Source organism: Uloborus diversus, chromosome 3, assembly GCF_026930045.1.
Source record: "Uloborus diversus isolate 005 chromosome 3, Udiv.v.3.1, whole genome shotgun sequence".
In the NCBI taxonomy this organism is placed as follows: Eukaryota; Metazoa; Arthropoda; class Arachnida; order Araneae; family Uloboridae; genus Uloborus; species Uloborus diversus.
In genome coordinates, this window is record NC_072733.1 from 210,822,297 (window position 1) to 211,089,108 (window position 266,812).

The 266,812-nt window shown below is 32.6% G+C and overlaps 2 protein-coding genes across 2 annotated transcripts; both read left to right on the forward strand.

Moving 5' to 3' along the window:
• The first annotated feature begins 17,471 nt into the window (after window positions 1–17,471).
• On the forward strand, window positions 17,472–26,172 carry LOC129218560 (adult-specific rigid cuticular protein 11.9-like). The gene is made up of 2 exons (XM_054852865.1): window positions 17,472–17,614; window positions 25,537–26,172. Exons 1-2 carry the CDS (start codon window positions 17,606–17,608, stop codon window positions 25,951–25,953), a joined length of 426 nt encoding a protein of 141 aa, XP_054708840.1. The 5' UTR covers window positions 17,472–17,605; the 3' UTR covers window positions 25,954–26,172.
• Window positions 26,173–50,651: 24,479 nt separating this feature from the next.
• On the forward strand, window positions 50,652–171,589 carry LOC129219159 (synaptic vesicular amine transporter-like). Its single transcript, XM_054853479.1, has 15 exons — window positions 50,652–50,757; window positions 57,267–57,525; window positions 66,894–66,952; window positions 72,208–72,291; window positions 73,251–73,343; window positions 84,653–84,742; window positions 84,828–84,868; window positions 85,683–85,746; window positions 90,093–90,188; window positions 95,616–95,694; window positions 100,327–100,378; window positions 128,172–128,235; window positions 156,404–156,523; window positions 161,606–161,739; window positions 171,425–171,589. Exons 1-15 carry the CDS (start codon window positions 50,652–50,654, stop codon window positions 171,515–171,517), a joined length of 1,434 nt encoding a protein of 477 aa, XP_054709454.1. The 3' UTR covers window positions 171,518–171,589.
• The last annotated feature ends 95,223 nt before the right edge of the window (window positions 171,590–266,812 follow it).

The window sequence follows — 266,812 nt, forward strand, 5'->3', positions numbered from 1 at the left end:
ATTTCCTTAGGAATTCCACTTTAATCCCCAGTTTTTATGCAGCTATTTTTTGTTTTCATCTTACATTATATAGGGTCTGGTGGGGTAAAGTGGTCATAAAATCGTAGGTTTTCAACTTAGGTGGACAAAAAATGCTATATTTTTTTTAAAACTTCAACTTTTTTAGTTGTCATTTTACATTGCATTATTAAAGAACACGGCACATTGAATTTTAGGAAAAAAATATTGATTTAAGTAGTTTTATAACACTTTCTTTTCTTCATGTATTTATGACCACTTTACCCCATGGGGTGGGGGGAAAGTGGTCATAGCATGGGGTAAAGTGGTCATAGTTAAAAATAGCTGCAAAACCGTTATAAATAACTCTAGTATTTGTATAGTTATGTTGTTTTTATAGTTACAAGAATATGCACAAGTATATGCGTGCATACACGAGTATATACGTGTTTTGTGAACATGAGTAAACACGTTCCTATATATGAGTAGATACATGTATACATCAGATACAAGCATGCACGTGCCTACTCAAGCATATACGTGTATACACGAGTATATAAGAATTTTTATGGGATAATCTACAAGAGTGTATACGTGTCTTCACGAGTATATACGTGTGACGTGTATACATGCGTCACGTGCATATACGAGTATATACACGTGTAAACGAACATCATATGAGTGTATGCACTTGTATCTCGAGTATATGCGTGCATACCTGAGTATATACGTGTATAGTAGACGTATATACGCATATATAAGTGTACATACATACATGAACACGTATACACGAGTTAACTCGTGGATACATGCAGTGCGTGTCTGTACATGACTACTCACGTATATACTCGTAATATATGGAAGCACGATTATATACGTATATATACGTGTAAACACGATTATAAAACGCATATACGTACATTTACTTGAATACACCAGTACATGTATGCATACACGAGTATGAACGCTTATATACGTTCATGCCTACAGAGTGAATCCAAACTCTTGAGGGAAAATCTAAGGGGTGTGAAAGGGCAGGATAAGAAGCAAAGAATTAAGAGAAACTTATGGTTGCTGACGCGCTACATGCACACAAAGCCAAGTTGCATAAAGAGTATTTTACCCAACATTTTAGTTTAAGAAATATTTAGAGGAGTTGTTAAAAGGTATTGCCTGTAGTAGCTCTAATATGTGCATCGCAACAAAGGCACAGCGACTGATGAAAGATTTTTCATAAGTCTCGTTATTGCAACAGAATGTGTTTTGTGATTGCGACGCGTGTATTACAGTTGCATTCCGCAAATTTCATAAATCCCTTTAAAACTTTCTTGAGACCTTAAATGTTGTGTAAAAATTGTCTTTGTGAAATAAATTTGTGACCTTTTTTTGCATCCATCAGTTTCTGGCTTTGCGTGCATGTAGCACGTCAACGTTGTGTTAGTGACCATATTTTCCCTATGATTCTTACTTCTTATCCTCTACTCTAACACCTATTAAAAATTTGCCCTAGAGTTTAAAGTCACCCTGTATACATGTATATCATAAGCTTGTATGTAAGTGTCTACTCGAGTACTAATGCGTATGTACGTGTCTACCTGAGTATATAACTATTCGTATATGTACGAGTTTAAGCCAGTACAAACGTGTATAGCTGAATGTATATCTGTATATAAATAAAAAATACTCGCAGACACTCATATACATAGTTATTGGTGTATTTATGTGAATACATATATATACGTGTCTACACGAGTATATGCGTATGTTTACGCATATACTTGTAAATTTAACCTCGTTTGCTGTAAAAACAATACATGTTAATTGAAATTAATATTTAATTTATATCTGACTTATACTTAAATATTAAGTGGCTTTAGGAGAACAATATTCGTTAAGCCTAATATTATGACCACTTTACCCCATCTTACTTAAATTGCTCTAAAAAATCATCAAAAAGAGATTGAGCTAACTGCTAGCCAGTAAGAGTTCTTGAGACATGTAGGAAGCTTCCTGTGCAGTTCATCTGTTCATAATTCTAACAAACAAAATTTCCCGAAGAAGTTAAAAAAGGTGTTTAGATTTTTAAATTTTTCATATTCACCTAAAATATTTTTTTAACCACATAACATTTTCCGGTTGTAAAATTTTGTATTCAAAATGTAGTTTCTAACCCCCCTACTCTAAAATAAAATTTTCATATTCATTCGAACATTTTGTTTCCAAGCTATAGCCATTTCTTTGATGTATGACCACTTTACCCCATTGACCACTTTCCCCCACCTGACCCTACTGTTTTGAAACACAAATTTGAAGATAAGTAAAATATCAGCTGTACTTAAATCAGGAACTTGATATTAGATTCAACACTAATCATTGAAATAGCTCATTGTTTGTACAATTAGCATGATTACTTCCTTGATATTAAATAGGCCTCTGTTTTCAAACTTTCTATTTCGAAAGTCTTTTTCTGTGAACAAAGTATATATATATTTTTAAAGTTTATTAGTAAAATAATTGGAATTTAGTTGGGTCATTGTTTGAGGCTACTTCTTGTAAATAACAGTTTCATGTAAAAGTGAAAAAAAAAAACAAAAGGTTTTGATATTTTAAAATATTTTTGTTCAAAATTAACATATTTTGGAGAATGAGTCTTATATGTCTGCAAGGTTTGATGGTGTTTAAGTGGAAGGTAACTCTGTAATTGCCTGTAATCTTTAATTATCATTTTCGAAATAAATGCACCAGTTGTGTGTTCAATTTAACTGTATTCCGCAGGGATTGATTAGACATTTTACTCAAAAATCTTTTAGTTTTCGTATATACTAAAATAATAATAATAATAATAATAAATAAAATAAAAACTCCAATACTACTAGAAAACCTATAGTACATTACATTTCCATAAGTGTTTCTTGTAACCAATACCACTTTTTCCTAAGTTAAGTTGTAATGTAGGACTCTTTTAGTAGCTGTATCAGTACTAAAAGAGTTGCAAATTTCCTAGAGATGTTATAGTAGTACAGTAATTTCCCGATTATCCGCCGAATAGGATTGCACAGTAACCGCAGATTACTGAATTTCACGGATTATCTGCAAATTGGGTTTAAAAAACAATACTGATGCATGCAAAAGCTTTAAAAAAGTCAATAAAACTGTTATATGTTAAACTATCGCTAAGAACGGTAAAAGTGTTTGTAAAAATATACCTTAAATTCTAGTGCAGCGCTTATTGCAAAATGTATTGCATACACGTATTTTGGGGTTTCGAAAAATCGTTTTTTTTTTTTTTTTTTTTGCCCTAAAAAGTTTGGGGCAAAGTGACTTCGCGTCATGAATCTTAAATCATTTCGCATTGAAAAAATAATTCCCTGTTGCCCTGAAACACGTGTATGCAGTAATTTTTTCCTATTTGTGCTGTACAACGACATTTTAATCATTAATTGTTCAAGAAACTTGAAGCAAAAGTGTTACTTCTAAATGTACATCTTTCCTTCAAACTGCAGAAACGTTTTTATTTTTAGCTAGTCTCTATTGCTACTAAGCAAAATGGGATTGCTTTACATCAGTTTTAAAAATTCAGGAATTCAGTTAGGTGTTTGTGAGTGCATTTAAAAAAGAAAATCATTCTGCGAAAAACGTTTTCCAAATGACCCAATTCATCAAACGGCCTTCGTTAACTCCATGGCCGAACAAATTTTGCCTTGAGTCATTAAGCACCTGCGGACGAATGATCTTAGAACTTCCTCACCGACTTTTTTCGATGCTATAATTGCAATCGAATCATGTTTGATTTAATAAAGGTCTTTTATATGATTGATACATAAAAATCAATAAAACAAGACGAAGCAGAAGTAATTAAACTGGCAATTGGTGGGAAATTACATACTATTGTGGTGTATGTTTGAATAAATTTTTTGAGTAGGTCAATTGATTTACATTTGAGGTATTGTTACGGTTTTGATCTTGGTATCGATGTAATCGTATTTGAACAGTGGCGATATTGCAGTAAACGCAACCCTTGAATGAGTGAAATTTTAGCTGTTTTTTACATTCTTTCAGGTTGATTCAGTTAAAAGTAGGAGTGAAGTTCATGCTTCAATTTCAAATACTTTGTTATGCTTCAAGTTTTTTCCCCCAAGACTATTGAGCGACTAGTACATTGTGGCCATAGTGAGCTTCTCTTAAATTTCTTTCATACGAATGCTCTTAACTGTCTAAATTTATCAAAAGCTGCCACAATTGAAAGTAAATGGCATTAAAAACTAATCAGCATTAGTTTCATGAGTCATCGCAATTTTACTAGCAGATTTCGATTTTAACCATTTGCTTCATTGACTTTTTGTCACATTAACTACATGATAAAGTAACATAAATTGTTAAGCAGTTGAGTAACTACCTGTTGGCAGAGAATGTTTTGAAATTATGCAAGAAAAACTGTTGAAAGATGTGTAGATGTGATAATTAATGTTTGCCAACGAACAAAAAAAACTGTTGCGATTTAATAACCTAAAAAAGCGAATAGTTAACATATAAAACCCCGCTTAATGGAATTGGCAATTCGTTATGAAAATTAATCAAATAAGAGGCATTAGATCATTATTCAGGATCAAAACGGCAAGTTTTAACGGTTTGGTGCACTAAAAATTTATTAGATTCAGCGGGTTATTCTTTTAAACCGATATTCCAATAAGCACGCTCGACAGTACTATTGGTTTTAACTGGGAACCTGCTTTAAGTTTATATTGCATGTCAACAAAACGAAGTGAAAAATCAAATAATAAAGTATTGAACATAATTAGAGCATGATAACTTCTGTTACCTCAACCTAAGTTTCCGATTTGAAACCTTTTCAAATAGAACATAAAGGGAAACAGTGCTTGCTTACATAGGGTAGACTAGGGACGGTTGAATAGGGAAGTTGCAACCTATTAAGTGTTCATATTTTGACTATTGGATATTGTTAATTGGCCCTCAAAACTAAAAAATTCACCATCGCCGAATTTTAAAACACCGTGATTGATTTTTAATAATTTTTTAAAAATCCATGCGCAAAAAGTGCGCTCTTCTGAAACGTCACGAGCTTATGTCACATGGCACTAATGGGCAGCCTTCCGCCGAAGATCCCTTGTTTTCGCTACGGACATTTTGAGTGCGCTGATATTTTTATTTTTTAGAAATTCAATAATCCTTTTGAACACACTATGGAGGCCGGATTCGTTAAAGCACAATCTAATAATCTTCCTCAAGTAACATCAATGATGGTATTCGAATATTTCCGAGAGGATGAGAGGTTTAATGTTCCAGAAACGCGAGGAGTTAAATGCGAGGAGGCAGGCCTTACGTTTCGTCTTCGAAGCCAACTGCACGTCCTTCGGCTTCTCCCGCGACGGAAGAGCGCATGACGTCACTTCCTGTGCCAATTGACGTCACAATCGCTTGAACTTTAAAAATTAATTAAAAAAAAAAAACTACTTATCGTATCGAAAAAAATTTTTCACCTATGATGTTCATATATGTTACTCCATCATATAAAAATAAAATTGAAAAGTCGAAAACTTCCCTATTGTTTTTTGCAAAATCGCTTTTTTTTGTGGCAGTATTTTGACCTCAAAATATATGATAGAACACCTCAAATTACCTTTAATTAATTACCTAGCTACAAATGTATGAGGTTATATATTGACATTATCTGCATTACAAAAATATCTGTAGGCAATTGGAAACAAATATAGAAACTTTCAACTGTGGCATTAAAGAGCTTCATTTTTAAGCTTGATTTTGTGTTGAAAATAATTAAAAAGCATATTTTTAGCTAGTGTCAATATGTATGTGTCACGAATAGGCCTTTATTCTCTAAAGTTACTGCTCGGAAATGAGGAATCGATAAAATTAGTTATTTCCCTTATAAGACGAAGCTAAGCGAAATTTTAAAATATAGCTTATTTAAAAGGTTGAATCACTTTCGTAAATAACATCTTTTACAATGAAGGAGTCATACTTGGGACCTTTTCCTAACTTCTGACATTGTGACGAATTTTGTTTTGTGGTCTGGTACTTCTGTTAATATTGCAACAGTAAGAAGAAATGTGTTATAGGATAAATGAATAGTTATCTTTTGAGGTAATGTGAGTTGAGCTGTAGTGCTTCAGCTTAATGGGTAAGTTTAATTTCTTTGAAAATTTCCACAAATTATGCTATTTTTAAGTATGGAAATAAATTTGGTAACCTACGTTAACTGAGCAGAATTAGTCTGATGTTTTTTTTTTCTCAATTTATCTCGGCTACGTACTTGTTCCTTATTTGTGGACATTCATTTCCAGTCAGTTTTCACATTCAGAGAGATGTGTGGTGTTTCGGCCTGATAAAGATCGAGATCCAGGGAAAAATCGTACTGCGTAACAGTTTTGGGTTATTGTAAATATTCATATGATACGACTAAATATGCAATTTTTTTTTGTTAAAAAATGTTTTTTTTTTTGTCTCAAAATAAATGTGTGTCCTTATTTTTTTCCAAGTGGTAAACTAGTAAAACCTTAAAAATTTATGCATTTTAATTATTTTCAAAGCAATTTTAAGCAAAGTTTGTTTGAAAATGCTTCGTTTCGCGCATTTTTATCATAAAAATATTTGCATATTTTTCCAACCAAGTGGCGCCTTGAATTGGCCACTTTTTACTTGTCCTTATGATTCTTTCCATGGGTGTATCACTAACCACCAAATTTATAGCTTTTGAGCTGGATGGTAATGACATTTTAACGTATTTTACGTAACAAGCCATCAATATGGCAACCTTTGTTAAAATCTTTCATGTTTGGAACAAAGGCTCACTTAATATAAAAAGAGGAAAAATGCACAATCACGTTAAAAGTAACTCATTATGAGTAAAGACGGTAATCACGACCGACGATTTTTTTTAAATACAGTGAAGCACCGTTTATACGTTTCTCTTTTATACGTTTTTATCAATTATACGTTTTTAAAATTGGTCCCTACAAAGTCTAATACACATTAACCTATACCTATTATACGTTTTTTCGTTTGTACGCTTTTTTCATATAGTTCCTTCAGAAACGTATAAACGGGTGCTTCACTGTATTTACTTCTAATAGTACATCTAATCAGGAAGCACAGAAATTTCAACTTACAAATTTCTTATTTTATGTACAAGCTTACGACGGATGTTACTGAAGCTATCTGAACGTTATTTTAGCTGCCAGTAGCACCTAGTGATCTTCAAAGCCCGTACAAACTGTTGGATGGTAATGATGCAAAATGCTGGTTACAAGTTTTAATTATGCAAGAAATCAAGTAATCAAGTTTAATTGTATGCAAGTTTTAATTTGCATGTAACCAAACAAAAGAGAAACTTAATTTCAAATAAAGATACTTGAAGAATAGTAAAAATTTAAACTGTTTTTAGGTAGGGAGGTTGGAATAAAGCGGGTAGGTTTTCGAAGAACGCTCGAAAATTGTAGTTTTCGGATTTTAATCGCAACAATTTCGGTTTTATTTCCTAGCAAGATTCTTGAACTTCAAAATAAAAAGTGATTTTTGTATTATTTCAAACCCAGTACAGTCTGAGTAAAAACTTTAAGTCCAGTGCACTTTTTTGAGAAATTGGACACACCTTAATCTTAGGATCAAAAAGTCATATGAGTGATAATTATTAACCTTAAATACAAGTAAAAAAACAAAAAAAACAAAATAATTGTAAGTGTTTCATAATCAGAAAATATTACAGATCAATATTTGAACTTGAGTAAAATCTTTAAGGCCAACATAGAGAAAAGCATATGAGGACAAAATTTCAAATATTTATAAGCTTGTGGGGGAGCCATTCCTTCAAATTACTTCAACTATTCTTGTTTTCATGAATGAAACTAGTTTTTGACAAAATTTGGGATGTATTTTTTACAATTTATCATCCATGGTAGATTTCAGCTGTATTGATGAAGTAAAATGTCTCTCCTTTGCATAAACTCTTCTTGTTAAGTCACCCAATAAGTTCTCTATTGGGTTAAGATCTGGAGACTTAGTTGGTCATTTCAAAGTTTCAACATTGTTTACTTGGAGCCTATTTTTTGCACTGTTACTCGGATGGATAGATGCATTGTTTTGCTGATATTTTCAATTTTCTCCAGCAATAAATTCAGCATTTGGTAAAAGATGACTTGGGAGGACTTTTGATATGCTTGTGAGTTCATTTTACCTGAAACAAACGCAACTGAGCACACACCATTGTAAGCAAAGCACTCTCAAGTTCTGACAGAGCCTCCATCTGATTGGCGCTTGTAGAATATTTCTTTTTCTTTTCTTAAATCATGCCAATAGTACTTCTGTCCGTTTGGTCCATTCAAATTCCACTTCTTTTCGTTAGAAAAAATTATTTGTATTCATTGGTTATCCCAGGTTATGATTTCTTAGCTAAAGTTGAAACGCTCTATATTGTGCATTTTCAATAAATGAGGTTAAAGCAATTTTACAGCATTAATAAAATTTCCACGTCTTCTAATTGTGTTATATATCGTTTTTGACAAACATTTAAACCTATCGTCTGAATAAGTTTCCTAGTTGAGTACTTTTCAGGTAATGTAATAATTTCCAAACTCTTCTTCCATGACGCAAGGACAAAGCTTTAAGTTTTCCCGGATTTTGTTTTTACCCTAATTGTGTTTAAATCAAACAAAAATGTTGACTTCAGTCTTCGATCGTCCTATTTTTTCGCAATAGTACGCCTACTTATCCTTGTTGAAGAAAAAGCTTCAATCTACCCTCTTGCTTGAACAGTTTACTTTTTACCTTACGGTATCGTCACAAGTAGAAGAAAAACTTTGAAGAAATTAATCACAAAACTGCAAGTTGAAGGGTTTCCACAATCTTGTTAACTGAGGTGACATTTATTGCAGTATATGTAATTGCAGTTTTTTAAAAATTCTAGTGGCCTTAAAGTTTTTACTCAAGCTAAAATGCTAACTTTGAATAAATCACTGCTTTTCTGTTTATTGTATGCTTTACAAATCCTGTCTGTTTCGTTATTTCTTACCAATGAACATTAATAATTAATAATACAATAATATTACAATCCCTTTAATTTCATTTTCCTTTTTTCAAAGAACATTTTACTGGCCTTAAAGTTTTTACTCAGGCTGTATTTATTTATTATCAAACTTAACAAACACGTGAAAAACCCGCTTTGCCCTACCATTGAGCCCAAAGCGGGTAAGCTTAACTAATTGTGGTTTAGTACATTTTCTATTCAAATGTGAAGTTATAAATGATTAAAATAGTTGACTAGCTACCTGCCATTATTTAAAAAAAATAATAAAACAGTTGTACTTATCCAATTTAAAGTCAGTACATTTCTTTATAAAACATAAAGAAATAACTGAGTTAATTAATAGACTAATTAATTGTGCCATCCTAAAAAATAACTTTTTAAAGTTATACTTATCCTATTGAAAGAGAAAATCTAAGTCAGTACACGCGTCAAGAAATTTTAAGTAAATATATGATTAAATCCTATACCCGCTTTGCCCAACCCACTTTGAACAAAGGCAAGTTTTTTATTTCAATAATTATAACCTTAAATTAATAATTAAAAAAAAAACGGAATGACCATCGTAGTTTATAGGTGGATAGTGTCAGAATAAGTTAATATTATTGAAAATAAAAAAAATAAGCTGGTCTTCGACTAATCACAAGTTACAAAACTTCATTTTTCAAAAAAAAAAAAAAAAGTATCATTTTTTTTAAATTTTAAGTTTGGTTGCGCTATGCCGCTTCACTGCTGCTTCGCTGGGACTAACTCGGGGGTGTTCGGGTAAACACGACATACGTATTCGTTGCCACTAACACACCATGAGGGGGGGAGGCATACGAAGGTCTACCGGCTTTGAGTCACTTTCCCCTACGTTTTAGTTTTTTTTTGCTGTCTTGCAGAAATTCTGACTAGGAACAATACATGGTACATAATAACATTTTATTACTAATACAAAGCTTCCACATAAATAAGTGTTACTTAACCTTGTTAAATGCTGTTATCTTGTTCGTAAAAAGATTTTAAATAAATAATAATAACAAAAGAAATGAAAAACGCTTTTCTAAGGTTGCTATGAGCCTGGTATATGAAATTGTACATTTCTAGGGAATTGCCCATACATAAATAGTGGCACATTGCTAAGAGTAAATAAACAAAATAAATAAATGAATTATTAAAATATTAAAACTGTCCTAAAATTTCCCAATTTTTTAATCTTATAGAAAACATGTGGTTAATTTTCGAAGAAAACCTTTTTTTCCATAACTGTTCGACAGGAAACATTGAATATTTAATCTGTATAATAAAGACATTGAATAGCAATGAATTAATCTCAAAAAAATGTACAAGCACCAATTGGACTTGAAAGTAATCTAAGGTGCAAAAGGACGGCTTGAGTATTAAATTTTATTAATAAATTCCAAACAAAATTTAAATGGCCCAGTTTTTGGTAATTTTTGTATTATTCAGATACATTTTAACATTGCTAGATGTTTTGAACACAATACCACACGTAACCTGATCAATTAAAATATTATACAAAAAGAAGTGATCTTTTTATGGTTTCAAACACCGTATCCAATGATGTCGGCTATTTTTCTACGTTTCGATTGAAATATTTATTCCTCATCCTTAGCACAAATTTTAAGGCTTGCCCCAAATCCGCTGGTCGTAATCTCGAACATCTCCCAACCTTTCAGCATGAAGCTTTAGGATTGCTACATAGCGCAAAAGAGATGGAATGTTCATTTCTAGGGTCTATGTTGGAGATTGAGTTGGGTAGTCTAGGCGAAAGTAAGAGGTCATAATTATTAGATCACATGCATAAAAAAAAAAAAAAAAAAAAAAAAAAAAAAAAAAAAACCCTGCAGGTTTTGAAAGTTGTTTTTATTTGTAATGTAAATTTAGTCAACTGGAAGTTGGTAAATTCTCTCTATGAGAAATAGCGGTCACCCACCACCTTCTTCTCCTTCTAAATAATAGTACATAAACTTGTTCCATTGCGTCAAACATTATGAGGTAAACAAAAGCAATTGTTACTCCATTTTCTCCAGTGAAATGACAGTTCTACGTGATGAATCTAAAAAAACCGAACATCTTCGTTTTTGAACTAAAATGAATTTCAAATAATTCGACCCCGTTTAATGATATTAAAATCTATTACGACTAAATAAATTGCAAAGCTACGCGTTTATTTATTTATTTATTTATTTCAAAAATAGCGAAAATCACATGCAATTTAGAAACTGGGTTTGTTAGAAACGGATAAAGATTTCAGTGATCTACTGGATAAAAGTAAGACTGACCTTGTGTGAAGCTAATAAAAATAACAAAACTTGTAAGTGAAGGGCAGATTCTAACAATTTTCTTGAAGGTTAATGATGAGTTTAATGCACAAAAACTGCTCTAGGATCTTCTAAACTTATAATTTTGATCTCTTGTTTGTCTTTTTCTTCAGAAAAAATATTTCGTCAGTAATTGTTTTTTTCTCTTTTCTTTTATTGAGTGAAGATTTTGTTTCATTATGTAACAAAAGACCACATCCATTCACGGAATGTACATAATTACTTGTAATGATCATTTTTATTAAAGTGTAAGTACCCAAACATGTGTTATTCGAAAGAATAGTGCATGCTTTTCCATTGAAGATGAAAAGTTTCATTTCCAGAAAAGTATTTTGTCCTGGGGCTTTACCTATAACATGACTAAGGAGTTTAGAATTTTGTTTTAGTCAGAATAATGATCAAACTGTAAATATTTATTCCGCTTATCTAAAAGCTTCTGACGAAATTCACATACTTTACTCTGTTTTTATTTTTTAAAAAAAAGATCTGCAGCATTTTTGTAGTTCTACAGCGTAAGAAATAACACCTGCTCAGTAAAAAAGGAAGTTTAAAAAATCAGATTCCTAAGTAATAGACAACTAAGTATAGTTTATATAGGATGATCTACTCAGTCATTTTTTTTTTTTTTCAAAAATCTTCGTAAAACCATTACATACTTAAACTGAAATAATTTTTCTAACGAATTTTCGGTGTCAAGATTCTGACTAATATCTCAATCACACATTCACGTGTATAAAAAGAACTTTAGTCATTGCAAGTTCACATTCGTTTCAACAATGTGGGAAACAAAAATCAAATTTAATGCAGTTATTGAATTTCTGCTAAAACGCTACATTTATGGAAAATTTAATGGTAAATAAAGTAGGGGAATGTGAAATAGTTAAGATGACTTAACTCTTTCAGAATGAAGAAATTGGAAATTTGTTTTGAAAATTGCAGTACATGAAGAAAAAACAATGTATTTTATAATTAAACTTGAATTGAAATATAGATTTTTTATTTTTAGCAGTAAATTTGTGCCTTCAAAAAAAAAAAAAAAATTGAAAAAAAATAGAACCGACTTCAAAATTGCTCTAAAAAGTGAAAAATAATTTTTTTCTTTAAACACCATTGATAATACTTTTAAACATAATTTTTGAAGTTGACGCAAAAACGATCGATAAAATCATTTACAGCCATAACGCAACTACAAGTATAAATTTAACCACGGCCAGTTTCTGCACTACAACATGCATTACGCATTGATGACAGCATATTTGAGTAACGATATAAATGTTTCGTTCCTAAGTTTTGGATGATTTTTTGATAAAAATATGAACGAAGCAAGGTTACAATGGATTTTACTATTTGTTTTTGCACCAACTTCAAAAATTATGTTTAAAAGTATTATCAATGGTGTTTAAAGAAAAAAATTATTTTTCACTTTTTAGAGCAATTTTGAAGTCGGTTCTATTTTTTTTTCAAAATTTTTTTATTTCATTCTTTTTAGTGTAAATGTAGATATTTCAGTAAAAGTAAGAAGTTACCTAGTAAGAAGTGCGGCTCTTTATCTCTGTAGTGCTTTAGAAAAGCCTTTATTGAAAATTATCATTACAATTACTTTAATGTTACAGTTTATGGCACCAAACTTTTATAACAATGAGTTTCATATTGTCGCGTAGATGAAGATAGCGAAGACAATGCGAAAGCCAAATGAAGCTCGTTGGTCTCAACTCGAGATCTTTATTTTGAACCACGAATGAACGTTACATCTCCTTATATACAACTTGAAAAAGTGCTGGAACTTTCCAGACTTGAAAAGATACAGAAATTAATAGAACATTCAAGAAAATTCGGGAAACAGTAGAAACGAAATTTTAGTAAAATTCACTTTGTCCTAGTCGGGATTTGAACCCGGGTTGCTCGTGTGGGAGACGAGAATTCTACCACTGTGCCACCGTTATCCACGGATGAAAAGTGCGAACTTCGCTACAACATCATTTAATAGGGAAATTTACTGTTTTTTGCCCATAACTTTTTTTCTAAAGAACAAATATAGTCAAACAAAGTAATGGTACCTAAGTTGAGCCATCCTCTATCCATTAAAAAAAGAATTATCAAAATCGGTTCACTAGGTGAGACGCTATGAGTGGACAAACAAACAACAACAAAAAAAAAACATACATACGGTATGAACTGATAACCGCCTCCTTTTTGAAGTCGGTTAAAAAAAAGGAATTTTTTTTTTCACTTTTTTTCTATGGGGCAAAATGAAAAATGAAATGAAAATTGTATTATGAAATATTTCCTACTTGATTGTAAAAAAAAATATTTTTTATCAAATAGATGAGTAAATAAAAGGATGAATGAATAAATAAAAAGATAATGAAACATTAAGCTGATAAAAAATTTTACTATTTACTTAATATATGAGAATAAAATGAATGAATAAAATAATGAATAAATAAGAAAATAAGGGAATGAATGAATTTAAATGAATTAGAAAAAATAAATATGTACGTGATTTAGTAAATAATTGTATTAATAAATGAAATTAACTGTTTCACTTTGCCCCCAAATGCTAATTGTGTAAAACATTTAAAATGCAAAAAAGTTTAATATTAACCAAATAAATACTCCATCAAATATTAGTAGGGCTCAATTAATATTTAAAATGTTAGTAACAAGAACTTTATCATTTGATAATAACAAAAAATATTTTTGATTTATAAGAAAATATTAGTTTTAGTATAAATTTTTGAAATTTTCTTGTGTTATATGCTTTGATCTTCAGAGACTCGTTTTCCTTGACTGGAATAGACAACATGTGTTACTATATAGTTAAAATATTACAAGTTAGGTGGCGTTAAAAACAGAGTGAATATTTCACTATTTTACTTTGCCCCACTACTTCATTTTGCCCCATATTCCTCTACAAACAGATTGCAAGTTAGGTACGTTTTGTTGTTTCCTTTCGATAAAGGAGAAAAAAAAATCAATTCCTTCATTTGTCAAAGAAGGGATTAATCCCATTTGTATCAAACTCAATCATTTTTCAATTTCTTTATTGCATTTCAATATGTTTCTTTTATCAGTTTGTATTTCTGTAGCACCAAAATATTAGAATTATACTAGGAAAGTTACTTTTTTTTTCGTTCGACTACAACATTAAAAGAAAAAAAAAAAAACTGATAGTGTAGCTTTTAAAAAGTTTTATACACTCGGCTAGCCCTAACGGTAAAATTTTCGACTAAAAATGTGAGAAAAATGCTACAAAAAAAAAAGAAGTTCAGTTGGAAGAATAACGTGGATAGCAAGCATAAATAAAATACGAGATAATATGAAAAAAAAAACTTTCATATTTTAATCTGAGTATAAAATTAAGATTAAGCATTATTTTAGTTTTTGTTTTCTTTAATGTTTGTTCTCTCTCTCTCTTTGTTGGTATGAGTGTTTTGCATGCCGGAAAAGAAAAGTACTCGCTACACTGTTTTCTACAACACACAAAGTCTTTCAGTATAGAAAAAAGACGTAGTGCGTACAGCAAATATTTGGTTCAATTTTTTGAGTTGGATATTTTTCGTTATAATTGCCTTTCCCAACATAGAAGAGATTGGGTTTTATACCACAAAGTTAAATAGTAATGAAAACATTTCACAATACATGAGAAAATATTCATAGAAAGCATTCTCTAACGTATATGCTAATTCCCTGTTATAAAATGAAAAAAAAAAAGCTCAAGAATTTTTATTATTTTAAAGTTACAAAAATCAAACATGATTGCCTTACCTTCAGCTCAATAGTTTCTAATTTTTTTTGGCAGACCTTATCTAGTGGTGTTATGGTTATATACCTTCTCATAATACATAAAAACATAAATTCTGGACGTTAAAATCACACTGCGTGACAAAAACAAAAAATGTCAAAATGCTTTTGACACCATTTTTGCTGATTCTTATGTAAAATGACCACCTGAACCCAAATATGACCTCCATTCCCTCATTTCTATCATACCTCACTTTTTGGAGAAAGAGCGCCCCCTCTCTCATTTTTTTCTTCAGTTTTTGACAGTTTCATAGCTATTATTTTTATTTAGAGGGGAAAGGAGACTCATTAACCATTAACTTTCGCCTGAAGGACTAAAGAGCTGAAAAATTCAAAAATAAACATCTGTAGCAAATTGAAACGTTCGTGGATGTATTTTACGCCCTAAAATATTTTAAAAAATCTTCAAAAACCTTATGAGCTACTCAGTAAATAACTATTTCTATCATTTAGTATACCTTATGCATCACGCAAACGTCAGTATTTAAACAAATGGGCAATTACTTCATGAGTTTGATTAAAACCCAAAACTAATATGATTATTAAGTAAGTGAGATAATTTTACTTCCGTTTTGTAGTAATAAAAAAAAATGGGGGAATGTAAAAGAAAAAAAAGGAGCTGGCAAAAAACGTTTTCGGTAATTGAAGAATAAAAATGAAATGAAAAGTAAAAAAAAAGTAAACACGTAAAAATCTATTCCGCAAAAACTGTATATGAATGTATATAGTACTGAAAATGAATATAAAATATCTACAATTTTTTGGGTTATAAATAAATTGGTGTAATTTAGAAAAAGTCGAAGTTAGAATTTTCCTGATCTAAATTTTTTCTTTCAAACTTATTGGGGAAAGTGGCTTGGTGAAAAAAAGGCAAATGTTTTTCTCACTCAGAGTAACAGACTATAAGAAAAGGGAAAAGAACTTACATTAGGTAAGTTTAAAGCGATTTCTTTTTACTTGCTAGGCAGTTTTCCTCTTACTTGCTGCTCAAACGGTTGTCAAAGGCATAGAATTTTTACATGCAGATATAAAAAATAACGTATTTTTTATTAACACTTAACCGTCACAGAGCCAAATTTAACTGCTTGGCCGGTAAAATTATGGATATTTAAAAAAATTGTATTTTTCTGGAAAAATTGATTCACGTCTCACAAAAGTTTTTTCTTTTTTTTCTGAGCAATATTTTTAGGGTATGTGACACAGTCCACTTAACAAATCCACGTATTTAAAAAACATTTTTTTTTATAAATTCATTAATTATGATACGAAAAAAAAACATATGCTTAAATTGATCATATTTGGAAATTTTAGTAAAATAAAGTTTTCAGTAACGTTTCATGGTGTTTTATGCTTCAAATAAAGTTCCTTATTAACACTCAACCGTCACAGAGCGAAATTCAACTGCTCGGCCGGAAAATTATGAATAATTTTTAAAAAAATGTATCTTTCTGGAAAAATTAAAAGTTTTTAGTAACTTTTCTTAATGCTATAAGATTCAAATGAAGTTCCTCGGTGAAGAGGTGAAATATACGTCAACGTAGTAACTTTTTTCCCCTCTAATGGACTTTTTTCCCTTTATTCACTGTTTCTATAATTTTATACTATTCTTGTTTCCATAAATGTAAATCACACATTAAGTTTTCGCCGGCCGTTTACCAGCCCCAGTAGAGAAAGAACATAACTATTACATCAACTATTACATCGCTATCTATCTCCTTCCTTATGAAATTACTGGAAGACTCATCATTGCAATGAGTCGCTCCTTTCTTCCGACAAGCAACAACACCCAACGCTATCGTTTTATCATCATACCTTAATGGCCTGTCAACCTTGATCTATTTCGTCCAACCTTGAACATTTGCTTAAAAATTTGAAGATTTTCAGTGATGCTCGTCTGATTTAACTCATCCGCAGAAAAAAACCTCAAGTTTTCTCCTCGTTGTTACACACACCCTTCATTGTATATTCCAGTAGCATCGACACCCTTCAATCTGCACTTCGCATCAACCCGCAAGGAATCATTACTTTTTGAATTCCATACGGATGGCCCATGTAACCACACCCAATTCATGCAACGGCACTTTTTCTTTCTTTGTCGTTGTTGTCTTCACCAATCCAACTTCCTGGTACTATTTTCAACATTTATTCATTTTTTCAGGCTTTGCCATAAGGCCATCATTAAAAAGTATCATCTACTGATTCCTCCCCCCCCCTTCAAGAAGAGTTGTCCTTAAATGTAATTAGGAATGCAAAAGTACATTTTCTTTTTCTCTTGCTATTTTTACTTGTTTTGTTTTGAAAAAAAAAAAAAAAAAACTAAGGTGGCTGCAGTATAAAAAGGTAGGCATGACGACTGTGGTATCATCTTCTTCCAGTTTGCTTCAAGTGCTAGTCTTTCCAACTCAATTCGAAATCTCTCATCATGAAATTCGTGAGTATGAAAAATGTTTTAAACCTTATAAATTGATTCGACATTGTAAAGTTCCATGATATATATTAACGGGTTGTTGTTCAATTTAATCTCGTGAATGCCGTTATCATACAAATATACGATCACAAAATATAGATTTATTTTCATTATTAAAAATGCAGTCGTTTATGAGTGTGCCTGTTTTGTATTTATGAAATCTACAAAATGTTCTAAATGTAAATAATGATTAGATAAATATTTTTTCATTTAAAAGGAATGCGAAAAAACGAAAGGATCTCGAGACTAACTAGTAGAATACGTTTCGTTTCAATTTCACTCAAAATAAATCCTAGAATTCTCTTTTTTATTTTTAATAATTGGACTTAGTTATTCAGGGGTGATTGTGAGTTCATCAAAAAATACCTGAAAGTTTCAAAGCGAGAACGGGGGGTGGGGGGGGGGAATCTTTGGTCCCTATTACTTAAGTGCACCTTTGCCATAGTATTAAATAGTTCTGAGTCAAAATATTGTGTGTACATTTGATTAAATTTTTAATGGATTACAAAGTTACGAGTTGGTGTTATACAAATTATCTTGACATTTGTCCATCTTAAGGGATAGGTGTCCATCTTAAGACACTTGCAGGTATATTTGACGAGTATTATATAATTTTTAAAAAATGTGGAGGTAAGGAGATAAAAGCATAACAAAAAAAAAATAATTCCATTATTTTCGAACATAAAAATACCGGAAATACGTCCGAAAATACCGGAAATTCGGTAAAATACCGGAACACAATCACCCCCGGTTATTCTTTGTTTTCAGTATTGTATTTTATAGTTTAAGATTTAGTGTCTGGCTTATTCGTGTTTGCGACATTAGAGTTTATGAAACCATCGACACATTTTAGCTAACAATAATTGGAAAGATAATAGGATAATAATCGAAATAGGATTGTATGGTGCAGTGTGTTGTCTTGATATCAAACAGTTTGCGTATATTCAGAATATTTCTCAGTAAGACGAAATTGTCTACGTATGAATTAAAACGTTGAATTCTTAGAAATCCATTGGGTATACTATAAAAGAAGTAGGGGAATGTGGGGCAAAGTGAAATGATGAAATATTTAGTCTGCTTTTAGCGCCACCTATCCGGTAATATTTTGGCAATATACACTATATGACAAAAAATATTGGGACACTTTCAAAAATACACTTTTTTACGGATTTCTCGAGAAATAAAAGATCGATTGCTCAGTAATTTTTTTCACATGAAAGGTGTACTTCAGCTGCCTTTTTAATTAAAAAATTAAGTCTACTATTCATTTAGGGGATGAGAAACAAGTTGAGGAAACAAAAAAAGGTTTTTGATCATTTTTCATTATAAATAGCTAGGAATAAGCTATAAATTTCAGGAATTAGTTAAAAACCTATCTTATATTCATTTTTATATTTTCGTGGAAGTATTGTGAGGGAACGTTCGCAAATAATCCGTTCTTATCATGAATCAATCTGCGACGGTAACAGGAAAATGTTGCCAGATTGCGAACGAATGGTAAGTGCCCCTTACCATTCGTCGCCTACCCAAGAGTCATAGAAATTCGGCTCATTAGATCGTTGATAACTTTTTAAATTATGAAGACATTGAGGTGGAATATTTTTATGAGTTGTAGGATATATCTGAGCTTTAGAATATGAAATTTATGAATTGCTATTATTCGCGCATGCGCAGTAAAAAATTAATTGCTTTAAGCGTTTATATTTCATTAAATTTTCAACATTTTAACTTCAAATGTTTTTTTATGTTTCTCTAATAGGCTGTCAAATATTCTGAAAGTTTAGTAACGTTTGACGGAAAACTCTGCGTGATATGAGCCGAAAACCATTATAAAAAATTTGCATTTTTGAAAGAAATGCTTATATCTCCATGAGCATAAAAGATACTTTAACGAAAATATAAAAAACAAATTCTTGATAATTTCTAATTTATTTCTGAAATTAATAGCTTATTCCCAGCTGTTTACAATGAAAAATAATCAAAAACCTTTTTTTGTTTCCTCAATTTGTTGCTGGTCCCATAAATAAATAGTAGACTTAATTTTTATTGAAAAATGACAGCTGAAATATACTTTTTATGTGAAAAAATTACAGAGCAAATAGTCTTTTATTTTTCGAGAAATCCGTAAAAATGTGAATTTTTGCGTGTCCCAAAAAAGTCACATGGTGTAGTAGCTCATGTAGTCTACTTTAGTCAGGAAACAAATATCGCCGATTATTAAAGCATATGATAATGTAAATATTTAAAATATTTATTGAGACCTTCTAATTTTCGGTGCACTATAGATATAGTTAATATTAAACTTATTTCTATTTTAAAAGTTTGGTCAATTAGTCAAGAACATGAGGGGCAAAGTGAAACAGCTGATTTCGTTTACTCATTAAATGAACTTACTGTAATATCAATTTTTACTAAATCACTTACGTATTTACTAAATAATTAATTCATTAACATTCCTTTATTTAGTAATTCGCTTATTTATTCATTAATTCACTTATTTTCTAATTGATTTGCTCTTTTACTCGCTCATTTATTTTTCTTCATATATGAATTAATTTCTTTTCATTTATTCATAGAACATTTTATTTACTGATTCATTTGATAAAAAATACTTTTTATTACAAAAAAAAACTATTTCATCAAAAAGAAAAAAAAAATTCACTTTACCTCATGAAACTAAAAGTTAAAATGTTGCACTTTTTTTGAAAGCGCAAATTTACTGCCAAAAATAAAAAATAATGTTTCAATGGAACTTTTATTATTATACAAGATGTTCTTTCTTTTTGTACTGTAATTTTCAGAACAAATTTCTAACTTATTCATTATAAAAAAGCTTAGCCATTTTAGCTATTTCATTTTCCCCCACATTCCTCTACTTGTGTTATCCAACGTTAACAATGTTTAGATTAATCATTCGATCTTTCGCTGTTGAATTCGTCTTGAAAAAGACAACTGCTGTTTCAATTCGAAGACAACTGCATACAGTCTTCAGTCAGTCAAAATTCTTCATTTTCTGCGTCACTTATCTAAGGCAGCGTACATCTAAACTCAAAATAAATATGTGTCTCTATGCGTGCTATTCATGCGGAAATGTTGCGTCACGTGAAATTTAAAATAATAAATAAATAGCAAATGAAATAGTTTATTAGAATAAAAAGCATAGTAACTAGTAGTTATTTATTATGAAAACAAATGAATTAAGTTAAAAAAAAAAAAATAAAGTTTCTGATTGGATAATGTTGCTGTTTAATTGGACGTTTAGAAAATCTGAAACAATAAGTTTATTTCGTAAGAAAATAGACATTTTTGTATGGATGCACGAAAAATATTTTTTTTTTTTACTATGCTTCCTTTTCAGATTTCTTTTCCTTCAATTCTTTTGATTCCTTTCTTCTGATTTACATCATTTATAATTACTTCGAGCATTTAGAGATTCAAATTTTTGTCCAATAATTTTGATTAAATTTGTTTTTCAGTCATTCTTCTGATCTATTTTTGTTTAAAAAAAATAACTGTTAATCTTACATTTTTTTTTTGTATTTTTAAGTTCACATTGGTTCAGATCTATAGAGCATCAGGTTATTTCCTGAAAGGATAAATCAAAAGGAATTTAGGAAAAGTTACCTCAATAAACCGTTTGCCGGATTACGTAGGCTTAGAGTATTATTTTAAAGATACTTGGAATTTGAAAATACTTTCAGTCTGATAAGCTTCTCTCCTTCTCAGACTCCAGTCACTATAACGGACTTATCTGGAGAGTTGTTTTGAATTATGTATCGATCCATGTCAAACTGTTGACTGTGAACTACGTCATTTCGTTTTTTCTGTGCGGCAAGTACATAAAAACAATCACGATTTTGTTTTTTGAAGAAATTTATTTTAAACAGATATACATTTCTCAGTATTGGAAGCAGAAATAGCCACAGTTATGCGTCACGAAAGCAAAAGGAAATGAGATTATTTCCCACTGCTTTTGATACTACAGTAAAACCTGTAAAGTTAACCACCTGTCTAAGTTGACCGCTTTTTTCAGGCACGGAATTAGCCCTTATCTTATAAATCAACCTTTGTAAGTTGACCACCTGTCTAAGTTGACCGCTTTTTTCAGGCACGGAATTAGCCCTTATCTTATAAATCAACTTTTGTAAGTTGACCACCTGTTTAAGTTGACCACTAAAGTAGTGCACCGCAGGTGGTCAACTTATACAGGTTTCACTGTATCCCGTTAAACAGCTCTTCCGAGCTTGATTCAATATTTTTCGAGTCCCAAAATACTCTGTGCTGCGTTATGAGTGCGTTGTTAGGGTCGGGACTGCGTTTGACTATAGAGAGCCAAACCTTCTTTTCCTAAAATCTTTTATTTTTTTTCATTTTTGAATAAATTAATTTGTGAATTAAATACTCCACAAACGATTTTTTACTACAGATGTTTTTACTTAAGTTTATATTTTCAGAGGACACCTGTCGTCTTCTGTCAAAATTATTTATTTTAACTAAATGTTTATCGTTTGCTGTCAAAAATATCCCACATGTTGAACAAATTATTCTAGTAATTTCATTTTAGTAGATTAGTGCGTAGTACGCGTGGATTCAATCACACTCGACGAGCATCAAGAAAGTATCTCAATATATTGTTACGAGTTCGGTGCAACTTTTAACTTTCTTTAAATGACGAAACAGTTCTTGATAAAACACAGAGATTTATTTACAACTATGTACAAGATATATCGTTAACAACTGCTAAATTAACCATAGCAATCAGGCAAATATCAACTAACACCGTAAACTCAACGGTAAAACACGTATTTACATCAAAATACGCAAAATCACAGCGCAAAGGCTAATACACTTTTCCAGCGCAACGACTGGAAACGAGACTCCACAGTTAGTAAGCAAACTAACTCCTCTCATTCACAAGACGCCCGGCGGTTTATACCTAGCAAAGAAAGATCTAGAAAATCCTACAATGTTTTACCAATTTCTCATATTATCTTTATTCCATTCACAATTCTTATCATTCAGAAATGGGGGGACCGTATACTTCATTCGAATGTAAGGAGGTTGCATATTCATTACGAGAAACTATTTACAGGTGAGGTTACTAAGACAACTTTAGATGAAAGATAATGGAATAAATGCCAAATTTAGCTAGATTACAACAAATTAATCATAAAAATAATTATTATTTACAGAATTTGTAACGCTATGTTTAGATTCCCTCAAACTCTGTATTCCGTGGATTTTTTTTTAAATTTGTGTATTACATATTTTAACTTCAAAGAAATTGAAGTTTTGCTTTATGCGTTTGAACTGAACCTGCTTAAAGCGAGGTAGTTCGTTACAGTGTTGTTGTGTAAGAATCTGTGTGACTAAAATGATGTAGAGTGGTGGTCAAAATTATAAGGACAAAAGGAAAACGATCTCATCTTCGCTGCATTTGGTCGGAAAATTATGAAAATTTTATGACTAATAACCAATAGTAAATGAAACTTTTTTTAAAATAATTTTTATTAGAAATACAAAGAAATTTCTTATTCGTAAAAGGAAGTATGAGTTTGGACATCCGTGTAATATGGATAAAATAATAAGGACAATTAAATTTGTGTGTTGTAAAAAGCAAAATTTTTATGTTTTTTTTAACTTCAAAGAAATTAAGTTTTGCTTTATGCGTTTGAACTGAACCTGCTTAAAGCGAGGTAGTTCGTTACAGTGTTGTTGTGTAAGAATCTATGTGACTAAAATGATGTAGAGTGGTGGTCAAAATTATAAGGACAAAAGGAAAACCATCTCATCTTCGCTGCATTTGGTCGGAAAATTATGAAAATTTTATGACTAATAACCAATAGTAAATGAAGCTTTTTTTTAAATAATTTTTATTAGAAATACAAAGAAATTTCTTATTCGTAAAAGGAAGTATGAGTTTGGACATCCGTGTGATATGGATAAAATAATAAGGACAATTAAATTTGTGTGTTGTAAAAAGCCAAAGTTTTATGTTTTTTACTCTACAAACTGCGTTACATAACGATATTAATGCTTAGTAAGCGATTATTCCTTTAGCACAAAGCTCTTAATATATGAGACGTTCAGAGCTAAATTAGATCAAGTCCATCTCATGTGCTTGATCCACTTTAGCTCTAAAAGCCTCATACATAGTACAAACTGTAGCAGTGGATTACGTCTAAGATTATGCTCAATGTTTCTTCTACAATTTCAAACACAAAGCTACTTATAAGTTTCATTCTAATTTTGTGTGCTCTTATTAAAATTATTAACTATTTTAATTTATGTAATTAATAGTCTGCAAATTATATTTCTAAAAGCAATGCAATGAATTTGTATTTCAAAATAGGTATTGGTCATTTTTGTAACATTCTTTGAATTATGTTGGGCACTAATTACTTTTATAGTGTTTGAATTAACTGCAAAAAAATGTTAATGGATATACTTGTAACGAGTCAGCTGTGAAAACTCAAGCACTTAACTATTAATTTAACTAAACTAATATTTTATTGGCTTAGAACAGGGATTAACTCAAACTTTTTCGACCCTTTGAAGATTTAGAGCTTTCTCACAGCACCTCTATTATTAAGGTCCATCTCTATTATTTAAGGTAAGTGCACAAAATAAGGCCACCCTAAGGGTTATAACCTAGTATGTCGCTCATTTATGATTGAATTGACTTCAGTTTTTGCGTATTCACCAAATGACTCATTAAGACTAAGAAAAATATTAAACCAAGTGAAAATTAAAGTGTGAATTATGTTTTTCAGCAGTTTTAACAAAGAAATACGATTTAGCCTTATTAGGAACATGGGGTTTTATAAGGAAAACTCTGGGAAAGAATTTCTTCACATAGAGTTGAAAACAAAAAAGGAAATAAAAAAAAACGTCAAAAATATTACCAAACTAAAAAGAATGTAAACAACTGTTTCATAACAATATAACAACCTATACATTAAACCAGATTTTTGAAGCCGGTCCAAAGACAGAAGATACAATCATACTTAACCACCATAATTCAACTAAAAATGTAAATTTAAATGGATCCAGGCTCTTCAATAGTATTCGCATACATTGCATTGATAACAACATATTTGTGTATCGATTTATGTTTCGTTCGAATTTTGACTAGTTTTCATGAACAATATTAATAAAAATGGTTACACACCATTTTCCCTATCATGTTTGCGTCGACTTCAAAAATTATGTTTAAAATTAGTATAGATACTATTCAAATAATGACATGTTTTTGTTCTACTTTTTAGAGAAATTTCCAGCTGCAGTTTTGAAGTCGGTTCTTTTTTTTAATTTAAATTTTTTTCATAATTTAGCTTCTCTACTAAATCTATTAAAACTGGAAAAAGCGCAGACGATATAATATAGAAAAAAGAAAGAAAAACATGAAAACTGAACCTATTACTCTTCTTCACAAAAATATCATCTGCTATGAATTACAAGTTCAATTATTTCGTTTCAATTCTGTCACCAGAAACCGCAGACGATACTTCAAAAATGAAGATAAGCCTCGTTTAGAACATGGAATCGTCTTAAAATGTAGAGTTTGGGTGTGTTAAACTATCCATTGAACTTTGGTTAAAGTCTACAATGTGCAGCTATTTAAGCGTTTTACATGCAACAAAAATTGAACCGATGATGTAACCATAAATTTATATTTTTCTTTAAAATTGGAATCAAAACAAAAGGTGTCTTATGTTCACCCAGGCATCCATGACAACTTGTGCACAAAATTTCATGATGATCGGTTGAGAAGTTAAGGCGTGAAAAGGTAACAAACAAACAAACCAAGTCGATTTCGCATTTATAATGTTAGTAAGGATTCTAAACGAACTGTCAGATAATGAGATAAATTTATTCCTTTCCAGTTGGTTCTTTCCCTGCTGTTTGGCGTCGCCATGTGTGCTGAAATTGGCATGAACCAAGCCGGAGACTCTTACAACTTCCACTACGCTGCTGGCGATGCTGGGGGTCATCGTCGTGCAGAGAGCGGCCATGGTAAAACGGTGACCGGTAGCTACAGCTATGTAGACCCCAACGGCCACTTGAGAACCGTCAGCTACACTGCTGGCCCTGATGGCTTCAAGCCGTCTGGGGACATCGGCGTCGACAAGAAGACGGCCGCTGATGCTGCTGCTATTGCTGCTCTCGCTCCTAAAGCACCAATCCCAGCTGCTCCTCCTGCTGCTCCTGTGCATCACTACTACGCTCCCTATTATCATGGTGCCGGGGCTTGGATGCATCATGATTTGCCAAACTATGCTCATTGGGGAGCCTTCTGGTAATGAACTATCAACTGAAACCAGTTCGTACCCGCTCACTCGCACCCGACTGAAACACGCACATTACATCGTGGAAGGTTTCGGACGATCTTTGCTTGGGACAAAAAAGGAAATCGGTGCTAAATATTGCAATCTCAGCTTTTGTAGTTGAAAGTTCATGAGCAATCTTATGAGCTGCTGTACATTTTGCTGCGCAAAAATGAATAAAAACTGTGTAACTGACTCCTGAATCATTCATAGTATTTTGCTGATCGTATCACACATACCATTTTTGTTATATCTAACTAAGTAACTATATAGTGTGCACAAGCGAAAAAACTCTTATTTTTATAAAACGATCCAAATTTACTCTACTAATATTCTTGTGTTGCTGAAAGTTATAGAAAAAAAGTTGCAGAATAAATTATCTTCTTTATGCCTACACTAAAACAATTTGAGCAAACTACATGTGATGCAACTTTTTCGAGTTGCCCCTAATTTTAGTTTGTTAGAAGTCCGAGATTGTGCTGCTTTCACCATAATTTGGTACAAAAATTTAAAAACATAACAATTTCCATGGGACAAACAATTGTTTAAGCATTTGGAGTGCGATACTTTGACGGTGACCAGTACCCTGTTTAATTGATGTTGTTTTGGCTATCTAAACTGTCATCTCAGTTCCTGCATTGTTGAAATACTTTTTGCAGCAGCAACTTGATGCCAATTAAAGTTCACAATGGAAAATTGCAATCTACCTTAAACCACTGGTGTTATGTTCATATAATCTATATTAATATTATAAAGATAGAGCGGATTTTTGTGTGTTGAGGTCATCTCCGGAACCACTACTGCTATTTGAAAAATTCTTTCGCTGTATGAAAGGTGCATTCTTACTGAGTCACATAAGCTATAAATTATGCATATACGTACTTATACTAATTTTTTAAACCAATAGTCATCGTCACCACCCGTTTATGTTTCGTACTGTTTTATTGTTAGAAACGTAAAAAACAAACACCGATTGTTCGGCATCTGCAGTGACAGAAGAGTCAATGGGTATCTTTTGAGCTGAATGCGGAGAGATGGAAACATGTGAAAAACAAAAAAATCATGATGGCGGCATAAAAACGTCAAAACGTTTACATGGCTGCGAGGAAACGGTATATAGCATTCTATTAGCCTTAGACATTGCGAACCATTAGGAGTCGCAGAATGTGTATTACGGTGGCCCTTATTTTGCAACTCTGTAAAAAGTTAGTTCCCAATCCCCTATTTTGTTCCAATCGACAAAAAAATGATGTGTGCAAAATATTAGCTCAATCGGAAAATCTTAAAGGGTGCCTCAAATAGCATGAAATCATAGATTTTTCACCGAAAAGACATTTTTTCATCTTTTTTCAAGTTTAAAGACATTTCTAGCAGATCTGGATTTTTGATGGCCTTATTTCCTGTCACAAGTGTTATTTTATTCAAATTGCTTTTTCCTGTGTGTCTAGCTTTCCCGCTTTTCATCTGTTCCTTTTCAGGCGACGAAGCTTTTTCGTCAAGACTCGTGACGTTTTTGCAATCATTTCTACAACAATCATCCAAAAGCTTTTCCCTTAGTGTTAGCCAAGTTATTTCTGTAACAACACATACATTTACGAGTGAATTTAAAATTAATTAAACGTATAATTTAGTTTGAATTTTATTAACTTTGTTAGCATGCAGTGTTTTCTATAACATGGCATTTACTTTTGTTGAGTGAATGTGAGAAAACACTTATGAAATGATTATGAAAGGTAATGTATTATTAATATTACACAATAAATTCATTTATTTTAACATATGATTAGATAAACTTAATTTGTGTGTATTGTGTATCGTTGTGAAACGTGTATCGTTTATTTAGTTTTCACCGGTTAAACTAGAAATGGCAGGTACGAAGGTATCATTGTTTAAAATAAAATAAATAAATAAATAAAATAAGTATAACATTATCTTTTAACATTAATTTTCACTTTGAACAGTAACTATTTTTACAAAATGTGCCTCGTTTACTTATTTTCTAACCAAGTACAGGATTGTCTTTTGTCACTTATTTTCACTTAAGAGCGGTTTGTGCTGCTGGTAACTTTTGCCTGACTATTGTGACGATCCAACTAGGCTTATAACACAGCACCAACGTCTACCGGTAGCTGTTCACGCAAGTTAAGAAGATATTTTTAAATCAATCTTCCTGATTACATTTCCAATCAAATTGATGGAGTGAAAATACCATCAAATAGGCAAATTTTAAGCGTTTTTTTTTCTTTTTTACAATAACAAAAAAGCAAGAGGTGCAGTATTATTGCTTCAAGAATTTCTGTTTTCTGGCAGAAACTCACGAATTCCTTCTAGAAGAACGGACACTGAATTGATACATTAGACTAACTCTGTGATGCATGAATCAATTATACAGATTTCTTTTTTCAAGAATTTCAGGTTAAAAAAAAGGAGAAAAGTTCTTTTTGAGAGGAGAGACCTGAAGTTATGGATCATTTCTCTGACATTACGCATGCAGATGCTTCGAAAGAGATCAAAAATGAAAATGATAGGAAATTTTGAATTCTTCAGTGCAAAAAAGGACGCCCGGACACAAAAAATTAGCACAAAATGAGGAGGGGGAAAAAAAGAAGAACAAAATTAGGAGTTGTTCTAAAGTAAAGAACTGATGAAGAAATGGAACAACAATCTGTCTCATTAACAGCTTATGATTTAGCTTCTAGCTTCAAACAATACAAGCAAAGATGGTTTTGACGACAGTGACAGAGACAGAGAACCGGGACAAAATTAGACAAAAGATATATATCTGGTGACGATGGAATTACTTGATGATATATTTTCAACCATCCACATGACCATGAACAACACCTTTCTTTTCAGAAACAACAGCGTGATGATGATCTTCGAGATTTATTATAATTAACTATAAATTCTTACCGGGATTCTAAAGAATGGGATATCATTTCGTAAGCCAGGAACTATAAAACCATGCTAGGTGGATGTCAAAGGCTCTTTATGTACTCAAGATTTAACTACTTAAGGGTCAGTTTCAGTTATCTAAAACGGAGAGGAACTCTTTAAGAACATTATGTATTTTTCTTGTGCTCGAGTCTACGTTCGAGCCTGTTTTCTGTCCCCGGAAGCTGTTAAATCTCCCTATCCGGATTTTCTATTCATGCGTCAACTGATCAATTATCAGGATATTATTCCAGAAATAAGTAAAGTTACTCTCAAAAATTTTCCAACCATAGCTTAAATTTGGCTCACGAAACAACGGCTCTTTCCTTGTTTAAATGATATTATTCCAACCACGGTTAAAGGAATTAGGACTTAAATTTATGCTAGAAACTGATAAGCATTTTATAATACCCGTTACAAAATATTTCTTTACCGGTTTTCTATCAGTTCCGATTTCCTTAACAAAGGCTTCAACTTGAAGGATGAATTTGGATATTGTAAAAGAAATGAAAAACTTGACAAACTAATTTTTGTGAGTGATGCTGCAGAAAGAGGTGTAAAATTAATTCAGGCACACAATAATATCCTCACATAAGATGAAAGAAAGGAAAAAAAATGTTTCACACATCATTGCTGAAGACAGTAAAAACTGCCCTATGGATACTAAATCCTCACGCATGAAAAAATAATGTTCAACATTGGTTTATTCTACTATGTTTCGATTCTATAGAAATTATTAGTCCTAGTAAAATGGATTTAGCCTCTAGAAATTGTTGCGATGTTAAAGAAAAACGCAATTTTTAAATTTTTTTACTAGATTTCTAGGACTGACTGAACTTTAAAGCATTTGAGACATCCCTAGAAATTGTTCGATTGAAGGGAATTTTGCACAGGCTGTTCTTTTGTCCATTGGAACAAAATAAGAGGCTGGGAGCAGTGAAAATTTAACTTTAGAAAAAAAGCCTGTAGCTAAGAGCTACCCTAATGTGTATGCATTAAAATTTATTTAAACGAATTATAAGTGATTTTCGCTCCGACTATTCGCTTCGGATTTTGAATTCAAGTAGTGCAGATTGACGATATTAATCAGTGTTTCTAAAAGTTGTAATTCTGCATGCATTTCGGGTTACCCTGCCATTTGAGTTTTTTTTATGTCGAACAAAAAATCTCAACATTCATTCGGGGGTGAGCAAAATGGAAATTAAGGCCGGTTTTTGAGTGAAAATTTTTTCGCGAATACAATACTTCCTTTTTTCTTAAAGGAAGTAAAAAGCCCGCTTACTAGAAATTATCTAAGACATTGGGCTTTTATAAAGGTTTTTTGCAACGACACAGTTTTTACTTCCTTTTTCAAAAAATGAAGTATTGTATTCGCGAAAAAATTTTCACTCAAAAATCGACCTTAATTTCCATTTTTCTCACCCCCGAATAAATGTTGAGTTTTTTTTCCGACCCGACCACTCGTGGATATATGCCTAGGAGCCTACAGATACCCGAAATATCCATTTTGACGATCCCCGAGTTAATTACAACGAATTTTCTCGTGACGTCCGTATGTACGTACGTATGTGCGTATGTATCTCGCATAACTCAAAAACGGTATGTCCTAGAAAGTTGCAATTTGATACGTAGACTCCTAGTGGGACCTAGTTGTGCACCTTCAATTTTGGTTGCATTCCGATGTTCCTAAGGGGGTCTTTTGCCCTTTTTGAGAGGGAAATCATTGTTAATTTCGATGTAAACTCAAGTGGTGTTATAATTTGCTGGACACTTGGCGATATATCGCCAGTCTTTAGGTCGCCAAGTTTTGTCGCCAACTTGGCGACAAATTTGGCGATTTTTTTAAATTTTAAATTTGATTTTAATTTGGCCAGTGTTGGTGATATTTAGAGAGTAAACAATTGAATCACATTAAAATTGCCAATGATGGGGAAATGACATTAAATTGGAGTAAAAGGAAGTCATGTGATGCACACATCAGCTCGTTTCTTAAGAAATGTTGTACCAATGCAGCTTCTTTTTAGGTAACTGTATTTAAGAAAGTGCTGTATCGTCACTAGAAACCATTATAGAAGCCCAGTTTCCCGGTGATTTTCTCGTAAACGGGCAGATTTTTTAGTCTGTTTATTAATAAAAATATGCAGGAGAAAATCGTCGGTGATTACGCGTTAAACGAAGTATGTTACCGTGCTTTTCGAATCTGGGTTGTGATGTTCTACAGTTGTAATGTCTCGAATATTTCTATTTAGGATTTTAATTCATCTATTTTAATAATATTTAAAAATATTAATTTATGTAGTGAGAAAACGATAGTGCGCGATTCGATTAGTATATGAAAATTTCATGCGTTATCTTTCTGTGCTTATTTTCTCCAGTATTTTATATCAATGCATGCTTGAGTTTATTAAAGGTAAAATTATTCCCTTTTGGTAGCATTTTACTCATTTTAATGTACATTTGAATAGAGTTTTCTTTTTGGAGAAATATTTGTCAATTTTTTTGAGCAATCACGATTGCTTATTGCTTTCACTTGACTGTTTTTGGCGCTCCCATGATTTTATTTTCCCACCAGCACCCTCCGCAGCATCACCGTCGACCGGCTCTTCACGATGCTGCACCTCTAGCGAAAACCGTCTCCAGGTTTCGTCAAAATCCTAGACTTACACACATACATTCACGCACCTACATTCATATACATATATACACCTACACACACATACACACATACACAAACACATACACACCCAAACACACACACACCTACACACTCACATACACACAACTACCCACACACTCATGCCTGCCCAGACACAAACACACATGCCTACACACATACACATACCCCCTGCACACAAACACAAATACCCCTACACACAAATACACATACCCCTTACACACAAACACACATACCCTTATACACAAACACACATACCCCTTACACACAAACACACATACCCCTTACACACAAACACACATACCCCTATACACAAACACACATACCCCAATACACAAACACACATACCCCCTACACACAAACACACATACCCCCTACACACAAACACACATACCCGCCACACACCAACATACACGCCTACATATACACACACACTTTTGATTGCGAAAAACATAATTTGAATTCAAGATGACAAAATTCAAATTATTATTTTTTTTCCCTCAGTTTAACTAGTTTTCGTTCTTTGAGCTAGAGATTTACGTCACTCGATTTATATGTTAATGGAGTTTAAGCAATACAAGTTGACAATCTCGTACCACTCAACAGATTTTTTTTTGCGTTCAAAACGCTTGTTATGGTAATGTCGATCCATAAGTTTATCACAATTCAAAATGAATTATTTTCTAAAATTCCATACATGCATACATTCTATAAGTAGAATAAGAAAATTTTGAAAAAAAAATAGAACCGACTTCAAAATTGCTCTAAAAAGTGAAAAATAATTTTATTCTTTTAACACCATCGATAATAATTTTTAACACAATTTTTGAAGTTGGCGCAAAAACGATCGATAGAATCATTCACAGCCATAACTCAACTACAAGTATAAATTTAACCACGTCCAGTTTCTTCACCACCACATGCATTACGCATTGATGACAGCATATTTGAGTAACGATATAAATGTTTCGTTCCTAAGTTTGGATGATTTTTTGATAAAAATATGAACGAAGCATGGTTACAATGGATTTTACTTTTTGTTTTTGCGCCAACTTCAAAAATTATGTTTAAAAGTATTATCGATGGTGTTAAAAGAATAAAATTATTTTTCACTTTTTAGAGCAATTTTGAAGTCGGTTCTTTTTTTTTTTTCAAAATTTTTTTATTTCATTCTTTTTAGTGTAAATGCAGATATTTCAGTAAAAGTAAGAAGTTACCTAGTAAGAAGTGCGACTCTATATCTCAGTATTTCTTTAGAAAAGCCTTTATTCAAAATTATCATTACAATTACTATTAATGTTACAGTTATATGGCACCAAACTTTTATAACAATGAATTTCATATTGTCGCGTAGATGAAGATAGCGAAGACAATGTGAAAGCCAAATGAAGCAAATACTCGTTAGTCTCAACTCGAGATCTTTATTCAGAACCACGAATGAACGTTACATCTCCTTATATACAACTTGAAAAAGTGCTGGAACTTTCCAGACTTGAAAAGATACAGAAATTAATAGAACATTCGAGAAAATACGGGAAACAGTAGAAACGAAATTTTAGTAAAATTCACTTTGTCCTATTCGGGATTTGAACCCGAGTCGCTCGTGTGGGAGACGAGAATTCTAACACTGGGCCACCGTTATCCACGGATGAAAAGTGCGCGCTTCGCTACAATATCATTTTAATCATTTAATAGGGAAATTTACTGTTTTTTTGCCCATAACTTTTTTTCTAAAGAACAAATATGGTCAAACAAAGTAATGGGACCTAAGTTGAGCCATCCTCTATCCATTAAAAAAAGAATCATCAAAATCGGTTCACTAGGTGAGACGCTATGAGTGGACAAACAAAAAAAAAAAAACATACATACGGTATAAACTGATAACCGCCTCCTTTTTGAAGTCGGTTAAAAATGATAAACCATTCATCAAATCAAAGATCACTTTTTATTTTGCCTAAATTTCTAAACTAGCTTTGTAAAAAAATACTTGTCTGTGAGCGAATTATCAATGCATTTGTAGAGAAGGTTCATTAGTTTGAATCTGATTAAAATCGCGCTTTAAACAAATTATGTTTTAAAGAAAAACATTGATTTCAAAAATAAAACTTCTCAAAACAGTTAATGCTTGTTCTAAATTTAAAGATTGATGCTGGAGTACGCTCGAGCTCAAAATGTATCCCCCCCCCCGCATTTGTAATCCCCCCAGGGTTCAATGTTTATAGAGATGCACGTGACATTGTGCGTGGATGGGTTTTAGCCTTAATAGATTTTATCACTTATAAAACAATTAGTTAAAAATTATACGCTACGCTCTTATGTTTCACAACTAAAATGGATATCTGAGTAAAACTTAAGTGGAAGCTTTTACATATTTCCAATAATGGAAAGTAACTACTCAACGCATGATTTTAAATGTTTATGATCGTACATGCATGGTTATGAAAACTATATAAACAGTTTTCGTTTCAAAAGTAAAAATTAAGTTTAACTTAAGTTTTTAAAAAATAGTTCTGACACAAACGGTAAATTAGCTTGTTACCGTGGTTTTTTAACAAATTCTATAGCGGCATATAACAGGTTGGAAACGCTATAGTGAAGCACCGTTCATACGTTTCTCTTTTATACGTTTTTATCAATTATACGTTTTTAAAATTGGTCCCTACAAAGTCTAATACACATTAACCTATACCTATTATACGTTTTTTCATACGCTTTTCTTCATACAGTTCCTTCAAAAACGTATAACCGGTGCTTCACTGTATTTACTTCTAATAGTACATCTAATCAGGAAGCACAGAAATTTCAACCTACAAATTTCTTATTTTATGTACAAACTTACGACGGATGTTACTGAAGCTATCTGAACGTTATTTGAGCTGCCAGTAGCACTTAGTGATCTTCAAAGCCCGTACAAACTGTTGGATGGTAATGATGCAAAATGCTGGTCACAAGTTTTAATTATTCAAGAAACACAGTAATCAAGTTTAATTGCATGCAAGTTTTAATTTGTATGTAACCAAACAAAAGAGAAACTTAATTTCAAACAAAGATACTTGAAGAATAGTAAGAATTTAAAGTGTTTTTAGGTAGGGAGGTTGGAATAAAGCGGGTAGGTTTTCGAAGAACGCTCGAAAATTGTAGTTTTCGGATTTTAATCGCAACAATTTCGGTTTTATTTCCTAGCAAGATTCTTGAACTTCAAAATAAAAAGTGATTTTTGTATTATTTCAAACCCAGTACAGTCTGAGTAAAAACTTTAAGTCCAGTGCCCTTTTTTGAGAAATTGGACACACCTTAATCTTAGGATCAAAAAGTCATATGAGTGATAATTATTAACCTTAAATACAAGTAAAAAAAGTTTAGCAAGTTTTTTAAAATTGATCCCCGCAGAGTCTAATACACATTAACCTATACCTATTATACGTTTTTTTTCATTTGTACGCTTTTTTCATACAGTCCCTTCAAAAACGTATAAAAGGTGTTTCACTGTATTTTGTTATTCGTTAAAATTAATATAATTATTTACTTTGAAAAATATTTTTACATCCATCTAATTTATCTCACCTCAATTTCTTTCTTCCAAAAAGCGAAGCAATTTTGTTTTAGATTAGCATATAACGGCAAGGAAAATGATCAGTACTGTTTTCTTAATGAGTGTCCAGAACTTCGAGGGTAGACTTAGGAGTTAAGCCAGTGACTGCATTCTGAAGATAAGAAAGCGACCTTTAAAGAGTTTGTCTTGACGACGGGCTTAACACCATAACAGAGAGTGGATTGTTACAGAGCAACTCTTCATGTTTGAAACTGAAGCAAAGACGCATAGTTTTCGCGTCGATCGGCAAAATTACAGTATTTCAAAAATAACATCTGGGACGCAAAGCATTTTATGAAAAACAGTAGTTTTAATTACTGCAGTTTACATAAGATCATTTACTGCTGAAAAATGCATTCTTTGATATAAAACATATATTACGAATATAAATTCATTTTGCGCGTAACTCATTGTGTTTTCACTAATGAATTGAAGAAAATGTTCGTCATAAGTATTTGCGCTGAGAAATTTTCGCTGCGCAAGCAAATTCAACTTACAGTGTACATTTTCTAGAAGAGAAAATTTAACAAATACAATCAAACTTAAATGCAGAAATTATAAAACGAACATTTTGCTGCCGGCAAAGGACGTAATTCGTTTAGTAATTTGTCATTTACCCAATATATTCACTTTAGATCAAGCTTTATTAGTTTTTCAAACACAACTATTGGGATTTTGTAGGCGTCTTTTTCAGCTGGAAGCAACATTTTTATATCAGGCTAACTGTGATTACTTACTGTCCACCTCTGTCAAGTTGAGCTCCTCTGTCCGACCGATTAAACGATTCCATTCGTTAAAATAGGGGGTAAGGAATGTCTTAAAAGAACTTGCGGATTTAGTTTGCAGCGTTGTTGCCCCATTTGGTGAACAATATAATAGGGAAGTTTTTGATTTTTCAATTTTATTTTTATATGATAGAGTAACATGTATGAACATCATAGGTGAAAAAAATTTTGCGATACGATAAGTAGTTTTTTTTAAATTAATTTTTAAAGTTCAAGCGCTTGCGACGTCAAATGGCATAGGAAGTGACGTCATGCGCCCTTCCGCAGCGGGAGAAGCCGAAGGACATGCAGTCGACTTCGAAGACGAAACGTAAGGCTTACCTCCTCGCATTTAACTCCTCGCGTTTCTGGAACATTAAACCTCTCATCCTGTCGGAAATATTCGAATACCATCATTGATGTTACTTGAGGAAGATTATTAGATTGTGCTTCAACGATTCCGGCCTCCATAGTGTTCTCAAAAGGATTATTGAATTTCTAAAAAATAAAAATATCAGTGCGCTCAAAATGTCCGTAGCGAAAACAAGGGATCTTCGGCGGAAGGCTGCCCATTAGTGCCCTGTGACGTAAGCTCGTGACGTTTCAGAAGAGCGCACTTTTGCGCGTGAATTTTTAAAAATTCATTAAAAATCAATCACGGTGTTTTAAAATTCGGCGATGGTGAATTTTTTGGTTTTGAGGATCAATTAACAATATCCAATAGTCAAAATATGAACATTTAATAGGTTGCAACTTCCCTATTCAGGTAAGAAGTAGTAAGCCGTACCGGATTTTCTCGCCAATAAAAGAATTGCAATGGTAGCCCAACTCTACGCCTAACAATTCCTCTTATTGATTGTTCTCCTTTGAAAGAAATTGACTTGCTCAAGGCCATAGCCCAACTTCTCAGGAAACGGCACTATTACCGACTGCTGCACTATTAACGAAAACTGCACTATTCCGACTATTAAAATAATAATAATACAGTCGAACCTCCATGTATCGAACTTCTACATATCAAAATTTTCTATATATCAAAATCCCAGCAAATTTCTATAGTCATTTCATAGAAAAATTGTTTCTATATATCAAAAAAAAAAAAAAAACTCTATATATCGAAATTTTTTCGAGACATTCGTAGATTTTTTTTCCACTTTTTTTTTCCATGAAAAATGAAAGTTAGGGCAGAAAATTATGTTCACTAAGGAAGCTCATAAGGAATCTGGGGTTGAGGGGTGTGTAGATAGGTCGTTGTTTCGTTCTGGAGTTCCATAATTCCCTCAAGTTTATATTTCAAATCTCAGTTGCAACCAGTAACACTAAAATTAGTTTCAAGTTATCCCTTTTATCTGTTCATTTTCATTCCTAGTCTTTTTAGCTTCAGTACAAATCGTTCAAGTTAAGTAGATGGATTTTTTACTTTTCCCTCGATTACATTGTCAAAACGAAAATCCCCTAATGTTGCGGTTCAAGTTGAATTGCCAAAGAATGAAGATGTATGAAAGCACAAAAATGTAATTTCGGTTATTTTTTTTATTGAGCAATCACGATTGCTTATTGCTTTCATTTGACTGTTTTTGACGTTCCTTTGATTTTTCCCACCGCCACTCTCCGCAGCATCACGGTCGACCGGGTCCTCACGATGCTGCACCTCTAGCGAAAACCGTCTCCAGGTTTCGTCAATATCCTACACTTACACGCATACATACACGCACCTACACACATATATACACCTACACACACATACATACACCTACACACATACATACACCTACACACATACATACACCTACATACATATATACACCTACACACATACACAAACACACACACACAAACACATACACACACTCACATACACACACACACACTCACATACACACACAAACACACACACACTCACATACACACAATTACCCACAGTCATGCCTGCACACAGACACAAACACATATGCCTACACACACATACACATACCCCCCACACACAAACACACACGCTTACATATACACACACACTCGTGATTGCGAAAAACATAATTTGAATTCAAGATGACAAAATTCAAATTATTTTTTTTTATTAACTTTCATTCAATCTGATGCTCGTATAAATTAGAAATTGGGTTTCATACACGAAAATTAGCTTTAATTTTAATGTTTTAGGAGATTTTTAGGATAAAATAAGATTGTTTCTATATATCGAAATTTCTATATATATCGATTTTTTTTCCGGCAATTTGCTACTTCGATATATGGAGGTCCGACTGTAAATATCAAATAAACAAACATTATTTTCAACAAACATAGATATAAGAAATGATTAGCTTCAAAGCGAAAGTGACTTACTTGCCCCGTATTTGAAGTTCAAATAAATCAATAATAGTGGTTTTGAAATGGCTTTTTATTCCAAACTTTGGAAGGTATTTCTTACCTAAAATGCTCATTTGTATAAAACCATCAGAGCTCAGACTGGTTTTGAAGTACCATTAACCCTTTAATATTGGATGTGATAGAACTGTTTTAAATCCTGGACTTAATAATGGTATGATTTTTTGATGGAAAATAAATAGGAGAGTCTTTTCAATGCAAGTTTGTTCAAAGGCCAGGTCTGTCCTTTAGAGGGGGGGGGGGTCTGGGGGAATATCAACTGCCCTCTGACTTAAAGTGGTATGTAAATGGGCGTGGTTTTTGCTGTTTTTTGGGTATAATTTACATTGAGTACATAATCTTTGTCCCCCCCCCCCCTAATCCAGAACAAATTCAAATAGATGGGGCTGTCGAAGGGATACGAAAAGTCTTGAACCAAAAATGGAAGACAACATGGTTCAAGACGTGATTTGAAAGCAAAAACAGAAAGTAGAGGTAGAGACAGGAAGTTTAAAAATCTACAAATAATCACTGACGCAAAATAGTATATTGGCGTAATCTCATTGGCTGAAAATGGTGTAAATAAATCCTCTTATTGAAAAGTGCTTTTTAGTGACTATCTGAAGACGTCAAGAGTCTGTATAGTGTCAAATCTTGGGGGGAGGAAGCCCGGGTCCTTGCTCCGGGACGGCTATTTCTGGGAGGCGGCAAAGTCACCGTATTTTCGTTTAAACTCGGTATAAAAATTTGAAGGAAAATGAGTAAGGGGTGGCAATTTTAAGATTTGCTCCAGTTCAGAAAAAACGAAGATCCGGCAATGCATCTGTAACTCAATCAAGTTATAAAGTAGACTCATCATTGATTTTCCACGGATTCCTTGCCACACGAAACAGTGGAAAGAAAAGCGAGCTCGCAAGAAAAGGATATGTAAGAGCAAAAAAGGACTCACGTAAGATCATACCAAAATTTAATACAAAAAAAAAAATATATATATATATTAATTTGAATTTTTGGCATCTTGAATTCAAATTATGTTTTTCGCAATCACGAGCGTGTGTATGCGCGTGTAAGTTTGTGAAGGCGCATGTGTGTGTGTGTGTGTTTGTGTAGGCGCATGTGTATGGGTGCGTGTGTGTGTGAGTGTATGTATGCATGTGTGTGAGTGAGTGTTGTGTACGCGCGTGTGCATGTAGGCGTTCGTGTGTGTGTGCAGGTGTTCGTGTGTGTGTATGTAGGCATGGGTGTTTGTGTCTGTGTGCAGGCATGAGTGTGTGTATGTGTGTGTAGAAGTGTGTGCGTGTGTAGGTGTGTGTGTGTGCGTGTGTAGGTGTGTGTGTGCGTGTGTAGGTGTGTGTGTGCGTGTGTAGGTGTGTGTGTGCAGGTGTGTGTATGTATGCGTGTGTGTGTAGGATATGGACGCAACCTGGACACTGTTTTCGCAAGAGGAGCAGCATCGTGAGGCGGCCGGTCGACGGTGATGCTGCAGAGGGTGCTGGCGGGAAAATAAAATCAGCGTAACATCAAAAACATTCAAATGAGAACAATAAGCAATCGTGATTGCTCAAAAAAAAAAAAGATAAGTCATTAAGTAGAAACAAACATCATGCTGCTGTAATGCATGCATTCGTTACCATTAAAGGTTCTTAAAGTGGCAAAATGGACATTTCACGGTCTTTTAAACTGTATTTGATTTACTCTTATTTTTTAAATCATAAAAATATTTTTCAGCGATATTTTGTAATTAATACACTGCTGGAAAAGCAAAATACAACACTAAGATGGAATAAAGTTTTACACACGCGATAGTAATATTGATTTTAAAAAGTGATTGCAAAATGATTAATTAGTACATGAAAAATATCAAATGAATGGAGGTTTAAGTACCCTGTAAAGCCACCTCTAGGGAAAATGTACGAGGCGATACAGTCGAGCGTTGACAAAAAAAAAAAAAAGTCTCGTCCGCTGTCCTCAGGCCCGACGAGAGGTCATGTCAGCCTAGTCGGAAACTAGGAGCCCGGCGACACTGTCGTAAAATTAAAGAAAGAAAGAAGGAAAGGAAGAAAGAAAAAGTGGGAAAAAACTCCGAATAAGAGAAAACGTAAAGATTAGGTAAAATTTACTCCTTTGGTGTTTACTGTTGTGACACTTAAAAATAGAGTTAATTGTTTTCTAGTAAGCAGTTTTGATTTTTTTTCTTTTTCCTCCCCTTTTTTTTCTTTTTTCCCTTTTCCTTTTTCCCTTTTTTTCTTCTTTTCCCCTTTTTCTTCTTTCTCCCTTTTTTCATCTTTCCCCCTTTTTTCTTCTTTTCCCCCTTTTCTTTTCTTTTTTTTTGGGGGGGGGGGGGGTGGAGGGACCCAGCGAGGCTCTCTGCGGCCTTGGATGTTCTACGTCATTTCGAACCACAGTTTTTGTAAACGCGCCACTCATTCGATCAAACTTATAGACTGTTTAATTACTGTCTCAAGTGATGCCAGATATGCTCAATTTGTGATAAGTCAGGGCATCGGGCTGTCCGGAGAAAATAATAATGTGTAAGAGGATCCAAACAGAAAATAAATTTCTCTTGTCTCACTTGTTCTCCCTGTTTCGCTGTACCTACTCCTCTCCTACTAAATAACTTTGCTGAATTTCCCTGAATCAGTAAGCGAAAGGCAAAATCTGAGCAAAAACTTGTATACTAAGTGGCGAATAAACAACTGAATGAGGTATGGGGTAATAGGATATAAAGCACATGTGCGCATGAGGCATGATGAAACAAGGAGAGCAGTAATGGTCAGCTGGCAGATGCCAGTCAAGTGTCAGATAGCCAAAAAAAAAAAAAAAAAAAAATCAATTTGAATTTTTGCTATCTTGAATCCAAATTATGTTTTTCGCAATCACGAGCGTGTGTGTGTATGAATGCGCGTGTGTGTTTGTGTAGGCCCATGTTTGTGTGTTTGTGTAGGCACATGTGTGTGTGTTTGTGTAGGCACATGTGTGTGGGTGAGTGTGTGTGTGTATGCAAGCATGTGTGTGCGTGTTGTGTATGCAGTGCTGTGTGTGTACGCGTGTGTATGTGTAGGCGTTCGTGTGTGTGTGTGCATGTATGCATGTGTGTGCGTGTTGTGTATGCAGTGCTGTGTGTGTACGCGTGTGTGTGTGTAGGCGTTCGTGTGTGTGTGTGTGTGTGTGTATGTAGGCATATGTGTTTGTGTCTGTGTGGAGGCATGAGTGTGTGTATGTGTGTGTGTAGGAGTGCGTGTTTGTGTCTGTGCGCAGGCATGAGTGTGGGTATGTGTGTGTAGGCGTGTGTGTGTAGGATATGGACGCAACTTGGAGACGGTTTTCGCAAGAGGAGCTGCATCGTGAGGCCGGTCGACGCGACGGTGGTGCTGGCGGAGGGTGCTGATGGGAAAATAAAATGATAGGAATTCAAAACAGTCAAATTAGAACAATAAGCAATCGTGATTGCTCAAAAAAAAAAAAAAAAGATTCCTCGATTAATAGTCGGGACTCAACTCTAGGTACACCTGTTCTGGCATTTTCAGCTGACTCATGGCCTTTCAACATAAACTTAAGAACTGACTTACTCCCTTTTAACAGAAACCATGATGTTTGCCCGTTATGGATACAGTTGGAAACAGTCTTTTCACGCAAACCATTGTGTCTATCTTTAAACAATGCACAACTACATATGAAGCAGTGAGAAGCAAAGGGATGTAAGTGGAAATTTTCAAGTTTTGAGTAAATCACGTTTACATTTTAGGTATGCTTTCATTGATTTTTTTTTTCTAAATCATTCTGTACAGCAGCATCTACCAGGGCTACTAGCACTATCTCTTGCCCTAAGACAGAGGAGGGGTACCCCTACTATTTGTACTGGTTATCTCCAAATTTTTCATTTTGCCACTTACATCCCTTCGCTTCTCACTGCCTCATATATCAAACTCATTTGATGAAAATTCGATCTATGCCCTTTCAACAAAAAGTGATTCATGTGTTTCAAACATAAAATTAGATTTATATGTAATATTCTTACAAGTAACCCTACCCAAAGGTGAATCATCAATTAGAATAAAACTTTGGACATCGATAGAACACTTAAAAATGTTGAACCCGTGTTTTTTTAGGCAACAGTATAGTATTCTTTTATGATAAATTTTAATTACGAAAATTAAAACCATAATTGAAAATTCGAACAAACTAAAAAACTTAAAAATGACGCGTTTCGGGATTTTTCTGAAAATACTATTTATAGGGGTAAACCATCCCTCGCAATCTTACCCCATTGTGTTCCTAGTTGCCTATGAGTAATTCCATGTCAGAAAAATCATCTTCTTAACCTCTCTATTTCCGATTTCAATAAAATTTAGCATGAAGGACACATATGACACAATAAGTAATCTTGCAAATTTTTATATCTCCAATTTTGAAAATTGTTCGTAATATAAACCAGTAAAAAAAACTCAAAATAGGCGAAAAAATGAAAGTGTTCCTACAAATGACTGTAACTTCTCTCCTAAATGCTATAGAATGAACATGATAAAAATATTGTAAAGCTAAAAAAAAAAAAAGCTTACCATTGATATACAACATTACTTTATCTCGATAGGTTTATAATTTGAGGTCATTCACCGTGACTGGGTAATACTGCAAAGAATGGCTTACTTCTATTAATAGTATTTTCAGAAAAATCCTGAAACACGTCAACTTTAGTTTGTAAAGTCTTTTCAAATTTTCAATCATTATTTAAATTTTTGTAATTAAAATTTAAAATAAAAGAAAACATTGTACTCTATAATTCCTAATTATCCAATGTTTAGGGCGTTAGTTGCCGGTAAAAAAAACCCACGGGATCAAAATTCAATGTGCTTGGTTTTTTCAATGTGCAAAGTTTTATTCCAATCGGTTATCCACACTTAGGTAGTGTAACTTGTTAGTTACTTTTACGGCCGTATAAGCAACTATCTATCTACGAACATTAAATATCTTTGTTACCAATCAAACAAATCACAAAAAGAAAGGCGGGGAAAGAAGCTTGAAACATAACAATTCTCTCGAAGCTCTGTTTTTATTAAGATATTATTTATGATGAAGATTTAAATATTGACTTACTTGGGGAAAAAACTACTCACAGTCCCAATAATAATTTCAATACTCTTTCTTATTCCAAAATCCTCTTTTAATTAGTTCTGTCAATACTATAACCACAAAGATTCCAGAATTCATTATCCACGCAAGCCAATTGAAGGAAAGCCGATAAAATAAATAAATTAATTAATTAATTAAAAAAACCGCGGGATCAATATTTTCAAGTGTTTTTTCAATGTGCAAAGTTTTATTATAATCGGTTATCCACACTTGGGTAATGTAACTTGTTAGTTACTTTTATGGCCATATAAGCAACTATCTATCTACGAACTTTAAATCTCTTTGTTACCAATCAAACGAATCACAAAAAGAAAGGCGGGTAAAGAAGCTTGAAACAAGTATAACAATTCTCTCCGAGCTCTGTTTTTATTAAGATATTATTTATGATGAAGATTTTAAATATTGACTCACGTGGGAAAAAAAAAACTACTCACAGTCCCAATAATAATTTCAATTCTCTTTCTTGTTCCAAAATCCTCTTTTAATTAGTTCTGTCAATACTATAACCACAAAGATTCCAGAATTCATTATCCAAGCAAGCCAATTGAAGGAAAGCCGATAAAATAAATAAATAAATTAATTAATTAAAAAAACCACGGGATCAATATTTTCAAGTGTTTTTTCAATGTGCAAAGTTTTATTATAATCGGTTATCCACACTTGGGTAATGTAACTTGTTAGTTACTTTTATGGCCATATAAGCAACTATCTATCTACGAACTTTAAATCTCTTTGTTACCAATCAAACGAATCACAAAAATAAAGGCGGGTAAAGAAGCTTGAAACAAGTATAACAATTCTCTCCGAGCTCTGTTTTTATTAAGATATTATTTATGATGAAGATTTTAAATATTGACTCACGTGGGGAAAAAAAAAACTACTCACAGTCCCAATAATAATTTCAATTCTCTTTCTTGTTCCAAAATCCTCTTTTAATTAGTTCTGTCAATAATATAACCACAAAGATTCCAGAATTCATTATCCACGCAAGCCAATTGAAGGAAAGCTACAGCTAAGCGGATTAGAGCAGACCTCTGAAGATTCTCTGGTCATTCCGCAAGAAAGCGTCCAAGGAAAGCGTCGTTTCGGCAATTTACTTAAATCTTCACTTCTCAAAACCCCATAGCGAGTAAGATTTTGATATTTTTTTTTCCTTTGCTCAGTACCTTGACTTTACTTTGTTGAATAGTTTTTTCAAATAATAACTCCTGCATGTTATTCACAAAAATGCTTTTAAAAAAGCACGAGAAGAAATGCAAGCATTTTTTAAACCAAAAATAAATAAATTTAACAAATTTTACAAAAATGCTTTTAAAGAAATCATGAGAAGAAATGCAAGTATTTTTTTAAACCAAAGTTAAATAAATTAAACTAATTTTACAAAGATGCTTTTAAAAAAAGCATGAGAAGAAATGCAAATATTTTTTAAACCCAAGTTAAATAAATTAAACTAATTTTAAAAAATGCTTTAAAAAACGCACGAGAAGAAATGCAAGTATTTTTTAAACCAAGGTTAAATAAATTAAACTAATTGTACAAAAATGCTTTTAAAAAAAGCATGAGAAGAAATGCAAGTATTTTTTAAACCAAAGTAAAATAAATAAAACTAATTTTACAAAAATGCTTAAAAAAGCATGAGAAGAAATGCAAGTATTTTTTAAACCAAAGTAAAATAAATTAAACTAATTTTACAAAAATGCCTTTAAAAAAAGCATGAGAAGAAATGCAAGAATTTTTTAAACCAAAGTTAAATAAATTAAACTAATTGTACAAAAATGCTTTTAAAAAAAGCATGAGAAGAAATGCAAGTATTTTTTAAACCAAAGTTAAATAAATTAAACTAATTTTATAAAAACGCTTTTAAAAAAGCATGAGAAGAAATGCAAGTATTTTTAAACCTAAGTTAAATAAATTAAACTAATTTTACAAAAACTGCCTTTCATTTTGTTTTGTTCGAGGTTATTTTCGCTTACATTTATATATACAGCCATATATATTGCTCAACTTATATGCTCAAATGAGACATTTTTACGCATATATTTTCTCTCTATTACTGAAATTTTGAACTTTGGCTTCTAATTGGAATATAAATGAGAAATAGGAACCATTTTGTATCCTTATATGAAGTATCAACTCTCTTAAAAAAAAATAGATTGGAAAATATAACGATTTGTACGTGTTGCAGGTGTGACTGTATCGAAACAAATCACACCTGCGTACAAATCATTATTTTCCAAGAAAGTTTTCAAAGAATGTTGACACTTCATATTAGGATATGCATAATGATTTATTTTCTCAAATATATCCCAATTAGAATCCAAACTTACAAATTCCTAGAATAAAGGGCGAATATATGCACAAAAACGTGTTATTTGTGCGCATGAATTAAGCAATATATATAACACTTATTCTTGAATAACGTCATTACGTAAATACTCATTTACGACTTTTCGTAAATAATTAATCGTGTAGGTAACCCCTAAAGAACATGATTAATCGGTTTGGTGTTCCCTGAAACCGTGTCTTTTGAGACTTCAGAACACGGGGATTCTGCTTATTTTAACCCTTCTGCCTAGTAATTCTGAACACTTTTTCTTTTGATCATAAGTATAATTTATCAATCCTATTTGGAAATAATTTAAGCCAAATATATATCATGTATTTTTTTTTTTTAATAATTACTCGAAAATCTAGCATTAAAAACCATTTGATTTTAAGGAAGGTGCTTGTGTTTTTCGAAACTTCTCTGATTTTCAAGTACCGTGTTTTTCGGTGGTTACCCGTATTTTATTTCAACTGCTAATTTAATTTTCGTGTAACTGTAGAAGTTGTTTTTATTTTTTTAATTATTACACTACAAAGCTTTTTGTGAATGTTTATTGTGAAAATTTTGCAGCTCTGTTTCTAGCAACACGAATGTTGTATTTTCGATAACAAGTGAGTAACGCTATCATAATACAGGGAAATCCCGTTACAACGAATACCAATACAATGAAATATCCGTTTCAACGAAATAAATTTGTAGTCCAGATTTTATTTTCAGTGCATTACTTTAATTTCTTTTGAACGAAATTCCCATTATAACGAACACAATTTGCGGCCCCTTGAAGTTCATTGTAACGGGATTTCACTGAGTAACAATCAGAGACGAATAGACTCTGCTTTACAATTGCTAAGGAACAATTACGTTTTTTGAAATAGTTAAGAAAAGACAATGATTAAAGAAACAGAACTAAGTATATAGTTAGTAGGGAGGATGTGCTTTTATTACAAGTACATAATAGTACATATATTACTGCATCGATGAAGTAAAAGCTTAAAAATAAAATTAAAAAAAAACCTACTTTGATGATTTTCAAAAATTTACAAAAAATTGATCCTAGGTGAGAATGATGGAGATATGAATACCTTAGTATGATGTGTGATTACCACGGACACTAATGACCGTTTTTTGCATCTGTTTTCCATACTCTCCACTAAACTGTATAGGATCGCTTGGTGGATATTTTCCTACTCCTCTTTCAAGGCGGATTTGGATTCTTGTACTGTTCTGGGAGAGACGGTTTTTTTGCGAAACAGTCTCTCATGAGCATCAAAGCATGTTAAATTGGATTTAAGTCGGAAGAGTACGCAGACCAGTGCATACGGAGATTGTTTTCGCGTTGCAGTGTGTCTGATACTTCAATGCTCCTGTGTGGCCGTGCATTGTCGACCATAAAAAGAAAGTTTGGATCTACAGCCCCCCTAAAAAGACGAACATGATTCAATATAACTTCTCTGCACTACCTTTGCGACGGAACGTTTCCTTGTTCAAAAATGTGAAGCGGTGTTCTGCCATTGTGCATGATGCCAGCCGACACCATCACGCCTCGGCCGTACCGATCACGTTCACAAACAAATTTTCGTGCTTAAAGTGTTCCACGCTTTCTCCTCAGTAGTTGGTGACCACAGAATTACTTGTAGCACTGAAACGAGATTCGTCGGAGAATATCACTCCAGATTAACTTTGACGATCCCAACCAGCATGGTCCTTTCACCACCGTAATCTCTCTCTTCAATCTCGTGGTTGAAGTGGGATGCAACGTACGGGCTTTCGCGCACACAAACCAACATTATTTAATCGCCGTGAGATGGTTCTTGAAGAAACATGCGTGCCGGTAGCGGTTGTAAGATCTGCAGCTACCTGTCCAGGAGGGAAATTTCTGTTCATTTTCGCCAAGAAGTTACATGGTGACTCTCTGAAGTTGTGGCGGTCCTACCACGACCCCTGGAATGCTTTCGCAAAGCATTTCCACCTTCAGTGGCCTTCTTTAATCGCGAGATGACACTTTTTGATACACCAATTGCAACAGTTACAGTGGTGACACTTGGACTGCTTTCAGTCGTCCAACCGCTCGTCCACGATCGTAAATACTCAAATGATGTCTTGCTAACATTTTACTTTTAAATATTTCAAGAACCAAACAGAAATTCAGCGAAAAAACGTTTTTAACGTCCAGCACTATTTTTGTTAAACACCAAACAGCGAGGTTTTTGTGCGAATGTTGCGCTTTTATGCACTGTATTTTATACAGATAGCGAGTCTTGATCTACCACACCATTTTGTTGGCCAGCTGTCAGAGGCACAAATTTGCATAAATCACTTGTTCCTTAGCAATTGTCAAGCAGTGCAGACACCCTTAAATTCTATGCTGTATTACAATGTAAATCTTTTCAATTTTATGAAACTAAGACGAGAGAGCATATTATTGAGAGTAACAACGGCTGCAGGGGGGGGGGGGGGTCAAAAGCCTTCGACTCAGGTTTCCGACTCTTTAACCCCAAAATCAGTCCGCTTCTGACTCCATGACTACGCAATCTTAGTTGTATCCACCATTTGTTGTATCCTCTGCTGAAATCGACTCTACGCAGATGTTTTGGGAATTCTGATAAAATATCAAGTCTTAAACAGTGTGCTTGAATTGTTCTCAAAATCTTAGAGACCGATGGAATCATGTTTTTTTCCCTTTTATTTTTATTTCCCAAAAAGTTTCTTTTCTTTTTTTTAAAACAAAACGTTTTTTCTTATGTGCAATAATTAATCACTCAACGTGTCTTGAAGTTATGTGCTTTTTACATCGGGAAGTATTTTTTTTATCTTAATGGATGAAATCTTGATTAAGATCTTGATGGGATGAAGTTCTTTTCGCATAAATATTTCTGAAAGCTTTCGAGGAATGATCTGCTGTTCAGTTACTTAACGATTTCCTCCATTAACAGAAAATTCTTAATAAATATTCAACGTAAATTAAAACTTAGTCAAAATAAATATTCCAACTGATGGAGGAAGAGCATTTAAAAAATATTTATAGTCTTATGATCCATATATTTTTTAATTAGTTACCCATTTAAAAATATAACGTCGCAGATGAGTTCAGACGCTTCGTCACAAAACAACTGGCATTAAAATTCTAAAAAATATGCTTGACTTGGCATTTGTAAAATACTGGCACCTTTCTATAATATCAACATCACCAAATAAACATAGTCTCAAATAACATCTAACTTTATTGTTGTTACTATAAGGAGATTCCACTTTTTCTCTAAAAGTTATTTGCTTTTTTAACAAGCTTTTATTAGCTTCACTTGTATGTTTGTAACTCTCCTTTGGAATAAGAGCTAGTGGCTTATTACTGTTAGTAAATTCCACTACTTTATGAGCTAGTGGCTTATTACTGTTTGTAAATTCCACTACTTTATGAGCTAGTGGCTTATTACTGTTTGTAAATTCCACTACTTTATGAGCTAGTGGCTTATTACTGTTTGTAAATTCCACTACTTTATGAGCTAGTGGCTTATTACTGTTTGTAAATTCCACTACTTTATGAGCTAGTGGCTTATTACTGTTTGTAAATTCCACTACTTTATGAGCTAGTGGCTTATTACTGTTTGTAAATTCCACTACTTTATGAGCTAGTGGCTTATTACTGTTTGTAAGTTCCACTACTTTATGAGCTAGTGGCTTATTACTGTTTGTAAATTCCACTACTTTATGAGCGCTCGTGGCCGAGCAGTCTAAGGCGCGGATCTTCGCTGACGTCCACCTCCAGGAATCATTGGGCGTGCGTTCTAATCCCGTCTAAACCAAAATTAAATTTATAATCTTGCAACTCAATTTTCGCCCACTTTTTGTGATCGGTTTCTTTTAAAATTTGGAATGCAACCTCAGACCCGATGTCAATGCAATATTCTATAATCAAATTAATTTATTAACGATAAGTTATTAGTTTATTCTAATTTATACGCTTTTATTAGCTTAACTTGTATGTTTATGGGTCAAACTTTCCTTTGGACAGGTAGCCGATGGCTTATTAGAATTACTTACAACGTACAAATCAGAGCTGCGGAGAGTAACAATATTTGCACATGAATTTACCAGAAAGCATTCAGTATATCTGATGCAAATAATACAATAGAATACTAAGATACATTTCATTATAAAAATAGTTTAACAAACTAAAAAAAACACGCTTTTGTAACAAAATGAACTAAAAAGTAACAAATAAAATAATAGTTAACAAAACTAAAAAAACACGCTTTAGTAGCAAAATGAACTAAAAAGTTAAAAATAATTTTTGAATGACAAGTATATAAAGTAATTGACCAAACACTTAATTTTGTCTGTAATAGAAGAAAAGCGTGGGGGCATCTTATCAGTTATCTTAAATTTCTTCCATTACACACACACACAAACACACATACATACAGACACTTACACATATACACACACAAAAACCTACACACACACACACACACACAAAACTACCCACACTTTCATGCCTGCACACAGACACAAACACACATGCCTACACACACATACCCCATACACACAAACACACATAAATGTAAATAGGCAGCCCATCACGATTTTTTTATTACAGTAAAATTAAGTGTTTGGTAAATTACTTTATATACTTGTCATCCAAAGATTATTTTTAACTTTTTAGTTCATTTTGCTACTAAAGCGTGTTTTTTTAGTTTTTTAAACTATTATTTTATTTTTTACTTACTCTTAGAACATTATAAAACATTTCCTGTGACATGGCTTGGTGATTCATTTTTGGAGTCACTTTGAACGTTGCATTGAATTCATTTACAGTTTTTTTATATATTTGTTTAAGAAACATAATCTATTTTCTTTATTTATCTGCTTGGTAGGTAAGACATCTTCTGAATCATGATTTGGAACAACGAAATTTGGAAGCAACAAAAAGCAACTCGCTCTCTTATATTCATTATATATCTTTCCTTATTTCTAGACAACATGCTTCTAACAGTTGTCGGTGAGTGTGGTTCACATTTTTGAGAAGTATTCTATTTTGTGTCACTATCAATCAAAAAATATTATCTACTATATAGAAGAAAGAATAATTAGTGCATTTTTATAATCTTTAAAAGTGTTCCTTTTGAAATAAGTATCTTATTGGTTTCTAAATTGATATTTCGCCAAACGAGTCCACAGAAGATATTCCTAAACACGAATAATTAGCGTAAATTTAAAATAAAATTAAAAAAAAAAGTCGTCATATTTGAATTCATGGTGTTATTTTACATAAGAATCAGCAAGAAATTATATTAGACGCATTTTGATGTTTTTTTTTTTTTTTTTTTTTTTTTGCCGCGTAGAGAGTTCTTGGGCGTGATAAATATTGCCCAGTGTCAATTGTTATCAATAAAAATAAACTAGGCAAACATATTTAATTATTTATACTATAATTGAGAAAACACATCTGTGGTCTTATATGACCTATAACTGTTCATCTGTTTTATAAATAAAAGTAAGTACGAAGCTATCAATTTCCTACACATGTCATAGTGCAAAGACATTTTCTTTACCATTATTCATGACGTACTTTAACATCCAAGTGACACACATTTTTTTGAGAGTGAAATTGAACTCCAGACATATGACGAATTACAAAAGTTACATAGCGGGGTAGACCGGAGCACGTTTACGCATGGTGCACGTTTAAGTAGTGCCTTTTTTTCCAAACGAATTATAACTGGAGAACCAACAGTCAACAGATTAAGGCTACTCCCTAGAAAATATTGTCATAAGTTTTTGAGCATTAGTCGAGCTTCGGTCCAGCATGCAGAAAAAATAATCTGTTTTCAACCAAGTCGAGTAAATTTTGTGAATAAATAATACTTAGTTAAGAAAAAACAAATGGTATAAAAATAAGCAGAATTTTATCCTTTTTGGAGAATTGTATTTGTATGAACTGAAATGTTATTAATTTTTTTTTGCCCGTTAAAAATAAATCCAAACTTGGCGACGTGGCAAGTTTACACGTTGAACATCGAAGCACCTTTACGATCGCTCTTGCTGTGTCTTACTTAAACGTGCCCCTGACACTTTTTTCGCTCTAAACTAATCTCAAATATTTTTACTATTTTCCGGCTATTTAGGTTTGAAAATTACCATTTAATTTTTAATTAAGTTACACATTCGTATCTTATAGCTTACAATCATATAGTGCTGTCTTCATGCCTCTTCAGCTTCAACTTTATACACTATTCAGTCTGCAATAAATTTGCTTTATTTTATCGGTGGTAAGACATTATGTTCAAAACACTAACAGAACCACGTTAGGTGTCAAAATAAATATGCGTAAACGTGCCCCGTGTTTGAGGCAAGTTTACGCAACCGACTTGGACTCAAAAGTTTTTTTTTTTTTTAACTGTTAAAACCACAAGCTGAGAAATAACTGAATATATCAATTTGACTCCATTAACTGCTTCATAAAACCGCAATGTCTAAAATTTCCTAAGTTAAAATGTAAAAATCATAAAATTCATTAAAAAAATCCCCGTAAACGTTCCCCGGTCCACCCTACCGTCATCAGCATTGCGTAAGATGTAATGTTATTCTTAACTGCCGTTAAGGTAACTTTTAACTTAATGTTACAAAACATTATTTCTCTTGATTGTATGTGATACGATACATTTGCTCATTCGTTTTAACTTAAATTTTTACTGCTGGGATAAGGAGTTATATAAAGAAGAAAGTTTCATTAACAATTAATAAAACACGCTTTAAGGGGGTATTCTAGTCTAGAGGCTTAATTTTTAAGGTGATTTTGCAACCGTAATTGAAAAAAAAAGAAAAAAAATAATTTGAATTTTGTCATCTTGAATTCAAATTATGTTTTTCGCAATCACGAGTGTGTGTTAGTCTGTGTGTGGGGGGGTGGGGTATGTGTGTAGGCATTTGTGTCTGTGTGCAGTCATGAGTGTGTGGGTAGTTGTGTGTATGAGTGTTTGTGTGCGTGGGGGCGGGGTATGTGTATGTGTGTGTAAGCATATGTGTCTGTGTGCAGGCATGAATGTGTGGGCAGTTGTGTGTATTTGTGTGTATGTGTAGGTGTCTGTATGCATGCGTGTGTGTATGTGTGTGTATGGTGGTGTTTGTGTATGTGTGTGCGTGTGTGTGTTGGTGCATGTATGTATGCGTGTGTGCGTAGGATATGGACGCAACCTGGAGACGGTTTTCGCTAGAGGAGCAGCATCGTGAGGCCAGGCGACGCGACGGGTGGTGCTGGCAGAGGGTGGCGCCGGTGGGAAAAATGATAGCACGCCAAAAACAGTCAAATGAAAGCAATAAGCAATCGTGATTGCTCAAAAAACAGCAGCTAATTTCATTATCCATTTTTATCAGTTTTTTATTAATACTTCAAAAGTATAAAAATGGATAATAGTTGAAAAAAAATTCAAAATTATAGTTGGAGGAGGCTGGCAAAGTGGGGACTCTAAGAAAAGGGGGGTCTCCTGGTTCACTTGATCCACTAGGTGATCTGAAACATAAAGTCAAGGTTAATTCTTATCAAACAAGGATGCAGCATTGTCTTGATGTAGCCGATTCGAAATTTTTTTTTTTCACAAAATGGCGTCTTTTTGAAAAAAAAGTTCATTTTTTGAACTTTGGTATTTTTTTAAAAATAATAAAAATCAAAAATTTCGATAGCCTCTACCTGGGGACGATTTTGATAGTACTCAGAAAGTCTGCACCAAATTTCAAGTAAATCGGTGTATTAGACCTTTAGATATCTTGTCAACCGTATCGAAAAAACTAGTTTCGAGAAAAACGCTTTTAAAGTTTGCAGTCTCATTTCAGGAAAAGAGTTTAATTCAACAAAATTAACTGTAACTCCAAAAATAATTTGAATTTCCATAAATCCTCTTAGAAATTTATTCTTAAAGGTCTAAACTCTGAGAATATAAAGGGGGAAAAATCGATTTTTTTGAATTTCTAGACTAGAATACCCCCGCAAACAAGTATAAAAAGCTGTAATGTAATATGCAAATGTTCTGTTGCACAAACTGCAAAAGATATTACACATATGCTATACAGGGTTACTTGGACAGGGGTTCCTCAATGTATAAAGTTGTAAACTTTGTCTTGACTCAAAACTTAAAAGACACAAGAAAAAATATTTAAAAAATATACAGGATGATTTTTAATTGTTTTTACAAATCCAGAGATGCTGATAGTTGGGGAATGTGGGGCAAAGTACAACGGTTAAGATGACTGAGCTTTTTTTAAAATGAACACATTGGAAATTTATTTTGAAAATTACAACACATAAAGAAAAAAAAACATTCTATTTTATAATAAAACTTTCATTGAAAGAGTATTTTATATTTTCGGCAGTAAATTTGCGCCTTCAAAAAAAAAAAAAAAAAAAAGGGGGGGGGGGGGAATTTTTCATTTTTTTCCATGGGGCAAAGTGAAAAATGAAATATTTTTCTAATGAACTATTTTCTATTCAATTACAGAAAATATTTTTTATCAAATAAATCAGTAAATAAAATGTTTAGTGAGTAAATGAAAGATACTGAAAACAATAAACTGAAAATTAAATTAGTTAATTAATTGATGTATGAAGAAAAATAGTAAATCGAATAAATCAGTGAGTTAATAAATGTAAGAATATAAATGAATGACTTAATAAATGAATGCGTAAGTGATTTAGTAAATGAATGAGCGAGTAAACAAAATAAACTATTTCACTTTGCCCCTTCCACTTTCCCCCGCATGTACTTAACTGATTGTAGAAAATATTTAAAATACAAATAAGCTTAATATTAACTAAATCAATATTTCACAGAGTATTAGAAGGTCTCAATTAATATTTAAAATGTTGATATATAACAGGAACTTTATCATTTTTAAAATAACAAAAATAATTTTAACTTGCAACAAAATGTTACAATATGAGTATCCATTTTTGAAAATTGCCTGTATTATCATATGCTTTAATCTTCGGTGGTATTTTTTTACTGGCTGAGATAGATTACATGTGCTACTATATAGTTAAAATATTACCAGATAGATGGCGCTAAAAACAGAGTACGTATAGAGATCCTAAATACGGATGGATTGGACAACTTCGGAACGGCGGCCATCTTATGTCCAAAGATGCTGACTCCCCGTAGACCGTAATGCATCTTCTACCCCAAATGCCACAGTACATTGTTTTAAAAAAAATAGAAGATAGTTATTATAATATGAAATGATATGTTCAGATCACAAATATCTGTTTGTTTTCTATCTTTATGAAGAAATTTTTGAGAAAAATAATATCTTTGTACGCGTTATGACGATACGAAACGATTGGCGCTGAAGTGACAGACTTGGCGCTCACTCCATTTATTGAAAATACGATTAGGAAAAAAATCAGTCTGTTCTTCAAAGATTTCATGTCTTGTATTCCGTGGGAAAGCTAGAAATTCACACAGCGCAGCATTTCGAGCTGACAATACTTGGACTAAACATGTCGGATAGCGGCGCGCCGTTGTCCAATCTCTCCGTTATATGATCTCTAATTAAATATTTCACCATTTCACTTTGCCTCGCTATTTCACACATTCCCCTACCTATCCAGACATCCAATAATGATTTCACAGGAACATCGGGTCACATACCATTCTGAAAGGCAGAAAAGTAGAAATGGATCCGCACTGTTAAAAATTTTCCGGAAAATTTACGGTAATTGTTACTGGCATCCATGTTGCCAGTAACTATTACCGTAAAAATCAAATGTTACTATAAAATTTTACGGTATCCTCGGTAGGCCACAGCAACCAATTGGAGCTGGGATCGCTTATTTTTCCGGTATAAATTACCATAAAAATCAGCGATGCGTTAAGTTCCCCATTTTACAGTAACAATTACCAGAAAATCTTCCTGAATTTTTAACAGTGCGGAAAGATGAAACAGTACAAGCAATCACCTCTGACGTCATTTTGTACGCCTACATAACAACTCCAAAGACTATCAAAAGTTTACCGCATAAAAGTTTTCACTGAGAAAAAGTAGCATATTTTCCTTAGTTAGCAACGGAGAAAAGCAATCAGAGCAAACGCTGTTCTTTTAAAACGACATAACATCGCTAATGTCGCCTGCGCAACGACATGCTTAGTCGGTATTTTGAGCACGGGCTGTTAGTAAAGGGTGTCCCAAAATTAACGCAAGATTTGAATTTGCCGCCATTTTTGCAATAAATGGTTGGCAACCCTGAAAAGAGAACAATTTAACAGCTGAGAGTTTAGGGTAATCAAAAATGGAGCGTTATACGATACAATAACGCGCTTTCATTATTGAACAATTGTTTCAAAAATAATGAAAGTTGAGGCTGGTCAAGCAGTTACTGTTATTGGCGCTCGGTATCGCAACACGGTAATGCACGGGTGGTTGTGGGCTTGTTGACATAGACCTTTGAATTCAAATAACCCCATAAGAAGAAATTTAATAATGTTAAATCACACGATCTAGGGTGCCAATTCTGATCACCGAAATGAGAGAGTACGCGACAAGGAAATACCTTATGCAGTAATTGAAATGTTTCACTCTCTCTAGCTGTATGGTACAATAACACCCCATTTTTACTAACCCTAAACTCTCAACTGTCAAATTGTTCTTTTTTCATGGCTGCCAACAATTTATGGAAAAAAATGGTGGCAAATTCAAATCTTGCGTTAATTTTGGGACACCCTTTATTTTACTAAACAATAAATCTGAACTTGCCACTTTTGGCATCGTTCAGTTCCTCCCCAACACTGTTGTAAAGTTCAGGTTGAAATTTTAATATTTCTACTTTTCTGCCTCTCAGAGTGGAATGAGAACTAATGCTCCTAAACAGTTCTTAATTACCTGGGTAGGTACTGTCATCCCTATTAATTTGAAAAAGAAATTTAGACTCCATTTGTATGGGGTATCTTTGTAACATACTACTTGAGTTAAAATTTTATTTCAAATTCAGTAAATACTTTTGGGGATATGACATAAAAGTACCTCGTAAGAAGAGGCATTAATTATTTTAAACAAAAATTGAAGCATAACATGGAACTTTTCCTGTAGATAATGAACGAACTTTTTAAAATGTAATGCGAACGTGTGTAGTCAAACCGAAACACTAATAATGATTTACATTTTCTGTTCCTGTAATTCTTTTAAGTAATTTGAATTTTATTGAAAAAAAATGTATTTTACATTATATGATTTTCCTTACTGCTCCAAAATAAACTAAATGCTACTGTTTCCAAAATAAAGTACATGCTACTGTTTTAATATATATATATATATATATATATATATATATATATATATATATATATATATATATATATATATATATATATATCATTTCAGTTCTCCAAATATTTCTGCTTAAGAACAAATGTTTTGCACTTACACGCAATAAAATTCAGTTTAAAACTAATGCTCTGTTAAATTATGCAACAACTAATTTTTCAGTAACCTTCCTAACTATAATTTGACATTCTTCTACAGTACCCATAATACCTGATGTGCTTTACAAACTGGAGAATATGTCTTTTTATAAGGAAGACACGAACAAAACACAAAACTGGTCTCAATTCCACGAAAAACAACTAGGCTCTTTTAATCTGTCTGAAAACTGCTCAACTTCAAGAAAAATACGCATACCCCAAGACATCATCAATGAAAATGAGGAGGTTGGTTTACTATTTGCTTCCAAAGCTATTGTGCAGCTCATAATCAATCCCATGGTTGGTCCTTTGACAAATAGGTGAGAAAATTTTAAAACTATTATTGAGTCCTTAAGTTCTTTCAAATTATTATGACTTTTCACAGTTAAACACTACTATTTACCAAGTAGTAAGCAACTTTTAAAATGAAAATTGCGAATAAGATTACATGCATAAGTTCGAATTTGCAAGGAATCATTTTATCAGTTCACAAAACTTTGTCAATGAATTTGAATCAAATTTTTAATTAGACATATACTATATAACCAATAAGTATTGGAATACTTTCAAAAAATCACATTTTTAGGAATTTCTCGAGAAATAAGAGATCAATTGCTCCGTAGCTTTTATCACTCAAACGGTATGCTGTATCTAAAATTTGTCAATGAAAATTAAATCACCCATAAATTTAGGGATAGCAACAAATTGAAGAAACCATAAAAGTTTTTTTTACCATTTCCTTCATCGTAAATAGATGGGACTGAATTGAAAATTAGTTTACATACTATATACAATAATTTTATGGGCTTTTGTGAAAGTATGGCTCGTGTTCCCGAAGATATAAGAATTTTTTCAAAAATATCAATTTTGTTCGGATGTATTTGGCTGATAACACGAGCGTTTTTCAGCAAACCTTAACAAACTATCAAAAAATTTGACAGCATGCAGGAGAATCACTATACTAAAATGTAAGGTAAAAATATGTAAAATTTGATAAAATATGGGCATTTAAAGCAATTAATTTCTCATTGCGCTTTCTTAAAAGATGACAATTTATAGCTTTCAAAATTTCATATCTAAATAAAATAGGTAACTTATAAAAAAATTCGACGTAGGTCGGATCTCTTCTAGAGGATGAGCAATAGCAACAACATTTCATGTATTCAAGGGGGAATACATTGACGGATCTTAAGGGATCGTTCGCAAATCTTGTATGTAACGAAGTGATTCACGATAATGGATTATTTGTGAACAATCCCTTATTATTCATCACGTTTCCGAGAATCATTAATATACAACTCATTAGATCACTGACATATTTTCAAATTTGTATGATTTTCGACTGGATTTTTTTATAAGTTGTGAAATATGTTTGTTCACGAAATTTTGAAATTATGAATTGCTATCCTTCGTGCATGCGCACTAAGAAAGTAATTGCTTCAAATGTTCATATTTCATTACATTTTCCAAATCTTTATTTTAAATTTAGTGTAATGATTATCTTGTACGCTGTCAAATTTTCTGAAAAATTGGAAAGATTTGACGGAAAACTTTACATGTTATGATCCAAAATATGCGAGCAAAACTGATATTTTGAAAGAAATGCCTATATCTTCGTAAATAAATGATACTTTTCTGAAAATGTTTAAAGATTGTACATTGTAAGTACTTTAATTTCTAGAATTTACAGCTAATTGCCAATCATTTGTGATCAAGAATGCTCAAAAACATTTTTAATTTCTTCATATGTTGTTGGTCCCCGAAGCGCATGGATGATTTAGTTTGTTGTTTGAAAGGTCAGCAGAAGCATGCCTTTTATGTGAAAAATGTAGCATGACAATTGGTTTCTAATATCTGAGGAAATTCTTCAAAATAGGAATATCTGGAAGCGTACCAATTCTTTTGGTTATGGATAATTTTCAAAACGATCGTCAGTTTGGTGTCCTAAATTTTTCCTTTCAATTTAATACTGATAAAATTATTTTTTTAGCATTGCATTTTCATAGTTATGAATTATTAAGCCTTTCCTGTTACTTTAGTTAACTAATAATGGAAATTTCCTTGTCCTGTCTACAAAGTTCGCTTGAACTTTACTTTTTTGTACGCTTTTAAGCAGCTTTGTTTTTTATTTTTTGTGCATTAAAGAAAGAAGTAATGTTTTTTGTGCCCGTTTTTACACCTTTTCTACTACACAGTTAAAACTACAGATTGCTTTTGGCACCTTTCGGGGGTAAAATGCTTGTAACACCAGTGGCACCGAATAGGAAGCCGAGTTTTCACCCGTAGCTAGGGTGAAAAAACCAGCACCCTAAACGCAACGTGCAACGAAAGATGAAATCCGGGAGAAAAATGGCCCCTTTACTGCTTATTATTGGGGATACTGCCTTCCCCCCCCTTGTTGTGTGCATTTTTGAATACAATTGTTTTCGGTTTATTGTTTTGATTCATGATGCAAAGTCATGGTACATTTTTCACATTAAATTCAGCTCTGTAAATGATTACAACTTTAAATTTAAGCATTTGATCACATTTCAGACTTTTCAACATAGAAGTAGTCATGACTATTATTCGTCTGTTCGTGCTCTAACTTTCGTATATCCAATTGGATCGCCAAGTAATTTTAATATGTTATAGCATTTACTACGGCATGATCCGGGCCGAAAACGAAGACTGTACGTATTTATGGATAATTTAGAGGAACAGCCAAAAACATTCAGTTTTTTACACGAAGGAAAAATAAAGTAGTTTCCGTTTCATAATCGTTCAAAGTTTTAATTATGATTAACATATTGATACGTATATTATACTTCGACGTTTAAGCATCCTAACAGAATTTAGACAATTCAAATTTTTTTGACAGATTAAAAATCAAAACAAGTGTTGAACGATCTATTACTTCCCACTGATGCGAGGAAAGAAAGACTTCAGTAATACATGAGTCAGAAAAAATATAAACAAAATAATTGATACTAGTCGACCCGTGCGGAACTCCACACTGTGCTTCGAATCCTTTCATGTGGCATTTCGCTCTTTAAAAATTTCAGAGAAAGAACATTATGAAGAAAAATAGAAAAAAAGTTAACGGAAAAAAGTAAACGCACAAGAGAAGGCATGTAATTTGAAGACATCAGCAACAAAACCTCGTCAAATACAACGTTGTGATAATGTGATCATCGCTCACCTTTTGGCTGTACGTATTTTCAATGCAAACATAAGTATCATTAAAAGTACGACTGAGTGACTCGAGAAAAAGCAGTAATTGTGCATGTGAAAAAACAAATTGTGGCAAATGCAGTCCTGCCTATGTGAGCATCCGACGGAAAAAAAAGACATATTTACTGGCACGGATTTGAATTGGCACCATTCTGCTTAACAGTACGACACTCCAACCAACCGAGGAGCTGTGCATTCGTTTTCGAATGCACAGCTCATTGAAGCAATGTGTAATAAAAACAGCAAAAATAGCTTTTTACCAAAAAAAGACCATGCGTCTATGTTTTGTCATTAGACAGCATGATACGTCATAAAATTATTCGTAAAACATTTAATTTGATTAAGGAATGAGGAAGATCTCGCGTAGCGATTAAAACAAACATTTTAGAGAAATAATAAATTAGATTAAAAAGGGTGTTTTATTTTTTGTAAAATAATACAATTTCGCATAGCAGGCTGCTTTAACCGTTACAGCTTGAATGCCAGCACATGTTTGTCTTTTAATCAAACATTTAAAATTCAAAACCAAAACCAAGTGAACTGAGTCCATTTTTCGTAAATATGTAAGTTTTCGAACATAGACAAAATGCATTTTTTTTTCCGCCGAAAGCAGAGGAGTAGAAAATGATTTCTCACTATTGAAGTTGATAATAATTCTAATGTTCTACATCGTATTCGCGAATAAATAGTTAAAGGTTTACTGGATGAAACTCGTAATTTCAATTTGGCGTAGTACTTTTTCATTTATACAAAAGGTCGAACACTGTTATGAGAAAAATATACATTTCCGCATACAATGAAAAAGTTTTTCTGCACAAAACGGATTCCCTTGAGAACTGAATTTTTAAATCTAATACTTTTATTGCCTTACGTGAGTTATCTGTTGTATGAGATGAGTACATGTAATGAGTAATATTAATCTAAATTAGCTACAATGTCGGACAGCCCGGGCGTACCCGAAGTTCAGCTAGTTTATAGCCGAACGTTCTAACGAAAAAAACTTATCAATAAAACCGAACAACTAAGACCAGTGCTTTTAAGCTTTATTAAAAAAATAAATAGAAAATAGGTTAATTGTGTTTGGTTTTCGCCGAAAGCAACGCAAAAAAATAAAAAATTGCATTAAAATTTTACTTAAAAAAATCTGCATAAGAACTGCAGGCTACATCAAAGTTTTGCATCAGCAAGGGGCGTTTCCGAAAAATTGATTTTTAGACCGTAAATCTATTTTTCGTCATTAGCCGGCCCGATAAGCTTTAAAATGAGGGGGGGGGAATTTCTTCAAGAAATAAGAAGGATCTCACATACCGACAGAAAAATAATCCACAGAAATAATAAGATAAGATCTCGAAGCGAAGTGTTTTTATTTTTGAAAATTTATACAATTTGTTATCGCAGGCTGCTTGAACCGTTATAGTTTAGATGGCAGCACGTGATCATCATTTAACCGAACGGTTAAAATACAAATCATTTGAACTAAGTTCGTTTTTTAAGCGTAGCTTTTCGAATGTAGTAAAAATGTGACTAGTTATTTGTTTTTTGCCGAAAGAAGAAAATAAAAATGATATTTTACCCATCAAGTTGTTAGTAATTTTAATGCTTTACTTCGTATTCTAATAAATATTCATAGTTTAACCAAATGAAAAGCGAAATTTCAATTTGTGGTCGAAATTTGTTATTTGTGCAAAGGGTCAAAAACTGTCATTAGAAGAATCTACTTTTCAGTATACGATTTATTTATTTTTTTTCCGAACAAAAAACTATTCCATTATAGTCTGAAATATTAAACCTGATACTTATATTTCCGCTTACATTATTCTTGAGTTTTCTGACCGGGGCCAAAGCTTTAAAAAAAAAAAAAACATACAGTAAAGTTTTAATTTAGCTACAGGTTGCATCAAATTTTCGTTCCAGCAAGGAGCGTTTCCATCACATTTATTTTAACACCTCACTTGTGGTATTTATTGTTTTCAAGTGTTCATGTAATGCGTAACATTTGTCTAATTTTTTGATGCAGATCGTCCGGGAAGAACCCGAACACTCGTTCTTCCGATTACTATTCGATTGCTCTGCCGATCGAGCTATTCAGCTCTGTCGGTCACAGTGCAAGTGCACATTGCAAGACCGTGGGTCTATTTTTCATAATTAGCCTGCACGATAAGCTTTAAAATGAGGTGTAAATCAAAGAAATCGATCAAGAATTGAGGAAGTTCTCGCGAGGGACAAAAAACAGGCTACAGAAATAATATAAAGGATATATTTGCTTCATGCAGAAACGTCTACGTTAACGCGTGGAAAGTAGTGACATGCAAAATCATTTTTCCTCCGCTTGCGTTTCTGTAAGTTACGTATGTCTACGAGTATATTATATTAAGGTAACTTTTGGATTGCTTCACACCGTTAACGTAAATATTTCAGTTGAAAATACCTTACATCTCTAAGAATACAAGCAACACCACATTATTTTTTAAAAAATGATAGAGTTTAAAAAATAATCATAATTTCTAAAACTTCTTTATTGCTAGTTGAATTAGTTTTTCGAATATCAGCTAATTTAATCGTTTTTATTATATGCCATTTATCTAGTATTGAAGAAAATACTGATAGCTATTTTTAGGTAAAGTTTGCGCATGATAGATACAGCAAGACATTACAATGTTTATAACGGTAAACTGGACAATAATAAGCAGTCAACATAACTGAAACATTTTCAAATATGTTCGAAAACCTTAAAAGTTACACTACGATCAAATGCCTTTTCTCAAGCGAGATTTTGAAAATTAATCCAAGAAATGTTCTGTTTTAATTCTATTTTTACTTCATTCAATGTGAAATTGCATCTGCGTAGTTACTTCCTTCGTCCCCCATTCGTTGTGGTTGAACGATGTCAGAGCGCATGCGCCAACGTGTCACCTTCGTAATAGCAACGTGTCACCCTTGCTATTACGAGGTCCGGCGGCACCTTTATTAGCGTCATTCACCCATAAAGGATCTAAAAGGCACCTTGGTCGCATTTCCTACCCTCCATCGCACCCTGAGGCACAGTGTTTTCAACTTAGGGAGCCAAATCGTTTCCCAGAGTCACCCGTAGTTTTAACAGTGTTCCAATTATACAAATATTATAATTGAATAAACTAGTTGGATAAATTGGATAGCTGGTTTAATCGATTATACTGTTTTCGCAAATAGCATAATTCGATAAACCAATATGTTTTTTTCTTCTTAAAGTTTTCTTTAGGAAATAAGTTGTCTCTTTGCGTTTACAGGGTAAGGGACCTAGTTCTGGATTTATCTAAATCATAGACTCATCGAGATAACGGAAAGTAAAAATTAAGTAGTTTTTACACATATTTTTATTTTAAATCCCTGGCTTCATTATAAGGTCTCTTACACATTCAATAAGTTTAACTTAGTGTGTGGTTTTCTTCTAAATAGCATTTGATCCATGTTTAGATATGAAACACTAGTTAAGGATCAGGTAAAGAAAAAGACTATCTTTTTATGCATTAATAAATCGTAGCAAAAGGATCATAAAATGCAAAATGCATTGCATCATAATAATGGGCATAAAAATTAGATCCAAAACGAATGAATGGGATTAAAGGATGATCAAAATTCAAGCAAAGCTTTAGAGCGTTGCGAAAAGACAACTTTTATAATTTTTGATGACAACTTAAAACTTTTTATCACTTTGGTTAACTTTTGCTTTCAAACCATCTTGAAACGTTCATCAGTTTATTTGTTCTGCATTAACGTTTCAGCATTTTGCATTATGTCTCGGCAAAGAATTTTGGCCTTATTTCACTTAATATTAATCGCATTATATTACTTCAATATTTTATCTACATATTTTTGTAAATACCATCTGTTTAACTACCTGCCCATATTTCATTTTTCTGCTACTTAGAGAAGTGATAAAGGTAACGAAGGGTCACTTTCTTTAGATATTTTGCAAAAGAAAAATATGGAGTTCTTCAAGAAAATAACATGTTTGCAATGCTCCGTTTTCAACAAAAAGATCATTTTTATAAAAATATTTCTAAAATAAAACATTATGTACCATATCTTAATTTTCAACATAGATTATCTTGTATATCAAAAACTATTGCATAATATCCCACTTGTAGCATTAATACTTCGTCGAAAGGAAACTACGAAGGATTGAAGCAATTTGAAGTGATCTAAATTCCTAGGAAGACCGAATGATGCCATTCAAAGATCATAAATTTGTATCTTGCATGCTTACAAAGATTTCGACCGAGACGTCCACATTGAAAAAAGAAATAAACTATGGTAATTGCCAGTAAATCTCATTTTTTTCTTTCAGAAAATGTTTTTAGGGATTTTTCCAGAGCAACGCAATTAATTCTGCGTCACGACGTTTACTAGTTTTACAAAATAAGAATTGCATTTTAGGCGTTCAAAGAAGCTACACTCATAATGCGCACACGAGTGCAATATGGGTGTAGCTGCTTTGCAATGCACACAATTTTCAAACTAGGAGTTGCATAAAAGCGTACTTCAAAACTCTAATAAAACAAACAAATTACTTCTTTCAGATATTTTGTAATCATTTTTTGGTTCAAAAATCTACCACTTGAACACTAGAACCTTTCTTGGAAACGGCTAAGAAAAAATGAAAATGTGTTCTGTCTCAATTTAAAGAAATTTAATGTTACGTATTTAAGAAATTTGAAGCTGTCAAAGGGCCTCCCCCACCCACAGCTGAATCTTTTCAACTTGTAAATAATCCTAATTCGTGAAGGTTTCTATCTTTTTTAGAGAAAAGATATGTAAGGTCAGGTGGGGTCCGAAAAGCACGAAAAAGAGCCGTTTTGCAATCATACCTTGATAGCAAAAAATATATGGATTCAACCAGTGAATAAAATGTTTAGGATAAGCAAATGAATATTCCTTATATTTGAAGTAAAATATCTCGGATAAAGCAAAATTTTGATACTGAAATTGTTATAATTGTTATAAAATATGTTGTCAATGACCTATTTTACCCCATAGGGTGGAGTAAAATAGGTGATGCTTTAAAAGCTTTAATTTCGCATCTTATTGAATAGTAACATTCGTACTTTTATTCATTAAAAAGGGAAAACAATTAGTACCTAAACATTTCTAGAAACTGTTATTGTCCTCTGTGATTTATCCCAGAGTCAGCAATGGCTCGCTATTTGGGATGCATCAACCTTCAAATCTCTCTCTCAACATCATCTCCATCTCTCACTCTCTGGAAAAACAAAGCAACTTTTTCAAATTTCACTCAGTATCATCCTACATTGTGGAAAGAATGATGGCATCAAATCCACTGCTTTGATTTTTTCCCCCAAAAACTCAACTTATATCCACTAACTTTTAAAGTTTGGCTGTTGTTCTAGCTGTTGTAACATGGTTGTAACAAGTTATTCATTTTTATTTTTTCGTCAAACGGGACAACTTTGAAAAGTGTGACATCTTTGCCGGTGTTTGAAAATGATATTTGACGTTCTACCAAGTTCAAAAACCAGCTGGTGTTTTTGTGCATTGAAAACACTACCGCATCTATTAGCTAGTTTTTGAACTTAGTAATAGCGCCAACTATCATCTTTTTCAAAAACAGGCGATGGTGTCCCACTTTGCAAAGTTGTTCCGGTTAACAGTATAGAGGGTATCCCATCAAGACCAGATAAATTCTGTAACGGCAAATTCCTCGCTTGGAGTACATGAAAAAATTCATATTTTTTGAGAAAATAACGGCAGAAAAGTATATGGTCATATTTTGTGTTTGAGAAAAAACAAATAAAAGTAAGAACAACGATATTAGCTTAAATTCATACAGGAATATGTTATATGTATCCATTGCTCATATGAAGGCGTATGCTGCCATGTGCAGGTAAAGGGCAGTAACTGCAAGTTTTTCATTTTTCATTTTTCATTTTTTTTTTGCATTTATGTCATCTATTATACGTTAACTTTTTTGTACAAGCTTGCTTATTTGGTTGCCGCTGAAAAAAAGGCACGGAAAAAAAAAGCATAATTCCAACATTTCCCTATTGTTAGTATTGAATCCAATACTCATTCCTGCAGATACTGCCGTTTACCTGAACACGGCAGTGCACACGATCTGTGGAATGACTGATTACACTTTCTTTTGTTGCACTGGATATGATGACTTTCCTTAAGCATTTTCTTCTAAAATTATGGTTCGAAAAGATATAGTTCTTTTGCGACTGTTTATGTACTCTAAACGAGAAATCTGGCGTGGCAGAGTTTATCCGGTCCTAATGAGGCACCCTGCATACATCTATATGTCATTAGGAATCTGGAAAACTAATCTAGTTCTTTTACATTAAGTTGAAGCAAATAATGTACAACCAATAACATTTTTAATCAGTGATTTAATAATCCTTATTGTCAGCAACCTATACCTACGGTATAATATTGGCTAAGTGTCCATAAATTAACTTTTTTTTTTTTCCCCCAACAGAATCGGATGCACCACTCCATTCTTTGCAGGATCCTTGATTTTAGTGGTTTCTTCTCTCAGTAAGTGTACATTTTGAGCAGTATAATTCATTTATCAAGCATATAATGCTTGGTGAAAACAGGAACGTTAATTATCTAACTAGCTGTTAAGTTTTAAAAAAAGCTTTACCCTAAAATTTTTGATCTGAAACTAAAGTAAATTGAAGCTAGGTGAGATTACCCACAGCTCAACGTGACAGGAGAAAAGATGAATAAAATTAGTAATTTTCTCTCTAACTGTTCGTGAATAATGTTGACTTCATTTTTTGCATTTCATTTTTCTTTTATTTTTTTTTGCTTTCCTGCAATAAAATGAAGAAAGCCATTTTGATCTAGGCAGTTGAACTCGCTTATAGCGAGTGCAAAGGGACAGCGATATCTGCTCGTTATAACCGAACGCTCGTAAAAAAAGAGTTCATGAAAAAAATCATTACCCACAGCTCAACGTGACAGGAGAAAAAAGATGAATAAAAATGGTAATTTTCTCCCTAACTGTTCGTGAATAATGTTGACTTCATCTTTTGCATTTCATTTCTCTTTTATTTTTTGCTTTCCTGTAATAAAATGAAGAAAGCCATTTTGCTCTATGCAGTTGAACTCGCTTATAGTGAGCGCAAAGGGACAGCGATATCTGCTCGCTATAACCGAACGCTCGTAAAAAGTTAGTTCGTGAAAAAAATCATAAAAATTCATCCTGGTTGCTTTTTTTCTTCCTTCTGAGCACTGTACAACAGAATAAGTTGATTACTTTGCTTTGAACTGTCCGAATCTCTCTTTCTTATTTTTGAAGAATACACATTACACACATATATTATTTTTAAACTTTTCTTTACTCCACAAATTACAAAAAAAAGGGGGTTGTCATCGCTTGTTCCCAGGATTTATTATTTATCACCAACTTTGGCTAAATTTGGAATGTAAAAGAATGTTTACCAAAAAAAAGAAGGATAAGTCGAGCTGCGGAAGTCAATTGAAATTTTACGAATCACAAAAATATTGCTCGCTTTAATCGGGGTTTGCTCTTTAGTAGCGAGTTATGCTCTCATAGACTAACCATTGTACCAGCCAACTATTTTTGATTCCTCGCTAAATTCAGGTGCTCGTTAAATGAGGGCTCGTTGTAAGCGAGTTCGACTGTATTTTCATTTAGGAATGGCATGATTGCGCACATGGGTTGGAGATGTTACTCCGAATAATAAATATTAATGATAATAGTTACCTTTAATAAATATTGTTACTAATCAGCGATACCACTATTTAATTATTCTGAATAGGTTATAGTACAATTTTTGTGCATAATTTTTTATGATTGTTTTTAAACATAAAGGAAGTTTTTAGTGTTTTGAGACATGAAGTTTACTAGGAATGAATACAATTTCCATAAAAACGAAAAAAACGAAGAAAGTTGTCAGAAACTTGACCCTTGCATTGCAGAAAGCTTAAAAATAACCATGTTACCATGTCCACGCTATTGATTATACGTGAACAACCGCTTTGCTAAGGGTCCGACTGCGATTTTTGAACTCTGGGTACAAAGTTGCCACCCCCCCTCCCGTTTATTCTATATAGTGTAGCAATAAAACTCTTTGCTACTTGCGTATTAACGCAGTCATGCTAATTTTAGCTGTACCTTATATTGCAATTTATGTTCATTAAAAAAAGTAGAAGTGATGTAGTGTACAATAATTAAACATTAAGGTATAAGATGTGGTTAAACTTTTCTAATTGCAGTAAGTCGTAAATATCAAAATTATCTATGATATTATTTTTAAAAGTGTAGATACAGACTACACTTGGATTTTTTTTTTTTTTTTGAGATTGGCGAAATAGATTTAACTTTAAAGAGGAATTTTTTGCTTAGATTTAATATTAACTTTCTATAATGCGATATGAAATAAATCCAATTAAACTTGTACCTACTGATACTTACCCTCAAATCTGTGTGTGTGTCATCTTCTACACGGTTTCATACATTTCTTTTTAGCTCTTCTACCACTTTAAGGTAGACACTTAACTCAAGCTACGTTAGCATGAACAAGGAATAATAAAAGGAATAAAGAAACAAAACTTGAAAAATCCAAACCCGTCTTTTGCTTCTTAGAACCACTTTGTGTCTCCCCTGGGACCAAAGTACTGAATATTCAGCATAAAAACAACAAAACTCGAATAAATGAATAAAAAAATATATTGATAAGTACAAAACTTCAGTACTCAAGCAACGCGATGTGGGAAATAAGATCTAATGCCCTTTCACAAGTTCAAAAATAGATTTCTCGAAACACTTCTACCCACCTTCATTACGTCCTTTTTTTCTCAAAAAGCTTTCCAAATTAAATAAAGAGAAAGAAAGGTGTGAGACTTGATTCATTGTTTATCAACTCTATTGATTACTTAGCGGATGCCACTTTTGAATAATATATGAGTGGCGTTGGCAGCTTAAATATATATATATATATATATATATATATATATATATATATATATATATATATATATATATATATATATATATATATATATATATATATATTCCATTCAGTCTTCACAGTCGTTAGGAGAGCATTTTGATTCCATTTTCAGACACAAAATCCGTGTTACTTTTTTAGACGTTTGTCTTTTCTCATCCAAATTTAATCCGGCCGCTTTGGGCTGTAGAGTTTTTGATACAGGCTAAAGCAAGTAGATGAGTTTACAGTACAATCGAAGAAGTGCTTGATACTTCGACGCAATGAAGTAAAAACTCAATCATGATTGGTTTGTTTTGTCAAGGGTTTTTACTTCCTTTTACAAAAAAGGAAGTATTGTATTCGCGAAAAAATTTTCACTCAAAAATCGACCTTAATTTCCATTTTGCTCATCCCCGAATGAATGTTGAGTTTTTTTTCGACTCAACCACACGTGGATAAGTACTTAAGAACATATAGACACGCGAAATATCCATTTAGACGATTCTCGAGTTAGTTACAACGAGTTTTCTCGTGACGTCTGTATGTACGTATGTGCGTATGTGCGGATGTATGTCGCATAACTCAAGAACGGTATGTCCTAGAAAGTTGAAATTTTGTACGTAGATTCCTAGTGGGGTCTAGTTGTGCACCTTCTCTTTTGGTTGTATTCGGGTGTTTTTAAGGGTATCTTTTGCCCCTTTTGGGGGAGAAATCATTTTTAATTTAGATGTAAACTCAAGTGATTTTATAATTTGGCGGACACTTGGCGATATATCGCCAGTCTTTTGGTCGCCAAGTTTTGTCGCCAACTTGGCGACAAATTTGGCGATTTTTTTTTAAAAATCTGGTTTTAATTTGGCCAGTGTTGGTGATATTTAGAGAGTAAACTATTGAATCACATTTAAATTACCAATAATGGGAAAATGACATTAAATTAGAGTAAAAGGAAGTCATGTGAGGTATACATCAGCTCGTTTCTCAAAACATTTGACAACCTAAAAAAAGCCACAATAACTTTTATTTAATTAATACATGCTCAATTTTCTTCGTTGTGTCGAAGTCTCACGAAAACTAAAAGATACCGATTTACAGAGTGACATTGCGAATTTATAACGTTCAGTTTGCCTCAGGCAATGGTCTGTACATTAACAGAACAGATAAATTTAATAATAAATGAATCCATTTCTCATGTAATTTGTATTTGTAAAACAAAAACATCTTCCTTCTGTTTTTCAAAGTTTATATAAAAATTAAATTTTATGATCATTCCGAGTGCATCCCATGTCAGCAACATCTCCACCATCTTAGTTTTCCTTGTAATTTATCACAATAGTACCTTTGTTAAGGTATCCGACTACGTTGAAAAGGCGATTTTCGACCAAAGTTCACTTTTTCTCAAAATAGTTTTATTCAACAGCCCCATTCTTTAAGATTATGAAACATTTTGGTTTTATAACCTACGCGAATTAGAACTCACGTTATAAGCATTTGAATACTAAGTGTCTGCAGTATAACGCGTGTTAAGTCTAATCTTTACTTACGTTTTTTGAAGAATGCAATTATTTCTCGATATTGGCTACGGAAAACATGATTTTGCAAATTCTATACAGTATTTAAGCATGAAATTTGGCATGCCTGTCTTGTAAGTACTTGTGAGTGGAATAGACCACAGATTATGTAAATGATGAAATATTTTTGGATTTATAGCTTTTTTACCGAAAAAAGGTGACAGATTTTTGAGAAATTTCTGGATAAAGTCACGTAATTTGTCATAAACCTTAAAATTCTTGAAATATTTCTTAACCTGCGGTCTGTTTCATGTGTAGTATTTATACATGTGAAAAAATCTAAGCAAATTGTTTATAGCTAGTTAATTTTTATTGATACAATGTTTCTCCTAACTGGTAATTTTCAGTCATTTTTGCCATAAAATCACCCATTTAAAAAAAGTTATTGATATTATGGTTTATTTTTAAGCAAAATACATGTTTAAGATCATTCTGCTTCTAAAAAAACATTAATATTATTTCATTATAGTGTTTTTAAAAAAAAATTGCTCCGCACCTAGTCGGATACCTTAATAGCACTGACTAAAAATAAATTCAGTTAGAAAAATTAAGAATATCTGAACTCGTTTTTATTTGAAGCTATAAAGTTCTCAAATATGGAGCTAAATATGAGAAATGGCAGTGTGTGCGTTGTTCTAGACATTTTCGTACTTGAGTTTGGAACTAAGAATATGTTTCATTGTACAGCGTTATTTCCAACGTGTCCCGTTATATCCAACGATATGTAACGCTACGTAGTTCTTGCTGCAAACACTTTCTTGAATGACAAGTTAGCTCTCTAAGCATGCAGACACAAGTATAAAAACACCAGGGTTACAAATACGAGGGCTATTTTATTACTAAGTTTAACTGGTAGCGAAATTCAAACCAGAGTGAAAAGGAAAACGTTTAATCTGTTTAATTTTAACTATTCAATTACGTCAACCAGTTACTTCTCTAAGATAGTTTACTGTTATAGTTGAGACATTTGTCACTGAGCGGCGCCAACTTTTCTGACACTCGTCATAGAATTTTAGCCAGTTGCTCTTACAGCAAACTCTCTACTCTATTCTGAAGGTTTTCATGTGAGCAGAAAGATGGAAATTCGAAGGAGATAAGTTCTGACTAGCATGTCAAACAACATAAAAAATGGACACACTGAAAAAAAAAATGGGTAAAGTTATCAGGTTTAATGGTTGCAAAGTTACCGATTAAAATTTATTCATTAAAATTTGATGCTAGAAACCAAATTGTTTAAATGTTTTGGTTCTGATTTTTTTAGTGTTTGCACACGGAGAAACGTTTTCTGTGCTATATGCAGCAAGAAGCATTCAAGGCATAGGATCAGCATGTATATCAGTAGCAGGTAATAGTTTTTGTAAACTCTAAGTTGGCTAACACAAAATAAATTAACGTTGTAGATGAGTAGAATAATTACTGTCATGCCGTTGTTCTTTTCTTTTATTTGTTAAAAGTGAACGATTTAAGTGAACTTTGTGCTTTCAAAATGATATGCCACATGACGGTTCTATGAAACAAAAGGGTTAATCCAAAACGTATTGGATCGATGAGACAGCATGAAAGTACAACACAAACATCTGTTATGGACTATAGGTCTCTTTTCAAGTGTTTACAGCTTTTTGTGTGTGTCTCTTTTTTCATCTAAAGCATATATGCACATTGTAACCTACCTGTTTACCAAGCAAAGATTGTTTACTCTTGGCTTAGTTTGTTTACTGTAAGAGCTATTCGAAAACAAAAAAGCGGTTCTCATACCATTGCGATTTCTCACTCTTTGGAAGGCAGTGTTTACCTTTCAGCGGTGACAGATGAAATTAGTAGCAGTGTAGAAAATGACCTTGCTTATTAGATAGGAGAAAGCAAAGATACATTCTCCTGAGATAAATTAACTGAAAAATGTGGCAGTCAATAAAAGTGGTACCCAAATTGTGTGAAAACCTAAACCTGACAAAACTATTTTTAATTATTAAAAATTTTTAGTCACGAAAAACCATACATGCCTTGCCGTTGAAACAATGGGTCTTCAGCGCCATTTTTTATTAATATAGGAGTTAGGGCACTTTCTTCAATTCACATGTTTTTTTATTATTATGTATTAATTTGATTAACTATTACATTCATTCAAGTATAGGTGTGCCCATTCAATCAATGAATGAAAACTAATCGGTTGTAAATTAAAAAAGAAATGATATCTTAAGAAATGATCCTAGAGTAACAAGATCATCTGCTGACTAAAATTTCTCTTTAAAATTAAAAAAAAAATAGAAAAGAATTTCATACTGAGAGTTTTGCATCTTATTTTAGGTATGGCTATGATAGCAGACAGATATTCTGATGACAAAGAAAGAAGCAAAGTCATGGGTTTCGCAATGGGAGGCATTGCTACTGGTGTATTAGGTAAATTCTTGGTTTTCATATTTCTTGCGAGTTTACGAGTATATAATTGGAGCATGTACTAATCCGCAAAATGTCAAGATTTCTTTATACTCTGCAGCGTTGCAGAATAATGAAAATATCTATTTTAGTTTACTTCATTAACTAAAATAACTGGTGAAGAATGAAATCATCAATATATACAGTTCGGGAAAAAAATCTTTACAAGTGCATATCAGGTTTTTAATTGCCAACAACTGGTAAAGATTTTTTTTTGCTGGCACTGTAAAAGCATTTGAAATCATGTCTTTAATTTTTCAGTAAAAAGACATTTGAATTTACAAACATTTTCAAATTAACGATGAATACTGTTTTGTGTAGTGGATATTTATTATATAGATATAAGAAAAATTTAGCTTGCTTAAGAACTGCAAGTTATCAAAAAAGTTGTACTTGAACTATTTATTGAAACGATTTGAACAAACTACAACTGTTTTATGTGACTTAATAAATTAATCCGAAAGAAAATCTTAAACTTTGACAAATAAATGCAATTTATTAGTCATTTTTATATAACATCAATTTAGTGGAAACTACATAAAAACGGAGAACCAAATAGCGTAACGAATACTTCAAACAAAACGATGTTTAATAATCCAAAATAAAAGAAAAAAGAAACATAAATTTAGATAATGTGAAGAAGCCCGAATATTTACATCATATTTGCTAGCTACAATTAATATTTGAATATAGACATTTTTTTTATCACTGACAGAGTGTTTCAAAGAAATGAAGCGCGCTACGCATATTTAATACGAATTGTTGTTACTCAAAACGAGATTCCACTTTTGAAAAATCAAATATGGGGTAAAGTGAAATGAGGAAATACTTACTCTGCTTTTAGCGTCACCTATCTAGTAATATTTTAAATGTGTAGTAACACGCATAGACTATTCTAGTCAAGTAAAAAATCCATATGAAAATTAAAAACTAAGATAATACATGCACTTTTCAAAAATTGATACACATATTGTAATATTTTGTTGTGAGTCAAAAAATATTTTTGGTAGTTTTAAATGATAAAGTTCTTATTATTAACATTTGAAATATTAATTGAGACCTGCTAATACTCTGTGAAATATTTATTTCGTTAATATTTATCATATTTGTATTGTAAATAAATGCTTTGTACAATTATTAGGCATGTATGTGGATGGGGCAAAGTGAAATAGTTCATATCGTTCACTTATTCAGTCTTGCGTATTCATTTATTAATTAGTTCATTAACATTCCTTCATTCATTAATTCCCTCATATTTATTCATTCGTTCACTTATTTTCTTATCCAAATCGCTATTTTATTCACTGATTCATGTACTTTCGTTTATTCTTTCATTTATTCGTTCATTCTTTTATTTACCCATGTATGTGATAAAAATGTCTTTAATGATCGAATAGAAAACATTTCATTAGAAGACTATTTCATTTTTCAATTTGCTCCATGGAACATAAGAATAGGGAAACATTCCACTTTTTTTTTTTGAGGCACAAACTTACTGCCAAAAATAAGAAATAACGTTTCAATGCGAGTTTTATTGTAAAATATATTGTGTTTACTTTGTGTACCGAATTTTCAGAACAAATTTCCAATTTGTTCATTTTGAAAAAAAAAAGTACGTTATCTTAACTATTTCATTTCGCCTCACATTCTTCTACAATGCTTTTATCTCATTTCAAAAACTCAAGGTAATAAACACACACACAAGAAATAGTTTGTCGATCTGTGCTTACTAAAATAGCCTTGTGTTAAAATATAATACTTGTTTAGAGGATAGAGCTAAATAGCTTTTTGTTTCTTACGGTTGCTTTTTTGACTGTTGAAGCGTTATTGATGTTAGTGAACATTCCTCTTTTTAAATAAAATGCACTAAAATTAATGTTGGTGTACTAAATGTATATCGGCTATTTTTTCTCTCCGGTGCCTTAAACTAAAGGGTTAATGTAATGCAAACCGTTTTCTACAAAGAATTGACGAATGGGAAGTATTAGAAATTGAAAAAAAAAATGCTGTTTAAAACAAAATGTATGAATACATATTTGCATTGTAGTGTACTTTTCAGTAAATATAGGATTTAACTTTATTTTATATGTACGTGTACGATATGTGCTAAAGTAATATATTTTATAAAATGATTTCATTTCTTATTTGAAACCTATTTGAAAATTTGGAGATATGAAATAACATTTATGTTCAATAATGCTAAGGGTATATAGAATTGTAAACTATCACTAGATTTGTCTGGCTATTCAAACTAAAGTTTCCATAAATATTTATCTATTTCCTAATATTCTTCACCGATGGCGTATTTTACCTAATCTCTAGTGTTCGTTCTGCTTTGAAAATTCAGTTTCAATGAATTTTATACAAGTTTAAGCTACCGTTTTCCTTCCAAGTTAAAGCTTAAGATGTTGCACAAACTTCAAAATGGATAGCGGAATTATCGAATATTTTTAGTTTTTCAATTAACTATGTTCTAGAAACTAAAGAAAAATCTATGTAAACTTACTCATGATGAAAATTATATTTTTATAAAAAAGTAACTATTATTGCTTGATAAAGAAATTACTTTTATAAAGACATTAACCCATTTGTAGATATGGCAACACAATCGAATTTTTGTACCTTTAGCATAAATGAAGATTTAAAGAGTTTCTTGCCAAGCATCTAATGGTTTTCATAATTCAATGAGTTTGACACGCAAAGAAAACTAGACTACATTACACAGTTTTTTTATGTTTCATTAATTATATGTTCAAAAAAAAAAGCATTATTTTGCTGATTGATTCAATTAATTCCGAAAACACCAATAGCACTTTTTTGCATCACGAATCTGTAATTTTAAAACCTTTTACTTTCGACGCTTAATTACGACCATGATAATGTACTTTTATTGGTACCGCAAAATTTACTTTATTCATTATAAGTCACTCAAGAAAATTTTATGACGGTAAAAGAAAATGTGATAAGCGTAAAACGTTAACGCTTGCATATCTTCATGTGATACAATTCTGAGCATTTGTATTAAATGGCCTGATTAGAATAAGAATCATCTAAACACAAAAATGTCCACTGCCACATGTAGTGTAAAACGTTATTCTCAACGAAAACCAGAGAAATAAAAGCGGTGAGTTGCTGCGTTTCCAGAGAGTTAAAAGTTTACGGCGTGTGTAAACGTCACAGTTTCTTATGGATCGTTGAATCATCCACTTTGAGGAGAGACAAATCGAGTAACACAGTCATTTTTCTGCCAACGCTAACTTTCTAATATTTTTCAGCTCAGTGTGATCACTTTTCTGAAACTCTGAAATTAATATTTCACATCGGTCCTTCAGAAAAACATTGCAACTTGGCAATATTTTCACACCGCAGATAAACCGGCAAAACTCTGAATTGTGGAAATATCTCTAATCTCTTTGTGGTAAATAAATCTAAATAATCTTACTACGATTATTCATAGATACGTAATTAGTAGAAACACGCGTTAAACATAGTAGACATTAAGTGTCCTTATTTTACCGTCACTGTAGACCACAAGGCGCCATATTTCACTGTTTATATTTTACTGCTTATTTTACACATGTTGTTGCTGTTGTGTGCCAGCTAGGCTGGACATTTGTGGTGCGCTGTTTCACTTTTCTAACTGCAGCGTAATTTGGTGTTCAAGTCCGACTTCCACTGCATACACATGCCATAAGGGCCCGTTTATAGGGTAGGAAACCATTCACAGCAAAACACCACATTCACACAAAGAAAGGACAAGGAATGGAGAGAGAAAGTACATCCATGCCCGAGCCGGGATTCGAGCCCAGGACCTCCTTGTCGCAGACTCCTCTGACCACTAGACAGGACGAACGGGACACATTTTACGGTCTATTTTACGCATAATTTTTATGACGATTTTACACATAATTTGACAGTGTGAAAACTTAAGGAAATAAAGCAACAGTTTTTTTTCCTGAAACTTAAAAGTTCATAAACATTTTCTTATCCAGTGATAGCTCAGATGAAAATTAGCATAGATACCTTTACGACATAACTACTTAATTAAAAGAGTTTTATGCGCCATTAAAGGAATATGATCAGGATCACGCTTGTTTTAGAGTAAATAGATTTTACGGAAGAAGGAATTGTTATTACCACTCTAAATAAATGTTCAGCTTAGAGTGAGTGAAAAGTGAAAATCCCCCTTTTTTATATAGAAACATTTAATGATTTTCAAAAATACTTAAATAAATACATATATTATGTTGAAAATAGGTTTGTCTTTGTTTTGTGGAGGCTATATAATGTGTGGAACTAGTGTATGTTCTAAGAAGTGGTCTGGGCACCCGAGTAAAGCCCAAGTCGTTGCCCATGGGTGGGAACATCTCAACATCTTTTGGATTAACTAACTTTTGGATTGCTAACAGCATACAGGTGTCGCTCAAATGCTAATTAACATATGTACAGGGTGTCCCAAAACGACACCATGAACTCTTCACAGCTAGATTCCTGGTTGGGAGTACATAAAAACTGCCCAAAGAAGCGTTCCTGTACGATCCATAGTTTGCGAGAAAAAAAAACGAAGAACAAAGTATGACGTCACTACAGGTGCAGGAAAAAACACTTTATCAAACATATCAACAACAGTATATGTACATTACGCAAAACAACAAATACGTGTAATCACGTTTTAAACATTATCGTTTTAACGATATGCCAAAAACTGTTGTTTATATGTCCAATAAAGAGTTTTTTTATTGCACCGGCAGTGACGTCATACTTTGTTTTTCGTATTTTTCTCGTAAACTATGGATCGTACAGGAACGCTTCTTTGGGCAGTTTTTATGTACTTCCAACCAGGAATCTAGCTGCTAAGAGTTTATGCGGTCGTTTCGGGACACCCTACATATTATAAAGTTACATTCAATGCAGGAGCTTAGTATTGAATGAAATCATCTCAATCCATTAGTTTTCAATGCTCTTTTCTTTCATAAGTTGATACTTCATTGATACTATCATGCTACAAAGCGATTTGTATCGCGTTTCGCTCAATTAGATTAAAAACTGCTGTCAAAAGATTTCTGTTTTGAAAATCAGCTCAATAGCTGAATACTTTTTTTTTCTGTTCTGTAAAATTTAAAGTAAAAAAATTCGTAAACTATACGAATTATGTAAAAAATAAAAAATCCTTAAAAATGCGCAAGATATACAAAAAAAAAAAAAAAACATTTTAACCTGCTTGTTTTGAAGATAAAATTAGAGTTAAAATGAATAAATAACTTTGATCGAAGCAACTGTTTTTTAAATGTTTAAAGTTACTTTGTTCAGTTTAATAGTCAGCACTGTACATATTTCAAAACAATAGTATACTTTTTAGTATTAGTACGCATATTCCCACAGCGACGGATTAAAAAACCGATACGGGGCACGTCGACTGAATTTCATCCCCGCTGTTTAGTTTCTGAGAGATAGGTCTTGATGAGCAATGAATACGTCGATATGGTGCCTAAAAGCGACAGAAACAAGCCTTTCCTAACATTCACGATTCCACCAACTGAAAGAGCAAGTCCTTGTTGACATTTCATCAGCAACGTCAATTTATGTTTAAATGATCTGTTCCAATCAGGTTTCATAGACACAATGTCGAATATTTTCTTATTCCATTCCGGAATACCAGCTGCACTATAAATCATGCGAAATAACAAACATATCACCCAAGTCGCTAATATGTCGTCCGTTATGCCGGACCAACTCAATGAAAATCCAACGACTAAAATATTAACCATAGTAAAATATATATTAGCAGAAATGAATGCTACTGACAAGAGTTTAAGTGTCCTTATTTTACCGTCAATGTAGGCCACAAGGTGCCATATTTCATCGTATGCCTGAACGTGAAGGCGAGAAACAAATTCGCTGAGAGCTGTTTTTTCCGCAAAATCTTTCACTATTTCTTTTAAATTCCATGACAAAACACAATAAAGTATTCCAAACACGCTTATAGACAAGTTGTATGTGTAATGTATTACAACGCAATAGGTTATTGATGCAATATTAACAGCATATCCTTCCTCCATATATAAAACTGCTGCATTTGACCACAATGTAGTATTTTTTCTAAACATACTTAGAAAATACGTTTTGTGATCAGAATTTATAGCTCCGCCCAACTGATTTAATTGCAACGCCATTGACAATCCACAAGCTAAGTAGGAATATCTTTGAACCATGATAAATTTTGTCCTAGAAGTATGAACAATAGCCGCCTTATTTAGACTACTAATTATATCGGCAAAACACCTTCTATTTCGGAAAAGCAAAATACGTGTAGTTAAGCCAATAGATAAGCAAATTGGCAGTACTACATTTTCTTGTCTTACTCTTTCTTCGGCAACATTATGAATATTTAGTACAGTAATTAAAATACCTAAAAGAATCACCGCATAAGAAAGTATGTTAATTATGCTGTTTGCTAAACGAATTCTTTTCTTTGTCGTACTTAAAATATCAATTCCATAAAAGAGGCTTAAAATTTGCACTGGTAAATAAATATTAACAGAATTATCTCTTCGAGCGTGACCTGTATTTTCTTTTTCTGTGATCTTTCCATCGTACGTTTTTCGTTCATGTAATGTTTCAGAAGCTCTCTGGACCATTTTAACAGCGATCACTCCCACTTTTCCACTACCGTATTCATTTTAAATATGAACGACAGCTTTTGAGAAACGTCGCTGATTTTTGTAGGTGCCCAATTTCCTAATAATTTCTAAACCACCTTGGACTTCCTACTCCAAGTTTTTCTATGTTGATAACAATCATTGGTTGGATGATTAAATCGTATGTGAACAACGTTAAAACGATCAGTGTCCCATTGACTGCATACTGATCCATTTGTATGATTGGAGGAGGACATGAGGAAATACAACAACCAATAAAATTAGCGTCCTGTTTATTGACTTTTAATAATGTAATTGATATGCTTTAAGAACTATCTTTCGAAATCAATATTCAATAATTACTTTAATTCACCTTTTAGTAAAATTGCTTCATTGATTGGACGCTTTTCAGTCAGATCAATTGTTCTGTGCATCATAGTCATGAAATTCTAAACTCTGGTTTCTTTCTTGTGCTCATTAAAACATAAATATTAGTATCCACTTTATTATGGTTAAAATATCTTTTCTTATAACTATAAGTCGAAAACATGTTTGAAGAAAAATTAAATAAAGGTGTTATTCTTCAGTAAGTGCAAAGCACGATAATCTAAATTACGAGAAATACACCCGTTCATAAAACTCTGGTTAATACAAATGTTTGTTACTAAGCAACTCTAATGTTAATTTTTTTTATTATAATATTACGTTGCAAAAATGAAATATTTATTTTAGTTCAATTTTTCAGTTTTAAAGTAAATAAAATGAAATCCATAAAGAATCGAAATTTCATTGTTGACACAAACGTTATTTTTACAGTGAAACATGTGTATAACAATACTGTCTATAACACTAAACCTGTCTATAAGGATATTTTCCTTGGTCCCAGCAAAATGTCAGCATAAATAATCAAACTGTCTATAACGATAACCTGTCTATAACAATATTTTTTAAGGCCCCAACTGTATGGTTGTAGACAGGTTTTACTGTATATGGAGGATTTACAACAACGTTAGGATTATACGATTATGAATAAAATTAGCTTTTGTTTTCAAGATAGAGAACAAACTGGGGTTGAGAAATCTCACTAATGCTCTTTTTTCGCGGCAAATAGAAGCATCTCTCACGAGACTGACCGTCTTCTAAACTTCGAACCCTAGTTGGAATGGAACTATCACTACATAAAACCAAAACGAACTTAAAGAAATTTAAATTCTGGTGAATGAAATGCCCAAAATGATTCTCTAGTACACTGTTAAAAATTCAGGAACCTTTTATGGTAAATATTACTGTAAAATGTAGTGTTTACAGTACAGAAAAATTTTACAGCAAATTGTACCGAAGAAAATAAAAGATTGCAACGCCAATTGATACACCACGTGACTTACAGTACAAAGCATACAATTCCATATTTCCCTTATTCGATGCGTCCCAACTCGTATGGTGGGCAGCAAAGCCGCCTGCCAATTCGAAGGTCCCGAGATCAACCCTACAGTTCGAATTTTAAGTTTTTTAACTCTCGTTTATTCTACCGTACAATTTTACAGTAAAATAGGATTTTACGATAATAGTTACTGGCAACATAGATGCCAGTAACTTTTACCGTAAAAATTCAGGAACGTTTGTAACAGTGTAGATACACCTATTTCTGCTTCCACCCATGCTCATTCTACTAAAAAGAACTTCGGGAAAGCCGTGAACAAAGATGCTTTTCCAATATACTTTAGAGGGAAAGTTCCAAGATATATTGAAGCTAAGGTTGAGGAGAGAATTTTCAATGGCCCTTCAAATACGCACAATTATGAATATCACTGTTTTTGATAAAAACTTTGGAGGGAAGAGAAAAACACTTTTGAGGTATTTAATTCCCATAATTCCGGTGAATGAAATGCCCAAAATGATTCTCTAGTAGATACACCACTTTCTGCTTCCACCCATGCTCATTCTACTAAAAAGAACTTCGGGAAAGCCGTGAACAAAGATGCTTTTCCAATATACTTTAGAGGGAAAGTTCCAAGATATATTGAAGCTAAGGTTGAGGAGAGAATTTTCAATGGCCCTTCAAATACGCACAATTATGAATATCACTGTTTTTGATAAAAACTTTGGAGGGAAGAGAAAAACACCTTTGAGGTATTTAATTCCCATAATTCCGGTGAATGAAATGCCCAAAATGATTCTCTAGTAGATACACCACTTTCTGCTTCCACCCATGCTCATTCTACTAAAAAGAACTTCGGGAAAGCCGTGAACAAAGATGCTTTTCCAATATACTTTAGAGGGAAAGTTCCAAGATATATTGAAGCTAAGGTTGAGGAGAGAATTTTCAATGGCCCTTCAAATACGCACAATTATGAATATCACTGTTTTTGATAAAAACTTTGGAGGGAAGAGAAAAACACCTTTGAGGCATTTAATGGTATCTTAAAATAGTTTCGAAGTAGCAAAGAAGTTGAAAACTAAAAACATTTCCAAATAACTCCTTCAGAAACTCTGTGACGATTAATGTCTGAATATACGTGTCTGAAACTTCAGTTCCTCTACTTCCTCCGAGATATTTTGACTAAAAACTATGGAGCTGTGAGCGATGATCAAGACATCTCTGTAATGGATCGCAGATCTCAGGGTCATTGAGCTGAGGTAATGCTAGCCAAATACTGCAGGACTATTACAAGATATGATTTTTGTTTGATCTGACGTACAATCGAAACAAATCGAATAGAAACAATCGAAAATGAAGCGCTTACAGCAATAGGCTATAATTGTTTTCTACAAAATAAACATTGTTTAAAAAAACAGGACCTATTTAATTATGAATATCACTGTTTTTGATAAAAACTTTGGAGTTAAGAGAAAAACACCTTTGAGGCATTTAATGGTATCTTAAAATAGTTCCGAAGTAGCAAAGAAGATGAAAACTAAAAACATTTTCAAATAACTCCTTCAGAAATTCTGTGACGATTAATGTCTGAATATACGTGTCTGAAACTTCAGTTCCTCTACTTCCTCCGAGATATTTTGACTAAAAACTATGGAGCTGTGAGCGATGATCAAGGTATCTCTGTAATGGATCGCAGATCTCAGGGTCATTGAGCTGAGGTAATGCTAGCCAAATACTGCAGGACTATTACAAGATATGATTTTTGTTTGATCTGACGTACAATCGAAACAAATCGAATAGAAACAATCGAAAATGAAGCGCTTACAGCAATAGGCTATAATTGTTTTCTACAAAATAAACATTGTTTAAAAAAACAGGACCTATTTAATTATGAATATCACTGTTTTTGATAAAAACTTTGGAGTTAAGAGAAAAACACCTTTGAGGCATTTAATGGTATCTTAAAATAGTTCCGAAGTAGCAAAGAAGATGAAAACTAAAAACATTTTCAAATAACTCCTTCAGAAATTCTGTGACGATTAATGTCTGAATATACGTGTCTGAAACTTCAGTTCCTCTACTTCCTCCGAGATATTTTGACTAAAAACTATGGAGCTGTGAGCGATGATCAAGGTATCTCTGTAATGGATCGCAGATCTCAGGGTCATTGAGCTGAGGTAATGCTAGCCAAATACTGCAGGACTATTACAAGATATGATTTTTGTTTGAGCTGACGTACAATCGAAACAAATCGAATAGAAACAATCGAAAATGAAGCGCTTACAGCAATAGGCTATAATAGTTTTCTACAAAATAAACATTGTTTAAAAAAAGAGGACCTATAAACTATTTTCTAAAAAATAAACATTGTTTAAAAAAACATTGAGCTGAGGTAATGCTAACCAAATACTGCAGGACTATTACAAGATATGATTTTTGTTTAATCTGACGTACAATCGAAACAAATCGAATAGAAACAATCGAAAATGAAGCGCTAAAAGCAATATGCTATAACTGTTTTCTACAAAATAAACATTGTTTAAAAAAACAGGACCTATTTAATTACATTTATTACACAGGATTTTGTTTCTTTTTACTTCTGAATCAATGGATGGTTCCATTGTATCTTTCTCCTGCTGGCTTATGTGTATCTTGAAAACAAGAACTTATTAAAAAAAAATACATATTCATTTTTTGACCCAAATTAAGTAAGAGTTGACTAATTAAAATCTGTGGATGCAGAGGAAAAGTTATTATTATTATTATTTTATTTATTTACTTTTTTGCGTAGTTTCATCGAATTAACTTTATAATTCTATTCAACTATTTTTCATGTGCTTAGAATGATGTATTCAAATGTAGCAGTAATGTTATTTCAAATCGGTGTTGTTAAGATATAAAGGGTTGGGTATAGAAATCATTGTGCTAAAGATCTCTAAATGTATCCAAAAGAAAATTTCTTTAAGAAATGAAGCAAGATAAAATACGCATATGGTACATAAACTTTTGCAGAAAAATCAATTCAACATCAAAAACATGCCTATTGTTATGAATATGTTAGATACAAAATAGAACAATCTCGACAGTGAATACCTGAATCATCGCGCTAATAATTTTAGTGTCACAAAGTCCTCCTATAAAATTTGAATAAACTAAGCTAATCGTGCTCACAATTTTGACACATTGGCCTTACCATCCGTTCGTGTATATTTTAATTCTTATTCTGAAACCTTAAATTAATTTATTTCTTTTTGCAGCTGGCTATCCATTTGGCAGTATTACGTATGACTTCATGGGAAAGAAAGCTCCCCTTCTTGTTCTTTCTCTTCTACTCATGTTTAATTCAGGTAATCTGCATTTTCCTAAATCTCGAGTAATATTCTATTATCTGAAGTTCACTTTCTTCATAAAATTTCATCATTACTCTTACAGCTATGCTGCTGTTGTATCTCCCACCACGCCTGGAGCCAGAAGTAAGTTATTAATTGTGATTATATCTCTACATACTGATAATGAACTTAAGAGTCATTTTTCTTTTCAACATTGCTGCCTAATTGGATCACTATTGAAGGTAATCGGATGGGAAAGCTATTAGATGAACTCGTTTTACTTCAGCTGCATTTTTTCGTAAATTAGTTTCTGGAAAAGAAGAAGGGCATTTTAAGCTACAGCGGTAGATATTTTAGTTTTTGTGGATTAATAAAATGCAGTTTAGAGTTCAATTTAGGAAGTGTAGCAAATAGAAAAAAATAAAACGCAAAAAAAATAGGGAGAGAGAAATGAAAGATTTTGTATGTGTCTCAAAAAAAAAAAAAAATGTTTCTCAAAGTCATACGTTTAAATATAAGAACAGAACCGTTGAAATTCACCTTTATCTTTAGAAAATGAATAATCAATAAAAGCAGTGAAAAAAAGCAAAGAAATTTATTTAACGAAAGGCTATTTCCCAAAAGTCATAAGTTAAAATAAAACTTCCTTAAAATGCATTAAAATGACACTATAATTCCTTAAAAAAATTAAAGTAAAAATTGTTTTATTATAGCGTTTTTGATCCTAGTTATAACTAGTTTGTAGTTCAAAACTTAATTCCTAACTGTTGAAATTTAAAATAAAAATTTTACCCTCATTCTTTCATTTATTTCGAATGTATAGCTTCTTACACGATTTTTATTATCCCATTGACCACTTTTTACCACCAGACCCTAGTGTATATCATGCGTGAATTGAGTTGTGAAGACTTTTTGACTAATCACTACGTACAATGAATTTAAAATTTTTGCTTTTCAGAGGTTTCTGGTAGCGACCAGTATTTTGAAGTTAGTGGCTGATCCATTCATCATTTTAGCATCTGGTAGGTATTCGCAATTTTGTTTCCAATTTCGTATTATCACTGCCTATTCACCAGAAAAATAATAGGATGTCTTTTGATTACTATTTCTTGTTTACTACAGTTCTTGTTTACTTGTTTTACTGTTTCGTTTTAACCAGCATGACCTCAATTTTCGCGACCGTTAGCCCTAGATGCTAACTCAAATTGAAAAAAAAGTTCAAATCAGATGCAGAGTTAAGATATTGAAAGTTTGAAGCGAAAATAAAAATCAGTCAAAAAATACAAAAGTTAACTTTTTATATTGGTCCTAGGTCCCCTAACTTATATTTAGGGAAATCATCCCCATTGAAAAATAATTCAAACGCAAAAGGTTTGACATTCGTACGACGAATAATCACCGAGTTATGAAACGCAGCGTTTTGTAACTTACATTACTTTACACTCGCCGTCAATAACAACTTTTGGGGGAAAATATACTGTCCGATATTTTAACGAGAAATCTTACTCGAATTTGCGCATGCGTCAGGTCTCTTTTGATTTTATCAAAACAGGGGTGATAACAAGAAGGAAGTAACGAGCTAGCAAAAACTGAATGCATCGGGAAGTGTGTTTCCTTAAACCATCACCCCTTTTTCAGTTGGAACTGTTCGCGACAGTAGTGGTTTACAAGAGTTTAAAATAATATTTGTGCATAGAGTGCGGTTTTTGAAATTGTTCGAGGTTTTATAGTGTGTTTTTGTGTCTCATGGCATAACATTTGTATTTATTTTTGAATAGCATTGAAAAATATAAATTTTTTTTTTTTTTTTTTTACTTCGACAACCTGTCATTCTTCTGAAAAGACGATAAGTTCCAATATAACTTATGTATGGTCCCTTAAAATTTTGAACTCGAATATCTCTTTAACATTTAGTCGCACGAATATCTTTTTTTTGTGTTAGTAATATTTTTCAATGGAAATTATTTCAGTAAATATAAGTTGGGGGACCTACAGCCAGTATAAAAAGTTATATTTTGTATATTTATTCTCATTTAAGTTTTTTCTTCAAACTTTCAATATATTAACTCTGCATCGGATTTTGAACATTTATGCAATTGGAAGTATGCATCTAGGACAAACGGTTGCAAATATAGAAGTTTTGCAGGTTAAACCGGAACACCCTGTATATCATATGATAATAGAGAGTTATTGTTCAAATTTTTCACTGAAAGAGGCATTTGTCAAATAATTATCATATAATTCAAATTCATTAGATAATTAGCCATAAAAACAGACACATTTTGGATTATACAATTAAACTGAAGTAAGGAATAAGGTCAAGGGAGAAAAAAAATCAATGTTCAACTTTAGATCCACCCTTTTCTTTTAGATAAATTAGGACATAAATTGTGCATTGCTTCCAAGACTAAAATAACTGGAGCAACAGGGTGCGAACATTTTCACTTTATGCCTTTTTGGTAGTAAATGAAATCATTTTCTTTTTAGGGAAGTTGGAAGTTTTTCAGCGTGTTTTTGGGGAATGAGTCGAAACACACCCCGTTTATTTCCCTAATAGCCAAATGTAGGTAGGAAACTGAACAATCAGTTTATATGCATAAGAAGTTCTTGACCAAAAATAACCAAACTGTGGCCCGTAGGTCGCATGCCACCCGCTGAACCCTCTAAATCTGATCTGACCTCATTAAAAAAGAAAATGCATGCAGCAAATTTAATGATGCCCTAAAATCATGTAAAATATGAACAAAAGGGTGACTCCTCCAAAATTTGATTCTCCAAAAATTGAAAGACTAAAAAACTCAGCTGTTTCCATTTACCTCAGGTTTCGCCAAGTCCGAGGATGGCGTTCTGAGATTGGCGAGCAAAACGAGCTGGGGCAGTATTTGATCCCCGACAGTAGTAGAGGATCAAGCAACGAAAAACGAATTGCTTCAGTGTATCAACACATAGCACAATGATCACCCAAAATACAATGCACAGTATTAAAACACTCAATAGATACAATTACCACAATATGATTCCTCTCTTTATTTGAAATAATTGATTTCTCGTTCGTAAGGGTATGCGAGGGACATTATCTAATAGAACTGGAGGATGTTAAATATGCTCGTACTCATAAAGTCCTTCAAGTGAAAAGATACCTCTGGGGGTGCTAGGCCAGTAGTAATTCGACTTCTGGTCTGGTTTTAAATTATTGAACTGTCCATAGATGGTGCTACAATCTTGTGTTTTGTCTGAGCCAAATAGGAGTTCCACCTCGAAATAGGCTCTGAATTAAAACGGAAGACGTACCCCTCTGCCTTAAAATCGAGTAGCATTTCTAATCGGGCTCGGTTTCCCGAGAGGAATAAGTAATAACAACAACAGAATCCATAGACTTTAAGCGAACCGAAAATGGGCATTTATCGTAAATTCTGGACATTGGAGTAGACATTCATGACAATGTTGTACGACGCTATTTTATACCCTTTTGCACAAAATCCTTTAGGTGAGTGATTGAACACCTCGGATTTTTTTTGAAAAAATAAGTTTTTAAAAGATTTTTTTAGATGAATTGGCAGTAGTAACTCCCTTCTACCCATTTCCTGAATGAAAACAATTAGACAATGCTGTGTTTGTCCACTGGTTGGGGTGTTCATTCACTGGGTCGAAGCACTTTTTTTCATTTCAGCCCCCCAAAAAGCATTCATGTTAAACCATAAAATTTTTTATATGGATATTAAATGATTTTTTTTTAAAATAATAACTACGTACATCATTTAATGCGATTATACTGCCAGGTGGCAAATGCTACTTTTTTAACAATGCTATGATTTTTTGAAAATGAAAATTCACTTGAGTATTCATTTACTGATCGGTTACCCTACCTGATTGACAACAAAATCAGATTGTAATCAAATATAGGATTGATCAGAAAAAAGGACTGAAATATAAAGTCTTAAATGAAAAATATCGTGCATATTGAATGCTTGTATATTTTGTTCGCCCGTTTCCCTTTCAAATGACTATATTATTTCTACATATTTTTGTTCTTCCTGTTTCATTTTACGGTCTTTATGTGAACAGTTACTAGGCTAACGCTGTTTTTTAGTTCTTAGATTGGTTGATTATTTAATTTCACCGTTTAATACAGTTATTCAGGGTAACACAATTTATCCTATATAAACTCATATTTTGATAATATTAATTCGGTATAAAACAGAATTCTTCAAACTTATTATATAGTTATCCAAAACTAAGAAGATATAATCATTAAACCCATTTAAAACTAATTGTTAACCTCGTTCAAACATTCCTGCCATTTTATGTAATTTAGAGCCACAACAGAAATGGGGTGCAAAATAACTTACTTAATAAAAGTTGAGCTTATTTAATGCAGCAAAATAAAATTTCGAGATTTTTAAAATCTCTCCCTTTGTACTTTACAACATCACGAAATTTCTATCGCTTATAATATTGTATGGAATATTCTATTGTAGGAAGAACACTTTTAACAAGTTCAAAACTAGTTTCTAGACTTGCCAATTTTTCTTTTTGTAAAAGAAAGAGTAGAAAACTTTTTTCTTGCCTAGTCAAAGAATGCACCTTCAAGGTTTTTGTTAAAGTTAAAAATACCAAAAAAGGGTGTATTACCAACCAGCATGTCTCATAGTTATTCTGTTCGTCCAACCCTTTTGGTGTTTTAATTTTTGTCAAAAAAGTCACAAGTTATGCAGCAAAACCACGCAGTTTGTAAAATTATCTCGATTCGATTTTGCATTTTAAAAATTTCACAGTGTTAAACAATATTTAATTACAAACTATTTATATTTTCATTGTTAGTTTACAAATGCGTAATATCCGTAGTGAGTTTTGTGCATGTTTATTAGTCTATATAAAAAACAGGAACGTTCCATGAAAGCTGATAGAAAAGTTTATAGTTCCAAGATGAAAAAGGGTTTAAGGAAAAACAACTTTACCAATACTTTTCCAAAAAAAAAAAAAAGAATTAAAGTTGTTTGTCATATTTTACGGTGCAATAATTGTTTCGCAGTCATCATAAAAAGCTATACAGCGGGAAAATACAAAACAATCATTCGAAAAGGAAACATATTAAAATAAACTATTTTCTTGATTTAATCCTAAATGCGTTGGTTTAGGTGCATTCAACTACGGTTAGAATGTTCTAAAGAAAAACCTTGTATCTGTGTGTCTGGGCATTACACGCACACATGCCGCTCATTAAAATAGGAAGAAAAAGGCCGGAAATTGTAGCGTTTCATAATTTACTAGACCAAAACAGTTTTCTTGAAACTGTTTAGGAGTCACTTGAAATAAAGTACTAATGTCCAAGATGTTACATTTCTAATTCAGTTACGTTTTTCCACAGGAGCTATTTTTGTGTCCACATTATCAATTGCTGTTCTTGAACCATTCTTACCTATATGGTTGGTGGATAAGATCTCACCCCCTAGATGGCAACTCGGTAAGATTATTAAGTATTATCGATTGCTCTCGAAATGGATGCGTTACATTTCGGAGCTGTTGGCAAAAAATCGGATTTTAATAATTTTCAGTTAATAATATACATATATAACATTTACTTAATATGAGATAATACTTTGGATAGAAATACTGTTATTGACCTAAAAAAATTTTTTAAACTTCTGTTGAATTTGAAAGAATAAATATTCTGATGTAATAATGCACTACTGGTTTTTCAAAACAATTTAAAAACATAATTTTTATCTGGAACTGCTAAAATTTTCAATAAAGAAATTGTTTTCTTACTCTTGAATGTCACGTTGGTTCAATTTTACAAACACTGACAAAACCCAACAGCGGACGCAAATAACTTTTTAAGTTCAGGGATTAGTCATGAAAGATCTGTGTCCACTGGGTGAAATAGTTGAAATGAAATTTTAAAACACTCCATAGTATGAGCAGATATGTCAAAAATATCATAATTCTGAGTTGAGAAAGTACATTTAGTGCATATTTTTCAGAGAACGGCTCTTTTGTTGGGAGATTGCGATTATTTACTGATTTCTTAAGATGCAATCTTTTCGAAATGATATTTAGCAGCTAAATCTCAAATCCTAGACCCTGCGTTATATTATATCCATATCTATTTTTAATCATGTTTGAAACATAACATCCTTCACTAATTTACTGGAAAAACAAGCGACTTTGATCTTTTTTTCTCGCAAGTTGAAATTGCACCAGAGCTTTAAAAGCTGATTTATCCCAATGCAGTGTCCATTTTTAAACCAAGATATCGAATTTTCTATTCATAAGGGGCATATTCTATTGAAACATAATTTGATCGAGTTGAAATACCCGAAAACATTATTGCGCAGTTCTTATGTTTAAAAAGTAAAAATTCAAAAAAAAAAAAAAAAAAAAGGAAACAAAAGGGAATTCAGATGAAGTTGCATGATTAAAATTATTAAACAACTTAAAAAATGTTCAGCAATTTGTTTCGACTTTTCATTAAGCCTATTCTTTAATACAAAAGCTAATCCCAGTCCAAAAACCGTAAAAAAAAATCTGTTGAAGTATGCTTGACATTAAATCGAAAACCAACCAATCAGGCAGTATTTAAAACGTAAGGAGCAACCAAATAAAAGACGCATTAATATTCTAGAACAGAAAACAAAGATAAATTTTAATATTACTTAAAAAACAGTGTATCCTCAATTCATATTTCCACAAATGAGACATTTTTACGCCTACATTTGCACTTGATTTCCAGAATTTTAAAATTTGGCTTTTAATTGCTTTAAATGAAAAAAAAAAAGATATTTGTGTCATAACATGAAAAGTATCAACTATATAAAAGAATTTCTTTTATTTAAAACATAATGACTTGCTCGTGTTGTGGTCGTGACCACACTGTCACAACCGCAATGTGTACAAATCGTTATTTTTCAAACACAAAATATATTTTTACAAAGTTGAAACTTCATATTACGACACATAATGGCTCCTTCAATTCAAATATATTACAGTAAGAAGCTAAAGTTTAAGATTACGGAAAGAAAGTGCAAATACAGGCCCTAAAATGTCGCATCCGTGCAAATAGATTGAGCAGAAAAGAGTATAAGATTCAAAAGATTTAAAAACCGAAACGCAAAACTGACTCAAATCAATTTACACACCGAAAAATGGCTCGAAGCAGTATTATGTACGAAATTTCAAAAATTCAATTCGCATTTTATTTACGTTACAACTTATGTCTCAGAAAAATGAACTTTTAATGGTTTTATAAGAAGTAAGTATCGAGATACATTAAAACAAATTTTAAAGAAATATGTCCGTCTTAAATACAGTTGTACTCATAAAAAATGATTTCCAATCTGGAATTCATGCCGCGGCAGAAACATTCATAAACTGTTTCCAAGTAACTCGTCAAATCTCAGTTCTAATCCTAAAAGCATATATTTCTAAAAACGTATTTGAAAAATCGATTGAATACGGCGGTCTTCAAGGTTAACAAAAATGTTGTCAATAGTTTGTCATATCTATAACTTTTGCTATGGAAATGGATATTTCGTGGATTTCGAAGGTATTCAAGTGCTTCTCATTTTTTGGGAATATTTGTTCAAAAGTTTTTTTCCGGAACCCCAAGGGAAAATAACTCAATCCTGAGTCGTGATCAATTTTACGTGAAAGGAAAACTTATTTTTAAAACTTATATTTTTTTTTTAAGAAAAGCAGTATTGTAATACTGTGTTTTGGCACCAGTGCTGAACATAGTACACTAAATGCAATATAATACATATACAAGTATTATCCAATCTCCCTCTAAAATAAACACCCCATAGTATGAACACTTTTTTTTTTGGGAGATATATATATATATATATATATATTCTGAGAGGGTTCTACCATACATATTTCTTGTGATTTGATCAGTCAAAATTGATGTCATTTATATATTTAATTGATTTTTGTTGCAATAAGTTACTGAAATGACTGAGTGCCGCTTCATGAGCATTAATATAGGCAAATTTAAAAGATTACGTATCTATATATTGAAGAAAAAACCTGATACGTACACTACATCACTTCTTTTTACCCAGGGTCCCCCCCCCCTTCTAGGATAATGAAAGAAACTGAAAAAAAAAATCTGGAAGATATTTAAAATATAGGACAATACCAAAAAAAGCAAAAAAAAAAATTGTTTAAATTTAAATACTATACATGAGGAAAAATAAATTCGTAGAATATATACATAAAATGAAAGAAGATGTATGACAACAGAAACATTAGAAACGTTCTTTTCGGGGAAATAAACTACAGCTTTTATTTAAACATGAAGTTTCATAAGCATTTACAGGATTTTTTTTTTCAGTTTTGCTTAAGAAATATGCCAAGTAATTGTTATAAAAATACTTTATTATACAATAATATATTCATATTGATAATTTTATATTGAAAATGTTTTCCTTCCAATAGAAACATGTATATTTAATCTAAACTTTGAGCCGGAATATTGACTAACAAATGCTATTGTTTTAAAACGTTTGAATACTTTTCTATAAGATGTTAATATTACCCTAACGAGTATGTTTGTCGGACGTCCCGGTTTACAGAAAAAATCCCAGCGTCCCGGTCGGTTTACTTCACGTACCCGGTAAAAGATAAATTTGATTATAGAAAACCAAAATAGTCTAAAAATAATTTACTGTGAAGGATCATTTAAAATAATAACTTTGTCATTTCTATACCTCAGAGCTAGACCGACGTAAGTCCAAAGTTGCGATTTTCTGTTTATTACTGCATTGTATGTAGAATTTTAGTACAAATCGAGCCATGCAAACACAATAATAAAAAAAAAAAAAACCTGTAAAATGTACAAATGTTATTCCTATCTCCTGTAAAGTAGCGATTATGGGACTGACGTTAGTCTGACTCAGAGCTAAGATTTGCAACATGGACCCGCAAAATTATTGTAACAATTTATTCATAGCATTTTGAATAAACTACCGTATAAAACACTCTAAAAACCAAATAGGGGTGTGTACCCTTTTGCATACTCGCTAAGCTGGGGGTGGGGTAGTAAGTATCCCGTTGTTCCAGTTGAACATTTCGAAAATCTGTCAAGCCTACTAATAAAGCATGTGGAGTATAGTTAGTGCATGATTTGTATTCAAAAGAAATCTACATATATGTTCTTCAACTATTTTCGTAATCAAATATTTTAGATGAATTGGTAGTCAGGTCTTTTTAGAGCTTCTTACCATTTCGGTTTCTTTTATTTAAAGTAGAGACTTTTTGAGGAGTTTCTCTAGAACCAGTTTTTTTTTAAATCAATAAATAATTTCGTACGTGTGCGCTATATAATTTGAAGTTGAGAGTAGTATTATATAGTTTAATTTATAACTATCATTTATGATAAATGTTTTAAGGTCCAACTACGTGTACTTAAAATTTTCTTAAAAAATAGATTTATTTTATCGTGCAATATTAAACCTTGTATGGCAATTCATAAGATACGTATATCTTCAAATACACCACCAGCTCAGTTATTCCATCCGAGGACTGCAGTTTCGTGCTTTTTAGCACTCATCAGCCCGGAATTTGAATCACATGAGCTGGAGGCGAAAAACCTCTTAAGGGAACCAAGAGAACCAAACAAACTGGTAGTTAATATAGAATTAGCACACCAGATGAGTGACCGCAGGAATGGTGCGGTTCAACTCAAAGATTAATCGCAAAGCATGGTATTTTGTATTAAGTTACCGCCCTAAGCCAGGACCATGGCAGAAATGCTTAAAATACACCACCAGCTCAGTTATTCCATCCGAGGACTGCAGTTTCGTGCTTTTCTAGCACTCTTCAGCCCGGAATAGGAATCACATGAGCTGGAGGCGAAAAACCTCTTAAGGGAGCCAAGAGAGCCAAACTAACTGATAGCTAATATAACTTTCGTGCTCTAAAAAGCACGAAACTGCAGTCCTCGGATGGAATAACTGAGCTGGTGGTGTATTTTAAGTATTTCTGCCTTGGCCCTGGCTTAGGGTGGTAAATTAATACAAAATACCATGCTTTGCCATCAATCTTTGAGTTGAACCGCACCATTGCTGCGGTCACTTATCTGGTGTGCTAATTCTATATTAGCTACCAGTTTGTTTGGCTCTCTTGGTTCCCTTAAGAGGTTTTTCCCTCCAGCTCATGTGATTCCTATTCCGGGCTGAAGAGTGCTAGAAAAGCACGAAACTGCAGTCCTCGGATGGAATAACTGAGCTGGTGGTGTATTTTAAGTATTTCCGCCTTGACCCTGGCTTAGGGCGGTAACCCCCTTAATACAAAATATACGTATATCTTACTTTCCACTTGGACTGGTTTTTTCAACGGTTTTTCCCCTTTGGAAGAAGCTTACCAACCCTACGTGTACCCATATTAAACAGTTGAAGTCTTTCTAATAACTCAAAGAAATAGATGTGTGAACTCATATAAGCGCATTCGATTTAATAGTTTTTAAATTCATAGTTTTTGGCGCTTATAAAATATTGCGAAGACGGAGTGTGCCACTTTTGAGTTTAAGTAATTATGTTTTTGTTAGCGCTAGGTTCTTGATATCCGAAGAAAACCGCTATGCATTGTTTTGTATGAAATGAAATTTGCAATCATCGCAATAAAAAAGATACTGCATTTTGTATAATTGTTCAGCAATAACAACTAAATATTTCAACTGAAATTGGAAAAGAAAAATGAATAAGAAATAAATATTTCGAATAATTTTTTAGCAACAAATGTACGGTGGAAACCATTTTTTGGAATAGTTTTGAATAATTTCAGACGGAGTTTCAACCCTAAAAACTCACCCATTTAGTATGGCCTTGATATTAATTATACATGCATATGTTTGTGTGTGTGTGTGTGTTAAATTACATACTTATTTCAGGTACCGTATTCATCCCTGATAGTATTGGATACCTCATTGGCACTAATATGTTTGGATTGATAGCTTATAAAATAGGAAGGTAAATTTCTAATGTTTTCATCCTTACAGTGTTGAATAAGAATATAGGGAAAATAGACAAAGTGGAAAAAATGAAGTTAAGCGATGCAAGTGGTTATGTAAATAAAACTACTTAAAACAAGGATCATATTTATTAATAATTTCTAGAAGCATTATGAACAGCTAAGTAATACTTTAACAACATGTATTTGCGTAGAACGTAAAGATGCTGGACAAAGCTATGACGCCAAATTAACCTAATGAAAAAAAAAAGTTAATATTCAGTGAAACTGCTTCTTTTCTCTATGACCTTAATCAATCTTAGTCTTAGACTCCAACAACTTCTTTAAAACATCTTTTGGAACATTCTTACAAGAATGCTGCATAATTTGGTTAAAGTCAGCCTTATTCTTGCAACATTTCCCATTTTCGTAAATAACACTCTCTAAAATGCCCCATAATTTAATAGGAATCGTTATTGTGTGAGCACACTTTTCTGTGGGTAGAGTAACATCCATAGTGTTTATAAAACACAAAACGAAACTCAGGATTATTTAGATTTTCTCGTCCTTAATACCTTAGCCCCTTAGGCACCCTTTATCAAACAAACACAACTTATTTTAATAAGATAGTGCCTCTGCTCATACCTCAAGCTACACAAAGGAAGAGTCTCAGGTCATTGAAGTGCATTTTGCATTTTTTGAACTGGCTTGCTAAAAGTCTCAATCTTAAATCGAATGAGAACATACTGGGTTTTTTAGGGAGTGATATTTGCGAAATGGGAAAAGTTACAAGAGTACGACTGAATTGAATAAGGACCTACAGTAATCCGAAGGGGGGGGGGAATTTTAAAAGACGTTTTAAATAAGTTGTTGGAGTGTAAGACACCAAGAAAGATTAAAGTCATAGAAAAAATTAAGGACTTTCCTTGACTATCAACTTATTATTTTTGTCATTAGTTTAATGTGACCTTATAATTTTTTTCCTGATCTTCATGTTCAACGTAAATATATGTTCTCAAAGAATTAACACTTGATTACTCAATGATTTTTTTCTAATTTTCATTAAATATGATTCTTGTTTTCAGATGTTTTGTTTCTACAACCACCTGTAGTGTTTTGTTTCAATATTTCTTCCTTCATCTTCGGGCTTCATATTTTTGTCCAGCACACAGTGCAGTCACATTAAAGTTAGCACTTGACGAAATCCAGAATATTCCTTCTGTTGCGGAGACCCATACGCAGCAATGCCCGCTGAAGGGGTCTAAGGACCTTTAACCTCAAAACTTTTGACTTTCTGGAAAAAATATATGTTATGCATATTTTAATTCTGAACAATTTGATACCTTATTTATTACTATACGCAAAAAACTTTTCAAGTTATCGTAAAAACGCGTAAACTTTCCCCAAAGAGATGTATGTTAACAGCAGCTGTTTAAGCCTCTTTTTCTCAGGTGCCGGTTTCTTCGGTTTTCTCATTTTGCGCGCATGATATCTCAGAAAGTTTCTTATATATTTCCGTAAAACTTTTCATGCATGTTTGTCTAGTTTATTTTTATGATCTGAACCTAAATTTTAACTAAAAATTAAAGTTAATATTTAAAAATAAAAGCATTTTTTTCCACAATTTTGGAAATTTTCGATATACCTTATGAAATTTCAAAAAAATAAATAAACAATTTACAAAAAAAATAACTAAATTTAGGTTCAGGTCATTAATATAAACCAGATAAACATACATTAAAAGTTTTACGGAAATATATAAGAAACTTTCTGAGATATCATGCGCGCAAAACGGGAAAATCGAAGAAACCGGCAACTGAGAAAAAGACGCTTAAAGAGCTGCTGTAAACATAAATCTCTACGGGGAGAGGTTACGCATTTTTACGATAACTTGAAAAGTATTTTGCGTATAGTAATAAATAAGGTATCAAATTGTTCAGAATTAAAATATGCGTAACATATATTTTTTCCAGAAAGTCAAAAATTTTGAAGGTTAAGGGTCCTTAGACCCCTTTTTTGCTCATCATCTTGGTCAGTCGATCAACGATTGCGCGTTACTACGTCTCTAATTTTGATTGGTGCCACGGTAAGCTTTTACCACGGCACACTTTACAAAATGAGACTTCCACCCCATAGGCGGATTTAGGACTGAGTTCCTGGGGGGGCAGGATTTTTTTAGCAACATTTTTATTGCCCCCCACTCCCATGTTTTTGTCTGTTTCCTGTGCTGCATAACTCCATGCTTTACTTTTTTGTGTGTCGTTTTCATTAATGTGTGTTTTCATGCTGTCCTTTTTGAATTGACCTTAAGAGAGGGAGTTGGTATCAAGAGAGTGAAGCAGGGATCCCTTTTAAGTGGGAAATAGAATATCTCCAATTTTAGGGAGCCAGGGGCTTCTCCCCCGGAGAAAATTTTGTAAAATGGATATAAAATTCTGCATTTTGAAGCCTTATCAAGGTTAACTGGATAGACATAGAAATTGATAACTAGATTATACAGTTGTACAGTATTGTTCAAACTTTGTAAGAAACAGCCATTTTAAGTTTGAAAGAAAAAATAAACTATAGATTTCTCATTACAACAACCTTTTTTAATTATAAGTAGTGCAGAAAACGGAAATGAGTAGAGAAAAGGAATAGAAGTAGTGTAACATTTTTTTCCTGGCTAAACAGATTAACAATATGCAGTAGAAGTAATTGGAGCCCATTTTGCTTAGGATTTTCAAAGACTTATCTAATTATTTTCAAGGACTCTAGAATAAATAAAATTATTTAATGCACTTCATTTGTACTTTCCACTCTCTGATATTTTAGTACTTGATTGTAAATTTTTACAATCCTATTCTAACTTTGTGAGAAATAGCTATTTTAAATTTAAAAGAAAAAAGAAACCATAGATTTCTCATGACAACAACTTTTCTTCAGTTGCAAGTGGGGAAGAAAACGGAGAGAAATAGAAGTAGTGTGTATTTTTTCCGTGCTAAACATATATACAATATGCAGAAGAAGTAAGATAAAAGCAATCAATACAAAAGAATTTCCAAAATACTGCATTCGGGATTGAATAAATAGCAAGATATGAAATATGTGAGTCACAAAAATTTATTTGAAAAAATATGTTACCAACGTGAGGACCATGATTTTTACATTTTTAATACAAGATGTGGCAAGGAGCTGAATTTGACAAATTTTGGCATTCCTCCCCCTCTACCATCTGTTAGAAATTTTAAAATTTAAGGTTTGTAGCCACACGTTTTCAAATATTCAAGGTTTTCAAGCACTTAAAAAGGAAATCAGTTTTTTCAAGCAATTTCCATTTTTTAAGGAACGAATCATGAATTTTTTTGGGAGTTGGGAACCCACTTCAAAGCAGGGGCCCTAAGCAATAGCTTGTTTATCTTATAGGCGAATTCGGTCCCATTTGTAGTTCACTCTTACCTGGAAATTTTTGCTTGATTTTTTTTTTTTTTTTTTTTTGTAATTTTTACGAAAATTCGTCAGTTTTTACGGTTAAAGGATTTTTACGATTTTACCAAACTTTGTTAGGCTTTTATAGACTTTTATAAAATTTCAGTAAATTTTTCCAAAACTTTTGATGACTCAATTATTTAGATATCCATAATGACAAGGACTGATTCACTTCGACGTAGATGATTATGACTTACCTTACTTTTTAAACAGTATTTATAAAGTAAGTAAAATTGTATTCTCCCTCTAAGTAAAAAGATTCATTTAATCAAAACACTCAGATAACTGAAATTTATTCAGTTTGCAATAGTATCTCTCAAAAAGAGAGAGAGAGAAAGAATGAGAGAGAGAGAGGGAGAGGGTTGAGAGAGAGAGGGGGAGAAGGAAAAAAAACTGCGTTTTTTAGAATTTCTCAAAAGGCCAATTAATCCACTAAGAACATAAATATCATGCACAAATATACTTTAAATGTGGACACAAATCATAACGAGTAGATCGAACTGTTAGCGCGAATGGGGGTGAGGGGGAGTTTTTTCCCCTTTGCTTTAGGTTCTAATTTGTTAAAATAATCGTCAATTATTATAAGTGTTGCAGCTTAATGTATATCTCGTTTAGCCTATATTTTCATTCATATACTTGCCCAAACGGTTTTCAGTCCTAAATAGTGAATTTAGACACATTTCCAGCATCCCAGTGACAGCTGTACTATTTGTATATTTATTGTTCGTTTTTTTTCCTTTTCTTTTCTCCCATCAGAAAAGGACATTCGCTTTTTTCTCTTCATTTTCATTGAACTATTCAAAAAAGAAAAAGTCATGATTTTTTTTTTAATTTTTGGAAGATGTGTTGTTACTACATGAAGTCCTCCCAAAACTGGGGGGCATTGCCCCCTCTGCCCCCCCCCCATAAATCCGCCCATGTTCCACCCTTGGCCCGAAAGTCAATGATACTGTCCTTCTGGATGTCATTCCGTTTCTGCTTGACCGCAAAAACAGAAATCCTTTCCAATGCCAACGACAAACCTAAATATCCACCAAACTTGCTCATGGCACATGTCTTCTTCGATTGCTTGTTTAACGTTGACGGCAAAAGTAGGTGATGCTCACATCAATGGGACTCGACTGTCTATTTGTAAATAGTTTTATTTTCTTCCTTAGATATGATTATATATCGTTTACTTTTAGGTGGTTTACTGCGTTGTGCTCTATGCTTTTGATTGGTATTAGTGCTCTAATGGTAAGTATACTTAATGAGAGTATAATCATTGAATGATTGCTTATTTCATAACACTACACTGTAAAAAAAAAAACTGTAAATTTTGAAGAAGTTATCCGTATTTTTTACAGAAAAAAACTGTTCGTAATAAAATACAGGATTTCTCTGTTTTTTTGAATCTGTAACTGGTTATAAGCGTTAACTGTTACCATTGCCTCACCGCGTACTTTGTTTTTCTTCGAATCTTCGAAATTTCGCCCGCGTGTTTGGATTTTGTTTCTCGTGCTCGAGTTTTTGATCTTATATTTATTTAAAGCGAGTAAGTCTTAAATCGTTTGCAACTTCCATTTCATTGCATCCTAATCAATATTTTATTATTATGTTTTTTTTTGTCATCTGTTACAGAGGCATATTCGGAAATTTACCTTTGTATACATGTATTTCGTAGTAGTATAGTAAATATTGAAATGTATTTATGTATAGTTTCATTTTTTAATCTTCATAAAATAATAAATCAGCTTGAATAAATAATAAAAATACGGAAGATTTCTGTAAAATAAACGGAAGAAAACTGGCGTCCTGGCTGACAGTTTTTTTCCGTAAATTTTACGGATTTTTTTACAGTGTACAGACAAGTAGAAGCACCAGTACTCGGCCTTTTAAGAGCTCAAATATTGATTTTCATGCAAGTATATATTTCAGCAATTAATATGACAACAAAAACATTGTAATACTAAACTTTTTGATGCTGATTGTGAAAATATAATTTATATTGGAATTGATGAAGGGGTTGAAAAGTTATGGGCCTTTAAATATATAGCCGGATGATTTTTCTGCCGCCATTTTGATTGACACGAAGACAGATATGAACGACTATAACTCATTAACAAATTATCACAGAGCATTAATTTTTTTTCATTTTGTTCAGTGTGATGTAAACTTGAATTTAAACTGAGCTTAACTTTTATTACTCTTTTATATTTTTTTCTTCGAGGGTTTACTTTTAATTTTTTGACTCAAAAACGGAGTAAATTTGACAGAAATTGTGACAGAAAAAAAAAAGAGTTTGAAGTGTCAAACTTAATGCACAGGTACCTCTGAGTGTGTCAAAACATCTGGTAAAATAATCTCGGTGGGCCATTGACAGGCAATCGTTAAAAACAAAATTTGTTATTTTCAGGCAAAAAAAAAAAAAAAAGAAAGAAAAAAATGTTTTTGAAATAATGTTTATTAAACTGTGTTTCCCACAAAAAGAAATCCAACACATGTAAAAGTAGCCACAGCATGAGAACTTAGGTATGTGCAAAATAAATACAAACATAAGAATAAGTTATTAGAATTGTCGATCAATAGAGGTATGTACTATACTTTGACTTTATAGAACACACTGAAAACATTAAACTTGAATCTAAAACAATTATAAGTATGTTATAAAATATCCTAACAACTTATTCTGATGTTTGTATGTATTTTGTGCACACTAAGTTCTCAGGATGTGGCTTCTTTTACATGTGTTGGGTTTCATTTTGTGGGAAACACAGTTTAATAAATATTATTTTTAAAAGGAGTTTCATTTTTTTGACTTAACATAAAAAAAATGTGTTTTTAGCGATTGGCTGTGAATAGCCCACCGAGATTTTTTACCAGATGTTTTAACACATTTAGAAGTACCTGTGCATAAAATTTAGTTAAAGTTGAAGGGGGCCTCTTGTGAGTAAATTTCTGCCAAAGTTACTCTGTTTTCGAGTCAAAAAATTAAAAGTAATCCCTCGCAAAAAAAATGTAAACCCGTTACTCAAGTTAAACCCAGTTTAAATTTAGCTTTACACCATACTGAACAAAATAAAAAACAATTTAAAGCTCTGTGATAATTTTTTAATAAGTTACAACCATTTATACCCGTATTGGTGTCAATCAAAATGGCGGCAAAAAATCATCCTGGCATTTTTTTAAAGGCTCGTTAACTTTTCAATCCCTTCATCAATTCCAATATAATTTATATTTTCATAGTCAGAATCAAAAAGTCTACAAGTACACCAAATTTGAACAAAATTGGAGATGGTGGGGTGCATGGCCTGTATGATTTGACATGGGTTGACCCCTCTGTATTTTCATGATTGTATTCCACTTAGTTGTTTCCGAAAGAACAACGATTTCATTTTTAAAATCAAGCTCTGTTTAGTTGTTTAGTTTTAGTAAATCCTTCAGCAATCGGCAGTAGAAATTGAATGCTCGGCCATTTCATCAATGTTATGGGATGCAAGAAAATTTCGTAAAATTTAGAATAAAACTAATAATCTATCATTATACTAACAAAATTAATTACTGTGGAATTTACGAAAGAATTCTATACTCTTGAAGTCTTTTATCTGAAGAACTTTTATCTCGACACTCAAGAACTAAATGAATTAAATATTTGTCTTGATGTACTCATAATAATAAGAAGCAGCAGGAATACTGGACATTAAACTATACTAATGCATCAAAGCTGGCTTTGGTAAAGCATAAAAAATTAGAATAACGAGTAACAGAAAGAATAAAAACATGTCGACACTCATTGGAGTAATCTGAGTCAATGTAATTGTGAACAAGTAATACTTTTAATTCCTTACTTTTGAAATTATTACTAATTTCTGAACATGGACCACTGGGAATCAAAGAATTCGCTTCATAACCTAAAATTTCTTAAGAACAACGTCAAAGCCGCAGCTGTCAACCTTGGTACTAAAAAGATTTGCATAAAATTTAAATTTGGGACACATTGATTGAATTTGCAAAACTTATTTTAAGAATTCAGGAATGAAAATCAATAAAGGAAAAAATTAAGTTTCGAACTGACTCCTTTCGAGAAAATGTTTAGGCACAAATTCAACCGTTTACTTTAAAGGAAATAATATTAAAAAAGAAATGTGTGTAACCATTGCAGCTAAACTCTCGTTTTACCTCGTTACTGTAATTCATGAGCATTAGAAAAGCTGTTTTAAAACCGTAGCCGACTATAGGGTAATCAGCCAAACACCCCAAACAAAGCAGTATCCGAAGTCAGCCTACCAAAACCGACTATTGAAAATATAACAAATCAATATCCAGTGATAGGCATATCCCTTTAAAAACAAGTTTGTCCCAAGAGATGTTTTTTAAAAATTTTATTGAAACATTAAATTATGCACTCCTTTAAAAACAAAATCATAAAAAAAAATAATAATAATTAGACGAAAAAAAAACGAGCTGTTGCCAGTTAAGGAAAGGATTTCCAGTTAACTCTAAAATAAGCAGAACGGGAAACTAGAAGGAGGCAGCACAGTTCTTAAAATTATTTATTACTAACTAGCAGTACCCACACGACGATGCTCGTGCTAAGAATTTAAAGGAAGTGCTTTAAGTAGAAAAAATCGACACCTCCTCCCCCCTTCTGATGTGAAATGATCATTTTTCCTCAACTAAAATGCGTACACACCTTTTCAAAAAACCCATTAAAGCCTCTTTGGATTTTAAGACTATTCGCCAAAACACATACAAAGCAGCTTTAAAACTCAAAATAATCCTTTAACTGAATAGGTCATCGCTTAATGCGCCAAGTAGCCACGCCAGTGTTACCCTGCCCTTTTTCGAGTGAAGCGGTTTTTTTTTATCTGCGTTTAAAAATGCATCGCCAAAGTAAAAAACAATCACAACGTAAGAAAAAAAAATATCCCACAAAATCAAATTGTGTACTTAAATGAATATCAAAATAAAAAGCATTAACAAATCAGTTCCCTGATTACAACAGTCCTACAATAGCGTAGCCAGCGCCCCATCCAAAAGTTAACTTACCCCGCCATCTATTAGGAATGCATAGAACTCAACACTTAATCAAACAGTTAATTTGCAATAACAAATATTTCGGTTATCTGATTTCAAAAATAAAATAGCCTATAGCCTTTCTCCATCAATGGACTATTCATAAAAAAGGAATTTTTCAATTCAAACCAGTAGTTCCTGAAATTAGCGCGTTCAAACAAATAAACAAACTCTATAGCTTTATATTATTAATATAGATATAGATTCAAGAAAAAATACCCACAACGTATACTGGTATTAGCTGATGATTGATGATAGGTTATTAAACTCAAGAATGCGTCATATTTGATTTTAACTTAAATACTATTTATGGATTGTTTTATGTCATTTTGACAAACTTCTGGAGACTGACTGACTACTTGTGCACTTACCCTTTATAGTTCCTTGATACCGCAATGAAAATTGACAGCAACTACCAAGTTCTTTAAACACAATAAGGTATACTCTTCTTTCTTATAGCCAGCAACATTTTCAGCAAAACAGTAAATAAATGACTGTCTGACATAAATAAAAGTCTGACAAAAGCGCTGCAACGACATGTGCTGCACGTGCCATTTTTCTTTTTTTTCATTGACATAGAAATCCTATCTCTCTTTGAAAGATGTTGGAACTGAAAATAAAAAAATTAAATTGTAGAATATTCTCAATGTTTTGGGTTCTAATTAAATTATTAATATTGTTTTTTGATTAATGCATATGCAAATTAACCTTGTTCTCTTTTTCTAATACCTTTACTTTTTGTGTGGCACCAGAGTGTTGTCCTATGTATAAAACGGCGCTTGCTTCATTTTTCTTCACACGCGCGTGTAAACCTTAACAATCTCTTAACCAGTTTTTAATAAATATAGTTTTTGTTTTAATCTTGTGCTGTCTCTCGACCTTAAATTCTGTTAAATTATGATGCAGTAAGAATTCAGGACATTGCTTAAATGTCCCGTATCTGCTATACTTAAGTTAAAGATGTTTAGATTTAACAAAAAGTATTTTTATGGCTGTCGTAAGTAACATCGTTATAAAAACAAAACAAAAAAAAAAAAAAAAAAATGAAAAAAAGATTGTGCGTGTAATATATTTAAACGAAAGTTATGTTAACATCGTTATAAAAACAAAACAAAAAAATAAAAGAAAAATTGTCCGTGTAATGTATTTAAACGAAAATTATGTTAACATCGTTATAAAAAAAAAGAAAAAAAAAAGATTGTCCATGTAATAAATTTAAACGAAAATAATGTTATTTAAAATTGAAATGATGTCGCCACATTCACAAGTTGGGGGCTAGAGGTCAGCTTCCTACACAAAATAATAATAATAATAATAATAATAATTTGAATTTTGACATCTGGAATTCAAATTATGTTTTTCGCAATCACGAGTGTGTGTGTGAATGTAGGCGTGTGTGTTTGTGTCTGTGTGCAAGCATGAGTGTGTGGGTATGTGTGTGCGGGTAGGTGTGTATGTATGTGTGTGTGTGCGTAGGTCTGTGTGTGTGTGTGTGTAGGTGTGTGTGTGGTGGTGGTGTGTGTGTGGTGGTGGTGTGTGTGTGTGGTGGTGTGTGTGTGTGTGTAGGTGTGTGTGGTGGTGTGTGTGTAGGTGTGTGTATGAGTGTTTGTAGGTGTGTGTATGTGTGTAGGTGTATGTATGAGGTGTGTATGTACGCGTGTGTGTGTAGGATATGGACGGAACCTGGAGACGGTTTTCGCTAGAGGAGCAGCATCGGGAGGGGCCGATCGACGGTGGTGCTGCAGAAGGAGGCGGAGGAAAATAAATTCATAGGAACATCAAAACAGTCAAATGAGAACAATAAACAATCGTGATTGCTCAAAAAAAAAAAAAAAATGGTGATGAAATTTCCTAGCAATATGGAGATATTCCTTAGAATAAATCTGGACACCAGATTTTTAAATTTTTAGTAGGGTAAGGTGGGGCATTTCTGACTGAAAAATCCATTGTTGATCTTTGATTATTTTTAAATGGCTAACTATTTACAGCAAAGTATTAAAATAAAAACTGTCAGGTGATGTACTATATATTTATGTACATAATATGCTATTTTTGGATGCACTTTTGAATTATGGTTAAAAATGTGTTATTTTTAAAAAGGATCTAAAACGTCACATTTGCCCCGGGACTGGGGCAATAATGATTTTTTTGAGGGGCATTTGTGATGACTGCCAATCATAGGTACTTATTTTAGTGCTTTATCATACAGGGTAATTGTGATGAAAAATTTACATTCTGAACTGCAAGTAGCAACATTCTTAGTTTTAATATGACAATAGGTTCTTGAGAAATTAAATTTTATTATGACTCACAAATTAGAACATTTTTCAAAATTAAAAATGATACATGGAAAAAGATGTTATAACCTACAATTTATAAAGGAAACAGTGCAAAAATGTCATTTTTGAATTTGTTAAGTTTTTTGTACATCAAAGAAATCATAGCATATGTTTTTGAGTCCAACGTGAATGGTCTAATTCCTATAATATTTAGTGGAGCAGCAGATATAAATGGCTTATTAATTTCTGAGATATCATCTCTTCTTGGCCATTGGAAAGTTTAGTTTTCAGCCTTGTGAAGGAACTTAAACATATATCTAGTTCCAGTTTTATTCTCTGACAAAACTCTCCCAATATAATAACACTTTTCAAAATATACAGCATAATATTTCTCTAACTCGACATGAAACTGAACTTTATTCAATTGTTGTTTGAGTCCATCTAAAGTCCATTCTTTTAAATCACCTAGTAAATTTAGTTGAGTTCCATGAATTTTGCCATCATCTTTATCAACAGAACTATTTTCATTTTGACTATTTATCTCAGGGTAAGTTTTAAGTTTCCCTATTTCTTCAAATTCTTCTAATTCATCAATAATAAAGTCACTCACAGATATATCACCATCACTGTCCTTGTTCAACACTCTGTTAAGTTCTTCTTCCAAATCTCCGTCTACTTCGTCACTATCAGAATCTACTTGATACACTTTAAGCTTTTTTTTCTGTTTACATAGATTTAGAGCTTGAAGTTCACATTCTTCCTTTTTAATTTGTCTTAAAGCCTCCCTCTCTCCCTTTTCTTTTGTAATCTTTCATTTTCTTTCGCTTTATTTTTCTCTAGCCTCTCCGATTCTTTTGCTTTCTCTTTCTCCACTTTTTCTTTCTATAATGCTATTTTTTTTTCCTCTTCCGCTATTCGTTGTTCTAAATAAGATTTACTTGTTAATGTTGTTGACAAATCTATTCGAGGACGTTTAGTAGCTGTTAATAAAGGCTGTTGGGTAACAGTTTGAAGTAATATATCTTCAAATGAGCATCTTGTTTCACTTTGGATAAGTCTTATGAATTTAATATATAAAAGATATATACTTTATAATAACAGCAATGCATTTGAAACTTACAAACCAAAGATCTAAGTGATGTTCAAAAACATGCTTCAAAAGAACACTAACTGGTAGCCATATTGGAATCACTTTTTCCCCACGCGTATCATCACTATTGCCCCTACACCATTTTTAAAGGGGCATAAGTGATTTCACTTAAAATAGCTGTTATAAGTGTTATAAAATTTATATTATTATAAATTTATAATGTAAAACTTCATTTAAAATAGCGCAGTACAAAAATTATATTTTTAGAACAAAAATTAAAAATTTAGTGAAAATCTTAGTAGATTATCAACAAACCTGAAATCCATGTTCAAAAGTAATGTAATAGGAAAACTCCATCCATTAAAAAGTATAATGTAAATGCATCTCAAATACTTTTGAGTGTTATATAAGACATTTTAAGGTATAATACTGAGGCAATTTCATACAGTAAATAATAATATCACAGAGTTATAAACCCTGGTCACATTTGCCCCAAATCACAATTGCCCCACCTTACTCTATTACAGGTACAGGGGAATTTGAAATATCAAGCAATAGAAGTGAGTAAATAACTGTGAAACAAAATTATAAATTCAGCAAGGAATTGTAATTTGTAAATGTCACATCCGTCATGTAAAAATGACTGCAATGATAGTATCTATAAAAATGTTAGTCCATTGTTGTGCTTAAAAATAAGACGAGATAAGGCTTTGAGACTCAGTAACGAAGAATAACCGTCAGCTTGTCATAGTTTCATTTTTTTACAATACCACTTTTATTTATTTATTTTTTTTTACAAGAAACAGCTCATCAAATTGTAAAAAGGATTTTCTCTTCAAATAAAGAACTTGTAATGAAAAAAGTTCGAGAACTCGGAAGGAAACATATGCCATCATCATTTTTGTAACGATGACAGTATGCTACTGAATATTCTATTTTCCAGACAGAAAAGGGTTGAAATGGAGAAAAAAAACCTCCTTTTGATTTCTCCTAAGAGAGTGAAACATTATGCCTTGTAAGATTTAGAGCGAGACTAAGAACATATTTTTAAAGAATTCTTCTGTTGACATGACAAGTTATAAATTTACGATGCGTAAAACGGTAATAAATACTCTAAAACAACAAACATTGAAGGCTGATCCTACCTTTTTTTTTCGCGCATGCTTGCTTTCAACTTGAAAAGAAAATATCTGATTCCAAAAGTTTTAGAGCATTTCTTGTTTGTTTCGTGTCTCATGGGCGTCTCTGTGAATTCCTTCCTGGGGTTTTCAATAATTCTTTGGTAGGTTAATCTAGAAAAAATAAAGATTTTTTGTGTGACAAAGGAAGTCACACAAAAAATCAATTGCGAAACAAGTTTGCATGGCGGTAAACATGGAGACTTGATTACAATAATGCATACATTATTATTTTTTATTGATGCCTAAGGTCTCATCTCATTAGATGCAGGTATGATGGCATTCTCTAATTCATCTTCGGCAAAATTTGGAGTTACATTAGGTAAATTGAGAATTACTCCTTCTCAAAAAATGTAAGTTAGGGGGTCCCTAAATAAAAGTGGTTGAATGAAATACTTATTGTTTCATGGGATTGTGTACGAAAAAAATTGAATATTTTCTTTGACCAATCACGAATAACGGAACTCTTTTAAAGATTGCTCATGACAGTTACCAAGAGAAGGGAATTAGAGAAATAACTCAGATTAATACTGTCTGAAACAAGCAGAAATTTCCGCCGCCAAGAGTACATAGAGTGGATCTTCTCTTTTAGAAACATCATAATCTTTTTGAGATAAGCTACTTTTCTTCTTCCACCATCCTTCTCTTCTGAGAATAATGATCAGATTAAGAATAAGGGCATTATCCTGGTAAATCGAATATTCCTGCGAAAATCATCAAATGAAGTTAGGTTTAGTCTTTTGTCACGCAAAGAAGGAAATCTTCGCTTCTTAATATTGGGATTTGTATTTTATGTGGCGAATCTCTTTTGTATGGATGTGCTTCATGATCTTACTCAAGCTCTTTGTATTCCTCTTTGGAGATTTAATCGATGTGTGTGAAAACACATTTCAAATGACAAAACAATTTAATAACAACGTGACAAGATATTTTGCCACCAGATGCAAAGTTCTGGAATATTTCACGTACTAAGTCCGTGAGGTCGGCCTTATGTAAATGCGGAAACAGATTGCTCTTAACTCAGGTAGCATGCAAGTTTTGAATGAATTTTCGGAAAATTGCATCTTATTCTTAACTAGTGGTACTAGCACGGTTTTGCCCGAAGTAGAAAATTAATAGGTCATTTGATTCGCCTGTATGTTTGCATATAATGCATGATGAATTTCTCGCCAAATTGCTAGGTAAATTTGCTCGCCCATGTCATGGTAACTTGATCGTCCATGTTATGATAATTTGATAAATGTTCTTAAAATTGAAATACAAAAAGAACAAAATTGAATTTTTCGAAAAATCACTTCGAGGTTCTACAAACTAACTTTGTACCAAATTTCATGAAAATCGTCCTAACTGTCTTGGCGCTATGCGCATCGCAGAGATTTATACACCCAGATAGACTTTCAGCTTTATTATTTATTATTAGTAAAGATAAAGCAATGTTATTTATACACTTGCGCACCGGACTATATCACTGTACTTACTGCATGTAAATATTATTGCATGTAATAACTGTCTTTAAAAGGATGAGTACACTGTAAAAAAAAACTGTAAATTTTGAAGAAGTTATCCGTATTTTTTACAGAAAAAAACTGTTCGAAATAAAATACAGGATTTCTCTGTTTTTTTTTTGAATCTGTAACCGGTTATACTTTGTTTTTCTTCGAATCTTCGAAATTTCGCCCGCGTGTTTGGATTTTGGTTCTCGTGCTCGAGTTTTTGATCTTATATTTATTTAAAGCGAGTAAGTCTTAAATCGTCTGCAACTTCCATTTCATTGCATCCTAATCAATATTTTATTATTATGTTTATTTGTCATCTGTTACAGAGGCATATTCGGAAATTTACCTTTGTATACATGTATTTCGTAGTAGTATAGTAAATATTGAAATGGATTTATGAAAGTATAGTTTCATTTTTTAATCTTCATAAAATAATAAATCAGCTTGAATAAATAATAAAAATACAGAAGATTTCTGTAAAATAAACGGAAGAATACTGGCGTCCTGGCTGACAGTTTTTTTCTGTAAATTTTACGGATTTTTTTTACAGTGTACCGAACAACTTGTTTTGCTTTCAAACACTAGCACACACACACACACACATATATATATATATATATATATATATATATATATATATATATATATATATATATATATATATATATATATGTGACATATTAGAAATTGTGTTAACATCGCAGGTGTCTAGATTTTTGTGGTATGCGCAGGTGCGCTTAAAATCTGGGTAATTCTGACGCTTGGAAGTTACACATCAAATTTACACATGAGGAAAATGAGAAAACATTGTTTATCTTTGGGATAATTCGCTAAAAAAATCTCTAAACCCATATTTATTTTCCATCTTTAAATTTGATGTTTCCAAAAAGACTGGGAATAAACATTTTACGGTCTGTTTTATTGCTAAATACTAGGACACGACCGTTTTTGGCAGATGAGCCGATGCCGATTGTTGGCCGATCGTTCAAAGACGGCCGATAGCCGATTGTTTCTCGTTTTAAATGGCCGATGGCAGATGCCGATGCCCGATGGAAACACCTAACTAAGGATGGCCAAAATAGAGACTTAAAACATTTTTTAAGGAAAAACAGTATTTAGTACGTTATAGAAACCGATGGCAAGTCATATTAAAAAAAAAAAAAAAAAAAAAAGATAAAATATGATAGCTAGATAGAGGCCTCTGAATTATTTTTTTAATGAAAATATTGTGTCAAAAATCGCAGCAAAGTAGAGAAAAATACATAGGCCGCAGAAATATGTCTCTAACTGAAGAAAAGACAAAAGAGACAGAGAGATGGATATCCGAATCTTCATCATAAGCTTGTAATGAAAAATCATACCAGTACAGTAGTAGTTAAATGTTAAAACTTAAAAACAGAAGGGAAAAAACTTTAGCTAATGATTTGTTACATTTCAAAATTTAAAAATATAAGGATACAATTCTAAAATATTACCATCGAAAACTAAATGTTGTTGGCAAAGAAAAAACTTAAGGAAATTTTCGCACAAAATTTGTGTTTGAATGTGAAATTACATTTTCGGAACTTTAGTTTTAAAAAAATTGCTATGGTTGAGTAGATTCATCTGAAGTCAACAACGATTGCCTGCAATCGCTTATTAAGACTACAATTACGTAAAAGGTCCGGGGCAAAGCCCCATTGCCCTCTCAAAACGATACTTCCGAAAATCGTCTAAAACTACGTTTTAGGAATTTCAGTTTCTAAAAACTGACATGCGATAGTCTCTGAACTCTATCTTTTCGTCTAATGTCTTTCAAAAATGTCCTGTAATCGCATTTATAAATCTACTGTTCAAAAAAAAGTTGCAAAAATTCCCCTTTCAACATCATTTAAGTTCCTCTAAAATATTTTGGGAGTACAATTTTGAAAAGTTTTTGGCGAAGAGCCCCCCCCCCCCCCTCCACCTCTAACATCTTCGGATACCGTCTAAAATTCTGTTTTGAAGCTTCCATTTTGAAAGATTGCTACGGAAGAGTCATTGAAACCAATCCCTTCCTTTAACATCGCCAAAATAAATTACAATCGCATTTTCAAATCTTCTATTTTGAAAATTTTTTGTGGAGGGAGAGCACTACTGATATCATCATCGAAGATCCTCTAAAACTGTTTTTAGAAGTTTGTTTTCTGAACATTGCTCCGGACGAGTCCCCTGAACTCCATCCCCTTTTCTTTCGCTACCAAAACAGGGGCCTACAATCGTATTTTTAAGCAGACAATTTTCGGGGAAGGGCCTGAACCTTTCACGCCCCTAACATAAACGGAACGGAACCCCGTCCGGCCCTGAAGGTAAAATAACTCCTTTTTTAAATATGTGTTGAAAGCTCTCTTAACACCTCATCTCTCTTCCCTCCTAACGTCATCAAATTTCGCCTAAAATTGCGTATTTGGAATTGCCGCTGAAGATTGACCAAATTTTATCCCTTCCCCTAACGGTTCCAAAGATGGATTGCAATCGTGTTTGAAATACAAACTGGATATTAAATAATAATAATAGTAATAAATCCAAGTTTCAAACAAAATTTTCACTTATGAATGTCTCTATTCTATAACAGCACAAAAATAAGTTCTATGTACACACGATAACACAATAGCTGTTACACCGAGTGCGAAGCTTTTTTTTGCGGCATAGGTACTAAACGTGAATATACTTACTAAATATGCTACATATTCATATTGTTAAACATCATTAATAACGAATAGTTATTATTTGGCTTTATGAGTTATATGAAGAATGATATAATTGGCTATAAGTTTTTGAACTTTTTTTAAAAACATGCAATAATATTACAGCTTCCTAATTTAAATTTCTTGATTTCCCTTTCTTTAGTCACCTTAATAGCTGTGCAGAAATGATTTTCTTAATTTGTGAATATAATTGGGGTGGGGGGGATATAAAATTTAAGGAAATGTATTTTTTTTTAAATTTTTTATTCCTAAAAAAGGAAAAAAAAAATCTACCGTGAAGGTAAAATTACAACATGCAACCATTTTTTAAGGCGACGAGCTATAAAAGTACAAATAAGGATTTCATTGAAAAAACTAGTTTTCGTTTTAAACCTTAAAAGTGAGGAAGAAAAATAATGATTTTTAAGTTTGTATAGAGATTTTAATGCCCGATTTCGGTCCCTATGCTGCACTTACATTTAATTATGCAGTAAAACACAGATAAATAAAAGTTGGATTTTTTTTTCCATTTTTTTCAAAAAACATCGGCGATATATCGGCATTTAGATATTTTTCGAGGCCGATGCCAATGGCTAAATTTCTGAACCATCGGCGCCGATGCATCGGTCGAATCCTACTAAATACTCCATTCATTCAGGTACTAAATGAAAACTGTTTATAAAAGTTGAGTTCTTTAAGTCTCGCTCCCTTTTAATCCACATAATCGATGCATTCTTACCTCGTACTTGTTTACGTTTTTGTATTAGTTAAAAATTACATTTTTCCTTTTCTTTTTATTCCGTCGCTTTTCAATGTTTCGAGTCTATTTTTTAAATCTAACCATTAGTGGAATACACTGCAAAATAAAACTTGACAAATTAAATTGACGACTTTGGTTAGAAATAAAGCAGTTAATGAGTCCTGTTTGTGTGTAAATATGCACAATAAGCCAAAAAATGAAAAGATTATAAGAAAAAAAAATGAAAAGGTTTCTTAGGTAGAAAATTTTCTTTTTATCTTTTTTTTTTTAATTTCGAAATATGTGGTATCTGAGAAATCCTTATAAGAGGGGATGATTAGCGGCTTCATCGCCAAAAATTAAGTAAGAGAAAATGAAGGAGCCAAAAACACAATCACCACATACTTACGCAATTAGCTAATTGAAATAAATATTTTAATATTTTTCAAAATCTCAATGATTTTTTTTCTTGCAAATTTCAAAGCTTGCTAAGTGCTGATACTCTAGGAAAATATCTATCTCATTTTCAGGCTCAGATCTAAAAATACGCAATAATCAATTTTGTAAATTTCAAAACGACCGCATGCGTGTGTTGAAATCATTTAATCAATAGCCGTCAACACTTCGGATTTTGAGAGGGGGAGGAGGAGGTAGGACTTAGCTTCGATTTCATAGAATACAAATGTGATAATGTGATCGAAAATTATTGTTTCACCTCTACGAGTTATACATTTCATTTTAAATTTCTTACATGAAGCAAAAACACTGAAAATTCTAGAACGACTTGACTGCAAGAAACTCGTGAGGGAAACCTTTCAATCTTTATAAGTAACATGAAATGCTCGAGTAGAACACCCATCAAAATGATTAGTTACATAAAAAGATAATAGATGGCGCCACGTAATAAATATTAAAACTGCATTATTGAAGGGTAAGTCGATAATTCTCGGAAATTAAATTCCCTATTCTATAAAAGGATACACTTTAATTTTCACGGGTGATCATAAGGTGCAGTTGATGATAAACAGACACGTCGGCAAAAAAAAAAAAAAAAAAAAAAAAAAAAAAAAAAAACTGTTCAAACAAAATGTTGACACAAGTAGATACCTAATTCGTGTTAAAAGCGAATTTATAAAAAATTCGCTGTAGCAAAAACTTTTCTATAGCAATGGTAATCAATATTTTTAAATATTAACTCAACAGTGACTTCGAAGCTAATTTATCAAGAAAAAAAATACAGTTTATGGACGAATAAACGTTGATATTCTTGTACAGAGCTTGATAGAAGTTTGTCCGTGATAAATTACTCAACAATAATCATAATTAGGTAGTTAAGACAATTTCAAATCATCAAATTTTTAGAAAAACGATTTTGATGGGCAAAATGAAACAGTATTTGATTTTATTGATATTGTTTTTTCATTTACGTTCTTTCCGCCTGTGCAGTGTACTCGCGCTAGGGCATTATGCCCTCTTCACGGGCGTAGCTAAGGGGGGGGGGACAAACCCCCCCTCCCGATACGTTAGTCTCCAAAAAAAAAAAGAAAGAAAGAAAAAGAAGAGAAGGGAAAGAAAAAAAGAAGAAAAAAATCAAATCGACTTTTTTCTGAGTAACAAAGGACAAAAATTCACTTCCCCCCCCCCCGAATGCCATTGAAAATCTGCTCCATGTGTGACCCTGAAGCATAAAGACGCCTCCCTCTGCTGCGACAATTTTTTGATAATTGAGTAAAATTTGACACTTTGCTTTAGAAATGAGATTGATTTGTTAAATCCACGTATATGCAGCCTTTCTTTGTCATAGATTCTGCAAATTGTTAAATATGTTTAATTTTATGAGCCGCGCAGTGGGAATATTGCATACAGTCGAATGTATATATTTCGAATTTCACATTAAAGAAAAGAAATCGAGATAAGGAGGTTTTGAGATACGAGGGCTTAAAGAAACATTTTATAGAAATTTGAAATATGATAATGAAAATTTGAAATCGATACTAAAGATAATATAGACTCTTGGTTAAAATTCCTCTTTATTAGTTTTGTTAGGTATTTATTCTATTATTACATTATTAAGTGCTTTATTGCAAGTTTAAGGAATCATTTTGACAGTAAAAGAAACTTTAAGCATATCTTTTTCAAGAAAAAGTCTTTTATTGCTTTTTGGTCCCTGATTTTTTTTTTTTTTTTTGATTCATTATTTATCCTCTTGAGGTTAGCAATTGCTGCAAATCTAACTTGGCCAGTATTCTACAATTTCCTTTTTTCATCACTTGAAAAAAACTTATACTTTCTTATCACTCCAATCATTGCGGTTTTCGAAGGAATCACAATTTTAAGAAAGAGAGCAACCAAAGAACAGTACTAATCCAGATAACAGAGCGAAATGGCTTTTAACTTGAAAATGACCTTTAACCTTGAACTTGAAATGTTCATTTTACATGTCAAACCTTTGAATTTCACCCCTTTACTCTTCTTCCAAGAAAGTGCGCGAAACGACTGTCTTTTGGTTAATCTTCCTGGAAAGCCTATTCGTGGAACACATTTCTCCCTTTTTTCCACTGCCTCCTCAGCTCTTCAAGACAATTCCTCTGTTTCTGAGTTGAATAAAATGTTTTTGTTTGCTGCTTTAAAGATATGAAGCAAGCAAAACCGATAACAAACTTTTTTAAACCCAAAGAAAAAAAATAAAATGACGAAAAGGATTGCTCTAAAAAGAGAAAGTTAACGTCGTCTGAAAAGAACGAAGTACAGTCTGCAAAGCAGCATTAGTCCCATCGGACCCTTCTGAAGGTAATTTTATTTTAATTCAAAAGAAAAACAGCATAGCATTACATGAATAACATGTTTAAAAACGAAATGAATCTAGATTATTTCTATTAGCTTGGTTCGCATTAAAAAGTAGAAAATAAAAAAGTTTAAAAAGTAATCTGTTTATAATACTCGAAAATTGCTGTTGCTCCCTCAGATAGATATTTATGTTAATTCTAAAGCAGCTAATAAAATTAAAAATAAATACTTGAGAGGAGAACAGATGGTATGCACTTGAGCGAATAACTTTCTACCGCCTATATTTCTTCCCTAACTTTTTTTATTCAAATTTTATTAACTGCTTTAGAATTAGCATAAATGTAAACACATAAAAAGCAACATATAAGTATAACGATATGAAAAGAAATTTAATTTTTTGCAGGTTATAATTCAAGAAGTCTTTTTTTATTTTATTTCATACTTTTAGTGCAAACCAAGTTAGTAAAAATAGCCTTTATAGTCTGACCACCGATGAGGTTGAAAGTCAAACATCCAGTTTTCAGGCGGAAATGGAAGTATCTATTAGCTTTCAGGGATGCCAGCTTTTGTAAATGTGTGTTAGCCTCTAAATTAAGCAGTCACACTGAAATGAACGGAACACGCTCATCAGATATTTGATTTTCCCCTGATTTGGATTGACTGGTTTTAACAAGACTCTTGCCAGAAAATTTCACTTTAAATTAAATGGAGGGAAAAGAAAAAAAAGTTGAATTTTCCATAACATTAAAAAGATTTAAAAAAAAAAAATCTTTGCTTTTGTTTTGTTTGACACAAGTATTGGAATTGGGGCACCCCATTCGAAAGTATGTAAGATTCACCTCCCTCTTATTTTTTTTAATACTAAAAAAAAATTACACACATTATATATATATATATATATATATATATATATATATATATATAAAAGAAGTAAACCCCCCCCCCCGCAAGTTGGGTCTAGCTACGCCTCTGCCTCTTGAAACAAAAATTTGTTAACTTCTGACCTAGAACTAGTTAAAATCAAACAAAACTTGAGTATATATTATCTTTTTATGTTCTTATTTCTGATAAAAACAAAAAATAGGCAAGTTCTGAAATAGTAGATAATTATAGTAATGTAGATTCTTTAACAGAAACGTAATAACACAATTAATAAAGCACGAATTATACCCTATTCGAAGCATAAAATGTCTCTAACTCATGGACAAGAAAAAACAATTAAATTAAACTAAAACCTATCCGTTTAGGCATTATAATCTAATGAATCACATTCATTCCAGCATAAGCAGTAAGATATATTTCCTATAGCACATCTCATGTATAAATATTTCTTACGAAAAGAATGCACACTACATTAATTCCTTGCCACTTTGAAACGTTACACAACGTATCAGACAAAAATCGGACATTTTTTGTCAGGGGGCTACGGGGGAAAAAACTGCATTTTGTGATAAAATTATGAAACTTGGCATGCTTGTAGACATCGTATGAACAAATATTTTAGGAAGGGTAGACGTTCCACCCCCCCCCCCCGAAAAAAACCCCTCCCTGGGCAGCCATTTTTGGTCCAAAACCAAAAATGGCGATAACTTGTTAATTTTCGTTATTATAATTTTTTTAAATTATCGGTTGTGTCATTCCATGTTTATTATATTTTTTACCGTTTACAGCTCTTTAAACTTTCTAATTTCAGAAATAACTTCACAAAAAGTGTTTTTTTTTAAGAAAAACCGATATTTTTAAATTGTAAATTCGTTGAAGTGAATTTTGACCCCATAACAGAATTACTAGTTTCCGAATGTAAAGATACATTAAATTAGGGTTACATCAAAACAGGGTTCCAGTTATCCGAACTCTAATTGTCCGAATTGTCCAATTATCCGGATATGATGCCCCTCGTTTTTTTTTTTTTTTTGACTGAGCACGCATGACCGAAACTATTTCCAATGTGTATAAAAGAATACGAACTTGAAGGAAAAAGGGAGAAATTAATGTCAAGGTAACATAATTCTTATAGAAAGAAATTTAAAATTTGAATTTTAAATTTTTTCTTCTTATTATTACTCTTGTTGCTGTTTTTAATTCTCTGATACCCGATTGATCATCAGTAAGCTTTTTTTCATTTTATAAAAAAAAAATACAGTGAAACCTGTGTAAGTTGACCACTCGCGGTGCAGTACTTTGGCGGTCAACTTAGACAGGTGGTCAACTTATAAAGAGCGGTAATAATTTATTTTATTTTACTTTTTTTTTTTTTGGTCATTTCTTGCACCATGTATTCATTTTTTGAAGAATTCACCCTTACTCTTTCTGTTCAACTCACTTTCATTGTTTAACATTATTGAAAGTAAAACAATAATTAAAAATACTATTCAAATAATTTTGTCAGTTTTTCCTTGTTCATAACTATATTAGACACTTTAGTTTTAGAAATTCCATATATGCCAGCTAATATTCTCTGCCTTTTTCCATTTTCAGTTAATTTTAATATTTCATACTTTTTATTAATCTCAAGTTCAGCTAACTTTCTTTTTGAAGCCTTTTTATGTAAAACTTATAGCACAAAGAGCAACAAGCTCGACTCTCCCAGTTCATAAAGGCAAAATCGAAATATCCTATCTCTTATCCCTTGCACCAGAAACATGTAACTTTACTCATTAGCAAGCCCAGATCTGCGTACCCGCAGTGCGATAGGCCTGCGTCCTTAAAGGGGCTAACGACCCTAGAAATTGAAGAAAAAATAGAAAAAAAAAAAACTAGCACTAAGACTTATTTACTTTACTAATAGACACTGCTGGTCACTAGGGAGAGGGCCTACATATTTTGTTGCAGCGGAATCAAAATGTACAAGATCTCTTTTTAGCACAATTCCTGTGTTGTCACAACATATTGCAACCGAAAGGAAAGACTGAACTTTTCTACTGACACCTATTTTCATTGAACAGAGTACAAAAAGCAATCTCAAATAGAACAACAAATGAAAAACAAGTTTGGAGAATAAAGAGCAGTATTAAGCTTTATTCTGCTGTTTAGTTAGTAAAATGCTGTTCTGTCATCAAAGCATTAAAAACATTCTTGGAAAGCTACGAAAAAAAAATAATAATAAATAAATAAATAATAAAATAAAATAATTTGCTGAAGAAAGTAAAAAAAAAAAAAATAAACCAAGTGGTCAACTTACAAAGGGTTTTTTACAGTACTCCCAACCAAATTTGGCGAACATTAGTGGTCAAGATAGACAGGTGGTCAAGATAGAGAGGTGGTCAAGTTACAGAGGTTTTCCTGCATTATATGAGATAGGACTAATTCCGTTCCTGACAAAAGCGGTCAACATAGACAGGTGGTCAACTTACACGGGTGGTCAACTTTACAGGTTTTACTGTATGTATATCTAAAGTATTTTATAATGTCTCTAAAAACTTCTTTTAATTCACATCGATGCAATGAAGACACTTTTGACAGAGACGTTCTTATTACTTGTAAATCCGAGAAAGAAAGCACCATCCCAATTTTCAACTATTGAAGCACCGTATTAAAGCTGGGGTTTTTAATGTTATTGTTTATTAAATCACAGCTTTTAATCAACTTAAATATCTTTACTGAAACTTTAAAGAAGTTGTTTCTGTGTTTTTTCCCATTTTATCGCCATCCTAAACGATATACATAAACTTTAGTAACTATGCTCGATGGTTACCTATTTTTATAAAAGACATTCTTCTTTAATCCACAAACCTTTTAGACGTATACAAAACCTTCGAAGAAGGAATGTTTGTAGTAAAAAAGATAGTGAACGTGTTTTCTGTAATTGGATTGGATCATGTTATCAATTGGATCATGCTACTAGCAGAACAATGCGGTGGTGAAAGGAGACGATAGTGTTACTGGGATCTATCAGAGATCCAACTGTGTTAAGAAGATGGATGCTGGCTGGTTTTGAAATTACTGATTTAATTACACAATTTGAAAAAGTTTCCTTGGCTCGTTTAAAAAAACGCTGTTTATTCGCAATGAAAAAATGTTAAATTTCAAAGCATGTTTTCAAGAAAGGTCTTGAAGAGTCAGGGCTTGAAGAGAAATAGCCGATCATGGAAATTCAATTTTAGAAACATCGAAAAAAAATTTTCTCATTGGAGACGAATATAGCAGTAGACGAGGAACATGGGGAGCAACTGATGAAGAGTAGGCAAGTTGAGAAAATAACAGTGCAGCAAATTTATAGAGAAAAAGTTACGACTCAAAGGTCTTTTTATATTCAAGGGTAGAAAAAAAGAACTTAGTCTTTCATTCTTCCAGAAAAATTAGTAAGTCTGCTCTCTTACTGAAAAGTTTAAAAACCGATGCAGATTCGTTTTCAAAGATTTTCATTATTTGCAATACTATGAATTTAAACTTAGTTGAATTCCTCCTGTATGAAAATGAATCTCACCCTCCATCAATTTAAATTAATGGAACAAAGAAGTCTAGTCACTAACAACCATGCTGCTCAATGAATTAAGCAATAATATTCCTATAGATGAAGACTACTTGAGAGAAGATAAAAACGAGTCGAGAAGTGATGATGAAGATGAAAATGATGAATACTATTTTTTTTTTAAATAAGCGCAATGGAGATACATTGTGATGCCATTGTCTTTGATGGTTCTTTCATCGTTCACATAAAACAACCTGGGACTGAAAATGTTTGGTGGAGTATCTGAATTCTTTTAAGGATACAGATGCAAGACGTATAAGAAAAATAGGAGAACTATATCATTTTAGAGAAAATGGTTTGCTTCCTAAGAACTGGTTCAGTTTCTTACGGAATGCAGATAAGAAGGAAGAATTGTTTTCCATGATTGCACTTGCTATACCATCTTCTTTTGCTCTTAATGATGTGACTCTGATTTTCATTGAAAAAAACATCTGTAGCGCTATCAAATCACGAGAAAGCAGCTTGCCGGATCTTCGTACATGTTTTAGATGCTGCAGAAAAAAGGACAGAGGAGCATCTGCGTAAGATCTGTTGAAAATGACGGTGTCATTTTGGACATATACTTCCATGAGCTGTACTTAGGCAACTTATTTAGTGCTTATCAAGGTGGACATCAGTGGGGCAGTATGTCTAAAAGTTTAGCCTTAACTTCAGTTCATGATTGGGGTTTTACAGTAGTTGATGAGAAGCACGTTCCTATTTGTTTGAATTTGCGCGGAGTTTCAAGTGCTTAAAGCGAATTTATGTCATACAAGTGTAAAAAAAAAACTGCTCTTAAATAACTTGTGAGTGCTTCAAAAATGGATTTATCTGCACACCGATGCGTAAATGCTGCAATGGAAATTGCTATGTATCTGCGTAAATTACTTGTAAATTCAAACGTTTTAAATTAGCGTCTAAAAACCATTGTATCACTTCTCAGATAATTCAATTTAGTTGTAGTTTCCATATTAGTGAGTTATATTTCAATAAATAACATTTTCATTAACTTTATTAACATAGGACTAAACTTCTTATTGCAGTAATTGATTATTTCTTTCTCTTACATCAATTAAAACATAGAACAAGCGTTTCAAACCGTCTAATGAGAAAAACTTGAAATTTGTTTTAAAGCTTTTAATTATAAATTTTGGAGCTCTATGAAAAAATATCCGCGCCCCCTCCCCTCCCTTTTATTTTGCAAGTGCAAATATGACTTATAAACTGCAGAATGTGAATGAAACTTCCAAAAAATCCGAATTTCATTTTAAAGTGTGAAGTTTTATTTATTTATTTATTTTTTGCCGATAACGGAAATTGATTTCGTTTAAACTAATCAAAGTGCTGTATTCATTCTTAAATAAAAATTCAAGGATTTGTTTCAAGTTTTGAAAAATTACTAGCTTTGATTATGATTTTTAGTTTGTAAATTCATTCTCACTTTTGTACTCAATTTTTATTAATAAATGTTAAACCATATGTTCGGATTGTCTAATGTTTCGGATTTTTGGGATTCGGATTACTGGATCCTACTGTAAATGAATTGATTTTCTTTGATATAGGTCTTCAAAACACATAAAAAAACATTTTTCAAACGACCCCTCGAGAAATATTAAAGACTTTGCTTAATTAAAGTTATGTTTAATAAAAAAATCAAAGTTTTTAAAATTGTTATTAAAATTAGGAGGTTCAGAGACATTTTGATGGCTTTTTACGCTTTAGTATGCGTAATAGAACTCCCAAAAGAAGATAGAGTGGGTATTTTCATAAAAAATAAAAAAGAAACGTAGTGTTGGATTTTTGACCAAACATGGCCGCCCGGAGGTTTTGGGGGGATTTTGAAATGTCTCCCCTTCCAAAAATGTTTGCTAGTACATTGTCTACATGGATTCCAAGTTTCATTATTTTATCACAAAATTTAGTTTCCGGTTACATTTTCTACCATAGTCCCTCTACTATAATTATCCAAGTCATCTAACGCATTCCTCTTTTGAGTTTTTCGCCATTTTCTTAGCAGGTCTTAGGTATACCTCCCTTACTCGTACTTTCTTGTTTTGTTATCTTTCTTGCGGCTGATTTTCTTTCTCAACTTGATAATTTTCCCTTTTTCAGTTGGTTTTCTTTTTCTAATTATGTTTCCGTATTTCTTACAAAGCTGCGCCTTATTCCAATAACAATACATTTTTCTCCGCTATATCATAGTTCCTGTTTTGCCAATTTTACACGTGATATTGTTTGCTCGCCCAGCAGCTTTTGGATAAAGCCGAATGGTCTCGAACGAAAAAGTACATTCGTTGCGAATAAGATCTCTGTTGAAGCCAGCAACTTCAGCAATATTGATAAAGTTTTTTAACTCGGGGAAAACCAGCCTTTTGAGAGTACCAAATTGCAGCAGTCAACAGGAAGCATGAATGGGTCACTCGTGACGCGTCACAAACTGAGCGAAGCAGATGTCACTTTTAGCACCAACGCCAGAATTGACCTTTAATGGTGTAACAGAAGAAAAATAAATTTTGAACCCTATGTAAATGTAAAAAAAAAAAAAAAAAAAAAAAAAACAGATCAACACATAGCTTTGAATTTATGAAAACCCGTTGTAGACCAATATTACTAAAAAATGAAAATTTTACTAACATGCAATTTTGAGAAAATCTTCCTGTAATTTCTATAAAAAATAGACCACTTGTATATTTTAAACTATAGAGTTGCGTGATTTGTTTCGTAACAGTTGCCCCTGCAATAATCTACATCCGTCACAATCAGCCCCCCCCCCCCGAGCAAAAACGAACCATTATTATGAGAAAGAAATAAAAGTGTCTAGCTATTATTTGAAAATGCGTCGCTGTTGCAACAATGCGCGTCGAGATACTTTCCGTTTATTCATTCATTTGAAGTTAGGAAAGAACTTATAATAATTTCAGTTAAGCTCTAAATTTGCATATCTATGTTTACTTAAAATATTACTGAAAAAACTATATATGTAAGGCGATAAATCAACAAATAACAGAACAGAAAGCAAATAACAAAAACTATCTTTCGCCTCGAAAATGTAGTATATGAGGGTGTTCGTCTAATGATATGAATAAAAATTTTTTTTCACATGTTTTAGATCTACTAGTACGGTCTAATTGAAACGGTATTGTACTCGAACAGTCTTCCTGGTAATAGTTTTGCATTTCGGCTTTCTATAAGTTTGAAGTTTTCTCTTTGGCGCAGCACTTGGATTACTTTAATTAATAATAATTAATTGCTGTCACATTTTAAATGATCACAACATCTCATATCTTCCTTTTCAAAGTGCTTTAACTTAAATTTGCATCTTAGTCGAGTTGTGCGAAAATATTTCGTTGCTTTCTTATAAAAGGTAAATCACCAAAACGAGCTACAATTACAAGCATAAAAAGAGAGACAGCTCTGGAGAAGATAAAGTGGTTTTTAAAATGTGATCAAGCCACCTCATTAGCCACACATTTTCGCTTCAAATGACGCGTCTAAAGCTCTTCTGATTGCAATAGACATGGGAAAAAATTGCACGAGAAATTTAGCGGAAACAGTTTGACAGTCACTTTATTTACACCATCTTAATCTCTCATTGGGTATCCATTTTAGAAACGTAGAGAGGGAAGTTAAATAATTAATCCACTTAAGTAGTTAGTAGTCTCGTTCGCTATTTAAAATAATTTCAAGCGTTATCGTTTATTTACGTTTCGATTGAAACTCAGAAATGCTGTTAGCAAATAGTTTTTGTTCAGACGGAACATAACTGAAACTGCATCGTCCTAGTCTTGTAGTGGAAGTTTAAAAATTTATGACTAAGATAATTTCTTAGCATCATACTTCTTTAAGCTCCGTGCTTTGCTTGGCTCTTTCAAAATAAACATGAAATTATTATAACCAAATACTTAAGTCATTCTGCTCAGTTTTGAGAAACTATTTTACAGGTATACTCCTTTTCAATGTCACCTCCTCATTTATATCGATTATGAAAAGTTAAAACTGTAATAATATAGCTTTTATAAATTCTTTTATCCGAGGCTAAAACAAGGCATTTTTTCTTGTTGACTTTTTCTGAAGAAGAAACTCATTTGGAAATATTACTTTACAGAAGATAAGTGGTTTAAAAAAACATGCATTGCTTGAATACTTTTGCCACTCAGTCAAAGAAATATGGTGATAAATTTTCACAACTATTCGAATCATACCACATAGCCTTCAGATTCATTAACTGATCTGATATTAGAATTTTAAAGCATTGATAGTCATTCGCTGTCAACCATTCTTCTTTTCTTTCATCGCAAAATTTAATTGGATCGAAACATTTGCATTGCGTAGAGCGCTGAAGAAGTGCAAGCAAAAGTATCTCGATCAATTTTCATACTTCAACGAGGAATAAAATCTCTCCTTGAAGTGGCTTCCCAATCCAATCCTCTGAACTACGGAAGGTATTTCTGAGAAAACGTGTGATGAAATAGCCTCACGAAATTGATAATCAAACAAATAAGCCATTGATATGCCAATGCATGCCACTGATATGCCAATGATAACCATTAATATACCAATGAACTGCCACTGTTATCAGAGCCTGATTAAGATATCGAGGGGCCCTAGGCCAAATACTTTTTTGGGGCCCCCTGTATTTAAACTGAATAACTTTAGCCGTTGACTGAAACAATTTTAGCCCTAGACTAAAGCAATTTCAGCCATTTTGGGGCCCCTAAATATTGAGGGCCCTAGGCCACGGCCTAGTTGGCCTATTCAGTAATCAGGCCCTGACTGTTATGACAATGATAACCATTGATATGCCAATGACATGCCATTGATATTCCGATGATGCTAACCAACCGTTAGAAGGAAATTGATGATCAACCAACCATTGGTAGGCAATTGATTTCCTTACTATTGCTAGCATGATCTTAGCGCACTGGGAAAGAACCGCCAGGTATCCTAGGCTATATATAATATTTATTTGGTTTTGTATCACAAATTGTCTTGGCAACAGGACCACGCCCACTCAAATTATACAGCTCTGTACGCCAACTCGAGTATATTGAGGCTTGCCCCGAGAAAGTAAACACAGAATTATCTTCCAGAATGCCAACAGATGCAAACATAATCTGTTTGCTTAAGTTTTTTTTTAAGTCCTAATGATGAAAGAAGAGGCTTTATAAAACTCATCACGGTTCTGGGCGGTCATTCCAAGCTCGTCAGCTTGCGAGATTGAGATTCTCGCTCACGTGATCGGTTGTGACGTAGAGATGTCGCAAAGTAGTATTCTAATCTACTCGAACCAAGCCACAAGCTACGTTCGAGTAGATTAAAATGCTACTTTGTGACATTTCTACGTCACAACCGATCACGTGAGCGAAAATCTCGATCTCGCAAGCTGACGAGCTTGGAATGACCGCCCTGTTGTGTTCGTTGTGAGTTCGAGTTTTATTTCTAGGAAATCTACAAAATTAACCTTCATCCGCCAAAATGATGATAATACGAAGTTTAGGTTTTGATACATGTTACCTTTAAATAACTGAAAAATAACGCATGTTCTATTAAAACGTATTTTCGCAAAATTGCAGATATTGACCCAGATAATCATCAGCTTCAATGTTTTATCAAAGGCATTTTCATTTATTCTTTCGTAACTTTTGCAAGTTGCCACTGAGCTATTTATTTTAATGAACGATTAACATGACTCGGAGTGGATGCTACATTTTCGCAGAAGCTATTTTAATGGTTCTCAGTTCGTTCGGAGATATCTTATCTTGCTTCATGAACATTACGAGGCCTATCGATGGAAACGGGATTTATGGCTATTTAACGGCAGTTTGGCAAACTCATACATTTCTGTCTCTTCGGCCTGGCCAACCGCTCCCATCCACTCACGCTGGAAAATGAATTTGATTTTGTACGTACCGATAATAATTTTCTACAAAAAATACACGTTTCATAAGTTACAACTCGGATTTAAATATAGGAAGATATTTTTTCTTTGATTGCTCGTGCATTTGAGCGTCAGCTTTTATGTATCTTGCCTTCGTTTGATAGCTGTAGTATTTCATATTTATATTATCCTCACCATTTGCCGGCAGCCATTTCTCGCTGACATTTAAAATTATCCGTATATGTATTAAAAAGGTTTTTGGGTCGGCGATATTTTTAAATCACGTTATAACATTTAAATAGAAGAACACATATTAATTTTCACGACTTGGTAGCCAAAAAAAGCTGCAATCGTTATTTTCGGTTTATTTTTTACGTACCGTTCACGTACACATTCCATTTTTGTGTTTATTATGTACGTAGATCAGTCAGAAAGTTAGTTGCACCACTTCGTAAATATGTTCCGTCTAAGACTATTTTGATAACACTGTGTGGCAACATTTCAGACATGTATTTTTATTGCGTGACGTAGCGGCTACTCCGATGCAAGTTTAGTTTTTTTGATAATCAGTTACAAACATGTTTCGACAGGTGCAAGTAGCGTCCAACTTCGAAATGCGTGCAGTGATCCGTTTTTTTTTCCTTTTTTTTACGGGTGAAAAGGTACAACTGCACTGAAAGTTGCATGAAGTGCATGGTGAAAATGCAATGTCACGTTAAGCTATCGCCAAATGGTGCAACATGTTTAGGAATGGACGTGCAGATATTGACGACGCTGCAAGCGAGTAAAAAACATCAACTGCAAGGTGGGAAGTGTGGGAACACCCTCCTTATAGCCCAAATCTTTCACCTTCTGACTTTCACGTTTTTGGTCCCATGAGACAAGAACTTTCAAAGCGACAATACCGTTTGAACGATGAAGTGAAATCTGCAACCCTACAATGGTTATCGGACATAAGACGTGATTTCTTTGCAGAAGGCATAGAAAAACTTGTACTTCGCCTCAACAAATGCTTAAATTACGAAGGAAGCTACGTTGAAAAGTAGATTTTGAGTGGCACTTTAAGTTACCAATAAAGATATTGTGAAATTTCTATCCTGTTTTGTTTTCTGGAGCAGTGCAACTGTTTTTTTTTTTTTTTTTGACTGACCCTCGGATTTTTATACATTTCACTTTAGTTCCGGTGCTGAAGGGTGGTCGGTTTCAGCGATTAAATAATGGGTTACTCGGTACTCGGGTAATAAATTGTGAAGGCTGTCAAGGCCTGGTTCACACATTTAAAACTTTGTTTTGAACAAACATACTACATTGAAATGTATTAAATAATTTATTAAAAGTTAGCAATTTATATTATTGATAATTTTTGTTCCAGATTCCAGTATCGTCTCGTATTACGCAACTGGTCATTCCTCACTTTGGACTGGGTTTAGGAATTGGTAAGTCAAGGGCACAGAAAAACATTGTCTTATTATTTGTTTTATGTTTTCACTTACAGGCTGGAAAAATGTGATAACCTCATTACTTCTTTATTGTGCATTAAAAACTGAAACTAAACTTTTAGTATACATATTAATTACTTCTACCCGTTGATTGTTCTTTGGATCATTGAACCTACTGCAGCAAATCCGATTGGAAAAAGATATTCTGCTAAAAAGTGTTTTACACAAAGCGAATTAAATAACTTAGCACGTTATAAATTAAAAAAGAAGAAAACCATCGAACCACGGCAAGGAAAGTGACACAACTCAAAATTTGGGAAAAGCGTACTAGATATTAACTCAAAATCTAAATTTAAGCTCTTTCCTGATGCAAAATTCGCACAAAGTTACAACACAAAACTGATGGGTAAAAACGATATAATCAATAGTAATACAGAGGTCCGCTTGCAGATCAACCTCCTCGTGGTGAACCCTGGAACTGCCGTAGATGGCTAAAACTTTTCGACATAATGGATCCCGGGACACAGCAATGTTTATGGCAACGGCTAACAGACATGTCGGTTAAAAGGGTCGATCAAATATCTCTTTTAACTCTTTCCATTAAATAAAACTTTCTATCAAAATTGTAATGAGAAAAAAATTGGAAAGCTCTTCGTAATTATTCAAAAAGTCGGAGAAAGGATTGGATCAAAATATTTTAGATAAACCTCGTGTAAAAGCTGTGGAGGATTTTAAAGTTAAAGTAGGTCATGATTGCATGGGAAACACATCTATCGAATCGGCATTTATGCGAGTCCTAATTTTGTGAGAAAGATGAAATTATGGACATAAACTTTTGTTGGGATGCTCGGCTCTACGTAGAGTTTCCGGGGTGAAGCGATATTCGAGTGCTTACACGTGCTGATGGGGTCATTGACTTTTTTTTTCTTTTTACTGGTTTATATTCTTGTTACTGTTACCTTGAAAGAATTTGTCATTTTCCTTTGCCATCGGAAATTTTAAAAACGTTACATATTATTAAAATTTTACAATTTCGATGAAAACTTTTCGACATTGAAGCATTCATTATTAATTTAGACAACAAAAACTAACCAGTAAACATAACAATACAATTCTTTTGCACGTATTGTAATATTTGCCACTAAATTACTTTAGGTAAAACCTTGATTTTCTCCAAGGCCGTTTTTTATTATTTGAATCACTTTCCTCGCTGGATTTCGATGCAATAAATTCAGCCCAAAGTAGATAAGAGCTTAAGCTGGATTGATTACTCCTGAATTTTAACAGTGTATACAAAACGTTAGGAGTTTTTCTTTCATTTTATGCGACTATATGCAATAACAGTAAAAAAAAAAAAAAAAAAAAAAATAAAGGAGTGGGGGAGTTTAAAGTAAAGAAATTCAATTTTCTTCAATATTCAATGCACCTTTCTAAAAATTTATACGATTATAAAATTTGTCATAAATAACACATTTTGACTACTTATTTGTTGAAAAAAAGTGCGATAGGTATTTTTTTAATAAAAAAGCCATACTTTCAGCAAAAAACTATTTTTTCCTTTTCACTTCCAGTGCATTCACTTTTTCATTATTTCAAAAAATTTTTGGCAATCTCTTAGTCAGATATATATCAGAGTGATATGACCCTCCAATTTGGAAATAATTAACTAAAAGCAGATTTTATGGGTAAATGTTTGAAAAACTCCCCCGAAAAAACGTGTTTTTTGCCGTCCAAGTTTAATTGATCAGTATTTCAAAACCACATATTGCATGCACATTAACATTTTGAAGTTTCTATCACGGTAATGTGTTCAATTACCATGTTTCAAATCTTTCAAGTTAATACTTTTTTCGCTAGAGCTGTTCGCGTAATAAAAAACTTGAAAACTTTATTATGAGAAAATCAAGAAAGAAAAAGTAAATTTCAGTTATAAACTGTGTAATTGAGTTTAGTAAATGTCTTCTAGTTTTCTCACTAGTTCTGTTGAAAGGTTGTGTAAAGCAGAGATTCAGACAGCTGAACATAAACAAATACGTTTAATACGAAACATGGGGACACACATACAGCAAGACATAGAGAAAAGTAGTGAAGCCCGATAAACAAGACTGCGGCTCTTTAAATAGAATAGAGGGCAGATTTTCAGTATCCAATGATGTTTCTCAAATAGCAAATAAGCTTTCTCCAAAGTCCGATGGTGGAATTAAAGAAGAGATTTTGCGAACTCCGTAGAAAGCTGCAAATGTCTCTTCCAATAAGATATAAGCACAGTTCTTTCTTTTAAACCAATGGAGAAAGCGATTACATTCAAAAAGTTCACCGATTTAAAAACAATCGCGGATTTAGAAAGAAAAAACACTGGGGCTCTCTAAATTTCTCAAAATCTCAAAATCGATATTTTTTGAAAATTAGGGTGTTCGCCTACCTTAAAACTTAGGTGTACTAGATCCTCCACGCTCGGTCGGAAGAAACAGAAAACAATCTTTGCGGCTTCCAGTCATGACGTCACAGCATCTGTTGAATTCTGAATCGAATACTGCAATTTCCACTAAAGTCCCACGTAAAATGTACGGCATTAGAATTTTTCATAAGAACTACATATTGCTGATAAAATAATGTTAATGCCGTACAGAAATTTATGACAAAAAAATACCCTTAAAAAATCGTTGAAAAACACATCAGCTACGATTAACCCTTTACTGAAAAATGAACGGCATAATTACTATTTCCTTTTTCAACCTTAGGTAAGCTCAAAAACCGTATAATATTATCAATTTACTGCTTCAGTCAACCACACTGAGTTTAAACTTTTTTTTTTTCATTTTGTCAATTTTATCTCATTATTTAAAATTAATTATTTTATTGTTGTACCCATCGAGAAGGAATACTAATGGAGGGAGCGACAGCAAATGTCTCAGTCAGATAAGCTTCAAAAACATTTCCCCAACTTCTTCCCGGATTTAAAAATTTGATGTAACTGCATTTTTCATGTATTTTGATTTTTATTCCTTGTAATGACGGTCATGTACAAATATATGTTTAAAGAGTTCGCTCATTGACTGAAAATTTATGGATTTTTGTGTCTTGTAATCAATGTTTTGAAATTATTTCATACGCAGGCACACTAGTACTTAAAGCATAAAAGTAACAAATATTTATTTTCAAATCTAAAACTTGTTCTAAACGCATCTGCTGTTCACAGGAGCTTGGCGAGAAGCTACTCGCCAACAAAGCAAACGTACACAAATTACTCGAGAGCCGTTAAAATAATTACTAGTTAAGTAAAAAGTGTTTTTATGGAACTAAAATGTTATTTGCACTCATGATATACAATGTTTTATTACATTTATAGGTAAAATCAGTACAAAAATTTAAAAATTATAGGCAACTGTGGGAAATGTACTCGTTGAATGCACATATATGTTATTTTTTTCTTTATTTAGAAGTGAAAAACATTTGTACATACCTAAGAAAAGTTACTGGATTTCCTGGTATGGCTTTTTCTTCACAGTTTATAATGCTACAATACTGCTTTATTGCTATAAATCTAATTTTTCCCTTCTACAGTTAAATGTTTTTATCATTCATGGCTTCAGCTAATGAAAACTTCTTCAGCGGTTACGGTCAATTAGAAATTGCTCCCCAGGTCATATGGTATGGTTGCCGATAGTAGGGTTGCACTCTCTCCATCTATTCCTTCTCAATGGTTGTACCACTCATTTTAAACGGCAATAGTATAAAAAGATAATATATTCCGGCCTGTATTCAAAAAACTTATTGCCGTACAGAAATAAATGAAACTAATATAAAAAATTGTTATTATAAAATTAACGTTTTTTTTTAAATAATATAATCATGGACCTTAAGTTTTAGAAGTCATTATTTTTTAAATTCGTTTTGAATATTTAAGAATATTTCTCAACTAATGTCGTACATTTTCAAATGACCTGCAACCCTCGTTCTGAAAGAAGGGGTTGGCAACCCCATATATTCAACCAATATATTCCGTACCAATAACCCCCGTGCGGCATTGGAAAAAAATGAAGTTATATATAAAACGAAAAGAAAATATGCTAATGCCTTACATGGTAAAATCACTGAAAAAGCCCGTTAAATAATTGAAAAAGCAAAAATTCTGGGCCTTTCCAGATCCTTTTATTTTGTACGGCAATAGGTTAAAAATGACTTTGAATTAATTACCTTTAAAATTAACTATAGGCCTACAAAATCTTTTTATCCTAAAGTACCCTCTCCCGATGCGTAACTTCCTGCTGCTGGTGTAGTCGCATATACTGCACTGTTAAAAATTTTCCGGAAAATTTACGGTAATTGTTACTGGCATCCATGTTGCCAATAACTATTACCGTAAAAATCAAATGTTACTGTAAAATTTTACGGTTTTCTCGGTAGGCCACAGCAACCAATTGGCCCTGGGATCGCTTATTTCTCCGGTATAAATTACCGTAAATATCAGCGATGCGTTAAGTCCGCCATTTTACAGTAACAATTACCAGAAAATCTTCCTGAATTTTTAACAGTGTGCCGTGTGCAGGTAAACGGCAGTATCTGCAGAATTGAGTTTTCAAGATATTTGAAGAAATGTGTGGTGGATTCAATACTAACAACAGAAAAATGTTGGAATTAGACGTTTTTTTTCACGCCTTTTTTTCAGCGGAAACCAAATAAGCGAGCTTGTACAATAAAGATAATGTACAATTAATGTCAAAAATGCAAAAAAAAAAAAAAAAAAAAAAAAAAAAGAAAAGAAAAAGTTGCAGTTACTGCCCTTTACATGCACACGATATCACTATTTTTATGTCTGAATTGATCGGCCCAATGCCGTTCATTAAAAGCAAGGCCATATGCTTTCTTTACATCTTTGCTCATCTCAGATAATCAATTCCATTTCCACGCACTATTATTTGCCGTCAGATTGTTGAACCAATTTTATTCAACGCCACAATAAACACTAATTGAGCAGAAAACATACTCTCTCGAATTCTATGTGTGCTCAAATGCATTGTAAACTCATACGCATTAGAGATAACCACTTAGCGCGAAATTTGAAAAGGCTGGCTGTCGAAATGCGAAAGTAAAACCAACCGGCCACATTTCATCAACACATATATCGCGGACTATTGTAAAGGAAGACTTTACTAATATCTAAAATTCGGCACTAAAGCTTTGTTTGTACATGAATGGCTAAAAGGAATTTTCGCCAGATCAAACATTAAGCGACTGATTAATGTGTTATAAACTGATTTAATCAACACCACACGAATGCATACATTAATCAGCAATCGGAGTATGGGACAGAATTTCGTTGAAAAATCTGGGCGCACTTTTGGAGTTTGCTTTGCTGATATATAATAAGATTGACTTAGTTCGCAATAAATGGTTTATGTAAACGTGTAACGAGGTAGATATGAGTGATTTTCACTGGAAGACAGGGTTTAGGTTTGCTTCGTAAGTTAACTGTTGTAAAAAAAAAATGATTAGAAATATTGATTTTATTGGCAGACCGGTTTCGGGAAGAATATCGGGAAAATGATGGGCCCAAAAACGTTTGAAAAATGAGTTTGTGACAGAAGAAGAAAGCAAGGTACAGTAGAACCTCTCAATAAGAGACACTAAGGACACCAGACATTTTGTCCCTTAAAAAGAGGTGTCCCTTATTCAGAGGTGGATGAATTGATGCATGCTGTGTACTAAGTAGTATAACATCACAATAAGCATTAACTATTAACACTTTAGATAAAATACTGAAAATGTCTCATTATGGTAAATAAAACTCAGAATTATTCAAATTTCCAAGTTTATATTATTTTATTAATTACACTTTAATCAAAAATTTTGTAATGGCAAAGTTTTGAAGCATACAGAAATAATTTTGAAGTAATTCATTACATATATTTGCTTTATGTCATGTAATTTACAATGTAATCCTATGTGAATTACAATTAATGTTCAAATTTTTAAAGTTTTATACAAAGGTAATTAGTTGCTGTGCACTCTTCGTCGGCCCTGAACCTACTTGAATAAATTGTTGAGAGGGGAAATTATGCATGTTAATTTCAACATTTTTTTTTTACTGTGCATTACTTGTTCCCTTCACATATGTTTATGTCAAACTTGCCTCAATTAATTTTTAGAGGAAAAGTGAAACTCGAATTACCGTAAATTCACTATTTCTTATGCGCTTATACATTTTTTTTTTTGTTTTGTGACTCTCCCTTAAACATAGTGTCTTTTAATTCGAGGTAAATACATGGAAGTCGATATTCAAAGGGACTGGGACCAGAAAAAATGTCTTTTAAATAGAGGTGTCCCTTATTCGGAGGTGTCCCTTAATGGAGGTTCTACTGTATTCATTTTTAATTCTCATGAACAGTTTTATTAGAAAAATAATTTTTTGATGTCTTTTGAAAGTAAAATTATTAAGATGTACAGCATGGAAACATTCTCCTTGCCAAACAAATGCTGCTGACAATTAGTACATATGTAAAAGTAATAACAAAAGTGAATAAACACATTTAGAGTTATCCAGTACAAAGCTCCTGAAATGTGTGGAAATTTTCGTCTAACATGTTAAACGCTACCTGGTCACTGACTATACTTTTCGTTAAGGGCTCGACGGTGTGTTGGAAAAAGGAATTCCTTGTAACCCCGAAAGACGTGAACGCAGTTTCACGCAAATTTGTCTTATTGCGTTGATTTATTTTCTTTAAATTAAGTAATTATTTAAAAATCAATAACATCTATATAAATAAAACAGGAAATATAAACACTATATGACCAAAAGTATTACGACAATTCAAAAATTCACATTAAAAAAATAAAAAAACGAATTGCTTTGTAACTTTTGTCATATAAAGGTATGCTCCAGGTGTCACTTTTCAATAAAAGTCGCATCACCCTCGCGTCTTGGGGATCAGTTACAAATTGAGGAAAACAAAAATGCGTTTTATTCATCATTCATCGTAAAAAGCTTAGAATAAGCTGTAAATTTCAAAAAAATTAGCTTACTATATTCAATTAATTTAAATACTTTCGAGAAAGTATCATTGATATTTACGAAGATATGAGCATTATTTCAAAATTACGAATTTTATTTGAAGGTTTTTGACTCATAACACACAAAGTTTTTCATCAAAGCTTACCAAACTTTCAGAAAACTTGATAGCATACAAGAGAAGCATAATACTGAAATTTGAAGTTATAATGTTTAAAATTTGATAAAATATGAACATTTGAAGCAATTAATTTTTCGCTGCGCATGCGCGAATGATAGCAATTTATAACTTTCACAGTCTAAAACCCAACTAGATTCTTCAACTCACAATAAAATTCCAGTTCAATATCTTAAAAATTCAGAAAGTTATCAGCGATCTAATCACAACTCGTCGCGTATCCAAGAGTTGTTGAAATGCGACCCATGGTATGGCTGATAACTTACTGATTTTTAAGATATTGAACTGGAATTTTGTTATGAGTTGAAGAATCTAGTTGTGTTTTAGACTGTGAAAGTTATGAACTGCTATCTTTCGCGTAAAATTAATTGCTTTAAATGTTCATATTTTATCATAAAATTTTCAACATTTTAACTTCAAATTTTAGTATTATGCTTCTCTTGTACGCTGTCAAATTTTTATGAAAGTTTGGTTAGCTTTGATGAAAAACTTTGCGTGCGTGTTATGAGCCAAAAACCTTCAAGTAAAATTCGTAGTTTTGAAAAACAAAAAATTCATATCTTCGTGATTATCAGAGATACTTGCTCAAAAATATGGAAAACAATTGTACATAATCAGCTTACTAATATCTGAAATTTACAGTTTATTCTCAGCTCTTTTCGATGAATAACGATCAAAAACCATTTTTGTTTTCCTTAATTTGTTACTGATCCCCTAAACGCGAGATTAATGTAACTTTTAAAAAAATGACAGCTGGAGCATACCTTTTATGTGACGAAAGTTACAAAGCAATTGGTCTTTTAAATGAAAAAAAAAATGCTGCATTTTCCTCAGAATTTGTGCTTTATTTACGTTGGTTTTTCACTTTAATCAATTAGTCTTATATTTCTAGAGAAATCCTTAAACACATGAACTTTTGAAAGTGTCCCAATACTTTTGGTCATATAGTATATATATGAGTGTGTATATATGCATGCACTTTCGTTCGAGCCTGATTGTTGTACAAACGTCTCGACATAAATTTTATATTCGAGGTACAAAGTGCAAAGTCGGGCGACGCAGCTAGTAACAAATAAAAATGATGCTTAATGCATCCATATATTGCGTTTTAATACAATATCGCTGAAAAAAATGCTGTTTTCTAGAAAAAAAGGAAAAGATAATATTATCAATAACAATAATAAAATATTGGTTTAAATGCTCTTATATTAAATTGTTTATTGAATTGTTTTATTTCAAGTTGTTACTTTTCTTATTGTTAAGTTATAATTCAAATGTCATATTAAAAAAATAATAAAAACTATGAGTCAAACTTCATGTTAAAAAAAATATCCTAAAACCCTGAAGTGAAAAAGAGAAGAATAAATGTATTTTTAAATAAAAGAAAATGCTTTGCAAGCTAGATAAAGAACAATACTAAAGTTATGAATCAAGTAAATATGTGGATCGGGTATCGGAAAGTAGGCAGAATCGGATAGTTTTAAATTTGTCAGCTAGTTGCTCGTACTTCTCTGGAATTACGTGGAAACTCGTAAAAATACTTTCTATACTGTAAGTAAACAAAGGCAGACATATGTTTAAGCCAGGGCAAAGGCAGAAAGAACCCCATGCAATATACCAAACAGCCCTGCTATTAAAACCAGGGACTGCAGTTTTGTTCTTATTAGAACTCTTCAGTCTGGAATAGTGAATAACCGAGCTGGAGCCACATGTTATCTCATCGTAGCTGAGAGCGCCAACAAGCGGGTAGATAAAGGACATTTATCTCACCAGAAACTGCAGTCTCTGGGCGTGATAACAGGGCTGCTTGATATATTGCGATAGATATGTTTTTAGTTTGGAACTATGCTGTGGAGCCAATCTACCACTGGTTGTAACTATAATGCGTTGTTTGAAACTGTCCAATGACTTGTTTTCATTCAAAGTACACCGAGCGTTGTGATCTGTGGTACCGCAAACTCCTGTGTGGTTATTAAGGCTACAGTGGACATAAACATTTTTTTTTTTCAATGATTGATCTAGATGACTAAAACTTTGTGATCTTGTATATTTATTGCATCAAAAACAATAAAAAAATGGGGCAAAACAAAATGAATACGTTATTATAAATTTTAAAATTAAAAAAATAAATAAACGAAAAATTCACAAGTTTCAAATTGCTCCATGCAGCACAATTTTTTTTCAAACTTTGAATTGTCACTTGTTTTTCAATCATTGCGCATAATTTCATTAATTTACGCATTAGATGTTATGCTTTATGAGACGGTTTATAAAAATGACTGAAAATAAAAATTTGTGACATTTTCAGCAAATACGGTGATTTTAACAACAAAAAAAATTGAATTTTTATTTTTACATAACCGTTATCACTAAAACTCATGCGTAGATCTGTTACTAGTTATTATCCGAATATGTTTCTAAAGTTTCATTATGATCCGATAACTATTGGGGTGCACGGAACATTTAAAGTTTATGTTTTTATGTAAATAGTGACAGCATTGTATACTTGCTGCAAAATGTAAACTATATATGTAAACTATATAAATGTAAACTATGCGTGATCGTGGATGCGCAAAACAAAACTTACCCATAATTCATTAAATAATGAATAGAATGAAAACAATCTTGTTGCTATGAATATAATAGATGATATGGAATTGAAAAAAGTTTAAATTTTTTTTCGATTTTTTGCTCAATTTTTTGTATTTTTAGTGTCTACTCTAGCCTTAAAAAAATTTTACGTAGCTGTTGTTGAATGTACTCAATTCAATGCGTATTGTTTGGCAAAAGCTTCAATGCTTACGTCCTACGTCGCTGAACTGGATATAATCAAATTCTACGCTTAGCATATTTTCTGTTAAGTAATAATTCCGGGGTAAATGATTTCATTTTTTTTTAAATGTGGTACTTTGTAGTGTTAAAAAGACCAATGGACAACAGCATGATGCTAAGTCGATGAAACTGACAGCACAAATTTTAATTTTGCACAAAATTATTACCTTAAAGTCATTTGCTGACTCAGTATCCTCAAAACAATATACTCAAAGGCTAATATTTATTGGGGAAATAAATTGAAGAAAAATATTGTTACGAGTCCGATGCAACTTTAAACTTTCTTCGAAATGACGATTCCAATCTTGATAAAAACACAATGAATTTATTAACAATAGAGCAGGAAGCAATTGCAAACATCAAGTAATTAATCGAATCTTGTTCAACACTGCACATTACTCAGTACACCACGCATTTAAAACCAAAATACGTGAAAAGAACAGTAATTCGAAAATCACAGCGCAAGCGCTAATACATTCACAGACAGCAGTGAAAAACAAGACTAAACAGTTAGAAAGCAAACTGACTCTCTTTCTCATTCACAAGACGCCCGCCGTTATGTACCCAGCAAAGAAATATCCAGAAAATCCTACAACGTTCTACAAATATTTTCATATTTTATTTTTATTCATTCACGAATCTTATAAATCAGAAATGCGGGACCGTATACTTCATTCAAATGTAAGGGGGATGTTTATTCATTATAAGATACTATTTAGAGGTTACGTTACTAAGATAATTTTAGATGAAATAATGGATGAAGTTAATGGAATCAACGCCAAATTTAGCCAGATTACAACAAATTAATCATAAAAATAACTACTATTTACAGAATTTGTAACAATATCAAAGAGAAGAAAGTTAGAGTAAAATAAAAGGTGTTTACGGTATGAAATAATTGAAGTCCAGGTAGACTGTAAAAATAATTTTTCGGTAAAAAACAGAGTTCAGGATTTGGTGCAATACACTAAAATATATTGCACCAAAATGACGATTAGGGATGTCTTTACTGCAGTCTCGTATTATACGTCTCTTGAACAGGGGGTGTAACTTCAAAAGAGTTTTATTAAGGAACTTTTTTTTTTTTTTTTTTGAATACGTTGTAATCTCTAAATACGGAGTAGGATCCTACATGCCATGCATCAAAATCATCCTTTTTTAGACTTACGTCAGTTTGACCCTTAGGTACATAGATTATGACTTGGTATAGATAGAATCGATGTTGCATAGTTATAACACGAACATTATAAACAATTTTTTTTTCTGTTAAATGTTTGATAATTTTCTGCCGTCTTGTTTCTGTGATTAACTATACATAAATAAGTCAAATAAAATATCTTTGTGCAAAAAATGTAAAATAAGAAATAACAACGTCAAAAAGCACAAACGTCAGATTACTGTACAGTTCAGTACTGAAAATCGCAGTAATCCGCAATTTTTGCATTATGACGTTGTTATTTCTTATTTTACTACATATGTAAATAATTATTTTTTAATGTTTCGAATTATTTTCGTTACAATTAACTTTTTGACAAAAAGTTATAAAATACATAAATTAAACATTTTGGTTTCACCGAATTATTTGCAAAATAAACTTCAACAAAAATTAGACATTCAAACAAAAATGAGATCTTCCTTACTTATTTGTTCTTATAATTAGACATCTTAAAAGATGGCCCCCCGTTCCACCCTGAGTTCTCTTAATGATAAGAGCATTAAAAGCTACAGAATACAAAAATCTCATTTAATGATTAGACATGTAATCCTCTTAGGAGAACGAAACTAATGAGGCTTCTGGCGAAACGATGGTTTATCCAGCAGAACTGCTTTGTTAATTTGCCACTTTTCATTGCTGAGCAGTCCTGGAAATTGAAATTCTTTATCATTCAACTTCTGGTGAAGTTGGTAGGGAATGCAAGGAAATTTTCTCTGCTAATAGTTTTTGTAACTTTTACATATTATGAAAATGTTGTTTTAAAAAATCTTCGAACTGAACTGTTTTTTACAGTTAGACAAGGAGCAGCATGATAAGCAATTATGAAAATAATATTTTAAATTAAAATCTTTTGTTATTTTTTTTAGACCTTTAGTATCAGGATTTCGGATGGATATACCTGGCGAAGACGACAGTTGTTCATTACGCTACATAGTGATACTTTTAGTACAAAATACAAGCGTAATTTTAAGAATATTTACGATTTTCTATTAAAATACGAAACAGAAAACATAGACAAAGTAGTTGCTGAAACAGGCAATAAAAGTTTGTTTTATGAAAAAAGTAAATAAATATAAGTGTAGTAGATAATTCGCACGGGAAAGAAAAATTGAGATGCGTTTTAAGTATAATCAGGAAATATTTATAAATAAATAGATAAACTGAACTTGATAGGAAGAAAGAAGACCCGCAGTCCAAAGCGGCATGAATATGGTAGAGCAGAAATCAATGGAACACATGTTTATTTATTTATTTATTAATTTTTTTTCAATTTTTAATGCAGGAATTGAACTTATTAGATACCAAACGCTATCTCCGTATTTAAATAAGAACTCGGAATTTTAAGCAAATTTTCTGTAGATATGAGTTATTGCTTTAAGATAAAAATATCTTGTGTGAGGTAGTTTAGACTTGAGTAATGCAAATACAGAAAATGCCACAAAACGAGTTTCTCTAAAATGTGTTCCATTTTGATAGATTACTTCTCATTTCTGGGTCTTCATGAGAGTAATCGTTTAAAAAAAACGGTCATTAGAAATTATGTTCGGGAAATTCGACGGCAAATCAAATACTTATAACATTCTAGATTTGAGTTTAATGAGCTCAGCTACAGGTAAAACACTACATGTATTTTGGCAGGGAAACTTTGATTTGGTATGGCAGTAGGTAAAAAGCACTACTCACTCTCCATTGAAACCTAAACTATCTACACTGTTAAAAATTTTCCGGAAAATTTACGGTAATTGTTACTAGCATCCATGTTGCCAGTAACTATTACCGTAAAAATCAAATGTTACTGTAAAATTTTACGGTTTCCTTGGTAGGCCGCAGCAACCAATTGGCGCTGGGATCGCTTATTTCTCCGGTATAAATTACCGTAAAAATCAGCGATGCGTTAGCCCGCCATTTTACAGTAACAATTACCAGAAAATCTTCCTGAATTTTTAACATTGTACTATTTTACGATAAACACAACTTTTCAACTTTTAGAGATTGATTGAAAAGATAAAAATAGGAAAATATATAGGAATTCTGCGCTGTCATGGTAATAAAAAAACTGACTCAAGTTGAGTCGCATCTGCCTATGGTGGCTAAACAGTCTTTGCAAACTTGAGAATGTGTAGACACTATATGGATAAAAGGACTTGAGGAAATATTGCTTTTATGAGACGTCTTTACTGTTTACAGTAAAGCCAAGTACCGTGTGTTTCGACTGCATGGGAGGTGAGGATGCTTTTTTATGAAAATCATTTATTTTTTTTAAAATTTGTATAAATGCACTCTAATGTTTTCACTTCATGTGATACTACAGTTATGCTCATAATTTGTTTTACGGAAAATACAATGTTTACAGCTTAAAACGTACAAAAAGGAGCAATATATTACAAGACAGCATGATCAACATAGTGTATATCATAAATAACTGGGCTAAACATTTCTATGTACATGAAAATATATAAGCTTTCAAACCAACAGTAGATGGAGTTTTAAATAGATTACCTCGATCTTAGGCGACCTAATATGTTACACATTTAAATGAACGAATGACAAATTCCATTTTTAATTAAAAACAGTCAAAAACTTATGCATAGCCATCACTAAAACATTATACCTTGAGTAAGTGCAACTTTTATTATGTGTATAAAGTAGACCATTTAGTATCTTAGGAAAATGAGATGATTAGCGAATTCTTTGAAACACTACATCGCTAATACGTTACTTTTCAACGCTGACAGATTTTGGAGCTCAAATGCTTTGTCTTATCGCCGTAATCTATTTTTTAGAACTAAGGCAGCTTAAGGGCAGGATTTAAATACTCTAAAGAAACAAATAAATGTATTTTTTATGTTTTTTTGAATGAGCGATATGAAACAATTTATATGATTTAAAACTTAAGATTAAAAGAGTAAAACATTGTTTTTATTTTAATTAGATCAAGGAGGGGAAAGATTTTACCTTTTGTCATTACGTTAAATTAAAAAAAAAAAATATGGGACAAAATTGATTATCAGAAAATATTATCACATACTGTTGCATAATTGAAAGCTCAGGAACAGCTGTACGGATCAATAAAAGTATTAAAATTCTATAAACCAGATTATCAAAAAGATACATTCGCCTTCGCGTGTGATTAAATTCAACTGTTAACAACACGCGTTAAGGATTCTTATTCATAAAAATAACTATGATTACTACATGTTCTACCCCTTAAATGCATTGTGTTGCCAATTTGCAACATACACAATTTAGTGTTATAAAATACTTTAAGATAAAATTGAAACTCTAGTTGCCAATAACCAAAAAAAAAAAAGTACTAACTGAAGATGCTATTAACTCAATTTTAAACTTGTAAATTTACCATTCTAATGAAAAACAAAAATATATTTATTTTTTCAAGATTCGCAAATTGCGGCTTGAAAATGCCTACTGTTTGAAATTCTAAGGCGAATAAAATTTTACTACTATTTAAATAGTAGGGTATTTTTAATTTTTGTAAATATTTGAGACATTTGATGGTAAGTTAGTTGTTTTTTCAGTTTAAGCACGATATTCCCAAGTGGTTGTTTAACCATATAGCACACCTAAGTTAAACTGTGATTTTTTTGGGTTTTTTTTTCATGACTTGAAAAGAAGTTTAAAGCCAAAGAACACATTTTAAACCATTAAAAAAAATCATGCATTTTACGGTTAACGATGGAGGTTTACCTTTGAGTTCTATTCTGCAAAGACTGGAAACATTTCGTAAATAAAGAAACCAGAATTTTTCCTCTTAAAACGCTGACGACAAAGTTGCAAAATAAATAAATAAATAATGATATTTATTTAAAGAATGACAGAACTGTATATAAGGTGGCGCAAAAGTAATGTTTTAATTTGAATCGGTTGCCCTTTTGGTTTAAATGATAAAAAAAAGTAAAAAAAAAATAACCATAAAGTCTAAAATTGGTGACATTACTTGGAAAAAATTATATCGCTCAAATTGCTACCTCCCGAGTTGACGCATAATTTCGCTCGTTTTACGGCATTTTCAATTGTTGTTCACAAAACATCTGGCTCCAAATTGGCGATTTCTTCTTCAATTTTTAGCTTTAAAGACTTCCAAGGTTCGGGGTTTGTTGTGATGATGAACCCCTTAATTGTTCGAGCTCATGGAACATGACGACAGGGTAAACGACGACGGAAACAAGACTTAAAATTTGTCAAATAAAGTAGTAACAATAAATTCACGTTCTTGAGGTGTGTATCGCTCCATGGCTTGTTCACAACTAACTCTCTCTCTTTCTCACTATATATCTTCATAATAAATATCAAAGCACAGTGACATTTGGTGCCATCTGCAAAAAATGGCGGTCCAATCAGATTATGACAGCTTTGCGCCAAATTGTACAAGCTAGATGGTCACCGTTTCGTGGCTTTAATAAGCTTTAAGTTTAGTGATAACTACTGCGCTATACGTTGTCACTGAAATTTTGTCATTTAGATATTATGCATTGTGTTCCAAAGTAGAAGTAACCTGCTGCTAAGTTAAGAATATACTTTTTGCGACTTTCCTTTAAGTACGTCAAAATCTGGATTCGTAAAAATCCACTCATAAATGTTTTGCATGGGCGGAGTGGATTTCTGTGTATCGAGGTTTTCTGTGCTAGGCGGAAGTTTCTATTTTTGATCAATGATGTGATTTCCCTCATTCTCAGTTACATTTTTTCATGTCGTGTACAAATTTTCAACTTTGGATCAATAGAAATAACTTGGATTTGAAGCAAAATATCAGGAGATGTCATTTTGGATCTTAATCAAAGTTTCATGGTTTTATTACACAGCGATCAGAATAAAGGGGAATCAGGTGGTGCAATGTCGGGTGAGTATGAAGGGGAAAGGCAACCCACTGACATTAACTTTTTTCAGGGTTCGTCTATTCCATTGTGATCTTGCACAATCATGTTTCAGAATCACTTCTTTTCTGTTGACAATCGCTGATATATACCCGCCTGACATTGTACCATCAGGTTTTTCTTTGTTTCTATAGCTAATGCACTTTCTAAGTGACAATAACCTAAAAAACTTGGCTACTACCCATAATGACAACTGCAGATATTTTGCTGCGAACCCATTTAATTTTTATCGTCTCAGGATTGGAAATTTCCACAATAGAAGCTGATAACGAGTGTAAGTATGCCGTTGATTTGAAACGAAATGTTGGTAAAAATTATTAGTTTGAAAAAAAAAATGACTACACACACACACACACACACTTTCCTCACACTGAAAAATTTGTCTAATCTCTCTTTTTTTTTAATATTAATTCCAAAGCCTACATTTTTTTTCACGAAAAAGTGTTTCAAGTTTAAAAGGTAAATGGGGTGCGCTGATCACGAATTTGTGCTTAGTTTTTTTCCATCACGTCAAGTTTTCAGGAAGTGTGCTTGAAAGTTTTCATAGAAATTGCCAAAACTACTGAGAAAATATTTATTGAAACTATATTTGATCGAAAACAACACTGCAAAATTGAGTTGTTCATTAAAAAAAAATGCAGTATAATCTGCGTTAGAAAATTGTTGTTGTTTTTTGAATAAAATCGATTTTTTCTTCATCGGTTTTTTCGTTTGAAAAATTATCTGATGATTGCTGTTGGATGGTATGAAAAGGTGGAGGTATGGGAATTCCTGGTTCATGAGGTACAGGTCATGTAGCAGACAGAAAATCAGGAAAAATAAACATACTAAATTGTATGTTTAATTCTAGAATTGAAAACCTTGGCATCAGAGGAGCAAAAGTAACAGTCGTTTCATGAGTTTGGTATTTTAGTACCAAAGATATCCTCCGTACTAGAGGAATGCCAAAGGGTAAAGAGCAACGTTCACCTTTTGTCCATTTTCTCAGTAGCTCGAAACACTGAAAGTGGCACACTTTGTTGTGAATCCAAATGTTTGTCGTGATCACCAAGCTTTACACTGAAATAAGCGTGATAAGCTTTCTTGATGAATTCTGTTATATTTCGTTAATGGTTTGTTATCCTTAAATCACCACACACGTAATAAAATGTATCAGGGCTTTTTTTACGCTTTCTTGATGGCATTATGACGCACTAAATACTCAGAAAACAAAACACAACTCGCGGCTACAAACAACTGTCACTAGCTGTTTCGTCAACGAATGCCGATGCCGCCAAGTTGACTTTGACTGATGCGAAAATGAAAAAGTGTTGCCACTGAAATGAAATAAACATAATATTATACAAAAATATTTTTTTCGACGTATAAAGTATTTCAAAGAAGGGAAGGGATTTACGAAATATCCATAAGGTACTATTTTGCTCTAGTACAAAATATCTCATAAGGTTTTTTTTTTTTTGATTTTGTGAAAAATCTTGACGTGATGGACTCAAATCAAATTCAAATTCTGAATCAGCCTACCCGTCTTAGCTAAGAGCACTAATCAAATTCAAAACACCAAAAACATGTAGGCCCGCGTTACTATTATATTTATTTGTGTGACCTGCTTGTCATTATTTCAATTAGTGACAATTTATTGACTTTATACATCGCATTTTAATAAATCAGGTTAATTGCTTGCGGCTATAGTCCATTTTCAGCTGTGTCAACAGTATCAGTGTTTCTTCTTTCTCACAAATTTCATCAATGTTTTCTTTTCTGCAAATAACAGATGTTTTTTCTCGCTGCTAATAGTGAAGAAAAATTTTAACTAACAATTTAAAATTTAAGCATTTAGTTTTGCTATTGTGAAAATTTCTACAACTACAACTTTTTCAAAATCATTATTTGGCACAAAATTAGTTCGTAGCATAGAGGTGAGCGCCTTAAATCGATTTTTCGAAATTTTGATTTTGTGATTTTTCCATTCCAACTTTGAGCATATTTTATCGAGCATATTATCATAACATGTACGAGTAAATTATCAGAACATGGACGAGTAAATTATCATAACGTGGACGAACAAATTACCTTAACAAGGGCGAGCAAATTAACATTCATTAGAAATTCATCATCCATTATTTGTAAAATAAAGGGGAGACTGGGGATACATGATCCCACAGTCAAAAAATGTACCAAAATCATTAAGCATAGATTTGAAACCTGACAATTATGTTAAAGTTATAAGTGTACATAAAAACTGGCAACACTTTGTTTTTTCAGCCATTTTGTTTTAGCTCAAGAAATGATTGAATGTCTCAAATAAACTTTTTTTTTTATCAAAGCATTCTGAAGTTTACAAAATCCGTTATATAAAAAAAACGCACATTAGGGATACTTGATTCCTTTGTTTAGAGCAGCGTTTCTTAATTTCTTTTATTAGTGGAATCCTTTTTAAAGCTCACTTTTTTTCGCGGAATAACTGGTTTTTCGTCACCAGTTTGCGGTGGTGTAGCCAGGATTCTGTTTCAGGGGGGGGGGGGGGGGGGCTAGGTTCTTACCTCAAACAGACTATCATAGTAACTACTTTTTATTAAATCACATATTAATTAGACTTCATTAACGATCATGCTAATTATTGATAACTGCTAGTTATTACAGTGGAATCCGTTTAATTGGACTACCGGTCAATCGGAATGGCCGCTTATTTGAACCAAATCTTAAAGAACCAAAACAAATCCCATTACACAAGCCTGATATTAATCGCTTATTGGGACCAAAAATCCGTTTAATCGGACCAAGGAACATGGGAACAAATTTAAAAAAAAAAATTAAAATCGTTTACTTGAAGCGAGTTTCAGGTATGTTAACTTACTTAATAGTAAGTGCAGTAAAAACTAATAACAATGGTTCCTTGAAACTTTCAATTAAATTCAGCAGTTTTAAAGGAAAAAATGGTTAACGAAACTTCCATTGCACGGCGGCACTGTTCCAGCAGAGATCAAAATATCACTGAAATTTCAAATTTCTTCAATTCAGTTCGCACGTTAAAAATATGTAAATGAAAAAAAAAAGTTTTTTGGTTGTAAAATAAGTAAATTACATTTTATTGGAATTCGACCGATTTGGAGTACTTTTGATCACTTATTTTTTATTTTTTATTTATTTATTTTTTTAAGATACTTCTGGTTACTGAATTGAATTGATACTGACTGAAAGGAATGTATCTAAAACCGTAACGTTCTGAACAGGATGTTGAACGAGTGTAAAACGATTACTGGGATTATTTAAATTTATTTTTCTTTGGAAAAATTTCGTGAACAGCGATTTTTCTCCCTTGTATGCTCACCATACATATGGGGCTTAGTATAACCATAAGGGCATTTAATTTTTTTGTTTGTAGAATGTTCGGTCAAGCTTCACAGGTCCTGTTCGCTTAATCGAACCAGCCGGTTTTCAGGACTAAAATGGTCCAGTCCCAATGCGGTCCTATTAAATGGAATTGACTGTATTTATTATTGTAAAATACCAGTACATTACTATTTGTACCTCTGAGTATTTTTTAAAGGGGGCAAACACTCTCAGAATTTATGAATGAGTTATAAGATTAAAATATTTTTTACTTACCTACAACAATATTAATAATTCACTTAAATTTACACAAAAAAGGTTTGAACCTTAAAATTAAAAATGTCTTTAATTTCTCAACAACTTTTTAGTTCAGTAAGTTACCGCCCTATAGCCAGAACTAAGGCAGAAATACATGAAATACACCGCCAGCTCAGTCAATTCCAGCCGAGGACTGCAGTTTCGTGCTTATTGCAGTCCTCGGCTGGAATTGACTGAGATGGTGGTGTATTTCATAAACTTTTTGGTTATTTATAAATCATGGACTCGGATGTTACTATGTGTTGACGTCAGACAGAGTTAGAACATTTAGATGCCTTTGACCAGTAGTGCTCCTTAAATTGGTCCTCGCTCGTTAAATGTTGATGACATTAACTTTAAACATTCAGAAATATGTTAATATAATAAAATTTATCATAGTATGAGTGATATACTATTTAAACGATCAGTGCAGTAAATATGTTAAACAATTAAATTATCAGTTCGCACTTGTAACCCACATAACACCTCAAACATCTAAACATAAACTGACTCTTCTAATGAATTATGTTTTGATCAGCCAAATGAGCTCGAACAAGTTGAAATAGATGTCAAATCCTTGTTTGGACGAAAAAATGATTTTGCTATAGTTAGATTTACAACAAAAAAAGCGGGTTGCTCATTATGTAGACCCATTAGCGGATAGAATGCAAAGTTGGATTTTTAGAGTTTGAAATAAGTTTTCTAAAGTTAAAAGGTAATATGCTTAATCAATATATTTTTCCTGAAAAATTGACAAAAGTGTAGTAAATGAGGATGAATGTGTTAAGTTACACACATCCAGTTTGGTTGAGCGGAACTTTAAGAACTATAACAAACGGATTGTTTGCATTTGACTTTTCAAGGTATTGAAACCATATGCTAGGCTTTCTTTTCTTTTTTATAAGTATACTGATACTTAAATTTTTCTTCCCTCTTTTTAAAAATTAATTCAATTGATAAAGCTCTTAATTTTATTATTGAAGACAAGAAACAAATAAGTTGATTTTTGTGCTTGTCATCCTATTTCTTTTATTTGTTGCAATTTAAGCTTCATTACACTACTTTAAAAAATTTTTTAGTTTTACTTATAAAATATATTGTTTGCAACTGTATTGGAGAATAAGTAACTGATCGAAAGTTTATGCTTTCGATTAGTTAGAAGATCATAAGCTAGCTTATTAAAGTTGTGTACATTGTTTTTATAAATGTCCTAGTAAAATTTAACACAAGATTATTTTATGTTCACATTATTATAATTTAATAAAGAAAACTAGCAAGTGTTATTTTTTAGAAACATTATGTAAAAAAAATTTAAAATCCCTAAATAAATTGCTGATCGATTGAAAAGTCTATGTATTTTCTCTTTAGGATCAAGTGTCCCCCATGAAGGAATCGTGTATCCTTTGATGTGGGGATACATGATCCCTTTGTAAAATTATTGAAAAAAATATTTTACCAAAACTATCTGTTTAATTTCAACTAAAAAAAAATACCGTCAAACAGAGGAAAAAATTACCTTTGTTTGAAAAAAACTGATTATTTGCAGCAGAAAAAGAAATTGAAGAATAAAGTGGGGATCAAGTATCCCCAGTCTCCCCTACAGGCGAACCAAATGACCTTTCTATTTTCTACTACGGGCAAAGCCGTGCGGGTACAGCTAGTTTCTAAAAATCGTACTCTATTAATGCTCTCACCGATTTTCCGTGTTCATATTGCTCAGAATTTCAATATACGTTGTTCGAGATTCATAAAATGATCCCCGACAGTATTGTTTGCAACCCAGATTACACATACAAACTGACCAACTAATAAAATAAACATGTGTGACATGTTTACTCCAAAATATCGGATTCGTTAAAGACCAATAAGAATTCTCCTCTTTGAACTGAAAATTGAGTGGCCGTTGCTAAAGTTGTTTTTAACATTAAGTCCATGGGCTAAAAATATCCGTGCCGCAAAAAATGATCGTTAAGAGGGGTGGCCGCTTAAGACAGGTGGCCGCTTGGAGAGGTTTCACTGTATAAGATATAAGTATTTGTGTTATGTTTCTTACCAAATCAACCTAATTTCATGTTGATTAAAAAAATGACGAAAGATAATTATTATTTTAAACCATTTTTTTCAGAATGAAATTTTGATCACTGGTAGCAACCCCTAAATTTTATTCAAATTCTGTGAAAGTTTTATCTGCGTGTTTTTCCATCAAAAGGAAGCAATTATAGAGGTACCCCATAAGAAATTCAAACTTTTTTTACAAAGTGCATTATAAGACGCACCCTATTATATATGCAAAAGTATTGCACGTACAACGCGATGAAGAATATATGAAAATAACTACAAACTTCTCAAGATTTGGAATTAAGCTAACCGGGTGGTAATACGAGTGCAGTGTTTCAAAAATAGTGACAAAGCAAGAAGATCTTTTTTTTGTTATATGCGTTAAGTTACAGTGCTTTGGGGCACATTAACCCTTTCAGGGGCGCGACATGAATTTCTTAGAAATCTAATGGAAAACACTGTAGGTAAGTTTATTTGATTACTTAAACATAGACTTTTGAAATAAAAAAAATAGAATTTTTTTTTCGCAGTGGACGGTGCCCCCATTTGTTCAAACCCCCACCTAGGGTAGGAAAAAAGCGTGCTGATGCATGTAAAAATTAATCTGAATCTTTTAGAACAATATGATTGAGTACCCCAGGCAAAATAAAGAAAAGTGGTTCTTTCTTTCAGCGCTAATTAAAAATTTTAATATTTGAAATAAAAATCCCATTTTTGAGGTCAACAAGAAATTGAGAATTTTTGAAGATTTGATCAAGAAATTTCGCCAACGGAATATATATATATATATATATATATATATATATATATATATATATATATATATATATATATATATATATATATATATATATATATATATATATATATATATATTTTTTTTTTTTTTTTTTATTTTTTTTTTTTGTTGTTGTTGTTCTGCAATTTAATGTTGTTCATTGAAGTTATAAGAAAAAAACTCAAGCGATTTTGATTCAAAAAATTTGGAAAAAAGAGAGAAAAAAAATTATAAATTGGTGGTTTCACAGCGCAACCGCCACCTCTGAAATATTAATGACCTTGTTTATGTACCCCCACTACCAAAAGCATTCGAAGAAAGATAGCATCCATGTGGCAATGAAGACCACTTCGCAGAGTAAATCGTCTCACACAATTTGTAGTAGCGTCGCCCTGGTAATGGTCATCACTGCCGTACGGATGTTATCCTTGAGTTCCTCTAACTGTTTGGGTAATTGGGATACAAAAACAAGGTGCTTAATGTGCCCTCAAAACACTACAAGAACAAATGAACATCACGCATATTGCAACTCAGAAAAAACAGTTTTCTTGTTTTGTCACCATAAATGCTTCACTTTTAGTACCACCTTGTTAAGCACAATGCCAAATCTTAACGAGTTTTTGTAGTTAATTTCATATATTATCATCGTTGTACTTTTGGATATAAAGTTTCGAAAACTATTATTCACTCTATCGAGATATTTTATTATGGAAAAAAACTCCGTTTTTTTTTTTTTTTTTTTGGGACGATGAAAACTTGCGTCAAATCGTTACGACGCATCGTGCATAGAGATAAATTGATAATGGAAAATGCATTTTATTTGAAATATTCACATCTTAATCACATATATTGATTTGGAGATAATTAAAGTGCTCATGATCATCAATAGGAGCATAATATGTGGGAATTCATCCCAATTAAAACAAAAATAGTAGATAAAACACATTTAATGAAAACAAACAGTACATAAAATAACATAAACACAAAAAAAAAAAACGTGACACTTTGGCGTCTAGGGCACATTTTAACAATTCAACTATATCATTAATGTCTTACATCGTACTCCCGGCTTGTGTACAATCGAGTATATATATATATATATATATTAGCTGTACCCGACGCGCGTTGCTACGCCAACAAAAAAATACATCATTATACTGATTTTCATGACAATCGGTTGAACGGGGCAGAAGTTGCTACTCTGCAGTACCACCTGGTGGCGAGTGGCTTCAATGAGCATATTATGCACCTTCTCCGTGGAAAAATACATATATATATATATAGCAATTTTCATAATAATCGGTCCAGGTATCAAGTGAAGCCGTGACTATACTCAAATTTTGTACTCACGCAGTTTGCAAGATCAATCAATCGCTAAAAATATCAAATAGAAAAAGTTTTAAATTCCCCCGTTGCATGAAAAGCCATAAAACAATAAAGAAAGAATTTATTTGTTCAAACTCAAGATAAATGGCAACAGCTAACTTCTTATCAATGAGATCTTTCACGCGAATTAATTTCTGCAGCCGATAATTTTATTCGTATTTATCTAATGGATTGTGACTTAAATTGGAATAAAAAAGGAACTATCGATCGGATTTTTTTCGAACTGGTCTATAAACTTTCCCAGTACCAAAAATAACAAACGGTGAAAGTTTCAGCCAAATCTGCCGGGTAGTTTTTGAGTTCATGGATGACATACAGACAAACATTCATTTATATATATATATATATATATATATATATATATATAGAGAGAGAGAGAGAGAGAGAGAGAGTTACGTGATCTCACTATCAACAAGTGCTCCATGAGCTGCTTCTAAATTCTTTTTATGAACCCCCTTCTTGATTTATGCAGTCGTTGAGTGAGCAGTTGAGTATTTCAAGAATGCAAAGAATTCGCTTTCAATAAATACCCTAAATATAGGCCTAGAAAATTTATTGGCAACCATATGGAAAACTAAATATATTTATCGAATGAAAGACAAAACGTTCCTCCAGTAGAAAAACCTTCATATAATACTTGGATCCCCACAGAAGCTCGAAATCAATCAATTAAGTCTGGGGCAGGGCAATGAATGGTATTTTTTCATGTTTTTTTCTTTTTTTCGTTTTATTGAGTTTTCTTTTTCTCGGTGCCATCATACTAGGACTAGTTTTCAAAGCTTCACTGGAGAAGTGATGCAGTTTTCAAAGGTCAGCCGCTCATGAAAAATTAGCTTTCGGTCTTTTGTACTCGAAGCTTGATGACCGGAAATGACGAGTGTCGGGCTTTTTCGGTACAAAAGAAGCATTTTTGAAAAGGTTAAAAATAACCTAGCTAATGGCTAAATTTAAGAGTCAGTTTGGGGTATGTGCTCAAGGGAATCTCAACTGGGAGATGTGTTTTCAATGGCTTAGCGGCTGAGCACAGCAGTCATTAGCTCTTTAAAAACAATTATTGTTTTTTACGTAATAAAAAATAGATAAAATCCCCAAATATTATTTTTGATTTATTTCTCTTATTTAGAGATAGATATGAAGTGGACGATCATTAGACAAAATATTTTATCATTTAAACGGTATATTTCTTTTGGATGCAATGCAACTGCAATGCGTGACCACATCCCTACAATGCATTCACATCTTTACACCACGTTTCTATTTTTGCTTGTACTTTTTTGGGATGATATGGAAATAAAATGCGAGCTATACACTTTTATTGAATATTTCGGTCTTCCTTTTCGAAACCCAATCTTTTCCTCAAATATTGCGTTATTTCTTTCAAGAAAAGATTGCTCCAAAAGAAGCCCTATCCGCAAAGACTTACTAGTAGACGAAGGCATTGATAAAAAGTAGTACCGTTTTTATTATGACTGACCTGTCAGTTGTTAGGTGTCGAATAGATCAAAAGGTATCAACATTAGTTTCGTTAATTGAAACCGAAAACAATAGAACTGCAGTGCAAGTGAACTGTATGATCGTCCACTTTAGTGCCCACTCATTTAATAACATTTAAATTTTAAGCTCTTTTTTTTGCAGTTATTTTTCCCTACAACATATTCAGCATTCAACAATAGAAACCAAAACCTGCACAAAAGTATTTTTCTTTGCACCATTTTGTACATTGTATTTTTCTTCCTACAAATATGCTGCAGAAATTTTCTTTTAGAAAGTATGTATCCAGGTCTGACGGTTAAAACATTGAAGCGATCCTGCAGGTTTAGCGGGTATAAGCTGTATGTAAACAGAATGTCATATTTCCTTTTTTTTATTTTTAATTTAATTTTGTTCTCCTTTTTTAAAATTTTTATTTTAAGAAACTCGATCATAGGATGCGGAAAAAAAATATCCACATTTTTTTTACGCCATTCGAAATAGGCTATTCTTCATTTGATAAAACTGCTTAAAGCGTTAAGATAATTCAAATAATTATTGTGTAAATAATCTTAATTGAGTTCAATAATAATCGCAACACAAAATGAATGATTTTTGTCATTTCTGCTATTAATTTCTTTACATTTAAATTTTTCAGTTTTCTTCCTTTTTAAAAATGAATAAAATTCCTTTACTTTCAAAAACGATTTTTTTTGTGTCTAATTGGTATTTTTTTTTCTTTTGCAAACGTTATTCAGAGTTGCTGTTCTTATTCTGATGGGGATTTTTAAGAGCTGTTTTCCTTACTCTAATAGCATTTTTCATTAAATAAATAAGGCTCGCTTGTTTTTTAACTTTCACTCCACCTGTTGTCCGTAGAAAGTCTTACAAAACTCCACATTCATAGGGTAGGTCACCCAAAGTGGGTAGACCTTTGTATGCCTATCTATGGTGTGTAAGCGGCGACTCATACGTATGTCGTGTTTACATGAACAACTCCGAGTTTTAATCAGTCCCAGCGAAGCAGCTGTGAAGCGGAGTGAAGCAAGAAGGCTTAATATAAAAATAATGATACAATTGGAAAATAAAAATAAAGTTTTATAACTTGTGATTAGTCGAATACCAGCTTATATTATATATATATATATATATATATATTGGTTGTCAATAATATTACCTTAATCTGACACCATCCAACTACAAACTACGATAATCATTTCATTTGTTTCTTTTTTAAATTTAAGGTTAGAATTATTTCAATTAAATAATAAGCCTTTAGACAAAGCGGGTATAGGATTTAATCATATATTTATCTATTTTGTGCTGACTTCAAATTGGATCAGTACAATGTTTTATTTATTATTTTTTTTATAATGGCAGGTAGCTAATCAACTACTTTAATCATTTATAACTTCATATTTGACTGGCAAATGTACCAAATCACAATTAGTTAAGCTTACTCACTTTGGGCTCCCTGGTAGAGCAAAGCGGGTTTTTCAAATGTTTGTAAAGTTCGATAATAAACATTGGGTTTTAAATAATACAAAAATCAGTTTTTATTTTGAAGTTCAAGAACCCTTCTAGGAAATAAAACCGAAATTGTTGCGATAAAAGTCTAAAAGCTACAATTTTCAAGCGTTCTTCGAAAACCTACCCGCTTTGGGCCACCCTCCACTATATCGTCGCCTAAGAGCAACAGTAAGATATCTAATGCCAGAAATAACACTAAGATACTTTACTGTAGCTTTGAGGCGACGCTACATTTTTAAAATTAGGATCTAATTGTAAGAATGCTTTCTTCTGTGTTCGGGCTACTATATGATAAGGCAAGTCAACTGGTCCCTGTAGCCAAATTTATTTTTTAATTTTAACTACATTGAATATCGTTGCAGTTTAGTTTTTAAATAGTTTAGATTTGTTTTGCGTGAATTTGTTCTTAGAAAAAACTGAGGTGAGAACACTTTTAAAACGATCTTGTATTTTTGAAGTTGAGTAAATAAAACATGGGGACGCCGCAACAGACTTCTTTCAATTTTCTTTTAGCGCATTTGTACTTTTGTCCCAAAAAATAAATTTGCCTACACTTGAATGCGGCAAACTTTTAAATTATGCTAAAAGGTACAACAGTCCTACAGGAAATTTCTATGTTTTATGCAACGGCGTGGCAGGGATACTTTTGTGCGTAATTTAATTAAATATATAACATGCACGGTTTGTTTTTTTTCTGCTGGAAGTTTACGGAGGTTAAGTTGGTTTAAAACGGGATAGTAAGCTAATTTCAAATTATGCTGGAAGGTCACACAAGCCATGTCTGCATGTTTACAACGTGCAACGTCGTGATCAGACTACTTTTTGTACATTATTTTAATAAAATAATTAAATAATACATTATTTGTTTTATTCTTTTGATTTATACAAAGCAGTAGCAAGGAGAGCTTGGTTGCGGGGGGGGAGGGGGCGAGTCTCTTTAAATTTGATTATTTATTTAATTGATTCGAATTAAAATTGCACAGTTAAGAGTAACTATAAAACTCATGCTGGAACAGTTTTTATAAAACGTAGTTCTAAAAAAAGCTAGGAAGTAGTTGAAATAAAGTGATTTTTTTTCTTATAATTCGGAGCAAGTGTCTAAATGCCTAAACTGCTCAAGTCCTCACCAATCAACGTTAAAATATGGAGCAGTTGAACTTATAATAACGTGAAACATTTTTGTTTTCAGGGGTCGTTGATGTGTCATTAATGCCTCTATTAGCGTTTCTGGTGGATTCAAGATATGTGGCTTTATACGGCAGTGTGTACGCCATAGCTCAAGCAGCAGTCTGTCTTTCGTACTCTATTGGTAGTTATAGTTTTATATCCATTTTTTAAACACTTTTCTGATAAGATGTTCAACCAAATTTTAGTAAAACGTGTGCTGCCCTTCCTAACTGAAGACGGTACCCTGTATTCGTGTAATGTTAAGTATTTAACTTTATGCACCATTTTCTCAAAAAGTGTTCATGATAGAAACTTACAATTTTCAGTGTTTTCAGGAGATATCTAAGAAAACTACTGAAGTGAAATTTTAAGGAATTTACTTTTTATTTCATAATTAGCTGCGATGCCCGGCTTTGCACGGTCTAACTTTAAAATAAAAGCTTTGTCAAGTGACACATGTTCAACAATTAGGCTAAAAGGATAGGAAAAAATATGGTTAAATGTTCCGTCAAAATAACGATTCTTAAATATCGGTAACGTTAAAATCCAGAATAAATTAAACGCAGCCCTCCATAATTATAACTAAAATTCTTGATTATCATCTGGTGGCGGAAAAAAAAGCCAAAAATTAATTAAAAGGGGAAATTCTTAAAAATTTTATTTGTTCACAGTCGAGAAAAAAATGGCAACAAATCAAAAATAATTCTATTCACGTTAATTTAAACGCAGCTCGTTAGCAAGAAATAAATTTTAGATTTGAAATGCGAACATTTCATTAGGCTTAAAAATGCTTTTAATTTTTTTCCCGGGGATTTTACAGCCTTTTTTTTTAATTTGAAGGAAGAAACTCAACATTTGAGGTATTTATCGCGGTTTTTCGAATGGGACTTGAATCAAGAAAAGGGGATAATTATTTCGGTTAAAAAGAGCCGTTTGATGCCATTTTCCGGTCCTAAAACTAAAATTCAAACGGTTTGGTTCTTTCTTGGCGTTCGAAACCCCCCCCCCCCTGGGTCATTCTTCAAAAAGTGTAACTTTTCCGTCACACGGCTTTTACAGTAAAAATTTTAAGGAACAATTCATTTAACAATAATTTTTAATTTCATCAAAAATATATCTATTTAAACCTACCAACATTTCTTTAATAATAATTTTAATTTTAGTATATTTTTGATTCACAACATGTGAATTCTCACCACCGTGGCATGTCACACACCTGGTGTGACTGTTGCTTAATAACTTGTTTAATTAAAAGCATATACTTATTTATTCATTATTCCCTTGACAAGTGTCTCAAATACTACTTGTTTAAGCATATTTATTTTTTTAATATTGTGTTTTATTGTTTTTAGTAGGACAAGGAGTCATGTCACACAATAAATTCTCATCTACGTCACCTAAACACAAAATGCCATTCCTCATTAACACGTGGCAGTAACGACATCACATTTTATTTTCCATGATACAAGGGAGCCCCCATGTTTATTTTCTGCCATAAAGAAGTTGTGAGGCTTTTTTCGAAAATCAAGTAGATCGATTTTGCTTTTAAAAGCAAGAGTGGTTATTGTGACTTCTCACCTGCGTGAACTTGAATTTCAGGGATGTAAACTAATGTAAAAAAAGAAGTGAACATGTTTTCATATGCATGACATGTGCAGATTGTAGCAACGAAGAAAAAAAAAATCCCTGAAAAATGTATCCAATGGGCCTATAATATTGGAAAATTCCTCACCTCCGTGAATCTCACTTCCGAGACGACCCTTATCAATGTCATTATTTCTGAGGTGAAAATAAATGATGGAAGGGAAATACATCAATAATAGGCATTCTACCAAAATTATAAATTGCCAGTATACCCTCAAATTTACTAAACCCTATTTTTAACATACATTTGAAACTACTAATTAAGCCGTACTTTAATTAGGAGAGCTTAATATTACATTCCCACTTATCATTAAAATAGCTGATTGCTTGCAAAATTAACAAAATTACTACTTCGATAGTAAATTGGCCTCGATTTTAAAATATTAAAAGTTTTTTTTTTTATTTATTTCCGTGAACAAGGCATTTTTAATTTTTTTTTTAAAATTTATGAGTAAAATAATTGGAACTTAGCTGAGTTATTGTTTATGGTTACTTCTAGTAGGTAACACTTTCATGTAAGAATAAAAAAAAATAATAATAATAAAAAATAAAAAAATTAAAAACATAAATAAAACAAAAGGTTTCGAAATTCAAAAATTTTTCCGTTCAAAAGTTACGTTTTCTGGAGAATGACCCACTACGTTTCTTCTTGGGGGCCCAAGTACCTCCCTGCTGAATTTGGTCGCGATCCGACAAAAACTGGATTTGTATATGGAACATACATATGGCAGGATGGCCCAAAACGGGTAGGCCTTTATGTGCCCCCTTCCCCCATGGTGTGTAAGCGGCGATGCAAACGTATGTCGTGTTTACGTGAACACCCTCGAGTTTTAATCAGTCCCAGCGAAGCAGCAGTGAAGCTGCATGGCACAATCAGGCTTAAAATAAAAAATGAGACATTTGTTTTAAAAAAAATGTAGTTTTGTAACTTGTGATTAGTCGAAGACCAGCTTATATTTTTAATTGTCAATAATATTACGTTATTCTGACATCATCCATCTACAAACTACGATAGTCATTTCGTTTGTTTCTGTTTTAAATTTAAGGTTATAATTATTGAAATAAAAAACCTGCCTTCGGGCAAAGCGAGTCAAGCAAAGCGGGTGTATAGGATTTAATCATATATTTATTTATAATTTCTTGACGCGTGTACTGACTTATACTTATCCTATTGAAATAGAAAATCTAACTTTTAAAAAATATTTTAGGATTTCAATTTATTAGTCTATTAATTAAATCAGTTAGTTTTTTATGTTTTATAAACTATTGTGCCGACTTTAAATTGGATAAGTACAACTGTTTCATTTATTTATTTTTTTATAATGGCAGGTAGCTAGTCAACTATTTTAATCATTTATAACTTCATTTTGATCATTTTATCATTTTAATCATTTTATTATTATTTGATTGGCGAATGTACCAAATCTCAATTAGTTAAGCTTACCCGCCTTGGGCTTCCAAGTAGGGCAAAGCGGGTTTTCTAATGTTTGTAAGGTTTGATAATAAATAAATATTGGTAAGTAATAAAAAAATCACTTTTTATTTTGAAGTTCAAGAATCTTTCTAGGAAAAAAAACCGAAATCGTTACGATAAAAATCTAAAACCTACAATTTTAGAGCGTTTTTTAAAACCTACCCACTTTGCCCCCTCCCCATATACACACGTATATACACACATATTCTTTGTTTTATTTATATATATTTATTAAATTTTAACCAATTGTCTCTTTTTAAAGGAAAACAAGACCGGTGTTGACCACATAAACAGCTGTTTAGGAAAAGATGTGGAGTCGTAAAGCAAAAATTTCCCTTCAGTATGATTATGAACACTGTATAAATAAAACTCAGTGAAAGTTTCAAAGTAATATAAGAAGCAATTTTCAAGAGTTTTTTTAAATCAATGTTCTGAGAAAATGGCGTTCGAAAGTAAACTTATACTTACCTTTTAATGCCTTCCAGCCCCATTAATATTGAAACTGAGTCACATTTAAATTACATTTAAACATGAATTTGGTGTCATTTGAGAGCTTCTGATATATGAAAACTAAAAAAAAATTTTTTTTTAAGGTTTTAGGGTACCAACTCTCCTTCAAGCACATCCCTTATGGGATTGCTTCTAAATTTATTCCAAATGAGAAAAAAAATTAACGAAACAATCCAAGGTAAATGGAAGCATTGGGCTCCATTTACCTAAACTGCAGCAATACTACCCCGTCTATTAGAATTTTCAAGTGATGAATATGTTTGGACAGATTTTAGTGTGGACGAAGTAATAAATAGTTAGTTGATTTAGTACGATAAATATAAGGTGTTAATACGCCTCCGATGAAATCCATATTGTGCGAAAAAGTGTTTAGTTATCCAGCGATCTCTACTGCCGACCGCATGTTGCTTACGCGAATCGCTACAGCCTGGAGTAGCTAACACTCAAATGATTATCTTTCCGATTAACAAAACGATTTATGTCCCAAATTTCTTTTAAACCATCTTAAATTTGCATCTTGGCCTTTTATTCCCAGCAAGTTTATCAAGCAATATCAGTTGATGTTGTCATTTAATAAATAAACAGACTGGGATACATTCCTGACGTATTTAAACATATTAAAAATAATACTGCCCCAAAGGAAGCACAGATCGATTAACAAATAAACCTTTTTATCGACAATCAGGGATCTGCCCATGTTATGCATACTTCTGAAACTACACTCCCGGTAAGAAGTCAAATAATGGAGTTGAAGTGGAAGATGTCAAAAGGTTCAAAAGTTATGGAGGGATTACAGATCTGTGAGAAAACATATAATTGTCTATTCAGTAAATTGCCTGGCGGTGTATTTCGTGTATTTCTGCTTTAACCCTGGCTATTGGGCCCGGTAATTTACTGAATATACCATGCCTTGCCTTCCATCCTCGAGTTGAACCGAACCATTGCTTCGGTCACTCGTCTGATCTGCGCTAATTCTATAGTAGCTACCAGTTTGTTTGGCACTCTTGGCTTCCTTAAGAGGTTTTCCATCTCCAGCTCATTCACTTTCCTATGCCGGGCTGATAAGTGCTAATAAGCACGAAACTGCAGTCCTCGGCTGGAAATGACTGAGCTGGCGGCGTATTTCGTGTTTATAATTGTCTAGTTCCTACCGATTCAATAAATTAAAGTATTTTTACTTAAATTGTCAGATGGTAAAACAATGGATCGCTAAATTGTTCAACTGCTGATCATCAAAAGCATTTAAAATCAGACAGCACTTATTTCATTTCTGAAACCAAATATTCTAACTGGATGCAGTTCATGGGTTAGCGCTGAAAATAATCTCGATTTAGCTATGAATGTATGTATCAGAAAGGATAGCATGAGTCATATAAACACTCTGCTCAGAGTGCTTAACAAAAACTAGTTCATCCCACTTGATGCACAAATTTTTGAAAAAAAAAAAAAAAAAAACACGGGTTCAAAAATAAAAAGTAGTCAACTTGTAGCGAAAGTTATATTGAAAGATCCTTCGACGCTCAGATATCCGATTTTTAAAAACAGTAAATCAATGAATTTTTTTTTTAACTTAAAATATCTTCTTTTTTTTTTCAGGGCCTTTACTAGGTGGCTATATAGTGAAAAACTTTGGATTTCCATGGCTAATGCGGGCTATCGGAATTATGAACCTTCTATATTGTCCGTTGTGCTGTTTTTTAAAAATGCCTGCTGCTACCGAAGAAAACAAGGTAATTTTCTTCCCTTTCAATCCTAATTCCATATAGACTTATAATCTATTCTGTAATGAATGAAACATTCATCTTTAAGATCGCAAAAGCACATTTCGGAGATTTTTCTCAGTTTATATTGTGTGGAATATTTCTAACTGCATCAGTTAAAAAGACAATACCACATGCGTTAAAACCGCTTTAACCAAGTATTCCATCCTGTTTTTAGAGAATCATGAATAGACCACATCTGTTAGTGCATACATTAAAATTCATCATATGATGCATACTTTAAATACATATAATTGGAAGGGATTATTATACTTAAAAACTTGAAGAACAAGGTTTTGGTTTGTAGATAGTGTCATTCTAATGACATAAACAGCTATATTTCTTGAATATTAATACATTGAACCTTAATTTTTTAATGAAATCGTAGACATTTATTTTGAAGAGTTCAACAATCAGCTGGTCTTCAGCCAGTGGGTGCACAAAGTCAATGAAGTCGAGTTTCAACCTTAATTTAATAATAACTTCAAAATATCACAACATTAAACATCTGGCGAGGAAATGAAAAATGTTAATTTTTATGCAGAAAAAGTAAATAGTGAAGTCTTAGGCACAAGGTTTGAATAATATTACGAACACGTGTTTCGAGGGTTGTAAGAGCTCCTTTTCTAATGCTGAAAATAATTTGTGCTCCTAACGCTTAGCAGCTATCCCGAGGTACTATTGCAGGAGTGTAGTGATGTCACGACATTGTTCATATGTCAAAGTTTCCGTAAAGTAATATATGAAAGCCTGTTAAACAGAGAAAGACGCAAATACAATTGGAAAAAAAAGAGAGAACACCTGAAAAGCAGCTCACGACAAGAAATAAAAATGGTGGATGTTTTTAACAAATGCAAGACGCTACAAATTTCATTAGACGGTTCTTTTGTGCAGCATATTAACCTTTCCCAAAAAAAACCTACAAAGCATTTTTTGAAAAGAAAAACACCGCGTAACTTCTTCAAGTAGCTACTCAAACAGCAGCTTTTGTTCAAAAGAAATTTAATTAAATGGGCTTTTAACAGTGAATGAATTTATGTAGTTGAAAAAAGGCGAATTTAAAAATGATAATTTAGTCTTTGGGAGAAATATTTTCTGCGTGTTCAGCAACATTTTATATAAAAAAAAATCAAATAAATAATCGCGTTATCTTTAAGAGATATGAAACATACTTTGAAGAAAATAAATTTCTTTTAAAAGCTAAAAGAAAAAGAGAGATTTTGCGTGGGAAGATCTTAAAATAATGTTTTTCCCAACGGTGGAGTGCTGACAAAATTGAGCGTATTTCGCGTTTTTAGGTGACTTCTTTTGAATGCATTCCATTTTTTATTCCATGTCACTTCGCGTTCCGTTTTGCATGGACGCTTCCCACAGCAAAGAAAATTACTGCATGGAAGTCGATTGCGCTTATTAATTGATTTTTACTATCGCGTGGGTGCAGTTTGCGATTTCATAATCATAGATAGTATTTTTATTTTGAAATACAAAAGGAACTTCTTAAAGAAGCTCCTTTTGAAGGAATAACTTCAAATTAAGCTCTGATATACGGGTGTTCAGTTCAAAATTATTCATCGTTAATTACCATTGAATGTGGGGGTTTTGAAAGAAATGCAAAACAAATGTCCCAACTTTTTTACATACATTTTGTAAGCACTTGCGATCAATCTACTCATGGATGAGCGTCTTTATTATTGTTGTTGTTATTATTGTTATTATTATTTGATAATTTCTAATTATGTATGCCACTCATTTTAAATTTTTTGCACTTCGTCAGACCATCTTAATAGCTAACTTCTTCTTGGATTTTTGCATGTTTAAAGCTACCAATCCAATAACTTGTTAGTGTGATTCTCCAGAAAATGGAACTTTTGAGCGTAAATATTTTTCAATTTTGAAACCTTTTGTTTTCTGTTTTTTTTTTCATTCTTACATGAAACTGTTACTTACTAGAAGTGACCATAAACAATGGCCCAGCTAAGTTCCAATTATTTTACACATAAATAAAAATAATAAAATAAGGCCTTGTTCACGAAAAAAAAAAAACTTTTCACTTTAAAAATCGAGGCCAATTTAATATCAAAGTAGTAATTTTATAAATTGTTCAAACAATGAACAGTTTTAATGATTAGTGGGAATCTAATATTAAGCTCTCCTAAGTACGCCTTAATTAGTAGTAATCCTTTTAGTTCAAATGTGTGTTAAAAATATAATTCATTAAACTTGAGAAAAAACTGGCAATTTATAATTTTGGTAGAATGGCTAAGATTGATATGATTCATCTCCATCAGTTATTTTCACCTCAGAAATAATAACATTGATAAGGTATATCACGGAGGTGAGGAATTTCCAATTAATATAAGCCTAATGGATACATTTTTCAGGGAAATATTTTTTTTCTTCGTTGCTACAATCTGCACATGTCATGCATATGAAAACATATTTACTTCTTTTTTAAGTTTACATCCCTGAAAAACAAGTTCACAGAGGTGAAAAGTCACAAAAACTACTCTTGTTTTCTAAAGCAAAATCTATCTACTTGTTTTTCAACAAAAATATCACAACTTCTTTATGGCAGAAAATAAACATGAGGGCTCCCTTGTATCATAGAAAATAAAATTGGATGTCATTACTGCCACGTGTTAATGAGGAATGATATTTTGTGTTTAGGTGACGGAGGTGAGAATTTATTGTGTGACATAACTTCTTATCCTACTAAAAACAATAAAACACAATATTAAACAATTAAATATACTTAGACAATTAATATTTGACACACTTGTGAAGGAAATAATAGATAAATAAGTATATATTTTTAATTAAACAAGTTATTAAGCAATATAAACAGTCACACAAGTGTGAAATGCCACGTATGTGAGAATTCACATGTTATGAATCCAAGATATACTAAAATAAAAATGATCATTAAAAAATTTGTGGTAGGTTTAAATACATATATTTTTTTATAAAATTAAAAAGCATTGTTAAATAAATTGTTTCGTAAAGCGTGTGACAGAAAAGTTGCAATTTTTGGAGAATGACCCATTAGCTTTGCATGGCCAATCCAAAGCCAATTATAAATATTTTGTCTGTAAATTAGCTTTGTGTGAGCTTATTGACGACATCGTACGGAACTCTCCTTCTTATTTGAAGACTTTACACTGGAAACACATGAAATGTCAAATTATTAGCTGTTATAGGCTGCAAGAAATTTTATCACTTTTCAAATTTGGAATACGATTACATTAAGTATTTGTTATAATATTTAAATCGAAGCAATGTTACAAAATTTTCAACAGGATTATTTTTAATGATCGATTACTGTTCAGCATCAAAATTTAACACGTTGTCGATCTATTTTCCCGTCATGTTTTTCTCGTCTTTGCTTCATAGCTAAACAGATAAAAAATGAAAGCAAGCGCAAAAAGGACGAATTTAAAATGCTAAAATGCTATAGTGCTTTGGTTGCAACCCTACGAGCGATCATTTTGTATATTTGTAGTTAAGGTTAATTTTGTTATTTTAAATATATATATATATATATATATATATATATATATATATATATATATATATATATATATATATATATATATATATATATATATATATATATATATATATATATATATCAGGCTATTCCTTAGTCAGAATAGAATTTTATAGAAGTCATTAATCAAAACAGTTGATACCTTAATTGTTATCATAATGTTTGGAGAAAAAATAACCATAAGTCAAAACATTTATAAAACTGAGAATTTATTAAGTATTTTTTAAATGATAATGCATTAAAGTACAAGGTTTAATCAATGAAATCTTGTATATTATTGCATACGGGCTATCGTGACGAAAGTGGTCTTTTTGAGCTAAAAAAAATAAAATAAAATAAAATAAAAAAAAATAAAATAAAGTGTATAAAAACCGGCCGAAGCATTTTATGTAGTTAGGTGTGTGCAATGACTTTGCAAAACAGATATACTTCCTGTAAAGTGTACACCCCAATATTTGAATAATAAAAAAAAAAAATTCAAAAACAGCGAAATATCAATTACTCTTACACTGCAGTGTAAAATGCAGAAAACTACACCCTATTCGCATTCTTTATGCTGTACACTAGGGTGGGCCGAAAAATGGAAATTTTCTTGAAGCAACTTCTAATAGCAAAAAAAAAAAAGTTGTGTATTGCCATCCTAAACATGGGAAAAATAATTTAATATTTATGTCTTCAGATCGCGCATTGGCAGCAAAGTTTTAAAAAAAAAGGTAAAAAATGGTCAAATTTCAGGATATTTTTATAAAAATCCAAATGTTCGAAATTTTTTTTTCTAATACCCCCTACTTGCTTCCTTTTAATAATTTCTTCATATATCTTTGAAAATATTTACATTCCTTTACAGTTTTCTGTTCGCGCATAAGCCGCAAAGTTTCTTGAAATTAATCAAAAATCGACGTTATTAGCTTATTTTGCACATTGCGGTATTTCTTCTTTCAGATTCCAGTTATAATTTTTTTTACAATAAATGTGCAATATAGAACTCTTTGTTGGAAATGCAATTATATTTTACTGCAATTTACCCAGAACACACTACAAGTAGGTGGTTTCAGTTTGTGTTCCACCCTGCCATTTCCAAGAAGACTAGTTATTTACAAAACCTATACACGCACATTTGTAAAAAAATACACATTCACAATAGCTATATTATTTTAAACCAGTTTCTAAGTTTCGATCAAGGATTGAAGTCGGACTTGTGACTCAATTTTTGCATTGATGATCGGGAGTATAAAGTTTTTCCCATTAATCCATATCATGTCTCATCCCAAAATTCCCAACCTACTGACTCACTAATCAGTTAAATAACCCTTTCAACAGCCAGAGTGGAAAAGAGGAATGAAAACTGAATTATGGGTGAAGCTGAAACTGTTTTTGTATAATTATATACAATTAACTTAGATAGAACTCGGTCGGAAGAAATCAAATATTGTCAATATAATACAGAAATGAAAATGTGATATTGATCTCGATATCCCAAAACCAAGACCTTTCATTCACTACCATTCGTTAACAAGAGCTAACGGAGTACTGGGTCTGTATATTTTTCAAACTAAGCTACTAACGGAATGAGGACACTTGTAAGTTATATCTTTAAAAATTATGCATCTATGGTTCGATAAAATTAAAATTTAAAGAAAAGAATCAACGTCCGTGAAACATGAACCAGTAAACTTATTCAATGTTATATAAGCTACAAGTCAGGTGTTAGATGATCCTTTAAACATCAAGGATCTGGTACTTACTTTGCTATTTTTGAGAAATTATTATTGGTCATGGCAGTGACAAGAGGCGAAACATAAAGGAATTAGATTACAGTATGGTTCACATCGAAAGGATTACCCATCACGAAACACTTCTATAGCTATAAGAAAATTTCATCCACAAATATTAAGATTTGAAGCTTCAAAATATAACAGTTGATTAATTGATCAACTTATTTATTATCCTTCACTTCAGTGATGATATGTAAAACAAGGATATTTTATCATTTCTAGAAACGATACATTTGCTTAAGTATGCATTTTTAATATTCCCATATCACACTCGGGCAGGTAAAAGGATTGTAGAACAGTTTAGTGAATCTGTAGAAATTCATTTCAGGTATTAGATGCAAGAGATGAATTCATCTGAAAAACTTGTTATTCGGAAAAATCAGTAGAAAAACTGAGTCGTTAGTTCAAGTTAAAATCTTGCTCAAAACGTAGAAAATTGTTGGAAATCACATAGTTATTGGGAATGTAAGTTACTTTGCAAAATATATATGTCCTGCTCAAAACTACTCTTGAGAAAAACTGGGTGGAACACAAAGTGCGACCATTTGCTTGTGGGTGGGTTCTGGGGTTGTTAATGCTATAAAATGCATTTTCCTTTCCACTCAAGAGCTGTTTAATGCACATTTATTGTAAAAAAACGCATAACTGGGATCTAAAACAAGAAATACTACAATGTGCCAAATAAGCTAAAAAACTTCAATTTTCGGGTTCATTTCACGTAACTTTGCGGCTTATGCGCGAACTAAAAACTGCAAAGGAATGTAAATACTTTCATAGATATATGAAGAAAGTGTTAAAAGGAAGCATGTAAACGGGATTAGAACAAAAATTTTGAACATTTGGATTTTTATAAAAAATATTTGAAAATTGACCATTTTTAACCTTTTTTCCAAACTTTGCTGCCAATGCGCGATCGGAAGACATAAATATTAGTTTTTTGCATTTTTTCCCCATATTTAGCATGGCAATACAACTTTTTTTTGCTATTAGAAGTTGCTTCTCGAAAATTTCCTTTTTTCGGCCCACCCTACTGGTACACTTTTTACACACCTTCAAAAGTGCAAAAAAGATGAGCACATACTTTGTTTATGATTGCTTTTTTAATTTTTTAAACGCCTTTATGTATAAAATGTACTTGTTGGTCACTTCAAATTATATCTTAGCTTAAATACCTCGTGAATCTTTGTCACAACAAAACAAGATTCTGCTACCATCCAGTTCTTGGTAAAACCAAGTATATGTACAAGTATTTAAAGAGTTGCATGAAGTTCTTAATGTGTTTTTACCGCTAACTGAAAAAAATCTGTAGCGTTCAGTACTTAAATGGAAGAAAAAAAAAAGGCATACTTACAGACCCTACATTAACAAATGGTATACTGCCCTTAAAGAGTCAGTAAGAAAAAAAGTTTAAGCGTAAAAAAAGCTCCAGAATTTTTTATATGACAATTTTTGGCATCCGTAAGAAAGCTTCAATGGGTTCATTTTTTTTATCAAAGTATACTATCGTTTATGAACAAAGGATTTTTCGAAAATTGTCAACAAAGCGATTGACCCCTTGAATGTATTTTTTTATTGTTGAATTATCTCATAAAATATAATAAAAAACAACGAAATACAGTAAAGGAGAATAGTTTCGTGTAGATAAAATATTAATTTTTTTTCGCATTGCACGGTTTTCAGCTCAGTAAAAACTATACTTAACTTCACTAATTGTTAAAGAAAAAACTTATCTTCTCTGAAAAGCAATAATGGAATGGTGCACTGATTCTTTCCAGAACCAATACACTTTAGTACTAAACATACTATTCAGCGTAAGAAATAATCTAAATATTCATTTTGAATACAATAATTTGATGATTCTCTGACCCGATGACACGGCCAATAATACTATGTAGGGTAAATGAAGTCAACCAGTAATGATCTTTCAAAAACACACTCATGGCATTATTTCAATGTTTCATAGTCATTTAGAATGATTTTTCTATGCGCTTAAGTTTTTGAAGGGTTTCTTTCTTAAGAATTGTTTTTTTATCAGATGGAAATTATATTGGTACGAACTTATTTCGTAGCTTTTTTTTCTGTCATATAGTTATACCTGTATTTTTGCCATTAGTTAAGATACTAAAATTCCTGTTAAGCTGATATGTCCATAACTAGTCAAGCAAAATTAAGTAGGGTTGACCGGGGCACGTTTACGCAGTGCCCGTTTTTCAGAACGAATTATAACTGGGAGAGCCAAGAGTCATAACACACAGATTGGTGCTGCTCCCTAGTAAATATCCTCACATAGTTTTTGAGCATCAGTCGAGCTTCGGCCTAGCTTGCAGAAAGAATAATCTGTTTTTTACCAAGTTGAGTAAATTTTGAGTTGAATGTTTTGAAGCTTATTGTGAATAAATAATGCTTCGTAAAAAAAAGATACATAAAAATTGCAGAATTTTATCTTTTTTTTTGAGAATTATATTTGTATGAATTGAAATGTTATTAAATATTTTTGCACGTTAAAACTACAAATCCAAACGTGGAGACGGCGCAAGTTTACGCGTTGACGTCTGAGCACCTTTACGCACGTTCTTACTGTGTCTTCCTTCTAAACGTGAACTGAAGTTTTTTTTTTTTTTTTTGGCTGAGAACTGTATGAAAACTTTTAAGTATTTTCAGGCTACTTAGTTTTAAAAATCACCATTTAATTTTTAATTGAGTTAAAAATTCGTATCTTATAGCTTACAATTATGTAGGGCATTCTTCATACCCATTCAGCTTTTACTTTATATACTATTCAGTCTGTAATAAATTTGCTTTATTTTAACGATGGAAAGACATCATATTCAAAACTCTAACAGAACCACGTTAGGTGTCAAAATAAATATGTGTAAACGTGCCCCGTGTCCGGGTCACGTTTACGCAACTGACTTCGACTCATAAACAATGTTTTTAACGGTTAAAATCACAAACTGAGCTACAACCGAATATACCAATTTTGACTCCATTAACTGCTTCATAAAACCGCGATGTCTAAGCTTTAATAAGTTAAAACATAAAATTTCGAACATTCATTGAAAAAGATCCACGTAAACGTGCCCCGGTCTACCTTATTTAAGTTATGGGTACGTATGCCCAGAGTTGATTTTTTGGCCATTCTTACTCAAAATTGTTATTGATTATAAAATAGAAACTAAATACCGGGAACAATGAATAAAAAAACAGTAGTAGAATAGTGCAATTTGTCTGATTTCTTTATTTATTCTTGCTGTTGTTGTTGTACAGATGAAAGTTTCAAAAGCAATTTTTCAGTTATCCATTTTTACTTCCTTTTTCAAAAAAGAAAGTATTGTATTCGCGAAAAAATTTTCACTCAAAAATCGGCCTTAATTTCCATTATACCCACCCCCGAATGAATGTTGAGTTTTTTTTTCGACCCGATCACACGTGGATATATGCCTAGGAACGTACAGACACCCAAAATATCCATTTTGACGACCCGCGAGTTAATTACAACGAAATTTCTCGTGACGTCGTATGTACGTATGTATGTGCGTATGTGTGTAAATATCTCGCATAACTCAAAACGGTATGTCCTAGAAAGTTCAAATTTGGTACGTAGGCTCCTAGTGGGGTCTAGTTGTGCACCTTTCCTTTTGGTTGCATTCGGATGTTCCTAAGGGGGTCTTCTGTCACTTTTTGGGGAGAAATCATTGTTAATTTCGATGTAAATTCCAGTTGTGATATAATTTGTTGCTCGAATTGGGATTTATAACAAAAATAAATGTTTTAAAATTGTTGAATACTTTTATGTGCACTTCTTGATAGTAATTAATTTCAGGTAGCATAAACGCTGTTCATGATAGTTGAAATTAATTACTTTCAGGTAATGTTCATGGAGTATTACTCGTTTTTAGTATGCCTAAAACTAGTCATTAACCCAAATTAAATTTTGAAGTGATAGTTAAATTTAGAAGAAGGAAAAGCTCTTAGAGCTGCAAAAGTCTGCTTTCCTGGAACTGCTACAGCTAAATTAAAATTACACTTTTTGTTTACCAATTTAATGTCTATAGTTTAAATGAACTTTTAAAACAAATTCGCTGAAACGTGGAAAAGAAGCTATTCAGAGGGAGAAACGAGTAACTTACCTTTTAACTGAATCGTTTTGGGACTTTATTTATTAATAATTCCTCGTTCTGCTGTCACTAATTATTAATTAGTGATGTATTGAAGCACTCTAAACCTTCAATAAATTGAGAAACAACAAATTCTACGAATTCACATTTTTAATCCATTTTCCACAAGGTAGCTCTTTTGGAAATGTTTTCATTGAATTTCCTTTACATTGCAGGCTATTTATTTGAATGGAGATAACTCTGGAAGTGACACATCCGCCAGGAACGAGGGACGCAGAGAATATTCCTCTTTCAGTAATAAAGATTAAATCTGCCTTTTTAAGAATATGATCTGATTTGAGTTTGTTAGGTGGTTGAGTTATCTTTGTTTCTTATGTGCAATAAGCTTTTAACATGCTACTATCTATGTTTAAAAAATGGATTTTTTTTTGTGTGTGTGTCAATGCACTTGTTACTTATGTGCAATTAACTTCAATGTACAACTATCAATGTTTGAAAAATGGATTTTGCTTGAGAGTGAGAAAACGTTTGTTTCTTATGTGCAATAATATACAATTATCTAATTTAAAAAATGAAATTTGTTTGAGTGTATCTACGAGTTTGTTTCTTATGTGCAATACAGTTCACTATACAATTAACTATATTCACTATAAACTATAACCATATTAACTATATTCACACTATACTAAACTACTTAAACTACTTAACTATGTTCACACTAGTAAACTATATTCACACTATACTACACTATAACCATATTAACTATATTCACTATACAATTAACTTCAATATACAACTATCAATGTTTGAAAAATGGATTTTGCTTGAGAGTGTGAAAACGTTTGTTTCTTATGTGCAATAATATACAATTATCTAATTTAAAAAATAAAATTTGTTTGAGTGTATCTACGAGTTTGTTTCTTATGTGCAATACAGTTCAATATACAGCTATCTATATTTGAAAAATGGATTTTGTTTGTGTTTATGAACGCATTTCCTTCTTATGTACAACAAACTTCAATACACAACTATCAATATTTGAAAAATGGATTTTGTTTGTGTTTATGAACGCATTTCCTTCTTATGTACAACAAACTTCAATACACAACTATCAATATTTGAAAAATGGATTTTGTTTGTGTTTATGAACGCATTTCCTTCTTATGTGCAACAAACTTCAATACACAACTATCAATATTTGAAAAAGGGATTTTGTTTGTGTGTATGAACACGTTTGCTTCTTATACAACTATCTATAGATAAAAAATGGATTCTGTTTGAGTGTGTGAACCCCTTGCTAAACTTTTTAAGTGTTGAAAAACAAAATATGGTGAGTAAAATACTAGCTTTTTATTTGCAAGAAGCTTTAATATGCAACTATCTGTATTTTGAAAAATGTGTTTTGTCGCCGTAAATGCATTGGGCAAGCTATAAACGCAAAAATAAAAATATATGGTGAAAAAATGTACTATGTTTTGTGGGCTAATTGGTGTCATTACATACTTAAGCATGTTTTATACCTCTTATCAATGACTAAAAATATGTTAAAGGAACGAAATTACTAACGACCTGTTGATAAATTAAATACCATTTCGATTCACGTTTCACAGAAAATCTGCGTCCCTACCTACGCTGTTAACTGTTAAAAACATAGTAATTAAATCCTCTGCACACTTGTTAAAATTTTACAACCAAATGATTCACGTAAAAATGTTACCGCCTAACGAAGTTCCGTATTTGACCTGCTTGAGTAGTGGAGGCATTAGAGTTTAGCATTGGCTTGAGCAAGGACACTAAGCCTACGGCCAAAAAGTCACTTCTGACTTGAAGTTTCTTCAAAGTATTTACTTGTCATTTGCAAACGTGTAAATTGTATATTCAATTACATTAATTACATTGAATATCGTTGAGGGGGGCTACTTAAGCGTACAGGGGCTACTTGAACCCATGAGAAAACAATGTTTAAAATCCGTCCTGGTCCTATAAAACTCAATGTATGGACTTAAAAAAACTTTCTCCATGACAGGTAACAGTACTAGGCAGAAGCTAGAACATGAAACAAATTTTATGCTCTTCCAGCCTTTTTCTGATTGAGGTTATGATTGCAAGTTGTCTTAACAACTGTTTTTGGTGTCTGCAAACTTTCTCATGTCAGTTCGTGGAAACATTGGAAACATCTGATATCATCAAGTAAAGATGGTTTTATGTTTGCATTCTATTTCTTAATAAAATTACAGTGTTTTAAAGTTATGGCTATATAATTAACATACACTAATATAAGTTAGTAAAAGTGCACTGGTCGCCTTAAAATGGGGCGAATTGAAACAGCCCCAGACCACATTTCATCACTAAATTATGTTAATTAAGGTTCGTAATCTTTTAAAATAAAGAGGTTAGTTAGTATTTATACCCAATTATTTGCATATCTGGGGATAAAAAGGGTCCGAAAGTAAAAGAAAACCCTTTGAAGTAGGAAATATGCGGATTATTAAGAGGAAAAATTACAATTGTGTTCAGATTCAATTAATACCGGATAAATGTCTTCGAGAGTGGCATAAGCCCATTTTGTCTTAAATATATCAACTCGAAAAAAAAAATTAAAAGATCTCTCACAAAACAAGCCTGGGCATCCTGTAGTAAAAGTAGCAAGGAAGAGCAGGTATTAAATTTTAATATAAATCCACCCAAGCCATTAAAATGAGGAGTTTTCATACTTCCTAATGTTTAAATAATGAGCATTTCGATTGGCTTTAGCTGTAGTTTGATTATATTTCTACTTGAGAAATTATGTTTGCCTAAAAATATGTTATTTATGAATGTACGTTGATTTTATATTAATTTATATCAATAATTTGCAATTTATATAATGAGTTTGCTCACTAGAATGCATGTTTTGAGTTTTCTTTCAAAATCATTGGTAATTCTTGATACCACCACCCATTTTACACCATTTTTTATGGATTTGCTGAGTGGGACCAAGTAGCCCCAGCGCGGGGCTACTTGAACCCAATTTTTAAAAATAGAAATAAAATATAAAGTGTTCAAATTGTTATTCAGTAAGTAACTTACTGAATATACCTGCCTTGCCTGCAATATTCGAGTTGAACCGAACCATTGTTTCGGTCACTCGTCTGGTCAGTGCTAATTCTATGTTAGCTACCAGTTTGTTTGGCACTCTTGGCTTCCTTAAGAGGTTTTCCACCTCCAGCTCAGTTAGTCCTATGCCGGGCTGATGAGTGCTAATAAGCACGAAACTGCAGTCCTCGGCTGGAATTGACTGAGCTGGCGATGCATTTCATGTAGTTCAAATTTTTGTTTAAAAAAGGCTTAAGATAGTAGCATAGCGTCTAAAAATGTGGTAAAAACAAGGCGATCAGTGCACATTATGGGTTAAACCAAAAAATCAGTGTAAAACTCGCAATAAATATGAAATTTCCGGTCCAAGTAACCCCTGTTTATGGTAATTATTATTATTGTAATTACGTGATTGAACTAATATTTATGATATGTTTTCAGTCTGTCTATAGAAAAGTAATATAATAGATACAGACGAAGTATCCTTCAACACTGAACGGACGGGTGACGTACATTTAAGTTTTTCCATTGTAACTTTTTGGTAACGGGCCAGGTAGAATTGCATTTTTGCTTGCTTACGATGTTTTGCTCGTACAGTTTTAATTTTTTGATACAGTAATAACTGTTACAAACCAGACACGTTGATAAATAATATTATACGAAATAATGCTCATTTAATAAAACTACCACGCTTTAAAACCAGAGAGAGATGTTTATTTAATATTCCTACAACTATCCAAAAGCCGAGAAAGTCAGAACAGATGAAGCTTAATAGACGAATGTCAAATTTAATGCCATATCATACTAATAACCTCAATTACAGGTCCGATAACTTAACTATAACTGAAACCTCTTGACACGCCATGATGTCTAGTGACGTTATTCATTTGATACGCCATTACAGACTCTTTGACATGACCTAGACGCTGTTGCATTTTTAGGGTTTATGTGACTTTTAGTACAAAGAAGATCCCTCTCACCGCACCCTCTAAAAAAATGTAATTCATTATTGTCCCTTATACAGTACCCACCACTAATAAAATCACTGGGTCATAAAATCAGCCGCTTTTTAAAATCAAAATTGGAAGAACAGAATCATTGCAATACCAACAACATGTTAAAACCATCCTTTAATGAAATCACTATCTCCGTTTTATAAAATCAAAATTTTGAACGTCATACGTAAAAAATTGATGAAGAAGCACCAAAAAGTGAAGGAATTGGTTTTAGAAGAAGAGGAAATCTCAGCGCCAAAACGCTTCTTCAGTGGAAGTCAGAAAAGCGCTTGATGATATACGATGCACTTTAGAGCAAGGAAGAAAACGAGCTGATGTGTGCATCACATGACTTCCTTTTACTCCAATTTAATGTCATTTCCTCAATACTAGCAATTTTCATGTGAGTCATTAGTTTACTCTCTAAATATCACCAACAGTGGCCAAATTGAAATCAGATTAAAAAAAAAAAAAGCCAACTTTGTCGCCAAGTTGGCGACAAAACTTGGCGAAAAAAACACTGGCGATATATATCACCAAGTGTCCGACAAATTATAACACCACTCGAGTTTGCATCGAAATTAACAATGATTCCCCCCCCCCCCAAAAAAAGGCAAAAGACCCCTTTAGAAACACCCGAATGCAACCAAAAGGGAAGATGCACCACAAGACCTCACTAGGAGTCTGCGTACCAAATTTCAAATTTCTAGGACATGCCGTTCTTGAGTTATACGAGATACATACACACATACGCACATACATACGTACATACAGACGTCACGAGAAAACTAGTTGTAATTAACTCGGGAATCGTGAAAATGGATATTTCGCATGTTTATACGTTCTTAGGCCCTTATCCACGTGTGGTCGAGTCGAAAAAAAAAAAAAAAAACTCAACATTCATTCGAGGGTGAGTAAAATGAAAATTAAGGTCGATTTTTGAGTGAAATTTTTTTTGCGAATACAATACTTCCTTTTTTGGCAAAAGGAAGTAATATAATGTTGAACGTTGCAAAACATTTAGTATACTGTACTCCCCAATTCTGTTAACCAAACTGCAGTACGCCAATATTTTAAGACCCTCGTATAAAAAAAACTGATGTTTACTTAAATTGACAACTGTATTTTGAAATACTTAAAACAAAAATAAATGACGTAATTAATTTCATTTTTTATAGCATTTAAAATTAAAAACCTTTCATTTTTTAAAATTTTGGTATGCTGGTTTATAAAATCAGCCGCTCTATAAAATCAAAAGTCCTGAGAACAAATTTGATTTTAATAAGCGACGGTTACCGTACCAGTGTTTCTCAACCTTCTTCACTTTACGTCACACTTAGTTATGGGTTCAAACCTTAAGGAACACCTGAACTAAGTTTAATATGTCCATATAAACAATGGTTTACTCATTCCCTAGTCAAGACAAGAAAGAGAGGAAAAAAAAACAGCGTTTCCGTAAGGATATAGCAATTAATCTTTTAAATACGTGAAATATTTTTTACATTTTTCAGTTTCTTTAGAAATTGAATATAAAGTTTATCATGAATTTTAGTGCTCATTACGGCCACAAAGTTCGAAGCTTTCCCTCAACACGACTAAGACACTTGGGCTTGTCTTGTGGCACAGTGGCACTTTCTATTCAGCTGTATGTTGGGAATAGCTACACAAAGTTTTTAATCTAGAATCTAGGCATGATATTTGTTCTTTAAAGTCTCAATGCTAAGAACATCATGTCATCTTTAAAATGGAACAGTAACTAGCATTGCATAACGTAACCAATATTTTTAGGTACGCTGTTTTCTAATATCCGATATATGCCCAAAGGTACTTCGCTAAACCCCAGTATTAGGGAGCGGTCGCACCTGGGATCCCGAATCCAGTCATATTGTTCTATGCCAATCAACTACTGCTTAAACTTTAATTCATGACTAAACGTTCTGCTACCAAAATTTGATTTAACAATTGAGATTCGATTTTTAGCATTCAATATATGGAATCTTCGACATTCCCCGTCATTGCAACTGCTCCATCACAGAAGCGCATGTGCAGTTGTAACACTGGATCCGGTTGCTTTTTAAACATTGAATGTACAAGACATTTCTGCTCTTACTTTTTCAACTCCGAAAACACCGGGGCACATCAAGGACCTTGTCGCGGCACAACCGGCTACTTTAACTGCTTATACAATAAGCAGTTAAACTTTGCTCTTAGTTATAGTTCATAAATTATTTCAAAGGACCCATGCACCCAGACCACATGTTATTAGTAATTCTGACACGAGTTTAAATTCGACACGAGCACTTTTAGTCTCCACCTCGTGCATTTCATACTGGAGTAGAGGAAAGGGGAGCACATGTAAATATTTTTTTTTTCATTTCTTTATTAAAAAAATATTATCAGCTTCTCAGAGCAAATTTGAGGTCGCGAGAAGCAAAGGGATGCAGGTGGCAAAATTAAAAATTTGGAGATAACCAGTACACAAATGGTAGGTGAACCTCTCCTCTGTCTTAGGGCAAGAGATATCACTAGTAGCCCTGCTAGGTGGGGCTTTACAGCATGATTTAGAAAAAAAATTCAATGAAAGCCTACCTAGGATCTGATCTTTAAACGCGTTTTACTCGAAACTTAAAATAGTCCACTTGCATCCCTTTGCTTCTCACTGCCTCATATGTCTTCATGTTAGTCTTCTTTGTGTTATAGAATTTTCTTAGATTGAGAAAAAAAAAAAAACATATTTCTGTACCTTCGGATATTAAAATGTCTTCAATGTTGCGCATGCGTCCTTATAGAGGGCAAATGTGAACAAGCCCAGGGCACATACGAACACGATTAAAAAGTGCAGGAAAAGCATCAACTTTCGACAAAAAACTCTAATATTAAACACAAACATGTGTACCAATTACATATACATTAAATAGTTCGTAACATGTACTATGTTAGTTTAAATTGCGCAGTAACTGTGTCACTACGAAGATATATTTTCGTAAAAAATAAACTCTGCTCGCTCTCAAGTTTTTAAGTTTCATAGCTTGTTCTGATCACTGGATAGACAGGAAAAAACTTAACTAACGATACGTGCAAAAAATATTTTTATCATTTAAAGAAGGTTCTTATCATACACTAGAGGTACCTGCCCGGTCTTGCCCGTGGTAGAAAACTGAAAGGCCGTTTGGTTCGCCCGTATATTTTGGTAACTTTTGTCATGGATATAGCAATTTTATTTTTCAAAAAATGTTTACATATTTTTGGTAGCTCTGAAAAATTTTCACCTATTATGATCAATTGAGAAGTCTTTTTTATGTCTACAGCGGTATATGTGGGGGGGGGGGGGATGCAAAAGAAAACGAGGATGCCGATTTTTTTTGCGGCGGCATTCGCCCTTTTTCCCTCATCATTGACAGCCTCTGCTGCATTATTTAAGTCGTCAGTACAGTAGTGTAAGAACATCATGTAGATTTCCTTTTATAAGTACGCATCCTAAAAATATATTACTACTTTCGTTTTAAGTCGTGGAGGTCAGTTAAGCAATACTTGCTCAACTAACCCCAAACCAAAGTCGTAAAAAAAAGAGCGATTACGAAAAAAACGGTACGAATTATATACAGAATTTCTATACATATCAAAAGTATAGTAAATTTATGAAAGAATAAAACTTGCTTGACAGAAACCAGATAACATTTGACTAATACAGACGAAAACTAGCGGCAAATAAGTTTTTTTCTTTTTGGCACAAAATAAATAATATGCACGTATACTTCACTCATTTGTCGAGGCGCAATTGAAGATTGCGAGGTGAGTTCCCCTCCCATAGCCCTTGCTTTCCGTCATTTGATGCCTACACGTATTGTGAATAGTTTTCGAGATATATCGATTGCTCAACTTGCCCCTATGCTCAACTATCCCCGCCTTGAAAGTGTGAAAGACATCGAATTCGCAGGAAATGTAGAGGGCAGTAAAAGCGATAAGCAAATCAAGACTTCTCCAGTGTGCCATCTCAAATTCGAAAAAAGTCCCGGTTTTCAATTGAGGTTTATTTCTGATAGTAAATTTATGAAAGAATAAAACTTGCTTGACAGAAACCAGATAACATTTGACTAATACAGACGAAAACTAGCGGCAAATAAGTTTTTTTCTTTTTGTCACAAAATAAATAATATGCACGTATACTTCACTCATTTGTCGAGGCGCAATTGAAGATTGCGAGGTGAGTTCTCCTCCCATAGCCCTTGCTTTCCGTCATTTGATGCCTACACGTATTGTGAATAGTTTTCGAGATATATCGATTGCTCAACTTGCCCCTATGCTCAACTATCCCCGCCAGACATCGAATTCGCAGGAAATGTGGAGGGCAGTAAAAGCGATAAGCAAATCAAGACTTCTCCAGTGTGCCATCTCAAATTCGAAAAAAGCCCCGGTTTTCAATTGAGGTTTATTTCTTATTGCAAGCGAAAAATGCCGCTTCAAGGGGTAAAAAACTTGTTCGGCCGCTTGATAACAGACACCAATGCTTTTCGTGTTTTCAACTGGTTTTGATTTGGACTCGCCCATGGCAGAACACCAACAATCTTGAGATGCACTCTATTCATTTACGCTTGTCACGGAATTTGGGTCTTCAAATTTGTCTAAATATCACTAAGTTTTCGTCTAATGCTAAACTATCTTATATCTCTTCTGTCCTATTCTTTTCTTGATTTTACTACCACTGTAAGCTTCTTTAACTTTTAAGAATTGTGAATTTCAAAAATGTTTGTTTTACTATCGATTTAGACCGAACAGTTTGGCAAGAAGATATATCTTTACTAATAATAAAGCTGAAAGTCTGGATCTCTGTCAGGATGTCTCGATATCTAAGATCTCTGTGACACGCATAGCTCCTAAACCAGCTGATTTTCATGAAATTTGGCACGGAATTATTTTGTAGCATACAGGTATGCACCTCGAAGCGATTTTTCGAATATTCGATTTTGTTCTCTTCCTATTTTCATTTTAAGAACATTTTACCGAGCAAATTATCATAACATGGACGAGTAAATTACCATAACATGGTCAAGCAAACTACCTAACATGGACGAGCAAATTATCATAACATGGGCGAGCAAATTATCATAACATGGGCGAGCAAATTATCATAACATGGGCGAGCAAATTAACCTAGCAAATTGGCGAGAAATTCGTCATCCATTATTTGTAAATATACAGGCGAACCAAATTACCCTTTAATTTTCTATTTCGGGCAAAGCCGTGCGGGTACCACTAGCTCAAAATAAAGGCATTCCATTAATAATAACTTTAACACAAAACCGTTAATTGTATTAACTCTAATCAAAAAACAAAATAAATACTTCTTCCTGGAATTAGCTCGAAGTAAAATTTTTTCATTATTTAAAAGGAAACACTAACATTGTAAATTAGAATCAGTACTATTAAAGCGATAACGCACAATTCAAGAATTTTCAATTTTAGTTACGAGTCAACTACAATTCGTTCAAAGTATAAAAGTAAGACTTAAGACAAAATAAAAAAAAGTAAAGTTTTATTGCTTACAGACACCTACGGAAGCTGTTTGAAAAGTTGATAAAAGCGGGAGGAAGTTTTCTTACCATAAAAAGCAAATTAAAACCGTTTTGCCAAAATTCAATATTTAAGAAAGAACGTAGCAATAGTGCTTATGGCACGATGATTCAAAATTTAATGAACACAATTCCATAAAAACTGAGAAAATAAAAGCAGATGACTTTTATCAAACACTTAAAATATTTCAATTAAATTTATTTTTATGAAACAAAAGAACTTTGGTAGCTGCAAAATAAAGAATATTTCGAAAAACGTTAAGGGAAAAAAAATGAAACCGTTAATAAAAGATAAGTTCAAGACTCAAAACACTTTAATAGAAATATTGATTGAAATATAATAGAGCAGAAAAAAATGGGCTTCTTAACAAAACAAATTATCAAGTAGCAACCGTCATATTTTCAAAAAACAAAAGAAAGTCATGAGTTTAGAATATTTTTTTCGTTAGATTTTCATTTCAAATCTGACATAAAAGGAAATGATAGCATAGCACCAAATATTCAGTCTTAGCGACTAAATAGTTGGCTAACGACTTTCATTTCACCTCATGAGAAAAAATAAAAGTCGAAATATTATGACTGAATATTGTTTCTATAGCTTTTCATGTCAAGTATTAGTCGAAGTAAACAAATCATTGCATCATATCAAACATTTAGTCGTTCTCATTTTAGCATATTTTAGCATTTTTCCTCATAAGAGAACTACGATCCGTAATACAGTAAGATCCAATATTTTTCCTCTAGATTTTTATTTTAAACTCGACTCAATGGGATAAAACGCTCACTTGAGAGAAAATATTTAGTTTTACTCATCCACATCCTTTAGTATTACTCATCATAAGAAAAAAATTACGACTTGTAACATAAAACTAGATTATTTTTCGATTTTCATTAAGTGGTCACAGTACCTTTCAAGCAAATTTTTTCTCCTTTAGTATTATTCATCATAAGAAAAAAATTACGACTTGTAACATAAAACTAGATTATTTTTCGATTTTCATTAAGTGGTCACAGTACCTTTCAAGCAAATTTTTTCTCCTTTAGTATTACTCATCATAAGAAAAAAATTACGACTTGTAACATAAAACTAGATTATTTTTCGATTTTCATTAAGTGGTCACAGTACCTTTCAAGCAAATTTTTTCTCCTTTAGTATTACTCATCATAAGAAAAAAATTAAGACTTGTAACATAAAACTAGATTATTTTTCGATTTTCATTAAGTGGTCACAGTACCTTTCAAGCAATTTTTTTCAATTTAAGTAAAATATATTTTTCGTTGTAACCATAATATGCTTACTTACTTTATAATCAAATATTCATTTTAAAAATTTTAAAATATTGCTTACTTTTTTAAAAATTCAAAACATTTGCAAAAATTTCAATTTTTAAAAATCCCGAAGGCTTTTTTGTTTTTAAACTAATATAAAAAAAGCTTTTTGCTAAACGATCACAATCATCATCTCTAAAAATCTGTGCATTCATTTGCTTTTGTGTTTACTAGAAAATTTTCTGTGATCAAATATGTAAAAAATCTTATTTTTTTTTCAAAAATATTTGGTTTTTAAAGATATAACATGCTCTAAACATTTGAGTAATCTATAAAATGCTTATCCAATGCACAGTTTTGTTAAATATATTATCCTAATTGCAAAAAGTATTACTTTAAAGCTGTATCTTTAATAGAAAAAAAAATCCTTAGGGATTCTTAAGACACGAAAACACAAAAAAAAACGATCATCGAGAAAAATCAAGTTAAAATTTTCTTTTTGCGTAAGAACACATAGCGAGCATGACCTAAAACCACTCATAACTTTTTCAATATTTGAACTAAAGCAATGAAACTTTTCCCCTGTATTTGGACTAGTGTTTAGTTTCGAAATAAGCAATAACATTTTTTTTGATCGTTTAGTCATTTTTGAAGTACCTTAAACGGTAAACTTAAAGCTATAAATGATGACATCATATGAGATAATGTCCCATTCATGGGTAAAGCGGAACAAAAATCAATTACGTTCAGAAGTTTCAACGATATGAATTTTTCAGTGAATTGAGTTGACGAATATTAATACACAGGAGAGACCTAAAACATCTGTGCTGCATCTAATCAAAATGTACTAAATTTATCACATGATTGCAGTTTCGCGTGATAAATATACCAACGAAACATTTGCAAAATCATTTAAGTGCGAACTTTCTGCGTTGTACGGGTGTAGCAGTTCGATAACATTTCTTTCATGCGGCAAAATGCAATGTTAAGAAGTATTGTATACATAATGTGACCAGACGTCCCGCTTTTTGTCTTACTGTCCCGCCAAAGTGTCCCGCTTTGTCGAAAAAGTCCCGCTTTTTTTGTTTAAATTCCGTCACACAAGAAATATAACATACAATCTAGATTTTTTAAACGCTTTTTTTGCTGTCAGTAAACGTAAGAACGCCATGTAAAATGTTATTTTGATAACATTTTACATGGTCAAAATTATTATAAATAATAATTTTGATAAATTTATTGTGTGATGCAATATTCTTCACATCAATACTATTAAATTATTTCCAACTTGAGTTCTTTATTGGTACATTTAAGTTATTTCTTGGCATTTTTCTATTACGTAAAATATTAAGCCTGTGGAAAAAAAAACTACACTACCTCCCCCCCCCCCGCGTCATGTGTCCTGATTTTTAGCTTGAAAAATCTAGTCACATTATGTATACACCAGTTTTGCGTCACGACAAACGCCAGAAGAAATAAGATTATTTTATTTGCTGTTATTCATCAGCAGTGACATAGCAAAAGTGAGCTCTGCTCAGCGTGCGTGTTCCCGAACAGAATGACTGCCTAAAGATTTTACCCGAGCCCTGGAGAAACGGTGTTCTATTTTTAGAACAGGGGCTGTTAGGATTGACACACCCCATTGTCTTGCTAGCCCAGAGCTCAACTGAGAAATTCCTTTTCAGGGCAGAATGGTATAAGATCGAGCTCAGCGTCTGAATTAATTAGCGGCATAAGAGAACAGCTAATGGTTTAGAAATTTTTAATTTTTGCTAGTGCGACTATTAAAAGTACAGGTTCTTATCACAGCTCATTGCTGCTGGAATGACATTAAGGGGTCACCAGTACCTTTCAAATATTTTTTTTTAATTTAAGTAAATTTTATATTTCTTTGAAACCATAACATGCATACTTATTTCTTAATCAATAATTTATTTTCAAAATTTAAAAATATTGCCTACTTTTTTTAAAAATTCAAAAAATTGAAGAAAATTTCAATTTTTTGAAATTTCTAAGGCTTTTTTATTTTCGCACTAATTAAAAAAAAAATTTTTTTTGCTAAACGATCACTATAATCATCTCTAAATATCTGTGCATTCATTTGCATATGAGTTAATTAGAAAATTTTCTGTAATTAATTATGTAGAAAATCAAAGTTTAAAAAAAAAATTGGTTTTTAAAGGTTTAACATGCTCTCAACATTTGAGTAACTTATAAAATGCTTATCCAATGCACAGTTTTGTCAAATATGTTATCCCAATTGCAAAAAGTATTACTTTAAAGCTGTATCTTTAATACAAAAAAATCCTTAGGGATTCTAGTGACATGAAAACACAAAAATACCATCATCGAGAAAAAGTAGTTTAAAGTATTTCTTTTGCATAAGAACACCTAGGGTGCATGGCCTAAAACCACTCATAACTTTTTAAATTTTTGAACTAAAGCAATGAAACTTTTTCCCTGTGTTCAGAATAGTTTTTAGTTTTGAAATAAGCAATAAAAGTTTTTTTGATCGTTTCATCATTTTTGAGGTACTCTAACCCCTTAATAGTGCGCTTTGTGGCCTTATGCCTCTTTGCTTCGAATCGCTTTGTTTGCAAATTTAATATTTTGTAAAATTTAAAAAACTATAAGCTAAAAATGTGTCCAAAAAATGCAAAACAGATTACTGCAACGCATTACGTATATCAGAGGATACTATCTAGCATTTTAATACATAATTTAAATTTCTGTAACAATTTAGTTGAATAAAAATTCACACGTTTAAGTTTACTAGTACCTTCAAAGACTAATATAGTTATTGGTACACAAGATTTTAACATTGAAAACTAAAACTACAATGAGAGGACAACTCCTTCTGCAATGCAGCGTCCGCGTTTCAGTGCAGTACTTTTATCATAAAAAATGACACAATTGCAAACTTACCTGTGATTTTAAACATTAAAATTGAATAGAAAGTTTCATCTAATTTACATGAAATATATTCGTCTTAATTATGCCAGTTTGTGAACACATTATATCATATATATATATATATATATATATATATATATATATATATATATATATATATATATATATATATATATACGAGGGCTATCCAGAAAGTAGATTACGTTTTCGTCTGTGTCCGCTAGGGGCGGGGCTAGCGCGGCCATCTTGGGGTCAAAGCGTTGCGCAGCTCAGTCTGCATCTAGCCGTGCTAGTGAGAGGTTCGTGCTGTGTTCGTTCAGATACTGTGACGGTTTGAAATGTCTGCGTTAATTGAAAATCCCGCGAGCTGCGAGGTGCGCGCAGTAATAAGGTTTCTGACTGCAAAAAACTGTAAACCGATAGAAATCTATCGGCAGCTTTGTGAAGTGTATGGGGACAACATTATCACTGAAGGTGGAGTGCGTCAGTGGGTCATAAGATTTAAAAATGGCCGAACCAATGTTCACGACGAAGATCGAAGTGGGAGACCCAGCATAGTGAACGCCGAACTTCTCGAAAAAGTCGATGCTAAAGTCCGGGAAAATCGAAATTTCACAATAACGGAACTTTCTTTAAGTTTTCCACAAATTTCGCGAAGTTTGGTGCACGAAATCATCAGCGAAAAGCTTGGTTACCACAAGTTTTGTGCAAGATGGATTCCAAAAATCTTGACAGAGGACCACAAAAATCAGCGAATGGCTGCAGCGTTGAACTTTTTGGACGCTTACCATAAGGATGGTGACTTTTTACTCGATCGCATCGTTACTGGTGACGAAACATGGGTGAAACACGTGAACTGTGAAACGAAATTGCAATCAATGCAGTGGGGGCACACAAGTTCTCCCCAAAAACCCAAGAAATGCATGCAAACAATGTCGGCAAGGAAGATCATGGCGACTGTTTTTTGGGACAGAAAAGGTGTGATTTTGGTGGACTTCCTGGAAAGAGGCACTACAATAAACTCTCAAAGGTATTGCCAAACTCTCCAAAAACTCAGAAGAGCAATTCAAAACAAGCGCAGAGGAATGTTGAGCTCTAAGATCTTGTTGTTTCACGACAACGCCCGGCCCCACACGGCAAATGTCACTCGTAAAGTTCTTGAATCTTTTAAGTGGGAGTTGTTTCCTCATCCACCGTACAGTCCCGACCTGGCACCGAGCGACTTCCACCTATTCCCAGCAATGAAGAAGTGGCTGGCTATGCAGCGTTTTGATGACGACGCACAGCTGCAAGAAGAGGTAACGGAGTGGTTGAAGGCGCAGGCGGCCGAATTTTTCGACGAAGGAATTTCCAAGCTCGTACATCGCTACGATAAATGCCTTAATTTGTATGGTGACTATGTCGAAAAGTAGTATTTGAGTGTGGCTTTCATCTGTATATAATAAAAATTTTTTCCTATACTTTGTTTATTTTTTATTCCAAAACGTAATCTACTTTCTGGATAGCCCTCGTATATATATATATATATATATATATATATAAACATATATATATATATATATATATATATTAGTCGGACCCTGATTTAAAAGAACCTCTGTTTAATGAATTTCGCAATTTAACGAAGTTTTCTTTTTCCCCCGGTTAAAATGAAGGCTGAAACACCTATTAACCACGAATTAATGAAATATTTTAACAGCCGAAAAGTTTTTTTTTTTTTTTTGTTAATTTGAGTTAGAAAATATTGGATTACTTTCCAAACGTTATATACATATATTCCGAAATAGGAAAAGACTTTTCTTGAAATCAATCAGCAATTTTTGACGGGCGAGGGGGAAACCAACGAATATTGATTTTGATGCAGAAAAGCGATAGTGAAACTCCCATTAAAACTGTTACTTTTTCTAATGCTTTAAATGACCTGGAAACTGTAAAAACATATCTCATGCAGCAGGCTGCAAATGATACAGTATTTTCTTCTCGAAGAAAACTATTTCTAGTCAAGTATCAAGGAAAATGATACAGTATTTTCTTCTCGAAGAAAACTATTTCTAGTCAAGTATCAAGGAAATTGCCAAACATCAAACATCATTACTTAGTATTAGTAATACGAAATTTCAAATTGACTAGTGTGAATAAGTCGTAAAATAAAGAAAAAAAGTTTCTAATTCAGTTTCACTTTCTAATTATGGATATTTTTGCGCAGTTTCTAATTAGGGGTTTTAGATAAGGTAAGTGCAGTTAAAAAAAAAAAAAAAACCGATATTATGAATAATCCCGATTTAACGTATAAAAATTTCGGTCCCGATGAATTCGCTAAATCAAGGTCCGACTAATATATATATATATATATATATATATATATATATATATATATATATATATATATATATATGTACATATACATATATATATATATATATATATATATATATATATATATATATATATATGTACATATACATATATATATATATATATATATGTATATATATGTATATATATACATATATATGTATATATATATATTATATATATATATGTACATATACATATATATATATGTACACACACACATACATATATATATATATATATATATATATTGTATGTCATGTTATGGTAAATGTGATAAATTGGTGATTGTATATAATTACCGGTGATTATACACAATCTCCAATAATCCTGGTAAAAGTGATCAATTATTCAATATTTATCCCATTTAACGGTTTATTTCTACAATCCGCGACTCATGATGGGGAGTGTAATAAATTTGAATAATTCTGTAGAGCAACGATGGTTGTATTCCAAAAAAAAAAAAAAAAAAAAAAAAAAAAAAAAAAAAAAAAAAAAATATTTTCAACACTAAAAATTACAGTTAAGAAAACAAGGTTTGATATTTATTATAGCTTACAAAAATATTTCAATCAAAAATAGTAAAAAAACTGGTTTTGCTTTGCTTTACTTTAATTAAACATCTTAGCACTAACATAAATAATGTAATCGGGAAGAGAAGGAGGGAGCGGTCATCTAAAGATTACACCTTTCTGGGGAGGGGGGGAGTAGTGAAACTCAAAATAGTCAGAGTTTATAAACAAAATACAAATATTGAAATTCTGATAAATTTCTCAAAAAAAACAAAAAAACAAAAATCTTAAATTGCTTGATTTATCGGAATTTTAAGGAAAATTGATTACAGTATTGCGGGGGCAATTTTATAAAATGCGTTCATAATTTTAATTGTCTTTTAATGTAAGTTTTCGATTTACCACAAAAATTGAATGTTATTTCTGACAATTGTATAAACTTCATGTTTGCATAACCTTTTTTTTTTTTTTTTTGAGCCTCCTGGCGAGGGTTCGGGTGTACTACAAATTTCCGCCCCGGATGACATAATCACCATTAAACCAAGTAAAAGTGTTGAAAATTACTGGTTTCTGTTTCTCTACTATCACCGACTCGTAATGAAGAATGTAATAAATTCGGGTATTTTTTCCGAATAAGGTCTTAATTATAAAGAAGGGGAGAATTTTTCAACTTTTCTGAAAATGGGCATTTATTAGAAAAACGTCGTGATGGCTGTTGGCTGTTAAAACATACAGTAATGTTTCAAACTATATAAATGAGTAAAATTAACTCTTTTACTTTCTTTTCATTAGATATAAAACACACTTTTGTGCCTACAATATATATTGTAAATTATATTGCAAAATATAAACTGCTTTGGTAACATTACTTATGCATCTTTTCTTAAGGGCTCGTTTAATATTCTGTTTCTGCCACCATGGCCTACTCATAAATGAGCTTCATGAATTACAGTAAACACTTCTTCAAAATAAAAGTAAAATTTAACATTGTAGCTGTCTTCTTTACGGGATGAATTAGTTTTTAAACATTGACAAAACTGTCATTACGTCCTATCTTTTTAGTTCACGATACCCTTTGGAATTTTTTCCTGTATTATTTTTTCGCTAATTTTGTTTTTACTATTATTCACCTTTATTAACGAATCGTCATAGTTTTCTTTCGTCAAAAAAGACATGTTTTTTTTTTTTTTTTTTGAGTTAATGACAGTTACTAATACTTGAAATTGAAACGCTGAAGCATATTGACCATTATTAGAAACTCTATCAAAGCGAGAAAGAAAACATCCCGGAAAAAAGGTCTTGCCAACACATCAGAAATATCGTAGAACCTCATTAATCTGAACAAATATGGGATCCATGTTGTACAAATTAATGAAAGTATGGTTTAAACATAATAACGGAAAAATTGAGCCAAGGTACATAAACGAACTACTGTACGCAGTAAAAATTGTGTTTTGAATTCAAAAGAATAAAACATAAAACTGAAAAGAAAATTTTAAAAATGCATTACAGAAAAAAAAGGGCCTACACAGATTTATCAATTCGCTAAATTGCATTTTATTTATATAGTGTACATTTAAATGGCTATCCGGATTAATCAAAATCCACTTTAATAGGGTTTGGATTAGTGAGGGGTTAAAGTATCGAATTGAAATTAAAATCCTACTAAATATGGTCAATAAATGCGCAGACGCATACAAGTGCATCCGACAAAAAGCCGCGTAGAGATACTATACGTCATAAAAAAAAGCCAAGTAGCTAAACAAACTGAAATTTTTTTGGCTTATTAGATTCCCCATTATGAGTCGGTGATTGTATAAATTAACCGGTTAAGTGTGATAAATATGGCTAAATATTCAATACCTTATCACATTCACCGTAACACACACAGAGATATATATATATATATATATATATATATATATATATATATATATATATATATATATATATATATATATATACATATATATATAACCTGCATTATAATATGATACGTAAAGACACACTGAAAAAAGCTCGTACAGGTTTGAAAAGAAAATCGAATTAATTTGGCGCTATACGACCCCAAAAAAACTGAACAACGAGATGTGAAAAAAAAAAAACCTAGAGTATAAGGTTTCATTAGTCACAAAAACTGCCCCTCAAATTTGGTGAATATTGATCGCATTAATAAAAATGTTTTGTGATCGATTTTTTAAATTCTCTTTGTTTCTTAAATCTTTGGGAGCTGTATAAAAACTTAACTTTCATTTGCAGTCATCATAAGCATGCATCACAAATTGCATTCAAAAAATGCACTACTTTTAAGTTTTGTAATATCAATACAAAACTAGGATATTACGGCGTCGTTTTGTGTGTGTGTGTGTGTTTACGGTTGCTGTTGCGTGACCAATTTGTAATGAAAGTATTATTATTTTTTTTTTTTTTGGGGGGGGGGGGGGGTACGTAAGTAAGAGCAAATTAAGGTGTACTGCGTGGCAAAAATAAACTTTAGGATGAACAAGTTGGGACAGTCTTGAGGGCGTCTTCCTCTAAAATATTTTAAAACATCATCAAAAATCTATCCTTTTTTGCAGTTTTTTGGTGTAAAAACAGAGTATCGGCCTCACTCCTATAAGCACCATTTACGAAAAAATTTTCAAGGTGAATTTTTTTTTCAACCATGTTTGAAGAATCTCACGTTGCATGAGATGGGTCGCATCTCAGATTAAACAATCATGTGATTTCTTTCATTTCGCATTTTTTACAAGCTGAAAAGGAAATCTGTCATTTCGAAAATAGCTTCTTAGATTTAATCGACTCTGCTAGGAACGTCTACATTTTTTTAAATGTTGGATTTTGATTCCATCAAAGAAGAATTAGTGGATAAATCGTGAAATCAAGTTTCCTCGAATCCAAAACCAATCAGTTAAATGTATTCACCCGCTCCAGCCTCTGACTCCAGTATTACTTCTTTTGCAAACAAAAATGCTTTTACTGAAAAATGTTTTGTGTGTTTTGTGTTATTTTTAAATAACTGTAATGTTATCGAGTAGTCAATTGAAAATAATAAATGCAATAGTTAAATAAGTTTACCCCTTTGGGGGTGGGCCCTTGCCCCCATTCCCCTAAAATTTGCTGTTGTTCGACCCAGGAAGTCATTTCACATAATAATCACCAGGAATGTTGTCAAAAGCATTTTGAGAGTTTTTTTTTTTTTTTTTTTTTTGTTGCATAGCGGTGATGTTCCATTTTGCTTTATAGTTAGTATAATTGTAACTGTGACACACCAGAAATTTCATTAGATTTTACAGTAAGTTATTTATGATGTCTACATTTCAAAATTGTGACAAATAGAGAGAAATAATCCTAAGATTGTGCTATTGAGGTTTTTTACGTTAATGAAGAACTTAAGAAGGCCAAAAAAGGCCTCCCTCCTCTGGTATAAAACTTTTGTTCGACTTAAAGATCATCATCTAAATATGTCTGTCATATAACATTCGTACACTTAGCCTTGCTATTATTATAAATAGAAAAAAAGTTATATGAAGAAAGAAAATTGTTAAAAAAATACGTGAAACCAAAAGACAGAAATAAAAGTCAAAACCGGGTCAAAAAAAGCAAAGGAAAAAAAAAGAGCCGCCACACTTCACAATTCATTAAAAACTTTTCTCTAAAAATTTCATCGAAATATTCTTTTTCTTCTATATGGTTTTTTGTACTAAGTATGCCAAATAAGATCAACCTAAAGATCATGAATTAGTATCTCGATAACGTATTGATTTCAGATTTTGCACACTCATCACATAAAACATAATAAATAAGAAAAATAATTACATTTGAAAATTTAGATTCAATTAGGTTTCAAGGGGGAAAAAAAAGGCTATTTGGCCTTTTTAGGAGCACAGGTCGCCAATAAAACCAATAACGTGAGGCAAAGGGAAATAGTTAAGATAAACTACCTTGTTCAAAATAAATAAATTTCAAATTTGCTTCTAAAAGTACAGTACGTAAAGAAAGAAAAATATATCCACTATAATATTAAAATCTGTTCGCGTCTGTCTGTCTGTCTGTCTGAAGATCTATCTTCTCTAGAACCACTTCGAATCGGGATTCAAACGAGATACCGATCAATTCGAAATTTTCCAAAGAAAACAATGGGACCAATCTCGTAATTATGCGACTTTAATTAGCAGAGATATTAATTAAAACGTTAATTAACATAACGTTATTAAGGAATTTTTATTTCTTTCCTGTTGCCATTTTGCATATGCGCGAGCAAGTAAAATTCTAATAATTCTTTTAAAAGAGATTTTTTGGCTGCTGTCCAAATCTTAAAACAACGTTTCCATCTAGAATTTCATTTTAAATTAGTTTAAAATTGGTTTCCCTATTCTGACATAGCCTTTATTTTATCGTCTGTCCTTTTTTTATTTTTTACATTCAACGTTCTCAACTCTTTTCAGCATATAAAAGTTGTTTCTTTAGCTATGTTTATTGATTGTAGTGTAAGTTTATTCTTCACCGACCTCATATTTTGGTACATTTAGGATGTGCGACTAATTATGTTTATTTTGTTGGACTTTTTCCCGTCACATGGGTGAGTTTTCGAATTGTAATAACTCTCTTTTTCCTTCCTGTTTCTATTTTTGAAATACAGTTTGTATCGTTAAAAGAACATGTTAAATTAAGATTGTTTGAATTTCTTTAAGTGAAACAGAGTTGAACAACAATATTGTTTTTAAGGATTTTAACGAAAGCTTAATTCGAATCTGATGACTTGGTATTAAATTAATGCTAAATGGTATTTATTAAGTCTTGGTGCTTTAGTTTCACGTAAGCAAGCAAAAAGTATGTGTCATTTTATGTAAAAAGCTGATCGTAATTGTACATACAAATGTTTCAGATATAGTCTATCAGATTTAATTCAGTTTAAAGTGAGCACAGATTATAATTGATAATGCATGTATTTTTATCTTTTGTGCTAATTGAAAATACGCATAACTTTCATTATCGATAACTATGATTAACTTTAAAGAGATTTTTGCCAAAAATATGCTCTACTGGTGTTTTGCAAACCTTGCATTACGCGCATTTATTTACTCCTTAGCGCTTTAGAAACTGATGTCAGAGTAATGCAAAAACATCAATTGGACATCTCTTTCGTTTTTTACGTAGCCCGTGCAACGCCGGGCACGCAGCTAGTTTTATAATAAAACTTGCATTGAAACACTGTTGGTAGTAAATTTGTACTTCCAAGAAGAAAAAAGGAAAATGTTCACTCGTTTTTTTTTCCATGGGGCAAAGTAAAAAAAAAAAATGTTTTCAAATGAAATGTGTTTTAAATAATTGTTAAAAATATGTTTGATCAAATGAATGAGTAAATAAAAGAAAGAACGCATAAATGAGTAAATTAATGTATGAGAAAAAAAGTAAGTGAAGAAAATATGTCAATGAATAAATAAAATAGCAAGTTATTAAATAAAGGATAGTAAATTAATAAAAATAATGGAGCAAACGATTTACTAGAAAATTAAATGAGTAAATGAAATGAACTGCTTCACTTTGCGGCGTCCACTTTGCCTATACTTTAAAACCCTCTTTAACCGCTATATTTCCCACCAAAAGGTATTATTGACTGCGAACGTAAAGTGGTGTAAGTCACACAATGCTGCGTTTCATCGGTGAATATTGATCGCACTAATGTCAAACTTTTTGTGTTGGAATTATTTTTCAATGGAGGTCATTTCCCTAAATACACGTTAGGCGACCTAAGACCTAGGGCGCGTATAAAAAGTTAAATCTTGTATTATTTTTTAACTCATTTGTATTTCTGCTTCAAACTTTCAATATCTTCACTCTGCATCTGATTTTGAACATTTTTGCAACAAGAAGTATGCATGTAGGACTAACGGTTGTGAAAATAGAGGTCTTGCAGGCTAAACCGGAACACCTTGTATACAGTACATGAATATCCTCTCTCCATTCGTCGTTGTCTTATTGAGGACACCAGAATCCTAAGAATGATGATCATGGACTTGGTGGGCGACAGTCTACTTTTCTAGGATTATCAAATCATGGGAAAAAAGTAACGGTACAACAATATTGTCTTCTTGAATTCGTCAACTACATATAAGGCAGTGAGAAGCAAAGAGATGTAAGTGACAAATTCAATTTCAGAGATAGCCAGTACACATGGTAGGTGAACCTCTCCTCTGTCTTGAAACAAGATATAGTACTAGTAGCCCTGGTAATTCCTGCTATACAGCATGATTTAGAAATAAAAATTCAATGAAAGCCTATCTAGGATGTACTCAAAACTTGAAAAAGTCTACTTGCATCCCTTTGCTTCTCACTGCCTCATATATTAAACTTTCTACTACAATTAAAAACTTATTTTTTACTAGTAAACTACTGTGAACCATCAAGAAACAAAATTTACTGTAAAATAACACCAGGCAGTTTCGACAAGACATTTGTAATAACTTTGCTACACTGAGTTATTTTGGATGCGCAACATACACTTTTGCCTGCTGATAATACTTCATCATTAGTTAGGCTTTCTGATAACGATAAAATCCCGATCTAGCGAATTTTTGCAATCCTACAAGGAAAAAAAGGGCCTCACTGCGCCACATGGCCTTATTTGGCATGCCCACCTTACAAATATCAAGATGAAAACACAAAACATTTTTTTAAGTTATCATAATAAAAATATCTAAGTGCAAATAAATAAATAAAACAAATTCAAGAAATAAAAGACAGCAATCATATTTGCATAACAATAAAGAATATTTGCATAGAAATCTTTAGTTTCGAATTTGAATTCAACACAATAAAGTTTAAAAAAACTCATGAATAGCAGCAAAATTACAGACCCGTGCATCGAGGTTAGTAAGGAATCCTTTTATCAATGCAAAAAGTTGTAGAATTCGTAATGTAAGAGATTCGAAATCTTTACGGATTATTCTTTAAGCTCGAACTAGAAGTACAAAAGATATATTTGATAAAATGTTTATTTGTCCTCTTCCTTCTCTGAACGAAAGATTTAAAATGTTTCAATCTGGTATCGAACATTTCAAATCTTTGCTTACGTAAAATATGTTTCCTTTATATCAGAAGAAGATTTAGAGGCAACTTGAAAGAATTCAGAACAAAAATCTCCATCCTTTTAAGTTAAAAAAGGCATGCTTCCTATGACATGTTTAAGCTTTAATCAGTAATAAAACTTGAATGCAAGGTAAGTATAAGCATATCTAGCATATTAAACATCATGTAAACATTGCGGATTTTGGTTTCTGCTGCAGAACCTAAAGCGTTTTGAAGATTGAACTAAATAAAAATTATTCAAACCCAACGATAAATAAAAAAAATAAATAAATAAAAACAAAAAGTGATGAGTTTGACGTATCATTACCTTTCAGTTAAACATTGAGGAAAATGTTGAAGTCCTATTTCAAAACGATTTTTTTTTTTTGAATAGTCTCATTTTTAGTTGACGCAAAATACTAAATTAGTACAGATACATACTAAGTATTTAAAGTGTGGAGATGGTTATAAAATTTTGACTCAAAATACCTGCCCTATTTATTTACATTAACACACTAATTTTTTTACATCTATTTATTGCTCACTTGGAAGAAGAGTGTTACAATACGAAAATATGAAATTTTACAGGAGAAGCGTTTGAAGTTGAACTCTTCAGGCAATTTGCATTAAGAAAAGTAAGTTTGCTGTGATCTCCAGTGGTTAAAATTAGAACAAAGAATTTTCATTATTTACCAAAGAAGGCCTTTGAAGGCCTTTAAGCAAAAAAAAATAAGGAAATTAAAATTTTCGAATTGTGGCACTCTTTCTGCAAACGAGGGCAAATCAAAAAGTCTTTGCACCTATTTTTTATTTTCCAAAAACAGGTACATGCAGGTGTTTACAAATATACGTAGCATACTACGTACTTAGCATTAATTATCCACATAGTCACTACACCGGTTCAGACATTTGTCCTATCGCAGCACTAAACTAGAGATCCAATCCCCCTGTCGTAGAATTCTTCTGGCTGCCTGTAAAATCACTGTCGGAGGACGTTCTTGGCTTCTGTCCTGCTAGAAACTTCTTCAGTGGGCCGAAATCGTAAAAATCACCAGGGGCAAGGTCTGGACTGCAGGTGCATTTCCCTGTGAATTGCTGTATGCTTTTGTCCCTTGCTTTATGCAAAACGAATAGACGCTTCGTTGCTCATAAGCTGTGGACGTCTAAAGAACAACCGTCATTTTAAATGACTGATAGCAGCTCCGCTCATTGGAGCAAAAGGCAGATATGGCTGATACGGTTCAAGGAACTGTCACTGCTGGGAACGTATAGGTTTTCTTTGTATTGACTGCCATATTTTGGCTAAAAAAATAGACTTTTTGATTTTTGCCCTCGTATGATCGGATAATTTGTATTCCTAACCTCTTGAAGCAAGTAAAGCATTTACTATATCGTAACTTCACAGAAACAGTAGATATCTGTTATTTTTATTATAAATCTTAGGTAACTTACTGTAGCTCTGAGGTGATGATACATTTAAACTAAATAGACGAGTATTGAAAAATGCATTGTCACAAAGAGCAAGAATTTTGTCCAAAACTAAGCAAACCTTCTTTCCCGTATGGCGGCATTGATTTTTTAACACCAACTGTCTGGTCTCTATCTTTTTTGTCGTTTTAGACTCCGAAACAGTTTAAGAATGCCTTTTTGAGAATTTAACTTTTTGAAAACAAATATTATGTTTTATGGAAAGAAAACAAATAAATAATACGAAAACGGCATCAAACTTACAATCTCTAGCTGCTAGACATAATTTTTTATTCGTTTCCAGATTTTACTTTTTTGAACAGGAACTGCTCAATAACTTTTTTTTTCATAATACAACAAAAGTAAAAGAACAAAAGTAGAGTTAAAATCTTTCTAAAATGAAATTTCCGGATATGAGCAAGTTAAAAAAATCAAATAAGATCAGTGTTCTAAGAAAAATGTTCCAAAAGAATCAAATTTTAATCACAAAGTATTAAACCTAAAAATTGTTTCTAAAGGCTTATTTAAAAAAAATTAATTGCTAAAAAATAAATAAATAACTGAAAAAACTTTAAAAAATATAATTTAATTAAGCGTTTTGTTTTTACATTTCTAATCGTTTCCCGAAACAAGAAAATATAGTATTTTAAAAAAGGATTGCAAAGATAAAGAATTTTCTTATCAATTATTAATATCAGAAGCAAAATATCTAGAAGTTCCTTTATCGCATGAAAACAGAAGCACTGTAAATGTACTTTACATAGATTCAGTCAATTAATTTCTAACTTTCATCAATGCGAAATTTGCGAGGAAACTATTTCGGTTTTTGCTAATAACTTTTTTTTTTTCAAGCAAAAAAAAAAAAAAAAAAAAAAAAGAGAAACAAACAATTCAAAAGTATTCAAAATCTCTCAACTTTTTGTGCTAAAAAAAACTTTTTTTTGTGCTCTACCTACAGTTTTCAACGAATACCCTTAAACCAACAAATTTATTATATTTTTGTACATGTTTGGAATCAAAAGTGATTTCATTTCGAAGAAAATCCTTCAGCACGACAGGATTTATTTAGGATTCAACATTTCCTGTAGGCGCGTAAGCTAATTCTTTTAAACTCTGCAAAATTGGAAAAAATAAGTACGACAGAAATGTCCTAGCTGATACCTTAAATGAAATAAAGGATTGAATTGGACTGTTTCCTTGAAAGTCGTTAGGGGGAACATACAATCAATCTCAAAACTCTTTTTTTTTTACATGTAATCGATATTTTCTTTTCTTTTTAGCGGTAATTTACAATTACGTAAGGTCATCTTTCAATATTTTGTTTCTCTATTTTTTGTAGAAAGTTAAGCTAAAAAGAAGAAAAAAATCTGAACAACATGCAAAATTTGAATTTTACCATTGTGTATCCTAGTTTGTATACTATTGGAGACAAAATTAGCTGAAATAATTTTGCATAAGACAAAACAGCAATAGGAAAATTGCAGTAATGAGAAATATTGTTCTTTTGACAGCATACAACATTTTTTGCTACACCACATTACATACAGAAATTACTGTACATTTGCTTTTTTAAGTATTAAGTACACAAATTCTGTTCAATGTGCTATGAATGGTAAATGAAATGAATTGCAAAAGTTTTCATTTGAACCTATCATGACGTCTCACATTAGGGAAGCATTCGATTTCCACATAACGTACCACGTATCCTGAGCTTTTTGTTTTAGAAATATTACGTGTTCCTACATTAAAAATCGTTCATTACCTATTTAATATACCAGAATTTACCTTAAATTATATTAAGAAAACAAAACCACTCCCACATTTCAAAAGAATTCAATTGATATTAAATGTACCATGAACAGCTCATGAAATACAGAAAAATATTTGAAATAAAACCACTACAAGTAAAGTACATTTTTGAATCACTTCATTTTCTATTTGTGTCCCTAGCCGTTCACAGAATAGGCGAATGCTGGATAATGACGCCCGGTGAGCAGTCCTGCTCTCTCAAATATCTCTAAAGAGCACCGAATTGAAAATCTGCGATCAGTACCTTCATATAGCTATACTCATTGCAAATGTCAAGTAAAAATGCTGTCATTGTCAGGAGACTGTTTTTGTGTTCTCACGCTATTAGTAAATACTTATTACTTTCTTTAAAAAAAAAAGGAAGTATTGTATTCGCGAAAAAAAATTCACTCAAAAATCGGCCTTAATTTCCATTTTGCTCACCCCCGAATGAATGTTGAGTTTATTTTTCAATCCGATCACACGTGAATATATGCCTAGGAACGTACAGACACCCGAAATATCCATTTTGACTATCCCCGAGTTAATTACGACGAGTTTTCTCGTGACGTCTGTATGTATGTATGTGCGTATGTGTGTATGTATGTCGCATAATTCAAGAACGGAATGTCTCAGAAAGTTGAAATTTGGTACTTAGACTACTAATGGGGTCTAGTTGTGCACCTCGATTTTTGGTATTATTCGGATGCTCCAAAGGGGACCTTTTGCCCCCTTTTTTTTTGGGGGGGGGAATTGTTAATTTCGATGTAAACTCTAGTGGTGTTATAATTTGGCGGACACTTGGCGATATATCGCCAGTCTTTTGGTCGACAAGTTTTTGCGCCAACTTGGTGACAAATTTGGTGTATTTAAATTTTTTTTTTTTTAAATCTGGTTTCAATTTGGCCACTAATATTGATATTTAGAGAGTAAACTATTGAATCACATTAAAACTGCCAATAATGAGAAAATGACATTAAATTGGAGTAAAAGGAAGTCATGTGATGCACACATCAGCTCGTTTTATAGAAAATTTTACAACAATTACTTTTAAGTAAGTACTTACATTCAAGTGTTGATATGTTCAAAACTCTATGTTTTCTCTCTATACTCTTATAAGGTTTAAAAATGTATGTTTAGCTGTGTGTTCATGCTTTTTGACTGTGGTGCTTTCTTGAGCAAACTATAATGTACTAAAATCCAACATGGGAATGAAGTGAAATAAAGCCCACGTGAGCTGGTCAGTACAAGACACCAACTCAAACAAACACGTTAATAAGACGCAGCAGTATGATGATAATGATCACTTTGATAGTTTGCTTCGAATCAAGCAGGATATGGAGACAGAAATATGCTGTTTTGGGGGAGAGTTTGGGATAGACGTGGTTCTTCTACAATATATGTAGTCCTTTGAATATTGTTCACAGCACTTAACAGTCCACACAACTACGTATGTGACTTTTGTATCTAGCTTTCGACTACAATTAATCTACACTGTCAGGCCTTGCCGCTGCATTCACGATGTAATTAAATTAACGATAAAAAAATCACTCAACTTTTTACGAAAAACAGGTAAATTGCAAACCATTTCTTACGCTTTGAAATAATTCTTCACAAACCAAATTCGTTTTTTTCCGCATATAAAGTACATGCAATGGTACCACGTATGAATTGAGAATGTTTTAGCATTAAATCAATATCATATGAGAAGGCTATTTCTTCAAGACTCTATTTATGCACTTACTTTCTGATTACATATTTGTAATCAACATCGAAATATTACTTTGTATTTAAACTTTGTTTAATTTTATTCAGCCGTTGATTCGCAATTAAAGTGAAAAAAATTCACTTAGCAATGTTGAACAATAGTTTTTCGAGATTTCGTATAATATCTAGTATACCTAGGGTAGGGCAATGAGCGTTTTTTTTTTTTTTAAATATTGAAGCACGAACCACCCCCAAAATAACAAAAAAGTATTTAAATCATCATGTTTTCATTAAGAAGCTATTAAATTACCAATTTGTGATCATTTTACATGATATAGAACTGTCAAACAAGATTTCCGTTAAAATTAGAAGATTTTAAAAATTGCAAAAAAGAAAAAAAAAAGATAATTTGAATTTTGACATCTTGAATTCAAATTATGTTTTTCACAATCACGAGTGTGTGTATAAAGGCGTGTGTGTTTGTGTGTGGGGGTATGTATGTTGTGTGTAGGGGTATGTGTGTTGTGTGTAGGGGTATGTGTATGTGGGCATGTGTGTTTGTGTCTGTGTGCAGGCATAAGTGTGTGAGTAGTTGTGTGTATGAATGTGTGTGTATGTGGGGGGGGGGTTCTGTGTATGTGTGTGTAGGCATATGTGTTTGTGTCTGTGTGCAGGTATGAATGTGTCGGTAGTTTTTTGTAAGAGTGTGTGTATGTGTTTGTGTGTGCATGTGTAGGTGTCTGTATGTATTTGTGTGTGTGTATGTGTGTGTATATGTTTGTGTGTATATGTGTGTGCGTGCATGTGTGTGTGTGTAGTTGTGTATGTATGCGCATGTTTGTAGGACATGGATGCAACCTGGAGACGGCTTTCGCTATAGGAGCAGCATCGTGAGGAGCCGGTCGACGGTGATGGGAAAATAAAATCAAAGGACATCAAAACAGTCAAGTGAGAACAATAAACAATCGTGATTGCTCAAAAAAAAAAAAAAAGATTCCCGCAAATCGATTTTAACATGTAAATTTGAAGAAAGATGCATGATTAGTTTTCATATCAAACGTTTGACCACTGTTTAGGAAAAAAAAAATGTTTAATTTTTTTTTTATTGGGTAGCATTTAAACCCTACCATATGCTTTAGTTCCCCTTAATATTTGTTATATGAGCGACGAGGAACAGATTTTTCCCCACTCAAAAACTTGACTTACAAACAACATTGATTCAAGCATTGGAGCACGGTATTTTACGAGACACAAAATCCGCCACAACATTTGTTCCTTCTTCACTTTTGAAGCCACGGCCAGGAATTTTAATTAAAATTTCAACCAACGATTTAAGAAATCATCAACATTCCTTCATTTGGCAGAGAAACTTAATGTGTTAAAATGAATTTCGGATGAGATTAGTGTAAGTATCGTTCCTCCAGAGAAAAAAAAAGAAATATCCAGTGAAATATCCAGTTAAAGTTTATCGTGGTTCAATTGAAGGACTCTCTTCTTTCTCAGCATTCAACTGCATATCATCCTCCAACATCGAAAATGCCGTTGGAATGTTCTATATTTAGTTTCGTGCTTTAAAAATTATGGCTCATTTATTTCAGCGAGATCTTACATTAGACAAAACTAATTAAAACTCGCTATTTTATAGATTTCAACCATAAAACCCGGAATGCCATTAACTTGTCAAGAAAGGTATTAGATAGTTTAGCCAACGTTATCGATTTTTGTTTTGAAGTTTAGCTGCTAACCTTTTAAAATGTGTTAACCATGAAATAAAATTGTTTTTTTTTCCAATTTTCCTGTTTTAAATAAGCTAAAAGATTATTACTGCGTACAGAATCATGATTGCAAGTTAAAGAATACCATTTTGAGTTAACAAAATGAGTACTTCATCAAATTTTGAGCTGTACTAGTTTGAACAACGTAGAACTAGTTTTATGCGGCTAAAAATGACTTAAAAAATCAAAAGCCCGTTTGTTCTGAACTTAAAAAACAAAGCATAAAATAAAAGAAATATAATATTTAAACTTTTTAATTTTTAATATAGACATAGAATAATATAGAAATATTTAAATCCTTCAAAGAAAGAGAAGAAATAAAATTAGTGTTCAATAAAACAGTAATCGCCTTTTGAATGAGCATTATCTAAACAAAAAGTATCCAAGAATCAACCGAGCCATCTTATCCTGTTTAAATGCTGTAATAGTCAATGGACATTTAGAGTTTTTTTTTTTTTTTTTTTTTGTAAAACGGAAAAAATAATGAGGATGTGATAGTTATTGTCTTTATTTTTATGAAAATTACAGAATATGTTAGTAGTCTTTGGTAATATGGTAAGAAAAAGGAAAGTTACTTTCTTCTTTAATTTGACTTGTCTTTTAGTAGAGGTCAATATTTTTGGTCGTGAATTCCAAGGTCAGCTAAGTTGTTGATTATACTAATACATAGTCTGGTCTCTATACGCTGTGAAAAAAATCAGGAAAGTTTTTGAAAAGTAATGAGCAGCTAATATGTCTAAATTCTGCCAGGAACATATCTGGAAAGATACTTGAATGTTTTCTGCTAAAATTCAGTAAACTTCCTGAAATGAGCATGGAAGCTTTCTGAAGAATTTAGAAACCTTCCCAATAAAATGTAGTCACGAATAAATCAGGAACTTTTCAAGATAATATCTAGAGCTTTTAGTTACATCTTAGAAGTAGCTTGCTTTAGCAGGAAATTTCCAAAAGCATTTTGGAAAATATGGCCCAAGCAAATACCTAACAACTTATTTCTCTTTCACTCTTGCAAAGATACAGTATTCAGAGACTCCATTTAATCCACATTTTGAACTCAGTCAATCTGGATGGGCACACTTAAGGGCTGTTCACTTATTGGCCGTCCGACCCTATCCATCCCGTTTTTTGACGTGACGGACTGCCGACGAAAGCAGAGTTATGCAACATTCAAACAGCGGCCGCACATCACGTTCGCCACGTAAAGCGGACAGAGTAACGTTTTCCGAAAAGGGAGAAGCATTCATACTTTGCGGAACGCGAAAAAGGCACATGTCAGTCTCTCATCCAATAGAGAGAGCGGGCTCATCTCGTAGAGACCAATGCAATGCGACGCCCAACTCTACGGACGTCAGAGCCGTCAGAAATCTGGCTTCTCGTCCCGTCGACAGGTCCCGTACAATACGGCTTGCTGTCATGGCAACGCCGGTCGAAAACTGGTTTTAGGGAGAAAAGCATACGTCGGTGACGGATGTGCGGACGTAGTGTGAATGTTGCATTACATTCACACACGGTCGCCGTACGTCAATCACGTGACTGAATTCACCCGCCAGAGAGTAGAGCGCGCTGCTTGGCGGAGACCAATGAAATGCCGTTCTACTTTTGACGGGCCGTCAGATATCAAGGTTCTTCTGATCGAAACTGGTCCCGTCCAAGATGGCTTGCTGTCATGGCAACCAGCAAAGAAAACCTGTTTCGGAAGGAAAAAAACGTGACGGACGGAACGGACGGTCGATATGTGAACAGGTCCTTAAGATGACTACTGCTCGTTTTGCTCTCCATCCACCTGCAGTGCCTCAATGCCGCCTGCAGCGGGTGACAATTGAGGCAGTGAGAAGAAAACGGATGCAAGTGGCAAAATTAAAAATTTGGAGATAACCAGTACAAATGGTGGGTGAACCACTTCTCTATGCCCTGATAGGTTCCGGTGCACAGCTTGATTTAGAAAACAATTTCAATGAAAGCCTACCTAGGATCTGATCTTAAAACGCGTTTTACTCAAAACTTCAAAATGTCCACTTGCATCCCTTTGCTTCTCACTGCCTCAATTGATGATTTTAATGCGTTTTCCCCTGACGTCCTTTAGACTGTTTTTGCCTGGATGTCCTTTCATTTAACGGTACTTGATAGATATTGACATTCTGGAGGAGATAGGGTTGTGGCGAACACCCGATTTTCTCTCTCCGCTTTTCCCTCTTTGCTTGAGTTCATCCACTTACAACTTTTATATCCGAACTTTGATTAGATATTAGTGATGCTTCGAACCGCGAGCTGTGAGGTGTAAACTTCTGCATTATGTTTTGAGGAAATTTTCGACTATTCTTAACCATAAATATGTATAAAATAGTAGTATAGTTTAGTTTATAGACGTTTTTCTAGTCGTTTTTCCAAATCTCTGATTAATATGAGTAAGTTTCAGCAAGAATTAACCAACCTATTGACGTAGAAAAGAACAGACACAACGTATAGCTTAAAGAAGATAAAGAAGGTCAGCAGTTTTGATTTGCCTACTTACTGTATTGAAAGTTTATAAAATGCTATTGTTTTAAATGCTATCTTTCTTGAAAAGGGTTACAGACGCACACGCAGAGGCATATAGGTATATAATTTTAATAGTACAGATTCAGAAAACAATCGCTTGGAAAAAGCTATTCTTCGCATAGAAAAAATAAAAGAACTAAATTGATTGGTTGACGGGAAAAGATTTTTTTTTTTTTAATACCGCTTGAGCTAACTAGTTTCTTCATATGAACCAAATGCAATTACAATTTAAACGCAATTTTTCATATAATTATTTTTTAACAGCTTAAGAAAAACTATCCAGGTAAAGGAAGTCAGAGAAAAAAAAACAGTAGAATTCATTTTACTGGTTAATTTGAATGGATTTGTTTTAATGAATTAATCACAGTTTGAAATTGAAAGCTATTTTTATATAACAATCATCAAAGAATCAGTTAAAAATAAATTTATTTACGCAAAGAGAATCGCTGGGGATAAAATGAATGCAACTTTTTCCATTGGTGATGGGGATGAACTTCTTTATGAAATACTGTCTGGGCTTCGTGATTCCTACCAAGTCATAATGCTGCTCCAGAAAAGAGACAACCTTGTTCCTGTTATTTGGAATTGCTATTAGCGTCCTCGGCCACTTTGTTTATTACACCATGTCATCACTTATCATCCACAGTTTCTCCCAAGAGGTCAGCCTGAATTTGTCTCCAGCGGAGACGAATTGGATCGTCCCGTGGGGTGGGATGAAGGCTGGCGCAAATCACTCAATTTCGTGACCAAGTCCATTATTTTCAGGTAGCAGTGACCCCGCCCTTGGAGACCGTGCTCAGATTTGTTGTCTCCCGGATTCCTAGTTACCGAACCGGACATTTCATTCCCACTCTGTACATCTGGGAACAATCAGTCTGTTGAACGCACTTCTTACATTCCTGAAAACAACATTTATTTTGGTTTGCTTCTGGGGAATACAGAACTTCGATGGAAGATTCTTTTATCATGTGGAGTGGGATGTATTACTGTATGAAATAAAGAAAGCTATTTATAACTCTTATAAAGAATTAATTTAAGTAACATTATGACTGAAACCTTATTTACCCGAGATCATACCCTCACTCAAATCTAAGAACATTAAATTTGTGTAAAAGATTACGAGAAGACAATTAACTCGTAAATCTTATGAACGCTTTTAAATTTTTTTTTGTTTTCCTTTAAATAAATTTGTTTTTTTTTCTTTTAACTTCAAATCAAATAGTGTTGAATATACAGGGTGTCCTGAAAAAGACTGACTGTTTTTAAAAATTAATAACATGAAAACGGTAAATGATAAAAAAAAAAAAAAAATAAATAAATAAATAACTCTTTCAGAAAATTCATGTGGTGGTCGTAAATTTTTCTCCCCAGAGTTCCAAATTTTAGTGGAAATTTTTTCCAACTGATGGCGCTGCAGATAGTAAGCCCGTTAATCAAAAACAAATATAAAAATTACATCATAATTTTTCGGAAATAATGAACAAAAAAACAAAACAATATTTTCAAACAATCATCGGCTGTAATTCCAAGTCGCAATCAGAGGAAAAATCGAAGAATTTCAAATCTTCTTTTTTGACTTACCAGCGAACTATGTGCAGCGCCATCTATTGAAACATTTTTGAACTAAAATTTGGAATACTGTGGGAAAAAATTTAGGGCCCACCACATGAACTTTCTGCAAGAATTTGTTTTTTATCGTTAACCCTTCTCCTGTTATAATTTTTTTTAAAACAGTCTTTTTCAGGACACCATAAAATAATAATGGCGATTACCAGAGAACATTCCTATAAAGAAATATATATATTCAAGTATTTTTACTTCCTTTTACAAAAAAGGAAGTATTGCATTCGCGAAAAAATTTTCACTCAAAAATCGGCCTTAATTTTCGTTTTGCTCGCCAACTTGGCGACGAATTTTACGATGTTTTTTTTCTTTTTAATTTGGTTTCAATTTGGCCATATTTAGAGAGTTAACCATTGAATCACATTAAAACTGCCAATATTGTGAAAATTTATCTGTATAAAACGTTTTCTTTGCTTCGGTTCGCAACATACTTGGGGTGAAAATATTTAAAGTTTCTTTGCTCACTCCGAGGCACTATTATCTTTAAATTGGAGTAAAAGGAAGTCATGTGATGCACACATCAGCTCGTTTCTTTTTTTAAATAATTTTCATGCTTCTGATATTCTTGTCTACTCTCTATTTAAATGGCATTTTCAAAGCAATTTACATTATTTCACACCATATCAGGACCGAAAGTGGCTAAAAATGACGTCAATATTTTTAAGTCATTAGAAATTAAATTTGAAGAGTAATTGAAGGTAAATAATTGAAGGTAAATGTAATGTTTCTGGTTACATTTCATTACTGTAACAAAATAATTATGTTTGCGGTATTGTAAGCACTTTCTGGAAATTTATATTGTTCAAGGGCCCAAAAATGTTTGATAGTAGTGCAAAAGAAAATTTCGACGCACATGAGGAATACTTATGTGGGATCACAGAATTTCTCTATTATTTTCAACCACGAATTAAATATGACACCTTATTGACATACCATAAACGCAGGCTACTTTAGCTCACATTTTGGAACTTTTCTCATTATTTTCTCAACAATTTTGTAACTATTCATATTTTCAAGCTGCGGAAACTTGTTTAACACATCTAGAGATCTCTTAATTTAATTTTGTGAATAGTGATTAGTTTATTTCCAAGTATTTTTACCCTTTATTATTGCTTTTTTTTGGGGGGGGGGAGGGGGCAATGTTACCATTGCGTTTGGTTTACTTTAGCCCAAACTGGTTTTCTTTAGTTAAAATCATTGTAGAACTAACTAGAGCCGGGTAATCATCGAAAAAAATATTTATTTGAACAAAAAAAAAAAAAAAACATTTTACAAGAATTTAGAGTCACACATAGTTGATTTAAAGAAAATTATTTTATTTTTTTAAATGTGTGTGCATATCTAGTTATTGTCTCAGAAATTACTGACGGAGAACAGTCATATTTTAATCAGTTTTGGAGGAAATTGGAATTTTATTAAGATAACACCATTCTTAAAATAAAGGATCCTAAATTTTCGGTCACTTCCAAAACTTTTTGGTGCGTTCCATGCTCTCAACATTCATATCTTCTTTCGCATGAACAGCTATCTTTGGAATCCTGTGTTCATTCCATTCTACAATAACACGTTCCGTAAACTTTCCAACACATTTAACAATAATTGCAGGAAGTAGATGCAACTGAGTAAACCTTTTTCTAAACCTCCTGCAACTTTTGATACCTCTTCATCTTCTATAATGAAAGCCTTGCAACTAAGCACTGATGAATTCAGTCTGTAATCTCTCTTTTTATCCGTTGCCGATAATTTTTAGCTTCTTTTTTGTGTGTTTTTCCTGTTTAGTCTTAGTTATAGGTATTCTTTATTTTTCCAAATCTCTCTGGCGGATTTTTTTCAAGTTTTTAGGCTGGGCCAAAGTAGGTCGTAATTTTTAATTTAAGAGATATGTTGTCATTGTCAGTAATAAAAAAATTCTAAAAAGAAATGAGAAGTACATCTATACTACGGAATGCAGTATTAAATAGTGCTCATAAATAGGTACTTAAAAAACTCTTAGCTGATGTAGAACTGCTTCTACATGGAGAAGTTTGAGAGGTTATGAAGGCACATATTAGCACAAGAAACGCAGAACCACTAGTGTTGCTTCTTGAGAAGAGCTATAGAACTGTTTGGTGTACATAATTGAGCCCTTCGGGATGCTCTCCAGTAGAGTCTGTCAAAATATATTGAAAAAATTGCGCCCTGAAGGTTGACAGACGACGCTGTATCTTTTTCTTCATTTGGGCCAAAGAAAGACCCTAGGGCCGAAGTAGCCCGCGATTACGGTACTCTATAAAACTAGCTGCCATGTTTGAAAAAAAATCCATAGTATTTTTAAGATGCATTATATTCACAACGTGTTCTTTTGTATTAAAAACTACCAATCAAATTATTTAATCCGGATTAAACCTTAATTCCAATCAGTGTACTGCCTTACCTTTTTTTCCCAAAGGTCCTATGTCTTGAAATCATCTAAAATTGACCATTTGCTAGCATCAGTTATTTAAAGAAGAGTCGAGAACTATTGAAGAAAGGTATTTCTGTTTTAAACTTGCAGCTTATTGTAGGGCAGGCAGTAATCTAAAACTGATTTTCACTTCCTTTTACAAAGAAGGAAGTATTGTATTCGCGAAAAAAATTTCACTCAAAAATCGGCCTTAATTTCCATTTTGCTCACCCCCGAATGAATGTTGAGTTTTTTTTTTTTTCAACTCGACCACACGTGGATATATGCCTAGGAACGTACAGACACCCGAAATATCCATTTTGACGATCCCCTAGTTAATTACAACGAGTTTTCTCGTGACGTCTGTACGTATGTATGTGTGTATGTATGTCGCATAACTCAAGAACGGAATGTCCTAGAAAGTTGAAATTTGGTACGTTGACTCCTAGTGGGTATCTAGTTGTGCATCTTTCTTTTTGGTTGCAATCGGGTGTTTCTAAAGGGGTCTTTTGCCCCTTTTTGGGGGGGAAATCATTGTTAATTTCGATGCAAACTCAAGTGGTGTTATAATTTAGCGAACACTTGGCAATATATCGCCAGTCGTTTGGTCGGCAAATTTTTTCGCCAACTTGGCGACAAATTTGGCGATTTTTTTTAAAAATCTGGTTTTAACTTGGCCACTGTTGGTGACATATAAAGAGTAAACTATTAAATTACATTAAAACTGCCAATAATGAGAAAATGACATTCAGCTCGTTAAGATAAAACTCTAGAGTCTTCATGGAGAGAGAGAGAAGCCCTTTCTTGTATTTGTATTCAACATCGATCAGAATACATCTGAACACGATACCTATGCTATAAAATCAAGACCAAATGTAACCTTTATGTAAGTCAGAGGCAATGACAGGGTAAAACTGATTTTAATGTTTCTCTCCCCATTACCCAAAATTTCACGCGATTTTACTCATATGACATAACAAATAATGTTCAAATTTCAGAATGTCAAACTTCTCTCGAATTACATACGTTTCAATTATTTTCATTAATGACACACAATTTTGACCATTTTGTTATAATATTTGAACTATACTAATGTAAGTTCAAATATTATAACAAAATGGTCAAAATAGAAGCTAATACAGAAAAAGAGTATGTCTACAACCAAGGAAAAACTTTAAATATAGCGCTTAAAAAAATTGTGTTGAACGCTTGTATATGTACTTGACTCTTGACCAGCATTTATTTAGGAGCTTAGAAAAAAATAAACTGTTAATTCTGTTAACACAACGTAAAAATTCTATCTACAGGAATATTACGTTAGTAACATTTTCTCACGCATAAAAAAAAGTTTTCAAAGACTATACAATTGAAACGCATTTTTTCGTTTTCAGAACTTAAAAGACAAAACATTGAAACTTAATTCTACATGAAGTTTTTAAACCAACATTTATTTAAGGCAAATACAGTGAAGTTACACATCTTAAATTTATGATATGAATTGAAAGAATGACAGAACAAAACAAACAATGCCTCATCAATTCTAGCTTAAAAATGACATTCAGACGCGTAAACTCATGACGGATGACTTCCGTTACATAGAAAAAACTAAATACGCTCAAGAGTTTCATTTTTTACTCTTGTTTCCCAGAATTATATTGTTTCAGTCTGATTATTTTGCAAATTATGTAAAAAAGTAAGCAGTAAATCCATTCGTTACCTTTCTAGTATATTGCGTGGCAAGTAAGGAGGTTCGAAAAAATCGATTTTTTTTCTTTCAGAATCACGTTACCTCTTATAAGTTGTAGTTTGGTATCCTCAATTGGGGAAAAATAAACATAAAGTTCTGAGCTGACATCTTCAGTTCGCGCATGAGGCTGAAAGTTAAAAAAATATGATAAAAATTAAGTTTTTCAAGAACTAATAAAGTTAGTTTTTCAATATTTTTGTAAGGCAACAGTCATTAATTGTCAGTATATGGCACAGTTTGAACCTAAAAAAATATTTTATGGCTTTTACGTAAGATCTTCCGTTCGCGCATACGGCTAAAATATCCAGAAATTTGAAGCCCAATTTAAGGAAATATGCGCAAACTAAAGATATTATTTAAAAGCGATAAAATATATTTTAAGTTCAAACTACACTATGTATTTTCTTTTATGACTGTTGCGTTAAGAAAAAAAAATAATTTTACTATTTATGAAAATTTTTATTTTTAAGGGGTTACAATACCTCAAAAATGATGAAACGATCAAAAAATTTTTTTTATTTCAAAACGAATACCTATTCTGAATACAGAGGAAAAGTTTCATTGCTTTAGTTCAAATATTTAAAAGTTATGAGTGGTTTTAGGCCATGCACCCTAGGTGTTCTTATGCAGAAGAAATACTTTAAACTACTTTTTCTCGATGATGGTTTTTTTTTGTGTTTTCATGTCATTAGAATCCCTAAGGATTTTTTTTCTATTAAAGATACAGATTTAAAGTAATACTTTTTGCAATTGGGATAACATATTTGACAAAACTGTGCATTGGATAAGCATTTCATAAGTTACTCAAATGTTGAGAGCATGTTAAACCTTTAAAAACCAATTAAAAAAAAAAACTTTGATTTTTTACATAATTAATCACAGAAAATTTTCTAATAAACTCATAAGCAAATGAATGCACAGATTTTTAGAGATGATTATAGTGATCGTTTTGCAAAGTTTTTTTTTTAAGTTAGTGCAAAAATAAAAAAAAGCCTTTGGGATTTTAAAAAATTGAAATTTTCCTCATTTTTTTGAATTTTTAAAAAAAGTAGGCAATATTTTTAAATTTTGAAAATAAATTATTGATTACGAAATAATTATGCATGTTATGGTTACAAAAAAATATAAAATTTATATAAATTTAAAAAAAATGTTTGATAGGTACTGTGACCCCTTAACATGTTTTTCTAACTTTCAGCCTCATGCGTGAACTGAAGATGTCAACTTAGAATTTTTTAAAAAAATTTTCCCCAATGGAGGATACCAAACGAAAACTTTTGAGGGGTCACATAAGTCCGAAATAAAAAAATCGATTTTTTCGAACCACCCAACTGTCCAGTTTTTCTTGGGAGGGGGAGGGGGATTCCCAATTATTCTACCATCACTCTGTTACAAGGCCAAGAAACATATCAATTTAAATCTGGGACATCGTTCTTGAGAAATAATTAAGGTAGTTTTTAAAAGGTACTGTATATAAGCAGTACACTGTTAAAAATTTTCCGGAAAATTTACGGTAATTGTTACTGGCATCCATGTTGCCAGTAACTATTACCGTAAAAATCAAATGTTACTGTAAAATTTTACGGTTTCCTCGGTAGGCCACAGCAACCAGTTGGCGCTGGGATCGCTTATTTCTCCGGTATAAATTATCGTAAAAATCAGCGATGCGTCGGCGATGCAATTTTACAGTAGCAATTACCAGAAAATCTTCCTGAATTTTTAACAGTGTAGTAAATAGAATAGGCTATTAAACTATTTATTTTACGTCATTTCATTTATTTATTTATTTGAAAAAATAATTTCCCATGCTTAAAATAATCAGGTTGCTAAATTTATCTTTAAAATAGGAAAAAAAATCTCGAAAATCTTTAAGAAAACAACCCCGAAGGACGAAATTTTATATATCAGGAAAATGAAAGTGAAGAGGCATTTCAAAAGGTTTTTAAATTTAGTTGACATTAATTATTCATTTAAATACGTGATTTTTCAATAAAAGTTTAAAAAAAAATGCTTATAAACACGTGTTGGAGATTATACTTCTTAAATTCATATCATTTTTAATAAATTATTAACTTGGATGGATTTAGGGTTAATTTGAAAGCGTAATTTAAACACCCAATGAAAGCTGTGCATGTTGTCGTGTTGCAGTGTACGACACGATATAGTTAGTTTTTAAGCCAAAACCTTGTAAATGATGTAAAATAATAGTATTTAAACTGTGATTTTTCATTGTGTTGTCTGATTTAATCTTATTTTTTGTAAACGCAGTTATAATTCATGCGACATAATTGTTTTAACCGTCTTTCTTCTATGTTTAAGATACACTTAAAGAATGAAAAAAATTGATTGTTGATGTAATAGACCTCATTGAATGTTCAAAAAAGCTGCAATTAATTGAATCATTTCGTTCAAACATTCGATAGAAGTAATTTTATATCACTTTTATGCAGGGGCGGATACAAAGGATCGGGGCGATCGCCCATCCGTTCGTTTTTGCAGTTCAAAAAACGCAGTTTTAGTCGAGTTTTAATGGTGTTGAGGAAGAGAGGTTTAGGGTCTCGTCCCTATTATATGTGCCGAAATAGAAGTCTGAAACCTTTCTGGTCATTATTGCAAATTTGAGTATATTATACATATAGTAGAAAGTAAGAAATAAAAATTCCCTTTAAACATTTCTGGATCCGCCCTTGCTTTTCTGTTCTAATAGTTTTTTTTTTTTGTAACACAGATGGGACATATTTTGCTTCTAGAAGTGTGTTTTAAAATGCTGAAAGGTAGGGGAATATTGGACAAAGTGAAACACTTAAGATAACTTAGCATAAGTTATAAGTATTTTTGTCAAAAAGTTTCCTGAATTACTCCAAGTTTCATGAATGCAGACATCTAACTTTTGGAAAAACTATTTTTAGCTACCAGTTTAAAGATCAACTGAATGTATTTATTAAATGTTATCGGCTTAAGAGCGATTACGTCCTCTCCAGATTGACTAAGCTCCCAATGAGAGCGAATAAGTCCGCAGCTGTGCAAGAATTGCAAGCGAGATGCTTGGTACTTGTTACTCTGTCTTAGCGATGGCCCTAGTAGCTAGCAATAATGCTTTTGGAGCTTTCTTGTCAAATCAGGAAGGCACCGAGCTACTACTTAAAAATCTATTATGCTTTCTCTGAAGGTCCCAGAAAAATGACTGGCTTTAGCCGCAGATACTTCTGCATTATTTAAAAAGATTTAAGGAAGGTTACTGACTTTTGGTGGAAATCATTCCTATTTTTGGAAAGAAATTTTGCAGGCGGATATTGGGGACATAAGCTGCCCATTATTTTCCAGGAAAGATTCTAAATCGTTTTTACCGTTTCGCATTGAAACATATTTTACTTTCGGCAGTAAATTTGCACTCAAAAAAAGTGGAAAATTGCTCTCTTCTTTTTTTTGTGGCGAAGTGAAAAATAAAATATTTTTCTAATTAATATCTAATTTATTTTTTATCAAATGAATGAGTAACTAACATAATGAATGAAAAAATATCAAAAAAAAAAAAAAAAAAAAGAAAATAATAATAAATAAATAAATAAACAATCGTATAAAAAAGTAAATTAATTGATTAGTATATGAGAGTTAATAAATGAGTGAATATAAATTAGTAAATAAAAAGAGTATCGGTGAATGAGTGCATAAATAAGTGGAATGCACGAATGCTAATGAATTAGTGAGTAAATGCAAAAGCAAGTGATTTAATAAATAATTGAATGAATAAAAAAATGGACTATTTCCCTTTGCACTATCAACTTTTCCTCGAATGCTCTTAACTAATTGGAAAAAACATTTAAAACAAAAATAAGCAAAATATTTGTTAAATAATTCCTGCACTGAGCATTAGTAGGTATCGATTCAAAATAAAATGTTAATAAAAAAAACTTAGCTTATAAAAACAAAATATTTTTTGACTTCCAATAAAATATTTCAGTATGAGTATATTTATACTCATTCGTCAGAGAGAAGTTTTCCTTGGCTGGAGTAGTCGACATGTGTTACTACCTACTCAAAACATTGCCAGACAGATGGTTCCATAAACGTATTAAATAAATATCTGCATTTCACTTCGATCAGCTATTTCATTTTGCCTTATATTCCCATTTATTTAAAACAGTTTGCAGCGTAAATGATGTAGGTAAGTGAGAAAACAGGCTCATTTACTATTGGAAGTGCTTATTGCTTACTTTTACACGAAAGATAAAAAGCTGATGCGTGTACTCATGTGGGATTGTTAGAGCTCGTCAGCTCCGATTTTAGCTCCAGTTTCTGCCCAGAGAAGAAAAAAATCAGTGATAAGATAAAAGATAAGTTTTATCGAAATGTATAATCAGATCTTTTAAATGTAAAAAAATCAGGTGGATAGGCAATAGAATTTCAATAGCAAATTTTGGATGAATTTTAAAAAATATATTAATTTAATAAGTGTTTTTAATTATTAAAAAATATATTAAAAACACTTTACACAGTAACTCAAAGACATGTAACTTCTAGTATTGGCAGTTGATCTCTCTCTCTCTCACACACTATATATATATATATATATATATATATATATATATATATAATTATAATATAAGCGAAGAATACTTAAAAGACCACACCAAAAGCCCATACATGCACAACTCAGCAGAACTTAAAAGCCAAGTAAATATATAAAGTATACAAGTCAAAGAACAAGTTTTAAAAACATTTTTTAAGAAAAATAATAATGGAAAAAAGGGAAATATAAGCAGAAATTTAAAAGAAAAGGTCGAAAGATTGAAACCAGAGCTCATCAGCTGTACAGGATTCAATAAATGTGGTCAAAAGACCAAAAAATTAAACTACAAACTTAAAAGAGAATGCTTCATCGATTTTCACGTGTGAGTTTAATATAGACGTTTTAGAAATGGTGATTTTAATACCAATGAAAAAGAGCACGATGAACGGCCACACAAGTGTGAAGATGCCAAATTGGGAGCTTTACTGGACAACGGATACAAGTGCCAAACAACTTGACCGAACTCAATTGATGCGTTTGAGCCGAGCAATGCAGGAAAAACGGCCACAATATACGAAGAGACACAAGGTAATTTCGCAATATGATAATAACAAAATGACCTACCATCAGAACCAATATCCGGAGCATCTTACGGAAAATTTCATTTGCTAGCTTATGGAAGAGAAGCGGTTGGTCATTCTTTTGTTCCATGTATTTGTTTGTTGCATGTTCTTTCTTTTGCTATTGAGTTCAATTTTGATTTTTTCTCTTGTAGTTTAAATTAGTTATGAATTTGTTCTAATTAACTTTCTCTAAAGCTTGTATTTTTGGTTTGTAAATGTTCATTTTAATTACTTCTTGTCATACTTATATTCTTGGCTTTTGGTAACCCCTATTGCTTGTGTTGTGAGATGTCGGGGTACTAGTACTGTTTTTTTAGGCAATTTCGCCAGCAGCAGTCACGAAACATTTCATGGTTTTTTCCCTACCCTTGGGGAGTAACCCCCTGAGGAGGCCCCAGGGTATTTTGGGATTTTTTCAAATTATCGTTCTTTCTTGTTCAATTTTATATTGCTATTACACACACACACACACACATATATATATATATAATATATATATATATATATATATATATATATATATATATATATATATATATATATATATAATATATAAATATATATATATATATAATATATAAATATATATATATATATATAAATATATAAATATATATATACATGTGTGTGTAACGATTTGCTAAGAAGTTTAAAAATCCCGAAAATAGTTTGGACTGTTAGCCAGCATAAAATTGATCTTAGTCATCATATATAGTATAAATCATCAGCAAGAAATGCCTGAAAATCAAGAGCTAAGCTTAAAATCTGAGTTATTACAGCCGTTATTTTCTTCATTTAATTTCTAAAATTTATTTTATATTTTAAATTTGACAGATTCGTACAATCCCTGAGGTTTAAAGTGTAATTTTTTCTATCTCCGTCATTGATTTTTTATTTTAATAAAGAAATAAATAAGTTTAAAAATGATTAGCAGACGTTGGTATTATGATGGAAATTTCTGTAAATCAGTGCTTAGATGCTTTTGTTTCGGCACAAAGCAAAAAAAAAAAAAAGTAACATTGATATAAATTTCCAAAGAAACATGTGTATTATACGTAGTAAATAGTTTCCGATGCATTTCAATTTTACGAACTCTTTTTACTTCCTTTTACAAAAAAGGAAGTATTGTATTCGCGAAAAAATTTGCACTCAAAAATCGACCTTAATTTCCATTTTTCTCACCCCCGAATCAATGTTGATTTTTTTTCCACTCGACCACACGTGGATAAGTTCTTAAGAACGTGTAGACATGCGAAATAAACATTTTGACGATTCCCGAGTTAATTACAACGGGTTTTCTCGTGATGTCTGTATGTACGAATGTACGTATGTATGTCGCATAAATCAAGAACGGAATGTCCCAGACAGTTTAAATTTGGTACGTAGATTCCTAGTGGGATCTAGTTGTGCACCTCCTATTTTGGTTGCATTCGGGTGTTTTTCTAAAGGGGTCTTTTGCCCCTTTGTGGGGGGGGGGGGAATCATTCTTAATTTCGATGTAAACTCTAGTGGCGTTATAATTTGGCGGATACTTGGCGATCTATCGCCAGTCTTTTGGTCGCTAAGTTTTGTCATCAACTTGGCGACAAATTTGACGATTTTTTTTTTTTTAAATCTGATTTTAATTTGGCCACAGTTGGTGACGGAAAATTAAAACGGAATTTTCTAATATCCTACGGTTTAATATTTAAATAAGGCTGCCATGTAACACCTCGAGAGGTTAATTTATGGCAGTTAATTATAAATTAAAGGAAACTTTATTAGGGAGTCGTTAAGCTCAGCGTCATCACAAATTCATTCAGAGAATTTAATTTTTCCAAAACTAATTTAGAAAAAGCTGTGTTTTGCTTCATAACATATTTTTTTAGTTTGATTTTTGAAAATTTAATACTGCGTAAAATTTATGAAGTTAAACGTGAAATAAATGTCTCCGGATACTTTCTCAAAGCTAAATTACTCAACTAACAATATCATATTTAAAATACTGCGGTTGTAAAATACTATTCAAATATTGAAGTATGATTTAAATTTAAAACCAATGGACCAACTTAAGATTCTTAGTGTGTAAAATAGGGTGGTTCGAAACCATCGATTTTTTTTTATTTCGTTATCGCTTTTCCTCTGAAAAGTTATTGTTTGGTATCCTAAATTGAAGAAACAATTTAAATTCTAAGGGGACATCTTCAGTTCACGCATGAGATATGAAAGTTTGAAAAAATATGTTAAAATTGAAATTTTCAGAAAATAATGAAATTAGTTTTTTTTTTTTGTTTTTTTCCACAACGCAACAGCCATAATTGGAAAGTACACAGTGTACATGAAATACACCGCCAACTCAATCATACCAGCCGAGGACAGTTTCGTGCTTATTAGCACTCATCAGCCCGGCATAGGAAAGTGACTGAGCTGGAGAAGGAAAACCTCTTAAAGAAGCCAAGAGTGCCAAACAAACTGGTAGCTAATATAGAATTAACACTGACCAGATGAGTGACCGAAGCAATGGTTCCGTTCAACTCGAAGATTGAAGACAAGGCATGGTATTTTCAGTAAGTTAGTCTCAGTAAGTCACTTCCTAAGCCGGACTGATGAGTGAAAATAAGCCCGAAACTGCAGTCCTCGCTCTCCTGGAATGACTGAGTTGGCAGTGTATTTCATATAATGATGCCTTAGCCCAGGCTATAGGGCGGTAACTTACTGAAAAAGTACATAGTGCAATTTGTACCTAAAAAATATTTTATAGCTTTTAAATAAGATCTTTAGTTAACTCATATAAGCATTAAATTAGGCTTCAAATTTACGGAGATTTTAGCCGTATGCACAAACGAAAGATCTTATGTAAAAGCTATAAAATATTTTTTTGGCTCAAACTACGCCATACTGTAACAATTTATGACCGTTGCCTTACAAAAATATTAAAAAACTAATTTTATTTGTTTTTGAAAAATTTAATTTTTAGTATATATTTTTTTAAACTTTCAGCCTCATGCTCGAACTGAAGATTGCAACTCAATTTTTTTTTAATTTTTATTTTTCCCCAATTGAGGATACCAAACTATAACGGTTGAGAAGTAACGCGATTCCGAAATAAAAAAGAAAGATTGTTTCGAACCACCCTAGTGTAAAATGATTTGAAAATAAATGGATTCTCATCAATCTGTGCAAAAATAATTCTAAGTAACTTTTACTCAAATAGCAAGAGCATAAATACTTGTTGTGCAACCTTTTGTAGCAGAAAACAAGAGATAAAAACCTTTCTTTAGAAAGATCCTTAAATGTACTTAATTCATCCAATGGATAAATAAAAAAGGCAACTTAAACTTATAATTATCTTGGAGCAAGGAAGGAAAATTACTTAAACGATCTTGCTGGAGCAACATCTAATAGCGTTTTCTTTCGCTACTTCATCGGCTAAAGGATTTGATTCCAATGACGTGTAATAAAAACGGTAAAGAAAGAATCGGGCACGAACGATTAAGAGTTTTGAAGTAATTTGAATATCGAAATCGTGACAGCCATTCAGAGAGCATTAGTACTCGATGTTGAAAGTTTCTGAAAAGTAAATTGTTTCACTCTTCGTAAAACACTAATGGTTAGAAGACACGCAAACGCGCTTCAAATGATCACTCAATATTTCCCTGCCAAAACCACCTCATTCATTTTAATCTAATGGAAATTAAAAGGAAACTTTTGGTTAGAGCATGTTAGTGGCACTAATATAGGTAGAATGTAAAATTTGCCGAAAATATTTTTAGGCGAACCTTTCATTTTGGAGATGGGGCATTCCACGGTATTTTTGACATTTACGTAGAGTCCGTAACGTGACCTTTTTTGCCATAACGTTTAATTTACTGTTTGATTAGCATATTATTTTATTTTGATCTTTTCCTACCAACACACCAGCTCAAATAAAAATAATTTGCAAATCAAACATTAAATTAAAAAGTTATGGCAAAAAAAGGTTACGTTACGGACTCTACATAATGTCAAAAATACCGTGGAATGCCCCAGATGCATATATCTTAGTTATTAATAATATATTCGAATTTTACTGAACTAAAAATTGAGGTTCATACTTTCCCCACATTTTTGCTTTATCCCTTTTCAGATATTCTAAGAAATTTAAAAATTTGTTGTCTGAACTATAAAATAAATCGTTTCCGCTTTTGGACATGGCTTATACATTTAAAATGCGCAAGTAAAGTATCAAGAGATCTTTATAATCAATATTGACTCCTAAAGGGCAGTCAGTACCCCTATGCCGTCAATGTTAATTTGCACAGGTTCGTGTACCTTTTTCTGCAAATCTATTAAATATACAATTATGAAATTTTTCCTGTAACTTAAGTGGACTCTTTTCTTGATACTGAAGTAAAATTTTGCAGAAAGAATGCTTAGCTTGTTTTTAAAAAAATCTACTGTGTAAGTCAGTGTATTTTTTTCAAAAAATGTCATTTTGCAACACGAAATCAGCTCTATAAAAATATTTTTTGAATATGAGAAGAAATTTACTTCAGTATATTAGATGTATGGAATAGGTGGTAAAAATTTCGAAGCCTACCCAATTTAGTTTCTGAGAAAAAAAGAACATTTAGTTTCAAAAATACCAGTTTGAGATATTGCAATTTAAATGGTAAAATCATACCTCATCAAAATAGGTTTACATTTTCTTAAAGCTTATTTTAACTTACTTCTAATATGAGCGCTATCAAGAAGTTTGCATCATTAAAAAGGTATTGAAATAGAGTTTCAAAATATATCAAAATAAAAAATCGAATTTTTGAAAGTATTTAGGGTACTGACTCCCCTTAATAGATTCGAACAGTAGGCTGCAAATGTTCAGCCACTATCCTTTCAAACGGGAACAGCAGTGCAGTCCAAAATGATATGAATTCATATGAACTTTTCTCATTGGGAAGAAAAAAAAGTTATAACTGTTCAACTTGTTTGTGCTAGATAGATGTTTGAAAATGCAAAATTCCTTTTATATCTCATGCAAAATGTAACTTCGTGTCAACAGTCTTAGTAAGGACCTTTTACTCGCCACGAAACGGAGGACCCTTACTACTGACATCTAATTGCTAGTTTGGCAAGTTGCAAGTACGAAACCTGTAAATATAAGTCTATGCAATATATTTATAAACTAGCCAACATACCCAGCGTTTCCTGGGTCAGTAATAATATTGAGAAACAATTCATACTTCCCTTTATTTATTTTTAGCTGTGCCCCGCAGTTCCACCCGCGTTAATAAGACAACAATGTATTAAAAAACTATTCTAAGTGCATCAAGCTGATTTTTATTATATATATATATATATATATATATATATATATATATATATATATAGTAAAAATTAGACCCTTATCCACATCGATGTTTTCCGTGAAATAAAAATATCGAAAACAATAAAATTTCAATAAAACGTAATTGAAAACCCTTGATTTTGTAATTAATTAAATTTTTTAATGAACCGGATAATAAATACCGAAAAACTCCCGCCCACAGTCGTATTCGAACCCAAGACCCTAGGGTTGTTGGCCGAGCGCGTTACCGACTCAGCTATTTCGGCAATAAAAGAAGGAGCTATTGACTCAGGAAAAAATGCATCAGGATTATTTTTAATTTAATTTCAACTTATTGCTGCTCCGCTCCTGTTAGTCTCAGCGTGATGTTATATAGCCTATAGTATTCCTCAATAAAAGAATTACTCAACACAAAAAGAATTTTTCAGTTCGAACCAGTAGTTCCTGAGATTAGCGCGTTCAAACAAACAAACTCGTCAGCTTTATATTATTAGTAAAGATAAAAAGTTAACAGTTTAGAAAAATATTTTATGTAAATAAATATGTATAAGTACATTGCTAAACACTTGATGATTATCCTCTCATAAAATATCATACCCCTAAATAGTTTTTCCATTTTGACATGACAGGTTTTCACAAGAATCCCATGGGACTCCGAATAAATTCCTAGGCGTCTGCGTGGACCACTACTAGAGCCACTGATCTACCTATTTTGAACATTCATCATTTTAAGAAAAAAAATTACAGAGGAATGGCTTGCCATCATGCAAGTGAATCGAAATTTTTTCTTTCCTTCAACTTATTTATTTACAGGCGTGGATAGGGCAATATGTGCCATTCATGGCTCAGGTATTTCAACGATGTAGTATCGAAGTCCTCAAAATTATTTTGTTTGTAATGACAAGTATAAGCAAATAAGACATTTTCAATCTTTCCATTTTTTTCAACCGTTCATTCTCTTTTGAATAAATTTTCCTCATCTGCAGGTAAAACCTTAAAGCAGTGGAAAAAGTAGTCTGCGTGTAATATCTTTGTAATCCGCTAATTTCGGCCGTTTACAACTGAACAGAAATCCCAAGATTCTACATTCTGTTGACATTTCCGCTTGTTGCTACCATTCTTTCACTGAAGACCTTTCTCCGCGAGGCTCAATCAACTCTTACTTCTGAAAATGTCTCAAATTGTCAAAAACAATTTTCTGACAAAATACACTCGATAACAAAAAAAAAAAAAAAAAAAAATCGACGCACCAAGAAGGATCCGATTGCTTTGAAATTTCGTATGCATGAGTGTTTTGACCAGATATTAAAATCTGGTGTCCAATGAAGGAATAGTTTCATCTCTAGCGCATCGAAACTGCGCATCCAGCAGATGTGTATAAAAAGCAGTTCTTCAACAATTGTTAAAACTTTCGGTTTGATTGTGATTCAAATTGCTTTTCAACAACTTAAAAATGCATCGCCGCATGGTTCGTGCTCATTACGAACAACTGTCAGAGTTTAAAAGAGGTCGCATCATTGGATTGATAGAGGCCAATTGGTCAAATCCGAGAATCGCTCATCATTTGAATCGAAGCGATGCAGCGATTCGAAGATGCTGGCAAGGATGGGTGGAAAATGGCAGAGTTCAGCTCCAGGATGGTAGCGGCCGACCTAGGGTCACAACAGATCGTGATGAGAGAGTGATTGTCCGATCAGCTGTCACAGCTTTTTCTTCATCTCTATGAACCATCAGACATTCAACTCAACACCAGTGTCCATCATAACCATTTACAGACGGTTGGGACAACGAAATCTACGCTCGCGCCGACCGTTACGCCACCTGCCACTGACAGCTACACACTGCCGAGCCAGATTACAGTGGTGCATGGCTCGATCAGGTTGGAATGGTGCCGACTGGGGACGTATAGTCTTTAGCGACGAATCCCGCTTCCAACTGTGTCATGACGATCAACGAAAACGTGTTTGGAGACACCCAGAGCAGAGGGGGGATCCTGGTTTCACTTTTTCAAGCCACACTGGCCCTCAACAAGGCATTATGGTCTGGGGTGCCATTTCCTTTGATAACTGGACCCCTTTGGTCGTGAATAGAGGTACACTTACTGCATAGTGGTACGTCGACAACATCCTAAGACCTGTTTTGCTGCCGTTCCTTTTGCAGTACCTTCGGTTTGTTTTTAGCAGGACAATGCCAGATAACATACGGCACATGTTGCTATGAACTGTCCGCAAGCTTGTCCAACTCTTCCGTGGCCTGCCAGATCGCGAGATCTCTCTCCCATCGAGCATGTTTGGGATATGATGGGATGGCGATTGCATCTGGCAAGGAATGTTGATAACCTCGTATGACAATCGGAGCAAATTTGGCCAGAAATACCGCAGGACACCCTCTGGGAGCTTTATCGGTGTTTCCCACGTCGTGCTTCAGCTTGTATACAAGCTAGAGGCGGGTCAATACCTTATTGAACTTGTTATTGTAATTCTGACATAAATTATTCAATTGTTTTGAGAATTTAATCATTTACTATTCTGTGCATTGTCGGTGCATCGATTTTTTTTCTTATAGAGCGTATTTTCTTCTTTGCTGAAAGGTTACAAAAATGTTTGTTCTCTGTGTTAAAGCCTGAACCAAAATCTAACAGAACAAAGTGTTTAAAATACGTTTACCCTGTCTTCAAAACCTACTTGACAAAAATGCTTAAGTCGGAAAATATGCATAGGGGAAGACCGCCTATATTGGATTTCTTCTTAAATTGAACCTGGGGCTGAAAATCTGGCATAGAGATCTGTGTCACAACTTTTCCAGTGGAAATACAAAGATTTGTGTGTGAAAGTTTCGAGGATGAAGTTTCACCACATTTCGATCTGCATAGCCTGAGTTACGGTGTGATTTGCGTTGAAAACGTCTTTTTTTGAGAACTTGTACCTAGTAGGATAATACTAAAATTTGTGAACAGAGAAAAGTGCTTTCATAGTATTATAAACTGTGTTTAATAAGAACTACAGCAATGTATATACACGGATGATTGGGACATAGAAATTGGGATATAGGTATAAAGGAAAGCTTTAAAAGTGGCATGTTTTCCTTTATTGAACCAAAAAACTTTTCCTATATCGGATCGGTGGTCTAATTTAAGAATAGAAAATTGAACACATCTTTTAACTTATCACTTTATAAAATAAGTGATTAGTGTAACTTAATAACATAGTTTGGAATATTTTAAACATATTTTAACATTTTGATTGAAGTTATTAGAAGGTTTTAAGCTTTCTGGAAGCTGCCACCCATTAAACTAGATGTTTATCCAATAAGCTTCAATATCAGTTTTATTAAATATGGTTTTTTTTTGACTGAAATTTGTGTTTGTTCTCGTTACTTATTGACTGGTTATTTTACTAATGACGAAAACCGGTGGTTCAGTTTAAGAATGAAATTAAAACTAATTTTGTATTTTTTTTTATAGAAAATTATATTAGTGGGGACATCTAAAGGCTTTCTTAGGATTATCTTAAACATAAATTTATGGCATATTAACACATTCAGTCACACTGGTTTTTATTCATCAAATTGCTTAGAAGCTGACAACCTCATAAGATAGATTTTTTCTTCTTTTCTTTTTGGCCCGAACCTTAAATTTCAGTTTTGTTAGGTAAGAATTTTTATTTATTTTTTAATTTGATTGTAATTTGTGCTCGTTAACGTGATTTTTAGCTGATTCCTTTATTAGTTACAAGATACGTTAATTTCTATCATTCTTGGTTTTAGAGAATGTTTAAAGGGAGGAAATGTCGTTCTTGGGAGGAGAAAATGATGGCAAGAGCCTTAACCGCTCGCAGGTACGATGATATTTAGCTATGCTATAAACTTGACTAACGGTAACGAATAATATTTTTTTCTTTTCCACCACACACGACGCATAGTCTACAGCCCTTAGTTGTGGCCCTTTTCAAGTCTCTGACAACATATTTCGATTGAGCATGAGATACGTGGAGGCGAGACACACAATGAGTTTCATTACCCAGTATCAAGTAGGAGAACTGTTGGGTGACTCTAATAGACAAGCTGCAATCTTGGCCAATTCTCTGAGTGAATTCTTAACAACAGGAGTTTGGCCTGTGCTTAATGACAGCGACTTTGCATCAGCCGATATAGAGGTTACTAGTTCAGAGGAGACTACTCACCAAAGTAAACACGCTAAATGGACGGTTGTAGCTGTACAACAAGGTACGGAAAAAAATTAGTACAATATAGAAACAACAAATAGTTCCAAGGAATCAGAGGATAGTTCTTTTCAACTTGTGTTTGTCAGTTCTATTGATGATTTTGTAAAGTTGCCGCACATATTACCTCTGCTTAAAAATGGAAGACAGAAAGGAAATCTAACGTTCAAACGTCATACAAAAAGGACCCGGAGCAAAAAAAGTCGCACGAGAAGGAGCAAAAGACCGCACAAAACAACTGGTAATGCAGTATTTGTCACTGAAATGAAGTGCAAAACATGATCAAGTGTATGAAAGGCCATCAGTGGGCTCATCAACAATGTGCCAATTTAGCCCAAAGCAAAGGAAATTCCACTCCAAAATCCCGTAAAAAAACTGTGTACTATGTAATTCAAATGCAAGTTATTCTAACATTTACTGTTACGGTTCAAACTAGGAACACATGATTCAATATAAGTGCATTTTTCTTAACTTGGGCTTTTGCAACTTTGTTACAAATATTCTTTAAAAAATTGGGTTTCGCCGGCGGTTCCATATAAGAAGGTTCCTAATTATATTTGGCTTTAGATGGCTTTTTTTGTTTTATTTTTCTTTTGCTTTGCAATTAGCGGCACAGACCTCTTGTTCTTAGGGGATCCAATATAGGCGGTATTCCCCGACAGCAGTCACCCATACTGCAGTATAAAATTCACTCACATAGCACTCCTAGCACTGCCGGTTTATTATTTGATGACTCCCGGCGCTTTTCCAAATGGGAATAAAACAGTATCAAATCAGCACTACATGTTGCTTCTATCACTTAATCTTGTAGATTCAACGAAAAAATATACGTGATTTTCAGCCGGAAAAAGTTTTTTTATTTCTTACTAGCTCTTCTCTACTTTTGCAGCTATCACTCCATATATGTGGAGAAAAGACGAATGTTTTGAGTACGGAGACTCAATAAATTAAAAGTAGAGCACATAGTATTTGCATTATTTACTCTTCAAAAGTGGAATTGCAAAACCAAGAGAGAGTGTACGTTGCATCTTAAAAATTGCACAGGCGATAGTGGTAACCGGATAAATGATAAAACATTCGACAGAAATGATCAAAGATTAACAAATTTATTCAGTATCTGATGTGTCCACCTCGGGCAGCTAAACAGGCTTCAATGCGATGAGTGGCATGCTATTAATAAATTCATTGATAGTGCCAGGAGGTAACATTAGCCAAGATATATCGATTACTGTGCGCATATCATCGTTTTTGCCTGTGGTACTCTGTTTATGCCACGTCCAATAAAATTCCAAAGGTTCTCGATGGGATTCAGATCAGGAGAGGCTGCCGGCCAGAGAAGGTTGTTAAATTCCGCCAAGATGTCAAGAGTTCGCCGTGCGACTTGCGGCCTAGCATAGTCTTGCTGTACTGTCGTGTTTTTTGCGTTCTGAAACAAGGGTGGCACAACAGGCTCCATAACTCGTGTGACGTAGCGGTCCGCGGTCAAACGTTTGTGTCAATGCATACCAAGAGTGTCCTGTGATCAAAGATTGTGCCACCTCAAACCATGGTGCCCTAGGGAAGTCAAGTCGCTCGGCGAAATGGTTTGGATCATAGCAGTCACCGGTCACCGCCATATTCCTCGACGGCCATCATTTTCTCTCTTACAGAAACGAGATCGATCCGTGAACAATACCTGATCCATTTGATGGTCCAGGTACGATGACGCCGTCGCCATGCCCGGTGTAGCCCTGTGCTGAGCATCGAGTGGTACCCTTGTAGCTGGTATACGTGCACGTAACTGCAGCGGGCAACATGGTTTGCGGCGCCATAATGGTTGGTTACAGCAGATTTCTAGTTCACATTTACGGCAGAGTCGGATTGCCCCCAACTCGGTATTACAGCAAGAAAATGTAATTCGGTATGTCTCACGGCTAACTCGTAACAGCTTGACTGGATTTTGTATCCTTCCCTGTCCAAAGGCCTCCAAAGATCTCAACCCCAACGAGCACCTGAGGTATATCTTATTGGACTTGACATGAACCGGGAACCACTAGCACAAACCAATGAAGATCTGCGCACAGCATGGATGTGGCTTGATTGAGGTTATCCCAATAAACCAACAATGAACTTATTGAAAGCGGCCCTCGCCGGATTGATATCTGCTTAACTGTTCGAAGTGGCCTCATTAAATACTAAATACATTGGTCCTTTTTTGTCGGGTTTTATATCAATTTCTTACGTTTCACCATTATCACACCTGTAATTTTCATAACGCTACGCATTCTTTCTTGGTGTTGCAATTTAACATTTGAGGAACTTGCTATTAACATTTGTCAGTGTAAATCCAAATTTCTATCGAGCCAAGAGTTTTAAATCCATTGTTTTTTTTTATTCAATTCGATTTACATTTTTGTGATAGAACACTGGAAAGAACATTGTATGTGCAGGGTGAAAAAAAAAGATAAATGAATAAAACACTAATAAAAAAACAGGAGATCTTAACAACCCAGTAAAATCATGATTAATTATAGACGTTTTATTTACATAAATTGAAGCCTTAAAACTTGCCATTTAAGAAACATTGATGGAATGTTTCATTCTTTTTTTTTTAACTGCGTCCTTTTAAATGAGTTCTCCTGTACCAATGCATTCTTGAAATATGCTTCTTCTCTTGACATTCTTCACTGACCGCTGTAACATCTCTGCTGGAATACTGAATTTGATCCTGAATTCTCAGTTTTAACCTGTCGAGAGTTTTGGGTTGTCAAAACAGAGTATTGAGGCTGAAACTCACAGTATCACAGCTGGGATGTTATGTACTGACCCAGGCAGTGGTCAGTACGGAATCCCAACAGTAAAGCATATTTCAAGAATGCATTCGTATAAGAGGACAAAACCTAAAAGACGTAAGGAAAGTATTAAATTCCGTGTATGTTTCTTAAATGTTCGCCTTTTGGGGTTCAACTAAGTTTCAGGTTCATTTTTTTCATTCATCATTTTGGGTTTCATGGCATTGCTAAAGAGCAACTTTTTCTTTGTGTCACCCTGTATTTATTTTATCTCACTGAATTTTCGTAGCACCAAAAGACTTTCAATTTAAGTCATACAGTAAAACCTTTAAAGTTGACCACCTTTGTAAGTTGACCACCTGTCTAAATTGACCACTTTTGTCAGGAACGGAATTAGTCCTATCCTACATAATGGAGGAAAACCTCTGTAACTTGTCCACCTCTCTATATTGACCACCTGTCTATCTTGACCACTAATATACACCAGCTTTGGTTTGGAGTATTGTAAAAAACCCTTTGTAAGTTGACCACTTGGCAAAAGCATTAGATTGTACTAAAAGTTTATTCAGTTATGCGTCAAATAAGCAAATAGACATTTAAGAAAAAACCTATGAATATTTATGTTTCCATCGAAAAACATTGGGCTAATCTTAAGTAATGCGCCTAATTTGAATCAGGAGTTATTTTGTTGATAAGTAGATTACCACGGTTACAAATGTACAAGAAAAAATCAAATGAAGAATTTGAGTCACTTTTAACTTGTTATGAATTTTTAGGAATTGTTAATTTCAAGTATGTAGTTTTTCATAAGCAATGAGACATTTTTTTTTTGGATCGCTTTACAGAAATTTTAAATTTGTATGATACCTTACATGTCATTCTGGTAAATAATCTCTAAAAATATTTAAATAACATTTTTTCTTATTGTTTTGAAGTAATGTTAAACAATGAAAGTGAGTTTAAAATATTCCAATTAGTTAAAAAAATGAATGCATGGGGCAAGAAATGACAAAAAAAAAAAAGTTTTCAGTACTACCCTGTACCCTTTATAAGTTGACCACCTGTCTAAGTTGACCACCAAAGTACTGCACCGCAAGCGGTCAACTGACACAGGTTTCACTGTAATAAGATTCAAAATGCGCGTAAAGTACTACACATAAAAAAAGGATATAGGACATGTAAAACATTTAAAATGATTACATACTTTAAATTAATATAACCGATTAATGGTATATAATTAGCAGAAATTATTTTCGTGGGTATTATCTCTGCAAAGCACTCAACTGAGAATTAACTAAAAATATATACAACATTTTTAATTGTTACGGTACCACATTTCACAGCTACACAAAATAAAGTGCAGACACGATTTACAGATTTTAACTCTTGATTACTCAAAATTTTTTTAAAAATAGCTGACAACAATATTCATCGAGTTTACTAATATTTCCCTCACATTTCAAAACTCACTCAAAATGCACAATAGCTCAAAAAACCTAATTAGAATTTCTTTCTCAAAAGTATTAAGAATTAAAATCTATATTCTTTCTTACCAGAAATTTTTCTTAGAAGAATTTCAGCCTCTCAACCGAAAACAAATTCTTTTGAATTTGTGATTTTTGTTAAAATATTTCTTGGTGAAAGCAGACGCCTACAAACACTTTTATATGGCATACATAAATTAATTTCATTAGTCACGCAAACAAACATTTGAGGGAAAATTTGCTTCGGAAAAGATTGGAGAGAAAACAGTTTTGGAAGATTTAATTAGTTCGATGAAGATCAAAGGCTTGTGCAAGAGAAATAGCGGAAATGTTGAAACGAAATCGTGATTGTCAAAGTAACGCTCGTCAAATTCAATCCTTCCAATTAAGATAACGAAATCAGTAAGGGAAAATAAGCTTAAAAACAAGGGTGCTAATTTGTAAAGGAAGTGTTTAAGATTATTTAGAGGATTGAATTTGGCTTTTAGTACCAAAACGTTCAGTCAATTGACACCGGAAAAATTTCACACCTTCGAATTCTCGCATGCAGAACATTGTAAAAAATAGTGTTAGATTATTATTGTTAACAGGCATAACGTTGAAAAACTTATAGAGCAAATCGAGCCGATTTTTAGAAAACTGTTTGGAGTGTTCGTAAGTGTTGGAGGAAACTTTCACGATGGCTAGTGTAAAATTCCACAAAGCGTCAAATCTTCATTAAAACCTGAGGTAAAATTCAAAGCGCATGCGTTAGGATCAGCATCGACACAGAACTAGTAAAATCTTTTGAATAAAAATAATAAGAGTCACGACACATGGTCGAGTGGCGAAGAGGTATTGCTTTGCGAGCTGTCTCTGAGCAGTAAGACCGAGGTTGAAGGTTCGATTCTACTCAGGTGCTCTGGTGTTGTTTCCTTTCTGTGTGCTGTAAAACTGTCTTGTCTGTAATTGAAATAAATTTAATACTGGTGTAAAATTGTGTGTTGTATATTGGTTATGAGAAAGTATGAACCTGATAAATATTGAACAGCATAGAGTACAAAACCTCTAGAGCAGTCAAAAAACTAAAGGTGTTTTAACGTGAATCCATGGCTTTAGTACTGGGCTCCGTTGTCTTGCAATCCAAGAGCTTAAACTTGTGGCGAAATGGCAACTCATTGAAATTGAGGAGATAAACTGCTCATTGCATATATCATGACAAGAAACTACAAGAGTTGCAGAATGAAAACAGCTAAATCTAAATAAATAAGTTTACTGAGATCTCTACTGACATGCAGACTAAAAAAACAATGTTGGAAGACAGCTAACGTGGTTCTAGGATGGCGGGATTCGTATCTCATTTTCAGTTCGACTGAAAAAATACTTCGTCTATTATATTTAAATACTGATTATTCATCAAATAACGAAAACCATAAAAATGTAACTTTTTCATTATTTTGGAAATTTTGGGGCCCATGCGCTAAAGAAAGATATTAGCTGATCGAAACCAAATTTAAACACAATGTTTTGGGGCTCTGTTTAAAGACGTTACAAACTATTACATTAAGAACACATCTAATTTGAAAAATATTAAAAATTCTCAAAAATGATAATTTTTCCACATTATGTCAAATTTTAGGCCCCATGCGCAAACGGAAAATGTCAATCGATTTCCATAATTCTTTTTTTCCCTTTGTTTGTCTTTATGATTCGCAACTTTTCCGCGGTGTTACAACTTCGAAATAAAATAATGCGTTTTTTCGGCCCACCCTAATGCTCATACGCACAACATGAAAAACTTACTAAATGCATACCTAAAAAACTAGCATGTATTTACATCAGCACCTAGCTGAATTACGTAACATTGTATAATTTAAATCAAACGTTTTTTGAAAATTTGTATAAACTTATGTAAAAAAATGAAATCCTGATTTTTTTAATAGATTGTTTTGCGTGAAGAAATAAATCTACCACAAAAGCGGAAAAGCAGACGTTCGTGGAAATAACAAGTAAATTTACAAATTAAAAAAGAAGAAAATAATAATAAAAGAGATCCAAAATAAAAACAATCAGTTTTCAAAACCTTAATTTATTTTACGTTTTACATTATAATTTTATCAAATACTTATTTATTTTCTTACTTATGTATTTGCTGATTTTTTTTTAGTTCAAATTGTTCTATTCTATTCTTTTTTTTAATGTAATTTGTAGTATTCACAGCATTTACAAAACAAAATTGAAATTATTCTCTAATTATATCTTCATATCTATTTTGAGCATATATGAACAATTGATATTACGTTTCATGTTTAGAAAAATTTCAACAAACAAATGAACAACATAATTAAAAAAAAAACTACTTACAATAATACAGAGTTAACGAATAAATACCTTTGTGCTGAAAATTTAAATAATCAGTTATTCAACGTTATGAAGCACAAAATAATGCAAATTACTCCAGACGCGTGTTTCGGTGTTACAAGGAACACCTTTTTCAATGCAAAGAAGTATGAGCTTCTGGATGAAAAGACATCCGAGAAACTCATACTTCTGGATGAAAAGTCATCCAGAAGCTCATACTTCTTTGCATTGAAAAAGGTATTCCTTGTAACATCAAAACACGTATCTGGAGTAATTTGCATTATTTTGTGCTTCATAACGTTGGATAACTAATAATTTTAATACACAGAGGTGTCGTTTACCAAATCTTTAAAAAATCTAATACACACTCTAAAATTATTTTAGGTGGTAATTGTTAGTAATCACAGCTTTTACAAAATAAAGTAGAATTTATTCCCTAATTTTATCTTCATAGCCATTATTTGCATACGTGAACAATTGATGGTACGTTTCATGTTTAGAAAATTTTCAACAAACAGATGAGCAAAATAAATTTAAAAAAATACTTACAATTTTACATAGAGTTGTGTATTAAATCTTTGAAAAATATAATATACACTGTGAAATTTTTTTCACTAAATTTGTGTTGCTGCAAGTTCATTGTAGTAAAGATTTTAGATATGCTTGCTAACTTTTAACTGAGTCTCTATAAGTTCATTTAAAGTCTTTAAAATTCTACTTTAGTGTGATAAATTTCGAAACACGGAATACCACACTAACCTACATCACAGTCACTGCACACTGTACGAACATCCTTTCGAACTCTTTTAAAGTTAGCAGTTCTTTTGCTGGCACACACAATACACCTCCTTCTTGGTTTCATTTCCATGGTGTAGGTGAAATGTAGCTTAAGAAATGCCTTTCAGTTAGGCGCAAAATATTAACCGTAACTGGCATTCTTGCTGGAACTACAGTATCTTCAGGGTTATGAAATTTCTCAATAAGTTTTTGTGCAAGCAAGACGCGAAAGTCTAAAAATTCCAGTTATTTCTGATTATTTTTTCGATACAATATGTAGTTGTTAAAAATGGTAATGTCGAGAAGGTGAGGAAACATTTTTTTGTAATATTTTTTTTTTTTTTGCCTTCTCATAGTCGAATAATATGAGAGTCTGATCACACTTATCAACTCCTCCCATGTTCGCATTATAATCCATAACAACTGATGGGTTTATGACCTATTGTAAATTTTTTCAATGCGTTTTTGAGTGGCATTATATACAGTTGATAACATGCATACATCTTTTTTATTTTTCCATTTGAGGGCTAACATTTTTCCCTTTTGAAAGGCTTTTGTGCCCCCCTTTCTCCAAGTGAGAAAATTTAAATTCAGCGGGTAAATGTTTTCGATTTCTTTGTAGTCTCCCTTAGGCATCTGTTTTGTGATTGAAAAGTTCTTCAAATAACTCAGGAGATGTCTAAAAGTTATCAGTGAATAAGCAATACCCTTGATTTAAAAGAGGTTTATTAAAGTCAAAACGCACTTTGTTGCCGAGTTCCGATCTTTGAATTCCTCATCAAACAATGTTGTTTTTCTAACGTACACAGTCAGTTTCCACACATACCCAGATGCTGAATCAGACAAGAGAAAAGACATAATACCAAATCTCGCCCTCTTTATACACTCCTGTTTCTGAAAATTGAAACACCACGAAGGATTTATGCGAGTGATCTTAAAATTGCAGGAAATGTTAAGTAGAGCATGATATACAAAAGATTAGAATTGCAGACTGGTAGCGTATGCGCATGCTGAGCAGCGCCCTCTGAACAGCGGATCGAACCGAATATAAATAGATGGCTGTAGCGAGGCGTGTATAGTTATCGGTGGTTATGTGCTAGAGTAAACGTTAACTGAATCTTTACTATGCCTCTTCGACGAAAAAAAGCGAAATTTGAGCAAATTTCGGAGTTTAAACGGGACAGAATCGTCGGCTTTCGTGAAACTGGGTTGTCTTATCGTGCAGTAGCCGCTCGTGTGCAGCGTAACAGCAGCACAATCATGCGTGTTTGGAAGCAGTGGACGGACGGGGGTCGGACAGCTCGGAAATCCAGGAGTGGACCCCGACATGTGACGTCAGGTCGCGATGACAGACACCTGATGCGTATGGCACTGACGAACCGCACAGCTTCTTCTAGACAATTGGCAGCACAGTGGTCAACAACTACAGGATCATTTGATTGTGTGCTTCATCAATTCGGAGACGTCTCTGCAGGGTGAGCTGCGCGCAAGGATTCCTTTATACAGGATTCCTCTCACGCAGAACCATCGCCGCCTGCGGCTACAACGGGCCAATGGGCGTAGGAGCTGGCGTGCTGATTAGCAGCAGGTCGTCTTTTCTGACGAATCCCGCTTCAATTTGTGGCACCATAATGGCCGACTTCGTGTCAGGCGCTATGCCGATGAACGGCACATTCCGGAGTGCATTATCAAACGCCACAGCGGACAAACACCCGGAGTTATGGTCCGGGGTGCCATAGCATATCATGGAAAATCACAATTGCTACGAATTGTGGGCAATTGGAACAGTACCCGATACATAAACGAAGTTTTACAGCCCCAAGCTATTCCTTTCCTGCAAGGATTGCCAGGGGCTGTATTCCAGCAGGATAATGCCCGTCCACATGCCGCCTGAACTGTCAAATCCTACCTTGATTCGCAGCAGGTACAGCTTCTTCATTGGCCTGCATATTCCCCGGATATGTCACCGATTGAATATGTGTGGGATTTCGTTCGGCGGCGTCTCGCTCGTGATCCTCGTCCTGTTGCTTCGACAGACTAACTTTGGTTGCGCATTCAAACAATATGGAATACTCTTCCGCAGGCAAATATTCAAACTTTGTTTTACTCCATACCGAGTCGTGTAGCAGCTCTTATTGCGGCGCGTGGTTTTACACAAAATACTCATTTCTGTCCCTTTTTATTGTTTGTTTGGTTCGAAAATGTAATCATTTATTTGTATCATTACCACTCAACTGTGCATTAAATTTCATTCAACTATGATGCTTCCTTCATGGTGTTGCAATTTTCACAAACAGGAGTGTAGGAATGAATTGGATCCAGGACAATCTTCCTCGAAATTTCATCAGAGACTCGTCAATAGAAATATCTCTTTCTGGAATATATGCAGTTGAAAATTTTTTCCCGTGGTGCTCAAAAATGGGCCAAACTGTTTTACTTTTTAATTCGGGAAATTCTTCTGAAGCAGCATCATTATTGACGAAATGCAGAAATTTCGTTAATAAATAATGCCTTTTCTGAGGTATCACGTTTCTGAAGAAAGGTGTTTCTATTGATGTCTTTCTTGTCCAAAAAAGATTTTCCTTCGGCTTCTGTACAATTTCCTGGATAATGAAAATCGCTAGCAAAACTCTTATCTCTTCAGGTGAAGTTGGTTTTCATTTATTAGCTCTGCAGTGGGGCTTTAAGGTCACATCTTTCAGGTAATCTTTGGCATATGTATTTGTTTCATATGCAATACGTTCAACGATATCGTCACTAAAAAATACGTTGAAATATTCCATTGTATCAGCAGCGTTTTGGATAGTTTCTTTCGAACCATGACTTCTCGTGAATGGAATTTGAGGAGGAGGCTGTGATACATCATTTTTGCTGATTTTGCACCAATCCCTCGCATTTGATAAACTATCGCTAGAATCTGATTCTAAGTCACTTTGGGAATCATTGAAATCTGAATCACAGCTCTCGTCATCCGAATCATAGCTACTTTTTTCTTCATCTGATGAATCTAGTAATTAATCATCCATATTTTATGATATTCAAGTAAAAACTTTAAACAATATGTGTAATTATTTTTTCATTAACGCTTAAAGCAGGAGTTTATAAAGAAGTGACTGAAGAATATACAAATATAGTTTCCAATGCACACAGCAAAGGAGTGTAACACCCAAAAACAGTGCAACTGCTTGAATGGTTTCCCAAATCGGAACAGGCGTTACTTGCTGTTGACTTTTGATGCATTCAATCTTCCTAACAAAGGAAAGAATTCTTGCTGGTTGTTCATTTTTTCTAAATTGCAGTAAATGTAATCCCTCCTGGGAAGGGAGCCGAAATCATTTCCTTAAGCATGGAAAAATTTTTAAAAGATAAGGGTACAACTCAAAAAAGATAAAAACTGAATACTTTTTCCACATGAAATACACCGCCAGCTCAGTCAATTCCAGCCGAGGACAGCAGTTTTGTGCACTCAACAGCCCGGCATAGGAGTGACTGAGATGGAGTTTGAAAACCTCTTAAGAAAGGCAAGAGTGCCAAACAAACTGGTAGCTAATACAGAATTAGCACACACCAGACAAGTGACGGAAGCAATGGTTCGGTTCAACTCGAATATTGAAGTTACCGCCCTATAGCCAATGCTAAGACAGAAATACATGAAATACACCGCCAGCTCAGTCAATTCCAGCCGAGGACTGCCGTTTCGTGCCTTAGCCCTGTCTATAGAACGGTAACTTACTGAATACTATTTCGACATTAACTGTGAATGAAATTTCTATCATTCGTGTTAGAGCAACCTAAATCCCCCTTTCTTCATGGTCCCTAATGTACACCCAATGGGGCACTTAAGAAAGAGAAAAAAATCAATGACGCATCCCAGGGGAACACTTTTGGGAAGATACCCGCTGTCCGAATCGAATCGGACCGTGGGATTTAAATAAAAGTGCGGCACCAATCCCTTCCACATGGTTATTTACAATGAGACTGTTCAAATTGAACTCAATAGCTTAAAAAAAATTAAGAAAAATTAATTTGAATTCTTAAATTTTGAATTCAAATTATGTTTTTCGCAATCACGAGTTGCGACAGGACCCTACTCATTGGTTACTACTCTACTCACTTGTTTCTAGACACGGCTCCTGTCCCTCCAAGTCTACCCTCCTGTTAAACGGAGACGTGTGTATTAGTTGTGTATGTGTAGGCTTTTGTGTGTGCGTAGACCTGTGTGTATGTACGTTGGCGTGTGTGTATGTGTGTGAGTGCGTATGAGCGTGCGTGTGTCTAGGTTCTAGGACATGGACGCCACCGACCAGGAGCGACTACCGGAGGACGGAGCCGCGCCTGCAGGTGACGGTGGTGGTTGAAAAAGGCACGGAACATCAAAGACTGCAAATGAGAACAATAAGCAATCGTGATTGCTCAATAAGATTTACTTTCATATTTTTTCAGAAAGTTTGACGTACTTTAGTACAAGAAAAAAAAAAGGAAACAGAAGTGTGTGAATGATTTTCTAAGAGAGTAAGAAGCGATCTTCGGTGACTTTTGGTACATTTTGACACTTCAAAACGACCAATAACACAGAAAGATATCTTAGCTCGTCGGTTCTTTTATCTTAACTTCTGGTAACTTATTTCCCATACTGAGTCCACGAATATAAGTTGCTCAAGCTTGTAAAATATTTCAAAGATAAGTGATTACAAAAGATCAAAACTTGCGACACAATCCCCATTTCTTTAAAGAATATTTGTGTGTATACAACTAAAAGCTCTCTGGGAGGTTCCATTTACCTCAGTTCTATGGAGTGCTTTTTTAAAACCATCTGAGCAGATTCCTTTCAAACTATAGCTAGAAAGTCATGTGCCATCTGCCAACCCTTTGTTATTATTTTTGCCACAAAATAATTGAAATACGAAAGGAATTTAAACGGAAGCTTTTCTACTGCTATATTTCGAAGCATTTGAATATTTTAAAAGAAGAAAAACTTGCTTGAAATCAAGTCAGGATTTCTCTAAAAATATGCTTTGATAAATTTTAGCTGCTTTCATAGGATTAATTGCTAATTGATATTAATAAAAAACCAAAATTATGTTTCTAGCTTTTAATCTTCATAGAAAAAGGTATAACTAATGCAGCTAATGCTTTCATATACGTTTTCTGTTTTTCACGATCAATTTTCATGTAAACTGTATGTGATTGGCGTATTTTTTGTTTCTGAATTTTTATTTAAAATATTTTACAACATTATCTATGCTGTAGAAAACTGACTCAAAATCATCATTTAATAGTAAATTCAGGTAATAATGAATGTTTAGCTATAAAATGTAATTAAAACTGCGTGCAAAAAAAGGGGCCCCAGTAAAACAATATGAAAGTTTGTTAGAAAAATTTATATATACTAGGAGTTCTCAAAGTGATTGCTACAGAGATAAATTATTTTCAAATTAAAAAAAAACGACTTCAAAAAAACAAAGAGGTACAAAAAAGTAAAACCTAATTGGTCATACTTACATACGATTTTCTACTCAAACGTATAAATCAAATTTATTTAACAATTCCAGTACAAAAACCAACTAAATTAAACACCCAATTATAAAATAAACACTGATTTTAATTACTATACGATAAATTATTTTAATACCTAACTAATTATATACGATCTCATAATTTTTAATAACCATTTAAAGTCGGAGCCACCTATAAACTACTACCTAACGTAACTAAGCAGGTTTAGTTTTAAAGACTTTCGCGTTTTGTCAAATTAGTGTTTAACTCAGGATTTGGTGGGTTGTCAGTTACGTTAAGTAATAGTTTATAGGAGACCCCGACTTCAAATGGTTATTAAAAATTTAGAGATCGTATATAACTATTTTCGTAGCAAAATACATTTAATTTACTGATTTGCAACATGAGCAATAAATACATTACTAAGACTAGAATTAAAATTAACAGGTGGCGCCGTGAAAATCAAACATCCGATGCGTGAGAATTAAATATTGTTCAAGACAAGATTCCACCGTCGAAAAAGTGCACCGTTCACGCCAAAACCACGTGACCTGTGTGTGACGTAACGCTCAGCTGACGAAAGCTGGTCTACGTAGCCACAACGTATGAAAATTAAAGTTTCTTAGATTTCTCCGAGACCCCTCATCAGATCCAGACAAAATTAACATGGGATCATCTGGAAAGTATACCCTTCTAAACAAAAAAAAAAAGAATTTTTCAAATTGATCCAGTATTCTTGGAGCAAAACGAAAACATACATAAAAAGCCGCAAAACAAAATCATAACCTCCTTTTTTGAAGTCGGTTAAAAAGTGAGGGTTGTTGTGAAGTGTCGATGATATAATAGAGATACATTAAAAGCAGTCTAATTCTGAAATGGGTAACGCGAAGCCAAAAAGTTTAAGAATCCCTATTATATACAAACTTAGCAGCTAGAAGAGAAACTGGTGATGCTTATTTTTTAATAATTTCCTAATATTCTAGTTTAAGCAACATCATTTTGAAAATATGTTAATGTTGTTAGTTTTATTTTTTCTGCTTATCCTTTGTTTTTGTACACATTTACTAGTAGTAAGGATAAATTTTATGAACAGAGTTTTCACTTTTCTATTTTTTTTAGAAGAGGTATTTGATAATAATATAAATGTGCAAACTCTTTCTGCCTTTTTAAGAATTTTAACGAACATAAAAGTCATAAATGCATTCCAGAAAAAAAAAAAAAAAAAACACTTCCGCGAAATTACGAAAGACCTTTAATTCGTTTTTCAAAATACTGAGATCTGAGGAATAGTTTTGAGCATCGAAGATATTCTTTAAGAAATACAAAATCATTTTCGTAAAACCAAAATGCATAGTAAACATATTATAAGCTGAAAAAATTGTAAAACATACTCATAAAAATCTTAACTATATGGGATAATTTTTAAAAATTATATTGTGTGAAAAAAGATGTAAAATTTGAGGACTACTATAGATCAGGCGAAGGGCGCTTTTAAAAGAAGGTTGATCTTGACTCAAAAGGGAAAAAAAGTATTAGTTCGACTTCTTTGTTTTAGTCAAGCTTGAAAATAGTGATCACAGTAGGGAAATTTTTGTCGCACTTGTTATAATGAGTTCAAATTCCAGAATGCTCAGAAACAAATATTCCATGAAAAGAGAAAAATCCCCTGCCTGATTATTTGAAGTACGGAGCTGGTAAAAAAATTGCATCATCCTCGCATTTTCACAACAATGGGATTATGTGAGAAGTTTTGGTCGACCGATTAACGATGAATGTATGTGAAATTCTGCAAAACTTATGAAATGAACAGTTAACAGCAGGAATCCGATAATTGTTTACGTAGATCGGGACTGTTTCCGGGCCAAGGCAAACTGCTGACCCCATGCTCATTTTTCCATTTCTAAACCTGCGTGTGAGTTTTGAGAAAAAATTACTTAATCCCAAGTCAATTTAAGTCTAATGGCAGGATAAAAGTTTTTAAATTGTTACTTACCTTTGCCCTGTGGCACGGAGCAGAATCATCCTGGAAAATGACGTTTGGAACTGAAGGAAAGTGAACCCGGATAGTAGGAAGTAGTTTCTCCTCCAAAATGCGAATATACACCAGAGCGTTAACTGTTCCTTGCACAAAGTGAAGCCCACCAACTCCTTGATCAGAAATACATCCCCAAATCATCTGGGATACGGGATGCTTGACTGTGTGTTGAATGCAGTCGGGATGATATTCCTCTCCTTTGCGTCACGGGGTGATGCATTTTTTTACCACTACTGTAATATACTCGTACTATCTAAGAATACCCTAAAGGATAGGATAATATTTCGTAAAATAAATTATATAACAGCCGCAGCATCTTGAAATCCAATACGTTACTCCTCTTTGCGTAGGTAAAAGAACTTGAGTATCGTTCCCCTCAAAGCATCAGAGCGTAACAGTGAAGCGCAATAACAGGATTTGCCCCTGGAAGGACCACCGACACGTATTCGGCCGAAGCAAAAATTGCTACAAACGCTGCAACTATACAGGATCGTCCAAGCGAGTTAGGAACCAACACTTTTGGACGATTCGTTATCGGCCGCGGCAGTATTTAAACACAAACCGCGGCTGACCCTGGGCCGGGTCAAAGATTGGGTTAAGTTGAGAAGTAAAAACAATACCATTCCTTCAGATTTACATTAAAGCGATATTTAAGAGTCTGGTAAGTATATTCTGATCACATTTCTAACACTTACCAAACTTTCATACAATACATATTTATTACGAAACATACTTAAACATGCAAAGTTTAAGTTAGCACGTTTAAAAGTTTAATCCTCTGAAGCGTGCTGAACGGCTTCCCTGTGTCCTATTTTCACTGCTTTAAGATTGCCATGGTTGAGAAACATAATTTTACGGATTAATAAAACATTTAAACTAGTTCCCGAACGCTTACAAGAAAATCACCAGACTTTTTTTTTTTTTTTTTTTTTTTTTTGAGAGGTATAACGTAATAGAATACTAAAATTTTATCACTGACATTTTATTTTATTAAGAAAAAATTGTTTATAATATTTATTCATATTGCGATTGTAGTTACTATTGATTCCAAAGACCCAAATTAGAATTCTCCAAGTCCACAGGGTAACTAAATAAAAAAAAAGGACGCTTAAAAAAAATATGTCCATTGCCCACATCAGAAACTAACGTAGCAAATTTAATGCGTGCATGAACCATTAAGTAATTGGAAAAATCTTGTTCCGAAAATCAAGATGTATACTAAAAATATGTTACCTTCATTAATTAATGTGTTTAGGAAAACTAATTTTTGCAAGGTACAGTAACATATCATTTAGTAACTTGAGGTAAAAAATGTGGTCACTATTTCAAAATTGCGGCTACTATTTAAAACTAGAAAATGACCCATTATGGTATGACTGGGGCTAATTGCCTCTTTATCAAAGAGATTGGCTGTCTAACTTGATGTGTTCCAATAAATATCTGTATTTCAAAGTCAGACTAACGTAATTCACATTTCACTACTTTGAAAAGAGAGCGTTAAAACGTTGGTTTGCGGGATACGAAGGTTGATTCTCGTGCTCTTAAAACATTGGTAAAGGGTTTCTTCTTTTTTTTTTTTTTTTTTTAACAGAAATGCGTTGTTACGGCTTAATGCGGAAAACGATTCTACGTGAAATGCAGTAATAACATGAAAATAAACAATTTTTGGACACGTTAGTATAGCTATAAGTAGATATATATGAGAGAGAAATGTTTAAAACTATACAGAGATCTATATACAAAGTTAAATAGCCATTCAGTTCATAAAACCATGAAATTCGCAACTCATCAAACGTTTCAAATTTCTAAAGTTGTCCTTTTTGAAATCATAAACAGTACAAATCTGTTTTCAGCTCGTCAGCTTTGCCAGAAAATATTGTTAAATCGTATCATCACGATTGCAATCAATAAACCTCGCGTGTGATATACAACTGATTTAATTTACTATTTTTTGCTAAAAATAGAAAGGAATTTGAAATGTATATACGATCAGCAAGCATAAAAATACATTTTTAATTCACATACGCATGAGGCGCTTTTTTTTTCACGTTGAACAGCAGCATGCTTTTATGAATTATTTTCTGAAAATTTCAGAAAAATATTTCAAAACGTAGATTAAAAGTAATTTTAGACCTAACGTACATCAACGAAACAGAATTTAGCCAATCTATTGTGTTCCACAGAAGTTAATAAAACTGGGAAGAAAGCACAGATGATATTAAAAAAAAGAAAACTAAACGCATTATTGTTTTTGAACAAATAAAAAAATCTTTCACTCATTTTTCATCAAGTAAGAATGAATATGAAACAGACGGTGTTTAATTAAGAGATAGTTACTTTTCACTCTTTTTTCCCCTTGATAATCTAATTTTACAATTTCAAAGTAGACGATACTTTGAATTGTTGGTGAGGTCAGAGCGTTACTCGATCAGTTTTGGCTATTATATATATGAATATAAGTGGCTACGAATGAAATTTTAAAATCGTGCAGTGGCGACTATAGAACATTTTTTGTTTTGTTTCGTCCCTTAGGAGCGATTGAATATTTGAACAAGTTTATTTTCAGTAAGGCAAAAATTTGCACTAAGTAACTACAACAATGCTTTACTCTGTCAGGTTACATAACTGAAAAACATTGGTTATGCGATTGAGCAGGGATTTGTGCCCCACAACAATACATTACTGTTAGATCTTACTAATCTCTAAGCTTCTGATCTGTTGGTCGTTATCCTAACTTTAAAAATACCGCTGTTTTATTACTTAAGTAGATCATACACGAAACCTATAATTATTTATTTGTTATGTTGTTTAGATAATTTATTAATTAGAAACAAAACAAGAAAAGTTTCCGCACTTTTGTGTTCTAGGGAATTCTGAAATACAAATTTATAGCAAAAAATATCTGATACATAGGGAAAAGTGTTTTTAGCATTATCTCAAGGGTCATTCCATAGTGACTAACGTAACATTCGCAGCTGATTTTCAAACTGTTTTTACTTACACCGGGAGTAAAAATAAATGTGTTTTGGTTTAATATGCTGATTTAAAATGTACAAGGTGACTATTTTTTATTTCTACCAAGAATTCGAAGCAAAATAAGCGCTGGCAGGTGTTTTTTTACCAATATCGTGACTAACGTAACATTTTTGCAACCCTGAGAAACAATGCTTATGTTACGAGGCAAATTTTTCTGAAACTTACGCAAGCATTTAAAATTGGCCGCTATATTTGTAAGAGGTAAACAATCTATTTTTAAATATGTACTACAGATTTATTACAGATGAATCTTTTTTGGCCCTTAATGGTACTTTTACGAAAAACTGTGTGTGACTAACGTAACCATCGAATAACAAGCAATGAATGCATATAAAAAACTTTTTATAATTAATTTCTTGCTCTTATATTACTTTTACACTTTTTAGGAACCTTCTTTGTGTTGCATTATGATTTTTTCTTTAAGTTTTTTCTATATTAGTGTAAGAAATTGAATGGAAGGATTCAGTTCAATTAACTCAATTTGAATGTGCGAAAAAAAAATAAACAAATAAAAAAACTGCTTTTACAAACTGAATAACATCATTTTGGGCTAATTAAATCCTAAATATCTCTCTTTTAAAAAATTAACTTTATGCAAGTTAATAGTTTCACCGAATTCTAGTATTCTGCCGATATACTAGTTATCGTCATAAGAAACTCCGTAGTACTTTTCAATGGCATATTATTTTTTAAGGTTTACTGATTCATCGAACGAATAGTGTTGTGCATCCTTTTGAATTAAAATGTAATATTGAAAAAAAAATATTTGAACGTTTTTACAGAATGCATTTTAATTCCAGATATCACCGCAAATGTTTGAATTTCTAAATGATCATTCTTGCATTTTCTGAAATGTATGGCAGCAGCGCTTATTGTCACTGTATCATGTAACATCTTCAAATGTTTTCCAACGAGCAACCATTACTTCATTTTAATAATAGGAGGAGATGTATTTTCTAAAAAATAGAGACGTTCCCCATTTTTAAAACTGTATTTCTATTATCTTAATTCTTAAGCTTGGATTCTTGTGTTGAATGCACATTCAGCAGAGTACTCATTTTGCTTTACTCACCTTTTTTCTTTTTTAATAGTTCTTTAAATTGGAAATACCTTTTTAAAGATCTTTAAAAAAGTATTTTTCTAAGTAAACAGAAGGTCTACAATGTAATATTACTGGTATTTTTCACCCTTTATATTTTTAATTAATATAGAATGCCTACATATTCAAAATTGTTCATGAAAATGTACATTAAATTAAATAAGTTTTAAATATTAGCAGTCATTTTTAAAATGTCACGTTAGTCACAGCTCAAATGTTACGTTAGTCACACTAATTTTTTTTTATATCTACTGATACTAAAATAAATATTTTGTACTTTTTAAGTTGGTATGACACAGATGTAAGAAAATAAAAAGTGCTGTTTGATTCAATCATCTGGTTTAGTTTTTAAGCAGAATATAGTACATTTTCGTGACTAACGTAACGTAAATATTTTCAGTGAAATAACAAAACTAATTAAAATACGTATCTTATAATGTATGCAAAAGAACAGTCAATTTTTTTTGTGTCAACATGCAATCATTTAGAACAAACATAGTTCTTTTAAAAATTTGCAAAAATCTTTACATTACACAAGAAAACGTAGACGCATGTTTTTGCACATGCTAAGCCTTTTCTACAACCTCGCACGTTTAGAGCCAGAAGAAAAACACCGAATGAAATTTTTGCAAACTGTTACTGGATTTATGTACTAGAAAGTATGCTGAATGAAATGATAGGTCACAATTAAGGCTTTGTGGAAAAAAAACTCTGAGGTTGAGGTTGACATTTCTATGGAATGGCCCTCAACATCGTAAGAAATTGAAATTTTAGAAACTTAAATTTCAGATTAAATTTAATTGCATAAATAATTTAAGGCTTGCACATGCTAAGCCTTTTCTACAACCTCGCACGTTTAGAGCCAGAAGAAAAACACCGAATGAAATTTTTGCAAACTGTTATTGGATTTATGTACTAGAAAATATTCTGAATGAAATGATAGGTCACAATTAAGGCTTTGTGGAAAAAAAACTCTGAGGTTGACATTTCTATGGAATGACCCTCAACATCGTAAGAAATTGAAACTTTAGAAATTTAAATTTCAGTTTAAATTTAATTAAACTGCATACTCAAAGAGAAATGAAAAATATATATATATAATATTAAAGCGGCTCATGGAAGAACATTTTTTTGTACTCTACATGCAATCATTATAAACGATTTAGCGATATAAAAAGAAATTCTCTTGATATTTAGATTGTGCAGGAACTACGCTTCACTCCAGGAAAGAGGAGCTAAATTGGATTTTAATCTACCTGATGCTCCCTATTTAATTTGCAGCGAGTGTGTCTCCGGGGAAATTTGTAAAACAATTGTGAGTACAACATTCCGGCATGGAAGACAAGTTATCAAAAATATTTTTAGAAACATTTCTGAAAGGGAAAGCAACTGTAATGGTAAGACTTACTCTAAACAGTTGGGTTAACACCGCATTCATTTATTAGAAAATATCAGCTCAAAACTAGATTTTTCAGTTTATCTTGTTGAGAGCTTTTAATTTTTGAGCAATCACGATTGCTTATTGCTTTCATTTGACTGTTTTTGATGTTAGCTGATTTTTCATACCGCCACCCTCTGCACCATCACCGAGGACAGGCGGGCTCCTCACGCTGCTGCTCCTATAGCGAAAGCCGTCTCCAGGTTGCATCCATGTCCTACACACACGCGCATACATACACAACTACACACACACACACACACACACAAACACACATACATACAGACACTTACACATATACACACACAAAAACCTACACACACACACACAAAACTACCCACACTTTCATGCCTGCACACAGACACAAACACACATATCCACCCCCCCCCCACACACACACACTCGTGATTGCGAAAAACATAATTTGAATTCAAGATGTCGAAATTCAAATTAATTTTTTTAATTTGTTTTCAGTCTCTCACAGCAATAATGATTATGCAAGTAAACGGATAATCTTTTGCATTACAGTAAGAACTTAAAAACAACGCATTGATGCACTTCGGTGATAAAGAAAAAAGACACGCGTTTCTAAGCTACAAGAAACTTCTTTTTCAACTAAAAAAGTGTATGCAAGAAGAAACATTTGTCCTCATTTTTTTATTTGTTTCGTGTATTCTTACGTTGCTTTACAGTAGTTAGTGTAATTTGTTTCTACACTAACAGCTGTAAGTCTTCATGATTCAGGAAACAGCCATATACGTAAAGCAATTTTGCACCAGAAAACAGAAAAAAAAATAGTGTTAGTTAATTTATTTTTGAAATGAGAAGCTGTTAGTGTAATTTATTTTTGAAAAGATAATCCCCTAGCTAAATCGAACTAAAATTACAGGTAAATTATTACACAACAACTCCGGGAAGGGATCATTTCAAAATGTATTGTCTACACAGAGTACCGTTATAACAGTTACTTTATGCAAAACAACATTGAAGCAAGTTGCTTCAGCTATAAAAAACAAATAACCTTTCATTAAAAATCGCAATAATTCATTAAACAATTGGAAAAGTTACCATACTTGAAAATAAATTGAAAATGAACAGCTGTACGTAAATGAAGGGAATGTGGGCAAAGTGAAATATTTAATTAGAAAATTGCTATGAAATGTACGGTAGGGGAGAGTGTTGTACCTTGGGACACTACTAATTTCAAAGAATCTATTTTTAGCAGCCATGTTTTTGTAATCTCTAATATTAACCACTAAATGAGGCCATAGTAAAAATCAGCATCAAATGAGTAAAATTGACGATTCTGTGAGCTAAAGAAAATTTCATGACTCAAAAGCAACTATTTTCTTCCTTTTTATTCCATTTTCCGTCTTTGTATTTGTAAATTTAATCAACTGAATTTTATTTTATTATAAAAGAGAGGTACTTTAAATAATTTGCTAATGAGCAAATAATGTTAGTACATCTAGATTGACCATCATTTTGGTTTTTCTCAAACCACGTGGTGATTGCACCTTAGGGCAGTCAAACCTTTTGTACCTTAGGACACGTTCCAAGGCACAACATATGCATGGTTCTTAATAATTAGGATATGTTTAAGAACATGGAACAATTATCTAATCGTATGTAGTCATTAATCACATTTAATGTTAGATAATTATTCACAATTCATCATTCATAATTAGATATTCATGATTTAATTTACTACCATAAAACTATATATATATACAGGGTGTCCCAAAAGGTCGTTTACAAACTTAACATGCTGGTCTGTCATATCATGATGAACAAGATTTACATAGTAACATAAGTTCGAAAATACAATGCTAGCACACTACATACACACAAAGTCAGACACTAAAGGATGCACAACATGTCGCATATTTATTACACAAAGACGATGTTACGCAACATTTTAGTTTTCAAGGAAGGCTTATAGCTGTTGTTGAAATTTGCTGCCTGTAGCTGTCATACACGCGTCGCAACGACAAAGTACCGACCGTTGTAATAACGATCCATTCGGACAAGATTTCACCGATCGCTGCGTTGTCGTTGTAACGTGATTATGAGAGCTGACAGGACGGAAATTTTATCAACTACTTTAAGCTTTCCTTAAAAATTAAAATGTTGTGCAAAACTGTCTTTTTGTAATAGTTATGCGACATGTTGTGCATCTGTTAGTGTCTGACTTTGTGTGCATGTAGTGCGCCAGCATTGCGTTTGGGAACACATGTTCCTATGTAAATCTTGTTCATCATGATATGACAGACCAGCATGTTAAGTTTGTAAACGACCTTTTGGGACACCCTGTATATGTATATATATATATACGTATATATATATATATATATATATATATATATATATATATATATATATATATATATATATTGTTTTCTGGTGCAAAATTGCTTCAAGTATATGACTGTTTCCTGAATCATGAAGACTTTTCCATAGTACAAGAGGATGTGTCCCAAGGTACAGTAGGATGTTGTACCTTGGGACAGCTTGGAACTTTTACTTTAAAAATGGCTGGCAACATTTTGTTTTCAAACTGTCTGAATTAAAAAACATATATATATATTGCATAAAAGTATGTTGGGGTATTTTAATGTGCCTTTTAGATTTTAAATTTGATTTAAATAATTGACGTAAAATTAAAATATGAAAAGTGTCCCAGAGTACAACTTTCTTCCCTACATAAAGAAATATTTTTTTTTTTGATTAAACTTGCATTGAAACATTATTTCTTATTTTTGACAGCAATTTTTTTTCCTCCAAAAAGGTGAAACATTTTTTACTTTTTTCTCATGGGGCAAGTGAAAAATAAAACATTTTTTAATCGGTCATTGAGGATATATTTGATAAAATAAACGAGTAAATAAAAGAATGAATGAATAAATCAAAAAGAAATGAAACAATAAACAAATAAATAAATAAGTAATTAACGAGAAAAAAATAAATCAGTTAATAAAATAGTGAATGAGTAAGAAAATAAGTGAATAGTGAATAAATAATGGAATTATCAACTGAAAGAATGTGAATGAAATAATTAATAAATATATACATAAGTGATTTGATAAAAGAATGAGTTAGTAAATGCAATGAATTAATTCACTGTGCCCCATCCACTTTGTGCCCCGCAAACACTTGAATAACTGTACGAAACATTAAAAATACAAATGAGCTTAAGGGGGGGAAACCAGTTTAGATGGGTCAAAAATTCCATTTTTTTAGGTCATAAAATATTAATGGAACTATTCAAGAATATGTTGCCAAAATTTCAATTCAAAATTCCGTTTAGTTCCAATGTTATGAGCACAGCAATTTTTTTCAATCGCGTTTTCGCGAACCGATATTTTTTCAACGGGTGTGTATTCTAGCGCAAAATGTTATTGGCCAATCGTTCTGAAATCTTGTATAAGATCTCACTGTGCCCCATCCACTTTGTGCCCCGCAAACACTTGAATAACTGTACGAAACATTAAAAATACAAATAAGCTTAAGGGGGGGGGGGGAACCAGTTTAGACGGGTCAAAAATTCCATTTTTTTAGGTCATAAAATATTAATGGAACTATTCAAGAATATGTTGCGAAAATCATATAGAGTGTAATTCATTATTCAATTACACTCTATATGATTCTAATTCTGGGATGATATTATTATTAAAAAAAAATTAAATGTGAAAAAGATGAACAAAAATAGAAGAAAATCGTGAACTTTTTGATCACACCTCAAAAACATGAAATGTTCTAATTTTTTTAGCCAGAATTAGGCTCATATTCTGAGGAAATATGTTGCTAACGATAGAAAAAAATTGTAATACTTACAGATAAAAATTGTGACTTCAGGAATGCAAACCAGCAAATAGCTCTGAAGACGACCATACACGGACATCAGCTTCTAACTCTTTTGTTTCTGTAAGAAATAAGTTGAAAAATTTACAAAATGTACTTAAAATTATGAATAAAATATCCTTCAAGTTTAAACAAATTCTGACTATTCCTTCCCTGTGTAAAAAAATCACGAAAAATACTAAAACTTCTGCCTCCTAAACTGGTTTCCACCCTTAAAACTAACTAAATAAATACCAGGGGTGATTGTGTTCCGGTATTTTACCGAATTTCCGGTATTTTCGGACGTATTTCCGGTATTTTTATGTCCGAAAATACCGGAATTATGTTTTTTTGTTATGCTTTTATCTCCTTACCTCCGCAATTTTTTAAAAATTATATAATACTCATCAAATATACCTGCAAGAGCCTTAAGATGGACACCTATCCCTTAAGATGGACAAATGTCAAGATAATTTTGTATAACACCAGCTCAAAAGTAACTTTATAACCCATTAAAATTTTAATCAAATGTACACACACTATTTTGACTCTGACTATTGAACTATTTAATACTATGGCATAGGTGCACTTAAGTAATAGGGACCAAAGATTACCCCCCCCTCCCCCCGTTCTCGCTTTGAAACTTTCAGGTATTTTTTGATGAACTCACAATCACCCCTGAAATACGCCATTGAATATTCGTAGGTCTCAATTAATATTTAAAATAAATAACAAGAACCTTATCATTTAATAATAACAAAAATAATTTCTGACGCAACACAATATTACAATATGAGTATCCATTTTTGAAAATTGCTTGTATTATCATAATCCTTGATTGTCAGAGGTAGTTTTTTCTTGACAGGAACTAGATGTGTTACTACATAGTAAAAATATTAAGAGATAGGTGGCGCTAAACGCAGAGTAAATATTACACCATTTTACTTTGCCTCACATTTCCCTATATGCTTTAAGTGACACCCAACGCATTTTTTTTTTCGAGAAGCATTTATTAACGAGACTAATGGATGCATTAAAAATGCAATATCTTATTAGTTACGACTCGTATTAAATTTTGTACATATTTCAATTTAACTTGCTCGTCTAGGGAAAATATTTAATAGTTAATTTATTAATAAATTACTTTGTCGAAGTTGAACAAAATGACATTCTGGATTTTTTAAGAAACGGGACGATTACGGAAGAATAGGGCTATAATACGCTCATTGAGTTTCAAATGTGGTTATTAATATTGTAAAAATATTAAATTGCTTGTTGGTAGAAAAATAAAGAAAAAGAAGAAAAACCAGGAATTTGACGCACTAGTATATATAGAGGAGAAAAATTCAACTATAACCGATTGCAATACTAGTTCGTTACATAGGAGTGAGCACCTCGAAGCGATTTTTCGAAAATTCGATTTTGTTCTTTTTCTATTCCAATTTTATGAACATTTTACCGAGGAAATTATCATAACATGAACGAGTAAATTATAACATGGACGAGCAAATTAATATAGCCATATAGACGAGAAATTCATCATCCACTATTTGTAAGTATACAGACGAACCAATTGACCTTTTTTCTACTACGGGCAAAGTCGTGCGGGTACTGCTAGTATCCAATAAAACGATTGCTCTAGTGATATTCTTAAACCTTCTTAAGTTAAAAAGGCTCGAGGAACGATTTTTTGGTGTATCCACTACGCACCTCGCTTCTCACGGACATTCTCATTCATAAGCAACATCAAAAACGTGTATACGGCATTTAAATCTTAGATGACTCATGACCATCAAGAAGTTAGGAAGTTAAGTTATTCAGAACAGATAAAGCGATAAAAAAACATATTTAGGCAAAAAAAAATCGCAAATCGTTTCATGAACAATTTATGAGATAATTTATTATTATTCTTTAAGGGGGTCCAGGACACATTTTGAAATTTTTTTTATTATACACTTTAGAGTTTTGAAATTTTTTGCACTGATTCACCATTTATTTAATAAGCAAAATCATGACATAAATATGAAAAAAAAAATTATTAAAATTTAATTAGTTTTTTTTTTTAAATGGGGTTGCTTTAAATTGCTATAACTCAAAATATTCTTGATCAATTTTCAATTTTTTTTAAATAAATTACGAACAAATATCTAAGCTATAATTTTTATTCGGCGATTTTAAAAATAATGATTCAATAAAAAATAAGAAGTATTTGAAGAAAAATTTCGAAAAATTCGAAGATACTTTTTTTTTAAAAAATCATAATTTTTGCAGTAAACGTTTTTTTCAAATTCGCCGAATAAAATTTAAAGTAAACTGTTTGAAAAAGACATGCTTCAAGTTTCATTACTTTATCTTTATTGGTTCCTGACTTATAAGAGTTTGAATGCAAGAAATCGAGAAAAATTGCATCATGGAGAAAAACGCGTCTAAAGTTTTAAAGTTAAGTACACATTAGCTATGCGCATGAAACAAAAATAATTATATCTTTCGTTCTATTTAAGATAAAAACAAAATTCAAACGTCCTCTTAAGCAGAAAAACACGGAGTAATTTTTCACATGATAAAAAAAAATTGCAAAATTTGACGATTTTTGTGTCCCAGACCCCCTTAAAATAAGCTTTTTGTAGAAATGAAAAAGCGCCATTTTTTCTCTTTAACAGGTTTTTATGAAATATAGAGATGGCATTGATTGATTTTGTGTACAATCAACTTAATATCAATAAAACATACATTTAGCAGCAGTTAATTATTTTTATGTAAAAGGCTTTTATATTTCTTTCCTTGTCGCTATTCATAGCCTAAAACATTATTTTTGTTGTTGAAAAACTTTAGAAAAGGAAAAGATTTCGTATGTAGGCTGATTTCTACTACACTGTAAAAAAAATCCGAAACGTTACTGTTTATTTCCGTGGAACGTTTCGGAAATTCAGAGGTTTTAACCTATTTCCCCGCAAAATCAAGTATCTTCGCAAAAAAGTTTCCAGAATTGCCAAAAGAGACACGAATGCAGACTTTGCACTGGGTGTGAAAACTATTTTTGCTACCAGTTTAAAGATTGACTCCGCGTGTTTATTAAGTGCATCGGCTTTAGTTTGATTGCGGCCCATCTGGATTGACTAAGCTCCCAATGGGAGCAAATAAGTCTCTAGATAGCAGCAACGTTGCGAGGCAGGTAATTGCGGGCAATAATTATGCTCAGTTCTTGCCTGCAATTTTCGCGTAGTCTAGGCCATGAATGGTTTCGGAGCTTTCCTAGTAAATTAGGAAAGTTCTCATCAAATACATTAAACCTATTTCATTTTTCTATAAGGATCACGACTGGCCTTTATTGACAGGGGAGATTTCCCAATATTTCAGAAAGGTTACTGACTTTTATCGGAAAACGTTCCTGGTTTTTGTAAGATATGTTACTGGTTGAAATTGGGCACATCAGCTGCCTATTATTTTTCAGGAACGTTTCTGAATCGTTTTTACAGTGTACGTACATACAGAATTAATTGATTTACTTTTATATATTGTTCTTCAGCTGTAAAAGCAGTGATTTCGGCTATAAAAAGGGACAAGAATAGGGGGAAAAAACTTTTGCATAAAAATGTATACTAACTGTTTAATTTATGGTTTACTGATGTTAATTTTACTGTACAAATCATTTATAAAACCGTATACTATTGCTACTTTTATGGCGCAGTACAGCTAATTTCACAGTATATTAGTGCTAACTTTACAGTTTGATACTGTAATTTTACAGGGCAATTAAATTAAAAAACAGTATATTACTGCTAATTTTACAAGTAATCATTGTTAATTTTACAAGGCAATTCAATTTTACAGTTTATCGCTGTAAATTTCACAGTAAAATTCTGTTATAAGACAATATATTACTGCAAATTTTACAGTTTAGAATTGTAAATTTTACAGTTTTACTTTGGAACCTCAGCTGCCAGTATTATACTGTAAAAACAACAGTTTTTTTTTGCTTTGTGTGCCACACTATGACGACAAGCAAACGTTTCGACAGAAGTATCTATCTTGTACCATACATTTCAAGCAACCTATCTTGAAAGTATAGCAAGTGTATCTATATTTTTACCCGAAATCACTTTCCTTTTTTTGACCATTTTTTGTCATTTAAAATTGAACTATTGTTTTCTGAGTCATCAACTTGAGTTTTCAATACTTAAAGTTGATGTGAAATGTTGTTTCTTTTTTAAAAAGTATACTTCAAAAAAAAAAAAAAAAAAACTATCATTAACTACAATTAAATGCTATAATCGAATCTTTGAAATGGTGCTACGTTAAAAGTGCAACAATCAAGAAAATGCAAACATGATATTTAAAACATAATTCCTTTTTAATGTGAGTTTTATTCTTATTGAGAACAAAAGCAGAATAATTCCCATAACAAATTTCATTGCGTGAGAAAGTTTCATCAAATATGCTTTAGAAACACATTTTAAAGTAGAAAGCTCATTTAAATGAAAAAGAGGAAATGAAAGAGTAAAATAAATCAAGCAATTATAAAGTTTCACTCTATAATTAATCTAAAGGATAGTGTTTAGAAAAATGTACCAGGGTTCACACAAATGATTCTTTCGTTTTCCAAACGCTGTCTATCCAAAAGTATTGCAAGTACAACATTGTGAAATATAGAAAAATAATAAAACTTATTGTGTTAACCAGGTGGTTATAAGATAATAGTATTTTCAAAATGGCGACAGAACAAGAAAAACGTTTATTTGTTTATTGTTTGTGTATGTGTGTTATGTCCTGGTAGCAATCCGCATTGTCCTGGCTATGTCCTGACCCATCATCACTTCACTTCTCTAGGGGCAACAGTGTCTGCCATTGTTGTGACTTAACCAGATACGGCACCTTCGAGGCTTTTTTATTAAGCAACTAGCCGCCTGCGGCGACCAGCTGGTTCGCCTTCTTACGCCATTCGCCTTTCTATGCAAGCAGCCACCTACGGCGGCTGTTTGGCTAACTTGTCATTTACCTTTTTACTTCAAGTTTGCCGCCTTGGGTGGCTGTTTAAATAAATTTGACAGCAGTATTAATCAATCTATCTCTATCTTTTTTTGTGCCATTCACATTTTTAAGCCAAGATTGCCGCCTTCGGCGGCTATCTACCCTTACGATCTATCTCTTAATTTTCTTATCCATCTCTATTTATTTTAACCTCCCCGCCCATTTCCTAATAAGAACAAAGATCACTTAAAAAATGGCTTTTTTTTTATTCAAGTAGAGCAAAAAAAAAGTTATCCCCAAAATTCCCCGTTGTGTGCAAAAAGTAGCGTTTGACACAGAAAAAAAAAATCTTGCTGTTTTTATTGAAATAAATGCGCACAACTATGAAATGTAGCCTAATATAGATGCAGCAAAACGTCCAGTTTGGGCGGGGGGGGGATGGAAAAAGAAATAAATGCAATCCCTAAATAAAACAAAAAAAAAAAGGAAAGAAAAAAAAGCAAGCACTGCCGGAAAAGCACGTGGTCATCACTTCATAAAATGTAGAAGTAAACTATATAGGTAAAAAAATAAGATTAATATCTGTTTGCGATTAAGATTCCATCCTAAATATCGAATCGAAATCCAAATAGTGACGTCAGAGACATAAAAGATTGAAGAACGCTTTTTTTCGACCGATGCGTGGAAAGACGTGATGTGTTCAGCATTAAAAAAATTGTAAAAAAAAACTATTGCGTATTTTTGAGAACTTTTTTCTTCTGAAGAGGGCGAAATGTTTTTACTATTACCAACTTAAATTTTAGAAATGAGACTTTGATACTTCTCGCTGGATGATATTAGAAAAAAATAAAACCCAGGAAAGAATGCAAATTAAAGGTTTTTTCAAAAATTCATAAAAAATATAAAAACTGCTCTATCTTCAAAATTTTTTCCTTCATCATATTTGAAATTAAATTTCCTACACTATAGTAAAAAAAATATTTGTGTGGTGCGATTGGTTCGGGGTCTGTGAGGTAAAACGTACTAAAAAGTGCCAAAAAAGACATAAAACATTAAATAACTTTTTTTATAATTAAAGTTTCAAAAATCGAAGCCCGAGGTGCACATCTTCGGCAAAAACTGCAACAGTACACCAAATTTCATCTTTATAGGCCTTACCGTTTTCCCGGGAAGCGCGCCACACACACACACACACAAACATCTTATTTTATTATATGTATAGACTAGCCGCCTGCGGCGACCAGCTGGTTCGCCTTCTTACGCCATTCGCCTTTCTAAGCAGTCACCTACGGCGGCTGTTTGGCTAACCTGTCCTTTACCTTTTTACTTTAAGTTTGCCGCAATAAATTTTGCAGCAGTATTAATCAATCCATCTCTATCTTTTTTAGTGCCTTTCACATTTTTACGTCAAGATTGCCGCCTTCGGCGGCTATTTACCATTACGATCTATCTCTAAATTTCCTTATCCATCTCTATTTACTTTAACCTAACGACCCATTTCCTTGTAAAAACAAAGATCACTCAAAAAACCGCTTTTTTATTTAAGTAGAGAAAAACAAAGTTATCTCCAAAATTCCCCGCAGTATGCAAAAAGTAGCGTTTGACAAAGAAAAAAAAATCTCGCTGCTTTTATTGAATTAAATGCGCACAACTATAAATTGTAACGTAATATAGATACAGCAAAACGTCCAGCTTGCGGGGGGGGGGGGGGGAGGGATGGAAAAAAATGCAATCCCTAAATAAAAGAAAAAAAAGGAAAGAAATAAAGCAAGCGCTGCCGGAAAAAACATGTGGTCATCGTCATAAAATCTAGAAGTAAGCTATATAGTAAAAAAAAAAATAAAAAAATAACATTGTTTGCCATTAAGATTCCGTTGTCGTAAATATCGAATCGAAATCCAAGTAGTGACGTCAGAGGCATAAAGGAATGAAGAACCTTTTTTCGACCGATGCGTGGAAAGACATGATGTGTTCAGCATTAAAAAAATTGTAAAAAAAAAACTATTGCTTATTTTTAAAAACTTTTTTCTTCTGAGGAGGGCGAAATGTTTTTACTATTACCAACTTAAATTTTAGAAATGAGGCTTTGATACTTCTCGCAGGATGATATTAGAAAAAAATAAAACCCAGGAAAAACTGCAAATTAAAGGTTTTTTCAAAAATTCGTAAAAAATACAAAAATTGCTCTGTCTTCAAATTTTTTTCATTCATCATATTTAAAATTAAATTTCGTACACTATAGTACAAAAAATATTTGTGTGGTGCAATTGGTTCGGGGTCTGTGAGGTAAAAAGTACTAAAAAGTGCAAAAAACCCCCCGCAAAAAACATTAAATAACTTTTTTTCTAATTAAAATATCAAAAATCGAAGCCCGACGTGCACATCTTCGGCAAAAACAACACCTGTGTACCAAATTTCATCTTTCTAGGCCTTACTGTTTTCCCGGGAAGCGCGCCACACACACACACACAAACATCTTATTTTATTATATGTATAGATTACAACATATAGTTGCACAGAAACAGAAGACATTTACAACGTAAAGTTACACAATAACATAAGACAATTACAACATGTAGTTACACAAAGTTCTCTTAGCAAGACAGTCAGTAGGCGTAGACATTATGAATGGTGGTAATATGTACCAAGGGTAAAAAAGGAAGGTGTGCATTAAGCGCTGCCTGCAATCGTTATGAAATTGCCTTGGCAAAAAAGGAAGGACAGTCCATAACAGATTTTCAATAAAAAAAAAGGGTTGCGCTAAATTTCATATAGCAATTATTTGTGTAAACGGGGAGAGTAGGATGGGAAACGTTGAGAATATTTCACATAAATGAAAAACATTAAAGAGTTTCAAACAGTAGAAATTAACAATAGTGAAAAAAGTGAATCAGACAGGTCCAATTTACAATGGACTGTTGAAAATATTTACAAACATATAGTGTACCAAAAAAAAAGAAAACCACTGCAGTACATGAAGGCGAACCTACGTGATTAAATGTTATAGACAAAATATAACGAAAATGGAAAAAAAAAAAGGGGAGAGAGAAGGCTGCATGAATGCTAACAATGCGTTGTTCTAACGTTTTTGGTAATATGGGTACATAAAGAAGGTCATTTATGTGTCCCCAAAAAACTGCTACAATAGATGATCGTCACGCATATTGTAACACACAAGAAGCCACCTTTTTGTTTGTCGCCATTTTAAAAATACTGCACTCGTATTACCACCTTGTTAACATAAAGTCAAATCCTGATGAGTTTGTGATTATTTTCATATGTTTATCATCTCTGTAACTACACTAATTTTAAATATTGGGAACAAAAGTAGGTGGCGCTATAACTAGGATAAAAACGAAGCCAGTTTGTCTGATACAATGTATGAAGATTGCAATGAATCATTACATTTCTACTTGTTTTTAGTGATATTCTTGCCTTTTTTTCATATTTTGTGCTTGGTTTGATAAGATGTGGTTATTCTTAATGCATCAATTATTCATAAGCTGTAGATTTTTTTGTTTTCTTTTTCCATTTTGATTTGTAGTATTGGTATTTGTTGCCCGTCCATCCCTTGACTCTTTACAGTTTACAATCATTTCATATTTTTTTCCATTTCTATTTTTAACTTCGATCTATTTCTACTACCTTACCTTTGTCACTATTGGCATTTATTTCTACACAGGAAGATTGCATATTATTATTTGCGCTGATTGATCCATTTTTTGTGCCAATAAATACCAAGTTACCTTTAAAAATGTAGCTAGAATATACTTGTATCATAGCAGATCCTAATAATTTAACAATATATACTACTCAGGGTCAGTTTCCCGAGTGGTTTACGGGACAAAATATTTTTGTATCTCACATTGTCACACTTGGATGATTAGATGATCGTAAATAGTAGTGACAAGTTTTCTTATGATACCTTTTCCAGCTTTATCAGAAAGATTAACGGTTAAACAAGAGTTTCGACAAATATAACAGCTTGAGAGCTTTTCATTTTTGTTCAATAAGTTAAAATACACGAATGACATATTTTCCCTTTGCTTAAAAGTTTAACACGCAGATCAACGAACAATCGCCATCGTATCCTATTTAGATTCTCTCTCCAGTTGGCGTGTTGGTTACTTTCTGTTCCCAATCACTAGTTACCCTAGTATCCTTCATAATGCTCTGCATAAAATGCTATTTATATAAAAATATAACGGTTTATTGCAGAGTTACGTACGTCAATAAAAAATTCAACTGCTAAAAAAACCTTTTTAATATCTATAATTTGGGTAGAGCTTTCAAACTCTAACATTCACCGAAATCTGTGCTCATCAGATAAAACGTCATAACCATGAAATATGGAAATGAAAATGTGTATAATTGTTTTCTTTAATTCGTTTTCTGCTGCTAAAATACTTTACTCCGATTTTCGCTTTCGTTAATTGTTTGATATAGAAATTATTTTGGTAATATTTCAAATGAGGCGTGTAGCTGCAAAAGTAGGTTTTTCCAATTCCAGTTTGTTCGCAAATGCCATTTTTTCAGTTTTTTCCCTGACTAATGTAGGCAAACAACCAGAAAAAGTCAGAGAGGTTCAAAGTGGCCCCCTAAATGGTTTAATCAAAGCAGGAAAAGTGATAGTAACTCATATCTTTTTGCTGGGATTTAATTTTTGAAAAAATATGCAAAACAATTTGACGATTATTGCACCTCCTAATTGCGACCACATTTTAATCAATCTTTTCAGTTATATTCTGATCAAGCAAGAAATCTTAAAAAAAATACTACAACTTTCTTAGAAGCAACCAGCGTTACAAATCTAATTTCATGCATATTGGCTGATTTCTTTAAGTCTCATGAAAAAAAAAAAAGTTTGCTTAGCGGAAGAAGATGATCTTCTTACAAGAGGAAATTCCTCAAGTACTTCATTAAATCCTTTGTACAGATGTTAACAGAGACTTTTTCAAAGCACCAGTAGCAAGTCAATTAATTTTACCGTAATATCTAGGATTAAAGAAGGAAACTTTACAGAGCACAAGAATTTTATTTTCGTTTTAAATTCTCTTTTTGACAATATTTTAACTGATTTTTTCCTCCTCAACGAGAGGGATGAGCGAGAATATTGAAGTGCATACCTTATATACCTTTATTGCTTTCTTTTTATACATCCACAAAAATAAATATAGTTGCAAACAAAACATTGAAGTGAACTTGTTTAACGCATCACTAAACTGGATTCGTCTCTCTACACCAAGAGATTAATAGGGAATATTATGTTTGTAAAAGAAAAACACGTTTTAGGAAACGTTTATTTTTCAAAGGATGATTTAAAATAAATAAGTATATATATATATATATATATATATATATATATATATATATATATATATATATATATATATTAAGGTGAAACGAAAAAAAAAAACGAAATTCTGTAGAGCATTTAGCCTTAATGCGAAAAATTTGTGACTCTTTAACAGTAATTACTGTGAAAAATTTCGTGAGTCTGAGTTGATGTCATCTGCTCTGGCAAGAAACTTGAATTTTTGAGATTTTGAGAAAAAGATAAAATTAAGAGAAAATTTACAAAATATTTTAAATTACGCAGAACTTTAAGCCTTAGTGGGGTAATTTTGTAACTTCCAAACATAAACTACTGTCTAAAATTTCACGCCTGTGAGTTAATCATTTCTACTCTAGCAGGAGGCCTGAAGTTTGAGAATTTTATACAAAATGCCTTAAATAGGAGTGACACATTACCGCATTCCAAATCAGCTACATGCCTAGTACGGTGCAATACTTTCCTAATACAGTAGTTGATACGCGTGTTAGGACTGTTGTGACCAAAAAACCTCTTCCAGAAGGAACTTCTGGCCGCGCTAGTGCAAAACAAGCACATTTAAGTAGTTATGCACGTAAAAAAAATTTCATCCTTCATCTTTTTTTCGTGTATCATTTATAGTGGTAAGTTAAGTGGAAAACAATATTATGTTTTTTTTCTTTTTGCTTATGTACGAACATATTGTTATATTGTCAGTGATACCGAATTAGGAACTTCGTGTCTCTCGATATGTAGACGATACTACACTGGTGGACAATTGCTAAGGACGGATGACAATAGCTGAGTTAGCAACCACAAAATGGAAGGCAAGGAAATATGGAAATTGGCATAAGTTCGGGACACAGCAAGACGTGTTGTGAGTTTGCAAATTTTAGACTCAAGACGTTGCTGGTCTTGTGATAAATCTGATAAGCGATATAAAGGATTGGGCGCGTGATGACCATTGCTGTTCAAAAGCGACAATGGATGGGGAAGAATCAATTGACGAACTTGCCTTTTTCAGTATGTCTTTCCTACATCCTTTAGATGATTATATGGGTGGCCGTGTGGTTGGCAACATCGAAGAAGGGCAGAAAAATTTAGATGTAGCCAGGAAGTCAGCCACAGGGTTGTTTCTAGAGTTTGGAAATCACTTCAAACAAATGGAATGTGTAGCAAATGTCACGAGGGAGGTCGTGTACGCAATACGACGTCAGCAGAAGATTGGTACTTAGTGCTAGAAACGAAAATTTACCAGCGCAACACAGCTGCTGAGGTAGCAAAGCAGTTTCCTGCTGCTACTAGCAAGCAAATATCCCGAAAAACTGTAGCCAGACGTTTGAATGCAGTAAGGCTATACGCCTGTCAGCTTGATTTGTACATCCCATTGTTTACAAGTCAGTGTTTTGCTCTTTTGTGAGGATGTCTTTAGCATCACATTTGGAGAGAGGTCGACTGGGCTTATGTACTATTCTCAGATGAAAACAGGTTCAGTCTGTCGTCTAATTCTGGACGACAACTAACCAAGCATGAGAGTTGTACATCATACAATCTGGCAAACATAAAAGAAAATGACTAGTATCCTGAAAGTTGTGTCATGGTATGGGTAGGATTACGATCAATGGCTGTACATACTTGTCTGGTTACAAACAAGACTATGACGGTTGGTGACACATTAATGTTGTTTTATTGCCTCATGTTCACGTATTCTGTAGTGCTGTGGGCGATAAATTTGTTTTCATGGACGGTAATGTAACATGTCATTAAAAATCGCCATCCAGGAGTGTCTAGCTCACTCAAAATATTCAACCCATTGGACGGCCAGCACGTTCTACATATCTGAATCATATTGAAAATGTTTGGGATGCTTTGGGGAGCAGTCTTGCTGGTCGACAAGGCCCTCCAATAAGCAAGGACACCCTTATATCTGTGACTGACAGAAGAATGGGATAAATTAAAGCTTGACCACGAAAAGAAGGCGCATGACCATGAAGCGAAACCTTATTTATAATAGGTAGATTCTGCCAGAAAGCACAGAATATTAATAGGCGTGGTCACGCTCGTTCTATCTATTCCAAAATAATAACAAAAAACCTATTACAAATGATAGAAATGAACTTTTTGCTTCAAGGTCACCCACCTTCCTTTCGTGGTCAAGCAATATCCCAACAGCTGCTGGATAATGTTGTGCAAAGCATCACATGACGTGTGGAGGCTTGCATCGCTCTCTATGGTAAATATGTCCCATATCGACATCTTACGCCGGAAAGCCTGGGGGGGGGGCGATAATTACATTTATTCACTTTTACGTATTCAGCCCAAAATGGCCGTTTCGTCCTTTGAACGCTTTTCAACGCCTTCTGTATTTCAAAGCAAAATAAATTACCGTGCAATGTTCTAGAGTTCGGGCATTAGTTTATTTCACTTGGCATCGAGTTACATTTACTTTTTTACGCGCTACATAGCCCATTGGTATCCGTCCTTAGCAATTGTCCACCAATGTATTTTAGTCGGAATATATGATGTCTTTTTTTTTTTTTTTTGAGTATACCTATGAATGTCAGACGGCATGACAGCAAAGGTTGAGCAAGAGGATAAAAATTACTGATAATATTTTTCGGTGCAACGAGCAGCATGTATGAGGTTTGCGGGCCTCATGTGGTCCGCAAGTTGAACATCACTGGTATGAATAAAAAAATACTATGAATTCAATATGAAATACCCATGCGTAAAACCTAAAATATCCAGTATTAAAAAAGAAAAAACTGGAGAAACACATTTTTTTTTCTAACAGACCATTTAGAGAGAAATGTAAACATAAAACGCCGGAAAAACAATAAGCCATTTCGATTTTTGTTAAAAACAGGATACACACATTACCGAAGATGAAGGTGGAAAAAAAACGTTTCAATTAAATAGAACAGGCGTCAGAAAAAAAATATTTTCCTGCTCTAAATCTTCGAAATTCGAAATGGGTACCCGGTTATTAAGGGTAAGGGAACAGTTTGGTCATTGACGCTAGGTTTAATCCGTTCATATTGTTCATTGTTTTTAATATTTCAATTACAAATTTCAGTATTATGTTTATCTTGTACGCTGTGGAATTTTCTGAAAATTTGGTAATAGGTGACGGAAAACTCTGCTCGTTCAGAGCAAAAAAGCTTCAAATAAAATTTGTATTTTTGAAAAAAAAAAAAAAAAAAAAAAAAGCTTATCCCTTCGGGAATACAAACACTTCAACACTTTCATGAAAACATGAAAATAAATTCTACATAGTTTGTAAACTTATTTCTGAAATGTATAGCTTTTTCTCAGCTATTTTTAGTTACGTTGAAAGATAATAAAAAGCGTTTTTTTTTTTTTTTTTATTTTGTCAATTTGTTGCTGGTCCCCTAAACACATGTATGATTAACTTTTAGGAAAATGACAGCATACCTTTTGTGTGACAAAAGTTACAGAACATTTGGTTGCTTATTTTTTGACAAATCCGTAAAAATGTGATTTTTGAAACTGTCCCAATACTTTTACGGATATAGCGTATGATTGCAGTTATGAACAATTTAATTTTACTACAGGTTGTGTATATATTGCTTTGCTCCACGTTTTCTTAAATTTTTCATTGTCCTCTTTTTTTCATTTTTCGAAATAATTAAGAGAAAATAATTTTTTAAGCTTAACAAAATGTACTTAAGAAATTCTAGAATGTATACATGAAAACAATTATTAGCTCTTTTGCTCTTTTTCGCAGGTCATGCAGCTTGTTTTTGTTCTACACCAAATAAACACGAACAAAAAACGAGTATTTCTGCTTTTCTAGCTCTATGTTCTTTTCTTAAATTCTCAAGTACTTTATGGCTTTGCCTTTAATTTAACTAACTTAAATGATATCTCAGAACTATCGTGGGAAATGTGAATGGTGTAATATTTGTGGGTGGTTTGTCTAGACTGGATGACGCATTTGATTCTCAAATAAGGGGCTTGGAATCTGGTTATTAATCAAAGTAAGAGTCAATTATGACAAACGAGAAGTTATTCCAAACAATAAACGTTTGTACCGAGAAGATATAGGTTTGCGGTTACCGCATTCTAAAATGCTATAATGCGGACACCCAGGGGTGATTGTGAGTTCATCAAAAAATACCTGAAAGTTTCAAAGCGAGAACGGGGGGGGGGGTAATCTTTGGTCCCTATTACTTAAGTGCACCTATGCCATAGTATTAAATAGTTCATTAGTCAGAGTCAAAATAGTGTGTGTACATTTGATTAAAATTTTAATGGGTTACAAAGTTACTTTTGAGCTTGTGTTATACAAAATCATCTTGACATTTGTCCATCTTAAGGGATAGGTGTCCATCTTAAGGCTCTTGCAGGTATATTTGATGAATATTATATAATTTTTAAAAAACTGCAGAGGTAGGGAGATAAAAGCATAACAAAAATAAAAGATAATTCCGGTATTTTCGGACATAAAAATACCGGAAAAACGTCCGAAAATACCGGAAATTCGGTAAAATACCGGAACACAATCACCCCTGCGGACACCAAAATGCCATAATTGTATTCAACTCAGTCACTTCGTTCAAAGCATAAACCTTAATCACATCCAAGACAAAACTCAAACTTTCACTCATGTGATCTTAAAAGTACGACTGAAGTTCGAAATATATGTAATATACAGGATGTTCCGTTTTAACCTGCAAGACCTTTGTTTTCGCAATCGTTAGTCTTTAGTATTTTCTTGGAAGTATATACTTCCAATTGCAAAAATGTTCAAATTCAGATGCAGAGTTACATTATTGAAAGTTTGAAGCAAAAATAAAAATGAGTCAAAAAATACAAAATTTAACTTTTTATACGGGCCCCAGGTCCCCTAACTTATGTTTTGGGAAATAATCTCTAATGAAAGATATTACTAACACAAAAAACTTGTGCGACCAAAACTCAGGGAGATATTCCAGTTTAAAGTTTTAAGGGACCATACAAAAGAGGAGATAGAGACTTACAGCTCTTTCAGAAGAGTAACAGTTCGTCAAAGTAAGAAAAATAAGATATCTATATTTTTCATTGCTATTCAAAAATAAATGCAAATGTTATGCCGTGATGCGCAAAAACATACGACAAAACCTCAAACAATTTGAAAAACCACACTCTATGCACAAGTATAATTTTAAACACATGTTAACTGCTATATTTTCCCCCAAAAGGCGTTATTGACGACGATTGAAAAGTGGTGTCACAAACAAAACAAAAAAAAAAAAAAGTCACAAAACACCGCGTTTTATATCTCGGTGAATATTGTTCGTACTAATTTCAAACTTTTTGTGTTGGAATAATTTTTTAATAGAAATTATTTACCTAAATATAAGTTAGGGGACATGGGGCCCGTATAAAAAGTTAAGTTTTGTATTGTTTGACTTATTTTCACTTCAAATTTTCAATATCTTAACTCTGCATCCGATTTTGGACATTTTTGCAATTGGAGGTATAGATCTAGGACTAACGGTTCCTAAAATAAAGGTCTTGCAAGTTAAAACGGAAGTCTCACCAAACTCAAACCACTGATGATGGCTGCAGCAAAGCAAGCCGAAACGTCTGGAATTTCTACTCCAATTACTTCCACGGCCAATAAGCCCGGAAATGTTATCTCCTCATAAAAAAACATCGTTAATTACGAGTTTAAGCAGTTTTTCCTGCAGGATAATGCGTAATTACGTGTTTCTCAATCCTCAAAAGGAATTCTTTGAGCTTATTTCCTGAAACTACTGTAGTGGTCGGACAAAAGGCTCGATCTAAAAGCTCAATGGAAACTTTGTGAGACATTCTTCCGCCCGAAGTGTGAAAAAAATGGCATTCAACAAACAATAACTCATTTTCTCCATCGAAAAAGTCGAGAAAAAATTTATTCAACTTCCATGACATCAAGACTGATGAAATTGACAAAAAGGGGGGGGGGGATGTTATTGATTACTGTGGATTTTCAGGGAAAAACGCTAGTTGTCCGCATAATTTTGTCCATTTTTAGCAAGGATATTTTTTTTATTAATCATGGTAAAACATTAATATTTTGTATCTTCAAATATGCTTCATTCCACAATGGTTTCCAGTACAAAAAGGCATTTTGTGTATGAATTTCACTGAATTATTTAAGAAATATTTCTTTACTGTTCAATTTTCAGTGTGTCCTTTTAATTCTGACCACCACTGTATCTTAATGAACTGGTTCACGCTAACTGTCTTAAAAATTAGTTTATTATGACTACTTTAAGGAAAATGGAAAAAATAGTCGGTAAGAAATGCATAATTTTTTTTGAAAACAACAAGGTTTGTTGTCAAACATAAAATGTTAAATAAATGACACGCTTATGCTAACATTAATTTAAAAGATTACTCAATTTCTTAATTCAATAATTAAAAGTTATCTTACACGCGTTATTTCTTTTGCAGAACAACTTACACTGTAAAAAAAAAAAAACTGTAAATTTTGAAGAAGTTATCCGTATTTTTTACAGAAAAAAACTGTTCGTAATAAAATACAGGATTTCTCTGTTTTTTTGAATCTGTAACCGGTTATACTTTGTTTTTCTTCGAATCTTCGAAATTTTGAGCGCGTGTTTGGATTTTGGTTCTCGTGCTCGAGTTTTTGATCTTATATTTATTTAAAGCGAGTAAGTCTTAAATCGTTTGCAACTTCCATTTCATTGCATCCTAATCAATATTTTATTATTATGTTTTTTTGTCATCTGTTACAGAGGCATATTCGGAAATTTACCTTTGTATACATGTATTTCGTGGTAGTATAGTAAATATTGAAATATATTTATGAAAGTATAGTATCATTTTTTAATCTTCATAAAATAATAAATCAGCTTGAATAAATAATAAAATTACGGAAGATTTCTGTAAAATAAACGGAAGAAAACTGGCGTCCTGGCTGACAGTTTTTTTCTGGAAATTTTGAGGATTTTTTTTAGTGTACAAAGTTTCCTGCAATGCCTTCTGTTGGAACTCTTTAAAAAGATGAGAGATGGAACACATTTACTTTGTATCAAAAGATGAGAAAGTCAGTTCTTTTGTCAATTTATAAACAAGCTTAAAAGATATTTTAAAATATATTTCAATCAGCAAAAATAATCTTTCTTAGAGGTACCAATAATTGAGCTGCATGAGTACGCATGATGTTACGTAATCTAAACAAGGTCACGCTATGAAAATTTTTCGTTTTTTTTTTTTTTTTTTGTCTTTTAATATCCATTCTTGATTTTTTTATGCATACTTCCAACCAAAAGGGTTTTATTCAAGTCTAAAACGGAGATTTTTCCGAATTGACCAACTTTTTAGCGATTGATACAAATAATTTTTAGACTCTGATATTCGAGTATGAATTGTTCTGAAAAGTTTTCGGGCTTTTTTAAACTCAAAGATATTTTATTCTTGAAGCAAAAAACTTGTTTTTGAAGTAAATTTACTAAAGCAAACTTTTTTTTTTCAAAGCTACAAAAAACATCTTTTTAAAATTTTGAACATAT

Bases quoted from the DNA above. Each gene is read 5' to 3' on its own strand.
- LOC129219159 (XM_054853479.1), top strand. From the start codon at position 50,652: ATGATTTGGAACAACGAAATTTGGAAGCAACAAAAAGCAACTCGCTCT. The intron at 84,869-85,682 runs GTAAGTTATTAA...TTTGCTTTTCAG, and splicing joins CACCACGCCTGGAGCCAGAA to AGGTTTCTGGTAGCGACCAG. The intron at 156,524-161,605 runs GTAGTTATAGTT...TTTTTTTTTCAG, and splicing joins CTGTCTTTCGTACTCTATTG to GGCCTTTACTAGGTGGCTAT.